Raw genomic sequence first — 239,563 nt, forward strand, 5'->3', positions numbered from 1 at the left:
TTTATATTGCTGGAGCAAGATGAAAGGCCCACTAATGTAAGTGAAAGCGAGGCTCTCTTGTTTCTGATGATCTTTCTATGGCTGTAGACTAGGAAAAACTCCCTAGGACAATGATGGTATTGGCTGCATACAGGAAAGTTGATCATACACTTCATGTCTTCTCTGATGCTGTAATACAGTGCCAAAATTTGAACGTCTGGAAGCAATAAAAGGAACTGCATTGATAACAAGAGAAGGCGCAAGATTCAAAAACCATCTGTCATATTTTAACACATATACAATAGACTTTTGATGTAATTTATTTTTTTCCCTGTGCTTTTTGTATTTCATCTTCCTGAGTTTAACACTGAAGAAAAGCTTTCAGACACACCTATGTCATCGCCTTATGTGGTACATCCCATGTCCAGATGAAGTTGTACAAGGTATCCCGCAAGGTAAGCCTGCGACTCACCATCTGCATTTCTGCCTACCCTCTCAAAAAGAGCAAAACTCTGCAGGAGCCAACAGATTGCATTCCCTCTCTCTTGCTGGAAAACAGTACAGCTCTCTTCCCTTTCTTTCTCTACTCAAAATCACCTGTTGATCTCCAGAGAGCTCCAGACCTGCATCTCACACATTTGCAGAGCAGCCCTGCAGCTTCCCCTCCCCTGTGACCCCATATGCTGGGAGCAGCTGGTCGCTCTGATCTGTGATCTATTAACCAGCTGCACTTGGCACACAGAGTTATGGACGAGAGGAGAGTGGCTGCAGGTGAGGGTACGCCTCTGAGCGTAGCCCCAAGCTGAAAGAAAGGCATGCTCTTCAGCTGCAGCACAATGCTGGGTGGCCTCTGCTTACACGTGACTTGCATGCAGTGTCTCACTCAATACAGCAGCAAAAGCTGAGGGGCCTGAAAAGCTGTTTTGTTGTATGATGTGCCATAATTGACAGCAAGGTATCTGGTCTTCTTCTAGAATGCCTATTTTTAAGGATGTTTTCTCACTTTGTGAATTGAATAAACCAGTTTTGCAATCTGCTACAGGCCCCACCCTGCCTAACCCTGGCTAGTTAACCTGTAACAGATTGCAAAACTGGTTTGAGTCACACAGTGAAGAAAGAGACGTAAATTAGGTTTTTAATAGTTTAACTCTCCTCACCAATAACATAAGCCGTCAGCTGTCAATAGAAGAAATACCACAAGTGTCACCTAGGCATTCTTTAACATCACCATAATGGCTCCTTTCATGGTTTTAGAGATTAAAAACTATGTAGGCTAGAGTAAAAGTCCCTTCCCAGTGCTGCAGCCTGGATGCCTAATTCATATTCTGTATGGAAGATTCACATAAATGCCATGAAGAGCTCTGACTTAACTGAGCAGCCATAGTTCAGCTGATATGCATTGCCTTGCTAAGCTGCTGTAACTGGCTTGTGTGTCTGAGCCAATGCTGAAATCACATGTAAGTAAATATCTCACCCTCTTCAAACCTGGGCAGCAGAAGAAACCCATGTCTCAAACAAAGAGTTTTTACTTATTTTCCAGAGTTTTCAACTGGCCTGAATTCATGAGACACCTAAAGGTTGGACAACAGTAACTTAGAGCAAAAAAAAAAAGGGGGACAAAAAGGTATGGACAATGTTTTATACATGTAGGATGTTAATAGTTATGTGTTACTAGAACAACTTTATCCCATGCAAGTTTATTTTCTTCACTTTTGCTATACTCTGTGGTCAGAAGGAGCAGGCATGAGTAAACAATTTAAAGCCAATGAAGGCTCATTTGAGGAGTTTGCCCTCCCAACCAGCTATAGATTTCCTATTCCCTCTGTCCCATTTTCAACCTTTAATTCTTTTATTGCAAAAGGGAACAGAGTGAGCAGGAGTTATAATGCAGAGATAGATGCCTCAATACCTAATACCAGTCCAGATGTAGCCAACAATTAAATTTTGCCCAGGCTACACCGAAGCCGTAAGCTTGATGAAGCCCCCTTACTTGTTTGAGAAGATATACTGGTGGCTAGGCTCCTGGTCTTGTGGAAATGAGAGATTATGTGCCATTTCAGTTCCCAGTTTGGAGTACTACATCCACTAATGGCTTGCACAGAAAAGTTGGAACTCTCTCACTGCTTTCTTCTGCAAGGAGCATAGTAAAATGGAATTAATAACTCTGAAGGAGAACCTCTGAAGGAGAGGCAACAGTCCTGCTAGACCGTGCTTTCTCCATAGGGCTTGGAGAAACATATTATTTCAGGTGGAGAAAGACATTAAGCTTCAGTTTCCTTCAGTCCTTAGTGAACCAAGGCTTATCTACTTTGCTGCCAAGGAAGGACAGTGAATGGCAATGTCACTTTCTTCCTCTCATGGCTGTAAAGCACAGAGGCCAGCTGCCAGTTAGAAAAGCAAGAGCAGGGACACACCCTCAGCAAAGGAAGCTAGGGTCTGAACTGCAAGAGAACACTTCCTGTTACGGCAAACAAAATTTCTTTATGTTGTCAGGGAGCAGACCTCTAATGCTTTCCTAAGGATTTCCCTTTTGGGTACTTCTAGGCATCTCTAACTTAACTGTGGTGAATCTTATTCTCAGGTACCTCATGGCTTTTCTCAGGCATTACCCATTGCCTCTAACATGAAGGCAAACCCATAAGTCAGGAATTGCAACACTGAATATTTGGGAGGTTTATCCTTAAGAGCATCAGGTCTGGGGTCACCTATGCCAGTAGAAGGAACAGATTTCAAAAAGGAAGGTAGGGAAAGACAATGTAATAAACAGAAGTTAATGTTCTGTGTTTTTGTTCAGGTAATTTTTTGGCAAGTGATACGACTCAAATGATTTGAGGGCTTATGGAGCCTTTATGTGCCAAGGGGCTGGCAGATGGTGGTGTGCTAGCAGTGTTCAGCCACGTACCACTACTGTTTGCTAGTATGGACAGGATTAGATGAAGAAACACTGCCCAAGGAAGGGCTTACAGGCTTCTAATTTTGTCTTAACTACTACCCGACATTTCTTCTTTACTTGCCTTCGGCAGTTAGAATGTAAAACTGACTCAAAAGCCTTCACCTCCCTATAACTATGTATGTAAGGTCATTATTATTAATAAATCAAACTGCTTCCCTTTGTATGTGCTTGGAAGGAGTTTAACACTGCTGAGTGCTCTACTGCAGCTAAGAGCACAGCCATTCTGAGTTTCAGTTCTTTCCAAGAGTTACCGATGTTGGTTCTGAAATACCTCTATTTTACAAGCCATTGAATTGCTGGCATTAAAAATTCACCAAAGCTCAGCTGGGGCCCAATTTTCAGTGAACCTCAGTTCTGTATCCACAAGGAATTAGATGACTCTGTGACCACATACTAAGTGAGTAAGCTAAAAAGATTACTTTTTTAAATATTGATTGTACCTGACAGACATTTGGGATAAAATGTCTTAAGGCACCAAAGTTGTACTGACTTGCGGACAACTTGGGAGCTTGGTTCTAACTATACCAGAGACCAAAAGGTTGCAAGTACTAATGAAGCTGGGTAGAGGATTTTTATATGTAAATAAGAAAGAAAAAAGAATTACTGGAGGGCAGTGTGGTAGGTGTGTTTGCATTAGGAAAGTGCGATGTGCTAGAGGCGTAAAGAGCAGTTAAAAAATCGGATGGTACTGAGTTCTGCTGTTACCTTAGCTACTGTGAGGATTACTTTGACTTCCCATAATAATTGGGAAGCTGGTAAAAGGGAAGTATTAATGCTTAGGGCAGAGGGGTGGTGTGAAGATCAACTGCTTAGTGTTTATAAAGTGGTTTGAAAATGATAAATGTTATGCAACTCAGGAAATGCTGACAGACATCATCCATCTGGGACTGATTGTGAAAAATAATAAATTTACTAATTTCTTCAGGATCTAGAGGGTAAAAGAAGCACATAAAACATACAAGGCTGTGCAGGTGGTAGAGTAACTGCACTTGTGAGGTCACCTAAGATGAAATCACATGTGAAATGAGGTCAGGATTCTCTATGTTTATGATAAGTGTTTGCCCATTACATCACCTCATTGTTTGACATACTTCTACCCAACTATTTAATGACTATGTACAGGACCTGTGATTCACAGCTCCTTATGTGTCCCATTTACCTGTGACACGCACTGTGGGCAGAGCACTTTGCCCTCTGTGCTGTGTGGCACACAGCCCTGAGCTGTGAACACTTACTGACTAGCATGATTTGTAGTCATCCCTGTCTTCCTTCTGCCCAAACCTGTTCAATAAAACTGCACAGCTATTCACCCACCATTGGCACTGTTCGTCCTGCAGGATATCTCTTTGAGGTGGTCCTCATTTTCCATGGACCTCTTCAAACACCAACAATGTGTTCTGACTGGCTATTGGATGTAACATATCGTGAGCATATGAGCAGAAAAGGCAGACCAAAGAGAGCAGCTGTAATCAGGATTGAGCTTCATAGCAGCCAATCCATCTACTGTAGTTTGCAAAGCTGCAGAATTCTGAATCTTAAGGGCATTAAACAGTTGTTTTAATTTCAAGTAAGTAGCACTGTCAGTTCAGCTACTGTTTGTCACTACTGGAACGTAGCATATAAAAAGCAGTGAGAGAAGAGACAGTCCAATATTAAAAAATGTAGGGGACCCTATTCTGGTAGACTAGAGCACCAGGTAGCCTCAGTGCCTCCTACAGCTTCAGCTGATTTTTCTTTTTCCTATTTCCAAAACTGTCTTCCTAAACACAAGCCAGATGAAAAGTATTTGTGGTTCCCCCTGGGAAGTATGAGGAAAGGTTGGGATTTACATGGTGATATTAACTATTACAAATTCTGTAATGGCCATTCCAGAAACTTGATTCAGTAGTTCTCATCCCCATGACCTGAGTCCATCTAACTACATACCCATACACCATTATGTTTTCCCAGCAGCTTTAGGTAATTTTTATTTCTTTTATTACCCAACCAAGTGAAAATTACTTTTTGTAATTTTCCTACTGAAAAATCATGTAAGCCTGGCCTTCAAGGATTAGTTGCAGCGAGGAATGCATTACCTCTCTTTAGATTTCCTTTCATACTCATTTGAACATCCACATAGTCAAGTTTAACAGGAAATAGCAAAACAGTCTTCTAAGAGTCCCTTTCCTTCTCCTCTCCTTTCCTGCTTCCCCCAACCAAACGTAGAAAAACTGAATCCTGCTGAGTTTGAATCTCCTCAGAAACAGTGCTGTGCGCTCTCAGCTCCCCACTTCTGTCCTAAACAAAGCCTGAGCTTTGAAGGTTGCTGGAACAAGTTTCCATATTATACCAGAAGCATATTCACAGCGAAAGTAAAAATGGTTAGAGGAATTCAGGTGCTTTCTGCAGGTCTCATTGTGCAGATGACATAGAAGAGAGCATGAGCAGAGGATGTATCTCTTCTGACTTTTTCCTTTCTTAACAACATCACCCTTAACACCTTTGCAGAGCTCAGGCTTTCTCACTTCAGTTTTCTCCCAGTTTTATTTACCATGTGTGATTCTACCTGCATTATGAATGGAGAAATGAAAAAATCAGTATAAAATAAGGGTAACTAGATATAAGGGCCCAACTAACTAGTTGGGCCTTCAGTGTGCATTCTGTCCTACCTGCCTTGGTCATATGTTGGGTATCACTTCCACTTCAGATAAAGTTTGGGTTTGTATTTATCAGAACTTCCAATGATACTTTGTATGAATAATGAATTTTGTACAATTCTTCTGTGTTTGGGAAAGTTTGTTTTCACTTCAGACACTGTCAGTTATGGTTCACTGGTTTTGGTAGCCTTTCCCAATATCTGGCAAATTCTGCCTTATCATGTGGCATTCCAGGGATTAGGTGATGCAGCAGCCATATACGCTGCCCTTGATGTGACAAGGGAAACAGGCTTTGCACTCCTGACTTGGGGCTGAGGAGCCTCAGCAGGAAATGCAGCTCAGCTTTTTGCCAGCAGCCCCATGTCATCCGAGTGCTTGCTTACATCCACAGTTGTTTATAAACAGACAGGTCCAAACTCTGCACTGATTTGCAGTCTCAGCAAAGTCAGTTGTGAAAGCGGAATATCTCTTATTGCAGAAAGCTTTGCTATCTCTGGTGAAGCTGCCTGACACTTTCTCTGGGGAAATCTCTTCCATTTCTTGCATTAAGATGGTGTAACATTTGCTGCTGATCTTTGAAATTTGGTTGGTTGATGACTTTACCATCCCACAACATGCTTCTTTCCATACAGATAGTGTGGACAGATGCCCAGGCCAGACCCAATAGGGAGTCAGGTCTGTGGGACCCACTGCTGTGGGCTAATCTGTAAATGGCAGCATTACAGGGAACAAAGGCAAGGCCTACCCATGAAAGAGCACACTGTAGCCTACAAGGCGGAGATGGGCAGTGGAGAACTGGCTGGGCTGCCACAGGGGTGTGCTGGGACAAATAGACACCAGGAATGGTGTTTGTGTGTCCTCAGTGACTGGAAAAGGCCTGCTTAGAAATAATTCATTTTGGAAAGATGAAAGTCAGTCCCTTGCCTTTCACTGTAAAAGTCACCTGTGGAGTGAATGCTTGTGAATGATGTTGTACAAAGGATCTCACAGCAGATGGTGCTTTTAGTTGCTTTGAAATATTCCTTGGATGTAGATTTTGAGCATGATCTGAAGGAATCCTCTAACTGTACTTAGGTAGTTAAGGTAATCATTAGGGTGTCCGTTGTTGTTGTTATTATTACTATTATAATTCTTATTATTACTACTTCTAGATAAGTATTGAGATTTCCCAAAATAAGTACCCACCTAAAAAACACTGAAATAAAAAAAAATAGGCACTTAGGTCCTGAAGAGAATTAAAAATGTCCACATCTAACTTCAAGCATCTGAATACTGTTAGTAATCTGGGCCGAAGTGAAGGGAGGGATCAAAATACGCGTTTATTAAGCAGACTGATAAGTGCTAAGAAATCTGAAATTTTGATGAATCAAGGAAAAGAGATTCTTAGGGAATTTACATAGGAATTTTTTTCTCCTCTTTAACCCCAGCAGAATATGATGGTAACACACCAAAATTTGTAGTGCAAAATATAGAAATATTTTAAGACTTAAATAATATTTTAAGAATAAAAGCCCAGCTGCCCAAGTGGTTTCCACAGCAATTTGTTTCAATGAGTGGTGCTAAGAATTATGGCTATCAGTAGAAGAAATAGGCTGCTGTGCTTATATTTTTTGCCCTAAAGCAGAACAAGAGCCACACCATTTTGATATTAGTGATTTCATCAGTGGGAGAAATACACAGCCCTGGACTCTGGTCGTGTAAATTTAAAACTCTCTCAGTTCACCTTTAGAAATAAGCAACCAGAATTGTCTGAAATTATATATTTCCCCTCTGTGTACTCTTTTAACTCAGTTGGGCTCTGAGGGCATAGTTCATGTCCTGGCTTCCTCTCAACTCAATTATTGTAATTCATTATTAAACTGTTATTTGTTTTCATTCTTTACACTATCTGCTGCTTTACAAAGCTCTGTAGCTACACTTATAATATGGAGAGCTCTGTTCCATTACATTACAGCTTCCCTGTAGTCTTTTTGTTGGCATGTTCAGCAACACATTGATTTGGGTATTTAATTCTTTGCACACTATAGATTAACCCTAATTTACGTACTGCTTTTAAGCATTTCCTGAGATTAGCAGTTTTCCTCACCTGAACTGCAATCCAGAGTTTCCAAATTTTTTGATATTTGTAACCAGAACGCTGTGTCCCAGTGCTGTTGAGCTTTGAGGTTCATTCCAAGTCCAAAGTGGGCTCTGGATCTGGAATTTGCGAAGTCCATCTTGTTTTCATCTGAAATGACTCTCTAGGCAGATGCGAGTTTACTTGTTTCTAGAGTAAACTAGGAATTCTGTTAACCCTGTATCTTTGGGTACTGTTTCATCTCTTAGAGACTTAAAAGCATGACTGGTTGTGGGCTGCTGGGATGAAATGTGTAAGTTATGTGCCTTGTACCTGGTATCGCTAGTGGCAAGGGGAACTACAGCTCTTCCTTTAGTCTCCCGAATGCCCCTATTATCAGTGGTCTCATTAATGAAGACAAAAGTGGTTCCTATGTGTAAAACACAATCCAGCCTCCATCTTACATTTAAGGATGTTCATACTTGCCTGCACCACAGTCTCAGCAGGACTTGCACTCAAAATAATATTTCACTGACAAATGCAAGACTTGATAGTACTACAGACCTTTATTTTATAATTGTATATTCTTCTGTTTGATCTTTCTATCCTTCCTTACCTTAGTCCTTTCATTATTAAGCTAATTTCCTTCCCTTACTGCCATCTCCTGTTTCTGCTATCTCCTGTTTTTCTTCTCACAGTGTCCCTTGCTCTCCCAACTAGTTTCCATTCAGCTGTTCTTTCTGCTTCATCAGTCCTTTTTCTTTTTGAGGTTTTCCGTTCTCTATTTGTATCCCCATTTTTTAACTTTTTTATTTCTTTTTCCTGGCTTCCTTCCGGAGTCACAAATATTTTTTCTCACCTGCCCTTCTCCCCTCTTCCATGCCTCTTCTCTTCCCCCAGTCTCTCTCCCTGAAATCTTTTTACTGGTGTCCCTCTTGAATCTCATTTTTTCTCTTTCTTAATATATTTTCCTGTATTCCCCAGTTCTATGACTTCTTTCTAGCTGACATAAACATTTGTCCCCAGGAAACACCCCTGTCTGGGCTTGTCCCAATGTCCCTTTGTTTTCTTCAGCTTTTGTAATTCTCAGCACACCTGTGTGTCTGAAGAAGCCATTCATCAATAAACACATGGCAGGCAGCTCGTCAGAGAAAGTTCTCTGGGTGTGAGCGTGCTTTCAATGTACCTTCCTTCTTCATCCACAGGGCCTCCAAAGAAGCCTACCCTTGCATGAAGGCAGTGGCTGGACTAACAGTCCGGATGATGCTGATGTTGTCTTTCCTCACCCTCACCTTCTGTCAGAAAGCACAGACCATCCTATCCCCAGTACACTTTTTTTTTTCCTGTCAGCAATTCACTGGGATTCCAGGTATGTATTTTTTGAAGTGACTGCCAATATGGTACAGTATGATATGGCATGACATGACAACCTTCAAGACATAGGAGCTGAGAGGTAAGAAACATCAGTACTTGGCAGAGTTTCCCTACCTTGGTGTTCAGAAGCTATTGGCTTTATCTGGAGCTTGCTGGCACACAGACCTGTGCTCAGCAAGTGCAGCGATTTAGTCACCATACTGGTTTGCTGTTCATCTTGGCCTCAGTTTTGATGGTTTAATTGGTATAGCTGCCTGTGAGCAAACATAGCTCATCAAGACCCAGCCTTAGTCGGAAAATGTGGGTTGTAGATGAACTTTTACATTGTACTAATGGAAGACCTCCAGTCTTCCCCAAGCATTTGTTTTGGAGATGTCAGTGCCCTTGAAGGATACTAACATACAAAGTTTAAGAACCTGAGAAATAACCAGATTTTTTTGAGCTTTCCCTGCTGCTCACAGTTAACAGCAAAATGTGCAGACATCAGGTAAATTTTTCTTCTTGAAAGAGTTCTGAATGGCAAAAGAGCTACTGAAGTGACTGTCTGGAATATGGGTGAACAGCTGCAACCTCATTTGAGTTTGATTTGTGTGTATCCACAACCACAGGTGTAGAATCAACCCTCTTTTTATTTTTCCACTAGGAAAGCATAATCCTGCTATTTTTTCATCACTTTCACTTGTGAAGACTGCTATAGGTAAGAAGTTTTCTGAACTCTATGTATCCATTGTCCCCAAATTTGCTATTCTGCCTCCATGTGTACAGAGCTATGATATGTCTTGGGCCCTGTGCAGGCACGGAAGTTAGAGTCAGTACTTTTGGTACTTTCTCTGCAAGAAAAAAATGACATTCGTTTAAAGACATTTTACATGTCTGTGTGTGCGGTGAACCATAGTGGCGTGAGTTCAAGTTTAGTGACTAAAAAAATCTATGGTATAGGTATTAGAGTGCAATGTTTTTCCGCATTTTTCCATTCCAGCTTTGGAAGAGAGTTGGTGAACTTTGGGTACACTCAGGAGACTATGGCTTTTGTATAGGCATCTGCGAAGTGACTGAATTTTACAAATTGTACAGGCACTTAGACACTTATTAGACAATATTCCTAGAGCTATTTGGAAGGGAGGAGGGAAAGAGAAAAGAAATTTTCTGTATGTGTGAGGGGGCTCCTTGTAGCCTGCTTTGGGGAAGAAATTTTTTAGCTGGAGTGGTATAAGGAAAATATATCCTAAATATGTTCATTTTTGCATTCTCCCAATCCTTTGACCAATACCTGCTCAAACTTTGCCTTCATTTGATGTTATTACTTGTTGCATGCCATTTCTGTAGGGCTGGGCTTTAGTAATTTCAGCCAGTATCATTTCTGTGACCAGCGGGAACATTGCATCTTCATAGAATCATAGAATCATAGAATAGTCAGGGTTGGAAAGGACCTCAAGATCATCTAGTTCCAACCTCCCTGCCATGGACAGAGACACCTCACACTAAACCATGCCACCCAAGGCTCTATCCAACGTGGCCTTGAACACCACCAGGGATGGAGCACTCACAACTTCGCTGGGCAACCCATTCCAGTGCCTCACCACCCTAACAGGAAAGAACTTCTTCCTTATATCCAATCTAAGCTTCCCCTGTTTAAGTTTTAACCCATTACCCCTTGTCCTGTCACTACAGTCCCTAATGAAGAGTCCCTCCCCAGCACCGCTATAGCCCGACTTCAGATACTGGAAGGCTGCTATGAGGTCTCCATGCAGCCTTCTCCGGGCTGAACAGCCCCAACTTCCTCAGCCTGTCTTCATACAGGAGATGCTCCAGTCCCCTGATCATCCTCGTGGCCCTCCTCTGGAACTTGTTCCAACAGTTCCATGTCCTTTTTATGTTGAGGACACGTGTGTTTGCACATCAAAATAGGCAATTTATTTCACAAACAGGCACCGAGGTGTCCAGTTATCCATTTTGCTTATGCAAATACAAATTTTCACCAGCACAACAGCTGTGCTTGCCCTGTGACTATTTCCATAAGGTAGCAGATTGTTAGCAGAGGAGACATGCCTTATGATAATGCTTGGGGAGCGTTTCTGGGGGATGGGTTATGCCAGTACAAGAAGGGTAAAGACGGCACTTAGGCTCACAACTGGAGGGGTGCATAACTTCCACTGTCAAATCTGAAGCTGAGGCCAGTTTTGTGAGAAAGCTTGTGACCTGGATTCAAGGTGAAGACACTGGACCCCCTGGGACATGTTGTGGCCAAGTGACTTTGGGGTGTGATGTACTCAAACCTTTCCCGCTCACCCTTTATTCTGGGACTCTGTTGGGCCCCAGGGTGCTACAGGCACCCTTCTGGGCAGGAGTCTGCATTTCCTAGGGACTGTCAGGGTTCGCTTGCACAGGGAGGGTTCTGTGGTGCACCCAGGGGCTGGACGCGTGTGGGTGAGTGGGGCTCCACGGGGTAGCCTGCCCACCCAGCAGGGTCCAGAGCCCATCCAGCTCCTCTGGCCCACCGCAGACCCCTATTGCAACCCCATCTTTTGGAGCTCCGCTGCAAACCCTGATGCGGATCCCTTTTGCCCGAGCGTGGCCGGGAGCTGCAGCCCCGTTCGGGACCCCATTGCTCCGCACGGCGAGCGCCTCTTCGCAGCTCCCCTCCCGCGGGCTCCCCTATGAGGTCAGCGCGGCGCGGAGGCCCCGCCCGCGGCCCCGCCCGCCCGCGGCCGCAGGGGGCGGCGGGCCGCGCTCCGCCCCGCGGCCGCCCCGCTCCCGCGTTCATTTCATTCCTCCCCTCATTCCGCGCATTCCTCGCATCGCTGGCGCCGCGCAGCCCGGCCGGGAGCCCGGCCCGCCCCGCCGCCGGCCGGGCAGCAACTCATCCTCCGAGGGCTCCGTCCGCCGGCCCGCGGCAACCTACCGCCGTGGTATAAATAGCCAAAGCGGCGGATTAAAAATAGGCGCGGGGCCATAAATAGCCGGGGCGGCCCGGGGGCGGCGGGCGAAGTTTGCCGTTGGAGCGCGGCGCGCTGGCGGTTGCGCGGAGGGGGGCCGCGGCGCGGAGGTAAGAGGGGGCCGCGGGCGCGCACGCCGTGTGCCGTGCCGTGCCGGCCGCCGGCGCTTTGTGCGGCGGGGCGGGGGGTCGGTCCCGGCCGGGGTCGGCCCCGGGGGGGGCCGGCGCCCCCGCAGGTGCCGGGGCAGGCGGGAGAGGGGCCGCAGTAAGGGGGAGAAGTTGTTTCCCGCGGAGTTTGTGCCGCTGCGGGGCCGCGGCCGGAGCTGCAACAGGCGGCTGCTGCCCGCCCCGCGCCGCGCCGCGCCGCTCCGCTCCGCTCCCCCTCGCCGCTGCTCGCACTTAGTTGCCTGAGTCACCGCTCTGCGGCCGGGCGCGCACACACACACACACACACACACACACACACACACACACACTCAGTCGCTCAGGCGCGCACCCGCACACACACATTCAAGCGCGCACCGATCCTTGGCATTTTTCACATATTTTTTCCACGGGAAAGCAAGAAGTTGGGAGCAGCCCCGGGCTCGGCGCAGCCGCTCGCAGCTCTCAGGAGCCGTCCCCCGGCGGTGCGGGCTGCCGAGCGGCCCGGCCTGGCGCGGAGCTCCGCTCGGTGCGCTGCCCCGAGGTCTGCTTTTCTTCCCCCCCTTCGTTTTCCTCTAAAAGATGAAAGCAGGAGTATCCTTTTTCGCTGCTTCTTGTCCTTCTCCAGAGCTGCTGCCGCTGCCGCCGCTGCTGGTTAATTGCACATTCAAGTGGAAAATTTTCGGGAGTCAGCAGAAACATTGTATCCAAAAAAGACAAAGTCGCAGTTACAACACCACCGAGGAGATTGTCTCTGGAAAACTTCCTTTCGGTAGGAACCGCAGGGTTTGGGGTTTTTTCAGTTACGTACCGGTAACGTTTTGGAGAGATCTATTCTACAGATGTCCCCAGTGCTGATGCGGAGGGCCGGTGGCAGCCTTTGTTCGCTGAAGGAGCGTTTTCAAAGGAAGTACACTTCTAAGGGGGAGGGAAAAAGTTATACAGTACGGCTTTTGTAACAGAATTAAAACAAAGCGGCCCCCTCAAAGCAGCTAAACAAAAGCCACGAGGAGAAATAAAGCGAGAGAGGGGGAGAAAAAAAAAATCTCAATTTTTACCGAGTAACCAAGTTTGCGCTCCTACCTCGGTTGAATGTAATCCTAGTCGTGATTTTTCTTCTCTTGAGATCTGTTTTAGTTTGAATGGTGTTACAGTATAAAAATATTTATGAAACAATGAAATACCAGCCACCCACGTTTCTCTGGAGAGTTGTTAACTTATTAGAAACAAGTGCCTGCCTTTGATAGGAAGAAATGAAAAGTGACCTCCAGAAGTGCTGCAAAGTTAGGAGCAGTTCTGTTCTATGCTTGCTGAATGTAAATGGCTCCCAGTATTTTTTAACTGTTGCTGAGCAGCATCTGGGAAAGAAAGGCCAAGAAACATCAGACTGCACTGGCATTTTCTATCCTAAAATAGTGTATGTAAGAAGTGTAAGCAGAAATGGCAGAGCCTCTGGGAAAAAAAGTACTTATACAGCTGTATTCCTGTTTAACAGAATCATATTTACTTTCCCTTAGTGCTGATAAAGTTTAGAAATACAGTGTTGCCAGTTAGCAGTTTTACAGCGCTATCTAACCTAGATAATGGCCAAGTTTGGGGCTGTATGGTTAAAATACTGTTTTCTCTAGCTGAATATTCCGTTTTTATGCAGTACATCTGATTTGGAAATCTCTGTGGGAATGCCTCTTGCAGGAAAATTCATGTAAATAAGTAAGTGCTACCTGCAATTGAATATGAAAACAAAAATGATTATAATGACGTTAGGGCTTAATTTAAAATTATGTAGGATTCTTCTTCTAAACCTATATTGGGCATGCATGTCTGTAATGTATGTTCTATTCTGTCTCTATAAATAGTTGGGGAATACCATTACAGGGATATTAGATTGTACTGATGGTAAGATGGTGCTATTAAAAATGACACAGACCTGTATATTAAATTACTTCTGGGGGCGGGAGGGAAGCTTGCATGTTTGTTTGTATACATGTATATTTATACACACATATGCATACTTTATTTGGGAAAAGAAATACAGAAATCAATGTAATGAATGTTCTTAAAACACACAACTGCAGATTTTTATATTTGGGTCGCATTTTGAACTTGCAAGTTTTTTAAATCAACTTTTTGAAATTATTTTCATTCAGGGTAAACTTTTGTGAGTTACGTTTTTTTTTCACCATCATGGTAACGCATCCTTTTGTACTGCACTGGTTTTTAACTAGGTCATAAAGTATTTTCTATGCCAGTAGGGAGAATTCTGCATTTTGTCTGCTGCAGGTTTTTATCAGCTGACCAAGTAGAAATTTTTGGTGCGAAAGATTTATTTCCATTTTCCCTCTCCATCATCTAGAGGTACCTTTGGAAAATACTTTTTTGCTAAACACGTTACGTGTATTTTGAGAATCAATTTTACATATGCTACTTTGGTCAAGTAAATATTATTAGCCTTTGCAGCCAGGAGAGTGTAACAACAGCTCTTGAGATTCAAATTACAGTTTTATGTTCTGTACAGTTTTAGTGCTGAGTGGGTTGTACACGAGTGATGAAGCAGAGGGAAAATTCTGATTTGACCATAGTCCTAGTAAAGACAGCATCCACATAGAGGAGTCTTAATTAACCAGCTAAAAAAGAACAACAGAAACTTAATTATGAGCTAGACCCGCCACGAGTTTCCAGCTGAGAAACGATAGTGTATTGTGATGTATGGAGATGTGTGAGCATATGTGTAACATGTTTGGTATAATTTGTAACTAGTGTTTTGTTGTTGTTGCTGGATGGTGTAGTGGTTTTGGATATCGTTAAAGTGGTTTTTAGGCTTTGTTTGTCCATGTCTGAAAAAGTTAAGGTCAGTGAAGTCACATGCAGGGGAAAAAGGATTTCTTCCTACTTTCTTTTTAAGCTACCTTTGTAGATCATATCGTAAGCAAATTTTCAGGACATAGTATAGGCAAAAGGGTAATAATGACTTCTGGAGCTACAGAAAAATCCTTGTCTTTCTTTCACCTGGAAAAAAAAAAAAAAAGTGAAAGATAAAAATACGTAATTATGTATTATAATTGTCAGTTTTCAATCTATCAAGTAGGATCGTTACACTTGTTGGAACAATTTCCCTGGAAGTAATCTGATTTCATTGGAAAGTGCCTAAGATTGTTTCCAAAACACAAAGATTCTGTGTACAGTTCTGAATGTGTGTGTTTGGGAGAAGGTTACCTTCAAACATGTTTAGAATACATGGTTTCTGACTGTATATACGCATGCATACATCACTCTTTATTTGGTGTTCCTTCATGACATTAATATTAATGCTACATCCTTCCAAAGATGGTTTAAAAACTGCCTTTCTGAAATCATTATAAGAAGAAAAGGTTTGCTAAATCCAATTCTGACTCAGGTTAAAGTGACTGGGATGACTCATAGGAATAAGCATTTGCCGGATCAAATACTAAGATATTTACAGCATATGCTTTATGTACATGGTTAGTATGATATTTGGTGTCTAAAGAAGGACATGGGTGCTATTCTGTGTCTTTGATTAAAAAGAATAACAGATTTGACACACATGCTTTTAAATATTTTTTTTTTTTTTTGCATGGGGTTTACATTTTGCTTTGCTTGTAACCTGTCTAAAACTTGCAGGCAGATTTCTGTCAAGAGTTGGTCACTAATTCTATTTGTGCAGGTGAGGTGAGGGCTGACTTAAAAATCTGGTCTGAATTCAGGTTAATTCCATTGACTTAGTATGGCCTGTTGCTGTATTGCGTTGGCTGTAATGAAGGATGCAAATCAGCCCTTTAAAAAGGATTTTGAAGTCCCCAGTTCATCAGAGACCTACTTTTGCATGAGAGGCATAGTAGTTGCTTATTTCTGGGACTTGAGATTTAATTACTGTTTTGTCACCATGCTGCACGTTGTCACTAATGCTTGCCTCAAGTAGGAATGTTTCATATTCCTAAACTACAGTAATTCACTCTTAAAAAAATAATAATACTTTAAGTGAGTCCCCACAAAATTTTAGAACCTGCAAGAGGTAAATCATCTCCCTGAAGGAAATGGCTGTTAGAGGGTTTGTGGCAGTTTAAGCAAGTACTGTACAATTTAAATTGCATCCTGTGATGTATGAACGCATTAATGGCATTATTTATTGTAAAGCCAACCAACTCTAAGCCACACTGAAGACACATTTTTAGAAGAAAAATCTCTGCAATAAATTCCCACTTTATGACTATATCTTGCTTTCTGTTTTTGCACAAAACTCCTTTTGAGTTTTGCAAGTGGAACAAGGATGGAATAATGTTTCCTGGAATAATTTTGTGTTTGGTTTTAATGATTGCTCATTTCCAAAATATAAGAGAGTGAAAAGTTGCAGTCTTCAATCCTCTGAGGCACAAACTTCAAATCTGCTCTTTGGATTTGTCACACAAAATTCAGATAGGACTTTTCTAATTTAATAACCCTATTCTAATACCATGAACCTTTCTTGGTTTTCTGTGAAGTCCTGATCCCGCTGCAGTCACTGTAAGCTTTATCTTACTATTGGTAAAGCCAAATTTCTCTCTGTGTTGATGCAGATTCAGCAACTTTTGTGCTCTATCAGGTTATTAAAGTTCCACCAGAATTACATTGATTTTAAAATACAAGGATTGAAGGAGTAGAGGGAAGAGAAAGAAGGCAATGAGCCTAGGTCAGATCCGGCTCCTAACAACTAATTTGAGATATTCTACACAGGAAGTCTGTGAATGTCTCGGCATAGCCCATCATGTGCTATATGCCTTTATTTGTTAAATGAATTTTTGTACACATGTTAACAGCGCGGTGAAAATCTGCAGAGTGTGTAAAGGCTTTATAGATGCTTCTCTGGCTGGTGCAGGGCTGCAACCCCATTTCCTAGTTCTTCAGAGGCAGCCCGTTTTAGTTTGGCTCCTGTCCAGTTGAATGTATCACCTACAACTTTTTGTTCTTTGTCTGCTAGTCATTGTTTACTGGAGCAACGTGATTATTCCCTCTGCATTCTGGTGTACCTTTCCAAATAGCCATCTTAGGTTTCCAGCTGTTACTTGCTCTTCAGTATGCTTTCAAATCGGAGTTAGTCTGTGTGGCAGCAGAAGCACATGAGCACAAAACACAAGTTTATTTGCTAGCAGGTCAGAAGGTAGACTGTGAAATCTCAGTGTGCTGGAAGGAAAGTTTAGGATTATGTGTAAAACTATTAAAATGCTATTGACTGGGAATCTAAAACAATGACGAGTGCTGTTGTTTTTACAGATACATGAACTGAAAACTGCTGCTAATGATGGGAAATGTTAATTATGTGAGAACATATTGAACTTATATTCTCTGGCATGAACTTTTTTAAATGCATCAACTGTGCTGCCTTTTATGCGCACAGCTTTCTAATTATCATAATTCAGTACAGCTCTGGCTTTTGGAAAGAGTTCAAGTGCAATCTCAACTTAACATGAAAGGAGGGTTTGGGGGTTTTTTTGTTGGGTTTTTTTTTTTTTCTTTTTACTGAGAATGTTCAAGAACAATTTGAAAAGATAATGTAAAAATGCTACATACTTAGCTGGGTATAAGTCAGAAAATAAATATGTTCCCATAACTGCCCATCAAGGCAGAACAGATTATTACAACAGCAAGTTATCTGTTTTCCTTATTCTGTCTTTCACATTACTAGAGAACACAACTAAAAGCACATTTCCCTAATTGAATACCACAGACCATAATATATATTGGTTGGTGGTAGTTTTTATTTTGTCAATTTTTTAAATGATTGAGTGGATTACTGTGTTGTTATTAACAGATTTTTCCTCAAATACTAAGTGACAAAGATTTCATTTTCTTAAATAAAGAAGAAGGACAATTTCCTATTTACTTTTTAAGTATTAACTGAGTGTGTCTGTAACAAATTAAAGTCTCATTGCAAATCTTCCTTATCCATCAGTATTCACACCTTGTCTTCAAGAAGCTTGAGGCGGTTGTAAATATGAGGTTTCTCTAAAGCTTTCAAACTTTTTTCCTTTTTTTGTTTCTCTTTTTTTGTTTTTTTTTTTTTTTAGTGAGGGAGAAATAAATTTCATTTAACTTGCACTCGAATTATCCTTTCACGGATTATTTTTTTTTTGCATGTGATCAAATGCTTGGTTTCTCCCCCCCTCCCCGTTTTACCCAGCTTCTAGCTGAAAAAGAAGTGTTTTTTTTCTTTTCCGTACTTGTCTTTTCCTTTACTGCAGTACATGCTAAGTTTCTAAAATGCAAAGAAAGCCCCAGTGAAACAAAATGACTTCATTTGAGCTGGCACTTAAGAGCAGAATTCACTTCCATAGTGCTGAAATAAAAGAAGCCAAGTGTTTTAAATAGCCACTCCCCTAGGCCAGAATGTTTTTAGAAAAGCTCATTGTCTACATTTGAGCTGTAGCAGTATGCCTGCCTCTGTTAAATCTCCTGATCCAGACAGCTCGATTTCTAAAGTTGACATCTGGTTTACTCTTTGTTCACCTGTTTAAAAAAAAAAACAAAAGCAAATAGGCAAGTGTGCCATTGCCCTAGAGCTCTGCAAGAAATGAAAATGCTCTTGACAGTTTGTCAAATAGTGCTTCCAGTCTAAGGCTGCAGTAGCCTATTGTTATGCGAGCAACAGGCAACAGAAGTTGTGGCACCATATGGCTAGTATATGCTTCAGATAAGCTATCTGTTAATTTAGCTTATCAGTAGTGTTTTGATATGCTTCATGTTTGAATCACCAACCAGTATGGTTTTGGGTATTTTTGGTGCCAAATTATTCCTTAACATTATAGACGTCACAGTTATTCCCTTGGTGGAATCTCTTGCCATTCATTCACCTCATGGTGCTGTGAACAATAGTTTTTATTTTTGGAATTAGCTGGCTTTTTTTTTTTTTTTTTTTCATGGTTGTCTTTCTGTTAGGTGATTATAATTCAGGAATGACATTTTGGTTTTGAGGAGAGAAAATGTCAGAACAGACTTTAGAAGGAAAGGTAGATTCGTAGCGGTTTAGTGGATTAAAGCCTCTGTTACATGTATCTCAATTAAAAAATACACAGTGTTTGGAGACATTAGTTAATGGGAGAAAGGAAATTTTATTCATATTTAATCTACCACCACCATGAGCACACACTTCTTTGTCCTCAAGCTGGTTTACAGTTCACAGTAAAAGGCAGAACTCTGTGAAAAGTTACTTTTTCAGCGTCTGATTTTACCTTTCTTCTTTAAAAAAATTTACCTTTAAAATAAGTTGTGTCCCAATATCTGCTCTCAGCTGATCTTTGAAGAGTATTTTATTTCTTCTTTCTCCACAATCAACTGAAAGCCTTGTAGAAGACTTGAAATTTCAATGGAACTTCCTCCATCATTCCCCTACACTTGCCTTTCTTGGGCTGTAATTGTTTTGTTGCAGGAAAAGTATCAAACCATAGATACAGGCTTCCATTCAATGCTGAAGTGATATCCTTAGGGTTGGATCCGTCTCTGTTGCTCTCTGACCTTGCAGCACATTCCTCTGTGTCTTTTGCCCTGGAGGCTCTGTCTTGCTCTTCCTTACAGGGAGCTGCATCTGTCTCTGGTTGCCTCGACCCTCCTTTTTCCTTGGGTATGCACTTACTTGCTCTTGGGCAGTGCTTGATCACACTTTTTGTTTCCCTCCTCTTGCTCTCCACCTTGCCAGGTCCTCTTTATCTTCTCTCTTCTGCTACTCGTGTATATGTTCTTGCTGTTGGGTCCCTTTGCCCATCCCAGTCACCACACTGCTTCCATTTCTTTCTTGTACTGGCTTTTGGAAAGAAAGAACTGCTTGTACTTGTACAATGCCTTTCATGTCCAGGATCCTTAATGACCAATAAAAGGACCAGATTCTCTGTCAAAGAAATTTACAATCACCTTCTAAATCTGTTTGCTGGTGTGACTTTTATAGTAATGAAAGAATGTAAAAGAGAAGAAAACTTTTCTCCGGTCCCTTTGGAATAGGATAATATGACAGTCTGGAACAGTGGCCATTCTTTAACACCCCACTGAAGTCCATGCAGATGAACTGCATGGAAAGATGCAGGATCTGGCAGAGCACCTAGGGGCCAGCCAGGTGGGCATTGAAGTGAGGGGTGATGCTTCCACCTTGCCTCTGTGCCCCAGCCAACATGGGCACCTGCATCAAAAAAGAAAGGTTTTCTGCCCTTGGCTTGTCATCTAGGGCTGCTAACAGGGGCTTTTAGTTTCTCTGCAGGGACATGAAATGCTAGCATCTGTCCACTTAGAGCTGTTTGAGGGTCACCTTAATTTTGAAATCTGCTTTAAATTCAGATTTAGCGTTCAAGTCCTTGATGTGGCTCTTGCAGTTGGACGATAATAGCATTTTTTGTCTCCTGGCTCATTGCAAATTAGACCTGTGATCTCTCATTCTGGTGTGACTAGGGGGAAGGTAAGAGAAGAGGCTGGGAAAGAAGTATTGAGGCTTCCAGTTCTCTATGAGGCATGTGTTCGAGGCTTCCAGTTCTCTATGAGGCATGTGTTCATCTTCTTTATATGTAATTTCTTACAGCTTAACTGTGAGATGCAATTTTTAGTCCACTATTATGTCTAGTTATCACCATAATGAGTATGGTTGTATTTGGACTGATGTGCCCATTAAAACATGACAAATCTGTGTTTAGTACAGTAAGATGCACCTTTCGTATGGTCATGGTTTTGTTTTGTTTTTTTTTGGGGGGGGGGGTGTTTGAAGGTTAAACTTCAGAGCCTGTGAATTTTCAGTTGATTTGGTACCAGCTCAACTTGTGTTTCATTGGTTCCAGTCATTGTTTTGGGATAGAAAATCCATAGCTCCAAATAATGTGCATTTTGCTTTTGAAATTGACTGTTATTTATGCATAGCAATTTTTTGCTCTGCTTCTTGGCATATTTACTATATGCTTACTGACCAGCCGGAGATAAGTAGTTGAAGGGGGCACATTTGAAAGACAGTTTTAAAATATGCGGCTTCCTGTTCTAATTTGCTTTAGCTTCTACCTTCAGTAATATTCTTTGTTGGTGAAACAATGATCCATAAATAACTTTATCTTCCAAAATCTCTGAAAACAATACAAAGAAGTGGAAGGGGTAGTAGAATTATCATAGTTCTTGGTTGCTTGGAAAATTAACTAATATTTGGGCCCCTGAAATTTTGGAAACAAATTAAAGGACCCTTTCTGAGGTAGCAGGCTGTTTTTAATGGGCCTTCTGTATTAAGGAAAGTACAGTATTGTAGGTTATTTATTTCTGGGCATGCAGTGCAGGGTGAAGAGCCTGCAATTCAGCTAGCAATGCTTCTGTGCCCTGAGGTAAACTCTATTTCACAAAGGGAATTTTGATTATGGTCTACTGCTCTGTAGCATAGTGGAGGCTTCAAGAGGCAAGTGGTAAATGCTACCAAAGAAAAGCTGGATTGGAGCCACTGACGTCATCTAAGTAAATCTGCTGTAGGACTATAGCCATAAAATGACTGCCAGCCACTGAGCGCACTTTGGCCTTTTCTTGTCAACTGTTTTAACTGCTGGGTTTTTTTTTTCTTTCCTTTTTTTTCCCCCTTTCTCCAAGCAACACGCATTTTGTTTTCTCTTTTTTGTGCTCGTTGTGCACATGGCGAAATATAGAAATGCTAGCATCCCCCGCCCTCCCCGCCACACTGTGCATAGCGTGTGAGTAGCTGCAGCTTGCAGTTCAAAAATTAAAAAGTAAACCAGTACTTTTCCATACATGAGCCTAGCAGAATTAAGCTTCCACCACAAGCCACTTTTTAGGTGCGAGAGCCTTGGCAGTTCAAGTTACAGCATACTGATGAGATTTGTGTTGTGGGCAAAAAGCATTTTGATGCACTGGAGGGCATGCTTCCCTCTGGAAGAACTAAACACATAAAAATGGCTGCGTTTGAGTTCTGAATGAGCACAAGATACATGTGTTTGTGTTAAAATCCAGTGTTAGTTCTTGCTTTAAGATTGATCTCTGCAGCATCAGTCACTCCTGAAACAAAACTTTCCTGTTCTTTCAAACACCCAAATCTATTGTTACCAGCTGTTTGTTTTTTTTAATGATACTGTTAATGCACAGCTAAAGAAACCACGTGCATTAACAATAGGATTCTCTAGGATTCATTGATTAATATGTACCAGTACATACGTGTGTACTGAAGAGTACACCTAAAAATGTAATTGATATCCCACCTGTCCTCCACTTGAATTTCAGCTGTATCAGGATTGCAACAGAAGTACTCCGGTTTTGACAGTGGATTTTGAATTCATCATCAACATTGTCTCAAAATGAATTTCCAGGAAGTCGAACATGCCGTTTTTTAAAACCAGACTGCACTGTACAGCACATTTACAGTTATTAGCCAGTGTCCTGTGACAATATTTGTTTACTTGATCTATGTACTTTTTTACTTTGAAAATTAAGCATCACTGGTTTTGAAGTTTGAGTCTTATGATCAGAAATATATTAAAACCAGTATCTTATCCATGAATCATTAGATGAGTCAGTTCCTGAAACCACTACAAGCCTCGCAGTTCTTGGCTACAACTGAAAGCAGGAAATCCAGGCTTCAATAACTTCCTTTCCCAGTACTGGCTATAGCAGTGTTAGTGGTTAGTATATGCTGCTTTTGTAAGCAATAGGAAGATGTATGTCTGAGGAACAAAGGCACTCAAGTCAATTTGCTGAAACTGTTTATAATTTGTGGTCTCGATCTGAATGTCAGGATATATTGCCATATACTGCATTCTGTGCTGCAGTACATTTTCCAGCAGTGATATTCAGAATATGAAATAGAGGGAACACATTAGGGCACAATTCTTGGACAAAACCCACCTAATCAGTTTACCAGAAAACATGAAGATATTTTAGTGGTAACATCCAGCTCTTGAAGAGGAATAGGAATAAGAACTGAAAACAAAGGAGTAAAATTAAAGTGTTTATTTAGCAGTTACTTTGTTTTATGCTTGTGCAACAAACTATTTTTATTCTGCTTCAGTGCTCCAAAAGGGCTTGAAAAAAACCCAACCCAAACTTGGAACTTGTAAAATAAAAACACATGATTTGTTTTTCAGTCTCCTTTTTTTGTAGTGAAAACTGTTTGCCTCCTCATAATCAAGGACACATTGATTGTCTCTGTGTCAGTGGAGCATTGCTGGCTGCAGAATCTGTCTCTTTAAACGTGGAGTGCCTGTACACCATGACATCTGTGCAAGGGGATGCAGTATTTACACTTTTGAGCTAACTGGGGCAGATTCAGGTTTGGTATAATGTTGATCTTAATGTGTTTAAGCATGGAAAGTATTCAACACTTTATATTTTCCTCAAATATTATGAAAGATAGTTTGGTATCTCGTACTTATTGTTTGGTTAATTTAAGTCTCTAATTAATTAGCAGCACATAAAAGCCAAACCTGCCTTCTTTAATTATTCTTTTTGTTCTTCCCTCCAAAAAATCATTTGTTCGTAACAAACTGGGGAGAACACAAGTATTGAGAGCAATAAATCAGATACTTCGTTAAAAAGCTACCTTTGACAGCATTGAGTAAACTGTATATGCAGTATTGATTAAAAACAAATAGAGAGCTCTTAATTTAAACAGGCAGAATGGTGATTGCACATTAGGCAACATCTTTTGTATTGAATAATGTGTGAATTGCTTTAATAAAGCAAGCTACAAGTTGGATTCTTAGTTGGTGCAGTTGGTTGTTGGTAAATTGACCTTGGTGTAATGGCCATTTAGAGTTTTGGAGCCAAACAGCTGACACATGTCATCCCATACTGGTGTTCGGCGTGGTGCTGCTTGAGTCCTGTGTTTGTCAGGCAGTACAGAGGAGGACTGGGTGGGGGAAGAGGGAAGGAATGCAGACCCCCTTGAAGGCAGCTGAGTGGTGAGGTCCTTTGCATGTGGAGACCCCTATCCATAATAGGCTTTTCCCACCCTCTCTCTCTATGTAACTCCGTGGCCATGGGAAAGACCCAGAGAGGGTCAATCCCTTGCTCAGACAAGGACATTGGAGCTTTTGAAGGACTGTTTGAGTTATGGGGGAGGTTGTCCTTGAGGGAAAGGAAGAGACTCTTCTCTCCTAATTGACATCTTTGCATCAGCACAGTTTTCATGGGCACTCTTCTGATGCCCATGCCAACTGCTTTTTTCCCCCCACAGTGGGACTGGTAGCATCCATTCAGGGACAGGCCACTTGGTGTGTTTTGTCATAATGGAGATGTGCCTGAGGTGCCCAGTCTGTTGCTGGGACTTTTGGCATGGCAGCAAGCACCCAAGCAAGCTGCTTTGTAGACTGGGGAGGGATTGAGATTTGTCTTAGAATATTCAGTGGGATGCTTATTTTGAACCATGAAGATGCAGATAGCATTCAGAAAAAAATGTAAACAGAGTAATTGCAATTCTCACAGCACCAACACCTCTGGTACAGGAAGTTTGTAGAGCTGTCAGGTTTTGATACTAAATTCCTCCAAGTACCTGCTGCTCTGCTTCTGGAGGCAAGTCTGTAGCACGCAGGGGAGCTCAGAACAGTCAAGCAGAGATCTGTGCCATCAAGCTTGTGCAGTGCAGAGCATCATGTGAGCAGAGTGGCTTGGGCTTAGCAGAGTGTAGCTATATAAACAGCTAGACTGTTTTGGAGGCAAGCTGGCTTGTCTCAGCCTACCTTCTCTGTCACATTTAAAGAAAAAGCAGCAGCCTTTGAAAGAAGGGTTAGATACTTACATCCAGGAAGGAGGCTCCTGGCGAGGCGTGCATCATTTCTTTCTTTCTCTTGCATAGTTTTAGTGGTGCTTTGTGCAAAGATGCTGTGCTGAGCACCAGCTGTTTGTAGGAGAAGCAGCCTCACTCAGGTGTGTCCCCTCTGCTATTGGAACCAGATGCTGATGCTTTAGGGATTTCAGTGTTCAGCATCACACCACCTATTGTGGATTTAACTCACTGCATTGTAATTAACTTCTTGTAATAACAATAATTATAATAATTTACTTACTGAAATAACAAGGATGTTCTCTATGCTGCTTCTGCATGCTGCTTTTGGGACAGAAATATTTCTTCTTGTTTTCTGTTTAAGGGAAAACTTAAGCATTTTAGCAGTGGAAAACAGCAGTGAATTTTCACAGGATCAAAGCGTATGTCAAAGGCATTGTTCATGTTTATGACCATACGAAGTGCAATTTTCTATTAATTAATGTTAAACAACTGATTGTTTAAGAACAAACAAAAGAAACCTTAAAGTGGAATAAGCATCTGAAAGTTTAGAAGCTGGTTGTAGTTGTGCTTGATTTCATTTGTTTCACTTGCAAAGAAATGTAAATGATTTAATAACGTTTTCCTAGTTGAACAGTCCTGAATATGGAAATTGTAATGCATAAGATCTGGAGATACATTTTGATCAAGTTTTTACACTTTAAATGTGTATGAACTGAACACCTTTGTCTTACTCTCAATCAGAGGGATGTCCTGTTGCTCTAATGTGGATTTTGGTTTGGGATTAGAGGCCTGGGGCTTTGAATTGCTTGCTGTCTGTAGACCAAGTCATCAGTGGCTAGTGATTGATTCATTAATTAAAATCAATTTAAATGGATTTGTAAGCCTCATGTAACAGATTATCTTATTAGCAGCATGAGAAAGGCACTGTGATCTGCAAGGAATGTGTCGCTTTAGACAAAATACAGCACAATCTTTATGGGAGAATTTAATGAATTGCTGTTGCTGTAAGTGATCTATGCAAATGAGAGAGCCTTGCTTAAACCCTGCGTTTAACAGACGCTTCTTGTCAAACATGGTTTTTTATTAATTTTTTTTTTTGTGAGCGTCCTCCAAAAGACCTGACTTTACTCTGGTGTGCGTGCATGCATGTGCGTGTGTTTGTGTACGTATTCGTGGTCACAGAGACACGTTATGTATTGTTGAGCTTCTGATATATTCCGATCTTGGAGCCTGTTAATTTTTTCTGTAACATCTGCTTTACCCCATCTAAAAATATCTGCAGCAAGGAAAATAATTTTATAAATTACTGGGAACAAAATGAAAGAAAGAACATCTAATGCTGTTTAATCCACGCTCCGCCTGCTCAGCAGTACTGTCTGGAGGAGAGGCTTTGGACAGCTGGAGGGGGCCACGCGGACAGAGGGGAGTTCTGGCAGAAGTGAAAGTGTTGAAGAGATAGCAATAAAAGCTTTCCTGGCTTGGAGAGGGGAGGCTCGCCTGTCATCTTTGCATGCATTTTGTGACTTCTTTTTACATCAGAACGTAAAGGCAGTCATTCCAGGCATCTATGTATGTTATTAAGTTCTGTGATCAGGCCTCAAGAACATCTAAGCCAAGGTGTCAACAAAATCAGTGGGAATTTTGAATTTAGTTTCCAGCAGAACAGGGTTGTTACCTCCAAATCATAGCCTTGCCCACTACTTTTCAGTAACCTCAATAATTCTGATTTGTAACCCATGCTTCCACAGGAAATGAGGTTTTAAATTTCGCATGCTATGTTGTGGCGTCACTTTACATATTTGTTCCCTAGTTTGTGCTCACCGTGCATTTGTGATTAGAGAGCAAAGTGAATTATAAGATCCTTTTTTCATTACAGTGAAGCTAGTTTCACTTCATGTTCCCTCTGCTGTATTGTAGAAATAGAAAAATCTATGAAAACAGGCAGTAGTAAATGGTTGATATCAACTGGAAAATTTTAGCAATCTTAAAATAATCCCGCAAACCAAAACCATTACTATCATACAGCTCTGAATTGCCTCAGATATTATCCATTCAACATGTAGGCAATTCTTCACAGCAGAGCATTGTTGATGAGTTTTGTTTGTCAGATAATCTTAACTTCATTGGCAGTATAGGTTACAAATCTTTAACCAAAAATGTTTGAAAATGGATTGACTTGGTAAACCCAGTTGTAATGGGGTTTTGGTGAAATTAAATGCGTTGCCTGAGACATGTGGAATTTGCTATGGTAAAAAGCTTTCTCATTGCTTGTAGAACATTGAACAAGATGTCTGGGAAATGCAACTTTTTAAAGTAAGTGTAATACCTTACTCATTTCATTCACAAGAAAGATTGATGGTGACCTCCAGTTTACTCCATAGTTATCTCTTGATAGTCTTTGTGTGTTGACTTTGGAGGATGGGTGATTCACCTCACCATACATGCAGGCAGGTTGCCAGGCTGCTGCCTACTAGTGGCTCCAAGTAAGAAATTTGAAGGGCAACTCACAAGTGCACAAGGACAGTGCAAACTACCAAAACAGCAGCTCTTGGGGCTCCTCAATGCACATGTACGCTGTTCAAGAAGCCGATGCTACTTACTGCATCAGTCCCTTCTCTGAGTCTGCAGCTGGTGCAGATGTGTTAGTGTGGAGGTTTGTGGCTCTGTCCTGCTAGGTCACTTGAGTCTGAGAACTTGGAAGCTAGCATTACAATCTTGGGCGTGACAAGTTATTTCATTCTGGACGCAGCCTGTGAATCCAAGGAGAAAGTGCCCTGACTTACATTAGCTTTCATTAGCACGCCAATTTGAAATCAGAGTAGTCATGCAATAATTACTTAGTGAACCCTTTGGTTTGGAAAGGAGCAAGGAGACTCTTATACATTGAAGAAATGTGCTCAGTGGTAGCATTTTCTTAGAAATGAGAGGAGAATAAAGCAGATGTGGTAGTTTTGGCTGGAATGGAGTTAATTGCTTCATAGCAACTGGCATGTGCTACGTTTTGGATTTGCCAGCTGGGGATAAACCACGACAGCAGAACATAAGCAGGCTGTAGCCCCCTCAAAGTGGCAAACCTGCAGAGGTAGAAAACATAGGCCATGACTACTAGTCCTCTCTCCTAGTATCGAATAGTATATGGAAGTGTAGTCCTTTCCTTCAGCTGCTTCATTTTACACATTCAGTTCTTCAGATGTTGAACCACATTTTCAATTAATTGACCTTCTTCAGTTTATTTCTGCCATAGGGTTCTGGCTGAAAGGAAAAGGACATTGGTGAATAGCTTGTAAATAGCATACTGCATAACCCTGCCATTATGATGACTTCAGGGAATATTTTCCATTCCACATTTGTCTATAATGTGAATCTTAGTAACATTTGTCTTGTATTAAGGCTGCAAAGTTATTTTGTATGTATGTTGCAAACCTTGTGAAATGTTTTTTTTTTCTTGCAAATTATAAATAGTTCAGTTGGCTCAACTATCCCTTTTGTAAGCACATGATTTTTTTTTATAATAAGACATAGTTATGGGGCAGTGTTGTGCGAAATGCAATTGAGTTGTACAGTAATAAGATTTCCATGGTGTTCTATGAAGGTCGGTGGTATGCGATTAATTGCTGGACTGATGATGGGTGCTGGGTAGGAAGTGTTGCTGCCCAGACACTAAATATAATAATTAAGCTCAGGAGTTAGTATTAAAAGCATGGAAGATACATGACTCTGTCATTAACACAGAATTTGTGCTGATATTTGTTTTAACAATACTATGGCAGATGTAGGCTCATGCCTTACAGGTACGCTTGCAATTTATAGTTTGCATCTTCAAAAGAAAGTGTCTGTTCTCAAGCTTGGGGTATGAGGTCCAAATTAAGAGGAATGGGTACTTAATTTGTTGCTAAACTTTTGGTGCTTGGTAAGTCAGTCTTACCAAAGCAAGTTTCTAGTTCTTGCTATGTTCAGAGGAAAGCTGTGTGCCTTTGAAGGCTTCCAGAGGGGGATCCTGGCCATCCACCCTCTGTGCCTGAACTGAGGTGGATGGCATCTCCCTTGTCTGAACAGGGAAAAGTAGGAGTTTACTCAGGTGGGGATAAAGTGTCATTAGGTATGGAAATTCGGGTGTGGATTTGAGCATGTCTTTCAAATGCCTAGGTTATCTCTGCCTGGTTTACACTGTAACTGCCCTTGCATGGCCTAATGGAAGTATCGCTGGTCAAAGAAGGAGGGAAAGCTTTGCAGAATGAGAAAAAAAAACCCCGTGTTTGAAAGGCTCCTAATTTAACTGCACCTGCACACTCTTTGGTTTTTCAGGCTCAGCAAGGTATTTCTGGTTCTTACTGAAGAGTCCTTAGAAAAATTGTAAGAAACAGTCAAAATGTTAATGTTTATTTCCCCCCTTTTTACAATACAGTCCAGATCCCATTGTGTTTAATTCTGCTGCTGTGCCGTGAGGCTGACTTAGACAACTGGAAAGTGTTTAAAAAATACCGTGTGGCAGATTCCAGTGCGTGAAACTCTTGTAGCACACTTGTTATGGTGTGATGCAAACAAGGCATAATTGCGAGGAGCACAGACTGAATATCCTGCTGGAATAGGCCAGATTGAACACAAAATGTCATAACTGTGAAGACTGGGGTGAAATCTTGGCTCCAAAAAAGTCAGTCAGAAATGAATGGAGTCTTCTCCCCTTACATTTACATCTTTATTCACAGAATCTTTTACTCACTGGAAAACAGAGGAAAGAATTTAAGGAAAATTCAGATTAAAATTTGTCAGTTCATTGTCTGTCCCCAATTTTAATCAAGTAGATTTACTTGAACTCGTAGCCCTCTTTAGACACACTGCGGAAGATGAGAATTGCTCTTGTTTCTCCTCCGATTTTAAATGTGCACATTTTAATGGAGGATCGGTTGGTGTTAATATAAAAAGGACAGTTTGCCTTGGCTTAGTCCATCTTTGTAAAAGCCGTGACTTGGAAATAGGAGAATGGCTCCCCATGGAATGCTGCTGCCGCTGAAGGCACTGAAATGTGTTGTGAATCCCTGCGGCTAAGTGCTGTGGGAAATCATGAATTAATGTTTCAACATCGGGTGCAGAAATGTTCGCAGATACTTCAGTGGAACAAAAACTTTTGAAAGTAATGTTTTCAAGGATCTACCTTTCCCCTTGTGGGCTAAACCTCAGTGTATAAAACTGCTGTAGGTTCAAAATAAATAGAAAGCTTATAAATATTTTGCAACGTATGCATATCACATATACAAATTCTCACCAACCCACCTTTAAAGTCATCAGATTAGAGCTCTTCTAATCTGGTGATTTTAACGTGCCTGGGGATTTTTTTTTTACTGCTTCTGGGAAGAAAGGTGATCATATGATTAAGGCATAAGTCAGGGGGCAGAGATTTGCATTTGGTTTCTGGGGCAGAGTTAAGCGAGGAGGCTGGGAGAAGTATTCATTGCTCAGATTTCTAGGCTAGGGGCAGATGGGAAAAAAATCAAAGAAAAATCCATTCAATGTGTTGGGGGAAAAAAATCAAAGAAAAATCTATTCAATGCATTGGTTGTGTGAGTTAATATTTGCAAAGTCTTTTTATATACCTATGTGGAAAGGGCTGTCAGTGTAAGTGATTGTCTCCGAGACAGTGATTTCCCTACTTCTTTGCTTTACACAATTTTCCGTAATTGGCTTGGAGTGGTGCGATTGAGTGTAATTAAGTCTCATAATTAATTAATATGTGGAAGCCTACGCAAAAGCAGAATAAGTATTTCACATTTCATGATTTGTTCTCTTCTGTAAAATTAGAGTAATAATACCTTGTTACTTAATGCTGTAAGCAATAATTAGGTAATAGTTATAAAGTGCTTTATTATGAAAATGTATGTAAAGAACCATTTTTAAGTGGGGAAACTAATGCACAGGTCTCAGTCCTTGCAGAAAAGCTGATTCTCCTCTGAAGTAACATGCTGAAACTGGTGTATCCCAGGACCAGAAGAAATACCGAGTCAGTATTTAAGGCTGCTCACAGAACGATCATAGCTTTTTGAAATATTCTTGCTGAGGACTCGTCTTTTTTCTTTACATTTAAATTTAAGTAATAGTTTAAAAATCCTTAGTTACAGGTGTAATAACAGTGATTTTGACTTCCCACTACACTAACAGCCACCAAACAGGCAAAACAATAACACATAATTTAGGACATAAAATCTCTGAGTTCATTTTGTGATGAACTGTTAATAAACTGCTTTCACCACGTGCAGCAATTCCAGATCTGTGAGGATAAGGCAAGTTACAGAGCCCCCTTAATCCCTTTCTGAAAAATGACCTGCCAGCAGCTTTTCTTTCTTCTTTTTCATTTGTAAAATTGAGTACAGGTATTGACCTGGGCGTTCACTCCACTGATTAAATACAAGTATAAACCAAGGGCTGGCTGCAAGTGTCTGTCCAGCAGCCTGTGTGGAGGAAAAATCACATGTGCTGCCTGTTTGGCAAATGCATCCACAGGTGAACAAAATGAGGAATGAGTCAAAACCAGCTGCCCTGATGACAGCAAAGGTCAATAGGTCTCTGCTGGCTTGTATATTTCTGGGAATAATGCTTGGACTAGGGATGGACCATCAAAAATCTCATTCTGACTGCTCCCTGGAAAGGTACTGAAAGCCATGGATCTTGGCCAGAGTAGTCAGAGCCGAAGCTTTTCAGTGAAACCACAAATGATATGGCCACTAAGCCAACAAAAGGCAAGCAGTTCAAAGCCATGTCCAGACCATACTTTTATCAACTCTTTGGCTTTACTGTACCAGATCTGCAAAACTGAAGAAGTGCAGGGAACAACCCCAGAGAAGTAGGGATGAACCTTAAGTAATTAGCCTTCCAACTGCACAGCAAACAGTATTTGTGCCTGGCAGGAGTCCAGGCCATCAATACTATGGGTGAGGATCTGGTGGATGACGCTTGCTTTAAGCAGTCAGTGACAGCCTTGCCTGAGTGGCTCGTGGAGCTGTTCCCTCACAGATCACTCATGGGACTGGTCAGACAGTGGCGAAGCGGTTCACTTTGTAACTCCCAGCACTCTGGTGGTATCCTGAGTTAAGTGAAGTGGTGATACATTAGCCTACTGCTAACCTCAAAAAGGAACCTCCAGAACAGACTTACTATGGGGAACGTAGGAAGGGTATTTTGGCATATGTCTTCTGTAGTTGTAGCACTACTGGTATTTAACTGGTTTAGATGTAAGTTTTGGAAATGCGTAATCTTGTATGATAAAGTTTGGCAGAGAAATCCAGTATTATCTCTTATTGTTAGCTACATCCTTTTCCTGTGAGAGCTTATGAGAATGTTTTCATACTTAACATGTTTCCTTTCTTCACTACAGTTCATCTGCCAATCTGACCCTCCCAAGGAAAGTAAGCTGGCTGTAATCATCAAATAGATGAGGGGAGTGTCATCAGGAAAAGAACAGGCAAATATAAGGTCTAACCCTTTCTGCAGAACTGGATTTGCCTTTGTAATGCAGAAGATGAGAGTCAAAGGCCACCTGTGTATCTCCACACCACTGTAACAGACATCAGAAAAATACACTGTCCCTTTTGTAAACTTCTTAAGAGAACTTCAGAGCAAACTATTGTTTATAATGAAGCAGTGGCAGCTGCTGCATAGCTAAGTCTGCAGTTGAATTGCCATAGTATATGAGCCTCTTGCTGTGCCCCTCATAAAACTACCCTGAAAGAAAAGTCATATTTATCTCAAAAGTGGCAGGCTTGGCATGATGCCCTGGTAACTTTTTTTAACCAACCTGAAATGAAACTAGCCCACCCTAACTCTGCTAGATTTGCGTTCACCTAACCTCCTTCTGAGGGAGGCTGAAAGAAAGAAGGCGTGGGGAGAGAGGATTACGTACAGTTTTTTATGTTTCCCTGGCATATTTCCACTACCCCACATGAAAGATCTTTTTAAAATCACACTGAAGTTTGAAATATATTAAATAATTAAATTAAGATTGTTCGTATTCGGTTTTGGCTTTGCTGAGTTTAATGCAGGAATCAAATAACTACTGGAGACGTAAGAAAAACAAATGCTTGGCACTTTTCCCTACGAGGCTGAATGTGAGTCAGTATCGAAGAAGGCTTCTCAATGGAAAATGAGAAAATAATCTTAATAAAAAATTCAAATTATTCAGATGAGCTGCTTGTAAATTACACGCATAAATATAGTAGTTGCCACAATGAGAAACTTCTCTAACACATTTTGGCAGACATTAACTTGAAAATAAAGACTGCGAGATAATTACTGTTATTATTCTTATTACTACTACTACTGTCGTTTTGCTTTGTGCTGCATTAGCATTAAGAGGCTATGAACATCCAAAATCCAGTGTTCCAGACCCTACTGTAAAGTCATATTCCCAGCTCAGGAAAGCTCAGTTTTTAAAAGCACCAGACCAGGCACAAGAGAAGGTCTCAGGCAAGGGAAGCTAGGAGTCTTGCTCAAGCCCCACAGGAACTTACAGCAAGACCAGGGCTTAATCCTGATCTGCTAAATTCCAGTCCAGCTTTCTAACCAAAAGCTGCATCCCTCATGTAAGCCTTTTGAATTCTTCTAAGGGGGTGTGGCTTTGCATTTCTTCAATATCTAGATAAGGTATTGACACGTTCTTAGGAAGGTTATCCTGCAGTCCAGGTAAATAGATTTTTCAGGTCACGAGCCATTAGGATGCTTCATGTTTTTTTTTAAATCCCCTGCCTCTCTCCTTCTTTTTAATAACGTCCACTGGTTTAATTTTTATTTCCTTTTCTGAGAGGCTGCACCCCCCTCTCCCAACTTGTCACACATCATGCAGTGTGGAGGTGCAGCATCCAGAACCAAAAGAGGAAATGTGCTGATTTTGGCAGTTGACCAAAATGACCTCATTTCTTTGCTATTGGAAGTTTGTGCACTTTTCTGGCAGGCAGCACAGCTGAAAATATGATTGCTTAGTTCCTAGCATGTCTTCATTGAAGAAAATGCTTGCCAGATACTTAAATGCTTTATTCAAATCCCTTCTAGTAGCAGAACATACCTGATAGACACAGGCAGCTGGACAGCCTGGTCAGAGGGAGCAAGAATGGCACGATTGGGTTTAGAGAGCAGAGGAAACAGGACAAGCTTTGCAGATGAGGTCTGGTGCTTTTAGGACGCCACAGGTGCATGTGAGAGAGGAGCAGTGACTGCACAGGTGGGGCTCGGGTTCTATTGCTCTGTTCACCAGGCCATAGAATGTTTCCTGCCTCCTCACAGCACATGGTCTAGCATCCTAGCAGTTGGGCTGCTGGTGAGCCATCACCCAACGTGAAACTGTGAGGGGTCTTCTTTTGTTGGAGCATGACTGTTTCCCTCTCCCCAGATGAAGCCTGAAATCGTGGAAACTTCTGGTGAGTGATGCAGGTGTGTTGCTAAATGAGATTATTGTTATAATAGCTTTATGTTTGTGCTTTGGCTTGCCCAGAGGCTCTGATGGGAACAGAGCTTGCCAGTGCAAAAGGACACAGCAGCCTGATAGACTGATTTGAGGTGGCCTGTGAGAACAATTGGAGTAATTCAGAATTTTAATGGAAGAGTCAGGTGAAATTGAAGTCTTTACTATATAAGCTAAAAAAAAAAAAAAAAAAAAAAAAAATCCTGGAAGTGGTTAATTATTCCAGGAAGAGAAAGTAATAAAAATCTGCATAGAAAAGTAGCTATCTAGATTTGAATGGTGATTATGTGATTGTATCAGAGGTACAGATGTTTATGTATATTGTAGTCTCCTAGAAATATGTAAGCTTCCCAGAAGAACCTGACTGCAAATCACCAAAATCTCCTTTTACTACTTTCCACCTTTCTTGAAAATGTTTTGGGTGTGTCTTTTGCATCAGAAGGGGATGATGTTGGTGTTTGGCCTTGGAGAATGTAAGGGCTGCTGAAATAATGTGGCAAAGGAGTTGAGCAACAACAAACGGCCTATTTGCCTTCACTTGGTTAATTACTTCTGTAACAGTCTTATTTAGCCCAGCATGATTGATTCTCTGGTTTATTTTGTGAGGATAGAACTTTTGGCAACTCACTACTTTGATAATTTTTGGAGACTGAAAATGAAGTGACAAAAGCAGATCTGCAGCAGACCTGCAGATATATTGATGGACCAGTATCTTGTATGGAGCTCTTTATGGGCAGACTTCCATAATCTAGTTGAAATACGTGAGAACTCCTGCATCACAGTGAACAAGTTGTCTATAGTTGTCTATAATTATATCAGGCTCTTTCTAGTGAAGACACTGCAACAAGACATTGTTGCTTTTGGGATGTGAAACAGCTTTGTCATGATGTTTATTCCACTGTAGACACATTTTTGAATTCCAGTAACAGCTTCTTAAAGATTGGTTAGATTAGATGTTAGCTGTTTGATTATACAATTTTAGGTGTAATTGTAAATAGATAAAAACCTCAGCCAGGGACTCAGACATTTGAAATAACAATAAGAAAAGCCCTGCTCAAAACTGCTTTCAGATTAACTGCTAGTGACCGTGGATTTGTAAACTATATAGAAGCACCGTATTTAAATAAGTAATTTCTCATATTGCGTGCACCACATGATATAGCTATGTGATGTTTTTAAAAGAAAAAAATCAGATTATCTGTGACTGTATTACCAGATGGTGTGTAATGGGCAACAGTATTACGGATTATGAGACATGACTTTCACTCCTAGGTAACCTGACTGACAAAACCTTTGTGCCTTATAAAAACAAGATACTCAGGGACTGAGTGGATGGCAGAACTGTGTTTTCCTACCCGCAAAAATTCCCGTTGACCAGGAAACAAGTTCATACGTGTAGTCAGAGACAGAAGCATGCAATCAAATGAAAATATTTCTACCTCGCTCTTATTACTGTTTGCATTTTCCAAACATTAAAACCAAAACTGTTGTACAGAAGGCACTCTCCCTACTAATGTAGTTAAATTTCATTAATTGCTGTAACTTGAACCTTGCTGATGCTGATTGTATAAGTATAGGCTAGAAATAAACCTGAAAAAACCCTGTGATCTTAAAATGGAAGGCTAAGCTGTAAGCGGTTTGGAAAAGTCTCTTGATTACCTAGGTGTATTGGTGTAATTTTTGATTCTGCCCTTGCAAGGAAGGCATGAGCCTGAGTCTGTATGCTGGGAACAGGGAAACAGAATGGAAGGGCTGGGCCTGCCTGTGGTTCCTCCTCCTTCTCTGGGTCCACTCCCAAAGTAGCCAGGTGCTCATCTGGAGTCAGGAGACTGACAGTTTGAAATAGCAGTGTGTGGGATTTCGGTATCTGACACAGCCAGTTCCCTGACAGCAACAGGAAAGGCAGGCTCGGGCCCTTGTTCTCTGTCAGCCAAGGAACAGGCATATTCTGGAAATGCGTGGAAATCTAAATTCTGAAAAGACACATTTGGCCACCAGAGAAGAGCTGGCCGCTTGGAACACTGGCAGCACTGCGCCTTTAAACTGATGCATTCACATTAAAGGGAGACATGTAAATAATGCAAAGGGGTAAACTAGCTTGAGTTATGTGTGGTTTTAGCTGGGTGACTCTTACTGCCTTTTATGGAAATCTCTCATCTAAAGTCCTTCACAATTATCCCCAAGGGCAAGTATTAACCCCATAAAAGAAAGAATATCTACAGTTACACATCAAACATTACGTATCTGTGTGATGGCTGTGGTTGACTTTGGCCCAAGATGGTGCTTTATTAGAGCCGACGCTGGTAGCTGTATAACGGGAAGCTGGGCTGGCTTCCTTTACATGAAAGAGGAAAAGTCTTCAGGCAGAGTGATGAACCCATATTGCTAATGAAGCATTTTGCAATTATGAGGCGCTGTTCATAAAGAAATAAATTAAAAAAAAAAAGGACCTATTGTGGCTTCAGTTTGGAAGGCCGTGAGCCTAGCTGTGCTCTAGCGAGACGGAAGGCGCTCAGCAAGGCTCCTATGCATTCCACTGCGGAGCTGGGGCAAAGGATGTCCTCAGTTCAGTGAAAGCAAAGTTGCAGTCCCAGGGCTCTGTCAGTTGCAATCGCTACTGTGAGGATAACATCACCGCCAACCTCCACATCCCTCTGGCTGGGGGGGGTGGCAGAAGTGGGAGCTCTGATGCTCCCATTGTGTCTGACAGGGTTTGGTTTGTGCATTGGCAGGGCTTTTAGAGCTCATAGAAGGCGATGGTTAATACAGCAGGCTTGTGAGTAAGTTGTTTATTGATCGAAGTACTGTATAGAGCAATGAGTTAGCACTGCGTTATCTGATGTGTGGCTGCTGTTCTGCCGCGGGCTGGCTGCCCAAGCCGGAGCTGCCAAACCTTCCTTGGATTTATTAATCAGGTGATGTCACGAGTCCAGGCCAGTATGTCTGCACTGGTCTTGGTGCCTGTCAAAACCGATCTCTGGAAAAAAAAACAACCATGTGCAATGGGAGTAGTGAGCCACAGTCTACTTAAGGTGCATGTCTGCATCTTTGGTCACGCCACCGTACCCCGAGGAGAAATGCTGGCCTCTGCAAATGGAGTTCAGAGCTTGGTTGGGAGCCACTGAGGCTGTGTCTGCATGTGTAATACCACATAACAGCTACTAGCATCAGATAGCAGCAGTGCGCTTACCTGAGGTAGGAAGAGAAGCAGAATATTGTCTGTGGTTGAAGATACAAAGTGAAACTTAAGGAGGGACGAAGCTGGAAGGAAGCCCTGGCCGACAGCTAGCCAGAACATCGCAGCCCCTGTACCTGGGGAGGGATCTGAATAACGGCTTGACCAAAACACTGAGGGTAAAATTCTTTGTACAGGGATCACTAGAGGCTTTGGACAGCTGGGAGCTGCTGGCCTTTGGGTATCAGGGGTACTGCTTAGCTTCCAGAGAACTCCTCTGGAATCAGTGCTTTGATTTTTCCCTCTGGCATTTCCCAGCTTGGGGGTTGGAGGCTAAAAAGGTAGAGTAGCAGTAACACGGACTGCAGATAATTTCAAACCCTTGTATTTTGTGTTAACTCACTCTCTGTTCTCATTAAGTAAGAAGTTGCTGTCTATGATAGATTGAGCTCAATATCTCTCTTCCATCCTTTTTCTTTTTTCTACTTTTGCTACAACTTCATTTTTTTTCAGGAGGTAAAAAACAGAACTATGTAATTAGAAAAGAAATTCTTTGAACTTATAAAATGCAGGTTGCTTAAATTATGCAGTTAAAGGATAAAGAAAATCACAGAGCAATTTTAACAAATTGCCCTTAACTGGATTGCACAAACAAACCTCTCATAAGAAATCTTAGAAAGGTGTGTTTGAGGGTGTAATCTTAGCTTGTGGCTAAGTAGAGTTAAACTTGTTTTTCAAGTTGGTTGTGTATAACTTTCTCATGCTAAAGATTGTGAGCATTCCAGAAGGAAAACAGTTCATCTGTGGCAGGGGTTTGATGGGAAATTTTATTTCCAGTAATTCTGGCCCCTGGTCCATGTACAGTACTTCATACAGTGACTTTCCTTTTAATCTGTATTCTCACTGGCTGTGTTGTAAAATATACATGTGTATATATTTATATGAAATAGTCTTGATGTTTGCAAGTAGTACAGTTTTCGGATGATCCTGAATATGCGAGGCCAGACACAGTGCACTCACACTTCCAAATATATGTGCCTTTCTTGTCAGATGCAAAAGATCTTGTAAATTTTGCATGTATGAAATAGCGTCATGCCATCATACCCCAAATTCCCTGTTTGGTAAACATTAGTACCCAACTCTTTGGTTCCAAAAACCTACGCAGTTTCTGAATAGTTCTGTACGATGGCAAATGGGCTTACTCCAACGTTTACTCTTTTTTTTTTCCCAGCATATACCGTTTCTGTTGGTATTTATACAGTGGATGCAAACTAATGTAGGTAGAATTACTATGTATGCATGTAAGAAAGCATGCTACCTGCAAAACCTTTCCATACAACAGCTGAACTTATATACATAAGAGAACTGTTGATGCTTTATTACAGTTTAATTTGTTAATGAAAGAAGATGGACTGAGCTCCTACTACTCCTCTTTGGATGTTTGAGGCTAGGCACAATTAATTTATTTGTACTGTCTGTGTAGGCGTATGCCAGCTAATGTACTGTAAGAGCTTTTATCTTTATATTCATAATGAAGAGGGGCAGGTTTTTGGCAACTAGACAAGGATTTTCTGATGACTCATCCTCTCTGGATTGTAATACACTTTCTTGTAAAATCAAAAAAAAGTAGTTCCTATTAGAAGTGGGCTCAACCAGAGTAGTTTGTCCTTCACAATCAAGCTGCGAAGCAGAAAATATAAAGGCTTACCTGCTTTCATTTGTTTTAATTTTAATTGGATCTCTGCTGTAAAATAAATCATGTTATTCGAGTGGATGTTCTCATATAAGGTATTAAAGGGCTCTTGGAGTAAATATGCTGTAGGTTGCATTGTCAAGTACTTTAGTTTGTGCTCCATTGTCATTATACTGGTATTTCGATCGCCTTGGCAATACATTGGACTTTTAGCCAAGTTGTAGTAGATAGATCTCCTTCAACACAAAGTTGTACTTTTTGGTTTCTGCTGTTCACCTTGCTACTATCCAGGAAGAAATGCAGAGTCCAGGATTTGGCAGAAACTGGAACAGGATTTGGGTGTGAGTATCTGAGTGGAGAGCTAAATCTATTTTAGTAAAACATCTAGTATTGCTTTCTGTTTAAATGACATAGTAGTTAATGCCAGTATCAGGTAAACAGGGAGTATGCTTCATGTTCCTGCTAGTGGGGGAAAAGCATGAACATGGACTGTTCTACAGACTGATTAATAAAACAAGTAAGAATAAGTAGAATGCATGAGTAATCTATTTTTTTAGCTCTGAGGAGAAAAATCTTGCTTTTAATGAGAAATTATCATCATTATTTTATCTCAGAGTACCTGTGCATGTTTTTATGCATGCATGCCTCCTGTGAGCACTTCCTCCCGCTCATGTGTTTGCTTTCTCTCTGTGGGACAAACCAGAAAGCTTGGGCAGCAGAGGGATATCTATTAATGAACTTCCTCAGTCTTTCTTTGTGCTCTGTCACAATGCTTTTCCTGAATGACTTCTTGGGTGATGAATCTACTGCTTCCTCTTAGTAAGGCAATGTTTATGCAATCCAGAATGGATTAATTTAAATCCCTGATTTTAATCACAATTTAAATCAACAAGCAGAGCACTTTGATTTAAATAATTAAGCGTAATCTTGTTTTGCATTTTTGCTTTCCAGTTACTTTTCTAAGCAAACGCTCAGTTTTATTGGTCAATATCATTTACGAAGCAGAGCTGTTTGTTTTACGCAGTTGGGTTCCTCTAAATACGTGTGTACTGCTTATGTACATTTACTCATGTTCTAAGTTTTTACATTCCTCTTATTCTTGAAAGTAGTGAATCACATTTCTTAAAAGATATAATAGATCTTTTTAAACTCATGATTCATGTAGCAAAATGTTGTAGCTTGAATTCAATTAAAATACACAAAAGTGACATTTCAAGACTGCTTTAGCGGTTTAACTGATGTTCTGGCATACAGAGCAAAAAAAATATTGGAACATGTGCTTTTAAACCGATCGGTTATGCAAACTAATATCTGGAGCTAGTGCTTTGTGCCAATTGTTTCTGGACACAGAGTACTTCAAGTTTTTTTGAACTACTTAAGTAATCTATCATTGCGCATCTTAATTTTATTCATAAATGGAAAGAGGAAAACAAGCTTTCTTACTTTCTGAATTCCTAATCATTTTCCTAACTTACAATGATCTAATGATAAACCAAACTAGCTGAAAACTAAGAAAACTGTTGCTGTAATTTGCAGGCAAAAATAGTGTTAACACCCCCCCGGTAATGTTTAAACAAACTGTTTTAGATGCCTAAGCAGTGAAAGTTATCCATTCAGTGGTTTGTCTTTCTCCAGAAGAATTATCAGCCTGAATAGTAACATACATACAGCTTCAATATAACATAAAGCCATGTGAACTATTTAAAAAAAAAGAAGTTTAGAATTATGATCATAATTTAGTGGTTTCTTTAGAAAGACAAAAAAGGCATTTCATAGAAGGATCTGTATTTTAAGCATATATGTTTCAACTTCTTTTTAATATGGGCTTTTACGTTCCCGCTTGGAACACTCCTGTCACTTAAAAATTAAGATTCCTGTTGTACATATCTTCACATCTGTCGAACTTTGATGAGACTTTTGGCAACAGATTGCTGACTGTGACAGTCAATCTTACTTTAATATTTTGCTGATTAGAAGCATCATGGTCTGTGTTCTTAAATTAGCACGAGGGAGTTGTGCCTGGAGTCATAGAACAAAACGTTAAAAAATTACATATTCTTAGCTACTATATTGGAATACGTGAATTAGTGGGTCATAGCTACCACATAGATGTTAACTCCATTCACAAAATGAGAAGGGTGATTTAAGGGTTTGACACAAAGTATTTAAATTGTAAATTTAGATTCATTTTGCTCTAGATGAGAGAACAACAGCCAAATCTAGATAATATGCACTCCAACACATTATTTAAATGTTCCCTTCCACTGATTATTTGTAAGAGGATTGTTAAGATGACAAGTGTGTAATATGGTACGTGGGAATTGCAGTATTTAGAATCATCAAGGAAGTTCTCAGAGGTGTGATCTTGCTCAGCTTAAGATGTCTGAATTTCCTTCCATTTCTTTCCTAATTGTAGATTTTTCTCCTCTGATGGTGTAGCTAGGAAGTGGGAGGTTGATTAAATTTAATTCTGATTTATCTGGGTTCAGTCATGTTATCTCTTAAAATGTGTCTCTAAAGGTTAACAGTCCGTTGGCATTTTCATCGTTGCTCTCCTGCTCTGAAGAACTTCGTGGCTTGCATGGCTAAGAAGTCAAAGATAGCTGGTTGTATTTTTCCATATCTGCAAAGTGATATATCTGGATTCATATCTGCTCCTGGAAAATTTTTAAGGCTTAAAGTTTAATTTCCATATGTTTAAAAGGGAAAGTTGTTAAATCCCAAGGGTTTCATTTCACTTTGCCTCCAGGCAGCTTAGCAGTCAAAGGGAAGGCCTAAAGTGCTGCACAACCCAGTTTTGTGTTTAGCTTCCTGCCCCACACAGTGTGGAATAAAAACTCAAAACAAAAGGGAGCGTTGTGGGTGTGTGTGGTGCCTTTGTGGTAAGGTTCAGGGGGACTGTGATGGTTGTATGTGGGGATCCTGATGCTGCCTACGCTGGCTCTGCCTGAGCGCCTGCAAGGTCCCTGCTGTGGCTCTGCCTGGGGTTTGCCGGACAAAGTCTCTTTCTGTGACTCTCTCCCATGGTCAAGGGTTAGGCCTCGGTAGTCCCACAGACTGTGAACTTCCAGTAAGTAAAATTAACCATTGAAACGCTACCTGGGATTTGAGACCCCAGCATCCTTGTCAGAGGCAACCTGGGGCTTCACCCTGCGCGTGGACTGTGCCTCCCAGTTTGTGAGTTTTGCAGAAATAGCAGATATCTGTAACATATTTTGAATAGATTTGTACCTGTAAGGAGTTTTTCTTCTACCTGAAAAGGCAGATGAATTGAGTTTGGGAGGCATTTTTTTCTCTCCCAGATGAGAGGACCTGCTTTCTTGCATGGTGATCTTTAGATTTTTTTTAAGTAGAATTCCAGTCTTCTATAAGAAGACAAAGTATTTCTGGAATGCAACACCTGTGCAAAGAAAATGAATTGCCGTGTGCCAAAATCGGTCAGTAAATGATGCGTTGTGCGGGTAACTCGACAAAAGTTTTGCAGCAAACCATAAACATCTGCAAAACATTTGAAAATCTGGCCCTGAATTGGGGCTGCTTGAATTCTATGGCATTTGTAGTAATTTACTGTTCCATAACATGTAATTATTTGTGTGAACCTTAAGACTAATTTTCTTGGCAAGAGTAGAAAAAGATGTATTTTATTAAAGATATAAGAAGGACTGATCTTTTTTACCTGTACGACTCCAGGATTCACGAGTTTATCTTTTACTTCTGGAATGCATTTACTTGTTCCTATACATTTAACTATGCAGCATGGTTAGAAATGGGAAGGGGGCAGTAAGTCCAGTCCAAACTGTAGACATATGCTGCTTTTTTTTCCCTTGGGGAAGCACTGAGAGGATTGAAGTCATTGAGCTAGCTTTGTTCAGCCGAGCTGAACTCTGAAAAAACACACCATGTGTGCTTTTAGTGAACTCTGGGCCTAATCCTAAATCTTTTGAGTTCAGTGACAGGTTAGAGTGTCCAAGAAGTGAATCATCGGCTGTAGCTAGCCGCAGCTATGACGCTGCGCGGGGCATTGTCTGCCTCAGCCCACTCGTGTGAATAAGGTGCAGTCTCATGCAGGAGTTTCATCCCAGGCAGGCTCAGCAATCCACAGTGCAAAAAGACCAAAAGAGCTGATGCTTTTCTTCTCGGGAGAGCACGCGGATAGGTGGTTTCGTTGCACAGTTCTTGCTCCAGCTTCCCAAAATGCCCAGTATCTATGCTCATTGCCAGATTTCTAAAGACCTCAGCTTCCTGGAAGGCACCTAAATAAGGGTCAGATTTTGAAAAGAGCTTAGCACACAGCCTGCCCAGCTTTTCAGAAAATCTGGCACTGATGTCAGTGCTGAGCCTCTGTGGAGATGCTGGGAAGAATGCTGCCTTCCCACATGCTGCAGCGGGATAGTGCTGTTCGCTTTACAGGACTCGCAAAAACATTGTTAAAGAGAACAAATAGTAACAGGGAAAAGAAACCCCCCAAGTCTGTTTTAACAGAGCCTGGGAGGGGAGAGCCTTTTCGCTTTTTAAAGATTCAGTTCAGGAACTGTCAAAAGAAGTAAACAAAGCAACATCATTTAAAAGCTTTTGGAACAATAGTCTCTTCCACTTCCCTCCCTCATTGTGGAGCCCTGGGCCCAGCTTTTGTTTATTTTGTACTGCCAGCCTCATGGTGCCTGATTGGTCGGTGTCTGATTTCATTCCTATGGGTGATGTCAAAAGCTGACCCAGAAGTTCTCGGCAAGTTTGCTTTTAGCTTTTAGTTGTTGTTTTTGTGCGTGTATCCGTGTGCACAAGAGTACTTTTCAGTCCTAGGAGGATTCTGTTACAGGCCGAATATTATTCAGCTGCAGAAGTAATAAGGAGTAATATCTGTGTCAGGAACTGCAGTGCTTGTTTCCTACAAATACTAGGAATAGCAAGCAGTTCGAGCACTGGGAAGTTACGGAAGCTGTAATCAATATTAACTGTATTTCTAGTATTGCCATAAGGCACGACAGGAAATGAAAAATCTGTAAAAAATGTAATAACCTAACTGAAAATTGACGTGATTAGCTAGAAAAGCTGATTTCAAATTCATGTGTAACGCTACTACCTGTTTTCTTTTTATAGAGCTGTAATTCTAATCTTCAGTTAATATTTTTATTGGTTGTCAAACTGACAATTTAAATATCAGGTTCGCAGAGGTGTGCATACAACTGACAATATTTGGTGTTTCTTTCTATAGTCAAATAAGTAGTGTTTAAGGGTGGTGTTTTTTTTTTATGCGCTCCATCTGCAAGTACTCCTATCTTTGTATGCCATTTCTCTGGCCTTAACACTTGGGTATTTTTCCTTCGGCAGCCTCTGACCCTCTTCTGTGTTTCTTTCTGTTAGATAAGTAAAAGATGAGCGTTACTTTATAAGGACATAGTTTCATACCCTTGTCCTCTATTAGAGTACAGTCAAGTTGCTTGTATAAACATGAAGAGTTTTGCTTACTTTTCAGTTTATTCAGATGCCAGTGTAAGGTTCTTGAGTCATGCCACGTCTCCATCCCCTTGCTTCTAGGGAACTCTGTTGTACAATATCTTACAGACGTTAGTGGGAGTATGTTAACTAGTTCCATAGGGAAGCTTACGCTGGTGCTGCATATTGCACAAGAAGGTGTGTTTAACCTCTCCCATTATAGAAAATACTATATTACAGTCTGGAAGAACTGTGTAAAATACCCTCTCTGTTTCTCTCTTCCTATATATGTATATGGTTTGGCAAAGGTTTGTTGCTGTGTCAGATTTCACAGCAAAATACTGTTGATCAGAATTTATTTAAAGGAAATGAAACATCCCCCCAACTCTGCAACGCTGCATCCAGCAAAACATCCCTTGCTTTCCTGCCCATGGTCTGTTTTTGAATTGCCAAGGCAAACAGAATTCTCACCCTGCGTCTCCTTGGAAGCAGGACACTTGCAGAAATTTGGATGCTTCAGAAATAGCGTAGTATAATGAGGAAATGCAATGCTGAAGTGCTTTTCACCTGAGGATAACTCATTACTGAGATTCAAATGTGTTCTTTCAATGCCTGTAGCTTCTGTTTGTGTTCGTAAAGGATGCCGTTCATTTAGGGAAGTCTGTATAGAGCCCACCAAAGTGTCCAAGGGCTGAGACTCCGGAAGCTGGCCAGTGGATTGTGTTGTGCATTTGTTTGGTTTCCTTTCCCCTGGTTGGAAGCAGCTTGTGTACAGGGCCTCGGGCTGGCCTCACTGCTCACCCTGGTGCCTGCCCAGCCCTGCTTTGCCTCCCAGGAGCTCTGCTGTTTTATGAGCAGCTACTTTGAGAGACGGCCTCCCTCATCTCCTTTGGCCGACAGCAAGCACTCCAGTACAAGTGACATAAGCCTTACAAAGAATTTGTTAGCTGATGGTGCCCCCAGCTCTGGTGGAAACGTTAAGAGGAAAAATAACTTTATCTGCGTTCTGGATCTGTTTTAAATACTGTGCTTTTTATGATTTCCATATGATTCTTGGGGATTTTAACATCAAAAGACCCAGATTATCCTAATTGGTGTAGGAGTTTGGAAAGGTTTTCTTCATGCTGGACTTAAATAGGGTTCCTGCTTGGCTGCTTCTGCACTGGCTTAGTCCTTTAGTGACATGAAAGCCAGTTGCAGTTAAGCAGATTCCCCCTTTTTTCGTTTAATAAACTGAAATAGCTACAGTGTTCAGTATTAAAATGCAGAAACATCATGCATTTTTAAAGCTTCCAGAAATAGCCTACAATGCATTGCAGAAATTAGTGAAGCCATACTCATAATGAAAAACATTTGGTAATGGACTCTGGATCAGTTAGTAGGCTGATTTACTGCCTGTCCTGTGTTTTCCCTCCTCTCTATAAACTGGTATCACTTACAGATAGGAACAGTGAGGAGTTTTCAGAAACTTTTTTGAGGAGAGAGGAAACCCCCCTAAATTTAAAAGCACAGTAAATAGCTTTGTACGGTTTTGTTCCCACTGATTACTTTCCCTGTTTAGCAGAAAACCACCCTTTTTATCTTGGGGGTAGTTTTCCTACAGAGAAAGATCACGCCTGGGTCACTGCTCCCGTACAATGGGCGTATCTTCACCTCACAGATGGCTCGGCTCGGGGCAGGTACCTGGTCTGCACTCAGCCACCACCTGGTGCTGGGAGCGCTCCTGCTGCAGATCCCTGGCAGCCCCTTGTCCTCTCTCTGGGGTTGAGTGCCAGGCTCTAGAGGTGAACCCTGTGCTGTGGGGTGTGCTGTGATGACAAAGCATCCCCTGCCTTGAGGGGATCTCTCTGCTGCATCTCTCCATATTTCGGCTCCGTGGCTTTGCACCTTGAACAACGCCTGTATACTTCTCTACAAAATGGATTAGAAATCTTCCCTCCTCTGACAAGAGGACTTTATGTCCGGGCATAAATGCCCACTTGAGAGGTCATAATTCCTATTTACTTCCTAGCAAATTATTGAGTAAATGCTTGAGGTAAAAGTAAGCTCTGCTGTTTCAGCAGTTGCTAAGAATCTATGACACAGATTTTTCCCTTTACCCCTTTTTTACACTCTACCATATGTGTTGAAGGCAGTTTGAGTCAACTACATTTAGCTTGCTTACTACAAGCAACATTACAAGCAACATCCTCTTGAAAAACTGGGTGCCAGAACTTGTTTTGGGGCTGAAAACATTGCTTTTCTCCCAGTTTATTTCTTTGTGCTTTTGATAAAATTGCAAGCAAAAAAATTGGGGGGGGGGGGGGGGGGGGCAGGGGAGAGAAAGAAGATGAAGGAGTCAAGATGGGCATTTGTGCATGTAGGTTAGATTTGCAGCGTTTATATAACTACCTGTTTTGTTGTGCTGTAGCTTCTAAGCTATCTCTGTAAAACATTTACTTGTTTGGCTTTAATCACACCCTTCACTAAATGTTTGCTTTCTGCATGAGACAAAGCCATCCTTAAGACTGTAATGAAACCATTAGTTAGTGTTCATTCAAGAAAAAGCAATGCCAAAATGGAGTTAAATATTGAAACATCAATCAAGAATGAAAATAATAGCAGAGTTTTGAGGGTGGAGATCTCAGTGCAAATCTTAAATAGAATCTGCAACATTCTCTGCAGGTTTTGGCTTCTGTGACCACAGGTCTGAGGTCGCAGCAGCCTCCTGATGTGTCTGACAAGAGACAGTTTTTATTATCTGCATACTGTTCCTTTTATTTTTCATTTCCATCCTGTGGTATGTAGTTACTATTCCTACAGTTATTTACTTGCGTATTTGAAACTTGCTTTTTCCTTCCCTTCCTTCTCAGGAAAGTAAATCACTGAAAGGAAAAGAGTAGCAGATAGAATTGGGTAATTTGTATAGCAGAAAAAATACATATAACCGAAAATAAAATAGAATCTTACAGTCCTTTATGCAACAACCGTCTTCAAGAATGGAAAAAAGAGCGGGGTGGAAAAGCAATTGGAATTTATGTGAAACTCTCAGTGGGCTCATAGACACAGATAAAGATTCAGTGCTTAATGCCTGGAAACAACATTTCCTAATTTTTGCCTGAAGAATAGTTGTTTGCAGAACTTGAAACATTAAAACTGTGGGAGAAAGACACTAAAAAGACGAGAAAGGAGAAGATACAGATATTCTGATGTTGGCATGTTTTTTTTTGCAGGAAAAAAAATTCATTTAATAGCAAGATATTGTTTGCACAGTTCCAAGTCCCTGGGAAAGAAATCCCGAAAGTTGTACTGTGAGACAGAAAAGACTGACACAATTTCAGAAGTCTTAGTGAGCTTATAAAGCATGCCTGGGAAAGTCCCTCATGCAAATCCTTCATAATCACATCTGTCCAATTGTAAAAGCCAAACTCCCTGAAAATCAGAGCAACTTTTTGGAATAGGATGTAGAAATTAAATGTTCGTGTTCCACAGTGAGTCTGAAGTCACTGACAAGATCTGACACTTTCTTCACTTCGCAGTATTAAGCTCATATTTTCCAGCTGTGCATGAATATGTTTATGTATTTGTTTTCCCTTTGTTCCTCCATATTCCTGTGAAATCAGTCCACACATTAAGGAAAACCTGTAGGGTTGCCAGCTCTGTGTGACTCGATAGCCATTTCCTGGGTTAAGTGGAGGTGTGGTGTGTCCAATAGGAAGGCCATTCATGAGGGCTATTGTGTGTGTCTTGTGCCGCTTTTCAAAAGTGTTGTATCATCTGCTGAATTCACACTGAAATCAGTAGGAATCATATGGGATTGACTCTCCCTGACCCACAGCGCCTAGCGACAGACATCTCGCGTCCAAATTCTTCCACTGTTGCACAGTTCATGCTGTTATCCCTGACTTGCTGCTGATAGCCCTTTAGAGGTTTCATTACCTGAGTGAGAAAAGAGAGGAGGCCAGGCATGTGATACTGCAAGCAAAGGGGCCTTTCCCCTACTTGGAGTATACTGAAAGCCAGAGGGGAAGGTTTCTTGCCAGCTCCCAAAAGATATAGTGGAGGGTGCAGGGTAAGAAGAAGCCACTGCAGCTCTGCTTTATGGTTTTGGTGAGAAATCTCTTTTAGCTCACAGCTTCTGAAGTGAAGTTACACTGCCTCTGGATCAGTCCTGGTGATGAGCTGGACCGCCATGAGCTGGGTTGCGTTACAGCAGAAGCAGGAGCCTCCCAGATAATCTGGTTAGCAAATACGATGTGGAAGACAGAAAACATGCTTCTTGTCTTTGACATTTCACCCTCTTTTCTGGTGCCGCCATGCTGTGCAGCCAACTCTGGTGTCACCAACACCCATGGTGTTGGAAATCATTTAAAGAACGGAAAAGAAGATTCAAGGATAGCTTGAGGATTTGTTCAAAATTTACTCTAAGCTTACTGTAGTAAAGCCTCAAGCCATTCTCAGATCTTCTGTTTCTGTTTCCTGCATCAGTTGTCTAACCCTGATGTTACCAGGGACCCATAATTCAAATTATAATTCCATCTTTCAAGGATATAAACTTTTTCTCTACCAAGTATCTGGGAAGGAGTATATAATCTGGACATTCAGCTGCCTCCTCCTCAGATTCCTTTAGCTGATCCACGGTGGTTTCTCTGAGGAAGGATTGTCAGGATACTCTGAGATACTGAGAGTTTCTGCAGTCCTTGTACATCATTTGTGTGAGTCTGGCTGGCACAAAAGCTCTTCTGTCAAGTGTGGGAAGCTGGAGTGATTCAGTGTGCGAGAACACTGGGCTTGCCTACATCTACAGTGCTGGAAGCAGGGCACATGTCGACAGGGACTGCAGATCTTTCTATGTGAACCTCAATGTATTTGAGAGCATTAGAGAGTGAAATCCAGAAGGAATTTAGTTTTTGCAGTAGCCATAGCTGGCATAGATGTGTTGCAGCTGTACTTCTGGAGAATGAGATCTCTCCTGGCAACATGTGACATATAGTGCTCCTATTGCCTAGGGAAGGGTCAGAGTAGCCTTATGTATCTTAGCTGTGCAAAATGGGCAAAGGTAGCCCGGGGAGGCCTTGGAAATGAGGGAGCCATAAAGACCTTTGCTCATATCCAAGTTGTTTGTGAATTTACTAGCAGGAACACAATGAATCTTAAGCTCAGGACTCTTAGATGATGCAGTCATTCCCACAGTGTGGTGAAATAAATAACCCTTCTTCTACATGGACATGGCTGGTAATCAGTAGCTTGCTAGGTACTTCTGGCTTCCTACAACAGCTGCATACAGTTGTGGGAATCTGAACTTTATATACCCATTTTCTGTCAAATCCAGGAAGTGACACTTGTGATTTTCTACCTCATGTTAGCAAATTCAGTTCTTATGCTTGAGGGGTGGTGAGTCCCTTGTGATACTGGTTGGCTTCAGTGGAACATGTGGTGCTTGGCACCTCCTCCATTGTGGGTTGGTGGTTGTTCGTGAGCAAGGGTGAGCATGATGTTCTGTGCAGAGGCCCTCGCAGGGCCCCAGGAGGGGGGCTCAGCAAGGCTCCAGGCCTTCAGGACACTCTTCAATGTCAAAGTCCAGATGTTCTTGTAAAGCAGCAGTTCCTGATGAATGACCAGTGTAGTCCTCAGGTGAACAAACTTTATCAGTTACAGCTTCAAAATCCCCCTTTTTTTTTTTTTTTGTGGAGGTCTACGGCAGTCACCTATGACTTCTATGACCTCCCAGCTAGATTAATATGAAGTTATTAGCTAATTTATGGTGGGCCTAAGAATGACACCTAAAAGTGGAAGGAAAGTGCAAAATGCCATCAGATGTTGTTGCTGGGCTTACGTATTAAGGCCTTGGTTGAGTAGACATGGACTTAAACACATGCTTACATGTAAGTGTATGACTTTATTGAACAAAGCTAAATTTCCCATTTGCTTCATGCAGAATCACCATACAGTTGGTTACCTGTAAAACCCTGAGTCTTCTGGAACCTGGTTATATATCTTGGAACTGGCCGCTGTCACTGCAGTGTATTAGATTGACTAGGATGCGCCTGTAGCCTAGCCTGTGGTATGCAATTTAATGTGCAATTGTCCCTATCTGGTTAAAAATTGTTACCTGAGTTAAATTTTCTAATGAAAACCAGGTGAGTTTTTTTTTTTTTTTTGCTTACCCTCCATCTGCTGTCATTTATAATTAGGCTGCAAATTCCTCAGAGCAAGAACTTGCTGTCCTTCTGTGCCAAACATACTGGGGTCTTGATATTAGTCGGGTTGCCATTAATAATAAATAGAGAGTAAAAGGAGAATGTGTAAATGCATTCAAACATGTAGTGATGCTTTTAAGTGTAATTGTTATCACTGCAAATCTCTGTGTGGCTGGCAGCTGGGCAGTGCTGGAAGTGCAGAGCCCCTGTAACTGAAATTTTCATGTTTTACTGGGCTGTCAGAGCCTGCCTTTGATGAGTAGTGTCTAGAGTAAAGAAAGACGCAGGGACAGGGCTACTCGGAAGCAAAGACAAGCCAGATAATGTATCTTCAGCTCCCTTTTGTAGAGACTCAAGAATGCCCAAGTTCATTACACTAGGAAAAGGCTCAAGGTTAGGTAACTTTCAGTAGTTAATACACAAACACAGGGCTTTGCCTTTTTGAATCCCTGTGTAACACTGTGGACAGGAAGCTCTCTGTAGGATGTGGCACAGGGCTGAACAAGCCCACAGAGTTCAGTTGTGCCCTGTGCCTGTATCCAGGTCTCCTTTACATCTGTATAGCTGTGGAGAGGTGTTACAGGGGAAGGAGCTGAAAGCAGGCTGCCTCAGTTTCCTTCATTATTTTACCTATAAATTTCATTTTGTCAACCCTTGGTGTTCTCTGCTTTCTTTTGATTTGGTTTTTGTGATTTATTTGGGTTGGTTTGTATTTTGGACCATACCTGTGCTACTGAGGTTTTCTGGTGCTAGTTTTGACAGCAGCAATACTGACTTTGAGAGAAGACTGTTTGGTGCTTGTAACTGTATATAACTCATGCAATTACTACTTATGGTGGTTAGTGCTGTAAATACTGGAGGTGCATAAATTCCCGAGACTGTGGGAAAGTTATGGGTGTGCTGTAGCGACTACTGATGGTGTAATCTAATGATTCCTAATGATCCCTATGATCATTAGGAATAGAATCACGAGACCTAATGATTCTCTAAAATACGAAAATTCTTTAACTTTCCTAAATTTGAACACCTAAACTTCAGGGATTTTTTGATGTCTCATCCCCATCCCAGGTAGATTGTTCCCTTAAGTTCTGGGCATTGTGTTCTTGCTGTAAGAGTTCTTTAATTTCACATACCCAGAAAAATTGTGTTTTGCTTTGGATCAGCTGCAGGAAGAGGTGGGATGAGAGGAAGAATTATTTGGTAGGCACAGCTGTGAAAGAGAAATAAATCAAGGTGACAGAAAGGTGAGCTAGAGAGTGAAAAAACAGTGAAGTTTTCTTTACTGTAAATCCACGTGGGTAGTAAATCCAGCTATCAAATTGCAGCTGCAGTGTCAGAAAATTTGAATTACATTCCATTTTAAAAAGAAAAGTGTATATTAGTAAACCAGTGTGTAATGCAAATTCTTCCATGCATAGCAGAAATAAAACCACTTTTGAACTCTGACTACAAATGTATTCAGTGTAAATGTAACATTTTTGTTGTTCTAACATCTCATACACTTATCTGCCATCATATCTATCTGTGGTGCAGTGACACTGAGCCAGGAAATGCTGTTCAAAAAATAATTCAGATGTGAAAAGTAAATGTCCTTGGCTCTAAGTCATAATGTTTCTCTACTAGGAGCCAAGCTTATTTCTATTGTAATGTTAATCAGCATTTTTTTTATTCATACTTTAAAATAAAATTTTAAAAATGTCATTTGAGGAAACCAACTGCTAGTCTGAGGAAGAAAGCCAAAATACTTTCTTGCTCTGGGTCATTTCCTGGCTCATTCCCTTTCTGGGTCATTCTTTTTTGCCTGAATCACTCTCCCTCATATTCATTTAATAATAATAACAAAAATACTCAAATGAAATACATTTGCCTAGGATTTCCAAGGATTTAACTGGTAGTAAGTAGGAAATGGCCTGCTTGGTTTTGAAGGCACTGGATCAGAGCCTGACTGAGATTCTCAGCAAGTTTGGTACGGCAAATGGTAAAGCACAGGAAAGTTTGAAGAATCGTATTAGCAAGCCAGTTGCTAAGTAGGAGAAGAATCAAGAGCACTCTAATCCTTTCTTGAAGTGCTAGATACACTAGAAACACCATTAGATAGTTCAAGATTGATAGTCAGATCTCCCAGAGACTTGCCATTTTGACATTTGCTTACTGTGCAAGTCCAGAAATTGCTCTAGCTTAAGGAGAAGTCTCCCCTCCAAGGTCTGGCAAGCCTGGAACCTTGAATTTAAAAAGAAAAAGAAGTTCAGGGTTTTAATGGTGTTTTATGGTTGTGAATTAAATTGTGAATTTTGAAGTCTCTGTTTTCAACATGAAGCCACCCTTAGCCTCTAATTTGAAACATGTTGGAGAAGCCGTGCTACAAGTGTTCAGTTTTCACTACAACAAAAGCATCCACTAAGTTAAAGGAACTTTTGTATATAGACAGCATTATGAAAAATCAGAAGTAATTTTGAAGAGCCAGTGTAAGTTAACATAATTTAAAAGTGGAAAGAATTGATTCTATTTGTCTTTTTCTGAGCTTGACAAAACATTTTGATATAGAACTGTGTGCATGCATGAGCATTAATTATTCTTCTATATCTATAATAAGATTACATCTGTATCAAACAGATTTTGGTACTAACTTTCAGATACTTAATAATGCTTGCATTAGAAGCACTGTATTTATACCAGACTGTGCAACTATCAACTGGTTTTAGTGAGGCATTCTTGACCACTATGGGCAGAGGCAATTTTCTTTTGTCACTGAAAGCATTGTAGCATTTTATTGCATAGTGTCCTTCCCCTGGGGAAGCAATAGGATTTAATATGTTTTCATAGTACTACAAAACTAACTTCTGAAGACCCCAAGTATGATGGTAAAACTATGTTGAAAACACAGAGAAACAGCTGCCTGTCTCCATCAGAGACCTTGCAGTCTGAATAACAGCATTGTTCTGGGAAGGTGCTTCTGCCCATGTTGGTCAGAGAACAGAGATGAATGCTGCTTTGCTTGAGCCATTTCAGGAGCATCATGTGCAATGTGTGTCAGACACAACCACTTCAGGTCTTCTTGTCCCCAATCAGTTAGAGAAAGCATACAGTACAATTGGTTACAGTAGGCAGTTTACATCTCCCTGGTGACAGCATCAGTTCTCCAGATGTGACCATGGATCCCCTGTGAGCACCTTGGCTGGTTGCTACCCTTCTCTCTATGAAGGAGCAGGTGCTGAGGGAGAGAGCTGTGTGTGCTCTGGCCACAGGAGCCTGCCCAGGCACGTGGCCTTCATGAGTGAGTGACAGAGCAGCCCTGGGCTTGCAGCACACAGATGTCTGAGGGCACAGTGGCAGCTCTGGCTCTAGAAAAAGCAGAGAACTTGACCCAAGTGTTGAAACTCAAACAAGCCTTGCCAAGCGTATGCTGTGCTTTTGTGTCCCTCCCGCCAAAGAGGAGGACTGGCGGGGAGGGAGTGTGAGGTTCTGAGTGGAGAGCAGTAAAGAGGCAACACATGTCCATGTGTTTTCGTTCTGTTTCTCTGATATAGTCTGTGGGCTTCTGTCATTGCTTTGGACAGACTCCTTTCTGCAAGCCTTTCTGTTCGTGCTCATTTCCCACCCTGTCTTGTACATGTGGCTGGGACAGATGTTACTCCCAGGCACGAGCAAGCAGGCAGCAGTGGAAATCCCCAAACCAGAGTGAGATGAGTCCAACATTCCGTTTCCAACACTCCTTTTCCAAGAAACAGCTCCCATTGCAGTGTGGCAGAAGGGTGATTCAGGTGGAGGAAAATGGCAAGGGTCTGCAGGGGTTAGGCATGGACACGCAGGCAGCTCAGGAAGATCCTGGTGTTCTGGTCTCTGCCTCACCAGAAGGCATGCACACCTGTATTGGAGTAGCTGGTGAAAGGCACTTGGGCCTACTGATGGAGCTGGAAATAAGAAGCGAGGCCTTGGACAGGCAAGCCATTCTTCAGGCAGACTGAGAGGCAGGTGATGATTGCCATGAAACTGTGAACGGTGAGTGCAGGGGAGGAAGGGCTGCTGTGGCAGAAATGCTGGTGTGCTGTGAAATCAGTATTTCTGTTAAATTCATGAGTTTTAAAGTCCAGTAGATTGATGAGGATTAGTTCCTAGGCTTGTACTTTTTTTTGTTTGGATTTTTATGTATGTTTTGCTTTCTGCTGCCTGGACCTCGCCATCTCTTCTTTAACTCTGCCGGTGTCCAGTGAATTCACAATTCTAATGGTTGCCAGCAAAGTTATTTTTGTGGAAAATTGATACCTCCTGAAGCAGGATTAAACTACAGTGAACAAGGAGTTGAAATAAACTGGAAACCTAAGTCAGAGCTTAAGACAGAAATTGCTTTCTCAACAGGCGATAACAACAAGAGAAGTGCAGAATAACTACGTAACTATTATATTGAGTTTTGAAAATGCTGTAGCTAGTCATTGTGGGTTTTACTTATGTTTAGCAATTAAAGATTGCAACAGTTTGGGATTGTTTCAGTAGCTCAGCAGGAGAGTGTTTTCTCCTCCCTTGTAGAAGGTATAAGTCCTGCAGCATAAAAGCATCCTTCCTTCTCAGGAGACTCTTATTTAAGATGTCAGAAATAAATTTCCCATTACAGAAAAAATGCACGCTACGGATCTGTTGCCATCCGTACGAGACAGTCATGCTGACAAAGTAAAGGTGATGCCAATGCATTCACCACCTCTGTAAGGATAGGTGTTGAGGCAAATGTTGAGATGGAAGAAAGAAGTTGGTGTGTAGAAGTGCTCTGTTAATAATGCTCATTTCCTTACATAGGAAGCTTCCTTTGTGCTACATAAACAACTCAGAATTTAGTTTGGCAGGTAATGTGTCCATAACACTACTGCTAGCAGTTGGAAGACAAAATGAGTTAAAATAGTTTTATTTGATGGCTACTTCACTTACAAACAGAATTATTGCTTTGTTTTTTCTCTATACACAAAAACACAAGGTTGGGTTTCCAGTGTTGGCTTGCGATGAAGACAAGCCACTAGACATGTTGTGACTGGTCGACATGCACCCCAAGTCCTATCTGATCTCACATGCTGGTTTCTGAAATGTCTTTCTGTTTAGAGTCAGTGAGAACAAGGTCAGAGACCTGGGATTAAGTCTAGTCCTGCAAAGGGCTGTGGTGCTGTGTTTTCACCCCTTCCTTTTTTTTTTTCCCCTGCAATTCTGCATCCTATCAGCAGAAAACCACAGCCTTTCCCAGAATGAGCCTCCCAGTATTATCACTTCTCTGTTTCCAGGCTCCTCCAGGGCTGATAGGCAGGGCCTTTTTCCAGCCAAAACGATTGCTAATGGAGATGTGAGGAGCTTCATTAAACTTGGAGTGATTATTCATATGTATAAAATGGTTCTGTGTTGGCAGAATCAGAGCCCAGGGCGGTAGCTCAAGTAGTAAAACCAAAGCAGAATAAAACTGTTTTCTCCAGATTTTGCCTGGTACAAAATCAGCACATTTGGGTAAGCACGAGGCATTCACAACTTTCTGTAGCAACTTTGGAGGGATAGAGCTTATGGATGGTGTTTGGCGAAGTTTCTTAACTTGCAAAATGAGTTTTAGTTGAAAGTTAGCTCTTTCAACAAACGTTTGAGAAAGTACCTGCGTATGTGTTTGCACTTAGGCAAAGGAGTGTTTGTATAACATCTGCAAAGCAGAGAACAAGTGGGCTTGATGGATAAAAGGTGCTAGTGCTGGATTCCAGGGGTGGCTTTGGCCAACTGAATTTAGTAGTTGTTAGTCCAAAATTGGCCTTTATCCTGCTTCATAAAAGAAGGGTCCTTCTTCAGCTTGGAATAGGGAAAGGGTTAATCTTGTGGCTATTTCTTGTTTAAACAAATGCACCTGAGTAAATGAAATAACCTTTTACTTTACTGTGCCTTTTTCATACCTTTTTAACAGAATACTTAAATTATTATATAAAATATTTTTTATGTAGGTGAAAGTTTTATGTTACATATGAACCAGTCAGATGTTGGACCACCCTTCAAATAGCCTTGGTTTTCCCTTTCCTGACCAAACTTACATAAAGTTGTACAAGCAGGTGGTTTTCTGTCCCTTTTCCCGTCTCACTGAGAGCTGTTAGAGTGAACACTCATGTTTTTGCAGCCATTGTGGAAAAAAACCCTTCATCCTGAAAACAAGTTATTAAAAAAAAAGGGGGGGTGGGGGGTGGGGAGGGATGGGGCATGGGGGAAATCTAGTGTTGGAGCAGAAATCCAGTTAGTCATATGCCGGGAACAGAAAAAGAGAGCTATGAATGTGAAAGGTTGGATCTGATTTTACAAATGTCTCTCTGACATGGGAACTCCAATAAAACTGAGGAGGCTTAGGGAAAGGGAGGGGGGGACACACACAAATGGTTTCAGAGCTAGATCAAGACATAACAACTTTCTGTCAGGACTGTCATATGTGTGAGCAATGTTTCATGTGTGGACCCAGCAGGGAGCTAGTAACACACCAGAGATCAAGGGCATACCAAATTCCAATATTTGTAATAATTGGTATGTGGTATTAATAGTTCTAGTTTGGCTTTTGAGGTACAAAATAAGTAGTCGTGCTCAGTGATGCTGTGGGAAGGCAGTTACAACAAATGACAAAGAAAAGATCCTCTGTTTGCACATATGAAAACTGCACATTGACTGCATTTACATCATTCACATACTTCCAGGTAGATGGGTCTGAAACAGTGGCAAAACCACCATTGCATGCACAAGATGCTTAGTTACAAAGGTATTCAGGGTGTTTGTGTCTGTATCCAGGTCTGGGTGCCAAAGTTATGTGTACGCAGGGGTAGGGAGAGCTGAAGGAGGGCCAGCATCTATTTCCTTCTGGCTTTTATACTATAATTCAGAATTTGTGGAGTAATTGGGAAGGCCCTAAGCCTCTGTGCAGACTGAGCCCCCCTACCTTAGCCTTCACTGGGTGACTGAACTTAAGGCATTCAAAGAGTAGACGGTTGCTGCATGTAAGCAAGAAGTGTATCTATTTTTATGTCACTTTTCCCAGTTTCATATGTAAAAAAAACCCCAAACTGTGTACTACTTTTACTTCTCTGTTTGCATGTGTTGGCAACAGAATAAATTATAGTGAACTGCCAAACACAAGCTCCATAAACAAAGCAGTGGCTGCAGACCTTACCCAGAGGGTCTATACTATGGCCTCTACTTTTGGGTCTTAGGGCTGGGGAGTGTTTCTTGTAGAGCTGCATTGTGGTAGTTTGGAGGCTGGTGTTTTCAGTGCCAAAGAATTGTCATCTGGCCAGTCCAAGCCACTTCACTTGCCCTAGAAGCAGAGCCGCTTTGGTCACAGACCATTCTAAAAGCTGAATGGTTGGTAAATGGGTGAAATATCAATAATCCCTACTTCGCAATATAGCAGCCCTTGCCATAGAACAGTCACAGCTGGAATGCAGCTGGGGTAAGCATGCCACAGCGTTACACTGGTAATAAATGTTGCCATTGCCATTCACAAGACATCCCTGTTGGGTGACAGTAGGTGCACGATCAGCTCCCGCTGTAGAGCACAGCAGCTGGGTTGTTGCACAGTCACCTCCTGCAGTTGCAGGAAGAATGGCTTTTCCTTCTGAGAGGTGGTAAATATTTTATCCTTTGCTTTGCTTCGTGTTGGTAATTAGCAGAAGCAAGTCAGACATGATGCTTGCTATTCTTCATTCCACTGAGTGCCAAGTCATATTTAGAATAATCTTTGTTGGTTACCGCCACAATGCAGTATTTGAACTGGGTTAAATCCCAGGAACACCCTTTATAATGGAAACCAGCTGGGCGTAAATGAGTGCTAGCACCTAGGATGAATGTGTCTGCTTCGGTATCGCATGAGGAAGGAATTGTTTGTCAAACAGCTGTGACCGTAATGAGAGAGGGGTTCATAATGGGTATGTTAAGATTTAGCTACCCAATGGTAACTTGGTAATCAGCGCAGAACATGGACTATAAGTAATGTGTAGCCCCTTTCAAAGCACTGCATGCTGGATTGCTGGGCACTAGCTAGATGTTGCGGACGGTTTGAAGCTGTAGCTGCTTGCAGAAGGTGTCCTTGTGAGCCAGCACAAAGCTGACAGAGCCTGCGAGTGTGGTGTAGTCACGGTCATGACACAGTTGTTTCCCCACTGAGAAGATGAGCATTTTATTAATTGTATGAAATTAAAATTAATGGAAAAGAAAATTGGGTTGGAGTCACTGACTCAGCATCCTTAACAATTATTATATACCAACAAAAGCAGCTTTTGGGGAAAAAAGAAAATGAATGAGGCCCTCAGAGTTGTACGAAATACACTTTTCAGTTGTACAAAGAGTACGCTCTTTGCAAAGGGAAGAATTACCATGTATTAACATCGGCCCACTCTTTGCTGAGTAATCTCTTTCTATAAGCAAAAAATGAGCAATTCAGGGAGAATGCATTGTTTCTTTCTAGAAATAGTTCTTATAATCCTCATTTCATATTTAGGCCTATATGCAGCCTACTCTTGCAGATCTCAGTCATTCTTTGTTCAATAAGTTTGTGAAAATAGACATGTAAATCTTCAGATGGGCAGGGTACAGAGTTATTTATATTTGAAGGAACATACCACTTTAGTGATGTTAAGTTACTTGTTTTTGGTATTTTACACACTAGCATGGCACTGTCTTCCTGCTGCTTTTATGAATACCCTGACTGTGGTAGTTGAGGGGAAATAGCTAATGCCTGAATTTACTCACTGCATAATGCGCTCCAGAAAAAAACCTGTGTGCTGCTTTCACACATCTCTGTAGATGTAGATGAACTGACCATGTTATTTCCTCCACAGATCCCCAAAACAAATCTGAAGTAGGTAGCTAGCAGTTAGTAGGTAGGTTGAATGCCAAGCAAGAAAAGATAACTAAAATCCTAGGCAAATTGAGCTAGTTTGTATGAATTATAGGAAGTACATGGAAGCATCATTACATGTAATTATCTGATTGCCAAAAAAGCAGCGCATCAGAATTTCTCCCTAAAGTGTTCCTGCAGCGAGAGAAAAACTTCTTATTTCATTTCAGTGGCAGCAGTGAATGGCTGAATTAGTCTGTCTGAGTTTTAAAGAAATACTTTACTCTAGAAATGGGCTGCTTCTCTCGCCTGGTGCTTTTTCTTTTTAGAAGCAATAATTGCTGATAAGATCTTGTGACAAAAATACAATATAAAGTCATTTTAAGCTAATGATTTTGCCATTGGATGCTCTGTAAATGATTTACATTTTTATTATTTGCGCCGTGTTATATACTTACCTCACAGAACTAAATTATATATATAAAATGGCTCTGGAATCTGTCGGGAGAACTGGCTACCCTGGATTTGGAGAAGGCTGAGGTTCTCAATGACTTCATTGCCTCAGCCTTCACTGGCAAATGCTCTGACCACACCACCAAAGTCTTGGAAGGCAGACACAGGGACTGTGAGAATGAAGACCTTGGGCCCACTGTAGGAGAGGATCTGGTTTGAGACCATCTTAAGAATCTGAATGTGAACAAGTGCATGGGACCTGATGAAATCCATCCATGGGTCCTGAAGGAGCTGGTGAATGAAGTTGCTAAGCCACTGGCCATCATATTTGAAAAATCATGGCAGTCAGGTGAAGTTCCTGCCGGCTGGAAAAAGGGAAATATAACCCCCATTTTCAAGAAGGGGAAAATGGATGACCCAGGGAATTGAAGACCAGTCAGTCTCACCTCTGTGCCTGGCAAAATCTTGGAGCACATTCTCCTGGAAGGCATGCTAAGGCACATGAAAAACAAGGTGCTTGGTGACAGCCAGCATGGCTTCACTAAAGGGAAATCCTGCCTGACCAATTTGGTGGCCTTCTATGATGGGGCTACGGAACTGATGGACAGGGGTAGAGCAGTTGACGTCATCTACCTGGACTTGTGCAAAGCGTTTGACACTGTCCCACATGACATCCTTGTCTCTAAATTGGAGAGATATCAATTTGATGGATGGACCACTCAGTGGATAAAGAACTGGCTGGATGGCCGCACGCAAAGAGTTGTGGTCAATGGCTCAATGTCTGTCTGGAGACCGGTAACGAGTGGTGTCCCTCAGGGATTGGTGTTGGGACCGGTCTTGTTCAACGTCTTTGTCAGTGACATGGACAGTGGGATTGAGTGCGCCCTCAGCAAGTTTGCTGATGACACCAAGCTGTGTGGTTCGGTTGATGCGCTGGAGGGAAGGGATGCTCTCCAGAGGGACCTTGACACGCTTGTGAGGTGGGCTGATGTCAACCTCATGAAGTTCAACCATGCCAAGTGCAAGGTCCTACACCTGGGTCAGAGCAATCCCAGGCACAGCTACAGGTTGGGCAGAGAAGAGATTTAGAGCAGCCCTGAGGAGAAGGACTTGGGGTGTTGGTCGATGAGAAACTGAACATGAGCCAGCTTCAGTGTGCGCTTGCAGCCCAGAAAGCCAACCGTATCCTGGGCTGCATCAAAAGGAGCGTGACCAGCAGGTCGAAGGAGGTGATCCTGCCCCTCTACTCTGCTCTCGTGAGACCTCACCTGAGTATTGTGTGCAGTTCTGGTGTCCTCAACATAAAAAGGACATGGAACTGTTGGAACAAGTCCAGAGGAGGGCCACGAGGATGATCAGGGGGCTGGAGCACCTCCCAGATAAAGACAGGCTGGGAAAGTTGGGGCTGTTCAGCCTGGAGAAGAGAAGGCTGCATGGGGACCTCATAGCAGCCTTCCAGTTTCTGAAAGGGGGCTATAGGGATGTTGGGGAGGGATTCTTCATTAGGGACTGTAGTGATAGGACAGGGGCAATGGGTTAAAACTTAAACAGGGGAAGTTTAGATTGGATATAAGGAGGAAGTTCTTTACTGTAAGGGTGGTGAGGCACCGGAATGGGTTGCCCAGGGAAGTTGTGAATGCTCCATCCCTGGCAGTGTTCAAGGCCAGGTTGGACAGAGCCTTGGGTGACCTGGTTTAGTGTGAGGTGTCCCTGCCCATGGCAGGGGGGTTGGAGCTGGATGATCTTGTGGTCCTTTTGAACCCTAACTATTCTATGATTCTGTGAATATATATATATATAGTATTTTCTGGAAAACATTGCTATTTTAATGCCTCAAATAATCAGAAATATCCATACACCTACACATCACAGCAACACAATCACAAAACAAAAAAAGACCCCCCCCCAAAAAAAAATCAACAACAGCCCACAACCAAAAGAGAGTACTAATTTCTTCTTAAATAAAATAATATTTTTTTTTTTAGTGCTTGGGTGTATTGCTTGACCTGCATGGACAGTGCACAGAAACTTTTACTGGCAAAGTAGATTCATAACATCCTAATATAAGTCAAGCTTCGGACTAATTCCATATTTACTTCAAGCCATGCAGAAAGAGCTTGAGAAGTCTAGATGTGATATGTGGGGTTGGGCAGTTTGAAAGATATCTAGGAGGAGAATGGGGTGGCTGGGGATGAGGCAGCTTCATCTCCCAAAACTCCAATGGAGAGTACCAGCAGGAGAAGGAGCCGTCTTCTCCCCAGCCTGGTGGCTTGTCTCTCCCTCCTCATCCTACCTGCCCTGGTGAGCTACTTTACAGGTGGCTTTTGCTAGTGATGTTCATGCAGGAGACTGCCACACAGCTGTGCAAGGAAACAATGCAGAGTGAAGGATCTAACTCCACAGACATTGGCGGTAGGAAGCCTTGTTTCCCCTGGATTTCTGCCGTGCAGCTGACAAAGCTGTCTGGTCACTAGGACATCCGTGAAGTCTCTTGGGTATCTGGGTTCCTCCATGCCTAGTCAAGGATGTGCTCCCACTGCAGGTTTACTGTCTTTTGGGGCTTTTTACATTCTGTCTTGATTGCTGAGTCTCATGGTATCACCTAGGTCATTCCTCTACCTCAGTAGGGCTAAGCATAGCTCCATCATTCCTGAGAAATGTTGGTGTCACCTGTCCTGAACAACCTATCTTCCCCAGCAGCTTCTTCAGTACCCCAGGCTGATTGCTTCTGGTGTATGACTGTTGGTAGGGACAGAATGGTCTTCCAAATGCCCAACCTATGGTTTTCTTGCTGCAACTTAGGTTCTTTGTTTCTTGTCCTGTCCTTGGTAGAAACAGCCAAGAGCTGCTTCTCTGCTTTGCTTTTACCTTTTCCTTATTTGAAACTGGTTATCTTCTCTCATCAGTCTTCTCCAAATTTAAACAAAACTAATTCCTTTCCTGGTAGGTCATATTTTCTAGATCTGATAACTTTCTTCTTCTGGATTCTCTCCAGAGCCTTAGTGCTTCAGCTGTGGATTTGCACTGCTAAACAAAGCAGAAGGAAAATCCTGTGGTACTATAACTTTTCAAACCTTGAAAGAAAATTTGCCATCTGCAAATTTAGAATTAGTTGGGTTTGCCTATCTGCCCATTATAGAATCATAGAATAGAATCATAGAATAGTTAGGGGTGGAAAAGACCATAAGGTCATCCAGCTCCAAACCCCCTGCCATGGGCAGGGACACCTCTCAATAAACCATCCCACCCAACGCTGTGTCCAACCTGGCCTTGAACACTGCCAGGGATGGAGCATTCACAGCTTCCCTGGGCAACCCATTCCAGTGCCTCACCACCCTTACAGTAAAGAACTTCTTCCTTATATCCAATCTAAACTTCCCCTGTTTAAGTTTTAACCCGTTACCCCTTGTCCTGTCACTATAGGACATCATTGTCATCTTGATGTTCATAAAAAGCTGGTTGGATTCTTGGTCCCATTGTTTTTTATATAACTGAAGCTAAGATGAAGTTGTTCACGAACTAAAAAAGAAACGTTCTTTAAACTTCAGCACATGAAATCTTCACATCAAGAATCAAGATTTTTCCAAAAGGCCTGTTTTAGAAATATTGGGCTGTTCGTAAGAATTATTTGGTAGCCTTCTGCGGCCATTCATAGCCAGAAGGTCAGCATGGATAGTAACACTGGTGCTTTATCACCTGCAAATTCTTGCAGATGCCATGGCAGATTATCTCAAAAATACTTCACGTGGTCCCCTTCAAGCAGATGCAGTTTAGAAGTTCGGGGACTTCTGAATCACTTTTTCTCAGACATGTCTCAGAATCAAGTCATGTTGTAGTGTTTCTTGTGTTCCTGCACCAGTACCTGCAGAGCATTAATCCTTCTCCAGTGGTTATGTGATACCTCAGTGAAGGCACCATTCAGCAGCTGCACACTGAAATTCAAGAAGGTAAATGAACAACCAGAGAAAACAGTTCAACTTTTTGCAAAGTGCTGTAAAATAAGATTCAGCTCTGATGAGCTTTGGAAGACAGAGTTTCCAAGTTAATTCATTGTGCAGGTATTGAAGGATGTGAAGCATATCAAGGCCTTAAATCTGCACTTGTCCTACACTTCTATGAAGAGCTATTGATCTTGGTAGTTGGTCTGTAAGAGCAACTTTCTGGGCAAGTCCAGGTTTGCATTGCTCATAAAGTGAAGGCATAAGAGAATGTTTTATGCAAGCAAAGAAATCGTTCGCTTGATAAGATGTTGCAGACTGCCATTTGGTTTTAGTTACATTCATTGGTGTGATCAGCTCTGACAATAGTTATCCTTGTTTATGTGAGTTTTTAAAATAACTTTTAAAGTTACTCTGCCTGAGTGAACATAATGAAAATAAGTTGTATCTTGTACTTCATGAAGCTGTATTGAATGGATTGGCAATAAAACATATTTAGAAAATCCAGTATTGACATAGAATCACAGAATCACCATGGCTAAATGTAACATTGCGTTATTTGAGGGGAGAACATATCTCTGTTGTACGTAGAAAAAATGTCTTAACTCCAACAGAAAACCAGCTATACCTACAACTGGCTTAACTGGAGAGAGTAGAAAGCAGCTGGAAGAAAGATGCATTCATGCTTGCAACTAAAAGAGCTTTATGCACAGGGGAAGGTGTTCTTCAAATATGTGAGAAAGAGACTGGTGTTAAAAGGGAAACTGAAGAGAGTCCTAAACTGCAGCAGCGTGCTTTAAGCAATCTTAGAAACTACAAAAAGGATAGCAAAAATCTGTTTTTTGTGCTGTGTTTTTGTTTTGTTTTGGTGGCGTGTTTCTGGGTGGCATGAAAGTGTTATAATTTTGTTAACAGAAAGTACGAGCACAAATTGGTTCTCTAGAAGTTAACCCAATAAAAAGCAAATACAGAACTCTTCAACTTGGTCTGTTGATCTGAAGAGCTGTGTGCAAGCTCTGCTTTTGGGGAGGATGGGGGGTGGGGTTAATTGCTTCCAGGAGATTAACTCTTCCTCCACTGAAAGTTGGTATTGTAAGATTTGGAGTTCGCATATGTAAGGAAGGCTTGCTCTGCAAAACTGTTTTATCAGTGTAAGTTGGGCTGTAAATTCACATTTTTCACCCGAGTTACATAGCTCATTGGAAATGTGCAACAGAGCTCGTATGTTGACAGCTTATATTAGTTTTAATAATCACGTTGAACTCCAGCATAACACGTCTGACATTTTTCATCACTGTTGGGTCCACAGAATTCAAACGGAGGAGGAGGTGGAATTGCCTTTTGATACGTAGAGCTGAGCTGGAAGTGATTAACCGAGTAGCTCATTATTTTCCTGAAATAAGAGGGAGTCATTTAGTGGTTGTAACACAAGGTTTTTTGGTCCTCTAGCTTGTTCTGCAGTGTCAGCATTCACCAAAATGGAAATCATACCTTTAGTATGAGAGGTTTGTTTTTTTTTTCTAGCAGGTTGCTCCCTGCCCCTGTTGTACAGATATCCTGGAAGGAACACTTGGTTGTCTTATATTTTAGAGGCTGGAATGGTAGCTACTAGTGCCTCAAGATGGTATCCAAGTGGGTAAAAAGGAATGGGAAGGGAGATAGCGCATTAGTGAAAATTCACCAGTAAACACAATGCAAGATCTAACATGAATATCAAGTAACATTAATTACTTTAGAGCCTCTCTGTTTTCCTTGTGTGCATTTTAATTATTATTTCAGCATAATGTAATAACAGGGGCTGGTTTATAAGATGATAATAAGACTCGAGGCTATGACTGTGGCAGATTTTGTAAGCAGAGAGTGGTTGGGCTGAACGAAAGATGCCCGTGGCTGTGCTGTGTGCTGCGTGCCATTGTGCCTGGGATCAGGGAGGGGAAGGATTTCCTCCCTGAGTCACCTTTGAAGAACTGACCCGGTAAACAGTCCCACTCGGTGGCTGTCTTTGGTGAAATGCTAAACTGTGGTTTTGATCATGTGAGGCCAATAAAATCTGCAGTAGCCACTGCACTGTGGCAGTAAAACTGACCCCCCCCCCAATTATCCCAGTCAACATTCAATTGCCTCTCATTTACCTAAAATTCCCACTGTATGTGAAAGCTTTAAGTGCACATGATTGTTTCTGTCAGTATTGCTGTGTTTATGTTTTGGCTAAATCTCGCATACAAGCTTCGAATCTTGCAAGGGTTGAACCCACCCTTCAGCCTTCTGAGAATTATGAAGGATGGTGTTTCACTGCTTTACAAAGGTTTACATTTCCCTTTTTGGGTTGAGACTTTAAAAATGTTGTACATTTTGGATTTCCCAGAAAATAAGTGGTGTGTTTGGCCAGACTTCCCACCCACTTCTCATTTGTGTGTGGTTCCCTGTGAATCCATCTGCTCCCTCATTATCAGTTATTAAAAGGCATTCAAGACTCTGGTTAGCCTTGAGATTACTGGTGGGTATGCACTAACATTTTCATAAATTGTGCTGAGATATTCAAACCAACGTGAAGTTAAGAAATGTCTCTGTAGAAACAGACATGTGAGTGAGGAAAACAAAGGTTTGGGGAGTTTGTTTTGCAGGTACCAATTCCTCTGAGCTCCTGTGAGAGCCTGCAGAAGTGGAAATACCCCATACCTTGCCTATCAGACTGGTAACGTTGGTTAGTGAGTCTGAGAGACCACTCCCTGTTTCCCCAGTTCCAGGCCTGTTTTCTTTTGCAAGGCATTGTAGCCTCTGAGGGACCGGACTATCAGGTTTTGGCTATCTCTAGTGATTGGCTGATTGGTTAGTTCTGGTGAGGGCTGCTGGAAATATTTCTTCTTTCAGGGACTTCTCTAGCCCAAAGGTGTTTCATCAGAGCTGCCACTGCCTGTGCTGTACAGCATCCCCTTTGTCCTCTGTGGGGTGAAAGCCATTCTGCTGCTTCTCACCTGTTATTTTATGACATACTGAGACCCCACTGAGAGGCGTATCAGTGTAAGGAAGGAGATGGGCAGAAGGGGAAGCGCCTTTAATCTACTTTCATCTCCCCCAGCAGAATGAAAATGTTATAGGTTAGGGTTTTCTGAGTGTTTAGCTAACTAAAAGTGTATGTGCAGCTCATGCATGCATGTTTGAACACTCCCATCCACTTAGATCAGTTAGAGTCACCAAACTTCTTCGTTTTTCAAAATAAAACTGCATTATGCCTAGACATGTTGAGCCAAAACTGTTCCTGGTGTTATTTCACTTGCTTCCCAAAGAATTACAGCAGAGGTGAATTTGGTCTGGTATAGCAGCTTTTTTGCCTGGAGCAAGTCTTTATAGCAGAGTTGTATTTCTCTCAAAAATATAAAAGGAACACTGACAGATCTGCAGCTCTGGTGGTGTGAGCAGGTGCAGCTATATTAAATTATTTCTTATTAAATTGATTCAGCAACTTGAAGCTTGTAATTTTTGTTCTGCTATGGTTCTGTGACAGAGACCTTTAAAAACAGGCAAAGTATTTATCTTTTCTTGTAATTCCTTTCCCTGGTATTAAAATCTGAAAGATTTCTGTTAGTATGTAGCCCAGATTTTGACTGTATTATTTATTTGGGTAAGATCTGAAACTTACAGCCTGTTCCAGTTAATCACATTGAGCTGTGTCATCGCTAGTGTAATTCCATTTGCTCCACTGACATCCGGATGAATGTGAACAATAGTTTTTGCTTTTGTTTTTAGGTTTAAGTGGTTTTAGGCTCTGGTGGTCGCTGCGGCATAAACTGGTGTGCTTCCTTTCCAGCCAGTGGAAGTATGCTGATTTATCTCCGCGTGAGGATCTGGCTCGTTATTTTAAGGGTGCCAGTCTTCAGCTGGATGAAATGTGCCACGTGCTGCAGTTTGTCCCAGTATTAAGATGCACACAGCAAACGTGGTAAAGAGTTCCCCTTCAGACAACTTACCTTTCTATCTCTGCTGATTTGAGGTGGAATGGTTATTAATTTTTTACTTTCCCTGTGTGCTTCCCATGCTCGTGTAATTGCCGTTACTGCTCAGCTGCTAAGTTAGCATCAGAAGTAGACAGAAACATTTGCCTGAAGTTCCATGTCTTTAATGCCCTTTGGGGTTTTTTGTTTGTTTGTTTTGTAGGTTTATATCCTTTAAGACTCCAGGCTTAGGCTTGGAGACCCCAGCCATCACCATTGAGCCCAGCAGCTGGAGCGGCAGCGAGAGTCCTGCCGAAGATATTGAAAGAATGAGTGATTCTGCAGATAAACCTATTGACAATGATGCAGAAGGTGTCTGGAGCCCTGACATTGAACAGAGCTTTCAGGAGGCTCTAGCTATCTATCCACCATGTGGGAGGAGGAAAATCATCTTATCAGATGAAGGCAAAATGTATGGTAAGTGGTACCCATTTAGCCATTGGAAATAATTGTCCCAGTGAGAACTGCAAAGCCCACATTGTTTTTACACAAAATCCCTGGCTCTGATTTGGTATTTTTGGAGTAAATCTTGAAGGAAATTTGTGAAGCTGAGGGAGCTTAGCTGGGCTGGTGCTTTGTTCAGGACTGTCCAAACCAGTCCTTTCACCACGGGCACTAGGAATCAATATTGGTGTAGAATTGGGTCTTTAATGAATGCTATGATGTGGCTGAATGGGAATGCTTAAAGGAAGCTTTTAAGCGTGTTGCTCCTCAAGTGTTAGAAAAAGTAAGCATTTTTCTTTATTTTTCAATAATGGTGAAGAAGGGGAAACAGGGAAACACAGTCTGCGTGGTCGTGTGGCAGAACAGGCAATATTAAACTGCAAAGTGATGATGTTCTTGTGTTCAGAAGCCTCTTGATGAACGAGGCAAGTTAGGGGTGCTTTGTGCCTTCCTTCTTTTTTTTTCCTTCCTCTTCCCTCCGTGCAAACTGCTATAAATCAGATGACGTGCTGACAGCATTCCGTAAATACAGGCTGCGCGGAGGGATACTGACATCTGCACGCACCAGCTCTCCAGCTTTTGCCTGAGCCCTCTCACTCCTTTTCCAAACTTTTCTTTGTGGGCGGCAGAGCCCTTGCTCTGCCTCCTCATTCCAGGGGTCCGGTGGCCTTGCCCCTACCTGCCTGGGCCGTCCGAGGCAGAGGGGGCCGGGGGTGTGCAGCTCCGAGCAGATGGTGCTGCAGCTGCCGCCAGCTGTGCCCCCGCGCCCCGCAGAGGTCATGGAAACGGGGACACTGCTGCTGCGGCTGCCCCGGCCCCCCGGCCTCCCCGCGCAGCTGCCATGTCACCCTGGCTGCGGCCACACCAACCGGCGTGTCTGCAACAAGAGAGTCGTGATGAAGCATCTCAGCTGCCCCTGGCAGAAAGTTGCTGGGCCCCGGCTTCCTGCCTGGTGTTTGCTTGTGTTTTTTTCCCCTCATTTCTCCCCACCCTTCCCCTTCTCTCCCTGCACAGGGGAATATAACTTCTCTTGTCCTCTCCTTCTCGCCTGTTTCCGCCTGCTTTGATTCCATTCTGGTGTTGTTATTTTCCTTTGGAAAGGGGTGATGATTTGCTTAATTAGGAGGTTGTGCTCTTTCTAGGAGGACATAAGCATGTATATGCAAACAAGCTTATTGTGTATTTCTGCTCAAAAGCTCTACTTAGGCTTGAACGGCCTCGTCAGCCAAAATAAGGGTGGCTGCACTTTTTAAAATCAGGATCCCTACAACCACGGTAATCACTCCTGAAATCTGATTTTTAGTGTTTTGAACCATCCTTTGTGCCATTGCATAAATTAAATAAATTAACATATTTATCCATTCATTTTGACAAACGCTGATTTAATTTAATGGTTCTCTAATCCTAAATGTTAACATTTGTTAAATTATATATGTATAAATCTATTTATGCATATCTAATTGCCTATTAATACTGCTAGTTAGTAATACATAAGTATATATGCCCATCTAAATCAAATATTGCTTATTTGCAATCCTAAAAAGAGGTTTGTGTGTCTGATGCTGAAAACTTGACTCAGCATTGCCCTGTTTGGGAAGAAAAAGATGTGTTAAGAAGTGCAGGGTACAGTAACAGCAGAATTTACATCCCAACTTTGCAGTGGATGAACTCATGTTTTCATTCTTCAAGCTGAGTAACTGCTTTGTAGTGTCTGAGGATTTATTGAAACCATGCTAGGTTTCTGAGGACTTTCTAATAGAGTCTTATGGCCCTGAGAGCATAATTGTTCTCCAAGGATTTTGAAATCAAAACAGTGTAAGTGTTTTAGATTCTGTGTGGCATAATGAAAATAATTTAATGCCTTTTAGTGGCATACCAAGTTTATTTCACTTACAAGAGAGACATTGCAGTATCTCTAAGCTTCCATAGTGTTGGCGATATTGTAATGTGTTAGTAATTCATGAACCATGTAAGACAAAAGGTCAAGAGAGTACTGTTTCATTTTCTGACTGAAATTACCTTTAGATACAGGCAGTAGAACAAATATGATCTTTACGGAGACAAATGTAATGATCACTCTGTGTGGATTAAGTTAGGCAATTGTAGTTTTTTCTCTTTGGAGAGAGACTTTGAGAAGAGGAGAGATTTTGCTTGAAGAAATATTTTAAGTCTCTGCCTTTGGTTTAATGAGGGCTTTGTGACACTCATGTAAGCAGATGCCAGAATTTCTTCACTTTTCTTTCTGGTGGCCTAAAGCTGTCCTTAAAAGCGGTGTTTCTCAGAGGGCTGTGTACAGGCTCCTAGTCAGTCAGCTCAGGGGAACCTGGAGGACTGCTTGAGGGAGGACCAGGGGGCTCATAATCTTGGGGCATGTAAGGTGGGTAGCTGAGGGGTGTCTGCCCATGGTGCCACCTGGGCAGCACCAGTGTGGCTCCCCTGGCAGAGTGGCCCCAGTGGTACCAAGGGACATCCGAGACCTCCCTGGGCAGCCTGGATCGCTTCAGCTGTTCCTCTACAGCTGTGATCTCAGGGAAGCAGGGTAGAGAAGGGAAGGGGAGGGCATTTTCCTCTCCTCTTGCTTTCCCAAAGAAGTAACTTACAGCACCAGAGGACTGGGAGAACAAAAGACTTTCAATCCTACCTCGCAGAAGAGGGTTGCAAGGGTCTTGTGACTGGGGAGAGGGAAGGGGATATATTGATGTTTTTGGCCCTGGGGCATCCTTGGGCAGTAAGGACAATGTCATGACCTGTGTGAGACCAGGAGCATTTCAGGCTCTTGCTGACCCTGCCACCAGTACAGGGTCATTGCTCCTTGAAGAAACCCTCAGAAAACAAAACATAAACTTAATGCAACTCTTGTTTTTGATTTTATAGGCAGTGATCGGGTAAGAAGCAAAGACACTTGTTTTGGTTCTAAGGGGCAAATTCCAGGAAATACAGTTTGGAATTTTTTGAGAGAAAGGGAGCGTGCTGTACAGCCAAGGGATCAGTGATAAGCTTTCTTCAGGAAAGTACTCTCCATCACTCCTTTTCCCCCTTCCTCTGTGTGTGTGTGCTTGTGTGGTTCTGATGGTCTTACAGTTTTGGTTTTACTCCTAGTACAGTGTTAGCTTGTAGCAAATAAAATAAGGTGAGGAGGGAATAAATATGAAAGCTTGAGGAATACAGCTATAAATAGATGCTCGCTGTTTGTGGAAGCTCACACTCCTTTTTTTGTAGCCCACAGAGGAAAGAACTCTTAGACCCATTTTTGTTTGTCTTGCAAGGTATTTGTAAGAATTGTTTTCATCTGTATAGCTTGAAAAGAAGTATTGATAAAATGTAAATATCATCCCAAAGTACAAAGTGGGACACCCTATAATTTGCCTCCCCTCTGACATCAATTCCAGTGAACTTCTGTGTCATGTTTTACCCAGCACACAGTAAAACTGTAGCCCATTAGAGGGCATTGGCTCTCCTGTATTTGTACTTTGTTCCATTGTTGGTCTTCTGCTGCTGACAGTTTAGTTACTTGTAAGCAATTCCTGTGAACTCACTTACTGGCAGGATATTTGCCTGTGCTTGTCTTTGCTCCTGGGAGAGTGTTTTGGAAAAGATTACAAGAATGAAAGCTGCTGTGAAATGCAGCCCTACTTTTATCCCTGGTGTAACACTGAAGTCACCGGAGTTACCACGGGAATGGATTTGGCCTGTGTGCATGTTTGTGGTTGAATCTTCCCCCCCCCCCCCCCCCCCTTTTTTTTTTTTTGGAAATTTAGCTATGGCAGGACACAGCTTTAGTGCAGCTCTGGAAAGAATGTCATGGTAATGGAAGTTGGTAGCAAGCGTAGTAGCGCCTGTAGACATGTTGCTATCAGTGTTACTAACTTAGCCTAAAGGTAGCAAAGGTGGCTTTTGCCTTTAAGGCGAGGAAAGAGTTTGATCTTTGTTTTTGAGACCTGTAAACAGCTCTTCCAGTATGAATGAAATTAGTCACTGTGATTTGCATTGGGGGTATTCATCACTGCAGCAAAACAACTTAAGAGTATATTAATGATTATGTGTAGAGGAAGTTTTGTAGAGTGTTTGGTGGTTTTACAGAGAAGAATGAGCACTAATTAACGTGAGAAGGTGCATAGCAGCCTTTCAAAACTGTTGTATATGTTTATTAGGTCATGCATAAAATCTCTTGGCCTGCATTGCCATGACAATAAAGGGAAAACGATACTTTCATTAAAATTTCTGCTCAGATGATAGAATTTTTGCCTGATGAGTAATAACAGTCTTCATTTCCAAAACACTTTGTATAAATTGAACATTAAAATTGAGCTCTGAAGTAGTACATTTGCAAAGAAATGCTATTCTGTAGGCTTGTGTGATTCTGTAGCTAACTGCTATTATTGGGTGTCTTTCCGAGTTTCTGTTAGGAAAGTGCAAGGTAACTAGCTTTATAAACATTGCAGCAACATGTTACAAATTATTTTTACTATTGCTCTTAATTTTAAAAGTTCCATGCAAGTTACTGCCTCTCTAAAGGCATCACTACCTTATAAAGTTCCCACAGTATTAAATATATTTGAATGCAAATAAGGTATTTGGAGTGATGAAATACCAGATGTGGAGTATCAGGTTGCATGTTTATTCCTCTGTTACTGCAATCATTGTGCAAAGATACGCTCTTGTATTTTTTTCTTTTTTCTTTTTGGTCTCACAGCAACATACACAAAATGCACTGGAGATAGGACTCCTATTATGAAAGTTAGCATTTGGGTTTCTTAGACTGTAAACAAATCTGTCTAGAAACATTCTTGCAATCCTGTGATTGCTCACTGTATTACATCATTGCACAGCACATGCATGAAGGCAGGCTGCAAGCCTGTGCTGAGCAATCAGTTAAAAGTGAAGAAAATGAAGGTCCAAAGATACGGTGGCTGTTTGAAAAGTTAATACTTACATTTCTCAAATTATGAACAAATCTGCCTATAAAGCATTTCTGCAGTCTGGTGATGTTCTTGTTACATCAGCATGCTGTCCGTATAAGAAGGCAATCCGGCTTTGTGAGATGAGCAATAGACACTGCTGTCATTAGGAATTAAGGGTATTGGGCTTACTTGTTTTTGAGGATTTCTGAAATGTGGGGGAACAGGGTTTAATCTTTCCATTTGTGCTTTCAAGGGTAAATCATCAATGGCTTGGGTAAAGTGGCAGAATCTTCAGGAAATAGAGAATTTCCTTCCCTTCCACCTACCAACCCCTGCCATAAGCTGCCATCCTCAAGAGAAAATCTACCTGAGACTGTAAGAGTTGAGCTTGATAAGGGTATCAGCTCCTACCGGGGGAGCAGGCAAAAGAGAGCAGGCTGTGGGAAGCACCACATCTGAATGAGTAATGTTGTGCAAGGTCATACATGGCACAGTGATCAAGTACTCCATTTGGCTGTGTTGGGTCAGGAAAATGATGCATTCCAAAGGAAATGAGAACTTATATGAGAAGGTTTTGCTGAAAAAATATGCATTAAAGAGAGTAGGACATCCACTGCAAGTGCTTTTTAGCTCTCTGGCTTTTGTCCACTCTACTCAGTATGTTCTCTTTGGTCATCCATATAAAGAAGAACTCACAGAAAGTTGTTAATAGGTTGTTTGTGGGAAATAGTGTCAAGTGAACTGTATGACTGCTGCCCAAGTTTCCCAGCATTTAGTAGGTATCCTTGTATGGAGGACTAGCAACATTAGAGTTACTAGCAACTTCACTTCTTGTCTGGAACAAAGTGGAAGCTGCAAGGGCAGGTTCAGATCAGGCATTTGCTGCTTAAGAGTAATTTAATGGCTAGTTCTATTCAAATGGCTATACTTACCAGAGTAAGAGGATGTTTTCCTTTATGACATTGCTCCTTTAGCAAAAAATGACGCATGTTAGCATGAGAGCACTGAAGTGATGCAACCTCGCTAGAACATCCAGGATACGTTTCTGTGATTGTTTACTATATTTATATTAGCTTATTTTTCCTCCAGCACTGATTTCACAAGATAAGCTTGTGATCCTGTAATTGCAGAAGGCATAGTTTTGCAGCCTTAAGAAATAGTCTTTGGGCTAGGAGGTAGTTAAAACAGCCTCGATCAGGCTGATGTAGTGTGTTAGCTAGTTGCACAGTACTGAGAGATGAAGATGACTGAATATACTGCGTATAGATAGCATGAAAGAAAATGTACTTGTTTATTTGATTTCATGCCTTGCAGAACTGGGATCCCTCCTACAAGCATGTTAGGGTGAACATCTTTTAGTTCAGACAACCTGGGAACAAGTTGAGTTTGACAAGTAAGGCCTATGTGCTCTCTTGGGTATTATGATGGGCTGTCAGGTTTGGGTTCTTCTTCATGAGACCAGGATGAGACTATGGTACAAGTGTCTTCTTTCTTAGCAGCTGAATTATCTCACACCATAGCAGCAGCCCATTGACCCACATCCCCAGTAAAGTGTTTATGGGTGGATGTGGAAGCTGAGTTATGTTAGGCACCCCTGTTCTGGGCATCCTTATGGAAGCAGAAGACTTAAGAAAATATATAGGCTGTTGTTCTTATAAAGAGAGAGTGAGACTTGGACAGTGCAGAGAGTATCTTACATGACCAGTAACAGAAAAAGGTTTATCAAAAATCGACCCCTTAACTACCAGCTGCACCACTAACCATCACCACATTCAGCACCCTCACTATGGCTTGCATCAGCATCCGAGAGCTGCTGGTATCAGAGACTCCTAGCTGGCTGTTCAAGCCAGGCAAAGCTGGGGCCAGTGAGAGGAGTGGTGAAAGCCAGGCATCTGAACCATGCTGGGAGGGAAACTTCATCCTGATGTTGCCCTTCTCCCCTAGTGGATTTGCTCTAGTGCGGGTGTGATCAGAAATAACACTACAGGGAACAAGGAGCAGTGGCAGCACAAAAAACTTCTTACACCACGTTTGGTTTTCTGGAGGCATGCAGTCTCCTGAGAAATAGGCTTATATTCCACCCCACAACTCGCAGAAGTGAGCCCAGGCTAACTGTTGGAGAGTAAATGCTGTGGTGGTTGTGACATAAGTCTTGCACAATTCCCTGAGGGCCATGCTATTCAAAACTAGTATGTATCTTAACTGTGTCTTACAGGGATTTCCTCACAGATGGATGCAGGATTTTTTTCTTTGTGATGCCCTTGAGAAGTTGTAGTCATACCATTGTATGCATATTTTCCTATCCTACAAACAATTTAATGTGGGACATTTGGTTTGGAACATCAGAGGGAAACACTTCAGAGTCTGGGCTTCCAGATGATTTTAGTCTGACTGTATAGGACACTAATGGATTAAGAGTTTACAGACTTTTAGTAGAAATAGTGGTTTAGCTAATACAAAAAGGCTCCTCTGAAGCTTTTCTGGTTTTGTTCTAGGTCAATACAAGCATTTTTTACATTGGATGATGAAAAGACATGTTTTTGTAAGCAAAAATACTAAGAATTGGGGAAAGAGAAGAGCTATGAATATAATGTGCTAATTCAATCTCATAAATGCCCTTTTAAACACAGGGAGGTAGCATGGCTTGTTAGACCTATTGTAAAAGGGACTACAATGCATCCCAAATTCACAAGGAAATTGAAAACCTGAGGAAGCATTGCATACCATGGGAGTTCCTGGGATGTCAGTCAAACACCATTACAATTTTACCTACAAAGGACTTAGACAAGCACTGTTAATAGAAACTGTGGTTTTCAGCCACTTGGATGCAATATCAGTCTTAAACTTAGACTAGCAGGAATCCTATTGTCTTAGGCACTGGGGAAAAAGAAGATGTTAACCCAGATGGTTCCAAGTCCAGGTGTTCAGGGGCAGCTGGCTTACTGTTGTTTATGGATATTATTGACAACTGTAGATAAGTAGTAAAATAACTTTCCATAAAGTAGTCTTTGAATCATATTAACAGGTGCCTTCATGTGATCTGGTAGCTTTAGCACTGAATTCTTTGAACAAGAATTGCATTTTAATTTGTTTAGTTCTTCCTTGGATACACTGTCAGCAACAAACATTTTAGGACAATTACTGGTGAAATAAGTGCTTAGTAATATCTAAATACATACATGCATGCACATACGTGTACAAATGTGTGTGTGTGAATACGATGTGTTCCCTTCCAGCCAATTAGAATGTATTTAAGAGACCTCAACGAAGAGGTCTACACACGCCAAATTGGCTACCTCTTAGCTGGGACCTTCCTTATTTTGCTTTAGTAAGTGAATGCAATGTACTGTGAGAGCTATCTGCAAAGAGATATTATTATTTATATTTAAAGTAGTTATTAGGTATACAAGCATATATTGTCTGTTACATATTTAGACTGCATGGTGTATTTTTAGCTATAGAAGGTCTAATCACGAGAGGTTGTGAAAGTGCTGAGAAGAATTACAGTAGGGAATAGCATATGGAGGAGCTACCCGCAGAATTTTCCATCCTGCAAGGCAGTGGAAAAAAGACTACTGGAGCTATATAGCCAGTGTCATTAACAGGTGGGACAGTTCAGAAGAACCTTTGTCTTGTCTTGGCTTGGCCTGGCCTGAATGTCCCAAAGGCTGCTCATTTCAGTCCCCCTTTGGTAGCAGTTGTCCCAGGTTAGAGCCTCCCACTGACCTCTGCAAGAGTGACATGCACAGAGCTGGTGGGGATGGCATGGACTCTGGCATGACAGATCAGCAAAGTGCAAAACAACAGGAAAGATGCATTAAAACTGGAATCTCACTGAGTGAAAAATGAGGTAAAATAACCGTAAAACCACACTTCAATTAGGATTATGAGACAGGAAGTTTTAAAAGCTGCCTTTACTCAAATGAAGAAGTCTAGAGAAATCAAAATAACTTGTCCGATGTCACCAAGAGTTTTATATCAGAGCTGGGAATTGAGCCCTCTTCCCTCCAGTGCCATCTACATTTTAATGCTGAAGGGGCCCCTTTTGCAGTTTATCCAGTGACCCTTGGAGAGCTTAGGGCTACTGTGGCAAATCCACGCTTCCTGCACCACATCCTGTGTGCTGGGAGAGCAGGCCACATCTTCCAAAGAGTTCAGTCTCTGCATGCGACCACAAGATGCCTTGCACCTCTAATAAGGGGGTTGGCTAAATGCCATTTTATTATTATTAGATATTTGTTTAATAGAGTAGTTCCTTGAAACAAGAAAAGGTCTCTGAGGTACAATATACCGTGTACAAATAATGGATAGCTGTAAGGAGTCTAACATTTCTATGGAGAAGAGAGAAAGTGGATGGGGAAGTAAGGCAATATTTAGCCCCATGTTGGTGCTCCATGAGAAGATGTGGTCTTTCTACAGAATAATACAGATGCTGGTGAAAATAAGATGATTTAATTTGTTCATAACATTGTTATTCAAGGAACAAAAAAGTATGTAGTCTTATCTGAAGACATAATCTAAGAGGTCTTTACTCTGTGCCAAGCTAAAATTCTGCTATTTAATTGCCGATTTAGAAAATATCTTGGGCTCAATTTCCTCCTCTGTTACACTTATAAATCTAATGGAGTTGTTTTAAGATTTATGGCAGTGTAACTGAAAGCAGAATTAGGTCCTTTATGTTTAAAACTTAGTTTGCCACATAAATAATAATTTCTATTTTCTAGGCAAGAGTTTAAGAATCTTGCAGACCTCTGTTTCTGGAAAAGAAATATGAACTACAGTAGTGTGGGTGAGTGATTAATACTGGAGGGGACGTCTAGGGGCAATCTGAATTGGCTGGTGTGGAAAATCCATGTGCAGTTCAGATTTAGGATCTGTTTGCAGATGCCTCATAATTTAAAATGTCAAAAAAACGCCAAACCTTAGGCCTTCATGTAGTAAGTTAGTACACTGCTTATTCGGTGTGCAACAAGCTTTGCTGAAGTAATACCCTCATATGGGGTGTGAACTCATCCCATTTCCCTTAGTAAGGACTTAACTTCATAATTGATTGTGACCTTTTAAATCCTAACAGTATCTAAATCATTAAAAAAAAATCCTGGTTTTATTTAAATCATGTATTTCATGACTTAAAAGGGAAAGATGTTGCCTTATTTATCCAGACCTAAAGAGGTCTTGCGTTAGCACAGATGTATTTTCTCTCTAATGGAAAGGGCTTTCTGTTGTGCTACCCATTCTTTATTGGTTTTCTCAGCTTTCACTTAGGAAAAGAGGTCAACTTTTGAAGTCTGGGGCTGAAGCTTGAGTTAGGATCTGCCTGGTCACTGAACAGAGGTGCCTGTGCAGCTCTCATCCACCAGTGAGGCTCATCAGGTCTCGGTGAGTGCCCTGCCTGTGGGTTTGCAGGGGCTGCTGTGCACACGGGTAGTTTTGCCAGTAACACACAGGGACTCCATAAGCTGGAACAATGCTGCTCTGCAATTTTTGTCACTTCTGATAAGTTTGTGTTGTTTTTTTTTTACCCTAGGGTACTAACAGTGCATTATAGAAATAGTAAAGAATCATAATGTATAGCTGTCTCCCCGAAAAAGCCCTTTAAAATAATCTAATTCAATGTCTGTTCAGAATAGACCATTTTAATGTAAATATAGCATTTTGGTCCAAGGTATATTTCTAAGAACTTTGTTTAGGAAGGAATTGAAGAATTAATTATTCTAAGCTTTCCAAGCTGTGCAAGCAAATAATTTTTAAGATGCAAGAGAGAATAGTAATTAGGTACATTGTACTGTCTTAGAAGTGATTTTTCAATGGCTTTTTTATTAGCTGTGTGTGATGGGTTGACCCTGGCTGGAGGCCAGGTGCCCACCAAAGCTATTCTATCATTCTCCCTCCTCAGCTGGACAGGGGAGAGAAAATATAACGAAAGACTTGCGGGTTGAGATAAGGACAGGGAAAGATCATTCATCAATTACCATCACGGGTAAACCAGACTTGACTTGGAGAAATTACTTTGATTTATTACCAATGAAATCGGAGTGGGATAATGAGAAATTAAAACCAACTCTTACGCGCCTTTCCCCCCACCCTTCCCTTCTTTCCAGGCTTAACTTGACTCCCTATTTCTCTGCCTCCTCCCCATCAGCAGCACAGGGGGATGGGGAGTGGGAGTTGCAGTCAGTTCATCACACATTCTCTGCTGTTCCTTCCTCCTCACACTCTTCCCCTGTTCCACCATGGGGTCCTTCCCATAGGTGACAGTCCTCCACAGATTTCTTCAACACGAGTCCTTCCCACAGGCTTCAGTCCTTCAGGAGGAGACTGCTCCAGCATGGGTCCCCCACAGGGTCACAAGTCCTGCCAACAAACCTGTCTAGTGTGGGCACCTCTATCCATGGGGCCACAGGTCCTTCCAGGAGTTTCCCACAGGGTCACAGCCTCCTTTGGGCATCCCCCTGTGTGGGGTCCTCCCTGGGCTGCAGGTGGATATCTGCTCCACTGTGGACCTCCATGAGCTGCAAGGGCACAGCTGGCCTCACTGATAGTCTTCACCACAGGCTGCAGAAGAATCTCTGCTATGGCACCTGGAGCACCTCCTCTCCTCCTTCTTTGCTGGCCTTGGTGTCTGCAGCGCTGTTTCTCTCTCATGTTCTCACTCCTTTTTCTGGCTGCTCCCACACAGTAACTTTTTCCCCATTTTAAATATGTTATCCCAGGGGTGCTACCACTGCTGCTGATGGGCTCAGCTTTGGCCAGCGGTGGGTCCACCTTGGAGTGGGCTGGCATTGGCTCTATCTAACTAATGCAGAAGAAGCTTCTAGCAGCTTCTCACAGAAGCTCCCTCTGTAGCCCACCCCCCACCAAAACCTTGCCATGCGTACTCCACACACTGTGAAAGCAGTGACTCTGAATGAACATTTTGATATTTAATACATTGATTCATGATACCTGTGACTTCTAAGTATGGATTTTCTTGGTTTTTAAAATACTGTTAGATCATTAATTACCTAAAAATTAGTTCAAATTTAAAGGAATAAACCACCCTGCTGTTATTTCTTGAGGTATTCTGCAACCCAAGCAAAGGCTCAGGTATTCCAGATATGATAGATGTGCAGATTGCATAAGACGTTATGCATTGCTCACTCTAAGATACAGAGTCCTGTCTGCCCTTAAACCCTTTGTTCTCTTGGCTGAATGCAGTTAATTAGCAACCGTCTCCATAGCAACTGCCTCATAGTCCAAAAACATTGTCTCGTTTTTGCAGTTTAGCTTATCACACTGTTTACCTGAAGGGCTTTTCACTGCGTTGAGTCTCATTTGAGTTGGCTACATGCCTGCTCACGGAAGTGAATTGTCAAGACAGAAAAACACCATGGCAGCCAGATGCTGAACAGGGCCCTGTGTGTGAAAGCAAAAACATTAAAAAAGTTCTGTGGAAACAAAAGTTGAAGTTTGCGATGATTTACATCCAGTTTTAAGGCATGTGACTTGCCAGGAATACTGTGCATTTTAAAATACTGCTTTACTTCTGGGCCTTTTTTTACAGCATCTTGCAGCCTAACCTCTTGTGGTGCTCCCTTGCCTGTAACACGCTTCCAAGCCTGTGAGCCTTGCAGGCACAGACCTTCGACCAGCTCCATGAGGAAACTCGCCTTCCTCCAAAGCTGAGCTGTTTCACACTTCCAGCTTGTTTGTTAAGAGGACATTACTGTACCCTCATCAGCTGTGTTGAACACTGAACTATTTTTTTTCCTTTACATTAGCGTCATTTCAAGGGAAGTCTGTGAGTGTTGGTTCCATATGATGAATTAATTGCGAAAGGAAGGAAAAGAGGTACTGTGGTCATATAATCAAAGTATGCCGGAGATTTAAGCTTATTTATATTAGCCATTAAAGTGGTGTTAAAATATCTGCCACGTACTTCTATGACTCAGACAGTTACAATAGGCATGGATTTGTACTAATGCAACTATGTCAGTGTAGGATGACATTTAAATCTCGTTTGAAGCTTATACAGAGGTGTGTCCACATGTGCACACACCTTTACAGAGGCTTACTTGAAGGTGTGAGTGTGTCATTGAAATCACAGTGAGATCTTACTACTGTCTTGAGCTGACATTATGTCTGGCCTGAAACCAGGGCACTCCAGGCACGAAAGGCTGTGTGAGAAGTAACGTTTTCTTGCTTGCTGGACGTTCTGCTTATATTGTTTGGTTTGTTGGGGTTTTGTTTTGTTTTATTTTTTCTAGAAGGCAGTAAAATGGATGAGAGGCTTATTTAGAGTAAGGTAATTCCTGGTTTATCCTAGGCAGAGTAGATGCCTGACTAGAGCTAGTTGTTCTACCATTCTGGTACTCCCTGCCCTCTCTTCCCTTTTCCAATGATAGTTTTGGCTGCAAAGGTAATTCTCCTTTTTAGCCCCAGATGTCATGTGGGGCTGCTGCATCTTGATAAAAAGGCTTCATTCAATATATGTGTCTGAAATGGTCTTTCCATAGATTTGCGAAGATGTCTTGGGCTATTTCATGGTAAAAAGCAGTATGTGTGCAAACCTTGCCAGTACTGCTGGTGTACTCTATTATTCCTATAGAGCTTCTAGTTGATAGAAGGCTATTCTCTGTTCATATTAATGTCTTGCTCAAACTATTCCTCATTCACTACCATTATTAGTAGTATTTGAATTATAGCAGTGCTGAAAGTCTGCAGGCAGGATAAAGGCTCCATTGTGGTAGGTCTGGCGCACACGAGATGAGACAATCTCTGCTCTGGCTGTTCACAGTCTGTTTTAAGACCAGTAGCATAAGTGGGTTTATCTCATGAATAGCAGAGAGGGGAAGAACATGCTACAAATGATAGGAAATCCATGGTTACACGGAGCAACTGTTCATTTAGGTACCTCCCAGACATGCGGTGTTTGTTATGTTTGTAACTGTAGAGTGGAAGGTAAATGAAATGCTTTCATTTTTCCTGGGAGCAGTTGCTGCAATCCACCTTCACAGCCAGTGTCATGGTTATAGGGTGCTGTGAGGAAGCTGGAGGGCTCTGGGTGTGAAGAGGCGATTGGCTAGAGCAACTTGTGGAGGTGCTGGACCAAGGAATAGGCAGGGTTGGCAAACAAGGCAAACTGCTGAAGGGGGAAACAACTCAATGTGATAAATAGCCTCACCCTTCACTCTATCATGGGGCATTATACAGGCTTGTTTCCCATGCTGTCCAAATTTATAGTGAGTGACTGAAACAACAGAGGCTTGCTGGCAATTCCGCAGGAATTCCAAGTGTGTAAGATTCTTTGCTCACATTTGCTCAACTTATACAAACTCACCTTGGAGGAAAACCATGAAAGTGTCCAGACTGTCGGGATATTGTCCAATTTTGTTTAACATTGTCAGCACCTTTGAATCTATAGCCCAGTTCTGAAAACCAGACTTGCTAGTTACCTGTAGGGGTCCAGAAATGGAAAACCCTAATGGCCTGAAAATGCCTGTTAGAACTTGATGTTATTTAATTAGTTTAAAGTAGAGCTTGGCAGATGGCAAAACAGTGGAAAGGACCCACCTTTTTTAAATCATGGGCCACATCCTCAGCCTGTATAAACTGGCAGAGCTCCACTGAAATAGATGTTCAGCTTCTGATAGTTAGCAGGGTTGAGAAAAACTTGTGAAAACAGGAAAAACCATTTTTGGGCCACAGAAAGTATCAGTAATGTTCAGGTGCAGAAATTGTTCTTAACAGTTTTTAAAGACTGACCTGTTTCCAAAGTAACTGTGTCTTTTACAGTCTTGTTTTTGTCGATGTGCAATTCAAAGAAAGAATTCCCCTCGCTTTCCCAGAGCTGCATTAAGTCTGCAGAGCTTGCAGCAGTGCTATATGCTGGTTTTTGCAAGCCATTTACTTATGAAAGTAAGACATCAATAATTCATTCTGGTAAAACCAGTCTCTATGGTTGTGTAAATTCACCTATGTGATAACATTAACCAACCTTAACTAAGTTTTTTATAAAGAGAGAGAGCTTTGATTGAAAGTTGTGACCTCACCTCAATCTTTTCCAGGGAATATTCTTACTTGGATGAAAGCTCTCATATGCTTAAAAGCTGTTGCATTCTTACATTTTAATGTTTCCCATTAATTGTTTGGGGGGTTTTATTTTTAATTGAAAACATGAAGACAAAGCCTGAACAAGAAAGCTGACTGCTCACTTATCCCTCTGCATGGTATCAACCTGACAGACTCATTAATCTATAAAAATATCAGATCGGAATTGGAAATGAATTGAACTTGCTGAAAGCAGTGCAATGTTTACAATCTGTTTTCAGACTGGCTTTTTTCTACCTGCTCAGTTTTCCTTGAATTAAACCATCTATGTAATTTAAGGAGGTACTGTAGGTTAACTCCATACTACACTATATGGGTAAGGCCTCAGAGTTCGCTGGCTGCAAGCTGCAGATTGACTGCACAAATAAAAGCAGTTGCAAGTAAAGCTAACTTTAAATACAGCTGTAAGAGAGATCTGGGATATTGTTTCAGGTTGCTAAACTTGGGCCATGCAAACAGTTGGGAAGTCACATTTCTAGCCTGGGTGGTGAGCTATGCATGGGCAGCCTGTCTCCACTCCCACTCGCTGGGGAATGGGGTGATTTAGCCTGTAGGTGAAGGAGGAGAAAATGGGAGAGAAATGGTGCCTGGTGATGCGGGACAGGCAGCCATCATGGTGTGGGTGCAGCCAGGCCAGGCTGCTCCCTGGCGCAGCCTTTTAAAATTTTTATAGTGATTTATGATTTATTTTATTATTCCATATAATCACATGGCATTTTGTGAACTCTTCACATTCCATAAATTAATAATATCATGTGCTATCTGTTATGATTTATGCTATTTATGATGCCACCACCTGCAGCTGCTGGGAGCCCTGGTCCCACCAGGGGTACCTAGGCACCCCATCCCAGTGGCTGGGCCAAGGTGCTTCCTCCTTGATTCCTGGCAGGAACAGGGGCTTGCTATGCTAGCATAGCAACTCATGACCCAGCCATTCCTGCAATTTCTGCCCCCTCCCACCTCATGGACCACGTCTGCCCTTGGGAAGTTATTTTCTCAGCAGAAGACATGCACAAGACATGCTGTGGCCAGTCTGCTCATCAGGAGGTGGTGGCAAGTGTCCTAACTCCTGGCAAAGGGTTGGAGTGGGTGGCTGGGGGTGGTAGCTTTCCAGCCTGCACCAACGTTCGATTCCAGTATAGCCAGGTAAGGGGCCCTTCTCATGCAGGACCGAGGGGGAAAAACAGGACACCCCTCTCTGCCCACCTGCTAGTGGCAGAAGTCTTCCTGAGCAGAGTGTGGCTCCATGCCTCTAGTGAGCCAAACTGACCCAGGTTTCTTCTGTCTTTCCCATCAAGGAAGATTCATGTATCCTCTATTAATAAATTACAAACTTTAGTAATGACTTGAGAGGACTATTTAGTGGCTGTAGGGCTCTGCTTTTTATGAAACCATCCATTAAAAATGATGTCTTTTGCTTATGTATCCTGTGAATTAGGGAAGGTTTAATGAGAGTCTAAGAGCTGGCATGTGTGCAAGCTAGGAGACAGGCACACGACATTTTTCTGGTAAGAGTAATATGACGGGTTGACATATAGTATGCCTGTTATTGAAACATCTAAATTATCTGAAAATTCTTGGTTAAATGAGTAGACTTGCAGTGCTCTGTGTAGTTCCAGGTCTCATTATTTTTGCAGTACTCGACTTCATAACATGCAGTGCAAAATACAGTTGTCAAATTGCTTCCGAGAACTGGAAGTTGTATTGGACAATCGAATGAATTGATGGGCTGGCTACCACAGGCAAAACTTGATTTCTAAGCTTGTGTAAATTAAACTATAAAAGATAACCTAGGGTCACAGATATAAAGTCTAGCAAGAGCTTTCTTTGAAGAAAATTGTCTTGCAGGTTGTGAAGAAGAATGATTCTAAAATACAAAACAAAATTCCCTGGACAAAAATGTGATACCAAGTTCCACAGAAAAAACCCAGATTCACCCATGCAGCTCCAGTGGAGATTCTTCAGCACAGACGAGGTGAGACTGGCCTGATCTCATCTGGGAAATTGCATCATGAAAAATCTGGCCCATAGCCACTGCAGTCAGGAGAGTGCTGACAAAGGTTTTTTGCATTTATTCTTACTGTTCTGTTTTGGGACGTTACAGGCCAAGATTTCACATTGCACTGAAAACTGGCAGGGTAGTTACTTTACTTCACATATTGAATATAAGGAGAAGACCACTCTCAGATGTAACTGTGTGGCCATGGAAGGTTAAAAGAGGTCATAGGTTATTTTTACTGGCATTTCCTCCAAACCAGGGTTGTGAATATGAGGGCGCTGTATGCATGAGAAACCCAGCCCACTCTGCACAACTTGCTCAGTGATACTGTTGTCTGGGAAGCTGCTGCTCTGCCCGGGGTCCCTTCAAGTGACTGGGACTGAACAAGCGTGCTATGCACAGCTTAGTCTGAATACCCCTGGAGAACACATGCAACATCAGTAACTTGTTTAAAAGGAGGCTCAAACTGTTTTTTTGCCAAATGAATAGTTGTTTAGTATATGAGTTAAAGATCCTGTTCAGCGCTGTGATATACTGCTTTAAATAGAAAGCCAGTATGCCCAATAAGTTGGTTGGTGTGAGGACGTGTGTATTTCTGTCTATATGCCCCTGACCACTTTGTGTGTGTTTTAACCTAATGGGTTTCATTAGGAGCTCTGGGAGAAATAAGTCAGGAAGAGGCTTGAGACTGGTGAGTTTATTTTACAGCATAGCCCTCTTGATTCGTAATCTAAGATACCAAGACTCTGGTGGAGGCTGAAGTGCAGTGGTGGTGAGTAAAAAGCAAATCCCCCAGGTCTGTGAGTGTCGTGAGCCTGGGACAAGCAAGGCTGGTGTCTGGGGGGAGAAATGAAAGCCCAGGGAGAAAAATAGCTTTTGTCTATGTTCCCTGCACTGGTGCCTCACTTAAAGGGAAATGCAAGCCTGTATGCAGAAACAGAGTAAGGCTGTATATCATGGAGTACAAGTCCAGATGAAACTTGTAATACTGGTATCAGTTTAAGTACCTGAGTTCTCCGCAGTGTGGGCAGCTTCACAGATTTCCGATTCATCAGTGGGATTTTAGGCTTCATGGTGGTTTTCTGAAAGGGCGTTCAAAAGGAGGATTTTGCTCCTTCAGAGCAACACTGTCCTCTCCAGCTTCCTGGCATATCCATGGCAGGAGGGAAATCACCTCTTTCTGGAGCAGGGCATCAATGCTGGGCAGCTTGGTACATGAGCTCCTGCAGGAAGGTAACACAAGTGCCTACAGAAAGCCCTGCAATGGCTGATGTGTCACATCTCCTACTTATAACCAGTAGGAGCAGTGAGGGCAAAGGTTTGCAGATTTTGGATGGCAGGGCTTTAACAGAAGCAGTCAGAGCAGGTTGAACAGGAATGACTGCTTTGTCAGGTGTGGAACATAAGAACAAACTGAAAAAATCCGCTGTAGAAATAAAGAAATGGAAACAGAGGAGGAAATTTCAGAAACTGAGGTGAATTTGGAGTTTGGCCATGTTTCTGTGCTCTGAGTGGAAAATGGGGAATGAAGTGGCCAAGCAAGAAACTTTTGGAGCTTAAGCAATGGAAATTTGGTGTTAGGATTGTTGACTATGTGTTGGTACTAAACAGAGGGAAGGATGTCCATAACACAGAAAGTTACTAGGAAAAGAAACCTAAGTGTGTTGTAAGCAGTAAAGTCCTTCATATACAAAACCCTAAGAAATAATAAAAATTTTTTTTTGCACTTTAACACTTTCAGTCATAATAAATATTTGTGATAACCGCCAGATTCAGACCCAAAAGGCAAAATAGACAAAACTGATTGCTTAAATCTAGACCTATAAATGCATAAACAGGCAAGAGCTAAAAAGGACCTACCTTTTAGAGATGTTCACAGCGAGTTGCTGTGCCACCTCAGTAACCAGAGCTGTACCAATAACTGCTACAGGGTTGTAGCTGAGGAGACTTCACATCCCAAAAGCAAGCCAGAAAACTTCCAAGCAGCTAATGCTAGACGTGTTCTTGCATACTTTGCTGAAGTGCAGTCTGTCAAAATTAAACACTGTTGGTGAGCTCCTGGTTTCACTGACATCTGTGGACTTTGAAGGAGGTTTCTTATGTACGCTTGTGTACCTGAAGGATAACACAATTTGGGGTTTGTTTTTGTAGATGAGATTAGTGGAAACTCATCAATGTCTTCAGTGAGACGTGAAACACTTCCTGACCCCACTCAAATTAATGCAAAAACTTCTCTTGACTTCTGAGCCCATAATGGGTGGTCCTCATAGCAAGCTTCTGAAAACTTACAGTATATTCTTTACTCTTATTTCTATTAAGGTAGCATGTAAGAAACACCAAGTAGAGTAGAAAGCTCAAGAGTTTACCATCTAAGTCTATTCAGTTGAATCATCTTTCAAATGGCAGCAGTGCAGCAGAGGCATCAGAAGCCCAGACTGCAGGCCTCGTTCAGGCCAGACTCCCCTTTCATGGGAACTGCAGGAGGACTGACGTGAACAAGGGAATTCTTGCTTGTCTTGTGAAAGGAAAGCAAGTAACTTTATTGGAGCCAAAGCGTTTGTTTTACAGATAATAGGTTTATATAATTACTTTGTCGCACAGGTGCTTTTCTTTTTTTTTTTCCCAAATCCCTCAACTGTGGTTTCTATAATTACGATTCTGAAGTTCAGTCAAGTTACTTTTGAATAGCTGCTCCCAAAGAAAATAAGTCTATTGCTGCTAGTGATGTTGATGAGGTAAAGTGTTCTATCACTTCACACATTTTTATTAAGCGATGGGGTGAAAGGCAGCATAACTTGAAAGCCCTGTCATATCTTTGATAAATGCTTTCTAACATAGCTGTGTTTTGCCCAGTTTTGACAGAACCCATTAGAATGACATATATTTCAGCTGTCATCAGTTTGGATCTGCATATGCTTCAGGAGAAAGAAATGTTTCCTCTCCTCCAGGAAAAGACCTGTGCTGCAGGAGGGGAAGACCCTTTGCTACAGGCTTTGGGTGGTGGGCCACACAGAACAGACCCCAACAGGATTTTTTGCCTTGTTTTTGGGTGCGGACTTTTTTGTGGTATAGTCGTGGCAGAAGTAGGAGGCAATTGGTGCAGCTGGCTCTGCCAATTGGACCTGCTGAAGTGTATTTATTCATTTATTTATTCACTTTATCTAGCACAGCAAGGTTCAGCTCTTGGGTTTGAAATGGAGGGCACTACTCAATATAAATAATAATCAGATAGGTATGTACCAGGTTTCCTAATGCTAACATTCAGTTTAATGCAGCGTTTTTAAAGAATAATTTCCACAGCAGCTCTACCAAGGAGAATTTATGTACCAGGTTTCTTTTGGCAAACAGAGAAGCTGACTGAATTTAAATATAGGCATTATTTGAAAGTACAGTGCCAGCTGCAAGACCCTATGTTGCGTTTACTATTGTGTAAAAATTATAATGGTAGTTAAAAGGACATTATTTTCTTCTCAAAATATTAATTTCAAAATTCCTAATAATGTCTTTTTGTCACTTTTGGGGGAAAACAGACAGAAACCCCACTGTTTCTCCCCTGTGTAGTCAGTTTCTTACGGTAAAGAGCTTTTCACGTAAGAAGAAATAAATGCAGATACACTTACAAATAAAACTAGGGCAAGTTTAAAGTCTAAAACTAATTATTATCCAAAACCGGATTTAATAAATGAGAATGGTTGGTTAAAAAAGAAAATGGATATTACCCCTTTAATTATACAAAAAAATCACAATGTGAAATGCCATCATAACTAGAGTTGACAGCTCTGGATCAAACCTCACATTGCTTGAAGTAAAACAGAAATATTACTCTGACTAATTTTGCATTGTAATAATTATTTAATGCTCATAATGAAGCCTTGTCCTTAGGGTTTTATGCTTTAGCTGTTTCTTACCCACGCCTCGTAGTTATTAAGTACAGACAAAGCTGCCATTTTTTCAAATGGCATAATGTATATCAGTGTGTGTCAATGAAAAACATCAAAAATAGACATTTTCTGGTATAATACATTAACTGTATGAACTATGGAACAGTTTCTCCATGCTGGGAAGTTTCTTAAAGCAGTGCATCAGCCATAAATAGATTTCTTTAAGTACCAGTGGCTGTCATTTAAAAATTTGATATAACTTCATTTTTAGAGAAGAAGAATTGCCCTGTTTGTGTTCTGTCATTTCAGTTAATTCCAAGCTTGCTCTTCTCATATCTAGTACACTCATTTATTTCATCCTATTGCCCAGCAAGCACTTTTGGAACTGTTGCCTTATTTTTTTTAAACTACTAAAAATGTATATATTTTGCATTTTGGTACAAATAAGTTTGCTTGACGCTGTGATGTTTTGTTTTAGATAGGTTTTACAAGTCTGTAATGAAGGTCTTAATGCAGTATTGAAACTGAATTTTGGGTGATTGGGGTGGTTTTTTATGTCAACACTGCAGGATTAGACCTAAACACCGTGTATCTTGGTGATCATGTAACAGGAGTAAACAGCAAGATTGGTCACTATAAATCTGTGGAGGTTCAGAAGTTGTAGTGCTCAAATTAGACATTGCTGGTACAACAGTAGTGCTTTGTGCCCTACCTGGGAGCCTGAACGTTTTATGGCCAAGGTAATTTTGGTGTGAATAACTTCATTTGAAGTCAAGGTGGGAATCTTTCCTTCTGAAGGGTGGGAGAAGCCACGTGGGAGTTGTCTAGGAATAATCCAGGGAAAATTATGTGCTCACGTGAAGTAACGTCATGGGCTGTTTCTTGCCCTTGGGTGGTAAGTCCTTGCCCTTGGAAAAGAGCCAGATGCTCACATTGTGTAAATCAGTGTGATTCCCACTGGCATGCATGGGCACATGCTCTTTTACACCACATGAGGATGTGAGATGTTTTTTTTTCCTCAAGCTTCTTCTAGTTGTGTTTCTTGACATATACTTAGATATCATCTAAGTGCCGACTCTGTCAAATATTGTATTGAATATCAAAAGGCTGCTCCATCTCAGATGGCAACTGTGAGACTAAACGAGAGTAGTGTGAAATTGTCCTTAGGCTGTTGCAAGCCCCGTGTGTGGGTGCAATTTGTACATGCAGAACAAATACTTGTGACCTTTTCTGTATTACTTTCTTGTAATTATGAAAGTGATGTGAGTTAGGAAGTTTAGCACTATGTTTGGCCAATATTTAGTAACTGAATTATAGATGGTCAAGCAGAAGAAGCACTACTTTGAGAGAAATAGTCTTTTCGCAAATGTACGTAAGGTAGCACTAATATGCAAAACCCCCCAGTATGTAGCCTGTCAGTGACACATTCATTTTTGTAGCATCTGTATTAAAATTAGCTCGGTAAACTGGGCTGAAAGAGGAAAATCCACAGAAGTTATTTAAAACAGCAGTTCTGGGGACATCTAAGTTGACAAAAGAATTCCAACCATAGGTCTCTTCCCTGGGAGTTACCCATCTGCATGTTCTGTTAAAAATGTTTCTGTGTACTCATTTTTAATGTATTATTACCACGAAGGTGAGTTGTTAATTTTAACTATTCAATTTTTGCATCAGATTAGCTATCGTTAGCCAATTATAAGGGCCCTGTGCTACTTTTCTGCACAAGAAACTCCTAATAGGAATGGTTGCTTTGACAGATTGTCATTAATCTGTTAATAATGAGATTTTTCCATTTTATGCTTAGATATAAGCTGTTTGGGGAAAGGATCATCTCTTTGCTCTGTATTTGTACAGTGCTTAGTACAGTGGGGTTTTGGTCTGTGGTGGGGCCCCATGGTCCCTCTGTCATGCATGTACCACTCCTATAAATAATTGTGTTTGATGTAGAGTGGGATGAGAGGAATTCTTTGTGTGAGGAAGGTAGTTCATTAAAGCCTGAGCAGACAGCTGAAATGATGGATTTTTGACTTCTTGAGGGCACTGGGCTTTTCTCCGCATGGTGCAACAGGGCAGGGCAGAGCTTCATGCCCCGTGAGCGCAGCCCCCGTGGGAGAGCGTGCAGCGCCCTAGCCAGCACTGTGACACTGCTGTGCTCTTTCACAGGCACGCGGGAGCCCGACGCCAACCAGCAGCCCTGGGAGCGGGGTTATTTTCCTGGCCAGGCTGGCGCTGGTTGACTCTCCTCTCCCCAGCATGCCAGGCAAGTTCATAACATTGACGCAGATTTTTCTGGCTGGCGGATGCCTGCCCAGAAAGGTGATCTCTGCACCAGGCAGCTGTTCTCCAGCACCCCCAACACTCCGACATGCTCTTCAGTGCCGCTGGCACAGACCCACTCACACAGCAATGTGCTGGGAAGCTGAGAATGGTACGGCCTCCCACAGCCCCAGGAACTTGAAGATGCCTATGAAAGAGCAGCCAGCCTGGTGCACTGCAACGAGGCAGAGCCCCATTTCTGAGTCCAGGAAGACACATGCTTTGAAAGGAGCTGGTTGTCTTACACAAAGCAGTGACTTTGGCCCAGCCTGACAGCACAGTGAGTTTGGGAGGCACGAGGGGGTCTGAGAACACCCATGGAAATGGGGAAGTTGACATGGTTAAGTAGCCATTAACACCCAGCATTATGTTATGTCTGAGCTACTGCACCCAGCACAGGTTGCTGTTAGAGAATAACTTAGAAGTTCTGAAAAGTGGGGGGGGGGGGGGGGGGGGGGGAGGGGGAGAAAAAAACCCCACCAAACCCCAAAAACCACAAAGAAAACCCCCAACAGCTGGGCTCTTTTGCAGTCGCAGAAAAAGATGAATTTGCTTTAAATTACTCAAAGATTAAAAGTGCTGATAATGGAAAATATCTTACCTATGGCACTTTCAGTTAACTGAGAAAAGTTCAGCCAGCAATTAAACTGCTGAGGGAGGAGAGCACAGATTGCATTTCAAAGGAAAATTCAAGCAACGCATTAATGATTATTAATGTGTGTTATTGTTAAAATAATCATATTTATTATGGTCTAGCCTAGGGAGAACCAGCAAAAATGGAAGCCTTGTTCCGGAGGCTGTAGAAACATGCACACAGTAGGTGGTCCCTGGCCTGAAGAGCCTGGAATCTAAATAGTTGTAGATGGAGTGGATAAAGCACCAGCCTGGTTAAGGAAAGAACAGCAAGATGCACTGTTGGTTTGCGTCTGGTTTGGAAGGGCCTGGATAATATCTCTTGCTCAGTTCTCCTTCCAGTGTTTGCTATAGATATTTGAGAGCTTCTGTATGATCCTCATTTAAAAACAAACACCCAGATATGAAGAGTAGAATTATTGATTTATTGCTGGCATGCTCATAGATATCGTGGAGGCTGAGGGTGGGAGACAGGATAACACGATTGCCATTGCAGTGTGAGCCACAGGCTTAGTTCCCCACTGCTTTGCCTTAATAGCAGAAGAATTTTACACCCACTTGCACAGATATAAACATTACCCATTATTAAAAGCAGCAGTTATTTGCCACTCATATTTTTGTGTTCTGCCTATTTTAATCAGCCCATTCTGCTTGGATGCTCGTGTCCATGAATGCTTAACGTAGTAAACAGTTACAAATTTCATCAATAAGGGATACCAGTTTCCTAGGTGGAATAGTACATGCATGGTTTTGAAAAGCAACCAGACAAAGCCAAGCCAAACTGGTATTAGGGCAGTGGCAGGGGGGGCTGGAACTAGGTGATCTTTAAGGTCATTTCCAACCCAAACCTTCCCATGATGATTCCCTGTGCATCTGTCCATGCCTGCCATTACAAGCAGCTGTTTTTAACTTGTCTTAAAAATTGATGTTTCTGAATATGTATTCCCCCTGTGCTTTTTGTTATGCAGCCATGATCAGTGACCCTTAGTACAGAATAAATTTGGTGGAAGTTCCTTCAAAAAGCTTGGGCTGGAGGTATATTCCTGTGACTGTTCCAGGCTTGTGTACGCTAGGAGAGGTTCGCTAGTACAGCTGTGCTGATGAGACCTCCACAGGGAACACAGGTTGTTCTGGCAAAATAGGGCATTTGCTGCTGCCTGATGCTTGTTCTTTAGACAGGATGTATCCATTGTAGGGCTTTTCTTGTTTGTGTGTTTGTTTGTTTTGCTGGATAGTTATGGCTTCACTAGATCAAATTTTGTGTTCCAGATTTAGTTACACAAAGTTGAGGTTTCTCCCTCCTCTCCCCCCACAGCCCCTTCCCCAGCCTCACTTGATCTGCTGCCAGGGCTTCATGGTGCTGGCCTAGGCACCTAGGAGCCAAGATATGTGCCAGTATGTCACAAAAAAATATATAGTACTTATAAGGAGGGAGCTCCTTGCTCCAGGGTGTGTTCCTGTGGCAGCTCAGTTCCAGAAGACGGTTTCAGATGCTTTGTAAGCATGAGGCTAAGTACGGAGCTAGTGATGGTGTCTAATGTGGCCATGCAGCAAAAGTGCTGCAGGAAGGTCCAGTCAGTCCTGCATGAGGAATCAACACCAGTCACATACAGTCAGAGAGCTGTGGCTTAGGAAATGCTGTTCTTTGTTTTGCTTTGGTGATGAGGAGCTGCCTTTACCTGCAGAAGTGCACAGCTGTGCTGGCTGGGGAAATATAGGAGGCTCTTCCACCCTCCCCACCTGGTGACTAGGGGAGGAAAAACAGCCCTGCAAGCAGCTCCTCCCTTCTGCTTTGTGCTGCGATTGCACTGTAGATAGCAGAGGCCTCTTATCCTGCCTCTGTCTTCTTTGACTTACAGTTCAGCCAGCTCTAATTATTAAAAAATAAACAAGCTTGTAACTGCTTAGGAGCTTGAAGTCCCCTAAATGACAGGGAAATAGCCCCTGAACACCACCAAAAATGTCTCTTCCATGTCCACCTATCCCGGCAGCAGATACAAATCATCATTAGTGGGTCACTATGACACAGATCCCTTAATGTAAGTGCTACGTTACATTAACAAGCAAGTCAACAATAATATTAGCAATAAATGAGAAATTAAATTCCTAGTCATTCATCCCTCTGGGTTTCCCAGCATGTCTCTTGTGTTTTTCTTGTTTTGATCCTAAGCATTTTGAAACAAGAAATGTCTGTGTTTTGTGTCTTGAGGTGTGATCCCAGCCCATTAAAATGGATGACAGTACTGCTGTTGACTTCAGTTAGCAATTATTGTAGGAAAGAGCACATGGTGTGATTCAGAAATTAATAATAACTATATACACTGATTTTATGGAGGAGATGTAAAATTGAACTTTCTTGAGGAACAGATTTTAATTCAAACTGTTTTTTTTCAACAGTTTTTTTACAGCAAAACAGCTTAAAAACTTTTTGCATAAAACTGGAATACTTTTCTGGACCAAGGCTGGTAGCGAGGGAGTTACTACTGATGTGCAATAATGAATGATGATGTTTTGTACACACTAAGAGAACTCTAAATGTGAGTGTTTCAAAGAAGAACTGGAGGTTCTGGCTGCTAATTTTAATGGAAAATGTGGCTAGGCCCTCAAATGGCTTGACAGCAAAATATTTAAATTGTTTTGCCTTTACTTTCTGTTGATATGTATGGACTGGAGCATGGTTTTGTTTGTTTTTTCAGATTACAGCAGTAGCTTAGTTCCAGTATGTGCTGGAAAATTGCTTATTGGACTCTCCTCATCAGAAATCACAGATTATGGGGTATTATCTGTAGTGCTTTTATGATGAAGACTATTAAAGACTGAACTGAAACCACAACCTCATTCCTTTCAGAATTAATGCTCAGAGTAAACCTGTCCTGTTCCTGAAAGGTTAGTCTCAGTGCACTAATTCCGTGTTTCTGCCTTGCAAAACGTATTCACTGAATTGCACTGGTGTCCTGAGCGTTTCTAATTTTACTGCCTCTACATCCAAAGTGAATCTGTAGTACCTTGCAGCTACAGCTGGTACAGATTGCATGTAATCAATTATGGAACATTGAGTATGGCAAATATAACAAGGCAAGAAAGGGGGAAACTCTATACTGAACTCTCTCCTGGTACATGCCTATAATTAAACCTGCATAAATCTTCCTGAAAGGGATCTGAGGTACTCAGCTGGGCTCAGATGTGCTGATGGAGAAGGCTGGGCTCGGATGTGCTGATGGAGAATCGAAGCACTACTGGAGCATAGGCTGGGTGCTCCTGCTCTCTTCACCTTGGGTTTGGCTTACTGGGAGCAAGTGGGCTCCACTCTCACCCTCTTCTGCATATGTCCAGGAGCTCATGATGATGGTTCTGTCCCCCCTGTCCTCAAAGACAATTCTGATGGTGGTACACCTTCACCCATTTTCTCTTCTTGTGCCTCTGAGAGAGACAGAACAGAATAGCTCCATAGGAGTGATCCCATGGAATTTAATGTGTGAAGTTAAGTAAATGGGAAGGGGGCAAGGGAGAGAGAGAGATAGCAGGAATTGGTTTTAATTACAACCAGGTCAATAAAACTGGATCTGTAGGTGCAAAATGGAACTGCAGAATGAAAACAAGTCATGTGTGCCCATCAATATGGGGGGACACCACCTCTTTCAGACTTAGCTGCTGTACTGTAGAGCTGCAAGGAAGCAGATATTCTTTAATATGGATCCAGTGGTAATCTTTGGAAAATGCGGGTCCTTCTTCAGTACTGTGACTCTGTAGAATGTGAGATACAAGGGAAGATCAGATACTTATTTGGATAGTAAGAATGTACAACTATGTAAGAGGAAATAAACTTTTTATAAAGAAATTAAATATTCTTCATGTTACAACTGGGAATAAGCTGTGGGCAATTTATTCTGCCATGTTTTGAACCTTATTTGGAACATCTAAATCTTGTAACTGGCAGAAATGGAGAATTAAACTAGGTGAGCTACTGATCAAGGCAGAATAGTTCTTATGTTTCCAAGGGACTATGTGATATCAAATGCAAAAAATGTTACCATATTCCTCCACTGTAGTTTTGAGAATAATGTTTGGATTGTTTCTTTTGCCAGACTTTCCCTGAGTATAAACTACTTCTTTGCAGCTTCCTTAGATCTAATGACAAGTCTAAATAATATGAAATAAATATTTATAATCTTAAGATATATAGATTTTAAGTATCATATCTCTACAGCCTTTCTCCCAAGGAGCTGTTATCCCATGTATTTTTCCGCAACATATGGACTCAGTCATTTTCTTTTCCGCAACTCCAGCATATACTTCTTGAGTATCATGCTAACTTTTCAACTAGTTGAATCCATTGCCATTACTAAGATACTGGTAACTATGAGTCTTCTAGGTTTTAGCATTGCTGTTGCAGTGAGATCAGCAAAGCATTTTTGCTGGAGGTCAGAGCTTGCTAAGTAGTGTGGAAATTTATGAATTGCTGAGTATTGTGGTGTCAATAATAAGTGCAAGCTAATGTGAAATCTATATTCTCTAAATCAGAATTTTTCCAGTTCATGATCTACTGAGTAGGCAGGGCCTGTTAAAAGCAATAAAATGGTTAAATCCATAGGAACATATTAGGAAAGCTAAGGCCCAGTTAGGAAAGATAAGGCCCAGTTAGAATTAAAATTGGCTAGGGATGTGAACAGGAAGGGATCTATAGTTACATTGCAAATTAAAGACAGACTAGAGACAAGGTGGGCCCTCTCCAGAAGCTGTCAGGAGAACAGGCTACCCTGGATTTGGAGAAGGCTGAGGTTCTGAATGACTTCTTTGCCTCGATCTTCACTGGCAAATGCTCTGACCACACCACCCAAGTCTTGGAAAGCAGACACAGGGATTGTGAGAATGAAGACCATGGGCCCACTGTAGGAGAGGATCTGGTTTGAGACCATCTTAAAAACCTGAACATGCACAAGTTCATGGGACCTGATGAAATCCATCCATGGGTCCTGAAGGAGCTGGCGCATGAAGTTGCTAAGCCACTGTCCATCATATTTGAAAAATCATGGCAGTCAGGTGAAGTTCCTGATGACTGGAAAAAGGGAAATATAAGCCCCATTTTCAAGAAGGGGAAAATGGATGACCCAGGGAATTGAAGACCAGTCAGTCTCACCTCTGTGCCTGGCAAAATCTTGGAGCACATTCTCCTGGAAGGCATGCTAAGGAACATGAAAAACAACAAGGTGCTTGGTGACAGCCAGCATGGCTTCACTAAGGGGAAATCCTGCCTGAACAATTTGGTGGCCTTCTATGACAGAGCTATGGAACTGATGGACAGGGGTAGAGCAGTTGATGTCATCTACCTGGACTTGTGCAAAGCGTTTGACGCTGTCCCACACGACATCCTTGTCTCTAAATTGGAGCGATATCAATTTGATGGATGGACCACTTGGTGGATAAAGAACTGGCTGGATGGCTGCACACAAAGTGTTGAGGTCAATGGCTCAATGTCTGTCTGGAGACCAGTAACAAGTGGTGTCCCTCAGGGATCGGTGTTGGGACCGGTCTTGTTCAACATCTTTGTTGAACAAGGAAGCTGTGAATGCTCCATCCCTGGCAGTGTTCAAGGCCAGATTGGACAGAGCCTTGGGTGGCATGGTTTAGTGTGAGGTGTCCCTGCCCATGTCAGGGGGGCTGGATGATCTTACGGTCCTTTCCACCCCTAACTATTCTATGATTCTATATTGACTTTGTCTTTTGTCCAGTGATTCCATCTTCATGGGTGATCCTTTGCAACAGCAGCCTTAAGCCTTCCATTATGGGCATCTCACGCAGTTTATCACTCAGGTTTGTAATATTTTGTTTCAGTACAATTGCTGATCCACTTTGTCCTTGCTTAAGTTTACTGACCATTCCTTACAGCTTTTCCAAGTTTTCAGTGTGCATAAAGAATTGCATATAGTTTTGCTACTGTGAGAAAATAGTTGATGTTTGTTAGTATTTGACCTAAAAACACAGGCACAAATCTCTCACAGGGTTTTGGCCATATTCTTTGTGCTGTGTCTGGGGGTTCATAGGTGGGTCAGCTGTGAACCCTGTGGTGCTTGGGGTTTCTGTATTAAGACACATCCTCACAAGGAAGTGTTCATCTCTAATGCCTCAGGTCCAAACCAGTGAACCCCACTCGAGCACACACGTGTGAATTTATAGCATGGCAAATGAGCATCAGATTATGTAAAAGTGGTTTTGAATGTATACGGAAAATTCCTGAGCAGTTGTACTGTAGAGGGCAGTTTGAGTCAAACTTGTTTTGTCCCCTTAACTCCCATTTGGCTGTGTGCTAAAGCACTGAACAGCAGTGTTACTCAGCCTGTGGTCTGTGGATGTCTGGAGGTCCATAAAACATGAAAAGTTATTGTGAGAGGACTACACGTTTCAAAAACTGAAACAATCCAGGCTGTACTAATGTTCCCATACTTGCAAGTAAGCAATGTGAGGAACTAGAAGTGGCAAGTGATTATTTGAATTCTTTTTTAGCCTTCCGTTTTATTAAGTGCTAGAACTGAAGATCTTTGTGGCAGCGCTGCACGGAGCACTCCAGGATTTCACTTTTTCTTTTTTTTTTTTTTTTTTTTTTTTTTTTTTTTTTTTTTTTTTTTTGAGAAGTTTGACTTTTCCGTGGTGCTGCAGGATTAGGGAAGTTTGCTGTGTCTGGCACCCAGGGCAGCCTTGTAGACTGTGTACTTCAGATCCTCTTAAAAGGGAAAGCAGCAAGCCTGGATGAGATTCAAAGAGGTAACAAGGAGAATCAAAGAATTTTCCTATGAACAGCTTCAGCACAATCAGTGACGGTGTGGATGATACCTCTTCAGTCCAGAAGAGATGACTCTAGGAGGGTAGGGTCGAAGTCTGTAAAATAGAGTTGCACAGAGAAGGTGAATGGGGAGCAGCTGCTCACTGCTCCTTCCACAGCAATTTAATGTTTAGGTGAGAGGGTCAAAGCAAACAAACGACAGTAACTCTCGATACAAGATCTAGTTCAGCTATGAAACTCTGGAAGATACAGTGGAAGCTAAATGCTTACGTACAGTCAGAAAACAAATAGGCAGAAGAAATATCTCATGTTATATCCAGAGGTTCTGCTTCTGGCTCAGGACACTGCTGAGCTGCAGCGTATTTGAATTTAGGGGAACTTTCTTGAGCTGTCCCCACATTTGCCCTTCTTTACTCACAGGTGAGACGCTGACCTCACTGGGCTTTGACCAGGCCTGGTACCCCATCCTGTGCATCTGGGATAGTATTGCTCTTCAGTGTCTCCTTGCTATTCTGCTCCTGATTGTCTACCTGCATGTCTTGCCTTGGGATCCTCATGCTTCTCGGTGCTTTTCTCCCAGCCCAGACTTCATCTCTTTGTTAGATATTAGACAGGGTGATGCTGGGGCACGTTCCCAGTCCTTGGAGGTTGTGGAGTGTTTTAGAGGAAATTTGTTTTTTCATAGAGAAGCAGCACACTGTATAGATGTCAATAGGGCTCTGGCAGCGTTTGAATTGCTTTGATTTGCCTGCCCCTATGTGTGCCAAAATGTATTTAAAAAGAGGAAAATACTGGTTACTTTATCTGGCACAGCTGTCAGACTACTCTTACCTCTGCTGTGCCTTTCGCCTGCCCATTACATCTACCTGTTGTCTCTGATTTTCTGTGCTAAGCCAGCAATTTGAGAAACTGTGCTTTGAACAGCCAGCACCATGGAATTGAGACCCCAACGTAACTGAAAATATTGCAAATAATATTATAGCTATGTAATTATAACGCTATAATAATTCCTTTTAAGAGTGGTTTTTTGTCAACCTGAGAGTATGCTGTGATTAGAGCAGTTCATTTTGCAACTGCTGTGTCATCAGGAGCTTTTAAGTTGATGTTTACAATAAAAGGAAACACAACCATGAAACAAACCAGCAATTATTGCATATGCTAATTTTTGCCTTCTATTTACAGTAGACTGACTGCAGTATTGATCGTAGCGTTTGCAAGCCATTTGTTTGGGGGCTTGGTTTTGCCTTTTTTGCCCAGACTACCCTCAATGCCATTCATATGAATGACAGTCTGTGCAAACAAAGCAAAATTACCAGAGGCTTGTGAAGAGGGATGCCATATATTGCAAGGCGTGATGGCTTGTTCCCTAGCTGAAGCACTGAAAATGTGATTGTCTTGTAGTATTCTAAGCTTTATTTTTCATTATACTAACCACCGCACAGTCACGAGGAGGAGATGGTCTCCATCCGAAAGAACTCACGATTGCGTAAAAAAGAAAGGGTTGATATTGCAGAAAAGATAAAGGGAAGCCAGAAGGTTTTGATGATCCAGAGTCATAACACGTAAGCCATCTTCCTGTTGTGAGGGGCTCGTTATTCAGTAGAGATCCTGCAGAGCTGGACTGACACTATAGCCTCCCCACCTCAGCAGTGGAAGTAGAATGAATGGTGGCAAAGTAATTTTGCTGGAGCAAGTAAGTGAAGAAAGACTTTATTTCAGTCTCTGCTGCAGGTCTGTTAGAGAAAGCACAGTACGGTCTGGGGCAGGACTGCTTAGGAGCTATTTTGAGATGTCACCTGCTTCTATATGTAGAACATATAGAGGCTTTTGACAACTGGCCTGCTGCATTCCTGGGGCAAGAAAGGATGATGGGACCTGTCAAAAAAGGTATTGCTGCCTCCTCAGAAGGGTGATTGCTGCTCAGGAGAGGTTCGGCAAGACAAAACCAGCCTTAGCAAATCAGAGATCTGCAGGGAACATCTCGACAAACACAGTCATAAAATTTGCTGTAAGGTAGTGCTTGGAAAACATGCTTGTCTGGTTTTTCTTACTTCTCACCTGATGCCGGCTCTCACAGCAGCTGAGAGGTGGTAAAATTTCATCTGTCTTGAAAATTAGAATGCGGTTTGCTGTGACTTACAATTGATCCGATTAGCTAAGTACGTTTAGGGTTTATAATTAAATTTGAAAAGCTGTGTTCTCCAGCAAATGATATTGTACCTATAATTATGGATTTCCCTCCCACCCCACCCCCAGGAATTTAACTTATGCAAAGTTCAGCTGAAGCAAAAAGTCACCTTTTCAGTATAAACATGAAATGTGCATGAGTCCAAAGTGATTGGACGTCTTGCTGTGAATAAACCTAGGGAGACAACTTCATTGGTTTAGGTAGTCTTAAGATTGATTTCACTGATTTACTCTGATCTAATATGAAAATATTTTTATTATGCGAAGCCTAAATCATGCAGGCTTTCCACATCTGTCTTGGAGAACATCGTCAACATGATGCAGCAGTTCAACATCTTCATCATGCAGTAATTTGTAACACAGGGTTTTTTTAACTCTGACACTGCCTTGTGAATGTAAGAAGTATTAACCAGCATTTGTATACTAAGTGCCTTTGTTCAGTGTATCTGCTTGGAAAAAAACGTGCAGGGCTCAGAATCAGTTATGCAGGAACATGAGCAACTTCTCAACTGATTTTTTCTTTAAGCAGAATTTAGGATGCACTAGGTTCCATTTTAACATTGCATGCTAGATTCAAATTGTGAATAATCAGATGCATGTTTATGATTATTCTAATGGAACGTATGACACAAAATGATCACAAAGTTATTGTGTTTAGTTTCATATTGTTATTTAATTGTAATGGTTTTCCTGGTTCTGGTGTCTTCTGGTGAGTAATGATCAATCAGGATTATTGTGGCTCTCTGTTTTGACTAACAGCAGCACCACATCCAAGCAAAACATTAACAGGGTAAAATGCTGTTCTCTCCTTCACAGCACTGTGGGATAAAAACTGTAGTTGAATAAAGAATGTAGAGAGTTGTGATTCTGCTTTTCAAAGCATGTAATTTTGGAAAGAAAATATTTAAATATTTTTGAGTTTATTTTTTACATTGCAGAAATATACTGCTAACACAATGGAAACAATAGTGGTAATAGTAAGTATGAGAAACAATAGGTTATGTGTAGCAACAGACTTGGGAATCTTGCCTTTGTTTTCTTTTCAAGTGTTCTTTGGGTGTTAATATGGAGATGTATTTGCTGGTTATTGTGATGAGAGGAGCTGCTCTCCCAGCTCACCTGAGGAGTGAGGGGGTGATCACCTCCTTCCCTCTAATGAGCATTTGAGGACACATCTGCCACGCTCTGGCCTTGGAGAGAAATCCTGTTTCCTGCCTTTTCTGTCCCCTAGACTTGTTATTTTATAAACGCCCTACTAAGATGCTGTAGCAAGATCAAGATGGATCCTGTTGATATGGATCATGTTGGTATCAGAGGAGCCGAAAAGATGTCTGTCTATAAGGCTGGCTGACAAGTAAGGAAAAGTCTCCTTATGGGTGTTCTGAGTCATTGCAAAGTTGGAGAGTCATAAAAGGGGGATGGGAGGAGAGTCAGACCTTAGGTATGTTAAAGATCATTAAATACCAAAGACAAGCTCAGGACAAGAGCATTTGTAGCAGATCAGATTCGAGTTCTTGTATCGAGTGCATGGCTGACTATGGGTGGCTATCTTTTGTTAGTGTAGGGCTTTGAGCTTGAGCAAGGAGGTATGGAAAGCAAAAGCACAGGGTCACTCTTTTTGTGAGCAAACAGTCACTGAGTCCTCTGAATTCAGTGAACTTAAACCAGTATGAAATCAGATGCAACATCTAAATATTCCTCCTGTGATATGATGCTGAAGCCCTGCCCTTATTGTACACAAAAAAAAACCCAAAAGGCTGAATTTAATTGTGTGCAAGAATTTGACTGAATTGAATCATGGCATTGCTGGTGACTTCAGGAGAAGACACTCGTTTGTGGGGCAGGGACACTGAGACCCTGAGGTGAAATCTTGTCATGAAATTCATGGGGACACCTGGCCAGTTATTGCTTGGTATCTGGTACTTGTTGGTTTTGTCAGAAAGCAGAGAGGATGACTTGTTATCACCTTTTTGATTTGCTCAATTTAGCTAGCCAAGACCTGGAAATTAACTTCTAGCTTGAGTAAGATCACGGCTCCTGTTTACCTGGTAGAGAAGTTCTGATTTCCCACTAACTTGTTCTTGAAGGGATTGTAAACTATGTGTCTAAAATCTGTGGAGTCTGATAAATATTTTAGAGCTGATTCTCCTCACACAGACCCCGGTTTTACATCAGTTTGTTGCCCTGTTTTGTGAAATTACTCTGTATTTAAGCCAGAAGAACTGATATGAGAAGCTCAGTGACTGTGTGGAAAGTTGCTAGAATTATTTTCCTGCTGTATAGTTTTCCCTGGATTTTCAAAATTTTCAATACAGTTTTTAATATAGAAAATAAGTATATATTCTATATATTTTTTGTATCATTTCTGGAGAAAAAAAATAACATTTCAAAGATATGAGCCTTGTGGTTTTAGACTTATTTAATACCCAGTTTTATATAGCTTATTCTTAATTAATAGCTAGTTCTGTTACATTTGAGATACAAGAGCAGTGATTGAATTCAGAGTTTGCAGAATGGGCTCTGACATCAAATTTCTCCCTTTCATCATTAGTGGAATTGATTGATGCCTTTGCTTAGCAGAAAGATTGCCACATGAATACAAAAGGAGCACGTTTCTTGCTCTGCTTGAAATGCAGCTCATGCCATTTTGCTTTTTGGCATACAGTTCAAAAGAATCTAAATGGTAGAGCCCTTACTTAGGCTGAGTACAGCAGAGGTATTCTCCGTATGTTTCTGTGGCAGATGACCCTCCCCTTACACTGCTGGGAGCTTTCATATAGATCCAGTGTCAGAGCGAGTTTCCCGCAGCCTGGTGAGTTTTTCCGGGTCAGAACCAGAAAGTCTGAAGTAAATTATGCCGTAAAAGAAACGGAATGGAGGTGTTAAGAGGTGTATCAGTTTCAGTCTGAAAAGATTGACTCTCTTTTCTCTGGTTTCTGCCCCACTGTGGAAACCCCGAATCAAAGATTGTTACAGAGGAAGCTAAAGAATACAGTTTCTAGGTGGAATAAAAATGCCGCTTTCTGAAGGTGAAAGTCTGTTGCTGTGCATAGGGACAAGAGGTGTTCTGCCAGGTGTGTGAGCTGGTGGCAGAGAATGGACCACCCCTGCTTCCATTCTGTCTTGGTAATTCCATAGATACTAGAGAAAAATTTTAACAATAGCTGAACTTAAAGCTGGTTTGCTGTTTTGCTGCCAATATATCCTACTGTTGGACACACTTGTACTGAAATTATGCATTCTTGGTCCTGTGGCGTCTGGCTGGAACAATCGCAGAGCTTGTTCTGTGATCAGCGCGTTGTTAGACAGCAGAGTCTTTTAATGCAGTCAGCTGAGCTGTATGTCCACACTGTTCTTTGTGCACTTTATTTTATAGTTGCGCGTACAGAAGATGATTGAATCAATTAGCTCCTTGTCTTGAGAACAGGGCACGGCTTTCCAGAAGAGCTGCAAGGGTGTGTCTGAGAGTGAGGCAAGCTGGAGATTTCTCTTGGGCAGTGAGTGGGCTGGTTTCAAGTTTCTCTGTATTTATTGTCTCCTATTTGCTGAACCTCTGTTTCAAATGGAACAGAATTGCGCTTGTTTGCTGTGCTTCTTAAAGGTGTAGGTTCTTCGAGCTACCCTAGTCCAACACAAGGAAACACATGTACGCTGTATCCTCTATAAAACGAGCTAATGGTTTTCACCTGAGGGTGTCTACAGGGAGCCAAAACCTGACGTTGTTACTGATACACAGTGCATAGATAGAGGGTTTAGGCAAGAAAAAAGCCCTACTGGCTGTGTATCTTGGATTAAAGGGCTTATCTTCCCTGTATTATTCTTCAAAGAATAACTATATCATTACTATAATGAGTTCTTTCTCTTTTTTCTTTTTTGTTTTTTTTTTTTGTTTGTTTTTTGTGGGTTTTTTGGTAATTTATAGGGGCCAATTTAGTAGGAAGTACTGCACTGTTTTGCATTCCCATGGTTTTATTGTACTCTTCTTACACAGTATAGGCACATCTGTCTACTTTGGACCTGATGTGCTGTGGTGTGGAGCACCCCCCGTATTGTTTTAAATGTACATTGAGTGAAAGGTCTTGACAAAGGCATTGTGCAAATCAAACAAGCTGCAGTTAGACACTGATAATAGATTAATTAGGCCAACCCTGAAATAGGGAATTCCACTTTAATGATCATTTTGTTTATTATTTCATTTGACTCAGCACCCTCTTTTTCCCACGAAAAGGCTGAGAAGGAAGAAATGTCTCCTATTTCATTTGCAGTGTCCTAATGTAAAGCTTTTAAAGGGTTTGCAGTTTATTGAAGTTCAAGTGCTTTTTATTATTTTGGCCTGTGGAGGCTGCAACTATTATTTAGAAACAGCATCTAGAGAGGTGTTGCTAACAACTTTCTGTAGCAGTGAATTCACAGATTGACTGTATGCTAAACAAGAGATCATTTCCCTGCTCTGGTGCTGAGAGTGCTCTGAGATCCTTTGGATGCAAGGCACTCCAGTCAGATGAACCAGTTTTCCAGTATTGTAATAATTGTTATCTTCACAATAAAAGAACAGCTAACAAAGAACATTAATATTTCTGTACCTGGCAATTGTAAAATAGGAGCTTCATCTGCCTCTTCAATTGTCTGTGACCATAGAATGAAATCTAAAGAGTGTACTGTACAAAGAATTCGTATACTAACCAAGCATACAGAGAAATGTATCTATGTTTGAAGCATAGGTGCTTTCTTTAGGCATTGTGTTTGAAAACTGTGTTTTGGTGTGTTTCTTCTTTTTAATTAACCACCAGGGCTTTATTTATTTATTTATTTATTTATTTATTTGGTCTTGTTTAATAAAAATTGCATTAGTTTTATAACATGGAAAACGGCTTGTGTTTTTGATCTGTTTGAAATAATGGGCTTATAGAGTTGGGTGTGCATCATGGAAATAGCTTTCTCTGTCATCAGCTGCTTTTTCCCAGATGCAATAATGTTACTTGCTGGTATTCTGCTTCCAATTCGCAGGGATTTGGCAGTGCCCTTTCTAGGGTGTCATTTTAAGGCTATGTTTCCCTAACTCAGCTTTAAACATATTCTCCAAACCCTGTATGTCAGCGTAACTGGAGATGACATCTTGCAAAACAATAATAAGATGCAAAGGTACATTTGATACTTTTGTGTTAAAACTAACGAATGTGATGCCAATGCTTTAGGTGCTGCTATAGGCATCTTTAAACCCAGCAGTGATAAATGAAATCAATTTGCAATGCCACTTTTTCCTTTTTTTGTTTAATTGATAAAGGATCACTTAATGATCTTAAGGTTCTTCCATATGAAACAGAATAAATGTGAAGTTGTACCAAAGATGTCAAGCTGCATTCCTGGTGAGACTTTCCTGAAGCGATCAAGGTTTCTTCTGCTTCTTGCACTAATCATTAATAAGTATGCTGTTGTCACAGCTCGAAAACTTTCCTATTGACACTTCAATCATTTTTAAAGATCTTGAATGTTCAGCATGTATTAAAGTAACCTTTTGCACTCTATTAAAATTTAAGAACTGCCACATTTTTAGTGAATGCCCAAGCAACTGGATCATGAAAGCATTACCTTGTGCCAAGGGCATGATGCAGAGCACCGATTCCTTTTTAACAAATAATAAGAAGTTTGACTTTTCATTTACACATTCTGCCAATTGCTAACAAGTTTCCATCTTGTTCAAACACTGAATTGATCCTAAGAAATTGAAAATATTGATTTAACCCTCTGCCTGATTTGTGCTGTGGGCACCTGCTAGTACAGTCTTAGCACATTACAATTGCTTGGCCGTAATTCCTCAGGGGACCACTAATAACTACCACATTTGTCTTTTCATCTTCTGAAATTATGCTAGCAGTTGTCCAAGTCAATTGTGATTCATTTGATACTGCTCTCCTTCAAGACATATTGCAACCAAATAGACTTGCTCACCAGTAATATATCTGATGACATAGTTAGTTCTAGTTAATTGACAGAATGATTCAGGCTTTTATGGATGGCATTAATTGGTCCCTGGTGTCCATGCAATAATTGACCAGACAGTGTAGGCTACATTAGCTTCTCATCCAGTCAGAACAGTGGTAAGATGAGGTAAATGTGGTACAAATGATAAAATGGCTATATTTTAAATCAAACATTTATAAACTATAGAAGTGGGAGATTGTGGCATCAAGAGGGTCTGAATAATGGGAATACATAAATGTCCACATTCAAGGGTTGAGTTTTCTTTTTTTTTTTTCCCCACCCAATTAACACATGTGGTAAGACACATTTAGATGCCTTAATGGACTCTGTTTGAATCGTGGTTTAATGTGTAAAGTGAAGTAGATAGATGGAAGGGCTGCTTGTGGTGTTTCAGCTTCTGTGTGTTTATATGGTAAAATTTTAAGCCTGGTGTTAAGCGTTAGAAGGGAAGTTAAAGGTGGGACAGCCACTTGCATTTATAGTAGGTACTTATTTTATTTTTCTCTCAAGGAAAAGGAGATGACTTGTGGAAGTATTTGGCATGTCCCAGTGTATAAGAAATGCAGAGTCTACGCTCAAATAAAAAGTGCAATTTGTTGATTGTGAGATGAACAAGAAGAGTGACATCAATACAACACTAACTTGCCCCAGCCATTCTTGAAGAGGAATCATCCAGTTATTTGTCAACTTGTACTTTCCTTACTCTCTGTAAGAAAACCAGAAAGACAATTCTGGGTGTGGCTACAAAACTCTCAGATTTAGAGAAATGTAAATGAAAAGGGTCATAGAAACATAGAATATCTGGAGTTGGAAGGGACCCATAAGGATCTTGGAGTCCAACTCCCTGCTCCTTGCAGGACTGTCTAAAATTAAGCCATGAGTCAAATGCTGGTACTGTAGTTACCAAATACTGGTAATGCAGGGGTTTTTGAGTTTGAGCAGGTTCAGGGATATTTGTGTTGAAGGCCTGTTGTGTGGTTTATAGTGTGCCTATCACCTGGGACTCTGTTATAGATGTAGATTTTTAGGTCATACTGGAAGAAAATCACCCAATTTAGTTTTTAGTGTCTCAACATGGGACATTGGAGCTTATTTCAAATCTCGAAGGTATTTTCTTGCTTAATATTTAAACTTTTGCTTTGTAAAGATTATTCCTCTGTGTATATTCCCACATATCAGCTGAAAAAAAAATCCTGCTTCTCTTCTGTGTTCAGGTAACTCAGATGTCCTTTCTGCTTCTCTTCTGTCTTTATGCAACTCAGATGTCATCCTTTGCACAGCAGGCTGCAGCACTCTTGTCTGTGCCCACGAAGCAGCCCCCGGCTCCATGTGCTGCTCTCTCCACCTGTGTTTATCAGCCTCTTTCACTCCCACTGCAGTGGGTATGTCCTACTCTGTGCTAACTCTGTAAGTACAGTGTAGTGCCAGAGCTGGCCTGCTAACCTCTCCTCATACAGTACCCACAGCCCTCTAGATTACAGCCTTCTGAAGCACGCGAGAAGCACTTTTACTGTGATTTGTAGGAAATTAGTATGTCAATAACAGATAGGTTGAGCTTGTTTGGGAGTAGTCTCTACCCGTAATACAGAGGTTGCTGCATTAATAAAGAATGCCAGCCATCATCAGCTTTGATCACTTTATTCACTTGTTACACGCCTTTTCACTACTCTATCCTTTTTGCTTAAATCTTCCTAAATTCTTAAGTTGCCACAACATAGATCATGCATTCCTTCAGTGTCTAGCTCTCAGAGGGTACTGCTAAGAGCAAACAATAAAATCAGTCGTTGCCCTGCTTTAATTTTTATGAATTGTTGAATGTCCTGAGCTCCCACTGATTTCAGTCTGCTAGTGGAAATTGAGGGCATTCAGAGATTGCTGGGAGGCTCAGCCTTTACACCATATACACGCTGATTGCCATGTCTCCACTTTGTTGTAACTTTTTCACAAATCAATCTTTCCAATCTGCTAGTAATTTACTGCTCTCCCAGATGCCTTCAGCATGCTGGTATTTAATTTTTTTTTTTTTTGGAACTGAAACCTACATTTGTGTTGCAGGTTGAGTGGGTTGATAAAGCAAAAATGGGAAAGAAAGTCTTCCGGAACGTTTCTGTTCCTATCAACTGAACTACATGCACATGAGACTTTTCCTAGGTGAAGTAGTGTAGTTTCTTTGTTGTGTGTTGGATGGTTATACTTGAGGCCCATTCTTACATGGCGCTATAGGTATTTCTACCCTTATCAGATGCAAGCATGTACCATCCTTTGGTTTAGTGTAATCTTCTTGGGAATACAAGAAGACCTATATTTCCATAGGTCACTTTAAGATTATGAACCTTCAAAATACCCCTTTTGTGCAAAGGATGTTATTTCTGGATAGAGAACCCTGCCCGCTGCTTAGGTCAAATTTAATGTAATCTGTTATTGGATGTATTGGATTTTATGTTGTAGAAAGAAAGGATGAACTTTCAGGCGAATGATTTCTACTCAGTCCAATATTGAATGCTAAATGGCTTTACTTCCCGCATTTTAGGGAAAAAAAGAGACATTTATATGAAAGAAAGTAGAACTTTTAAAAGTGTATTTTATTTTATGACAGCAGTTTAAAATCCCATGTTTAAAATCAAGCTCTTCATTATACAGAAACACTTTAAGATGCCACGGACAACAACCTCAATGAAACCTATAAAATTCCAAGGAACAGGATTGACCTTAAGGGGGTTTAAGCACAGGGATTAAGTTTGCCTAATTTATACAAATTGCGCTGGGTTAAAGATTCTCAAATTAGAATGAATTATATAGTTGCTATAACTTGGTGAAATTTACTTATCCCTAAAGCCAGACAAATATTTATTTAACGTTATAAGATCAACAGTTTTACTATCTCAACCTCTTCGCCCATAAATATTTTGGCATTGTAAAATATTAATAATTTCTACATAATCCTAAACTATTTTGGTAAGAGACATGTGTTGAGTATGTGAACCATCAACTGCATTAAAAAAAACAGATGTAGGAACTGGGATTGTATTTGTTATATTTGCTCGCTGTTGTCTCTGCCATAGAGCTTTATTCCAAATTTCCGTTATCTTCCCTGCTCAAACACACCCATGAAACTAGAAGTTTAGAAGAGAAAATCTTTTTGAAGAGGAAAACACCTTGATCACTTTAGTCTCTTGCTCTTTTCCTGTGATCTTTACTGCTTGCTACAAGGATAGAGGATCAAGATGGCTGAGATGAGTTTTCTTCAACCATAGTTTGCAATTATGTTGCAAGCAGCTGAGCTTTAAATTCAAATTTGAACACAGTGAAACATGACTCTCCCTCTCTTGAACTTTTCTTTTGTCCACAGCTCCAAAACAGTCCACAAATGTCTGTCTGTCAGTTCTCCCATTACTTCTGCCAGTTCTTTGCTCAGTGTTAACCAAACTGGAGGGTGATGCTCTTTAGAAAGTGTAATTGAAGTTCATTGAAAAACAAGGAGAGTGGGCAGGTGGGAGAGAGCATCTTGCTGGGGAAAGGCTGAGCATAGTCCCTGGAAGGTGGGGCACCAGCTCATTATTGGGACCCATAGGAAACCAAGGATCCTTGATTCTGCCGCTCTCAGAAGTACATACTTGTTCAGACCTAAAGTTGGCAGCAATGCAAGGACAACTCTTAATTTAAGAGATATCACTGGCAGGATGGACTATAGGCAGAAGTTAACAGTTGGCAGCTCTTCAGCAAAAGCAGAGACTCAGGTGAGAGACCTTAATCCTGCTGAAGCATGGTCCCATGCCTCCCCTGTGCAGCGTGTGCACATACACCATCAAGTGCCTGCCTGGTAGGCGTAGATGAGTCTGATTGTATTCTCTCTCGTGCAAATACCTGGATATTTACACCTGTCTTTTGGTAGGCGGGCAGGAGCCTTTGGGGGTCTTGCTTGAGAAGGTACAGAAAGAAGATGGACTGAGGTCTGATTTCTGTGGAGATGCACTTTCTCAGATGCACGAGTCAAAGTATTTCCAGTGCTCAGAGGATCAGCAAACAATTCAGGCATGAAAGTTAGTGAACTAAGTTTTAGAGCTTAGCTACACTCTTGAAAGACTTACACACATAGGAAGGTCTGATATCTTCACTTTTTTTTTTTTTTTTTGTAATCTGGAGAATAAAAAAGAACCCTTTGTCCAGGTAAGAATGGGCAAACAAAAGCCTGCTCTAAGGGCAGATGCTATAATAGAATATAAACGTTAGGATGGAAAGATCTGACTTACTGAATTTTAAAAACTTGTGCAAATTGGCTTACATTCTCATTGAAGTCTTTAGTTAATCTAGTGGAAATGGAAAGACAAAGAAGCAGCCAAGGTTATAGTTTTCAAAGCACTGTAGTGACACTTGTTTTTAATAGATTAACTTGGCTTTTAACAGGACTGGAGTATCAAGCACTGACAGGTGTGGTAGGCACTATGTATGAGTTTCTTCAGCTAGAAGTGAGTTTGCAAAGACTCAGGCAGTTCAGTTTCAGTCATGACACTACAGCAAGGGCCTGCATAGATTTGGAAGGGGGTTTGTCCGTATTAAGTTTATGAAAATAATTGCATTGGCTGTTTTCTGTTTCATCAAACACGCACACTATGCACTTGAGTCTTCAGCTCTTTGCAGCGCCAGCTCTGGGGAAGTATTAATGTGAAGCATGAGAGTTTCTGAGGGACCATTTTTGTTACTCGCCTCTTTGTTTCTTTCAGAAGTGCTGCACCATACCTGCAAGCCAAGTGTCTGGTGTGATTAAGAAAACACAGTTTCGGGGATTTGCTTTAATGCTTTTAAGAGTGTCCTTTTGATATCTGAAGCTTATGTTGCATATACTGTCTTCAGGATGACCATAAGAAAGATCTGAAGACATGGAAACCATTACTTGAGATAATGGGCAAAAGCTGATGTGGCATACAATAATTTTGGTTGGCATTGTTACAGTGCTCTCCTCAGCCTTCATTCTCCTAAGTATACGTCAGAAACGGGTGCCACTTTGTGCCTGTGGTCCTGTAGAAGTGGTGAAGTTCTCCAGCTGGAGTGGGATGCCAGCATGTCACCATTTCCTTAACTGATTTTCTGTTCTATTCTGGATTCTGAGCAAAACTGTTTTTCTTGCTCCCACTCAAGATCTTGTTGCTGGTGTGCTTCTAGATGTGAGTTGGAAGGGACAGCTCTACTTTGGATTCAACATCTCCCATTTAGTTTTCATATTCAGCAAAGGATTAAAGTTAACACCATTTAACAAAACACCTACTTTGAGGCTGTGGCTTTCACTGTAAGTAAAAACAAAAAAAGGGGACTATAGAGCATCCTGATGGTCCTAGCTCTATCTCCTTTTCAGCACCATTGTGCTGGACCTTTGCATAAATTCTGTGTTTCCCTTTTTTTACAACAAATGCAGGTGGGAACAGAAGTTCACTTGTAAGGTTTTCTAGCTTTAATTCTCCTAGTAAGGGTTGGAAAGGTGATAAACTGCAAGGCATTCTTTTGCATCTGTTCCCACTTGAACTCCTCATGCCTGTGTGCACAGCAGTCCCAGACAGCCATAGGAGAGATCTTTCTGCTTCAGGCTTTCAGAAGCTGCCCTGGAAGCGGCCTTTTGCCTTTGAATGTCATTTTGGCATGGGGCTGACATCTCTGCAAACACACTGCTAGATGTGGGGCTGGTCTCCTGCGCAGGAAGCTGTCTCTGCTGCTCACTGATGTCCATACAGCGACAGGTTCCTCAGCTGTCTGCTGGTGGGGCAAGTTGTATTTACAGGTACAGGAGGAACTTGAACGTGGTTTTCCTTTTACCTTCTGTGTTCCTTTTAAATCTCTGTTTTCACATTCATAGCTATTCTGAGAAATACTGTAGCAGCAATTCTTCCACTCCTCTGGTTGACTTTCTACAAGTGAAATGTTACTGTTTGGTAGAGCTGGGTTTTCTCATAGACATGGTGCAGTGTGCAGTAGGGGTGCAGCCTGGAGTACTACTGTTGACATCAGTATGATCAGTGTTGGGCCCCTGGGGAGTGCTGCAGCACAGTCTCCCATCTGGCTTAGAAATAAAGGAAAGGAAAGGAAAAAAACCAAACCTCTTAAGTCCAAGCAAAGGGCCACACATGTTTTAATGATAGATATTTTTTAAAGCTTGTGTGTTTGGGTGATAATTTACTTTAGTATAGTAGGGGAAATGAGAAACTTCACACATGGCATCTGGAAATCCTTGTGGCTCACTACTCTCCTTGACAGCAATAACGTGGCTATAAATTTCCCTCAACAGAAAACATGTAACTGCATTGGCCATACCAGAAATAACCTTTCATTTTGTTTTAAATGAATGTGTTGTTTTAAGTCTCAGCTTTTTAATAGCTTCATATAAACATTTGTGAGCCTCTGAGGTAAGTAAGTATATTTTTACTTCTTGTTCTTATGTCACAGAATCATAGAATCATTTAGGTTGGAAAAGATCCTTAAGATCACGGAGTCCAACTGTTAACCTAACGCTAACAATTCCACCACTTCTTATAGAAAACCAGCCTATGGCTCAATTTAGTGTCTGGAGGGGTGAGTACTGATACATTTATATGCATCTCACAGAAGATGAAAGGAATGTCTCTCTTTCAAGCGCTCTGTATAAATCTCTGCAGCACTAACTTAATCTCTTTGTGCATATGTTACAGTGGTGCCTGATATCAGGTGGAATTTCTTTGGAAGACCCAATGACCATTTCTGTATGTCTTTTAAAACAAAAACCTAGTGTGTGCTAAAATGTTGATAGCGGTGTGGTTGCCAGGTTGAGGATGGATTTGCCAGTTGACTCAGTGAAAATACCTTCATGACCAATGCATATGCTATTAAAAGATGACAATATCGCAGAGTGCTTGGAGGTTTGTAAAACTAAGAAATTTGGTGCCAGGTGGACTTGGCAGAAGTTTAGGTACAGTATAGTACTCTGTACACTACCTGTGTTTTGGCAAAGCACGAGATGACTGTTTCTGTGCTTGCATAGGCAGAAACCTGTGAATTAGGAAGGGGGGTGCTGACTGCATTGCCACTCATCTGAAATACCCTTTTGCCAGCGATCTCATCTGAATTCATACCAGTTGTCAGAAGGTTGAAACCAACTATACAATATTTAACACTTTAAAGCCCTTTTTCATTAGTTGGTTTCAGTTGCATGCCGGTGAGGCTCAGGACCACTCTTTCACTTGACACTGCAGTTCTCTATGTGTCAAGATGCATCCAACCAGCCACTGGCCAAGTTAGAAATAAGATGCAGGAGTTTTGTTCAGGGTTTTGCCCATTAGGAAGTAACACCAGCAAAATAACCTTCCCATGGCAGGTGACAGCCTGTTTGTTAGGGTAGAGTCTGTATGATATGGATTGGGCAGAAGGGCAGTGATCTTTCAAGCTGATCCAGTGTGGGATGGAAGGTTATCCTGGAAACAACTGAGGAAGATGAAGGATTGGTCTTACTGTTTAAGAGAGGATGGGGAGAGAGGTGGAAGGGGAGAGAATGCATTGAAAGAGGGGAGAGAAAAGTGCTTAAAGAGCCCTCATTCAAAGAAAAATGAAATCATTTTAAGCTCTGGAGACCACAGATCACCATATAAGCAGGTTAGACTGAACAGGTGATAAATTCACACAAGCAAACTAGGAGCTTGGTAGGAGGAGAAATCACAGAGTGACATAAATGAATGTTGAATGGAATTCCAGATCTGTGTGTATTTAAACTTTCCTTCTTTGCTGTATGAAGTTGCCATGCTCACAGCTCCTGCCAGTGCACCCGTCAAGGGACTAGTGACGTTAGCTGGGGGGACTGTGCTGGAACATCTTCCCCCTGTCCTTGTCCTAATGCCAGCCCTGGGCCCACAGCACCCAGCAAGGTGTGCTGGAGCTGCGAAGTGAAGTCCTTCTGCTCCTCAGAAAACATCTGTTGTTGCTGTCAGGACTAGAAGGCACTGTGGCTATTCAGTATAATAACTGTGCTGCATGGACACGGGCGGGGGGAAGACACGTCAGGGACAAAGTGGAACTGATCTTTCACACACATTTTTCTCATAGTTTTTAGAGAACTAGCCTCTATAATGGGCAAAAACTGTGAAGGGAGTTTAGGGGACTCAGCAAGGAAACACAGGAGAGCTGCAGCTTGGAAGCCCAGCATCCTCTTCCAGTCCCATGTCAACACTACTCAGCCACAAAACAACCCAACTGTAAAGTTTCTCTCCTACTGCATCAGGCCTAAATAAAGTGGGATTAAGAATTACACATGAAACTGTGTCTGCACTCCATTACTCATTTATCCAAAGCAAACAAAGAGAAGGTTTCCAAAGGTACGCTTTTTGTATAAATGTTAAGTAAAGTAAAGGCATGAGCTGGGAAGCAAAAGAAAGTAGTGATTTACTATAGAAACAAGTGGTAAAAAGATTATAAAAAACTAATTGTTCTTTTGGTTCTATGGCATGTCCTACCCCTAAAAAATTATTTTTAAAAGAGCCCTCCCATCACCCAGAGCAACTAATTTAGGTAAAATAGTTTATAACAAAAATTACAAATGTTAGGACTCTGATGCATTTGGTGGATACGTGAAGCAAAATTTTCTTATGATTCTCTAAGACAATTCTGCAGATTTTTAAAGGCACAAATTGATGTTTTCAATGATAACGAAATCAGCAACATTTTACTTACACTGCTTGGGAGGTACCATGGACTGCTGGAGTAGCTGGAGACCGCGGAGCCTGGGGCAGAGGGGCAGGGAAGAGTCAGCAGGCATTTTTCACTCTGGTGAATGAATAGGTTAGGAGGAACACTTCCAAATTTTAACAAAATATCTTATGGTGCAGTATTATTTGGTTACTGAGCTCTTCATTGCCGTCTCTTGTAGCTAAGCTTCAAAATAAGCAGCGGTATCTTCTGTTCTTTATCAGCCTGTTGTGTTCTCTTATCTGGGTTCAGGATGACATTTCAGGTTTATTTGTCTCCTCACAGGCTGTTTTCCTTCACAAGTGCAGGGGTACTGTTCTCCTCCACTTTAGCTGGCACATCAGAGACCCATACGGGGCCAGCAGAGGGGCAGGAATGGGCAACTGCTCTGGACAGGTTCAGGTCACACCTGGGAGCATGGAGTGAAGAGTCCCAATTTTCAGCATGCTGTGAAACTGGGTTTGCAAGAAACGACTTCTGCTGTAGCTCGAGTGTGTTGTGGATCTCTCTTGTGGGTTCGTAAATGGAGCAAAATATTTATTGTACCGTAGCTAGAATGACATCGTTAGCTATAAAATCTCCACAAAATGTTACTTTGTGCTTGTGAAATAACTTGGAAACCAAGGTTAGTGTTGGATGTATCCCAGGCTCTCTCATATGCCGGTCAAACGTTTCTCCTCTTGGCCCATCTGCTGTCAGAAGCTCTCATCTAACACAAACCGAGTCCAAATACCCTGGACATAATGCAAATTTAAATACCTCTTTGCACCTGCTGTGAAAATAAAGCATCTTAACTGCATGGGGCACAGACACCAAATAATTCATAAGCTAAATAAACAGTTTTTGCAAAGAGCTGTATGAAATGCCAGTGCAGAGTCTGTGGAGCTGAAAATGAAAGCAGCTGACGTGGTCCTCCCTCTTCTGCAGATGAATGCAATGCTCCCTCCCTGTGAGCTGTATGGTGGGACCCCCATCCCTGGCTGCGGGCTCTGACATTCACCTGCTTTAGACAGCCCCTGGATCTGTCCAGAGGCCCCATCACTGAGCGAGAGAAGTGACCTGTGCTCTTAAAATCTCATTATAGTAAATACTGAGCTGAGAAATCATGTCACAGCTTTTCCAGTTTGTAATGTCATCAGTGGAAGAAATTTACCTCCCTAATGCCTCAGCTTTGCTTTCTATTAATGCTGCTATAGGGCATAGTGGAATATATCATCAGTCTGACTGCAGTCCACCCTTCAAACAAGCGAGGAGTTAAAAAACATTTGGCAGCACACACACGTGTTTTAAAGCATGCTGGATTTCCTGGAGGTTGCTTGCTGTCTGCAAATTGGATGTGTGAGCCCTGCAAAGAGGGTAACCCCCATTCCTTTTACAATTGCTGTTTGACAGACAAATCTTGGTTGCTCTCTGCAGGAGTGGGGGGAGATCATCCATGGATGTTTCTGGAGTTTCTACATCTGTTTGCCTACTTGTGTGCACATACGGATTTCTTTCAAAGTTATATTGTATAAACAATATTCTGTAAGGCGAGTCTTTCATTATGTTACTTTGTGCAGCCATTTCTGAGTCTTTTAAGTACCATCACTGTGTGCAATATGAATCTAGTCAAAAGAAGCTTGCAGTATTTCAAGCATCTGCCTTTTACAGTTCCTGAGTCACAAGCTTGTACTCAGAACCTCAGTGAAGCATCTACACCCAATTTAAAGCAATTTTTTTGGTCTTTTTGATCATCTTTCTCTGAACTCAGAACACTTTTTTGGACATACGCATCTTAGAAGCGTGTAATACATGCAGTCTAAAATGCCTAGAACATTGTAGTTGTGTACCGTTTTAATATTAAACATGGAGGAAAAAGGATACTGTTGTAGTGATAATTGAAGTGGATGTCTTAAGGAATAGACAACAGAACGCAAGCTAGTATCTAGAATTTTTCCTCTGCAAATAAGCGTTACTTAAACAATCGTAATTCCTTTAAAAATGAACTTCATTTTGCCTAAGAGAACAAACAGAACTAAAGCCACCTACTGAGAAATTCTATTTTGCTAATTTTTATCTATTCTAATGCAAATAGTGGTTTTAATCCCCTTAACTCATCCATCATGCATGGCAGGCCAGCCAGCCCATTGTCTGTGTATTTGAAGGATTCCTGTCCAAATCAGACTTTGTCAGTAATGCTGGGCAAGAGTCTTCTCCTTTCTGAACTGCTCACGCTGCTGAAAAATTGCTACTACCTTGGAAAACAACACAGCAATTACACATGCACACTTCCATGCATATGGAAGGCACACGGGGTCTTCACAGATAGGCTACTGACAGTTCCGCTCCTAGCAGGGGGAAAAAAGAAGAATGTCAGATTAAGGACATCTAGGTATTTGTATAATCTATTAAACATCTGTAGCTGATCCAGAGAGATGGCAAAGGTCAAGTTTGGGGATATTTTTTTCTCTATGGGGATTTCTTTGTCTACTCTGAAGCCTAAAACTTGCTGTTTGTTTTGAAATGCATTTTTGGTTGCAGTAAAACACAGTTTAGAGTAAGTAGAAAATAATATAATTACAAGGCAGCAAAAAAAAAAAATCCATATTTTCGTAACATTTAGATTTTAATTAAATTGAGCTTAAAGTAAATTGTAAAACCTTCTTTTGTTGAGACAACTGATACTGACAAAATATTAATTAATGAATATTCAGTGAGATCTCTGGATCACTCCTCTCTCTTTGAAATATGTTCTGCCTGTGTTTTTAAAAACTCAGAAGAAGAAAATTAATAAACATTGCTTATGTGGAATACTTCCCAGTATGAAGACCTGCCAAACACAATCCAATGCATTGCTTAGTGTCAATGAAGACTTTTGAACCAGATGTGTCTATGGGTCTTTTTTGTTGCTCTCTTTAAAAGTGAAGCAGGGATAAAACCGAAAGATTAAGATTTCACATGAGGAGAATATCTTTCTGTGCTATTATTAGGTCATTTCCCTTTTGCTGTGTAAATTAAATTGTGGTATTACTTCAATCTGGGATCATTTTATCGTTGTTGTTTTTAATACAACGTACAAAACATTCTTTTCTTTGGAAGTATCATTATGATATAACTTCAGTGAGTCATTGTAATTGTTTCCTTATTAGCATCCAAAGGGATTATTTCAGTTATTTTGTTTCTTGGATCTCTTCTCTGTCCTCTTGGGCAACCCAGTTACAGTATACTTTGCAGGCAGTTAATTTGTGTATAATAACACTTAAATGGCTTATTGTAATCTTGTGTGTGTGTCTGCATACACACACACACACCACTAGGGCAGCACTTACAAACCATTTTAGGAACCCTGCAGTCTTTGTCTCTTCCCGGACCTGTCTTGGAATGGCCACTTTTGTGCATGTTCCCTACCCAAATTTAGAGGCAGAGCCTTGGCTCTGGAAAGATTTGATGCGGAGTTAAGCAACAAGCTCCCTAAGACACTCAGGTGTATTTATTTGCCCCCTTCCCATTCCCTGGGGAGCTGTGTGGGGACCTGTGTCCTTGGCTGTGGGTGAGCTAGGTGGCCCCGGCCCTCTGACAAGTGTCCATGCAGAGAGATGGGAATCCTGTGCTTGATGCAGGTTTGAGGCTGATTAGTTTCATTACGGAGCAAGTGAAAAGCAGCTCCCGTTCTCTTCCATGGGGCCGGAGGAGTTATCTGCTGGCTTATGTTTCCATGATTAAAGGCTGGCTAAAAAGGGGTGCTTCCACACATTTGCAGATTTGGACCAGGGAATAGTAAATTCCCTAGGTAGGATCTCCCCTCTTTACTTTAAGGCATTACATGTATTCCTGCTTAAAGAGATTAAAAAAAAAGAGGAAAAAAAGAGAAAAAAAAAAGTGGAGGGTGATCAAGGGAGTGTTTGCATTGACTCACTTGGCAATTAAAAAATACATAAGTGAAAGAATTGCCATGATCTTGCCCAAAGGGCTATAATAAATAACATCCTGCATAACTAGTGCATAAAGTGTGCTCTATGGTTTTGAATGAAATTACTGTATTTGTTTTTAGGGTTGTTGGTTGGGCTTGGTTTTGTTTCTGGGTTTGTTGGGTTTTTTTTTTTCAGGATTGTAACAGTGGGAATACAAATAGGTTTATGTTTCTGTAATTGCGGTAAACGTATTTTAAAAATCACTGTTTGATTAGCTGTAAATATTACCAGTTCAGAGGTTAAATGCTGTTGCTGAAGTCATTCAGGGAAATCCAGAAGAAGTGTAAATATGGTAGAAAAAGCTAAACAATATGGCAAAGGAATATTTGCTGACTTAAGAGTGCAGGATCAACACCAATATTTTTCCAGTGATGCTAAACCTCTTGTAACTGCTAAATTGGATTTGTAGTTGAATGAAGTATCAGCTGCTGTTGGACAAGCCCATAAAGGCCGGACGGCTGGCCTTTTGTAGGCAGGGCTTAAAGGACGATTGATATGTTTTAGCACTTTTGGGATTATTGTGATTAGGAGGAAGCCATTCTGAATGATAGAGAAAAGGGTGTAAAAAACACAGTCCACAGCTGGTAAGCAGCATGTGTTTGCTATAAGGAGAGGTCATGACTAGTTGATCCTGCTGGTTCTGGCATTGATTGACAGTCAAGAAAACTTGATATTATGAAGCAAACCCTTCTGTCTCCCCCCTACTCCCCCCCTCGCCCCCCCCCCCCCCTTCTTTTTTCTTAAGGAAATGATGCCTTTGTTGCGTAAAGCCAAAGTACTTTCAAAACCTGGAACACTCACCGGTTGCAAGCTAAATAAATGTTCAGAGACACAGCTGCAAATTTGGAGTTGTTAAAATATCATCTAGAAATTAGTATTCAACCCGTATCTGTGCGAGCAGTAAATAGGACTTGCAGAATTAGCTCTGGTTTTTCTGTGTTTGCCTTTTTCGTATGTGCTAGTCTTAACTAAAAACGCTCTTTGTTATATAGTAGAAAAATATGTGCTAAGTATGTGGGGATTTCGAGTTTGCTGAACTTGCTAACTATTATACCTCTGGTACCTGTAAGATACTTAGCGAGGAATAATACGTGTAAAAAATATTTTACCATCTGGAAAACAGTTTAACAATTTTATTTCTATTAAACACCTGCCCCAGCAAACATGTAAGCTACTGCATCTTATCTCCGCTACCCACTTGGAAACATAGAGCTTCCTTTTTTTTGCCCCCCTTTTCTTTTTCTTTTGTAAGCAGCCATCCGAAAGCTCGCAAATGCACATTTAAATAGTTGGATCTCTGACTCTTTTTAGTGGGGCTGTACCTCTTTCAAAATTTGAGTTTAGCATACCACACAGGAAAGAACACAAGCTTGCCAACTCCCGCTGAGCGTTTTTTCAAGCCTGTGAAAAGAATGAATTATTCAGCAGTAAGCATGCTTACAGCTGGCCATTTGGGAGCTTTGATGTGCGAATCAGGCGGTTGCATGAATGCCCTTATTGTCATGTTATGTGTACACAGTGTGTGAATTATTGAAAATAGTGAGGCCTGAGCCTCATCTGGTAGAGATTACAGTGCAGGCATGCTGGGTGAAGGTCTGTAATTGAAAATCCCCAGATGCTGTTTATTTGGCCTCTGTCACGTGGCCTTCTGCAGAAAGCTTGTCTGAACAAAATGCTGCCCGCCTGGGAAGCGCCGCCCAGCCCCCTCGGCAGCCCTCGCGAGCCCAGTGTGCGCACGACTTAAACACCTGCCCATAATATTTTTAAAAGCTTAAATTAGATTTGCCTATAACGTTTAAATAGAGGATGCCTTACTTAGGGGTTTAAACTGCTTAGCCAGTTGTTGACTTGCAGAGCTCTTTTATCTACAAGAGGCTTTTTTGTTAGCCAATTTAGCTGTAAAGCAGCTTCGGAAACCGGCACTGGCAAATTTTAGGCGAACTCTCCCAAAGCCGGATATTCTGCCGGCGAAGCGGAGCAGAAGAGCACCAGGGCCAAGCGCTGCCGCACAGCAGCTCTTCTTCTGCAGACTGCAAGCCCGGCTGCCCAAGGGCCCCATGGCCACCTTCTGATGGAAGAAAGTGTTCAAACCAAGCGTGCCCGTGCAGATGATGGCCACACACGGACCCTGCAATGTTGGGTGGGATCTGGATCCAGCCCATGCTCAGCAGTGCGACAAAGGGCTCAGTGCCACTCTGCCTTGGGAGAGCCTGAGGTGCAGCGAGCTCATCAGCAGGCTCCTCACCAAGCAAAATTCCCATTAGCTCTCCAAATTTGGGCGCTGGGCACACGTGCAGCACTTCACAGTCCCCAGGCTGTTGCAGCACCTTCGAGCAGAGGCGACCAGGGGTGAAGTTTACCATAACCAGCTGAAAAGGTTTGCCATGAGCAGGACTTGGGAGGTGAATTGCTTGGTGCTGGCCCGTCCCTAGACTTCGCTCTCAGGAGGCGAAATACCTGTTTCAAGCCAGAGAAAAGAACAGGCTTTTCTACTTGATCATTACTTTAATTATTTTGCGGAGTATGAAAACTTTTAAAAATCAGCTCTCCGTTTTCATATTGCTAACCAGCTTGGTTTCCCACACTCACCTATTTTTATCATATTCGGACGGTGCCTATTACTGGGAGCTGGGAGGGCGGAGGTTTAAGTTCTGTCATTAATGTTCTAAATAAAGACACCCACCTGCCATGCAGCCAGTGGCTCCACAGAGTTGTGATGCACAGGCTTGCTGCCCCGTTGCCAATGGGGACTGGGTTTGAGCAGCAATGCCTGTGGCCGAGACCAAGGGAAAAGGATCTGGCATGAGGCTGGGGGTACGTCCACAGCTCATGTATGTCTTGGCAGAGCTGCCTGTGGTGGCCTGGTGGCTCCCGTGCAGAGGTGATGGTGCCATTTGTGACACGTGAAGGGGTTGCCAGTTATGGCTTCCTCACTCAGGAGGTGATTTTCATACTGGGGGCCTTGCCTGTGCTGGGCAAGTGGGGCCAAACCCACCCTCAGCAGCAGCAGTGGCACCTGAGATCCTAGTGCAGACCTTTGTGGGGGCTGATGCTTGGCTGCCTTAGGCTGTTTTTGGAAATAGCGTTAGTGGGGGAGGCCTCCGTGCACAAGGGCCCTCTGTAAGAGCAACAACTGCCTCCCCTGGGGAGAGGCGGGTGGGAGCAGCCTCTCTGCAGCTTTGCAGCTGCTTCTACTTACTTTGAACAAGAGCAGAAATGTCAGCCCTCCACGCTGCCTGTGAGGTGTCCACGATCACCACACACCCCCTTGTTTAGGGCGATGCTCCTCAGGGATGCGGCAGTATTTTGAGAAGGTGAGGAAGCTCTGCATCCCACTGCTTGGCAGGAGCAGGGCTGCCCTGGGGGCCCGGAGAGCTGTTTCCTGGCTGAACCCCCTTTTTACTTTCTGCCACAACGAAAGATGTTCTGTTGTGTACAGTGCCTCTACCTCAGCATCAGTGGATGGAGAACTAGAGTTTGCAGTTGCACTGGCAGTAAGGAATGGCATGACAGATGAAAGGATTTAAAAGGGAAAAAAACCAAACAGCAAAACACATAAACCCCCTCGAGCAAGCAAACAAAACACACAAGAAGAAGCCTATATAAAATATTTGTTGTGTCCCTCTCCAGATCTTTTCAAAATCCTTGGAAAATATTCCTGTGCTGTGAGGATGTTTTATCTGATCGTGCCCTTCCCCATGCCTCTCTTTGGTACCTGAATCGAAATATTCAAAGTAGGAGACTGTCGTAGCAGATGACAAGAAGAAGCTGAACATTTATAGTTCATAAACCTGACCTCTTCTGCCAGGCAAATTCCCAGAGATATATGACAGAGAGGGAGAGAGAGGGAGGATGTGTATGGAAAGTATTTCCATAGCTGAGCTCTTCTTAGGGAAAAACAGATCCATTTATTAATGAGTGTTTTTCACCCTAAGGTTTCTAAAGGGCAGTTAAAGAAGTTCCTTGAGCTTCATTTTGTATACAACTTTTCTCATTCCCAAGAACAGGAATGGGTGTTTTAGCCTTTTTTTCTTTAAAATCTTCTCTGGGCCTTAGCTGACTGGGAGATAAGATCTTTTCTGCTAGTATCTGTCGAGGCTGGTAAAGACAGCGCCAGTGTTTGGTAGATAACGGAAAGGCTGTAAACTTGTAGTCAGGGACATCTATCTTGTATATGTTAGGCAGTGCTTGGCTTTTGTGTTTATGGCTTTTGATAGTCCAAAAAAGGATTTATTTCTTTTCAGATCATTGTGTCTGGGCAGAAGGTATTTAGTGAGCTTCATGAGGCTACAGTATCTCCTGCTCTCGTTAAACCTGATGCACACTTCTTTGCTGTGTTGGAATCTTGGCTGTAAGGAAAACATAAGGTTGTGGTCTCGGCCACTTTGCATGGTTTCTTACAGAGTTCCTCCTCCCTCTAGGTGAAGTCAGACTATTCCATCCTGTTGACTCTTCTCCGGCCAGGCTTCCGCTAGACCTCACCTTAAGGGGAACCGATCACTTTGCTTGTCTTGTCAGTCATACCTCTGCCAAGCTAGACAGTGACTAGAGAGCCCCACCTTGGCTCAAGCCAGAGCACTTCATGGGTGGACTAGGGCTCAACTAGAGATAGCACTTGACTGGTATTTTGAATAATACAGTCTAGACTTTCAGTGCTTGGTATTCTTTATAAAGCTGCTTTTCTTGTCAAGTGGCTACCTGGGAATCTGAGCTTTCTTTCAAAAATAGGTTTTTAGCTCTTGTGACTGGGAAGAAAACTGTAGAACCTCAGCTACAACTGAAGGATGCATGGGACTTGGCTTAATGTGCAAGGGATGGCTGGAGTGACCTGTGCTGTGACCATGTATCTGAAACATCTTCAGTGTAGACAGAGGGATGAGAGATGGGAACACATCTTTTACATTACCTTGTAGAGAAACTGGCTGCTAATAAGGACAGCCTGACAATGCTTTTTGCACCAGGAAACCTGTTCTGGGTTTTTAATGTATGCACATTACTTCAAGATATGCAAAGAAGGGGGGGACATTCCCTAATTAAAACCAAAATGTGCTTTCGGAAATATGAAAATGTTCATACCAATTATCGTATTGAAGATAGCAGGAATATGGTGATCTATGAATCCCACCAGATCTCAGAGGCTTGCCGTTGCAAGAGCCCTTTGGGCTCCATGTTGGCAGGTGGTGAAATTCATCTTGCTGATTTTCTTTTAGTTTTTGTGCACCTCCACTTTCTGCTAGCCCGGTACTCATTAGAGGGGCACTGCAGAAGCATAGAAAGTATCAAACAAGAAGGTTTTGGAAAACTCTTGTCCAAACCACATTTAGTACCATGTACATCATCGTATACCTTTTTTTCTCCCCTCTCATTGCTGTGGCCTCAGGCTCTCAGCCTCTCATTGGTTCCTATTCCCAAACTGTATAATGTTTTTCCACTGTAGAACTTTTCCATCTACTATAAATGAAGAGTAGAGCAGCTCTATTTCTGTCCATGGCCAACACCTGCAAGTGAATTTGCCATCCTGGCACTGTGAGGTAGCTGCTGTTGCTGCAGAAGGTCACAGGGGGTGTTGTGGTTTAAGCCCAGCCGGTAACTCAGAACCACACAGCTGCTTGCTTACTTCCTTCCCTGCCCCCCCTGCTCCTGGAAGGATGGGGGGAAGAATCGAAGGAATGTAACTCTCATGAGTTGAGATAAGCACAGTCCAGTAATTAAGGTATAACACAAACCACTGCTGCTACCACCAATAATAATAATGATAAGGGAAATAACAAGGGAAGAGAATACAACCGCTCACCACCCGCCGACCGATACCCAGCCCAACTGAGCAGTGATCTAGCCCTTCCGGGTAACTGCCCCCAGTTTATATAGTGGGCATGATGTGCTGTGGTATGGAATACCTCTTTGGTCAGTTTGGGTCAGGTGTCCTGTCTCGGCTTCCTCTCGGCTTCCTCTCCTCCCTGGCAGAGCATGAGACTCAGAAAGTCCTTGGTCATAGTAAACATTACTGAGCAACAACTAAAAACATCAGTGTTATCAACATTGTTCTCAGGCTGGAAGTCAAAAACACAGCACTGCACCAGCTACTAGGAAGGAGAAAAATGATTGCTGCTGTTGAACCCGGGACGGGGACAACACCACAATGAAAACAAAATCTCTGTATTTGAAGTGAACAGTCGGATTGCGAGAAAGAATATGAAAATAGAGAGATGCAGAAATCAAGCATTCCCTAGTTTCACCCGATGAACACAAGGCTCTTGTATTTATGGGGTGAATGCAAATTCAAAATGGCAAGTACCTTGTGGGCACGACAGGCTGCAGAACTTCTGTCCAGCCAAAAGACAAGGTCTTTGCGTGAAATTAGGTAATTACTAGCTGCTCCTCTGTTTGTGTATGGAAATCCCTCATTTGTGTGCAGAAATGTTGCTTGTTTGCATAAGTGCTCACACAAAATTTACCTCTCAAAGTTTGTCCTGGAGAGACCTGCTGAAGAGTTACAAACCTCACATTCCCATTATTGTGACATGTTGTGGGAAACCTGGCACACGGTCCAGACCAAAACAGGGAATCTGAGAAAGCGTGTTGATATTTCATATTCTAGTACCCATTTAGTGAACAATCCACCGAAGAGACAGGAACCATGAGACATTTGATTAAAAGGGTATAAAATAAGTCCCAAAGGGAGAGACAGAAGAAAAGAGGAAAATGAAGGTCTAGTTTGACTAACCGTGTTCAGTCTTCCAGTCAAGAAAATTCTGTTTAGACATAGGCAGGCTACCTCAAAACTTATCCTTCTCTCCCCCACAACATCAGACTGAACGAGTTTGAGTCCCTGGCTGATATAATAACTTTCTGCATTCCACAGCTATGTACTCATCCATTTTAAAATAACCTGGTGGGTGACAAGTTATTTTCTTAACCTCCCAATTTTCAGCTTGCTGCTAAATCAGTTTTCTCATTTTCCACACACAGGCTGCTTATCCCCTGTATGGAATGCAAGTAATTCCATAACTTAGTACTTGTTGAACAAGTATATTTAAGTTATTACAGCTTATGGAGAAGTAACATAATATGCAGCGAAAATAAACAGGGCACCACGTAAAACTATGTCGTCTTCCATGTCAGCAATATTTAGGAAGGAAATTATTTGGAAAGAAAACATTAGTTTGTATTAGGTAGCATAATGTGTGACTGAAGAAGAGTCAAATAGCTGTTTTAGAAACTTGGAAATAATATACATTTCCAAGAGAAATAGAGCTCTGAATAACAAACCACCGTGTTGATCAGCCCCACTGCAGCAGGAACTTAAGCACACCGCAGGGTGACCACTCTTATACGCAGAGTTTAAGGGTATGATTGATAACCTGCTGAACCGAGGCAGTGATTTGTGTCAGTGGAGGAGGCAGAGTGCTTCCCGGCAGGAAGGGCAGATTTTGCTGTCCTCCTCATAGAATTAAAACTTGGAGAAAAGCTGATGCAAAACCGTAGCATCTGGGTGATTGGCACTTTGGCTGAAGTGGCACACAACCTTCACATGAGCAGCTGCTTCTCCCAGCATGGGTCCAGGTGGGCAAGGAAGGCAAACACCATCCCATGCAGTCAGGAGCAAAGCCACAGAAGCTCAGACCTTGTATGAGCTCCAGCATGGGGAGTTCTCCAGCAGGAGACCATCCTGGGCACCACCACTGGCCAAGGAGATTTCCCTCTGCCTGCAAACAGCTGCAGGATTCCATCAGAAAAACACTGAACCCATAGTCCTCTACATAGGTTGTGTGTCACATACAATGTCTGTTAAGGAGAGGGAAAAGAAATACTGGTCAAAAATGGGAAATATTGATAAACTGATTGCAATGGAAAAGTGGAGTAGATGTAAGAAAACATAAGCCTCATATGCATGGAGCTCATGTTTAAATGTGGTGTGTTGATGGTGTTTATGTATGTGAAGCTGCTTGTCCCTTATCATGAATTTTTCTTTGTTTCAGGTAGGAATGAATTGATAGCCAGATACATCAAACTTAGAACAGGGAAGACACGGACCAGGAAGCAGGTAAAATAACCCAGTGGGGAAGTATGCGTGTCAGTGAATGACAAAACATGGCATTTTTGGCTGCAGTGGCTGTCTGTGCTTCAGCTCTGATGAGATGATGTATTGACTTCACTGTTCAGATTAAATACATGTTGTTTAGAAAATATTTAAAACTATGGTTTCTTTATGTCATGCATCATTTCAGTGGCAATTTGAGGATGAATTTTTTTGTTAACCTATGTATACATGAAGCTATTATCCCCTGTATTTGGGGGGAAGAATGACAGAAATTGAAGCAGAAGCATGAAGCATTGTGCCTTATTTCTTTATGAGGACAGTTGCAGAATATCATGGTTATTTTGAGATGGTGAATAGTGTAACTTATAAAAGTCCAGATAATTTGCCTATATAATAGAGGTTATGATCCCTGGATATGAGAGGTAAATAAATAAAAAACTATCTAGCAGGAGTGATCATAATCATGCTCTCAGCTTATGGGCAGTACTTGTTACAGGATGAAAAAATAGCACAAAAAATCCCCTAAGAGCCTTCAGGCTCCTGGTCTGTGACCACCATAAGATTTCATTCATCAAAGAGTCGGAATAAACCTCTAACCAGTCATAAAGGGTTTTTTTGAGATGATTATTACATAACCATTAACTTATACAACTAAATCCTTTATAATATCCACCGTGATCAGCAGCCTCACAGAAGGCACACACTCCGTGTAGTTCATGCAGTGGTTACTAAACCTTTACATTGTTTAAAATGATTCGCAAATGGCAGAGTCCCATTGCTTTCTCTAACGTCAGGTGCGAAATTCCCCTTCTCCCCATCCATGTACGTGATAAAGGGGAAGGCAGAGGCTCATACACTTGCATGCTTCGTGTGTTTTGTAGTACAGGAAAGGTGATGCGTAGTCGGCACACACAAAGGTGGCCTCCTGCCAGCGCTTGGATTTAAAGCACTTTGAACTGGGTTATATTTTGCCCTGGGTGGTACCCTTTGTCAGTCAGGAAGAAAACATATGTACAAGGGATGAGAAAATCATGAGAAAGGAAAGAAACTGCAGCACGTGGAGAAAGAACAAAAGAAAGATTGGCAAAGAAATATGAAGCAAAAGACAAATTCCCAAATTCTGCCCTGCTATATGCCCATGTGAGCTCCAAGAGTCAGGAGTTACGCTGGGATATTAAAGTTGCATCGTGAGTCAAATTGCAGACCTTGGGGCTAGATTCTTGGTCAGCATGTGCTGGTAGAGCTGTGGTGAATCCAAGGAGGCTGTGGTGGCTTACATACATTCTGCCTCCATACTTGTACAACCCTCTATAGCGATTCATAAATCGCTTTAGATCAAGCATTTAGGAAAGTTTGATTGTCATTACTCTTGAGTTTCAACTGAGCAATTAAATGTTATGATTGTGCTTCTTGTATAACTTTTAACACCACTAATATCCCACTGAAAGCAAAACAAATGAACGCGTGTGAAAACTTCATCTACATGTTTTGACTACAAAATTGCTTAGTAAGCAATAGTATAACTGAATTACTGCAAACCGTTTCCTGTGCTGCTTCCTGAAGAAGTCTGAAGGTGGCCTTCAGGGGCTGTGTTCATTTATGCATTACTGTTTGTTTCCCTACTAAAAATGCAGGCTTTTTCTTCCTGTTGTCATGGAATAGTCTTCTAGAGGGAGGAAATCAAGCTTTGTTTCTTCTTTTCTTTTGCTTTGTTCTTTCCCAGACAGGACCTATAACTAACTTAGGAAAAATATGCAACACCTGATACGGTATGCCTTGGGTCAGACAAGAGTAAGAGATTTCTCTTTAGCAGTTGTTACCATCACTGCAGGTTTTAAACCTTCACACACAGGGCTGTAGGATGCTGAGTGCTGCCGGGCAATGCTTGCAGCAGCATCGTTAAAACCTCATCATCAATAGAATGGATTTCAGTATGTGCCTGAGTAATCAGAAATGTGAATTTGGGTCCAGACCCTTAGCTGCACAGACAACATGAGGCAACAGCCAATAACTGGTCTTGTGCAGGACTGGGTTTACACAGGTTTATTACCAAAATGTAATGATAATGTTCCAAACCTGGACATCATTCAAACTGATGTCAGTTACTGGTTCCCACTTATGTGTGTGTTTTGTGGGCAGACTTGATGCTGAGATTACTAAGGAAGCCAGCACAGGTTAAGGGACCTATGTTGTGCCAGTATTTTATCATTTGTACCAGAATTTAAAGCATTTCAAGTGGGGTCAAAATACAGCCTGAGACTCCTCATTGGAGCTGCAGAACACAAAAAATAATGAATAAAACTTCTTGGTGCCAAGTTATGTCTCAAGCCTAGTGGCAAATGATCAGAGAGGGCATCTGCATCCCCTGCAGATGGGGTAGAAATCCTGTGAGCTCCCTACATGAGATCGCAGGGCCTGACCACGGATGGGATTGGTACCAAAGCACGTGGGCTGTGGCCAACTGTGAACTGTGTCTTCTATCTTGTAGCCGAATGCACAACCTGGTGGAGTATGCTTTCGGGGTTTTTTTACTCTTTCTTTTTTACCCCTTAATCAAGTCACTGCAGTGATGACCTGTATTGTTAAGCCTCGGTGCTAAGAGCTTGGTATCTGGCTGGGAATGTGGTATCCTTAACAGCAGAGCTTACTGAAGATGCAAATAACTTCCTCCCTTCAGAAAAGTTTTGTGGGTTGTTTTTGGTTTTGGTTTTTGTTTTGGTTTTTTTTTTTTTTCAAGTAGACGTTTTAAATTTGATTTGCTTTTTGTTTTTCTTTTGTTTGTTGTTTTTTTTCCCCCCTATAAACCTGAACAATGTAGGTGTCTAGTCACATACAGGTCTTAGCAAGAAAGAAAGTTCGAGAAATTCAAGCCGCCATTAAGGTACGTTTGGCTTGCCCAGTTGTAGGGGGCTTTTCATCTCCATGGTTACAGGCTTTTCCTTTGTTTCCTCCCTTCCCCTACCCTGCAGGTGTCTAGTCACATTCAGGTTCTTGCCAGAAGGAAATCTCGTGATTTTCATTCCAAGCTGAAGGTATGCGCTTTTCTGCTTTTGGGCTTGTGGTTGCTATGCCTGTCCCTTCCTCCTCCCCGCGGTGATGGGTGAGCGCCTGGTGCTGCTGTGCCTGTAACCTCGTTTTCCTGCATGTGGTAGCTGTCTGCGTCTCTTTGTGTTTAATCTCCAGTTTCTGCACTAGCATCCACATTAAAAACATTGGTTTAACACTGTCCAAATGCAAAGTGCACTACTCTTTGTAACAGCTCCGCACCTAAACCTGATTTTTAACCCATTAGTCAATTTCATTTATATTTTTAACAGTTGAGTGCTAGAAGCATATTTAAATACATGGGGGTTTTATACAGTCATGTAGGCACTTTTTCTTTTTTGCTTTTTCCAAAGGGGGAATTGGGGTAATTGTTTTCCATTCCCAAATGTTTTTTGTCTGTGCTTTTGAAATGCTATCCAGAATACTTAAAATAGATCGTTTATTTCAAGTGCCAGAGAGCACAGCTCATCAGGATTGCTCAAACTGTAAGGTGTTTCTAGAGTATAATCTAGTATCACCTCCAGTTACGTGCTATTTACAAGATTCCCTGAAATTTAATTTTTTTAAAGTAAAATATTGGCATTTAATCTTTGGAGAGCCTTAGTCAGAGTCCTGTTCAGGGAATATTAAGTATGTTTGCTTAATCTGACATGATGAATTGTACATGTCCCTGTTTTCCCTGCTTTCCGGAAAGAAAAATATATTCTAAGGCTAAAAAGAAACTCTTGGAAATGCTTAATAGGGGTTTCTTGGATTGCTTGTTTTTTTTTCAAGATTTCCAGCGGAGATTTTGGGACCTTTTTTGTTTTGTTTTCACATTATTTAAGAGTGGAAGAGGGGGTTTTGCAGATTTTGCTGTTGATTTTTTCCCCTTTTTAATAACAAGCAAAGGAACTTGTAAATCTTTTACTTCCCTCCCTTTTTCTTTTTTTGTCGATTTCCCCACACTCCTCCCCCCAAGATGAGAACAAGTCACATTTTTGTTCTAGCTTAAAAGCAAAATGTTTCAGAAAGTAATTTCACAATACTAAGCGGTGAGCACTGCAGATGCTTACCAGGATCCTGGAACTGCAGCATATAAATAACAGCCTGGCTTTGTAACAGGCCTCCTTGACAGAAGCACTGGGTTTTTCATCCGCAGTGGGCAGCATGCTGGCAAGCTTGTATGGCTGTTGGTGGCTGGCTTTTTAGCTGCACTGGCTGAGCAGTTGGGGTTCGTAAAGAACAACTAAGACAACTTAAACATACTGCTTTTTAACCGAGGGTGCAATAATACAGAGATATGTGGCATTTTAAGCTTAAGTTGTCAATTCTTGATGCCTAAAATTTAGTAAGTAAATAGGTGGCCTTACTTTCAGAGGTGCTCAGCACCAGCAGCTCTCAGAGAGTTTTATAGGACTGGTGAGCACTCCAGGCTACGTAAATCAGGAAGCCCTCTTTAATACCAAAAACAAGGCCTTGGAGCCTAACAGAAGTATTAGACTTACAGTTCTAAAATATTTTGCTTTCTGGATGTCCAAAACAGCTTAAAATATGAAGACGTTTACAAAGCAAAAAAAATATTTTTAAATACTGCACCTGCTATCTGATTTTTGTTGAAGCTTTCCAAAGAAAAAAGAAGTTAGCTAAGCCCTAATAGTATTGGAGACCTTTAGCCTCGATGCCATTTGCGGTAAATAGAGATCCAGAGGGATTTTTTCATTTTAAGGAATCACTTCAAGAAGGAAAGATCTATTAAGGCAACAAAACACTTCGTAAGGGCTTCAGACCTTGCTTCCCCTTCACACCCGTCAGCGGGGAGCTGCTGGTTTGGTGCAATGAATTGATTGCTTCAGGAAAAGTCTCCCATCTCCACACCCCTCATACACCTCAGGGGCATTTGCTTTGACTCTACAACTACACAGTGAGGATGGAGTACACACTGGTGACAAGGTTTGCCAGCTGCTGGCCTTGCCACCTTCCAGGCATCACTGATGGCAACAGCTGCCCCAGCCCTTTCTCAACTTGTCTTGCTGGCCAGTTGCCTCCTGCCCCTGCTCCTGCCCAGGAACTCATGCTGACCCCAGGACTTAGCTCCCCAGGAGCCCTGACACAGCCCTGGTGACTCCTCCATGGACCCCAGCCTGAGGGGTGACCAGAAAGGGCAGGGGAGCCAGACTTTCCCCATCCATCTTCCTCTTCCTTTTCTTGCCATTCTTAGTGAACGAGGTGCCATGGCATGACATCTGCCCCCTTGCACAGGACCCTTCCAGAGAAGTTGCAGCGTCCCACGGACCTCGTTATCCCCACACAGAAGAGATGAAACTTTGATGCAAGAAGGTGCTGTAAGGGAGCTGCCTTTATGAGAAAGAGAGCCATTGCTTTTCCTGCTGCGGAGCTGCAGTTACTCCCTGGAAGTGGGAAAAGCTGCTGAATTTGGACCTGAGATGGAACATCACTCCTCCAGACATTTTGTTAGTGTTCTTGCCTGGTTTTATTATTATTTCTGTATTTAAACATCTGTATGGGCCAATGTCCTTTGAAAACTGTCTGAGAGGAACATCACTGGTGTGAAAGGAAGACATCTATGAGTGCCAACTGTTTCAGTGGGTGTCATTTTGGCAGCAGCCTGGACTCCCCCATCAGTTTCCTCAGGAAGATGATAGAGGCTCATTTTTCCGGAGCGGGTGCAGTCCATGCTTCCTCTTGAAGGGATGATCAACAAGAAGATACCCAAGGGAAACACTGCTTCCAACCCAGGCCAATCTCATCCTTTTAACAATGAGCTGACACTTGCAATTACTTTCTAAAAGCTGTGATTGGTAGCATACAGGGGAGCAGTTGCTACTTAAAAAAACAATGCATCTGATGTCCAGTTCCCTACCTACAGTGTGAGTTGCAAGCATTCTGTGGATTAATGAAGAGATCCTTCATGCCACTTCACAGCTATATGTTCAGTCAGCTCTGACCTGAGGACAATTCCTATGTTTCTTTCTCTTTGCCACCAGGCATCCTCCCTACACACCTCCCATGTATTCCTGAGGCCAGGTATTGCAGAGAAGCTGATTGCTCCTTGTGTGTCAGCGGTGCTTTAGCTGAACTAATCACAGGCAGGGTCTTGAGGATAGCAGGGGTATGGCATGGAGGCTCTTGTCCCCAGCTGACATCTGTTGCTAGCAGTTTTCTTCATAATGCCTTTTCTTACCGATCTTTTGGGATGTGGCCAATCTGTCCTGTTGACAGATCCTTAGTTCCTGGTCTCTTAGTTTGAGGAGGAGTATAGCAATAACTCTTGTTCCCCAAGCATTTGCTGAGTTTATTTGATACCAAGAGATCTTTCTGTCTTGCCTTGGTCTGAATCCTGCTCATGGCAAGGGGAGTACTTGGGTGAATCTTCTTGTGTTTTCTTCTGCAAAACCCAGATGGATGGAAGGATTTCAGAGCTATCTACACACATAGCATTAGACAGAATATTACTGAAGCTTACCTAGTAGATTGAAATCTCATCTGCATGCCATAAAGTCTGCATGGTCCAGCAAAGTCTGTTTTCTTTGATGCCTGCAGTCACTCTGGATGGACGGATCCGTAGCCTGCAAGAAAGTGAAGATTTGCGTGTAAATGCTATTGCAACATTTCAAGACCACCAGTAGAGAATGTCCCATAAGCCCTTCCAGGGATGTTGTACTTTTAAATTTTTATTCTTATTGCAGGAAAACACACCTGTTTTAGAGGTTTGAATCTGATTTTCTGAAGTTATTAAAATCTTCCTGAAGTTAGAGGAATTTCATCTCATGAAAATGGAGAAGCTGAGATAAAGCTGTCCTTGGAGACAGATCTGAAAGGCGGCTCCTCTTCATGACATTTCCTTTCATGCAGAGGCTGGAAGAAGCAAAGCAGAATTTTTACACTCTAATGTGTTTCTGTGTCAAATACAACAGTCCATAGTGCTAGGTTGCAACATTTCCCATCTTTGCACTGTCAGGGAGCCAAAGTCACCTCTGTCCATTCAGGAGAAAAGATGGATTGGAAGCTGAGCATAAATAGAGAGTAAAGGTCTTCACAGCAGGGTATACATCTATCTTAGACTTTCATTTCAGATATTTTTTCATAGTGCAAGATTAATTAGACACAGACAAAAAGAAACATTAAAATACCTACAGTTCATACGTATTACATGTTTCAAAATCCATTATTCTACATTCTGCATTGAGGGATAAAAAGAAAATATTGTTGTCAATTATAAAATGCTAAAGATAGCTCTATACTTTTTAAATGAACAATGATAAAAGCCTTGAAATATTCCCTTTGATGTGAATGGAGTCTTCAGAATTTTGAAATACAATAAGATGGATTAATTGCTACTCATTAGGCAGCAAGTTGGGACAGCTTTGAATGCACATTCTCTTCTTGGCATTAGCTATTGCCTGGCTGAAATAGCCAGCTTTTGTATTTACTCCTGTCTTCTCTAATAATAAGCAAATTGGAGATCAGGGCTAGAAACACTGAAGTGCTCTCTATCTTTTGTCCAGAACAATTGTATATTGTCATGATTTGTTTATCTTTTTTGAGCTACAGCTAATTATTGCAAAGTTTATTTGAATCAATACGAGATCTGAGCAGAAATAACATCTGCAAAATTGCTTATTAGGAACCTGTTTTATGTGTTAGCATTAGTGTAATATCCATTTTGTAAGCAAATTGTTGTTTCTTCTCTTATGTCGTTTTTTATTATTATTATTTTTCCTTACAAGAAAAGTTTTGTATTTTAAATATTAGTATGGGTTTTAGGGTTTCTTGAGTTAATACTATGTTCTGTTTTGCTTACTTTTCCTCATACTCTGATTTTTTTCTCCCAAAGCCATAGATAACATGGTATTCAAAGCCCCATTTATCATTCTAGGATAATAGTTTTTATTTTTTGGTGTAGAACTTGTTTGAACTGATTGAATTATTCATCTGTTTATGTTGGATTAAAAGAAAGTCAAGCACAAACCCTTTTGTGCTTGTCATGTAGAGCTCTTGTTTCATGTGGGGCTTTTATAGATATTAAGATTAATAATTGGATGATACTGGGGAATTATGATTATCTAATATAACTATGTATTTTGCATTCCAAAACTAATGGGTGAAAAGTAAACCTCAAGGGCCTGATTCATTAAAAGTTATATAGTCTCCTTGCATTAGATTCTTAGCACTTCCACTCTTCCAAAAACAAAGTGCTTGCAACTGCAGCCAGAAGCAGTTGGCTAAAACAGGAGGCACATCCTCATCTCCATCACAGTGGTGGCATTTTAGGGGTTTAGTGGAACTAGACCAGATTTCCACTCATTGTACTCTAAATCCACTTTGGTAATGTTCATTACTAATTATGTACCACAGTACAGAAGGACTGCTGCCTTCCTTTCCCCTTCTAAAAGAGAAGGCAGCAGTCTAAGAGTGCAGTCTGTTACTTACTACAGTGTCATTCCTGGGCAGCAGCAATCCCTTCAGACCTCATAAATAAAGTATAGGGTCAAGCCAGGCCAGGGCCAGATGGGACCTACCCAAGGAATACCTTAAGCTCCAGCATTCAGTAGGAGATACTGTCCCCCCAGGCCTCTGCCAAACCTCAGCATGGGACTCTGCATCACCCTGGGCCAAACTCTTATTTTACATACAGCAGCATAAACCTCATTGACCCGAAAGTATTTATTCCAGCTTGACATAGCAGCACAAGTGAGAGCAAAACCAAACCTTTTTGTCTTGGGCAAGATAGGAAACCAAAGTCTTAACTATTTGCAGTCATTAAAAATCCCACAACGTTCCTGTTTAGAGTAGGGGTGTTAACCCATTTGTCCTGGCAAAATTCCAACCTGGGTAATTACTGTAATCTGCCTGTTTAAATTACCCCTGCCGTTTTAATTGGATATATTACTTCTCTAGCTGCCTAAACTGTGATGTAATACCATTGTGTGTTATTAATCAGTTACCAAGTTTCATCCCAGAAGCGTCTGTATTGCAGTGATAGGTAGAAAGACTCATTCCCTCCTGGTTACGAGCATTCTCCATTACAGCATAAAAAACCCCCAGCATATACTTGGGATTTTTAAGTGGCAGACAAGCTAGTATTTCAGTTTAAATAAACAGCTTTAAAATGTGGTTTTCCCGTTTGTTTTTGAAGACTATGAAGTCTGCCTGATTATACAAGCACAGGCCACCACCTTGCAGCTCTCCAAAATGTTCCTGCAGCAAAAGGTACTCTTTCGGCAGTGGAAGTCAGGGCCTCTTATGTATTTGTATTTGATTTTGAATTTTATTTCTTTCATGCTTGAATGTGAAGATGCAGTTACTTTGAGAAAAACTGATCTTCCAACCATGGAGAGGTTCCTAAGTCCACAAAAGGTGAAACTTCCTGTTGATGTGTGTTGGCCTGAGGCTGTTGATGTCCGGTGGAGCTGGTAGATTGCCACCATTGAGAAACTTTGTAGGAGTTGTTGTAATTCCTCAAGACTAGCCCTGCTGGAAGGGCTGTATTTCTGAGCTGGCATCCCAAACACTTTTGTTTTCTCTCCATCCTCCTGCTAATGTAATTGGTCAAAGTGGAATGAATAGCCACAGCAAAATGCAGACCGTTCTAGGGTGACAGCAGCAGTGGGCAAGAAGGAAGGCACATCCCTTCTCATGTCATGAAGCAAAAGATGTTTTCTCCCTCCAAAAATCCCTGTCCCTTTTCCTAAAATTCTGGATCATCAGGCTCAGTGCCAATGGCAGCTGAATGCTCCACAGGACAGTCTCAGTGTCCCTCCTTCTGGGAACACAATGGGTCTTGAAGGAAGTGTAAGTTTTGGAATATTTTTCCATAGTTCATTTCTCCTTAGGGATTTACCCCCTAACAGTTGCCACGGTGTGCTCAGGCTCCTGTTCTAGGCCTTGGACATGGATAACAGAAAGTAACACATTCCAGTTGGTTTTGGTGCCTGGTAAGCAAGAAATACATTGTCTCCTCCTTCAGTAGGTGCTTACTGCACTAACGATAGCATGGGGTTAGCCAGCTGCCTTAGATTGGAGACTTCAGGCGCCTGAAGTGAGGCAAGATGAACTGTGCCGTAGGTATATCACTTACTCTGGGCTCATGCAACTCCCAGGTATGGGCTTTTATAACCCTAACAAAGCTTTTACTTTCCTGTTCTTCTTTAGTTTAGATCCACCTAATAGCAGCCATTATATCAGCAGAACAGTATGAGTCTGGGAACGTGGCAGGAGCACAGGAGCTGGACTTTCCTTTGGTGGCACTGGCGTGGCTGGCTGCAGCCAGGAGGCAGTGCAGGAGGAGGGGAGGCTGCAATGCCACAGCAGTTCTGCAGAGCAACAAGGTAGTCATGAAAGCAGCACTCAGACAGTTTTGGAGGTTACTAGGACCCAAAGGCACATGTCTCTTGAATCATACATTTCAAACACATTTATGTTCGGTTTTGTTATGATTCAGTAAACTGTGTGTGAGACTTGCATGGTTTGGCATTTCCAAGCCAGCTCATCTCAAAAAAGAAAGGGGGAAGAGGAACAAAAGTCCTCTAGTGTCGCTTAAGGACAACTCCTCATGTTCATGTTTTCATGATGGATGGTCCTTCTCACTATGCAGGAGAGTAGAGGTGTTGGCTTTCTGGATAGCTGTGTGAATGTCAGGACACTGCCACTTCTTCACACCCACCAAAGCATTATATAGCCCAGTGATCTGCAGACACACAAAGGCAGCCAGCATAATGTGCCATGCACAAACCTCCCAAACACACCTGGGGCAGGCAGTGGTAGGTGCCAGTGGCTGGCAGAGCCAGAGCCAGCTTCCAGTTCTTACCCAGTGAACTGGCTGTGTTTATACAGGAAAGCTACAAGTTGGAGAAACCAAGTTTTGTTCGTGCACTGATGGGCACCATGTCCCCCTGCCCACCGCACAGCCACAGGGCAGAAGCTGCTCTGTCGGTGCACTCTCAGCTGTGGCGAGGCAGTCCCCATGAGGCAGGTCATAAAGCAGTGCCCGGCGCCGCTGTGCTGGAGGCAGCAGGGGTGAGTCCGCAGGTGTTAATGCTTCTGCAGGCAGCGGGTTGCACTTCAGGCTCACATCCTGAGCGGTGCAGAGGGGGACTGTGCTGGAGCAGCTACTGCCCTGCCCCACCTGCCGCTCTCCTGGGCTGCATCCCACAGAGGCTCCTTGCAACGGCTTAGGGGAACAAGCTCAGCAAAAACCCCCTTCACTCGCTCTCTGCAGCTGTCACAGAGGGAGGTGGTGTTATTTCTCCCCAGCGTTGTTAGGGGTTTCTGATCCTTTTTATTTGTTTTCCTTTTAATGAATCAGTCCCTAGGTGAAAATAATGCATTTGTTTAAAGCTAATATTGGAGGTTGAGCAAAACGCTCTTCCTTTTGTCTCTTGCTATTTTGTTCATATTTTGCTAAGAGTCTGCTCTTCTACACAAGCATTTTAATAAACTGTTTGTTGTTGTATCCAGGTAACAAGCATGGTAAGTATTTTAACTAAACCAAGTATTATGTACCTTAGCTGTGCTTGGCAGAATTTTTGGCTAGCTTTTCCTGTACTTTCAGCCTGTGCTGTTTCTAAAGGAGCTATTCAAAGGAGGAAACTGCTCACCTATAGTACTACTATAAACAAGCTTTAGAGGGAGCATATGTGCAAAGTCATATATCATATATAAGAGCATGCATCTCTTGCCAGCATGCTTGCTACTTTGCTTGTAAAATAAAACCAGAAAAAAAAACAAACCCCAAACAAAATCCTTGCCTAATACTGCTTGTGTTCCTTCATTCTAAGCCACATACTTAAATATTAGCACTTATTAATGCAGTACTTCTGGATGAGGAGCCCCACTTTACCAGATAGTAACAGTCTGTTGTTTACTTATTTTACCTGACCTAAGATATCCACTTAGTTAACACTGTTGCATTAAGAGGCTTTCCTTTTCTATCCTGTGATCATATGTGTTTGGCAGTGGCTAGGACTCCAAGCGCTGCTCTAAAACAAGTAATCGATAACAACCCATCTTTTCCTAAACTTGTTTCTGTATGCTTGAAAACAGCAGAAGTTTCATGGCTGATTGTTTTCTTTGGGAACACTGTAAATTAGTAAAATTCCACAATTGGAAGTTTAAAATATTAATTACATTTTTGTGATCTATCTTTTAACATACTTGTTGTAAAACAGAATCCAAAATGTTTCTAAATCTGTAAGCATGAAGAAAGGTCTGTCATTGCGAGTCAGTTCTGTGTTCTCATTTTACAGTGTAATACAAAAGGCAAACTTCTCTTAGATCTAAATGACAGAGCTCCAGTCTCGGTGCTCCCTGTCCTGCAGGCAGAGCTTTACCAGCATTCTGTGTTTAGTCCAGCCTGATTCCAAATCAGCAGAATTTGCCCAGATAAACAAGTGGGCAATAGTTTGCTCTCCCAGAGCTTCCTGCTTGTTGGCAGAGCAGACTGTGAGAATTCAGGTCCACCATGCATGTCTGAGAGGAGGTTTTGCCTTGAGGTAGTTTGAGTGTTAGCCTCTGTGCTGTATTTTGTGGTGTTTTTTTTCCTGCATGGTTTGCTATTTCTGCATTTTCTGTGTGGCTTTACAAGTTTTTAGTTATGTGCTTGTAGCTGCAGTTATTTAACATCATTTGTTGTGCCAAATGTTTTAAGACTCCATGTAATTGTCATATTAAAGGATCAGACAGCAAAGGACAAAGCACTCCAGCACATGGCAGCAATGTCATCAGCTCAGATAGTCTCAGCTACTGCTATTCACAACAAGCTGGGCCTGCCAGGAATTCCCCGTCCTACATTTCCTGGGGCACCTGGGGTAAGTTGCTAGCTGAGTCCCAAAAACTCCCTGTATTCTCTAACAATGTTCAGTAGAAAATTAAGGCTGAATGAATGGATTAATACATTTCATTTGTGTTTGCAAAAGGAATCATGCTTGTTCAGAAATATCCAAAGTCTTTCAATAGAGAAAACAATTGTGGGTCTGTTTGTTTGTTTTTCCTCTTCCAGTTTTGGCCGGGTATGATTCAAACAGGGCAGCCTGGATCCTCACAAGAGTAAGTCTGAAAATTAAAATATCCTTCTGTTTGCAGTGTGGGGCTGGCTTGTGCACTTCGCTGCCAGGGGATATCAATGAGGCAAGAGCTAGCAAATTTTTCCAAAGAGGAGGAAAGGATAGTTGTAGGGAAAGGAAGAACCTTTACAGTGATCTGGACTCACATTCAGAAAGTTAGAAGGGATCCTAGATTTCAAAGCTGAAGCTGAATAGCTAATGGGCACACTTCTTTTTCTCCCATTCCATGCTGACATGTGATGATAATACCAGGGAAGCAGCTGGTTAGGTTTTGTCTGTGGATAAATTTCCGGCACATATACTTCCATCCTTTTTTAAATGTATAAGCAATACTGGAGGCAGGGGGCACATGTTTTTCTGCAGGGCAGGAGATGACTGCGTGAGGCCCATTAGTGGGGTTACTACCCTTTGGCACGATGGTAGCAGCACCATGTGGAGAAGGAAGCCTTCGCCACTCTGTCAGGTGTTATGTTTTCTGCCTTGCGGTGATCTCTGGAGCAGTGTTTCCCAGCCTCATTTTTCAGCTTCTCCTCACATTATTCCTTTGAAGTCCATGGGAGTCTTTGTGCCCCTGTAGTTTAATGTCCTCTGGATTTATTAGGAGTCAAAACAATCATCATCCATGTCTGCTGCACACTTGCAACGGGTGGGTCAGGTTTCCTGCTGCGTGACTGAGTGCAGATGAGCTCCTCGCTTTAAGATGTTGGGTGTAATTCTCCTCCTCCTCTCTCTCTCTTGCCTTTTTACTGTCTGTCTGTTAAACACGCTATGCAAGGAAGAGATATATATGTTTGTGGGTAAAGGTCATTAATCATGTATTTTCTTACACAATGTGACTAATGGAGTTTACTGTGGATGGCACAGTGTATGATTTTTGTGTAACTCTTTATTCCAGCGTAAAGCCATTCGTTCAGCAGGCCTATCCTATACAGCCATCAGTCACAGCTCCCATTTCAGGTAATTCTTCCATTTATACTCTCCTTTAAAAAGACTTGATTGTGTACTGAATGTGATTTATTAATTCTTCCACTACTCCACGTCTGACATTCCCTGTAGCTAGACCAAACACCAGTTCCAGTGTCCTATTAGCTGATTATACCTGGGGGAAAATCACTGGTTTTCGGGTTTTGTTTTTTTGGTTTGGGGTTGGTTTTTTTTTACATTTTGATAGGAAGCACTAATACATATGCAAGGAGTTGTGATACGTGATCTTCAGCAGCATTGTATGTGATAGGGAAATTGTATATGATAGGTAAATGCCTTGTAAAAAATGAGTAATAGCATGCATGTTTCTTTTTTTAATAACTAAATCTCGTTTCCATCTGTAATGAAAATAACCCTTAATTTATTTTAAACTGAGGCTAAAAACTCTTCCAAAACTATATATGTTTAGACTTAAGTGTAAAACGTCTCTTTGTATTTGGTTGTTGATAACTCTTCCCCCTCCTGAAGGTCCTGCTCTGTCTTGTACGACTTTGATAAGTACCTAATGTTTATTCTGACTTCTGTTGCTCAATTGATCAAGCCCTTCCCATGGCTACTTCCCTACTCCTTTTCCCAAGTTGGTTTCATGGCTAATTTCAGAACAGATCATTATTTCTTTGCAGATGATAACTAATTTTATGTCTCCCTTGCCAGATGACACCATGCTTCTGGCTCCTTGAACTGCACAGTTTTCTGACTAATACCCAGTGTTTTTATGATTTTCTAACTTGCTGCCATTTAATCTTTAAAACTAAGGCTATCTTTCTGCATCCTTGACTATTTCCTTTTTCTTGATACTCCTAATGTATAACATTGTTTTCTAAGGCAGATATTTTGAATCATCCTCTTTTATTCTTCCCTGTTGTCTCTCAGAATGGGATTATTAGTATTTCTAAATCAGTCAACACTTATGTATGAGCTTTTGCTTCATTAGAAGTTCTGTTCATGTCTAACCAGTCACATTTGTAATTCCCTATTTTATACAAGCCTCACATCTTCATTGCCTGAATTTGAGGTTTGTGGTCAGGTACCATACCCCTATTGCAGGATATGGACACACATTACTTGTGACTTCTCCCTTGTTCTCAGCCTAGTTTGGGATTAACTTTGTTTTCTAACCTTTGGTGCCTCTCCCCTGCCATCCCTTGCATACACATCATTCATCCTTGCACCCACATCAAACCCGCATCAGTTTTGCCTATGAGCTGCTGCTCTTCCCTTCTTTCTTTACTGTTTTGTTTCCTTCTCATCTAATTTTCCATGATAAGGAGCAAGAGGTAGCATTTATTCCTTCTCTTGAGGTGAATATAGATGGTGGTTAACAGCCCTTCTCTCTCTAGAGCATGTCATTCCCTCTTTATTATCAATTTAAAACCTTCTTTTTCTTTTTAGGGTGTGATTCAGCTCTCTACAGTAATTATTTATTATTATATGTAATAATGCTCCCTAAGAGCTCCAAAAGAAGTTAAAGACCCAATGTGCCAATACATAGTAAGAGACAGTCCCTGTCTTGGAAACCTTATACTCTAAATAGAAGGGAATTGAGAATGGCAGAAGAAATAAGCAAAAAGAGAGGTGATTTACTTGTGACATGTGGCACATTAGGAGCCAGAGGCGGAGGCCACTTCTCTTGACTCCCAAGGCAGCAGTATCTCCTGTGAATCTTGCTGCCAGTTTCCAAGGAAGGGTCAGCTGTAAGTCTACAGGAAGTCTATATAAATCTCTATAATCTACAAAAATTTTACAGTAGGCTACAAGAAAACAAAGAAATAGATCACTTGCACCATTATTAGTTTGCTGGGTTGAGACCTCTTTTTCCACATATTGTTCTGTGTTTTTCCAATTTTAACTCGTTCTGTATTCATTACTCGCTTAAATGAATATAAATATCCATAAATATAAACACGCAGAATTCCTGATTATATTTAATTCAGAAAATATAAACTGAGGAATTAGCAACTTCTTCATGAAAATGGTTCCTCTGTTTTAGGATTTGAGCCTACATCAGCTCCAGCTCCCTCAGTCCCTGCATGGCAGGGCCGATCAATTGGTACGACCAAGCTCAGGCTGGTGGAGTTTTCGGCTTTCCTTGAACAACAGAGGGATCCTGAATCAGTAAGTGGTGTCCGTGTGTCTGCTGATCTTCAGCTTTTCTCTACTGCTCCCCACCCTCTGAGGATGCTTTCCAGGGTTAAGCCAGATGGAATACTTTATCAACATTTTTTAGTTGAGATTACCTATCTAAATGTTCAATCATTCAGTCTCCCTTGATCTTTCATTGTGTCTTAGTGTCCACTCCAAGGTTAGGATTTTATTTTTTTTTTTTTATTTTTAGGAAGTTTCTGGTTTTGTTTCTATTTCCAGTCTGCAAACTGTACTGGCAAGGGTAGTTTATGACATTGGTTGTAATGTTTCATTTACTCCAGTGAGCTTTGAACCTTCATATTAATCATCATATATTTGCCCAGCACATTTGTTAGTAGCCTAGCACTGTTTCTACTGCATTGCAAATAAATCAAAAGAGATTCTTTGGGCTCAAAGCTGAGAATTTTTACGGAGATAATTTCTGAAAAGCAAATACTGTCATGAATGGAGATATCAACGGGCCATTCTTGTTCAGATTCCTGGTAAAATACAGTAGCTTGGAGCAGAGAGCAGCTATCACTCGTTCGTTATAATTCAGCACTGGAAACCATAGCATTTATGGGCTCTGGCCAGGGGTGTTATCCAGGGAGTGTTTACTCTGTATAATGGAGGTTGGAGACGTAGCCCAGAAACCTTACAACAGAGGAATGCTCCTGGCGGAGAAACATCCCAGTGAAAACATACCCTATCTCAGCTGTTCATATACTAAGTATGTGGCAGTACGTTGGTTTGCTAAATGTCACGTTTTGCCAGGTTGAATTAACTTTGAGGGAGGAAATGTTTGGCAGCAGGTACAGTTATCTCAGCACTTACCTATTAGATTCTGCATGGTTTCCCTGGAATCCCTTTGCTTTCCTCTGACCCTGATTCCCAGGCTTTCCACCAGTCCTGGCTCTAGTGGGCTAAAGCTTCATCTTAAGTGTCCTCCAGACTAATCCACAGCTGGAATGCCTTCTCCAGCCCCAGCCCTGAGTTCATCCAGACAGTGGTTGGTATTTCCAACACAGAAACACAACATCCAGGGTTTCTCATTAGGCAGCTGCATCAATACACAACTTTTGGAGTCCTTGGCTTGCTGATCCAGTGTAATGTGTCCTGCTGATTTATGGGCTCTGCCATATCCAGATTGCTGCACACCAGGATGTTATGTGTGTGCCTTGAGGTTACCGGGAAAACAGGATGTGGCCATGTAACGCTCAGCATTACTGTGCTGCTTTATGAATGAAATGGCATGTGAGTGTATTTTGATTTTCTGTTTTGTTAGTATGCCACCTAACTACCCTTGTTCAATAGGATTTTATAACACAAAACTATTTGCAAAACCCATGGGCTTATATGGTGCAGAGCCTTTGTGTATCTGCATGGCTTTACAGGAAAGAGAATGAACAAGTTCAGCAACTAAGTAACTTCTATGACTTTTCCTCTAAGAAAAGTCTCTCAAGAACGCTGGTAACAGACAACATGTGGTTGCCTGTCACACTGTGGGTGCCTGACATGAAATAAGCTGAGTGATGCGAATACATTTGCAACGTGACTGACAGAACAAAACCGAGAAGATGCGGCTTTGGCAGGATCCGGAGCTGCGGGTCCCACTCTGCTGTGGTGGCAGGGCTTGGAGCCGGTTGTGCTCACACACGGTGTGTGGGCTCGCAGCCTGAGGACGTGTTGGGGCTCTCGTTTTTCAGGCAGGTGCAGGCTCTGGGGAATGCAACGCATCCACTTGCAGAGGAAGAGTGGAGGCCTGAATAGAAACACGGCTACTCAGGGCTGCCCCATAAATACTGTCAAGACTCTTTTAGAGCAAACTAATATTATTTGGAATTCCTGAGGGTGCAGTGAGGCCCACCAGAGCTTGTCCTAGCTTGCAAGCATACTGCTGAGAAACCAGCCTTTTAGACGCAGAACATTTATGCAGGAGGTTTACTAGAGAAGCAAGAGCATCAAACTACCCAGACTTGTTTTTTAGAACAAGTTACTCATGTGCCGTAACATTGCGAAAATGAGACACAAAGAAAAGTCAGTTCCCAGTCATGCGTTTATCCCAAATTAGGTTGCTCTTTACACCCATGCTGCAAGTGCCATGGGGCAGCAGTGTGCGAGGGCTGTGCGGGGACAGCCTGGACGCACGAGGCAGGTGCTGCGGGGAGCTGAGGGATGAGCCCCCATGGGCAGCGTGTCACCACCACTGCCCAGGAACAGGGTGTCAGGAGAAGGGGAAGCATTGCTTAGATCTAAGTAAGTAAATTTGATGATTTGGATCTTAAAGCAAGGGTGTAGAACAGTACGAAAAGTCCTCCTTGGTGAGGGCCAAACCCCAGCCTCATTTAGTGCTGTTGAAAATGTGAATTCTGCCCGTAGTTTTGTACACCTTTGCGTTGCTGCAATGTCTTTGTTGCAGATGCGGCTCGTGCAGCATAGAAAGGATAGAGTTCTATTACTTTTTAAATAACAAAATCAGCAAGCCAGGCAAGATAACGTGTTTTGCACAATGTGCACATGAAGTTAGGTAGGCCTGTGCTGTGATTGCAGCGTCTCCTGTATGCCAATATAGGTACGTGCTGCTATGCGAGAGCCATGTAAGAGTTCTCATGTATCTTCTGAAAAGAGACAGTTACATGTTCGTGACACCTCTGACTTTTTACATAAAATGACATAAAGTATTATATTTGATCAAAGGTGTTTCCAACATTTAATTAAAAGAAAGATGACCCTTCCTCCCTCTGTCCCCCAGCCCCAAACCAGGCCAGAAAGCCTCATAGTAGTGGGGCAAATAGACCTATACCACCTTAAAATGTAACCGGGAGGTTTGCTGAGAAAGCCTTCTTTGACATGGCACCTGGGGCCAGGACCTGATGATCCTGGGAGGCCTCTTGAAGTCTGTATTCCTGTACAGCAATTAGAAATTTAGGTCTGTCTGCCCATGGTAACTCACAGCACCTTCAATGGGGCTGTGCACGGGCACAAAGGTGAACCAGCAGGGAATTATTCACTGTTAAACATTTCTGGGGTTCTTCCAATGGCAATTGGTTTGTAAAAGTACAAAAGCCCCTGCGTGTCAGGCAGTTATGTTAATTCAGAGTGGGCATTCTAGTGAGTCGGAAATGTGTTCCTTAGAGCCCTGCCACTTGTGGAGGGCTATTGACTTCTTTCCCCTGTCTAACCACAACTCGTTCTCTTTACAGAAGAACAAATTATAGCAAGGAAGCAATGAGCAGCCCGTACTGTAACTGCGTGGCAGGAGATAGACTAGGAGACAAGACAGCACAGTTGCAAAACCTTGGAATACTGACTCTGCCATTAAGGATGGATAAAATTGCTTCTCCTTTTACATGAAAATCAATTCAGTTTTCAAATGTCAAGCTGCATTTTCCTTTTGTGGCATTTTGTGGTCAAGTACAATTCCTAAATGGTGCAGAGAAGCTGTCCGCGTAGGTGCAAGCACCAGCATTTCAGTTACCTTTTTGCTTACCCTATATGCCTATATTGTTGCTTTCAAGACAGGTTTTCCTTAATGGAGGCTTTCCATTTTTACTGCAGTGGTTCTGTGAAAGCTCAGGACAAATGCTTAAACCAAGTAATCCCGTGTTCCCAAACAAATATAAACTGAGTATGCAAGCAGATGAGAAGGGATCTAGGCAACTGACTGTTACACAAGTAGCTATAAAATGCGAAGACTCTAACTCTGAAATGATGATAATTCCAATTGTTTTATTGTATAGATGTTCAAGCTGCCTTTTCAATCAGGGAAAAACCCTGCCACCACACAACAAAAGCAGTCATTTCTTCTCTTCCTCTTCGAGGTTTCTCACTCTTGCCGCCACATTCGTTTTAAGTGCAAGCACTTCAGACAGCTCGACGTCTAAAATATCTATATAGGGCTATAAAGACCATGTCTGATGGGCATTTTCAGTATTAATCCACCTATCTAAAGCATCAGATTGTGTTAGGTCCAAATTTCAAAATGTATTTTAGAAAGTGGTGAAGAAATAAAATATTCTTTATGTTTTAATTCAGGTTTTATTGTTGTTGTAAAAGGGCTTTGTGAGCCCAGGGAGAATTGTGCCTGGGAACCAGAAAGTGAAAGCAATCGCTCAAGAGCCATAAAACCAGCCTGCCGTCATTAGCCAAATGCAGTAAAATTCACCAAAGTTAATCAAACCACCTAAGTGATGAAAAATAGATGAGATCCTTTCAAAAGAAGCCCTCCATCTTTGAACAGTATCCATTGTTACAAACATCGTTTATCCTTTCTGTATTCCCTGTTAACAGTATAAAAAGCAGTTCAACATTTTGGTCGTGAGGAAGTCTTCAGTTTAGCATCTTTGTGATGTGAAAGGATGAGGAAGCAAACCCACATTAGGGTGAACATCTTGGAGTGGCAGACCATCTGAATGCAAGGGTCATTTATTTTGCAGTGCTGGAGAGCGATTGGCCCTGCGAAGCGAATGTCCTCCTCTGTAAAGCATTCATACTCAGGTGTCTGTAGTTCCAGGTGCCAAGAAACGACTTCAAGGGGGTCCAGTATTGACACAGGCTCCAATCGTGAAATGGTGGAATCGCAGCAGAGCTCCTGCCCAGCCATGTTCCTCGGGAGCCCCATGGAGATGTGGTAGGAGGCCCCAGCCCAGTTGTGGGGTCCAGGGCTTAGGTCCTGGGGTGAAAATATGGGCAGAGAGACTGAGCCCAATTTATTCCTTGAAGTCAGCCCATGTTGAATGCTGATGCTGTGTGGAAAGACTTCTGCGGCCTCACCGCTCTCGCTGCTGCCTTCAGACATGGTCTCTCCCTTTCTTCGAACCCCACCACTGCTGCAAAAGTGAAAGTGCTGATTTTACATAACTGAAGGGGAGCGCTGGTGCCAGCAGCAATGAGGCGGGTACCGCAGCCCTGCCCATGTCCCAGCCTGTGGGCTCACACAGCCCAGGCACTGGAAGCAGCCAGGGTAGGGGCAGGTTCCTGACCAGGGAGATGTGAAAACAAGGAGGAGGGAAGGAGCAAGCGTGTGAGGCTGTGGGGTTGCTGGCACGGAGCCTGGGCACACAGCCCCTGCAGTGAGCCCAGGAGAGAGGTAAAATCGGGGGGTCACAGCAGTGGAGGCCCACTGCCTCCCATAGCCTTGCACTGTGCCATATCCGTAGGGAGGAGGAGCTGGGAGATGTGCGGGTTGGGCTGGCACTGGCTCAGTGGCATGCTATGGCTGTTCATCTCCCCTGCCCTGCCTGTGTGCTGAACCCTTGTGTTCACCCCAGTGACTTTGCACCTGGCATTGCCACTGCCCCACATTGTCCATCTTGTTCCATTGCAGCTTCCCCGCTACACCCACCCCAGAGCTGTTCAGCTGGGCTGCACAGTCAAGCTCTCCAAAGTTGGGAGCTGTCCTCTACAATGCAGCAGTTAATTACATGCTCCCGTTAATTTGTTCCTGCTTCATTCAGTGTAGATGGCCCTTCTTTGGTAAGCAACGATTCAGTAGTTTGTTTTCTTCTGTTGAAATGCGTGGCCCTGTGCCCTGCTCGCTCTGCACTCTCTAACCTCTCCTCCAAACAGAATTCGTAATTCCCCCATTTGCATTTCACAGATGTATTAGTGCAGTCATTTTTTAGATGAAGGAGCATTATTACTCACATTTGACAAACCAAGAAGTTCAGGTGCAAAAGAATGAATGGGCCACTGATTTTGAGGGTCCCCTTTGATTTGTCAGGAGCCTGATTTTGCAGAATACTTAGCATTATTGAGGACTTCCTATATTCAGGCATAATTTTCCCATCTGAGCACTCAGCACTTCTGGAATTGGGACTGCAGGGTCTCAAATCAGACAGGCCAGAACTGAAGGATTCCTCTTCACTGTTGCAGGAAAGCTCATGAAAATGTTGAGCGAGCACCTTGCTAAACCAGCAAGTCCCAGCTGCACACTGGGACTCCTGTAGCATTAGCTGGGAAGTGTTGGGCAACATTAATTTGTCGGGGCTGGGAACTGACCTCATTCATCACCCACCTCCCCGTGTCTGCAACCATAATGTAGCCAAAGATCTTTTACTTCACATTCCTGATTCAATTCCTGAGCAGACCCAGGCAGGAGTCTGAATGGATGGAGGTCCTCAAAAGACTAGGTTGACCATGCAGTTATATCTTAGCATACGAGCACAGGAAGTTCAATTAACATTTCACATGAAAACATTAAAAATCTTACTGGCAGGAGTTGCTACAGGCTCCAGTTACAGCTTTGGAATGTTACAAATATAACTTCCAATCTGGTTTAGTGGCAGACGACAGCAACAGGAATGGAATATTCAGTTACTAGCACTGTGGTAGAAATAGGAGAAATTGTTGTCAGACCAAGTGATTTTCTTACATCAGCAGGAAATTAAAGACCGCCAGATTTACCAGATAGAGCGAGACAGCAGAGCTGAGGCTGGGCGCAGGTCAGAGCCACAGGCGGGCTGCTGATACACCAGTGACTGTTTGCAATCAACCCACCGCACCTGGCTCCTGGGTCCCTCCAGAAGTGCAGTTGCTGCACAGGCAGCAGTACATACTCAAAAGATGGGTCGGGCTGCTCTGTGGAGGTACAGATGGAATCACTGCCCAGTGCCAGGCACTTGAGCAGTGTGAAAGGGTTGGCTACACATCTGCACCTTAGCCACCTCCGTGTAATAAAGAACTTGGTCCTATACAGGCTTGTCAAGGCTTAGCGTTAGCTCCACAAGCGTGGGGAAGCACAGAGATGTGGCAGAGGGAGCTGTAGCAATTCACAGACCTGCATTTCATGCACTGGAAAGGCTGTTGCCTTAGAATGTAAGTGCAAAATTGATGAGGAACTGTTACAAATACATATGCTGACTGATAAAACAAATGTAGGTGGTTTGTCTTTGTTCTGCACCAGCTTGAATGCTTGCATCCCCTGCCATTGGCAATTTGTCTTGGTTCTTTTAAATTCCTAAATGGATTATAATTTTTCTTGTGGTATTATTTGACAACAGTCATATTTCATGGCTTTACTGCATTCTTTGCATAGTTAGAATTTTTTTAAGGAAAGGAGCTCAGTAAGAGGTGGCCATCTCCAGGGCATGTCGTGTAATGCAGATGTTGAAGGCAGCTGAAAATGTTCTTTGTATTTTTCTGCAGTTTTTATCCTCAGGAAATACAGGATTTGACCTGTGATTTTTTGCAACATCTAAAGCACGTTAATACCCCGATGCCAGATGCAAATTCTTTAAATGCTGTCATTTGAGTAAATTCCTCAGCAACTGATGTACTTCAGTGGCTCTGGAATACCCAGTCTAAAATAACAGTGAATTCGCAATATAATGAGGATGTTTTTAAGCTTTCAGGCACTAATCGGCTCAAAAACATGAGCATAAGACTTAGCTTCTTTGCTTTTATCTGCGCATTAATTCCTGTCATGGAATATGTTTGTATAAAACCAGTAGGGATCTGTATCGATTTACCCTGCTCTGAATATTAGATTACCATTTGTTAGTTCATAGAAATATGCCATATCTAATTAGGTTAGTAATGATTGTACTTAGCATAGGAATTGCAGCAACATAAGGAGAAAATAATCACACACTGCTATATCAAAATAAACATTTCTGTCCTAAGAATGTTGTCAGGTGATGTCATACCATCTGTCCTGCTGTACCCGCGCGGAAATTTTGCTGCAGCAGCATCTGGTGCTTTGGCGAGCTCCACAGGCAACTGTGGTAGCTTTACAGCTGCCTTTAACTTTGCTTTTGCATTTAAACTGCATTAAGACTTCATGCCTCGTGTTCCTACAAACGTGTTTGCTTTTACCAAAGTTCGGGATACTGAGTAATTTGTGTGTTTTCCTGGTTTGCAGAATAAGGTGCGTGAATTGTCTTGGGAATTTGCAGTGGCCAGATAGAGCTCTCCCTTTCCCCTTCACTCCACAGTCACCTTTGGGAGTGGGAGAGAGGCACCCTTCTGGGCAGGACACTTCCCAGGGTGCCAGAGAACATGAGCCCTCAGTTCTGTTCCTATAGAAATGTGGTTATTTTTACAACCTGGAACAACCCCAGCAGAGAAGACTGAGAGGAAACATTCCCAAATTAAACAATAACCTGGTCACTAATGGTTGGAATGGTTTTTCAAGCCCTTACTCTGAATGAAGGAGAGCAGAGAGAAGCTTTGAGGCATCTTATATCCCCGGGGAGAGCACAACTGGGCATTCCTAGGCAGGTTAGGGATGTGCTGGGGGGAGGGGGGGGGGTGTTAATTTTCCAGAGGACACTGAAGTGCTTCTCTCTACTGGGGAATTCTCATCATTCTCCTTGAAAAACGGAGGTGTTTGCTTGCTCGCAGATAGGCTTCTGTCCATAGCCAAGTTCAGTGACCTAGTCTGTGCCCTGTCCTCCTGCACTTCACCCCTGGTTAGTTTAGCAAAGTGACAGGAGCAGGTTTCTGAACTCCCTTTCTTGTGTTCCTGGCAGTTCCTAGCTATAGGGGACCCTGATATATTTTACTAAGTTTTTCAGTTGTCAGTAAGAGACATAAGAAATGTTCAGCATGACTTCTAGTTCTTTACTCATAGTACTGCCAGCTGAATATGTGACAACAGGGTCCAGAACCCAAAAGCTGGAGCCGCGGTGCTTCCTCATATCACTTTTGTCACTACTGGGTAAAGTAATATGTTAAATCTGACCAAGAAAACTGTTATGGTAGGAACTCATGGTTGCAACCAGTACGATTTCCTGATGGTGTGTAAGTGATCAGTGTGCTGCAAGCTAAAGCAGTGCTGGGTGAGGGCTAGCTGGCACACAGTCATGGGCACACTCCTATATGCATGCATTCAGCTTGCCACTGCCCGTTTAGTTCTCTGCCATGCCTGTTTTCCTCTTCAAGGCAGAAACAGCTTCTTTGGATCATTTCTGCCCCTTTTGGGCTCTACCTGCACTAACTAAAGGCTGGGCAAGTTTTCCACTTATGCACAGAAGCAGCTTGGCTGCCATTCTTGTGAAAGAGGGCTACAAGGAAAATCTGTGGAACTGGTGCTCTCAGACTTGGACTGGCTTGTGCAAACACCTTAGTAAAGTGTTACGCTTCCCTTTTTCCTTCCACAGGATTAAAACAGAAATACAACCCTGTAGAACAGCACAGACTATATCTCATTTTTGGCCCATACACAGATGAGTGATGTCTGATTCTAAATTCAGATTTCACTGTACTAGATGATTTTTAAATAGATTTCAGTTTTAATTTCCTAAGTGAGAAATCTAGCCAGTCCATTTCCTTTTCCCCAGAGTTTTGGACATCTGCTGGGGAAGACTCTGCTTACACCAAAAGAAGGCTTTGAGTGGTTGTCCAATTAATTTAGATTTGTCATATCAATTTGTTCATTCGGCAGGTATATTGTAAACAAAACAGCTTAAATGAGGTCTGCTTGGGGCTTTTAAATATTTTATCTGTGCTTAGCTGTTGGGAATTGCCTCTTATACACAGCATCTGTTCAATATGACAGGGTTTTCTAGTGTTCATTGACTATGTATCAGCTTTCCTTTAATTGCGTTAGCAAACTGTTTTATGATCTGCATGGTTAAAAACACCAGTGTTCAATCCTGCCGCTCCTGAGCTCCTTCGCTCTGCTCACATGACACTGTGATTGACTGCCGGAGGGTCTTTGGGGTTTGTCCTTCCGCTTCCGTTTCAGGTGCTGAGAGGTGCTCTCCTATTGGAGAAACAGCAGCCCCTAAAAGTGCGTCTTGGACTCAGCGGGGGGGCTGCTGTGGACTGCACCAGTCCATGGATTTCCCCCAGGCAGGGAAGGGGTTGCTGAGGTGATTGCTGTGATTATAATGAGGTGTGATGGGATGAAGTTAGGAAATAGGAAATTGAAGCTGAATGTGTTTTGGCAGAGATGATCATCCATGGAGCTAGCTCCCGAGGGAAGTGGTAAAAGTTTGGCTCTTTAATATTACATGGGTCGAAATACTGGAGAACATATAATGAGGACCACTTCTATACTAACGGCAACACAGAGTAGCTGACGTTCTTGTTATTGTCATTCTGGAGTTAAAGGAAAATCCCTTCCATTTCTATTAGTTAAGTGGCATTAGCCTACGCTATAGTTTGAGGTTAGGCTTTTTTAATGGACAAACAGGACGTGTATATGTGTGGGCTCTGTGGCACTAGCAGAAATTCAGGCTCTGAGGAGATGGGACATTAAAAGGCATGGTTTAAAGAAACAGAAAGAGGATTTTCTGGTGAGCATATTCATCTTATGCTTTGCAAAGGGCTCTTTATCACCGTGCTGCCACTGGGTCTTTCAGCGTGCGCTACTCTCTTGAAGATGACCGTGTTTTCTGGTTTGCAGTGGAGACACGGGTTTTTCATGCTGATCCGTGTTCACAAGGGGCTAGGACACAATCACTAAAGCTGCTCATGGAAATCATACTGCAGAAAATCATAGTCCCAGGAGTAATGTCTGAGTCATTTAATCCATCAAAGCACGCTACCCTCCGCAGGAGCACACACAGACCCATGCCATAATAAACCTCTGTTCTTTTTGTACAGCACTGATTTTCCTGTTTCTTTCTTGCAGTACAACAAACACCTCTTCGTACACATTGGACACGCTAACCATTCTTACAGTGACCCGTTGCTTGAGTCGGTGGACATTCGTCAGATTTATGACAAATTCCCTGAGAAGAAGGGTGGTCTGAAGGAACTGTTTGGGAAGGGGCCCCAAAATGCCTTCTTCCTCGTAAAATTCTGGGTGAGTAACACATGACATGGAGAACCTGTCTCATTGGTAAAGCCTGTGTTAGCATTTAGCACCCTTCAAGGTGCCTGTGGAAATTCCTTCAGTTGTCTTTTAAAAGCGCAAAGCTGTATATCCTTCAGGTAGAACACTGGCCCAGAGCCACTCTTGCTGACAGCTCCACAAGAAGTCTGTGTTGCAGACAACATGCAAAGGCAGATGCGTGCCTCAGCTGTGCTTGACGCAGCTGCTGGGCAGGAGCAAACAGGTACTGAGAGCCCTGGGCTGGAAATGGGGAACTGCCATCTAGTGGTCCAAGGAAAATGGGAAAGCTGCTTTTTGGTGAATCAGATGTTAAACCCTTGCCAAATGCAGATAATGCAAGCATCGGTCCTGCAATCAGTCCACGCTTATGCAGATAAGACTAAGCAGGGTTTGATCTGAGTGAGCACCAGGGCAACTGTGAGCCTGGAAGAGTGCCAGGGTATTTCTTGAACAGTTTTTGTTTGCTAGAGCACATCTGCTTTACCCTTGCCTTTCTGTTAGCCAGCCACGGGACTCTGCTCCAAACATATCTTTTCATACCAGCTGTGAGTTGGAGTGAAAAAAGAAATTGAATGGAAGGCTGAGATGTTGTATATTGATCCGGTCGTAATGAATTTCATTGACACAAAATCTCATGTTAGTGATGCTAAAGGTTCACCCAAAAGGTTCATCAAATCTCCAGACTGGACCTTATACTTATGTTAAAGCTTTTTCCAGTTGGGGTATTTTTGGTGGTATGCCCCTTTTCATAGCAACAGTTATCATCTATATATTTCAAATTTGTCCTTTAAAACCTGGGCATATTCAGGTTTAATTACAGGGTGGACAGGTCGAGGCTGAAACCAGGAAAGGTTGGCCTGGAGTCGCTGCTTGTGGTCAGATTTCTTTGTGTTTATTGCTTTCACTTAACGTTTCTCTGTGACCTGAAATACTCTCCACCTTGTATGCAGCCCAGACTTCATATCTGCCAAGAGTTTCTGTGGCACCAGATTTGGAATGGGAAACTGAGAATGAGGAGGGCTCTCTTTTCCCAAATATGGGTGTAGAAGGAGCTGTGCTGGACTGCAGAAGAAATCCTCTGAGAAACTCATGGGGCTTAAAACTGGGCATAGGAGCTGCAGACCAAGCATTTGAGGGCTGGCTGAGGAAGGGGGGCAGGAACAGAAGGTAGCAGAAAACTGGAGCTGAAATACAGCAGGTACCAGGAGCCTGGTAAAAGCAGGTGAGCATGTAGAATCAGAAAGGAGGGGGAAGAGGGAGCATTTGGGATAAGGAGTCTGCAGGGATACATGGGGGTGGAAGCACGCAGCAGAAACAGGTATAAGAGGTGGGAACGGGACAAGTGTGAGGGCAGAAGAAACCTGGCTACAGAGGAATAGACTTTGGAGGACTAAATACATTTCCTTGCAAAACTTGTGCTTAAACTGAGGACCATCATCTCACCAGTCCTCGTTGCGTAATAAATGTTTGCGAAGCCCATGGGCAAAAATGAGTGTCACTTGTCTGTTCTCAGTTCCCACAGAGAGCGACAAGCCTCAGACTTTATATTCGACATGGAAGCAGCAGAGATTTGTGGTACAGATGTGTACTGATGTTGTATAGTCTGCTTTTTCTCAATGTGGAAACCAATTTTCAGGCATGCTGAATGCTCAAAGATGTATCTAAAGACAGCAGAGATCTTCTTTGGATGATTAAGGTCCGTGTTGTACTCACGATTTTGAAAATTCATGCACAGGCTTCCCCGCTTGACCTCCACCTTTAAAGGTGCAGTGCGCACCTTTAACACTCTTGCCTCAGTTCTCCCTCTGTAATATGGGGGTAATACCATCCCTTCAGCTGAGGTGATCACCGACAAACACACACCTGTTTATACAAATCAAGGTAATGCCATGAAGAAAACCTTTATAAAATTGGTAATTCTGTGTTCAGCACACGTTTTGAGTAGCATGCAGGGAACAGCGACTGGGCCACACTGCATAATAAAGAAATATTTTATAAATGCTCAGAGGGTGAGTATGCAGTTGTGTAGCTAAAGACTGTATCGTGATGCAGTTCAGCAGTCAGGTTGGCAGGCAACTTCAACATTTCCTAACCTCACAGTGCCTTCCAATGTAATGGTCTTTTAATTGTGTTGTATTAACTTAGAGACTAAAAACCATACAGTGCTAACATCCTTCTGAGTTATACATTAAAAATGTGGTGAGAATGTCTTCCTGAGATATGACCTTAAAATAGGCCAGTGGATTTTCTCTCTCATTGAGTGAGGCAGAGGGAAGGTGCCAGGGGCAGTGTTTGGGTATCACGATGAATGCCCTCTTACGAATAAACTTCACACCGGTGCTCCCCATCTAGAAATACATATTGGAAAACCAGAAGAAGGTTGTGTAATGAGTCATGACAATGAGATCCTTAGCTGTCAGCTCACTCTCCTTCATTTCTTTTACCCCAACAGGGCATTTCTTTAGAAAAAAGGGTGTTCCCATTTTTATGGGGAGTGTTGAGAAACTGTTCTAAACAGCCACCTATTTCCAATGTAAAGCTGACAAAGGTTGCTGACAGTGGTGTTGACCCGATCAGCAACGTCAATTTTATTAATATGGAAATAGATTTTTTTGTATTCTTGTCCTTTTGATTTAAGTGTCTACTTCTGAATCAGCATCCATCTCTCCTTATCATCCGCTACCTCCTCCTAATCTGAAAGTTCAATTTTTCCCAGGTTCTGTTCATGTGGTGTGGTTATTGCTTACCCACAACACCCTCTCTCACCCTTTATTTAACCATTTCCCCTTTCCCATCCTTTCTGTTGTTTTCTCCCTTCATTGTCATTTAACCTTCTATAGTTTGCTCAGTGTTGTAAGCTAGTGCATCCCAGCACCACTGTCCAGTGACAGCCTCCATTTTGGTGGAACTTGACTGTAACAGGAGTAAAAGAACATGAATTTGTGTCGCATAAATTAAGTACAGGTGAGCAAGCACTGTAAAGAGAATTTACAAAAGAAAACCAGGGACTATGAGTGAAAGAAATCAAGGTAAACCAGAGAAGAAAAGAAGGCAGGTGTTGCAGCATGTGTATGTTTGAAAGCAAAGGTGAGGATTTGGTGCCAGCAGGGCTGTAAGCCTGCAAATGGATATAAGAGAAGTCAGAATGTTGCTGGAGGCAGCATGAAGGGTTTTTGTTGTTTAGACATTAAGTCTAATGTGGAAAGGAAAGATAGGAAACAATAAGACCAGAGACAAGCACTCGCATTGAGTTAACTAAGGCAGAAAGTGTCTTAGCTCTGGTAGCTGGAGAGTAGTCCTCTTGTTCTTTCCCCTTTAGCTCTGCTTGAGGCTTCTCAGCAGCATGTTTTTTCCTGTGATGAAGGTAATAAGGTTTGATTACAAAATGTAAGAGGGAAAGGCCTGAGATCTTGCAATAAAACATTTGGCAATCGTGGAGTTGACTTTGCAAAGCATCACAGGTATGGAGTACAAAGCAAAGCATTGCTTTGGTTTGCAGAGGTTTATTGTTTCAGACAGATTGTATCTCTTGTGAAGCGCAGCCTGGTACTAGGAATGGGTGAGCTTCTGGCCTCAGTCCTCGTGACACATCTGGACGTCACAATTTTGGGCCTCTTCCTACCTAACAGAGAATTCTCCTTTCACAGCACCTCACCCAACCAACCCCACAGCCCTGCAAAGCAATTTCCTGGTCCTTGTCTTGCACCTTGAATGCAGTGACCCTTCTGTTTATCCCGCATAGTCACTGGGAACCAGAGAGTTCAAGGAAGTCACCCCAGAGACAGGCTTTCACTGTAATAGACAGAAGGAGCTTTACTTGGTATGTTGCGCGCTCAGTTCAGTGAGTAAATAAGGAACAACGTACTAACGATATGGCACAGGAAATTTGTGTGACAGTGATATGAAACCAGAGATTACAGGGGTATAAAATGAAAACAGAAATAAATGTTCTTAAATGAATGCAAAAGGTATTTCCTAGAACATTGACATGGAACTCAGAGAAGGCTGCAGAGTATCTGCAGGTGAAGCCTTTGCCTGGGCGCAGGCTGAGTGCACAATCCTGCTCCTGTTACCTTTGTAGCTACCAAATAACCCCAATCTGTGTAAAACATTTGGGTACAACTCATGCCATCTAATTTTAGTAAAGTCAACATGCCTGTTGGTTAGTTTGTACTTAAACTGTTTTTGTGACTTCAGAAATGCCCTGAAGTTTTCTGGTCCTTGAAGTTCTGATTAGCCTATTTAAAAGCTAAAGCAGCACATGTTGCCTCTGTTGTTTTTTTTGTATTGTTTGAAGTTCTACCCATATCGATATCCAATGCAATCTCCACTGATTGCTCACTACTATTCTTAAATTTCCTATTACTAAATAATACACTTAGGCCTCCTGAAAGACTTCAAACTAAATGATAGATTGTATCTCCAGCTTTACCTCTTAAACGTTATTGCTGGCCTTGCCTTTTGGAACCACAGTGCTGATTGCCCAGCACTCTGCTTCCCCTGGCTCTCTGCTTTCACTTGCAGAAGGTTTATGGCACATCTGTCCCACTCACACCACCTCCCCTTTGAATCTAGTATTTCTTAGCCACATCCCCAGCAAGTGCCTTCATTTTGACCCTGCTGTTATGATCACATACGTCTCCATTGACTCCAGCAAGGGAATTGCCCTAGGAAGGCATGATTCTCTGTCTACCTTTGGTCCCTGCTAGCTTTTCCAGCTCTGTAACTTGCCCTTGTTTAGCTCTAGGTCATCCAGCAAACACTTTTCACTATTAGGAGCACCTGCACCTTTAACATCAGTCCAGCAGTGTGCATCGGCCCGCTGCAAATTATTCTGAGTTAGCTAGTTATTTCTCTCTCATGTTTTGCCTCAATCCCCAATTGCAAATTCTGAGGCAGGGATTCTCTTTTTGCATAACATTTCAATGTAACTCACAGTATTGAGCCGTGGGTCCGTTCTTCCACTGGGATTCTTAGTGTTAGTGTAAGCCCACCTTGCAATAACGTGGCCCATAGATTTTGTGTCCCTGACACTGCCAAGCGCTCTGTGCCAGCCTGAATGCTGACTTCTGCAGCTACAGGAACAGATAAAGGAGGAGAGATATTTTCTAAGTAGTGACACAGGGAAAAAACAGCTCACACAAATTAATACTGGGCTGTCGGGCTGTCTACAAAGCTGATCCACTGGCTTAATTTTAAATGTCTGTAGTAGTTGCAACTGTTTTTCAGACTGAGGAAAGCTTAGTCAGAGCTCAGTGCAACTCTGAAATAAAGACCCAAACTCATCTGAAGATGCATGGATGATATTAATTGATGTTTAAAATGAATGCCTCTATTTGCAGGAATCTGCAATGCAAACTAGGAGTTCCAGAAAGTAATGCATATTATAATTAGGGCAAGCTTTTAAAGATGCTTTGAAGTCTTAAACATTTTTTGAAATTCAAATGTGGGATGGAAATAAAGGAATCTACACAATAAAGGGGCATTAAATTATGTCCCCCAAAATTTCACTGTTTTATAAATGTAAATATATGCCATAATTAGTGGTAAGTAACATGAGGACGATAGTTAAGTTTATTCCTATTCTTATTCAAAACAGCTGTGGCATGAAAAATAATGCTCTTTCTCTTTGTGATACACTGGAACAAACAATTTACCCATGTAATCAGTGCTCAGAAATGGCTTGTGCCTGTGGCCTCCTCCCACCCCCTCCTGAATTTATCCCCATGTGCCTCCAGCCGTCTTAAAAGGTACAGAGGAGAGTCTTTGTGCCCTTTGTGGCTACTGCCACAATTGTGGCTACTGCCTTTTTCCATTTCTGTCTATTTTTACGTGTAATTTATATTGCATAATCTAGAATGTTGGATTTCCCTCCACACACACAGACACACATGCACACTCGCCAGCTTTGACTGGCAAATGATCTGCAACTCACAAATGGGATCTGTAATGCGAACGGCTCTACGGCCAGCATGCAAATGTATGCAAAGCAAATTAGATATGGAAGAAAGCAGACATCCATTTTCTTTTCCCCATCGCAACCCTCTCGGTGCAGGGAGCTCACGTGGTGCCTGTGGAGGAGCCCTTCACAAACCGATGCAGGGGCATTAGCGCTAGAGGCTGGATAATGAGTGGAAGGGCCGAGCAGCTGGGAAGCCGGAGCAGCTTGGCCTGTCCATCACAAGCACAACCATGTTGCAGACCTGGACGCGATTCCTGAGCTGCAGTGTAACGCGCGGCGAAACGTGCCAGAGACCCAGATGCTCCCGTTGGAAAAACTTGCTTCACGATTTGGAATCTCTGCTCTTTGATCACTCTTTGGAGAGGAGGGGGAGGGGAGGCATGATGTGGTCATATGAGTAACACACCTCTCTGCAGTCAGCAGTTGTTAAAGCCTATGTATCGTTAATAAGTGACCTTGTGTGTTTAATGTTAACTACTGAATGCCAGCATAGATTGCTCTGGCCCTCCCCAAATCCCACTGTTTCCAGTAGGTGCTGTTTTCCTTCTACTCAGCAGGAAGGATTTAGACTCGACTCAGCAGTTTTTGCTGGAGTTGCTTTTTTGTTAGCCAAAGCTGTTATTATTGCACAAGTGCTCTACCCTCTGCCCCCTGCCTTTAACACAGAGCCTGAGAGCTCTTCCAAAGTGAACGTGAAGATTTTGGTTTAATTATTTATTTTTACTCTACTTTGGTTGCAGCTGGCTCTGTTTTCGTGCTTGCTCTGACAGAGGCTTCTCCAAGCAGCATGTCAAACACTGGGTGCTCTTAATATTTGATATTTTCAGTGCTATCCATTGACAAGCTATGCTTTATTAATGAATTAATCATGCTCTTTCACAACCAGTGTGGATAGGGTGCCAGAAAGCTGAGGGCTTCTCCCACCTCCAAATGCATTCTGCTAATATAAATCTCAGCTCTTAGAAAGAAACCAAAATTAGAGTTTTACTCTTGAAAGAATAAAAAAATAAAAAAATCCAATTGTGGTTTTAAGTTCTTGGGGTTCTTTCCCTAAATTACACAGATCTTGTATTTTAAAATTCAATGAGTAAATGGACTCCTGTTCATCACATGAGATCATACTATATTTGAGGTGCCATAATATTTGAAATCATGCAAATACATTTAGAATTCACAAGCTTATTTGTCTGTATATGCTACAGCAGTGCTCACCAACCCTAATTCCTGGAGCCATGGGTCAGAGCGTAGTTGCATGTGAAGGTGTACAGAAGGGAAAGCTGGTTTAGAGCCCAGGAAGACACGCTGTTCAGATCTGAGTCTGAACTGCAAGAGAACAGATAGAGTACCGAGGAAATAATGAGACAAAGGTGATTGCAGCATGGGAGGCTGCCAACAGCATTGCAGAATCTTGACTGTTGTCACATTTTGCACAGGGATCATTGGAAAAGAAAATTGTAAGGAAAGGGTTAATTGAGGTTAGTAAGATATATCACTATATTTCAGGTTTATTATTATTATATTTATCTAGTCTTGCTACTTCTGTATTATCACAGGCAGTGAACCTCACTAAGTAACGTGGCTCTCTGGACAATAAGCCTACTTGAACTAGTGCATGCCTGTTAGTTAGATATTTAGCTTGGTTAAGAAAAAGACCCCAAGTAATGGTGATTCCACCACATCTGAAAATTCTGCCAGTATTTCATTGCCATCAGGGTTACCAGCCTCTGCCTTGTTTCTCATTTAGCTTTTGCGCAGCTTTAACTTTCAGTCTTCTAATGTCCTTTTCTGCAAGATTTAATCTATCAGAGGACTCTTCCCCATGTAGCAACTTGTAGGCTATGACAAAGTCGTGGAAAAACTTCCCTTGGAAAAAGTAAGTAGATGGAGTTTCATTAGTCATTCACTACAAAGGATGTTTTCCAGACCTGAACTCATTCTTGTAACTCCTTTCTGAACACTTTCCAGTTTTCCAACATCCTTTCAAAAATGTAGGCACAAAAACTGGAATCAATACTGTAGTAAGGAGCCTGCTGAATCTGAATGCTGGGGTAACGCATCACCGTATTCCTGCTCAAAGCTACATCTACAACTCCTGTAGCCAGAGCAATGCCCGTTTTTAGCACAGCCTTTTTTAGCCCCATAACCTTGGGCAGGAGGAAGAAACTGAATTTTAGTTGTGACCCTCTTTGGTCGGTTCAAGGAACACAATTCTGCTTTCAGGTGTATGTGTTCAGACAACCCCCTTGCTGTGTGAGCCATGACAATATAATTAGCAAGTCCCACGCCATTGTGTTTTCACCCAAGTTTTGTGTTTTACCAGCAGTGAAAGGTTTTCCTCCTTTTCTAAAGGAATTCAGCATGGAACAAAGCTTTCAACACCTGGTTCAGAATGCTCCCTTTTAGCAACTATAGGCAGTCCTCCCCCGTGCTCTTGTACTCAGCCTCCAGTGAAAAAGTTTGAACCCAGACTGAGGAGGAAGATTTGTTTTAGTATGTGAGAACAGACAAAATTCAGCATTGAAAGAGGCTTTGGTGAAGCCTTCATTTAAGAGTATTTGATGTTGCCAGCTCTCTTAGGATTTTTATGTTGGTGTTACGCTTTTTGGAGGAGTCTGAAAGCTTCAGCTCTCAGCAGTCTGTAATTCATTTTACATGAAAACTGTTGTTTTCAAGGAAGGACAGAGTTTTCTTCTTAAACACCTTTGTTGTGTGCTACATTCAAAATAATCAAAGTGCAAATAAAGACAATTCACATCTAGATTATCATCATGGGACTTTTGCAACAATGTCATGATTGCATAAGAGTAAATCATGACATTTGTGTTATAATTTCAAGTGTTCCTCATTCATACATAGGGGCCCCAGCCTGTATTTTTTGTGTACACAGGACTCCTGGTGATTTCAGCACAAGTTGGAAGATGTGGGAGTGATCAACAGGGTGCCAGATGGCCACATGTGTTACTTTCCAGGTTAAATGTCAGCAAGTAAATACAACAATTAGGGTTTTTTCAGTGGGTTTCAAAATCAGAAGGCAGCGGATAAGAAGTTATTCCTTTTTTTAACTCTATGAAGAGTTGTTATTGCCGCTTGAAATGTAAGGTGTGTGCAGCTGCCTCTGACAACATGAAATTGTGAGGAGTGTTTTAGTTACGGTTTCTTAAATATTGTGCCTGTATCTGAAAGGAAAAAAAAGGAAGAAACTGTGTTGCTAGTAAAACTGTAATTGTTTGAGCAGCAGGAATAACCACTTGTAAAGATGGTATTGTTATTGTTCATTGTTGTTGGTTTTGTTGTTGCTGTTATTAACAGGGCAATTGTTTTATCAGAAATCCCCATTTTTCAGACACTCCGGAGGAGCTGCTGTGGCATGGCTGATGGCTGCTACAGTTTGTCCTGTTTAGATGTTTGTCGTGTTTCGATTGCAAGCCAGCTGTGCTAGCAAATTGCTTATTTACAATTAGCTCAGAACAATTTCTGACAGCTCCCTGTGAACAAGCTGCTTTAGATGTACATTAAACATTAACTGCTGACCGCATGCAAAACATGTGCAAGAAACAAGGTGTAATAGCGATAGGATTTCTTTCTGTTATGCAAAATACATGACTATAGGGCTGTTTGTTTGTGTTACTGTGTGTAAACCTCAGGAGACTTCTCCACTGATTAATTTACCAAAGCCAGCCTGAAGTAATCTTAGACCTGTGTCTTCTGTGTACCACAAACTAGCTCAGTCTGTGCTATTATCAGCATATTGCCTCAGAATATTGTACCACAAATAAGGACTGTAGACACTAAGTAGAATTAATGAGTTGTTGCCTAGTTAAAAATTAAATAGCAGTTACAAATGACCTGAGCTATAGTGAAGGCAGGATTATAAATGTTCCACACTAAGCAGCAAAAAGTCATAGACTCACGGAATGGTCTGGGTTGGAAGGGACCTTAAAGCTCATCCAGTTCCAACCCCCTGCCACGGGCAGGGACACCTTCCGCCAGACCAGCTTGCTCAAAGCCCCGTCCAGCCTGGCCTTGAACACTGCCAGGGATGGGGCATACATAAAATTGGGTTTATAAAATGTCTCAAGGTAGACACGAAGGTATCTGTCAAAGTTTTTGTGTCGTGTGTTATTTGTATAGTAGCAATAAAGCCAATCGGAGCCAGACTCGCAGGTCAGACAGCTGCCAAAGAGCATTTCCCTGCTAAAGTGCTCATCTCGGAGTAAGATAAAAATTCAGGCATTTCTTAGATGTTACACTGCAGTAGCTGATCAGCTATTTCCACATAAAAAGAAAACCCTGCCCACTTTCTCCTTGGGCACCAACGATGTCAGCAGAGCTAATGCCTGAATCAACAAATCCAGCTGTGGATCTCCCTAGACTCTGCCTGTATCCATATTAGTGCTCTTTTAAGTTGAGGGCTTTTGAAAATGGATTCATGATTACAAAGAGCACAGTGGCAGAACAGCTTCAGTGCTGCTGCTGCAGGCCCAGGAGGCTGGGATCAGCATGTGACCTGTGCTGCTGCTTTGTATCCAAATTAGTCATGCTGTGCACAGGACTTGGATTCAGATATAAATAATTAAAGGTAGCACTGTTCCTCACTTGATCCCGCAAGCCTCCGTCTCTGTTGCGAGATATCAGAGGCAGCTGGATAACTGTTCAGGCTGCAGAGAAACGCTGAAAGAAATAAAATACTTGCAGTAATATGTTACTGGTGCGGAGGCACGGCTCCTGTGCACACAGCTCCTGTGGAGCCCGAGTTGCATCATACAGCTCCCTGAAGTCAAGTATTTTGCTGAATCAGGGCCATATCATTTGACGGAGTCTTATCAGAGATCGATTCCTGTGTTGTGCAGCTGCCTCCCTTTGCTGTGAGGATTTCATTGCTTTAAGAAAGGCAAAGGACAAAGTGGGAGCTGTGTCCCCTCAGGAGCAGGATTGCTGGTTCAGCTGAGGCTGCAGGGCAGGTTCCCTCCAGAGGAGCTGGCTCTGGAGCCAGCCTCCTCGCAGGCGATCATTCCCTTTGCTCCAGGGACTCCATCAGCTCTCTGCCAGACAAGAACATCACCTGTAGCCCAGGGAAATACGGGGTTGTCTTTTGTTGTTTAAAGTTTGATGAAATTGTTACTTCCCTCAGGTTTCTGCTGCAACAATTAGGCAGGCACTTTCCCGACACTTCCCACTGTCATTGTTGCCACTGTAACACTCCCCCCTCTCCCTTATTTCTGAACAGTATGCTGGTTGGTTACAGCTTACGCTACTGGCACTGCCAAGTGAAAAATAAGATCTTCAACATCTATTATTCTTTCCCCACAGGCTGACTTAAACTGCAACATTCAAGATGACACAGGAGCGTTTTACGGTGTCACTAGTCAGTACGAGAGTTCAGAAAACATGACAATCACCTGTTCCACCAAAGTCTGCTCATTCGGAAAGCAAGTAGTAGAAAAAGTAGAGGTGAGTGTTGTGATGTGTGGGATGATTCTCTGTTTCCGTTTCATTCCACTGAGGCTTTTCTCTCTCTTTGCCTTTACTTTGCTCTTGTCTGGATTTTATTTTCTTCCTCTAATCCTTCCTGAAAGAGTATTTTCCTTCCAGGCAGTGTTTGGGTTCATTTTAAGCACCATGTGAATGGTGACACTACAGTTACCTGTACAGAACTGTATAGCATGGTCAGGTAGCTAGGTGGCTTACTGTATAATGGTACTGCAGCTGTCTAACTGGCTTCTGTGTACCAAGCCTCACACCCCCATCTGTTATCTCCATTACAGTTTCTGCACAGGAATTTTAGCCTAGAGCTGCAGGTCGAGCCTTTGGACACATCCTGGTTGTGGTTTATGCCCTTCTTATACTAAATATATTTTCTGTGCATGGTGACCATAAGTTTTCCACCATTTCCATTATTCCAAGAGTAAAGTAAGCCCCAAATCCCCACAAGCCACAAAGTAGCTCACTGAGCAATTGGGCAGCAGGAGTCCAAGAGCCACAGCCTTCCCCTCCTTCAGTCCCTTGTGAGTCCCTGTGGTCTAAATCAGGGACTCAGCTTTCTTCCAACTGTAGTCTTGCATCTTTTTGTAATGCATAAATTACCTATTACATCATGCAATAATATAGCTATGTGTATGTATTTATGCATAAACATATAAGCTTATTTATTTTTGCTGTTCCCTTTGGAGACAGTTGCCTTGAAACTACTGTAAAATCATCTTAGCACAAAGATTTCTGCCCAGTTCATTTTTACTTGACTTGGACTTAACCTCTGTGTAAGCCTCAGCTGTTCAGTTTTTTAATTCACAGGTTAGAGAACAAGTAGTGATATTATAACTTTACATAATTAAGGGCCCTTGACTTTTCAGAGGGAGTTAGCAAGCAGGTGCGTGTGTGTCTGAGAGCCACTTTCTCATTTTCTCTGTCTAGACAAAGAAAGAAAAACCCCAGATTTAGCATTTACTTTTTTGCTGGTTTTGAATTATCATAGTCTAAACACTCTGTTTTTTCCTTTAGACTGAATATGCAAGGTTTGAGAATGGCCGATTCGTGTACAGAATAAATCGCTCTCCAATGTGTGAATACATGATCAACTTCATACACAAGCTGAAGCATTTACCAGAGAAATACATGATGAACAGCGTGTTGGAAAATTTCACAATTTTATTGGTATGGACTCACTTTTTGGTTTTCCATCTCTAAAATTCTTTCAGGCTTTGCAAGTCTTGCTTAACTTGTAGCATTTAGAACCAGTTTCCAAATCCCTTAGTCATGTTGCTTACTAAACAAATCATCCCATTGAGTTCAGAGTAGTACTCTTGGAACGGCGCGCTATAGACGTTGAGGATGAAAAGCTAAGCTGGCTGAGAACATGCACACCTTTGTTACTTTCAAAAACACTCAGCTTATTGCTCACTTTTTCTCATACCAGCCTCTATTTGGTGTCTGTGGAGAGCCTGAGGCAGTAACTTTGAACCAGCCCATTCATCTGGTGTCTTCTCACTGAGATGTCAGTTTAAAACTGCAAATGTCAGTGGTGTTAATTAGTTCTTGGGCCAGGAAGGCATGCAGTAATGGCTACACCCAGCAGGTAATCTAAAGCATGAAGAAAAGGCCACATAGTGGCCTTTAAGCCAGTTTCATCCAGCTACCCAGCTAGTTTTCACTGTGGCTTTGTGGTGGCATCTCAGCCAAGCGCTTGGAGCCATGCGCTGCTGCTGCTGCTACAGGATTCAGGAAGGACTGAGGGTTGGTGGCACGGGAAGAAGTAGGACCGTGAGCACAGTGTCATGTGCTGCCCAGTCAGCTGCCTTTGGCAAGCAAACACAAGGTGACAAGGCCATGCTGGTTTCCGTCTGCTGAAGTGGGGCTCAGGTGGAGGAAGGCTGAGCCAAGGCCACTTGGTGGTGGCTCATGGCCAAGCAGCCAGGACGGGGTGAATGTCAGTGCCCTCTGCCAGGAACACCAGCACACAGACATGGAGATCGGTTTAAATTGCCAAAGAGAGCACGAGAGGACACATTTAAAACAGGCACATCTAAAGATTGTCTAAATTAAGCCACTCATCTCTTGTTTCGGCCCTGGTGTTTCCAAGTTTGTAATATACGATTTACTTCTTCCTTCCCCTCAAACAGGTTGTAACAAACAGGGATACACAAGAAACCCTGCTCTGCATGGCTTGTGTATTTGAAGTGTCAAACAGCGAGCATGGAGCACAGCATCATATCTACAGGCTTGTAAAGGACTGAGCAGTTATTTATATATACACTTCATTTCACTTCTTTATCAAAACACAGACTGTAAACCTCAACACTAAGTGGCAGTGCCTCTGGCCCAACTTTCACCCACATTTTTCTAAATCCTGTTTTAGTGAAGTCATTTTTAATGTGTTCATATATAATTGTAGCTGTGAAATTCTGGTACAGTTGTAAAAATTATTTCTAAAACTAAGTGTTCTTCAAATTTGTAACCACAGTTCCTTGGGAAGACTGTATTTAAGAACCTACCGCCTCTGTCTGTGGAGGCCTATTTTTAATTCTGATTGATAGAAAAATGTATGACAGAGCATTTGCCATGGGGAAAAACTGACAGCGCATATAAGAATTTATTTTGGGTTTTTTTCCAACATGAAATACTTGTTTTACAATGCAAGTGAAACTGAAATGGATCTTTAGCTATAACTGTAAATGAGTACACAAAGTTAATAATCTTTATAGAATTATCTTTGTAACTAATTAGGGTGGAAGATATGGACGAATGTAATTCACTAAATTATTTTGTAAACTGAAACATTTTTCTGTTTGAAACCAAATGAAAACTATAGCCTTAAGAAATGCCTGATAGAAACAAACAGGTCCTAAAATTAGGCAAATTTTGTATTTTTTTCCTCAACGCTAAAACTAATCTTCTAATCCATTAAACTTTCAAACAGGTATTGCAGAGAAAGAAACGTCATCCCTTATCCCTAACATATCTAGTGTATTTTAAAAGAGTATAAAGTTGTATTGTACTAATATGAAAATTTGATTATTTAATGAAAAAGATGGTTCATTTTGCAATAAGTAGGTAAATACTGAAGATTTAGACTTGCATTATATGTAGTCTTGTGTGTGTGGTTATATTTTATATGGACGACAATGTTTTCTAATAAGTTGAGCAAAAAACTTGCAACTCTGAAATTAACAGAGGAACGGAAACTGACATTGCGACAGCATCGTGTAGTTTGTAAATGGAAAGCAAAACACTAATGTGTTTGAAAGAAGAGTATGTTCATCTCTGAAAGGATCAACAGCTTTAATATCTATAAGACGCTAGAAAAATCACAACCAACATCAGGCAAAGAAGACTGGAAAGTGGAGAGGTTTCTTCTCCTTTTCCTCTTCGTCAAGGTGCTCTTTCACCTCTCCCAGTTGTCTCTCCAGTTCTGACTGGCAAAGACCTTTTATGAAACAAACAAACACATAGGTACCACAGGGGGTCTGATGTCCTTTTGCATCCAGATGTGGTAGTATTCATTCTTCTAATCGATATATTCAGGGAAGACTCCAGGAAGTGAAGTACAGCTGGAGGTATTTTAATACTGTGAGGATTTGAACCATGGATGTGGGTGTGAGTGATTGTCTGAGGTACGCACACGTGAGAGAACTAGTCTCGTTCCTCCTGGCTACACCAGAGTGTTGCTCAGTGTCTTTTCTGCTGCTGCACACCCAGCACTGCCCCTCAGTTGCCCAAGCAGCAGCAGTTGTTTCAGCAGGTGCTGGGCCAGCAGTGGGTTCTCACACAAAACATTTGTCTGAAAGGCTGAGGGCTGCCCGGCCAAGCACAAGCCACCTTAAAGATTAGTTCCGAGCTATCCGAAGAGTGAGTTCTTGGGAAGGTCTTTCGCAGTCCTGAATCAAAGTTGACGTTTAGCAGGCCCCTTCTCCTTACCCTTCACCAATATGTGCCCATGCACAGTTTAAGTCTAGAATTTACTCCCAGGCACAGTGCTGTAGTCTTCAAAAAGCCAGTCTATTTTTTATTATTATATTTCTGCATAGTGCTTTCTGTTAGAACTGCCCTTAGTCACATTATCTAGATCTAGAATATAGCAGGCTCAATAGTCAGACCATGTTCATACTTAACTCTGGTGAGGACCCTGGTTAGAGGACGATACAACTATCCCTAAGGAGAAGGGTGCCAGCTTAAATTCCTTATCCCGCTCTTGTGAGTGGATCTCTGCTGTGATGTCTAGCTGTTACCTGCTTGTGGATATTAGGGCTGATGATCTTTCAGTTTATATTCCATGAACTGAACAGAGAAATACGTCCATGGTAAGGTCTCTTTTAACACTCATTTTGAACACTAACAATCACATCAGGAAAAGCACTGCATTGTAACAGCCTAACGGTAGCCCTTTATTCTAAGCACTTGGTATTACAAGTCAAAAACTACTTTTTTTTTTTTTTTTTTTTTTTAATTTTGTTCTAAAGTTGTCTTTTATTTAGGGTTTGAATTATGGGTTTGGTGATTTTTTAATTTTTTTTTTTTATAAGAAGCAAACTTTTTGAGGCATATAATACATGTAAGTCAATCTGCAAAACCAGGTACAGGTTTTTTAATAGGATCTGGCACACTACATATGCCATAACTATAGGGTATAAAGTCACACTGTTTATTGGTGTTCACATATGTAATATTAGGGAACCTACTTCCATTGTCTTTTCTTTACACTTCTGTAAATGATCCATACCCTGTATATGTTAATTCTTAAAAGCCTTAATCCTTCAACTGTTCAGTGTGGGGTGTGTAGTCCAACAGGCTGCCTGTAAACTGTGAGCTCTTTTGTAAGCTGGAAGTACTTATCTTGTTACTGTTACTTTTTTGTAGGAACCTTTTAATTGAGAGCTGCCAAAGCATTACAATATGCAGTGCCTTAGCATTATATTAGAAGTACCTTTAGCCTCTTAACATAAATCCTATATATTGTTTTATTAATTGGTTCCATTTGAAAAAAAAAAAAAAATCTGTATTTTTTCCCACAGAAATGCTCTTTGACTGCTTGGTCAAAACCAACCTTCTGTACAAGTCAGTCCCATCACTACACAGTTAAATGCCTATACCAAAAGGAAAGGTTACAGATTCTTAGTTCTCCGTGCAAAATGAATTGTATTAATAAATGCTGCCTTTTTAAATTTCATGACCAAATAATTAATTGTGACTCTTCTGCACTCTAGCATGAAAGTGCCTTTGGTTTGAAATTCCAGCTTAGAAAAGTGCTGCCATAATAATGACAATTTGTAGAGAGACCAAAAATATTTAGTTATCACCGTAATGCCTTTGGTTTATTGGAATAAGTTGAATCTACAGGCCTCCATTCACAAAAGAGCACCGTTTCTAGCAAAATATTTTTGCTAATGATCAACCTGCTGAAGAATAATCTACTGTTTGCCATTTCTGACAGCATTGCGAACCAGCAACTGATTTGTCTGTGATACAAAAGTGAAAATGCTTCAATTTATATTCTTTTCATCCAGTTGTGCATCTGCATAATGAGAGATCCATACACTGCAGAATTTCAGACAGTGGACAAACGTGACTTTATTGTTCTCCTCTAAAAATATTTTGGTATCTGTGAAGATTTTTTTGTTTAGACAGAAGATTTTGTTTACAAAGTTGTGCATGCTGAAAGTCAGATGCATAAAACAAGATGGAAATGGAGAACAGAGAACAGCTAGGGTAAATGCAATTGTGTGTTTCTAAGCATCGAGATGTTGAGTGTGAGCGTTGGGGATGAAGGTGCTGTTAGAGAAACTCTGGCCGGCACGATTCAAAACACAGGGTTGTTTTGGTTTGGTTTTCTCCCAGATGATGTCTTGGAAAAAATAATTAGCTCCTCTTAATACTCTATCTGTATTTCATACCTTCTGTGAACGGGGGCCATACTGTACAGCGCAACTAGAAGCGATGGGAAGAGGAGCAAGATTTAGGAAAACAATGTTAGAAAGAACAAATATCAGCAAAACCAAAAGCTGTCAGAAGGATTATATAGTTGTGAATACAATTTTAACTTGATTTTTAAAGTATTTGATGAAAACTAAGATTAACTTTTTATATATAGAAATATTGTGACACTGTGTGGTAAATATTGTGATAATTCAAGTTCCCCATCTCTAAAATATTATTTTTGTTATTCCTTCAAGGTCTAAATCTCACTTACCTCTATAAGACAAGTAATCCTGTTGAAGTCAATGAGACTGAGGTAGGGCAAAGACACTTTCGCCCCACAAGTAGAGCAGATATGTTACCAAACATTTCAGCTGTGGTAGTCAGTATTTGCGATAAACCACACTTCTGTCTCGTTAAAATATTAGAATAAACATAATGGTACCATTTTGTGCTGTTAAAAATTACTACTAACAAATGTAGTTTTACTTACTTGAATTCCAAAAGGATTTTATTTAGGTACTGCACCACTATTTTGAAGGAATTGCAGATCTAATGCCTGTTTCTCACTTTCCCTTTCACTGCAGCTACAGCTCATTAAGTAAGTGGCAGTAGCTTCCTCTGTTGCGACCTCCACAGGTTTCAACTGTGGAGCTATCTGAAATAATGAAGGGTGTACATTACTGTTGAATGTAAGTAACTGTCCAGTTCAAGGCAGATACAGCATTTGACGTACTAATCCAGATCTATTTATTTCTCCACTGCAAGTCCTAGGGCATACTTGTGTTCTGTAGCAGTTCCCCTAACACTTTTCCTGGATCACTCGCTCAGTCATACTGAGAAACCTTTTGTCTACCCTTACTTGACCCATGCTGATACACGTACCCAGTCCCCCCGCAGATGTGTATGACAGAGTCCAGTTTTGTACTTTTCTCAGGACGATCTCTTTTCCCCCTCTCATCTTCCATAACGAGACGTTTAGCCCCCTGAAAAAGATTGAGGCTGGATAAGTCAAAGTACAAGAAACACTCTGGACGTCACCACCTTTTTAACTTTTCAGGTCATTCTTGCTGAGATCATGTAATTAGTTTTAGTGTGTAAATTGAATCTTAAATGCACTCAGTTGACTAAAAGGAGATGGATCCCTGTTACCTCCTTACAGAATATGTGGTTTTGGGTTTGTTTTGTTTTTATGGGCCTCCTATTCAGGCTCATGACTGCAGACAAAAAATACAATATGTGCCTGAAAAAAAAAAAAAAAAGACAAAAGAATTTTATAACATTGAAAACCTGAATAGCCTTTAATTCTTCAGTACATTTTATGTAAAACAGGTTGGGGTTTTGTTTTGTTTTGGGGTTTTTTTGCCATGTGCATTTGTTCACATTTGTAAATGACTTAATGGAATTCTCACTTTATGTTTATTTGTGTAATGTGTATAAAATGGGTTTGTGACTTAAGCATATTCATATATGGTCAGTGGTTACTTTAATATTGTACTGCTGCTGGTAACTTTTGATGTAGAACTTGCCTTTTGACGATAAAGTACCTCTAGGTTAGACAGTGAGGGAAGGCTCTTTGAAAAAAGTGAATGTTCTCCAATGTTTTCTTAACATATTTGCAGAAGCTTTCAAAAGGAGTTTCAGTCAAACCTCTTGGCAGTACAGTATTCTTGTATTTGTTATTGTCTGTGTGTAGGTACTGGTACCTTTTTTTGTTTAAAATGTTTTAAGTGTTGGCTTTAAAGTGACTTTATCTTTAGTATGATAGTAATATGAAAATTATAGGGTTTGTGTGCAGAGAATTTTTTTATAAAGTGCTTTGTAAAAAAAAATGTATTCTAGCTTTCGCGGTACATATGTGTGATAACTTTAATATCCATGACAGTTAAGTGCAATTATTTCATCACTCTAAAAATGCTATTTTTGTGTCGGTTACTGCAGGTGTTTTCATGTCTTTGCAAAGTGACACATTTTGATGCCTTCTTGATAAAGTGGTAGAATTTTTGTAGCTTTCTAGAAACTTTGTATTCATACAGTATCGATTGAAAATAAAGAAAATGAAAGTGTTTTGTGCATTTAGCTTAATCTCTTAGATCAATCACTTCCTTAATGTGGGGTGCACCTTCCACAGGCAATAGCTGTGTACCTAAATAAAGGGGCATGGGACACCCAGCAGGGTTTAGGGAGGGCACTCGAGGCTGGCACATCTGGAAGCCGTGTTCAACAACGAGTCCATATGCGTTCTGGCATTTCGTCAGCAAGGAAAGGTGACTGCCTCCAGCTTGTGTGTCTTCCTAAAGAAACAGTGGTGGATTTTTTTGGAACATGATTTCTTCCAGAAGGCCACTGAGCTCTGTGGGAACTGAGGTCCTAAAAATGTGACATTTTTCAAGAGACTGATTTCTTGTTTTTTCTCAAACCACTTGCCCCCGGGCTAGCAGCTCTACCTGCTATGATGAGAGGATGAAATGGGATCAACTTGCCTGACGCATTCATGAGGTGAAACCACCTAGCTAGGGAAAAAAGAAAAAAGGGATATTCTGGATCAAGTGAAGTCAATGGGAGCAGGACCAGGACTTGGCAAAGAAAGAAAAAATAAAAGTACATCTGGCTCCTCTTCTGCTTCAAAAGGAGAGCGGTGGCTTTTGAATAAACCACACGCCCCTCCCACACACCCCAATGCTCCTTTTGGGCGGCAGATGTTCCACTGCCATTTTTTAAATGCCAGCAGAGCATCCCCCATGTGCAAGATGAATGGGGTGAGAACAACGCGCAGATTTGGTCTGTTTTGACCCTGTTTTTTCTTCTTTGTTCCCCATTAATTATTCAGCTCCAGCCCTTTGAAGTGGGTTAGCTGTTTCAGAAGTAACCTGGTTCTTAATTAAGGTTCTGCTTCTTAATTAATTAAAGCTTAAAACCTTCCACCTTTGGGAAGAATGTCGTGCAGCATTTCAGGTTGGGTGTCCCCACGTAATGTCATACCTTTAGTTTATGAACAAGCTGCCTTCAGCAGAAGCCATGGCCTCTCCCTGGCTCAGCACAGGCTGGTTTACAGGGTCAGGGAACAAACCAGCCAGCCCAGTGAGTCCATGACACTTTCTGAAGTGTCGAATGATGAGCTCTATGTAGTCCGTGCACTTTTTTTGTTTCAAGAGACAGCCTATTTGACACTACAAATACAGAACACAAAGCTCACAAACCCAAGAGTAAAAGGAGGGTGCAGAGCTAAGCAGCATGTTAGCAGATGTCTACAGTTCTGTCCCCCCCCAGCTCTAGCTGTTCATCCCAACCCTGACCTTTCACAGCCTTACTACTATTGTCTGGGGCCCTTGGAGCAGAAACAGCTCAACAATCTGTTACACCAAACAGCACTAACTTAGCAATGCTCTTAAAAAATTGCCTACCTTGTAGAGAGGTGTAACAATTAATTGGGTAATGGTTGTAAATCGCTTTATGATTGCTGTTGTTTTGTGAGAGCTACAGCTCTGCTGGAGACATGAGAAACTTGGGGAAGGTGCAAGGGCAGGAGAGTGGGTAGAGCGATAGTACTAGGAGTGGAAGGAAAAGGGAAACTAGAAGCCCCTAGTGCAAGTGATTGTGAAAAAACTGAGTAGCAAGGTATTGCTTTTCAAAGAAAAGCAAAAGCTGACAACAGGAGAAAGTAGGAAGAAAGAAAGAAAAGGATCATTTGAAGACCCCCCAACACCACCAAAGTCCATCGGAAGAAGGGGGGAGGACTAAGACTGAGAAAAAAAGCTACAACAAAGCAGACATTCACCCTCTAGGTCAGTGAACAGAGTTGTCTTTCCCACCCCCATATTGCTTCTTATTAGCCCTTTCCAGTTATGGGACTTCTTATCCTCTTTAAACTTTAGGGAAGAGGCTGCTGCCTTAAGGGAAGAGGCTCCTTTCTTGTGCCTCACTGCAGAGAACCAATAAAGCCCAAAATACCTCAGCAGGAAGGCACCCTGTAGCCTCCCTGGTAGATGAAGAGCTATCAGCTTGGTTTCAGTTGGAAAACAGTGAGCAAGAGGGAGAACGTGAGCATAAGCAGCAGTCACAAGAGTATCTGAAACAACCAGCTGCGCAAAGACACTTGAGTGCAAGCGACCGTGCTCAGGTTTTCCAGCACTGGTGATTTCTCAAGGCACCTTCCTTCGGTATGTGTATGGTTTTGGTGGTGTGTGCAGAGTCCATTACAGGTTTAGGTTGATGAATTTCAAAAACATTGCTTACCTTGCCCCTCACTCTATCCTAGAGGTGAGAGTGTAAGCAGGTAACTCTGATACTGTTGAACTGGAGCAGAAAACAAACAAGGGTTATTTTTTTTCCTCGTAAGTCTGCTTCTAAACATCTTTCTTGTTAACTGTTGGAGATGTCCACACTGAGGGAGCAGTTTTGGAGCCTTAGGCATCACAGCTTTTCCCTAACTCTGGTAAAGTCAGTGTCCCATTGAGGATGGTGGGTGGGGGCACCAGAGCAAATGATGCAGGAGACGTGATTTATGTACATGTCCCTTTTCCTTCCTCTTACGCAGTACAAAGAGGGATTAGCTCACTACTCATACTTCTCTTGCAATGCACTTCAATGCTTTGCTTTGCTTTCTGGACCTCCAGCAAAGACATGGCAGCAGCTTTCAGACTTGCTCTCTGTTTGAGCAGAGCTCTGAACCGCATGTGCGCTGACTGCCAGTGGATTAACAAACTATTAGCTTTTTTTTGCCCCAAGCACGTAGGTTTATAAGCCATATTTAAAGAGCCTTGTCTTTTTATTTACTTTTTTTTTTTATTTGCAGAGCCCAAAGAATAAGTTTGTTTTCCAGACTTTTCAAAATTCCTTTCTGCTAAGATCATATGTTCTCTTTACGGTGTTATCAGGGGATTTATTTTTTCCAAGATACTTGTCTTTTCTCATCCTTTCACCTGTGAGCATTATACTTGGCAAAATGCATTCAGGTTACAACCGTTCCCTTCCCTTCAGTACGCTATGAGAACACTTCCTTTTTGTTGCAGCTCTACATTACTTGAAGGGGATGGAGGGGGAAGTACCTGCGTTCTTGTGACGTCTGGCCTTCCCATTAGTTTTAAACTGAACCCAAATATGACAAACTCAGGCAATTAAGCACATCCCATTCAACCACATCCCATACGTACTACACCATTCACCAGCACAGAGAATGTGATGGCTTCATTGTAAAATACATGTATTGGTTTTACTATGACTATATTGTACTTTTAATAAGGTTTAATTTCAGTTTTATCGTCAGAACACCATGATAGTTGGAAACTCGACACTGCAGTTTACCTCCAGAGGTTGCAGCAATAATGTGGGAGACAAACGCTAGTCTCAGCAGGGTTTGTGCTCCCCTATCTCCTCCAATGATCTTCTGCTTTGAGGGAGGTGGTGGTGAGTAATGTTTGGGAGGTGCCCCAGGACTCTCCAGTGATAGGCTTTGGATAAGCGCGAAGGAGCAAGTAGATGTGGTGCAGCAACAAGCAACCTCCAAACTTTTTGGCTCCAAACCTTTTGGCTTTCCTGCCCACTTTCACCTATCTCCTAGCCAGCAAAAAGCCACAATGTTAAGTGGGCAGGGAACTAACAAACACATAAGTGGGGAGTCTCGAGATCCAAGACCCCCATTTTTGCGGAATTTTTCTCCGACTGCTCTCTCTGAAAGGCTGTCACTTGAGCCTAGGATCACCAGGCTACACTTCACTATGTGCAATGCACCACAGGACACGCAGAGCACTCAGACACAACTATGGCATCAGCTCGGCTTTTTTTCCCATGCAAATAAAACATCTTCCCATTAAGAAAGTTGATGTTAGGAAGTGCTACAAAGGTAACAGCCGCTCCAAGAGAGCAAGTCTAAGGGCTCAAGAGCCACTGAGAGGAGACAAAGAAGGCAGCCATGGGTGGTCTGGCAGCCTGTCTCCATGCATCCTGCTCTGGTCCAGTGTGGTTCCTCCGCCTGGGAGAGGTGAGAAGCATCTACCCCTGCAAAGTGTAGTACCAAAGGAAGAGGTACAAGCACAGTGGAGAAAGTTAGCTTGACAATATCTGAACACTAATGGAAGCGCATGGGCATTAGCCGTGATATGAAGATGAAACTGGTGAAGTAGGAGATAGGGTAAAGGTTGTTTCAGAGAACTGCAGAGGAGAAGGCTTTTCCAATACCTCTGGTCAAACACATTAAAGAGCAGAGGCAAAAGTCAGTGTTAATCAACTGGAGGCAGCTGGAAAAGTATCAAAGAAAAAGTTATGAACCCAGAGGACCAGACTGAAAAAAGCGTACAGAGTCCTCATTAATGTGAATTAATATGAACATGGCAAATAACCTTGTAGGGAACCACTGAGAGACTGAACTGGAGAAAACTTCAATCCCTGAAACACTGGAAGAACAAGTGCAGAGCCCTGTGTGTTCAGGTGGCTGGATAGTTGCATGTGACCACTGCCAGCATCAGAAGTTACTGCACAAATTAGGCTTTCTCGGGTGGGCCTGTGGGATGCATGGGAAAGCTGTGGATGCAGCAGCAGACAATTACAGATAAGAAAGAGCTGGGAGGGGATGTAGAGTTGAAGATGAGGGCTGCCCACAGGTTCCTTGCAAGGGAGGCAGATGGGAGGTCGAAAGGAGATAAAAGCCATGGAGATAGAGCTGCTCAGTATGGACCTATGGAGTGGTCTGTCAGCTCCAGCAACCAGATCTTCCCTACTAGAAGAGTGTGTGGTGGTAAGAGGCAGCTTGGTGTGCCTGTGCCTGCAAAACAGGGGGAGCAGGGAAGCAATGAGACTAACAGCTCTCCAAACACTCACTCATGGCTGAGAAAACAACACGTCATCTGGAGCTCGTTTTCAGATGCCTGTTGACAAGACAGACAAGTATCTATGTGTAAGAGATGGTCACGATTACAAACAATACCTGCAAAACAAACAAAAACACTGATACCTGCACAATATAATTTAGAAATCTGTGCAGAGTGGATGGTTTGTTACCCTCACAGTCCCCAAACAACAGGCTTGTAATCATGTAATGGGGGTGTCCAGTTTCTTTAACAAACAGAAAAAGAGGAATTCTGTATAATATTTAAGCTTTCTGATCAAAGGTTAGACACAAAGATGCTGTTCAGCCATTTAAAAGTACCTGATGAGAAGCAGGGACTCTGGGCTCTGGCGAAAACTGGGAAACAGCCTCAGCGCTGAGAGTTTGCACAGTGCCACATCATATAGGAAATGCCAGGAATACAGAGACACCATAGTAAGAAGCAAAAGAGTAGAAACTTCTCTGCCAGCAAGTGAACAAAAATGTCTGACCAAGATATAACCCAAAATGTCTTTAAAAGAAACATTCATTCTCACTCCCTTTCATTTCAAAATTGTATCAATGAACTGGACTTAAGCCTACACATGATAGCGAAGCTGGTTTTTTGTGCTTATACAAAGTATTGTTCTGTGATCAGAACATCTGACTAAGTCCCTCAGCATGGAAGGCTCATGCATGTTACAAATGTTCTCCTTGGACCCTTCACCGAAGCGGCACAAATCTCTGTGGATGCCAAGAGAAGGATATGGCCCTATGACAATAGCTAGATCGTGAAGGATTCTGGTGCTTGCTGCTGCGCTGCACTTTAATGTAGAGCATGGGGCAGCAGTGAGCCTCATCAGGCTTTGCTGCAGTTATTTCATGACTGCAGTATGTCTCAATCTGTTTACCTGCAAGTACTAGGTATAACCACGTTAGATAAGACCATTACCACGGTACGTAACCTTTGGACTTTGGCTTGAGGCTTCTACTTTCCCTTCTGGAGAAAGCACATCGTACTTCACTGTCTATTTTATTTCTTTCTCCTTTATTACAGTTGTGCTTAGGACCCAACACAGATTGATTTTCCTGGAGGCACAAACAAGCAGATAGAATCTAGAGGATGCTTAAATACAGGGGATCATTGTAAATGGCCTTTGAATTAATAAATGTATATAAAGATAAATAAGCATAGAGATATATAGGACATACAGGTAGTACAGACAAATCATGACCCATCTGTCTCGTGTGCTCTGTTTATGTGTGCACTCAACACCAGGATATCCTGGAAAGCAACAGGCCTTCATTTTTCTGGATGTACTTGTGACCCCAGCAGGGAAAGAGGAAACTTTCTACCATCTCAAGTAAGTGAAAGATATATCCCTAGATAATATATTGTGCCCAATACAGATTTTACCCTAAAAGAATACCTAAAAGCCACAGGCTACCTTCCCGACTAGTGGAATTTAAGCTGACAGAATATGCACTTCCACTGTAGCCCCTACTACTTAGCACAAAAGAACTAACAATTTAAAGAGGCTCATGGTCTGAAGGCAGAGGGGGTCACTGTTGGTTTTTAAGAGAAACTTCGCAACTTTTTTCCGCTGCTCCCATATTCCTGCCAGCCAGTGACCTTCCTTTGATCTGCTGTAGATCTTGAAGGTCATCTCCCTTCTACTTTCTGTGTCTGTGTTCAGAAAGAAGAACTGCAGCATTCATTGTGAGTAACTATGAATAGCAAATACTTCTGAGTCTTCTCTGGATATGGGCTGATCCCTCCCTGCCTAACAGAAAGAAGCCTGAGTGGGACCCTCAGCACAAGGTGGGCAGGACTTAGTATGGCATTTGATTTTTCTCGGTCTTCTCTAGCACACAGTCTGAATTCATAACATTTATCCATTAACATGAATTAGGCACCAAGATTGGAAAGATCTGATCCACCTGAACAACTACTACAAAAAAAAACCTGCTTGTCCTCCTCCCCTTTCTCACTATGGTCTAGTTCAGCAACATAGTTTGGCACCTAGGTATAGCTTGTATCTATTACCTTTGTCTGTATGTATTTTTACGAACTACTATTTCTCTGTATTTCTTCACATCACTGTCAACACAGTAAGCGATATATTCTCTTGGCTTGGATCTGAGTTCTCTATCGCCTGGCCTACGTCACATGGCACATGCAATAAAAGGGGCCCTCCTGGAGACCCTCTATCCTGGAGACTAACTCTGGAGTAGTACAAACAGAAATTTAAAGCATCAGTTTACTTCCAGCCTTGCTTCCAGCCACTCTTGAAGGTAGGTCACTGGAGGAGACTGACTTGGACTTTAGTCAGTCAGACTATCCTTGTAACTCTGAAGAAGAGCAAGCCCAAACGCTGCAGATACTGTCCTTCCAAGAGATGCTCAGTGGCTTTGCCAGTCCAGGAATACAGCTGCACTGTGATACATTGGCAGGAGATGGTTTAAAGGCTGAGTGAGCCATCTCAATTGAATTACACAGTTCAAGGGAAACCAAGACTACTGAGCATATAGAAACCATCTGACTCTTCACAGAAAGTTATTACTCAAAAGGCTTTTGTGCTTACCAAATAATCTGATCTCTGGTTACTGCAAAATGGTTTTCCTTCTCTCTTTGAACTGAATTTCAATGTGTCCTTGCATGAAGAACATGATGACGTACATGCCTACAGCAAGTGCCGTTGAAAGCACTGTCCTTTATTCCTATAGCCATTTCCAGGTAATGGAAAGCTGCAGTATAAAGCACCTCAGGCTTTATCACAGACTCCCTCTTCCTTGCAACTTTTTGCTCAGGGGTTGACATTTGGCTAGACAGGATTTAGCACAAGTACAACCCTGCAGTACAACCTTCTCTTAGCCAGGCAGGGGAGAGTTGTGCCTCACTGGAAGGCAGACATGATAGGGCTTGTAACCTGAAGGCAGCACACAGCATTTTAGGAGAACTGTGAGGCACAAATCCAAAGATCAACTCCTTCATCTCCAAAAAGTGTGCCTTTGAAAAGGCAAAGATAAACTCCAGACACTGATCCCACTGCTGATGTCAATGCTGTAGAAATACAACTACCCAAATTATACCACAAAAGCTGATGGGGATTTGTACTCCCGTTCAAAAATCCCACCCTCAGGGAAGTGGGACATTCGAAAGTGATTATCAGGCTTGCAGCTCATTCTTGGTGGCTGGTGACTCACCCTGAGCATTTCTTGTGCAGCCTGAACACAGCCTTACAAGGGAAATATAAAGTGGGATTTTTGTCTCTTTCTGAAGGGCTGTCCAGGAAGGACCCCTCACGTTACACACCTTCCAAACTACTGACCTGTTAGATGCAAAAAGCTTTCCAGGTCCAGTGGTACAAGCCCACTCAGGACAGGATGCAAGCAGCGTGGGGCAGTTTGCATAAGGGGCCAGGCTCTCATTAGCATCTCTTAGCTACGCCTGTGAGACTTCTCTGCCGCTCCAGCCTGAGGCCCAGGCAGGCATCACTATTTTTCCAGTTCTGCCTTTACTGAATAACTCAGCTAATAGCATCAGATGAAGTAGTGATTTTCTGATGTTTGGCCAAGCTGTTAATATTGTCATTCTAGCACATTTTAACAAGTACAGACAGGTCTGGGCATTAGTCATATATCTACAGGCAGGTTTTTTTCTTTGTCTCTTTCTTTCTTTTCTGTCTTATCCATTTAGCCCTCAGTGGAAACAGATGTGTGAATGTTATAAAATTGCATTTCTAAATCAGTGGTTTTTTTCTGACTGTATATGAGTTGTACGTCAAAAGACTCTGCAAACAGGAGTGCCAATTCTCTGCATTCAGAAAGGCTACAATAAGGAATTATAGTCTGGGAAATAAGCACCTAGTCTTAGGGTATCCCTGAACTAAAACTGTCCCCCCTGAATTAAAACTGTTCCCTAGCCCTATCTTAGGTTCCATGTATGTACACATTATTCTACAATCTCCAAATGGATGTAGTGGTTTTGGTGGTATACTTGAAAGCACAAGCTGTTCAATACTTTATCACACCCTAGCATCATCAACTGTACCCTAGAGAAGGCCTTTATAGCCTGTGAAAACTTCAGAAGCATGTGCTTGTTTTCCTGAGCCTCCTCAGAGCAGAAGTTCAGCCTGCAGTTCTGAGCAAGATTTGTTTCAGTGAGGTTCACTGAAAGCCCAGACTTGAGTTAAAGGGTGGTACACAAAGAGTTTCTGAAGAAACTCTTGGATTGGGCCCTGTTTCTTAGCAAAGTATTAGGCCACTACTCTACCTCGCCTGTATCAGCTGTTTGCATAAGTGCTTCAAGTAACACAAGAAAGTATCCCATTTCTTCCCTCTGTGTAAGTCAGGCTGATTTGCAGTCTGGGATGTACTTGTTACGCATGAAGCAAACACAAATAAAAATCATCAAGGAATGGGAATGATTAGTTACGGATGACAGAGCTGTGAAGCTTGTTACCAGCACCCGTCACTCCTGCTATGTGACTGATTCTTATCGAGCAGCCCAGACATGGTACGGGGCTGTACAGCTCTGAGACGGCAGCTGAACAGAGCACATCCCTGCCCACAGCCTGCCTGCTCCTTTGTGGCCCAACAGGCTGCAGCAAACGTGACAGCAGGGCTTTGCACTCGGCAGAGCAACAGATTGCAAAGCATCCGGCAATACCGGGCCACGCTCATGTGGCAAAATGTGCTACGCTACCAAGAGGCAAGCTGCCTGCTGCACCACGGCAAGGCAGATTGCATAGCATTAGCACCGGTGACAACAGGGCGCTCATTGTGTGGGACAACAAGTCACACAGAGAATGTGCAAATGTGATTGGCTGGGCCCACTTAACATATGCACAGCAGAGTGACATATGGCAACTGGTGACTTCCCTGCCACAGATGCTGAAAGGCTTTGTTTTGTACAGTGCGCCGTGCAGAGCCAGTACAGCATTCCCCCTCTGCTGGGGAGCAGTCTGAGTGCCAGCAGCGCTCTTCCCCCACCTCCAGGCGCAGAGGAATCCTGGTGCCTGCAGTGCTTCTAGCTGTGCTGAGCAGACTTGCTGTTACTGAAACCCTATCCGCCGGCCAAAGCCTGGGGCATGCTGAGAAATAGGTTTAATTTAAAACCAGAATGAAGGTAGACCCACCATTTCAACTGCTCGTGCCATTTGCATGTGGGTTTCCATTCACATATATGTATCATTGCAGCCTGAAACAAACTGATTCTAAAACTGTTTACTTTTTCATTAGCGCCTTTGTTTTCAATAGTTTTTCTCTATTAATGATATAAACAGAAAACCAGATAATGATAAATAGTGAAAAATAAATTCTTTTTTCAACTCCGTTAAGCAAAAATTTAAATGAAGGTTAAATAGGACAAAGCAAAATTATGTTTTTGCTCTGGCCTTGGGACTGAGACAAAATAGAAAAGAGGTTCTATCATGGAGGAAAAATATGGAGGAAGTGTACAAAATCCTGGCATGGGCTGTAGCTGTGTTCACCTGTGCAGAGCCATAAGACAAGCACAGTCTGGTAACCACCAGACTAGGGCTAAGATACAAAGATATGCCCTTGTCTGCTACTGCCCACTCATGTGACCACTGGCAAATCACTTCAAGTCAACATGCCTCAGAAATAAAGACATGATGCTCATCCCAGTGCACTGCTTTGCAAATGCCTGCTGCAGAGCAGGAGACGAGGTAGGAGCTGACCTTACAGCACTATATCATTTCACATGGGCCACAGAAAACTCATCAACAACAACAACTCATCAACAGTAACAAACAGTAACAGCATCTGTCAAGCTGAGGTCACAGGGGTCAAAATCTTTGCATCTTATTCCCTATTGCTGGCATTATTAGTCTTTGCTCAGTTGTCATTTTATGTGTTTCCATGGTGAAGAGGAATCCAAATCCACGCAGATCTAAAACACTTTATATACAGACATGCAGTCAGGGGCCAAGCAACCAAAGCCAGATAAAAACTAACTGCAACCTCCTGCCACGATAGAGACTCTGTCCTCCCCAGATTTCTGCTTGACCAGACCGTGAGATGCAGAACCAGACTAGGACATGGAGCTGGCAGCCACTGCCACCTCCCATAAGAGAACAGCTTGAGAGCTGCCCAGATGAGAGCAGTTTTTCTTTGCTTTATGCTCCTTTTGGTTTTTAAGAACTAATGAAGGAAATGTGCTGCTTCAAACTGGGGCTGTGGAGTAACCATACTCTCAGGCAAGGCCACACATTGCTAATACCACGTTGCAGGAGCAAGCAGAAAAGTGACAACCATGAATCTCTAATCAGGAAAGACTACCCTTGAAGACTGGTACAGCCTAGAAGTACATGGACATCATCAACATATGGCTTCACCTGTCAGCAAAACATGATTAGGGTGTCCTTTCAATGAAAATGATGTAACCTCATGGAAATTAACTGACCAATCCATAAATGATGGGAGGGCTACAGGAAGTTAGTAACTAACCTGAATCAAATTGTATAAATACGTGAAATTAGGAAAGGGAAAGGAGGAAAGACTCCATCATAACTTCTGGGATCAGTCAACAAGCTGAACCTGTCTTCTCCACCATAGGGATGCCTATTGGGTAAGGACTTCATATTATGCACACTCAATGACTAACTCATGCTAGCTGTTATTAGTGATTATTCTCTGGTTGTGTATCACTTTAAGTTTGGTTCTGCGGACAGTATCTTACCACTGGCAATCTCTGAACCTTATCCTGTCACAAACTTGTATTTTGTATATTAAAAGATTTCAACCGAAGTTCATTTTGTGTGAGTCTCTGGATACTTGAATATTTGAAATAAGGGATTTGACCTGGTGACACTGTCGCTGCAGGTCCCTGAATAGGTTAGACAAATGATTCAGTGGGCTGTCCAGTAGCGTCCCCATAATGGAAGACAGATAAGCTGGTCGGGCACAAGGGTCTCATCTTTCCTAGGACCCTGGCAGGCTGGTCAAATATAAAGGGTTTGAGGAAACCTCCCTTGTAATGTGACAGTGTTGGGGTGCAGGACAAATTTGGACAAGAAGGTGCAAGCACAATTCTTACACATAAACCATTGATCAGGTCTGAGACTAGAATTGGATCTAGCTGCACCCAGCCACTCTAACATCTGAGGATCAGCTGGAAAGCAAGGGGGTCCTTTCTGAACCTTGTGACTCAACGGGAGGGTCTCCCTAATACATCCTGTCCACTGGCTTAAGGTGACCACCTGTTCTGAGACAAGTGCTGAGAGCACTTTGAGGATAACTCTTTACAACTGCAAAACTCTGTTGTACCTGCACTGCCCAAAGATCACCAGAGGGCTGAGCTATGCTGGCTCTATGATCCTCAAATGAATTTCTCGCTGTGGTCCGCAGTGGACCCCTGAGTTGCTGTACTTGTATGAGAAAATATGAGCACACGCGTTATGTCTGAATAGCTCTGAATACACCATATTTACTCTGCCAGCACTGACCATCTGAGCAGCAACTGTCCAAGACTTTCCAAATTTCATCAGACCCTCCAGACCTGTACTGTGGCGTTGGTACACACTTGTGCAGTGCTCAGCCAACACCTCTAGCTGCCTGGCTTATCACTTAAAACTACTGTTTCACCCACTCTGTTGTAACAAAATCCCAGACAAACAGCATCAGTCTTCAAAATTGGCCTAGAAAACAGTCACGGTGGGTAACAACTCAAGGTATACTCAAAGAAAACTAGATTTTCAGTAGTCCTATCTCTGTGGCATTGAGAACAACCTGAAGGGATCACACCAACCGACCGAGAAACGGCATACGGACGAAGTTTTACCTTGAGACTAGCTCCCTCTGCAGCCTGATTGTCAGCACCCAGAACATGGCACGTCTTCTTAGGCAAACGTCTGTTTAACTGCTACTCACAACTGGAAAAACGTTGTGTGAATGAAGGGAGTCAGATAGGGAAATCTGTGATCCCCCATCCATCAGGTTATCAGCTTGTCTCATGCTTTCTGACGTCATAGGGATGGTCTATAGTTACTCAGGTGATTCAGGCTGAAAGCAGTCGGACTTTCAGTTTAAAATTAAGTCACTGGAAGAAATATCACATCAAAAGCTTCTGATAAGGTGGTAAACAAAGAGGTAATTTCTGAATTTCCTGGAATAACGGAAAGCAGAATCTGGCTTTAACAAACAAACTCTGTGCAGCACTTCACAATTGTTCCCTCCAGCAAGTAAGACCCATTCCCGGTAGGCACTCCTCCAGCAGAGTGACGGGAGGGGTAAGCGCGGCTGCCCCACCGCAGTGTGGGAAGGGGAGCGGAGCCACTGCAGCCGCGCAGCCCCTACACCCCATGGCCCCGGCCTGGCTGCTGGGGGCTCCCTGCGGGCTCCCACACTGCTTCAGGGGCCGGCATGTACCAGACCCAGCAAACAGCCCCGGGATGCTGCAGCAGGATCACTGTTTGTGAGGGTGGGCGGCACACTGCATTGCCTGCCCCACGTCGCTCCTCGATGTAGAACCCTTTCTCAGGGTCTACAAAGGAGCTGCCATCACTGGAAATGCTTTGATTGCAGTCAAACGCTTCTCTAACCGTTCTCGTTGACATACCCGGTGAGCATGAAGCACGAATTAAGCCAGGGAAATTCCACAATTCGCGTTATACAGAAAATCAGGTTAGATTAACACAGGTTAATAGCTTCTCTATCTCACCTCGTGAGAGAAAAAATATCTCTGTGTAGCTGAACAACCTGTTTTAAATGCTCGCTATCTTTATTATACAAGACACTGTACCTGCTGGCCATCTTCCTCAGTTCTCATCTGCCTGGCATCTGGTATAAATTACACTGCTACAAGAGGCAGTTAAACTCCTGACAAGTGCAGTTGTGCTTCATCAGCCAGGTCAACAGGTAGGAGGCATCTCCTTGCGTCAATGCTTTTCTGCCCCCAAAGCCAATGCATTCAGTAGCTTCATTTCTGTGGAGCGTAAGCTGCAGCCCATATATCATGGGGTTAGCACAAGCCATTTGCTGAGCCAGGGAGAGCAGAAAGCACCATGAAGGAACATTGTGCTGCTAAATCTGTGACGCATCAGTGTGCAAATAGAGCTCAAAGCTGCAGGCATTGCCAAGGCAGACTACCACAGTTTCACAAAAAACAGATGAATGCAGTATTGTCAGCTTCAGCAAGCCAGAAACCACGTCACATCCCCAAAAATTATGTGATAGAATTTTTAAAAAGAACAATTTCAAGGAAAATTTTGCTTTTACCTTTTGGTGTTTCCAATCTGGTGTGCTCGACACAATGGAAAACATCCCTTTTCATGTTTAGAATCTTAAGACCTCTACACATCTCACACAATGCCCCAGGTCTGGCTCCTAGGCCAGTGCTAAATATTGAGCCATATCATAAAACTGTGGGAATTGTCAGCACTGAATAGAGTATACATTTACAGAGACAAATAACCCCATGCAGGCAGACACATATAACCCCCTTTCTTCACTGGACAGCAGCCAGTTTATTGGTGAGTGCCTCTTCCAAGCTCTAGACTCAGTGCTGAGAGCCAGAGCAAGCATCAGCCCACAGCAATAGCCAAAGTATAGTACGTCAGTGCAATACAGCTAGCACATTTAAAAGGAAAGAGCACATTTACTTGACTACGTGAAGAGTTCAGGGCTCATATATGTGTACAATATAGAGAACTTATTTTTCTTTGTTTAACTCTCTTCAGGATTTGTGCCTGGCTATTCAACAGCCACTCCTGGAGACCAGAAGGGGAGATCCTCATTATATATAGAAACCTTTAGCTAGCTAAGAGTCAGAGAAAAACCTGAATAATTGTTCTGAATGTTCAGAACACAGTCCACCTAATGAAGAAGCTGCATCGTGCCTCCCACAAAAGGAAAAATTACCTGGTAGCATGAATTGCTTGTCTGCTGTAGAAAAATCAAATCCAAATTGGTATAATACAAAGACTAGTCCTGGACATGTCATCTCTATCTGCTCACAGCTATCAGTATTGTAAATTGGCTTAAGCAACCACACCTCATTCGCTCACACAGATCTTCTCTCTTCTGTGTTTCACCTGTAGATGCATTTACAAAAGCTCTGTGAAAACACATCTTCTCAGTACCTCCCACTGGAGTAAAAGCTCATTAACAACACCGTGACAGTAACAGTTTGGACAGACTGGCTCTTCCAGGCACAGAGGAAGGCTGATAAAAGGATAAGGGAAACCGTTTACTGGGGTAACCACTGGCTAGAGGCCAAGCTGAAGTTGGCCACCAAGCTGCAAACTGGTATGAGCAAACTCAAAGTAGCCTGTCCAAAAACTGCAAATGGACACTTACGAGATTCCAATATAGGTTTCCTGTGTTGCAACCACTTGCCAGAAGACGCCATTCTCCTATAGTCCACCCCCAAAGGACGCCTGGAAGGAGGCCTGACCATCTGGAGAAATGGCTCATGATGTTACCTGACACCGAAAAGCAAAGTAAACAGCCTGACAAAATATTAGCCTGCTATCATGCTAATTCCCATTTGTTTTCCATTTTGTCTCTTGTAAAGCTGCATATGAGCCTGTGAAAACTTAGGGATAAGACTTCAAGTTTGTCTCCTCCAGGCGGGCCATCCCTAGCTACAGGCGGCCAGCTCGGAATTCTCAGCCACCCGGCTTCACCACTTGCTTTGCCCCAGGGACAAGCCCATCTGCTGGCTTCAGTGGCCAGCCTTCTCCTGCCATAACTGCCTCATCTCTAGCATGCAGTAAACACGCACCTGGGCTGGCAGTGCACTTGTGAATCTTCAGACTGTGCCACCATGCAGCTCTGCCATATGGCAGGAGGCACCTAACTGACAGTTGTGGATATGGTGCGAAACAGCAATTAAACTTCTTGGACCTCCAACACTGAGTATATATGGGGCCGAGATGTTGGGCAGTCCAAACAGCTTAATTGCATGTGTTTCACTATAATGACTATCCACAGTCATTATTAACAGCCTTGGCCTCTCCCGCTGACTAACAACAATGGGAAAACACCTGCAATGCTCCTAGCACTCACTTCCAGCTTCCTATGCCTACTTCTGTGCTCTCATTTTTCTATTCTCCCAGCTACCGTCATTCTATGCACACAAAATAGGAGATTTAGGATCACAAGCCTAAGTGCATTGTGGTCCAGACTAAAAAGTGTTGCTAGAACCTTAAACAGCATGTTTGTAGGCAATATGGAAAGCCACAATATAACATTACAAAAAAGTAATCTAACACTTTATGGGTTTGCAAGATTTCCATGGAATTACAGTATTATCTCAGATAAGGGTCTTGCCATGCAGATGGCAGAATTCAAAGCACCTTACACTAAAAGGTTGGTTTTCAAAGAAAGCATTCTGTTTATGATGTGCTTCAAGTGAATTGTGGGCTTGTGTCTCTCCCTGTTCACAGGTGAGCATATGATTCAGATCTGTTAGCTGGGATCTGAACCTCTTGATACTTTGGAGTGCATCTGTGAAATAGAAAAAGAATAAGATCTGGAAGGCATAGTGATCAACATTTTCAGGTCCTTTGTTATTTTCCTTGTTTCCCTCTTAGTCATTATGCCAGCCTCATTCTTTGAAGTTTATGTATCTTCTATTGCTTGCAAACTTTTTGAAGGGATCCTTCTATTCTGCAAAGTTTATCTTCATGCAGACAGAGCAGCAGACCACCTTCAACAGAGTATGCACCCTTATTCTTCTAAGCACATCAGTAATTACTTTGCTATTTTAATTGAGATAGATTAAAAGAAAATCATTAGTTCTGGACTTTGTATGACAGTTCCACTGTTCTCAAGAGTGGCTAAATCAGACATGAATACAAACATCCAAATAATCTTACGTTTAAGTTCAGTTTCAGGTGTGTTTTGATTTGGAGCTTTTATGTGCTTCAAAATAAAACTGAACTGCCAACTGAAAAATACTCTAAAACAGAACAGAAGACTAAACAATCCCTAAATAAACTTAGTAAGTGAATCCTAAGTGTATTTTTAGGAACTGTTCAGCTGCTTGTAGCCATGCCCTCCAACGTAGGACAACCAAGTATGATAACAAGGATTTTTTCCCCCCATGATTGGACAGAAGAATGCACTACAAAACAGGCAAAAGATTCAGCAAGTATGACTTCAGACTGCTACCTGAGACACAAATTTGTATTTCCAAATGAGTTATGTTTCCTGCCAGGTCCTACTGAATCAAAATAGAGCTGACAGAGTAGAGCAGTGGTAAATGCAAAAGACAAGCAGCACTTGAATGAAAAATGAAAAAGAGCTTCAAGAAAAAAGGGAAGGAACAGTAGGGCATCAATCTCTTGCATTTCCCCTGGGCTTCTTTGCATCTCCTTATTTTATTGACACTATCATCTCTTTCTGTATTCTTCAAGCTCAGCAGTGGTGCTAGGCAGGTTCAGCAGTAATGTCAATCCAGTGAACTAAACTAAACAGTTCTAGCAGGATTGGCCTGGGGCCACTGATTTCAATGGGAGCTGCTGGGTGCCCAGCATGACTGACAGTTAGGCTCTTTGTGGATCAAAAATCAGAATAATTTTGTTCCATCTGGCATTTTTCATGATCCCCACTGTGCCCAATATTGCAGTCACAACACCTCACTTTTTAAAACTCACCTTTCAGCTAAAGGCATGAAAATTTTACAAGCACTTGAATAGGCAGAACAGTAGCAACAACCAAATTCTTGCATATTAAAATTCTTGGTAACTGGATAGAAACTCCTTAAACAAACCTACTTTTTCAGGGAGTAAATACCCCAATTGCTTTTTGAGGTACTCCATTCTTGGACCCCCAAATCACTGGTAACTAGAAAATGTAGCAAAGAAGGCAACAGTCACAGCTTGATAGATGGGAAAACTGAAGGGTGATAGAAACAGCAGGAAACAATGACAAAAGAAGCTAAGTTGAAGGAAATCAAGTTTTAGACTAGAAACATAAGAATTGCTGGACTTCACAGCAAGATACAACCCAGCATCCTGTCTCAGCTGTGAATGGCAGATGGAAGTACAAGGGAATGGAAGCAGCTTTTTCCCTGACAAACTCTTTCAGCTTCCAGAGATACACAGGGTAATAATTTCCAGAACCAGAGACAGTAACATTTGTGTTTAACAGCTTTTAGTGGAGCTTACTTCTGTGACTGGGTCTAGTCTGAATCCAGGTAAACTTTCGGCACTGACAGTGCCTTCTGGCAGTACAGCTCACAGGGCACCCACACTGTGTTTGAAGTCTCTTTTTTTTCCTCTCTTTTTTAGATTTGCCACCTATTTCTTGAACTATGAGAAATGGTAAATGATGCTTTCCCAGTCACATCCTCTCCTCCAGGCATGATTCTGTTGTTCTATCTCATCCCCACTCACTTGTTTCTTTCTAAGCTAAAACCCCCATATCATGCTCAACACAGTAGGTGGCCCATATCTTTCACTACCCTACCTGCCCTTCTGTTTTCTAGCTCTATTGTTTTAATTTGGAGGTGTAATCATGTTAATGACACAGCGGTAAAGGTAAGGAAATGGGATTTATTTCTGCAAATTCTTTTTAATGCACTTGAAAGTAAATGGTAAAAGATCTAGCAAATTTCCTCACCTTTATGTTTCTAGAAGCATTTTTAGAAGCATGATGACCTCCTCTCCATAACTCATACAAAATGAGAGCACCTTAGTATAAGCATCATGTCCCATGAATGTATAAACAAAGCATGGACGTTAACATAGAAATTATCTTACTGTATGAGCTGTCTCGTTGCATTTGAGTATTGTCCAATGCAGTGAGCACTGTGGACTGCTCATTGCACAAACTCTACTTTCATATGTGTGAAGTCAGCTTTTTATTAGCTCTGAATCATTTGAGGCAAGCAACAAGCCCTGTCAAGGTAATTCTGTATTTTTAAAAAAAGGACAAATTAAAGGTATTTCGAAGTTATGAGGAAAATACTGAAAATTCAGAAATAGACAAAAATGGGAAGAGTCTGGAAAAAAGAAAATGATATCCAGATGGGAAACAGGGGAGGGCCAAAAGTCTTGAAGACATTTTATTTTAATCCCAATTCCCTAAACATTGGATGTTGTTTATAACACAAAATTGCTTGTATTGTTTGTATGTTACTGCTTGATTTCTAAAGCGATGAAACAAGCTGTAGAAGCCACAGCAGGGTTCCTTTTTAAACATTAAATCAATGCACTACATCTGTTGAAATCCTGGAGAGCCCAAGGCAGCAATGCCAAATTCCAGAGTCTGCACTCAGCAGGAGCCGCATGGTAAACGTCTGCATTTGGGTTCAAAGTCTGGCTTATTAGCTGTCATCCTCTGAAAACTCTTTGGAGGCTCTTCAGTCGAAGCGCTAGAACTGAGAGTTCTCCCCTCCCACCTCCAGAAACATTTCTGATACAGGAGAGCCCATGAAAAGCCTTGAACCATACATACGGGGACAGTGAGGAGAACTCAGCTGAGCTCAGCGGTTACTTGAGGACTTGATGAAGGCACCATCCCAAGAGGTTGCTTTGATGTTTTTTTCAGAGAAAAGTGTTCCACCTTTCTCTCTGTGCTGAAAGATGAAAGTCCTCTGAGCTGACCGACACATACTGACACAGAAAGCTTCAGTGGAGTTAAGAAGACACAAAAAGCTCCCAACACCTACATACAGATATGCCTGTTAGAAACAATGAGTTAAGAATTTACTTCACTAAGCTCTCCAAATGCCTGAGGTCTGTCCTCCCACTGTCTATGCACACAGGAATCAATCAAATTTGGAACAGAAACCCTACTAAAATACCATCAAAAGCCTGTACAACACTATATTCAGTCCTGTGTGTCTCTGGGGCTGCTTCTGTTACTGCCCACTCAGACCTCTCCAGCAACAGACTATAAAGCATATTGATTTCATATGTCTGCTTAGGTGCAATTGAATCTTTGGATTTGGGCCTTGCGGTAAAAAAATGTGTCCCCTCTGCAAACTGTGTGTGGGAGCACATAAACAGCAGGGTTAAAAGGACATTCCTGCTTTCTAACCCTGAGATGCTGCAGGTTTTCAGTGGGCGATATCCTCTGACGTGCTGCAGCCTGCCTATCCACCTCAGAGTCTTTGTTTCTAAACTGGAGATGATTCCTGCTTGTTGAGTGGGGGCGTTGAAAGAATGCATTAGCTAGTCATTGCTCTGTTCCTGGAATTAATAGTAAAAAACATGTCATAAGGCGTTCTGATTAATGACTCTGATGGAGTGCTATTTTTCTCTGGGGTGGTGACAATGACCCTCAATAGCATGAGGCAGTGAGCATGACATGTCTACTCCTGTACTCCAGACCCTCAGTTTAAAATGACTGTATGGTTTCCTGGACATCTCATATGATACTACATTTTCTTACTCTAATGTGAAATCCTGAATCTGACTTTCAAGTGTCAAACTGAACAGAGTCTTTTCTTTTTCATAGCAACTGCCTGCTTTTCTGGATGTTCAGTTTCCTGCCATGCCAGGCACCTGGCTAAGAGGCCTCTGCAAACACACATACATGGAGGGATAAAGCACAAAGACTGGTCAGATGAGGTGTGTCTTGGGATTCTGGCTCATCTGAACAGCCCTGCACAGGTGACCTGTTCTTGAGTGATTTGCCTACCTGGGACTGTACAGGTGCTTAATCCAGAGCTTCAAAAAACTTTACAGTCAGCATGCCTGAGGTGTTACAGAGAAAAATTAATACTAGGTGCTGGAAAATGACTTTTACTGGTTGAGTCCAAGTGTTGCAAACAGGAGATTTCATTCTAAAAGAAGCAGTGAAATTGGAAATTACTTGGGGTGTGATGGACAGTTGGTTAAATACGAACTGCTAGAGTGGGGCAAAAGAGTGAATGAGATGCCTGGACACTGAAACGGAGGAACCTTGCCTAGAAGTACATTATTACTACATTTAGCACAGGAACTATATGGTACCTAGTTCCAGTGCTAAGAAGTGAAGAAAGGTCAGCCAATACACTGAAGAGAAGACAGTGGAGAGCTGTGAGAATGATAAAAAGGGATAAGAAAAAAATGCTTGAGTTTCTCATGTGATGATAGTAAGAAATAGATTTAATGATGAGGAACAAAACCCTACAATATTCACACTAGAAATATGTTACATTTTTAAAAAGAAAGTATAAACCTTTGGAAAAGCATTCCAAGATTTATCATAGATTTTACCTCATCACAAATTTCAAATTCAAAATTGTTTGCATTTTCCAAAAGAGATGCTCTACTTCAAATAAGTTAAGATACTGAAGTATGTTGCTCTGCTTAAATGGCAAGCTAAAAATCTATGGTTAGAATTGTTTCTGGGTCTGGTCTACAAACAAAGCCTTTTTCATAACTTTGGTTGGGTTTGAACCCTCTTTTCCTAATTGCACTATGTTTTTCAGATGTGAACAAACTGAATCTCCAAATTTACAGCTGAAACCATTCAGATTTTGCTTAAAAAAAAAAAAAAAAAAAAAGAAAAAAAGAAAGAAGTAACTCCAGCAGGTTGCCGAGAGAAGGGGAAGAAAGATGATTTGCCCAGATAATCTGGAATGTCAACTGACTGCTGCACCTCAGGAGAGCACAGCTGGAGCACAACTGCCACTGCTGAGTTCGACTCCTTTCTAGCGGGAAAAGCTACACTCTGCTACTGGGTTTTGCAACAAGACTTACATGAAGACCAGCTCACTGTTGTCCTGAGGGTATGAATATCACCCTACTGTCAGACACCTGGTCTAGTGGAAGGTGCCCCTGCCTGTGGCAGGGGATTGGAACTGGATGAGCTTTAAGGTCCCTTCCAATCCAATCCAATCTCAGATTCACATACTGGCACCACACTGAAGGCAAGTGGGGAGGCTGTTTTATTTATTTCAGTCTTGACAATGAGTTACCTTTGTCCTCACATGGTACAGGTGATAACCATAATATAGCCGCGAGCTGCTCACATTTTAGATGCCCAAATGCTTCCTCATGTACAGGAAGTGTCATGCAAGAATATCAGTATTGGTCTTGAAATTGGGATTTTCAAAGGATTTTTAGGCAGAACTGGTTGAAAATGTTTTATTCTAAGACAAATGTTGGCACCATGAAAAAGTTAGCTTGTTTGACCTTGGTGAGAAGAAACAAAAAAGAATTCTGAAATATTCCAGTTAGGAAACATTTCCATCCCATCTCATAGCAATTGTGCTCCCACTCCCTTCCCTACGCTGCACTACCCAGGTGCTTGCTCACACACAGAAGCAGCTGCATCATAGGCATCCCTAGCTATGACGTACTGCTGTTGATGTCATCTTACAGGGAAAGCAGGAAACAGTAATCCTCAACTCCAGCTCTGGTAAGTTATAATGTCAGAAAAAAACACACAGGAAATATTTTTCCTTTAGGCTAGCTCTTTCATGACAAAACTGACTTTTTTTTTTTTTTTTTTTTGGAGAAAGGGAAGCTATTGTTCTGCAAGTTTAATCTACCAATGACAAATTTCTACTTAGAAAAGGGAATTCTACATTGATGTGTGGTAGAATCAATTCAGCCACCATGAAACTGCATCTGTCCCTGAAGACACAACCTGAGCCGTTCATTTGCATGGAATTATGATCGCTTGCATGAAGGCAGAATTTGGTCTTAAGTTAACATTTCACTGCATTAGGATTTTAAATGTAAAATAAAGCTTAACCTAATTCCACTTTCTATAGTATAATTTACTCAGTGTGATTAAATACATGTTGAATAATAAAAATACACATACACTGCATATTCATTTCTTAGTATCCTGCTATGTTCTGTATGCTGGTGGTGTTGTTTAGTGTGATGTCTGTATTTAATGTGAGCCTATGAACAAGCACTGCACTAAGCCCAAAGATGCCCAGCTGGTACCTGGAGGCTGCACCCACAGTCAGTTGTCCTCTTGCTGCTCATAATGCTGTTCGCTATTATCTGAATTGAAATCAAAGATGGAACTGCTTTAAAATGGGAAGTTCTGCCTTTGTACTACCTAATGCAGACAACTGAAGAGATGATGCACATATTTCATACAGGTGTATCAGATATGGGGATAGAGTATTATCAAAGTCTTCCCAAAACAAACACCCTAATAAATCAAATTACTCAATCTAACAGAAGACAGACTTTTACAAGGTGCTTCCATGCATTTTCTTGACTCATACGTTTTTTAACATTTTAAAGTACACACATTCTTAATGGCAGCTACAACTTCCCAAAATTCATACTGAAATCCCTTACTGCTTTGTCATTAAAGAGAGAACCAGCTCTCAAGGGCTGTGTCACCTTTATCCAGAGACACCAAGCCAAGGAAATTTATACTCAGTCTTGTAACCTTTCTGCCTTGGATAAAAAGGTGGGTAGCTCTTTTGGCAGAGCAGATTGGTACTTGTGACACAAGTATGTTGACTGTTTAGTCGCTCCAGCTCCAATTCTAGTGAAGGGTCTAGAGGTCGGTCTGTGTGTCCTGCTGGGTGGAGGGAAGAAGGGGTTGAGAATAGGAGAAAACAAATGGATTGCTTACCAGTAATAGGAATTAATTAGTTAAGGTTTATAAAGTGCTTTGAGATGAAAAGCGGTACGCAAACTTAAATACTATTAAATAATTGAAGCTCTCCAAGTGGAGGGATCATGGAATAACAGCAGGGATTTTTGTTGTCTCTGTGTCTATTAAGACATGAAAAAACATCCAACACTAACCAAGAAAACCAGTGAATCAGAATTGCTGATAGGACTGTAGGCACAACAGCATGGGGACTCTGCCTCAAGCACAAAGCTCTTTCAGGTCAAATATACTGTAAAATACATAGGAAATAAACACTCATGCACCAAGGGATGAAATTCTGACGTCACATTAATGTAGGTTCCTAAATATTCCACCAGCCCTGAAGTACTCACTGGAATATTCACTAAAGAAATTACTGGCACTGCAGTATGTGCCACAGAGGAATCATAGAATCATAGAATAGTTAGGGTTGGAAAGGACCTTAAGCTCATCCAGTTCCAACCCCCCTGCCATGGACAGGGACACCTCACACTAAACCATGCCACCCAAGGCTCTGTCCAACCTGGACTTGGAACACCGCCAGGGATGGAGCATTCACAGCTGCCCTGGGCAACCCATTCCAGTGCCTCACGACCCTCACAGTAAAGAACTTCCTTCTTACATCCAATCTAAACTTCCCCTGTTTAAGTTTTAACCCATTGCCCTTGTCCTATCACTACAGTCCCTAATGAAGAGTCCCTTCCCAGCAAGTATAATAAATAATAAAGCAAGTACACCACCAGCACGCCTCACAATTACTTCAGGCACCTGTAAAATACCAGCAAAACCTAGAGCCAAAATTTACAAATCATCTAGCAAAGTCTGCAGCTCTGAGCCATAAACAGTGTGCGCTTGTTGTGTAAACTTCTCTGGACTGCAAATTTAGCGGATGCAAAGAGCACAACAGGCTTTTGCTTTAGGGATTTTATTAAGGCATTTGCTTCAGCAGCTCCCTGTCATACTCAAACTGCCTCAGACATAAGCAGTCACAGGATGGAAAACTGGCAGAAGGTATATAAGCAAAGGGTAACAATCCACAGCAAAGCATTAGAGGAGGTGAGAGCCTAATGGAGCACCACAGGGACTGATAGAATCTGTCTCATTTAGACAGCCTAAATAAAATTAATAGAAGTACAAAGCAGTAAACAGGCCAGTTAAATGAAGGGGCACTCTCTAACCATGTTGAGTACTACACCTAAATAGTGACCACAAAATCTGCTCAGTTCTGTGTTTCTCCGCAACATATGAAATATGAGAAGTAACTTTTATTTGGCAGTGAGTCCACTAGCAACTGTTACATACTGCCACAAAATAAGATGGATTTAGAGGTAGATTAAAGTTTTTGTGCCTGAAGGAAATAATATACACCATAAATAATGAATGTGAGAGAAAAATATCAGTACCTGGAAGGGGGTACTAGAGCACAACACAGTAAGACACTTGATACATCTTTGCAGGTCTCAATACATGTTGTTTTCTGAGTTAAGACCCTAAGGAGGGGTATTTGGAAATTTGCATTAGATTTGAAGAAGGAGTAAGGAATGATGGAAAACCTTACCTGCTCTGTAACGAAAGAAAGATTTTTCTAATGCTTCTCCATTAAACATTTCTAAAAGCATCCTAAGAGCACTTCGCTATACCCAGCTTTAAAAAAGATATACAGTATAAGGAAGAAATCTTAAAACTTCCTTTGAATCCTATTATATAGGACTACCCAGAGACACTGAACTTGGAGCTACATAAAAATGATTGCCCCTATGCTAGATATCAGACAGGCTAAGAAGTATGAATAACAGTGTTCCTTGACATTCTGATGTTAGAGCTGTTGATTACTACTGTAGCTAAAGCCCATCTCCAGCCTTAAAAGCTACTACAGTGTATTTTTAATGATTATAGAATCATTTAGGTTGGAACAGACCTTTAGGATCATTGAGTCTAACTGTTAACCTAACACTGCCAAGTCCACCACTAAAGCACGCCCCATACCAGCAGTGTGACCAGCAGGTCGAAGGAGGTGATCCTGCCCCTCTACTCTGCTCTCGTGAGACCTCGCCTGGAGTATTGTGTGCAGTTCTGGTGTCCTCAACATAAAAAGGACATGGAACTGTTGGAACAAGTCCAGAGGAGGGCCACGAGGATGATCAGGGGACTGGAGCACCTCCCGTATGAAGACAGGCTGAGGAAGTTGGGGCTGTTCAGCCTGGAGAAGAGAAGGCTGCGTGGAGACCTCATAGCAGCCTTCCAGTACCTGAAGGGGGCCTATAGGGATGCTGGGGAGGGACTCTTCATCAGGGACTGTAGTGACAAGACAAGGGGTAACAGGTTAAAACTTAAACAGGGGAAGTTCAGGTTAAATACAAGGAAGATCTTTACTGCGAGGGTGGTGAGGCACTGGAACAGGTTGGCCAAATAAGTGATAAATGCTCCATCCCTGGCAGTGTTCAAAGCCAGGCTGGACAGGACTTGGAGCAACCTGGTACAATATGAGGTGTCCCTGTCCACGGCAGGGGATTGGAGCTGGATGATTTGGGTCCTTTCCGACCCAAACTGTCCTGTGATTCCATGACTTTAACGAGCAGATGGACCGCTGGCGATCCGAGTGAGAGCGGGAGGCATGCAGAAGCCCTGGCGACGTTCAAGGCTCGTTCCTTCGCACTTGGGCCGCCACGGGCTGCCCGGCTGGAGCCCGGTGCCCGACCCGCGCAAAATCCGCGCCGAGCTGCAGCGGCACCTGCCCTCAGGCGGCCACAGCCCTAACCCCCCGCAACGGCTGCGGGCCGCCGCTGCGCCGGCAGGGGGCGGCAGAGACCGCGGAGCGCCGCTCGGCTCCTCGCCGCCACCGCTGCGAGCCGGCAGGCGCGCAGGGCACCGGGAGCCGGCCCACACAGCCGCCGGCAGGGACGGGCTAAGCCGCTCGGCACTAGCTGGAGTCAGCGAGGTGGCAGACTGCTGTCGTGACGGACCCCTGTCGGAGACGGGAGGGCGAGTACAGAGCACAGGTACAGCGGGTGCGAGTCCCGCAGTCAGCGCACAGCCAGGGCACTGCGGCTCTCGGGGCCCGCTGGCAGCCGCAGGCAGATGGGTCGGTGTCCGCATAGAGAGCGGCAGGTAGCTGCAGGCCGAACACACAAAACGTAAACGTAGAGCCGTGGTACTGCGTGCTGCCGCCCACCTACAGCCAGCAGTGCTGAGGAGATCAGCAGTGCCAACAGGACGGTGAGCACATAGCTTTGTGAAGCACCACGTCGCATGTCTCCTGGGAAGGCAGTTCCCGCACACCTCTTCAAGGAATACGTTTCACTAAGTTAGCGAAGGAACTCACAAGTCCCTTCGGGTAGTGGGGTTAACCGTGGCTGGAGAACAGCAGCAACCAGAGCCGGTGCCTGCTGCTGTGGGGAGGAAGCACGCTAATGCCACTCAGTGTGGTGCAAGGAGCCTGCCCCAGGCCAGGCTGGGAGTCAACCAGGGAATCAGTGGGAGCACAGTATGTTTAGAGCCATCCCAGTATATGCAATTCAAAACATTTAATATACTTTGAAACACAGCCATCAGAACTGATGTGTTAATTGCATAGTAGCTGGAGGATTATGGATCAGACCCAACCACCATCAGACTCCCACCGACTGCACTGCGCTTTGGAGCAGACTTGGCAAGAGGTCGGTATTACCTGTAAGTCATGGAGGGCCATCGGTCTCTCAGACGCAAGTGAACTTGTTTTGACATCTGAAATGGAACAGACCATGGCCTATTTTTAACCCTTACTAAGCCAAAGAGGAATTAAAAAAAAAAAAAGATAAGGCAACAGAAGGTGCATTGGTGTATTGCAAAAGGAGCTGAACAATGCAGAGCAATCATGGAATCATAGACTGGTTTGTGTTGGACGGGACCTTAAAGCTCATCCAGCCCCAACACCCTACCATGGGCAGGGACAGCTTCCACTCGACCAGGTTGCTCCAAGCCCTGTCCAATCTGGCCTTGAACACTGCCAGGGATGGGGCAGCCACAGCTTCTCTGGGTAACCTATGCCAGTGCCTCAGCACCCATGGCAGAAGAACTTCTCCCTAATATCTCATCTAAATCACCCCTCTGTCAGGTTAAAGCCATTCCTCCTTGCCCTGTCACTACAGGCCCTTGTCAAAAGCCCCTCTTTAGCTTTCTTGTCAGCCCTTTTAGGCACTGGGAGCTGCTATAAGCTCTCCTCAGAGCCTTCTCTTCTCCAGGCTGAACAACCCCAGCTCTCTTAGCCTGTCTTCATAAGGTAAGGTGGGATGAAGGTACCAGGTCAAATAGAGTGGAATGAAGGAAGGGGGAAATCCTTCCTCCTAATACCTGTTAGGAAGGAGATCCTATTACTTCACTGTGGGTCTAAATCTTAGCCCAACCAGTGTGAGCATATGTTCAAATTAGGAGCTCTAATGATGGAAAAGACTCACAGAAAAAATTACTTCTACACCAAGCAGGGTGGTAACAGAGGTATTGATAGAATATGAAATAAGAAAATCAGCAGTGGGCTTTTCTTTCTAGGAGGGAGGACTGGTAACTTACATTTTCACATTTAAGATGTATTTGTGCAAATCCAACTGGGAAGGTCAAGTAAGTCATGCAAGAGCAGTTAAACAACAGTGCATGCATTGAGCAAAAGATCATAATACGAATTCTCAAGGAGCAGTATTAGCAATATTGTTTTCTCACAATTTTATTCCTTCTCCTGTGTGGACCCTTGATTTTTCTCTTTGTTGTGGTTTAACCAGAACATTCTTACAATTACTCCAAAACCACAGCAACGGTGTCACATTGTGCTGAGCAGACAGCAAACTGTTCGTTCCCTGAATGGCCATCTCTTTCATGCACACAACTCCTCTAAGCTCTGTCACATTGCTGTAGGTGCAGCCAAATCTCTGACCTCAGCCTCTCCTGCTGTATCATGAGACAAGCCTGGAGCAGAGCATGCTGCTGAGTACAGACAGGTAAGGGAAGCAGAGGGAGTTTCTCAGAACAGAAGAATAAAGGCCGAACAGCAAACACACTCTGTGCCCCACTTGATCGCTGTTGCTCCTTGCTGCTCTACCACTACAGAGGTTTTCACCAACTTAAGGAAATCAAAGAGGACTTGAAATTACAGAGCTTTAAGAATGACCATATTCCTACAGACTCATACTACAGAGAACAAATGAGATCCTAAGTACCAAGTACCAGTAAGGTGTTAGCTAAAAGGTATGACTACCTAAAAAGTTCTCAGGCACTTGATCTCCAAAAGTGCACTAAATTAGCACAGAAAAACAGGGTTTCAAATACAAAATTGCAGTTACTAGGTCTACAAATACGTCAGCTCAAGACAGTGGCCCTTGCAACTGCAAAGACAGAGTAGCAGTCACCACAAAAAAAGGTGGTTTTGGTCAGTTACTCCTGATGAGAAGCAGCAATAAATGAAAACAAATTATGACATGTTTTATTCCAGTGGTCTACTGGTGGGCCATACTTTTTATGGATACAAATAAGGCTGCTGCTCCATGACTGCCCTATCACATACCCTCTACTCTCCACCACTTACAAGTGTTGCTCCCTGTGCACTACCTTCCCCCATTTTCTTACTTCTTACTTTATGATACTTACCAAGATCCTTATGCTACTCCACCTAATATTCCAAGCCAGGAATCTTTCCTCCTAGAATTCATACTGCCCACTTTGTTGTTTCCTCTCCCAAATAAGCTGGCCCACTCATACTCTACATTCCCACCTGGAAATGCAGATCCTTGGACACTGCAGACCATAGAAGCTGTGAACTGCTGTTACACATGGGCACAAATCGGTGCATGTCAGCTGCTCTTCAGTAACAGGAGGTGGCTAACCTTTCTGTGAAAGAGGTATAACCTTGGGTTTGCCACAACACACTATCTGGCACAGCTGGTCTTACAGTTTATCATAGCTGCAATTTTGCCTCTTTTCAGTTTATATAAAATGCTGAAGAAACCTCATTTCTTAGCACAACTGAAACTGTAAGAAGCAACATCATACATGCATACTTGTGACGACTTTTCACCTTCTGACTACAGCCTATCAAAACCATCTGTGGGACTTACTCCAGCATTCTCCAGCCCACTGGGAAATGGGAACATGCACCAGACCAAACACATGGTTACAAGATCACCTCTTTGGCAGGAAAATGCTGCAGTCGTGGGCAGGACCTCTTAAAGAATTCTCCCTTCAAATATTGGGGATCTTCTCTCTCAACAAGTGAAACATTGGTGAAGGGGAAAAGATTGAGGAAGTTTCTGGGTTTGGATTTGCTTTTAGCCTCCACTATGTCCCTCAATCATTTGGAGATAGTCATTAAATTGGCATCAACTTTCCAGTTCCTGCATTCTGTAAATCAGCCAGAACTCCCCTTGACCTTGGTGGGAGGTTCGCATGATTAAAGCTAGCAGAAGAGAGACAGGAATGAAAAATCACATACAGGAGCCTTACTCTTCTTTTTTTTTTTTTTTTTTAAGAAAAAAAAAAGTATTTCTAGTGATGAGAAATCTTTTCTGCTCCTAAGGGCAAACTTTGAAAGTGAAATAACTGTTACACGCGTATATCCTATTATTTGTTAACAGGTTTCACACAAATAACTTGCTCAAATCACTTTGAAACATTTCCTTTAATATAAGAACACAGGAAATAGATTAAAAGCATGCAAGCCTCCTACTGAATGCCAGAGGCTCTGGAACACTGAACTTAGCACTGTGTAAAATTATCTCTCTTCAAAAGAATTTTCTACTGAACAGATTGAAAAGGAAAAGAGAGGCAGGAGCCAAATAATGCTAGAGAGAATTCAAGTCAATTCCATTACACATGCATATTGATCCTGCTTGTAACACCCTCCACTCATCAAACTCAGGTTTCAAACACAGCCAGCCACACCTGGCTATGAAAGATGCTCCAGTGCTGTGGAAATGGGCCACTAAAGGGCAATAGGTGCCAAAGGAGTAGCTGCGGGAGTCACTGCCTCAACGCTCATGGCCTGCACCAGCTCCTTAGGGCCTGTAGTGGTGCAGCAAGGGCAGCAGTAGGGAAAGTGACAGCACCTCCAGCTTCAGGGTACAAAGCTGACACCCTCTGTTACCTGGGCTAGGGCTGCTAGCCCAACACCCCTCAACTCAGGCAAGTCCACCACCAAAAAGATGGCTTTCAAAGGCAGAAGTGAGACTTAGATATGCAAAGTCAGTGCATTTTTCAAACTTGCCTGGTCTATTCCTGCATCCTTGCTCTCTGTGTAAGAAACGTAGTTGTTCTCTTCCCCCAGTGCACCTTTAGCTAGTCCCATCCCTACAAAGTATACATCTCTAACTATGCAGTAACCAGCCTGACAAGACCTTGGCCCTGGCTGTGACCTTTCTAGAGCTGTATTTACCTGAAGGCTTCCAACCCACCATTTGGAAACCATAATTAGCCCTACAAATAAAGAAAACTGAGTGTAACAGAAAGTTTGAGGAAATTACTCAACAAATTCTGCACTTGGTTTCGTTTAAATCCTTGGATTAAGTTTTCACACGAATCCACTCTCATTAAAGATGGTGACAGCTTTGTAGGTATCTAGACGTTCCTATCATACTGATCATTGTGTTATACCAGGGCACAGAGCTGCAGGTAGGCTCCACTTCTCAGGATTGAGTCTGATGTATTTTAAGAACCTCACTGTCAAACATTCTGATATAGGATTTCAGCTTCCTTTCAACTTTTAGCCAAAAGGCTTCATATCAATCACTTGGACTGCAGAATGAGTAAGCATGTATTCTAGTAAGGGAAAGATGAGACCTGAATTTCTCCTAGGCTATGAAGATTGGAGGATTGTGCCATATTGCTCTGAGCATCTCCAGCTATCCTTGAAGCCTGTGGCAGCAACCCAAGATTTCTTTGGATCAAGCCTTCACTCATTCAGAAGGTAATTCTCCTGTGATTTTCAATACTGTCAGGGCCTTCCCTTCCTGTTCCTTTCTCTCTCTCTCTCTTTTTTTTTTTTTTTTTTATTTCTTAAAACCAAATCACAGCAATGAGTTAATTTTCATTTTCTTTTTCTTTTTTTTTTCTTTTTAATTGGTGTGTTTGCTTTGTTATCCTATATAGCACCTTCCATAGTCCACAGTAGGAGTGGTTCAGTGGAGCTAGAACATGCATAGCAGTGGCCAAGAAGCGTGTTAGGAGACTGGATACCCGAAGCACAGAGCTATAAGCAGTAAGCAACCTGACAAGTCTGAGGCTGTCTATGAGTAGCACATTGAATACTGACAAGTTCCTTAGGAAAAACAGACTTCAAGCTGTCAAGAGCGCTAAAACTCTAGGATGGAGAAAAGTCACTTAACTTTTAATGTTCAAAGGTTGTTTTTCCTTCCTCATTTCTATGTTAAGAAACACTGCCAAAACCAGTGACTGATGCTGGTACAAGTAGGACAGAAATGAAACGGAGGAATAAAAGACTGAAAAGAATAGAAGACTTGTCATAACAATGTGGGATTTAAAATCTTTCTTTCTTTCTTTCAGGCTTTTCTTTCAGTTCAAATAGTACCAGCCTATACAGTGCTTTCTACTTAAAAACAAGTAGCTGACAGTCTTAGAGTTAAAAGTGCATTTTATCATGATAAATGAAATCAAGTTAAGTTTCCTTGCTAAAACAAAGTACACAGGATTCAAAGGTTGCCATGGATTACTACAACAACAAACTGTAAATAATGCTTCAAAACTTCAAAAAGTTGTCTGGACCAAATCTTAGGCTGATGTAAGTCATCATAGCTTTAAGACATTAATTATCTTTAAGCTACTAAAAATCTCATTTATGGTGAATATTCCTAGTAGAAGTAACAGACTCATTTGCTTGCTGCATATAAAAACTACCCAAATTAACCATATTTATTATTACATGTACTAATTAGTGATACATAAGTCTCAAGCACTCCCTACTTGTAAAATATATATGCTCCATTACAGCAGCAGCCTTTTCAGTTGGTAAATATTAAATCATTAAAAAATTATGACTCTTCAGTCATTAATGGCTCGTGAACAGGAAACACTACAAACATGGCCTGCTGGTGTTATTTTTTCCAATTGAATAGTCAGCTTTTGACAACTGACTTTACAGAGCATGCAGTGCAAATGCATGCAAGGCATCCAGAGTGATCGACTACCGGCAGAATCTACACCCGCCTCAAAAGCCCCATGAGACTCCCTGAGAACCATTCATAAAGCAAATGACAAGACTGGAGGCTCTTTATAATAGCAAGAGAATTACAATGCAGTGGCCCACTGCAGCACAAGGAGCTGATGATGGATAGACTATCATTCTTTCCTGAATGACAAGTAAATGAGGCAGATACAATCTCACTTTTACTACAGCTGTCAATTTGTAAGGTAACCTGAAAAATCTCTTGTACAAAAAGCACAGCATTATTCAGAAGGGCAGGCACATTAAAAATCAGTCTTTCCACTTGTTGCATGTGATACCTGCTCAGTTTTGCAAGGATTTAGGCCTTCTAAAAACTTGGTTGCCACTACACAGACACAGGCTCTAGATAGGGTCCCCCATTTCTGCCAGGATCATTCACTGTTTTAACAGTGCTGTGTGAATTTTTGTTTTTATCAGCCTTGCTGTCACTTCCTTTAAAACAAAACTCCAGAAACTGACATATCCGACTGATTTTCTTGACATCGCCTGAATTTCTCTTTTCTTATTTTCCTTGCACTGCACTTGCTGTCATCTTTCCGTTGCTTTCACTATGATTTAATACTTATGGCTTAGCTACGGATCACGCTAACTTATTAAGCAGAGGGAAAGGATAAAGCAAACACTTTTTATCCTCTTTTTTTTTTTTTTAAATAGCAGTGTAACAAGCACTGAACAATTCGCGTGTCTCCTACAATGTCATTTTTCAGACCTCTGCTGGGCCATACTGAAGGAAAACAAGCATGTCCTTAGATCACACCACCTTCCTGGGACTCTCAGGAAACCCATGTTTCAAAGAATGATACACCCTCTTTCCCTACTGCATACACCCAACTACAGGGCTTTTTCCATATTTAACCTAGCTTCCTTTCTCACATTGTGTACTACCACTCAACTTATTTCCACCAGCTTAAAAGTTGCATCTCATTTTATGTCCATGGAACCCATCCAGGACATATCTGCTCAAGGGGAAGAACAGCATCATTGAAATCATCTTGTTTTCTAAAGACTTCTGGCTTCTGGACCTAATCCAGTTGCTACGGTTAATATCAGAACAGGGTCAGGGGCCACATGAATATTCACAGTCTTTATCTAGCTTCATATTCTCTTAAGTCCTTTGCAGTATTTTTTGTTGAAATCGTTTGTAAAGCATACTTATTCATCTATGAATTTTATTTATTCGCTTGAACTATTCATAAAGGCTTAGATCAAGTTAGGCTAATATTATGATGGTTTACCAAAAATATGAGAAAAATGTTTAGAAATGGGTCAAAAGATGCAAATGTCTTGAGGTAATAATACAAAAGTACAGAAGAAGGGCTTTGGGAATGTTTTCTGCAAAAGATCACAACCGGACAGAATGAGGCTGGAGAATATAATAATCTCACAGTCAGTAAGGAGGATTTCATTATACATGAAAAGTAGATTACACTTCTTACATGTGGATTCATAACTACATATTTAAACATTTATCTAAATACAATATATGCTATAAAGGCTGAAATCAACTATTGATCCTACAAACAGAACAGGTAAAAAGTTCTGTTCTGCCTGTTAAGTGCATTTATAGGACAGGCCTCAAAATCAAATAATTTCATGGTAATACTGAAAATACTCAAAGTTCTGTTCATTCCAACACTAAGAATTCCTTTGTTCTCGTTCTAATCTGGCAAACTATCTTACTGCAATAATACATTTTGATTTTATCATGTCTCTTTACAGGGTGGCTTCTGACACTTTTTAGAAAGCTCCCCGTAAATGCATTTCATTGGAGAAAAGGCTATCACTACATCTAAACACAAAAGACATCTATACACAATATACAGACAATGTCTATATTTGCACACAAACCTTTTGATTCTTACAAATTTCTGAGTGAATGTGTTTGTAGGGTGGTAGAATGAGAATACAACTTCATAGTCACAGGCAGGAATATACGTCACTAACTGCCCTCCAGCTCAGATTATTTATAATTAAATTCAACACCTCTCTTTGTATCTGCAAGAACTGCCTCACAGAAACGTAGTGCATACAGTATACCTGTGAGCACATGCGAGTCAGACATGCTTGCCAAAATCAAATGCCTAGGTTAATCTTTTTCTTCATGGCAGCTACATTGAGGTTGTGAGTGCTCCATCCCTGGCGGTGTTCAAGGCCAGGTTGGATGAAGCCTTGGGTGGGATGGTTTAGTGTGAGGTGTCCCTGCCCATGGCAGGGGGGTTGGAACTAGATGATCTTGAGGTCCTTTCCAACCCTGACTATTCTATGATTCTATGAACAATACCACTCACACTGCCAGCATGAAAACAGATGTTTTCTTCATGCCTATCGGCACTCTAGGGCCAACCTCACACTGAAACCTGTCAGAGTTTTGTCACTGATCCCAACAGAGAGCAGCTCCTCTCCTGGCCTTCACAGGAAAAACTACAGGGGAGCTTTTCACTAACCATCACCCCCATTGAGATTAGCAAGTCAAAGCTCAAGTCCCTTCCATACATAGGAAAGTGATGTGAAAAACAGGTCATCTGTGTATCTAGATAGGAAACTCTGTGTCATGTGTTACTGAAATCACAGTGCTCACTTGCTCAGAAAGAAAGTATATTCTAATGGATAATCACAAATATGTGCGTGTGTGTAAACAGCAAGAATATTTTGGCCCTAAAGTAGATAAAAGACTTTCTGATAAATCTTAATATGATGATGACTAACCTAGTACATCTGTTTTGGGCTTAATGGTCAAAACCGAAGAAACAATCACTGTGAGAGCCTCAGACATTTTCTCAAGGGATAAGAGAACTGTTTAATATAAAAGCAAATAAGCTGTAAGTGCTAAGTAATTAAAATTGTTCTATTTGCACTAAGGAAAATAGATCATAGAATCACAGACTGGTATGGATTGGAAGGGACCCTAAAGCTCATCCAGTTCCAACCCTCTGCCATGGGCAGGGACACCTTCCACTAGACCAGGTTGCTCCAAGCCCCGTCCAACCTGGCCTTGAGCACTGCCGGGGATGGGGCAGCCACAGCTTCTCTGGGCAACCTGTGCCAGGGCCTCATCACCCACAAGGCTAATATCTCATCTCAGTCTCCCCTGTCAGTTTAAACCCATTTCCCCTTGTCCTGTCCCTTGCAGGATTTCTTGTAGGCCCCATTTAGGTACTAGAAGCTACAGAGGATCCCTCTGGAACCTTCTCTTCTGTGAACAGGAAGACTGATGAAAAAACTACCTGTGCTCCAGAGTACCTTATCACTGCTCGTGGGCCTCTGTAATCCTTCTGGATACTCCTCAGTCAGTTCCTGGCTGTCACTGATGCCCACATGAAACAACATCAGCAGATAACATGAGCCGGCTTCAATGCGCACTCACAGCCCAGAAAGCCAAGCGTATCCTGGGCTGCATCAAAAGGAGTGTGACCAGGTCAAAGGAGGTGATCCTGCCCCTCTACTCTGCTCTTGTGAGACCTCACCTGGAGTATTGTGTGCAGTTCTGGTGTCCTCAACATAAAAAGGACATGGAACTGCTGGAACAAGTCCAGAGGAGGGCCACGAGGATGATCAGGGGACTGGAGCACCTCCCATATGAAGACAGGCTGAGGAAGTTGGGGCTGTTCAGCCTGGAGAAGAGAAGGCTGTGTGGAGACCTCATAGCAGCCTTCCAGTACCTGAAGGGGGCCTATAGGGATGCTGGGGAGGGACTCTTCATCAGGGATTGTAGTGATAGGACAAGGGGTAACGGGTTAAAACTTAAACAGGGGAAGTTTAGATTGGATATAAGGCGGAAGTTCTTTACTGTAAGGGTGTTAAGGCACTGGAATGGGTCACCCAGGGAAGTTGTGAATGCTCCATCCCTGGGGGTGTTCAAGGCCTGGTTGGACAGAGCCTTGGGTGAGATGGTTTAGTGTGAGGTGTCCCTGCCCATGGCAGGGGGGTTGGAACTTGATGATCTTGAGGTCCTTTCCAACCATAACTATTCTATGATTCTGTAATAGTCAATGCAGTGTATGAGGCTTGGTAGTCTCTCGGTGATATGCCTGTAATGGGACCCCAGTAAGAAGCACACCTCTGAGGAATGGAATGCCACCACAACTAATTCTTCGTTCCCTTTATGATCAATGAAGACTAAGTATTCAACGTAAAAGTGAGTTATTGGAATAGCACTAAGCCATTTTCAAATGGGTTTAACATTTTTTGAGAAGGAAGGTTATAGCCATAATTTGAGCATGCCAGGGCGTCTCCACTGACTTACTCAGAATCAAAGATTTCTGTATCCTTTCTGCACATTACATGGAATTTTTTTTTTTTCTGTTCTGTTCAATTGTTTCTGTTCTTTTTCATTTTTACTAAATAGCATTCAGTAAGAAAAGAAAAGGGAGAGGGATTGTTTTCCATCCTAACAGTCCCAGGCACATAACAAACAAACAAAACCAAGCTGTTAAAAGCTCAGTTCAAGACAAGAAATTCTGAATCAGTATTCTTAGTACTGATCTTTTCTGTGCCCCTAACCTGCTGCCAGACATTAGCTAAGCCTTCAAGGTAGGGATAGTCTCTTCCAATGCGTTTACATTACATCTAGCAAATCAAGACTTCCAGGCTGTTCTGTAATATAAATATGTGTCATCATAATTTTCTTTAATGGTAGTCCATAGACATGCCTGCATTTTCAAAGCACTGCAGAGAGATTTACCCATGCAGCCCACACTGATTTCACTGGAAGACAGTTTCCTCCTGGCATACCTGTTTGTAAGTTTGGGGGTATGCACATTAAAACAGAAGTTGGATTAAGTAGTCAAAGCAGTATAACCCAGCATTGGCACCTATTATTCAAACAGATCATATCACAGTCTTCCCAAATGGATCACACAAGCATGCAAGTATTACCAGCAATGTGAAGCTAAGAATTATTCCAGATTTCATGTCAATGGGTTGTGTATGTGGCATTTAGAAGCAAGACAGTACAAATCAAATGCAAGATACTGAAGGAGCTTATAGCTTATAGAATCACCAAAGGGTCTGTGTTGAACTAGCTCATTCAGTTCCTCTGCCATGGACAGGGACAACTTCCACCAGACCAGGTTGCTCCAAGCCCTGTCCAACCTGGTCTTGAACACTGCCAGGGATGGGGCAGCCACAGCTTCTCTGGGCAACCTGTGCCAGGGCCTCACCACCCTCACATGGAAGAACTTCTGCCTAAGATCTCATCTGAATCTCCCCTCTGTCAGTTTAAAGCCATTCCCCCTTGTCCTGTCACTACAGGCCCTGGTCAAAGTCCCTCTCCAGATTTCTCGTGAGCCCTTTTAGGCACTGGAAGCTGCTCTAAGCTCTCCTCAGAGCCTTCTCCTCTCCAGGCTGAACAGCCCCAACTTCCTCAGCCTGTCTTCACACGGGAGGTGCTCCAGCCCTCTGATCATCTTCATGGCCCTCCAAAAGCAGGTCAAGAGTTCATTACTCTTCTTATAAGTCATCTTTATCAAAAGTGTCAGTTCCTTCAGTGGTTTCAACAGAAAACTTGAAAGTAAGATGTTTTCTCTCATGTCTAAAGCTGTTCAGATACAAACTGAACAACTTTCTTCCAAATTAATGTCTAAGCCTGCGAACTGTTTTGACTAATGTCTGATTACTCTTGCTAACAGAGAGGTAGTATTTGCAAGTGCTTAATTCTATGCATGTGAACTAGGGATGATTTGGTTATTCACAACTTGATTTGGTTATTCAGCATTATACTTTCAAGAAAAACCAGGTACCAAAAAAAAAAAAAACCAAAGAAAAGCACCCATGAGAGTATGACCTGTGAGCTCAAGTAGCCCTTTCACCATTCATGTATCTGTAAAGGGAAGCAAACATTGCAGATGTCTGCAACATTACCAGTCAAACCGTCCTAGGACTTCACCATGTTTGTTGAGGTAAAATGTTAGCTAGCAACAAGTGACCAGCAGCTAAACCTCACAAAATAAGATTAACAGGAACAGAGGAAGAGGGGAGAGGAGCAGGAAAAGCAGTGTTGCTGTTCAGCATCACAACAAAGAAGAACTTCTCCAGACAGCGATGGCTCAATAGATTACCAGTTGCAGCCTGCCTTTACTCATCCCACTGAGATGTATTCTTTTGAACTGTAACCTCAGGAAAAATAAATAAATTGTCCTGAGAGTGATCTAAAAAGTAAAAACAACTTCACTGTGGAAAAAAAAGGGAAAATACCCTGAATCTAAATCCCTATGCCTTTTCCATTTGAGTGCTTTTGAAAGAAATTCTGTGTCTCAAATACAGTTTTCCAAGATTTCTTCCACTTTCCTGCTATGTGAATTATGGAAGCAGGAAACACATTATAGTTTTGTTTGTTTGTTTGTTTTAGATTCAAAGTATTCAAGGCAAAGTCTTGCTTCATTTTATTTACTAAAAATATCAGGGCTGCAATTTCATTCTGGTAGCTTAGCTCAACCCGCCCCCCCCCCCCCCCAAAAAAAAACCTGCAACCAACCAATACCACCAAAACGACAGACCTCTCACTATCCAATCCTATAATGGGAAATGCTGTGCTTATATTTATTTGAAAGGAATTATTTTACAATGAAAAGGAAGTAAGAGAAAGATCTTCATGTGAAATGACTGAATACAGCTGATTTCCCATCATTCAGCCTCGTAATTCTTCTGCAGTGGGTAGAAATAAGCTGGTGTATACCTAGGCTTGGACTTTTCTACACAGCCTAAAACATCAAGCTCATAAATCTTTCGAGGGTTAGGTGGCTGCTAAGGGTATCATCAACTTTGAGGTTTTGCAATTAATAAAACAAACCAAAGAAATATATGCCATGCAGTAATGTTCTGGATAGCATTCTGTCAAGGAAGTCTGTGCTTCAGAAACAGAGCATGGTGACAGCTGTGCATTGATACAGCAGTATAGAAACAGCCTCTGGATTACAGGAGATAATGTTTATTACATTTTAAGATTTAAATTGTGTTATATGCTTGTTTCAGAAATTACAGACGACCTCATGTACTGCTGCTCTGTGGGGAAGGGAGTGAAGAGAGGAAAAGCTGTCCTTTCCTCCAATTTGTACTTCAATGACAGCCCCTCTGCACATTACTGTTGAAGCCTGCAGGTTTGCAGGCATAGTCAACTGAAGGACAAGATCTGACTTCACGAGGAAGATGATGTCAGAAGCAGCCTGTATGCCACTGCCTCCTATTGCCTCACCAGAGATACAGAATATATTGTCTGCTGAGTCTGCACTTTCATTTCATCACTGTCTGTAGTTGTTGAATTAATGCATACTTCCTCATCAACCTTTCTCATGGAATAATTAAAAGAAGGAGAGAAGAAGAAGAAGGAGGCAGATCACCAGGCAGTCAAATTCAGTGACTAATGGCACCAGTGAAGAAATCTGATTTCCTTCATGACACTGCTACTGCCTTACTATGTAACTTTAGGTGAAGCACTTGACTCCTTTATGCCATGGTATTCTTATCTGTAAAAATCAGGCAACATCACTACCTTCCTCTATAGGATGCTTGAAGATCCTTGGAGAAAAGGCAAAGGGTTGTCTTCACTCAGTTACCTTTAGAGATTCAGCATGGCAAGGCCCAAACTTTGCTTCAGACAGGTGCTAATGTGCTTGAGCTCAAATTTTTGAAGTTTTGGTGGCAGTTTCCTGAGTGTGCAGACAGCGTGAAACAAAATTCCTGACGGATAAACCAGAGATCTAGCAATACAAATTTCTAATGCCAGCTTTTTAACCACGGATTATATACATACTCATCTGATTGGCTTATCCTATCAAAGTCAAGTGTTTGTCTCCTTAATCTTACTGCCTCCAACCAAACCGCCAACATCTCCGTTCTGTCTCTGGCAATCCTGCCTTGAGGGCTTCACTGGGGAGGCAGCACCAGTTTTCCATGCACAGAGATGTGGTCAAGGAAAGATGGCATGATCACCTTCCAATTTCATTGCACAAAGCCAGGCTTGGATGCTGGATAGATACAGGCAGTCAGACAAGTTGGAGCAGCTTGACCTGTGGGGAGCATAAGATGTGTCTTCGCATCACACCCTGCTCTTCCTTTACTGTTCTTTGCCAGAACAAAGTAGGTACAGACATTCCCATAGGAAATACATGTAAAGTGAGATCAAAACTAAGTGGGAAATGCAAGCAACCACCAGGAAAGGAGTCAGACAACTTCTCAGTGCCTCAGCAACCCTACAGCTGCACTTGATTCTGCAGAAGACAAGCAATGGTCTTTCTTTCCAAGTTTCTGCCAGCCTGATGAGAGCAAGAAGTCTTTTCCTGCTCTCCTGGAGTTTTTTTAAATCTTGAGCCTTTCAGAGGTAAAGCTGAATCATATGGTCTCATTCCACGTCCCATTCCTGTTCACCACCCTATCATCCTGGGCAGAATGAGCTGTTGGGTTTACCCAGAGTCCTTTTGATAAGGCCGTTTTCTTCTCTTACAGGACTGCCATTGCTGAGCCCACCTTCCTCTGCCCTGGAGGGAACAATGCTTTTTAGGCGTAATTGACACACCGAACAAAAAGCCTGCACACCTCAGGAATAGCTGCTTCCGTCAGCAAACACTTCCCTCAATGCAAAGAAAGCGTAATGATCTAGCACACATCACAAGAGCAACATGACTTGCCCTGGAAGTGGCAGTGACAGACCTGACCACTGGACAGGACTACGCAGCTCTAACGTAAGGCGGCTGGGGTCAAGAAGCAAAGTTCAGCCTGTCACCACCACCCACTCCTGCATGCCTGTATTGCAACATGCAGCGGCCACCTTGGTTTGAAACCGTTTAACCTGCAACAGCACAGGAAAGGGACACAGCAACAGGCACATGATCCACATGATCTTCACCTCCAGGAATGCAGCATTTGGTGGTCCCCAGCCCACTTCCTCATAGGACAGGTGGCTGAATGGCAGAAACCACTGTCATAATTAGCTGCCTTACGCAGTCAGAGTACAAGAAACATGGGAGAAGCTAGCAGAGTGGCTGCCCACACTGAGCCTCTGCACTTCAGGGGAGAACACTAGACTGTGCAATTGTTCGCTTACTATTTTGTGTGCCCTGACTTCACCGTTTCCAACAGCAAAATTATAGTTGGGCTACAACTCTGTTCTGTCCCACTGACCAGAACACAATCCTTATTCACACAAAAATCCTCTCCACCTAGCACACCAGTTTTATTGGCCCTAAACCACCCCCATTTTCCCCAAGGGACAGATCAGCTGTCAGGTTTTAGAGTCTACCCCCTTTACCCATTATTACTTTTTAGCCATGTAGAAGAGCATGAGCCCGTAAACCATGCTGTACAATCGCACCACGAAAATCTGTGCCACAGCCCTGTGCTTTATTGGCACTTTTTACATCCCCTCATTTTAGTCCACGCTCGGAAAGCGATCCTGTTCCCATCAAAGTAGGCAGCAAGCTCCCATTAAAATCTGGCTCAGCTAGTATTTTAATGACACTTAGACATTCCCGTCCTTTGCATATTTCACCTGGGAAGCGCTCTACAAACATGAATTTCCTAATTACAGGCCGATGATTTACTAAAACTGGAAATTCCTCACTAGCTCTGGCTTTCACTTTGAAGCTCCGGGATTCGCTCCTGTCCCTCGGCGGTTTGGAAGGTCCCCCGACGCCGCTCCTCCGCGGCAGAGGCAGGGCAGAGCAGAAGACGCACAGACGACGGCGAACCCGCCTTGAAGTTTCCGCGCCGGCGGATTCCGGCGCGCACTGCCGGGGCGGCGCTGCCCGAGGTCCGGGACCGCCGCCGGGGCGGGAGCCCACGTGGGAGGAGAGGAAAACCCGGCGGCAGCGGGACGCGGCAGAGCGCGGGCGGCAGCCTCGCTCCGCGCCGGGCTCCGCAGCGGGCCGGGCCGGGCCGGTCCCCCCGGCGGCCAGCCGCACCGGGCAGGAAGGGGTGGAGCGGCCGGCGGAGCGCACGGGCGGGGTGCCGCGGGAGGGGAGGCATCCCGGCCATGCTGAAGCCGGGCGGGCGGGCGGCTCCGCGCCTCCCGTGAGCGCTCCCCATGGAGCGGCTGCCCGGCCAACCCTGAGCCGGTGGCCCCGGCCGCCCGCCCGCCCGCCGCCCCCGATGGAGCCCGAGGAGCGGAAGATCTCGGTGTGGATCTGCCAGGAGGAGAAGCTGATCTCCGGGCTCTCCCGGCGGACCACCTGCTCGGACGTGGTGCGGGTGCTTCTGGAGGACAGCCACCACCGGCGGCAGCGGCCGGCGCTGCCCGAGCCCGGCGGCGGGATGCTGTCGGGGCCGCCGCACTCCTACTGCATCGTGGAGAAGTGGCGCGGCTTCGAGCGGATCCTGCCCAACAAGACGAAGATCCTGCGGCTCTGGGTGGCGTGGGGGGACGAGCAGGAGAACGTGCGCTTCGTGCTGGTGCGCAGCGAGGCCTCGCTGCCCAACGCGGGACCGCGCAGTGCCGAGGCGCGGGTGGTGCTCAGCAAGGAGCGCCCCGGCCACGGCCTGGGGGCGGCCCGCGCCAGCCTGGCGCTCACGCAGGAGCGGCAGCGGCGAGTGGTGAGAAAAGCCTTCCGCAAGCTGGCCAAGATCAACAAGAAGCGGCAGCAGCCGCTGGCCCGGGAGGCCTCGTCGGCAGAGAGAATGGAGACGCTGGTGCACCTGGTGCTGTCGCAGGACCACACCATCCGGCAGCAGATCCAGCGTCTCCGCGAGCTGGACCGTGAGATCGACAGGTATGAGGCCAAGATCCACCTGGACCGCATGAAGCGGCACGGCGTCAACTACGTGCAGGACACCTACCTGGTGGGGGCCGGCGGCGGGGAGCCGGAGCCGGGCGGGGCGGCACAGCCCGCCGCCGGCCGCCCCGAGGAGGACTACGCCAGGAAGTGCGAGGAGGTGCTGCAGCTGCAGGAGCAGCGGGCGCAGCAGGAGGAGCTGCTGGAGCACCTGGCCGCCGAGATCCAGGAGGAGCTCAACGAGCGCTGGATGAAGCGGCGGCGGGAGGAGCTGGAGCTGGCGGCGGGGCCCGGCTTGGACGACACGGACTGCGACACCACGGAGCTGAGCGGCGGCGGCGAGGGCGAGCTGCACCTCGAGCACGAGCGGGTGAAGACCCAGCTGAGCACCAGCCTCTACATCGGCCTCAAGCTGAGCACGGACCTGGAGGCCGTCAAAACCGACCTGGATTACACGCAGCGCGCTTGGGAGGACAAGGAGCGGGAGCTGCAGCGTTTGCTGGAGACGCTGGGCACCCTCGACGTTGCGGAGGCGCCGGCGGAGCCGAGCGGGGCGGCGGGCGGGGGGCGGCCGGCGGCTGGGGGCAGCTGCACCGCGGCCGGATGGGTTGAGCAGGCGCGGGCGCTGCGCAAGGACCGCGCCGACAACGGCGAGGACTCAGACACGGGGCTGAGCTCCATGCACAGCCAGGACTCCGACTCGCTGCCCGTCTGTGAGTCCCTCGTCTAGCGCCCGTCCGCCCGGTGGGGCAGGCGGCGCGGGGCGGGGGGGGGGGGAGCAAGATAACGCCCGGTGCAGGAGGCACTCACACGAGGAAACGTCTCAATTGTAGCTCTTGAGTTTAAACTTGTTCTAACTAGTCATCCGCGGGCAGCGCTTAGGCTGGCTCGCCAGTACTTTCATCTAAGGAAGAGAAACCCACAGCGTGTTTGTGTTTCATTCACAGCTGGGAATCGCTCCCTCCTTAAGTTTTGCCGCCTCCTTTAGCCCCGAAGGCTTTCCCCTGGGCTTTTTAATACTGCGGTTCCCCCCCCCCCCCCCCGTCTCCCCACTGTAGCTTAGGCTACTCCGGGTAAGCTCTGTGTAAGTAAAACGCCAGGATGCACGCTCCGCAGGGTAAATCAGTTCTCCTTAATAGTTTCTCAGCATTGCAAAGTCAGATGGTGGGTTACATTGGCTGTCATAGACAAACACACGCGGCTCCTTTACCGACAAAAAGTCATTGAGACTAAAGCTGCTGATCATGTAAACACTGTGGAGGAAAAGCAGTGACACTACTGACACCGGGATCTCCCAAGGCACAGGATTTTGGAAGGTAGTGCAAAACAAAAGGCAACAAAAAGGGGTGATAAATCACTTTTTTAGAAGGAAGAACAAACAAAATACAGACCAGCATGTTGTATTTGTTCTGCGTAGTGCTTTTTCTTATGCATAGATAAGAGTGCTTTGTTGAAAGGCAGGCTAAGAAATCTATTAGTACCAATGTTCTTTTGACAGTCATTGAAAGCAATTAGCAGCGCCTCTATGTATACAGCCTTCAACTACATTTTTTTCACTGGGCTAGCTGATACTTGGCTAAGCTTGGTTGTAGATAAACAAAGTACAGAATCAGCTTGAGCTACCGTTTTTAATAATACAGTTCACATCAGGCCAAGAGATACAACGATAAAGGTGTGACTCAAGCTCTACCTGCACTACAGCTTAATCTTTTCAGTTATTCCAGTAAAAAACCAGCATCAGCTGTAACATGCATTTCACTTAACTGCCAAATCTTCCTCTTCAGTTTAACTCTTACCAAAAACATACGACCTGCTCTTATAATAGAAGACATAAACGATTCTTGTACGCCAGAATAATTGCAGAAACATTTTAAGCAGTGAGAGACCAGAGAATGTTGAATCAGGCCTGACTGACAGCATGAACTTTTTGAAACTTCTGAGATTATTTATGTAAGGCTATTTATGAAAGTTTTCAGTTAATGCTAAAGGAAAAAAAAAGGGGGGGGTACACCAATAGACCAGTTGTTTATTTTTGATAAAACCTTTGCAGCTTCCTCACCCAAAGACCGGGTTCCACTCTTTTGCAGTGTTCTTGCTGGTGGGAGTTCTCTTGGACAACAGACTGGTCTTCAACTGGTCAGTTTGAAAGCAATTGGGGAAATACTGCCTGTGGATTTGTTGAGGCTAAACAATTCCCTATAGGCTATCATTCTTGATAAATGTTATTCCACTGAATGGGTCTCAGTTATAACAAACTGTGGTTTATTTTGAACACCGATTATATAGTTTTTCATATTTTAGTTGACCTTGGAAAATATTTAAGAACCTATTTTTAGAGCTAATAAAACTCTTAATAATACTAAATAAGTGTTCCCAATTGAGTGTGATTAAAAAATTACATATATTAGGTCTGGGATTGTTGTGTTATCTTGTGGTGTCTTTCACCTTTTGCAAAGCAAGTAGAGGGATACACCAAGTCAGACCTCTCCAGTCTGCCTCCTGACAGCGCTGTCACCTCGCTTTCTGGTATGAGGGGTTCCCTCAGGTACAACTAACAGATGTTCTTCAGATCTAGTCACTGCAGTGGTACAGTAGTGCCATTTACAAGTGTTGGCACATATCCAGAGTGAGCAATTTCACCCCACTATGCAATTAAACATACTTAGGTGGAAGTAGAGCTGAAGAATTAAGTTGAAGGGTTGGGGGAGTCACGTTGATGCCCTGCATTGTATTAGCCAGTGCAGATGTAATGGGTGGGTGATGCAAGTATCTGTTGATAGCTTCTCTAGTGATTGATGCAAGCAATAAACCTGAAATTGCTTTACGTAAGCTCTCCCATTAGCCACACCAAGCAAATAAAAAGTAAGCACATTATGGAAATAAGCTGCAACAGGCCATACATCGTTATACTACCAATAGAGGCATCATGTATCTTGTGAAGCATGAGGTGAAGGAAGCCAGAGATTCAAAGTTGCAAAGGGAAGTCTACCTACTCATTCTCAGCTAGGCAAAGCCTTAGAACCAGGAGAAAGCCATTTCTGCTTGTAATGCACTGTGCAGTGCCTGCCCTTGGCATCTCACAACCCCAGATCTGATGTGGTAGATCATGACCCTGCTGAGCTTCTTGTCCCTGTCCCTTGAGGCCAGGAGTAAGGACACTGCAGGTGGTACTACAGTTTCAAGGTTTTGGTGGGAGCTGCAGTGACTTCCCACGAGGACATATTTAAATGTTCTCCTATAGTGTGCAGGTGAAATTTGGTATATTTATTTGATATTTAAACAGTTACAAATGCAACTGCAATGGGCTCAGGTTTTGTTCCTGCATGCAAACTGAAGTCAAACATCTTCACAAATCCCTCTCTCTCAAACCATTATTTAAACTTTAGTATACAAGAGGAAATCACTGTTTGCATTGGGCCAGGCACTTCTCCCTTCCTGTCTGCTTCTGGACTTGTATATCCTCGCTTAGATAATAGACAAGCCACAGGATGCTTGGCTTTGATGGGGAATTTGTCTCTGGGGTTTTGCCAAGCACATAGCCAAGGGTTAGGAAAGTCTGTTCAGCATCACAGGTAGAAGGGCAGGATTTCTATCTCCTTTCCGCTTCTGAGAGAATGGAGGAGAGAGAGAGCATGACAGAAGTCTACCTTCTGGCATCACCAAGAGAGGCCAAAGCTCCAACCTACACCTGCTTTTTTTATTTTATACCGTTCTATCTTCCAAAGTTAAGTCCAGTCTAATCTTTCATTCTAAAACCAGACAAGCAGATACAGATTGCCATGGATTAAGTAAGAAACTACCAGCATTTTGAACTATTTAAGATAAATCTGTGCATAGTACCACATTGCCCCATTTATTCAACACCGTACCTGTTTCTGAAAGGAACCTTCAATGACTGAGGCCACCAGGCCTTTCTCAGACACAATATCTACAGAAATCAAAGGGAGTTTTGTCTGGTAAAAATAAGCAGAGTAGAATCAGGCCTTAGTTTCAGGCACCCTTTTAAACAAGTATTATCATACAATACTGCACAAGTCCTACCCGTTTGCTGCCCTTGGCCACAGTTTTTCTGACCCTGTATGGCACTTTCTTTTGTGCCTATAAAGAGTCTGTGGGGCCAGACAGTGAACCAGATCAGAAAAAAATTTATGAGCTTTAATTCAGGCAAGTCCCTGATGTGGCTCAACGTAGTCACATAAATGCTTCTGCCAATGGGAAGGTACAGTGCCAAAAGTGACAAAGTGAAGGCACTTGGAAAGGTGGAACTGATTCTTTCAGCAACGGGCACTGTATTATGCTGACTTGCATGTTTGCAAAAGCTTTGTTCAGACTGTACATATCCCCCACTCACAGTCTAAAGAGAAGGTTTCTGATGGAAGACCGGGCCTGGAGCTGAAGGTTCATTGACATCAATTACACTCACCTATATAAAACCCAACATGAGTCAAGTAGTCCAGCTTTTAGCTTTGACCTTGTTTCAGACACCCACTATCAAGAAATATTACCAGAATGAAGACTGTCAAGTTTGATATATTTCTAGTCCTTAACACATGTAAGAGATCTGCCAGTTTGAATAAGCACTTTGTATGGCTATCATTTGATGCTTTAAAATGGGGAGGGAAGAGGGGAGGCAAATACATTTACCATAATGAACACCACTGACATGCAAAATGAATGACCTATTAATTATTACCATTTATTCTAAAGCAGCATGTAGCCAGCCAAATCAGAGCCTGGTCAATTTACAGGGACACATCCTTTTCCAAAGAACCCAGTCTTGATTTCAGACAAGACAGAGTCGAAGGGTGGAAGCAAGTAAGTGGGTGCAAATGAAGGAAAACACATCATCAAGCTTTATTATTGACTGCTTGCAGGAAACATCTTCCAAGTTTGCTTTAAAAACAGTCTGTGTGCCTATGTTGGGAGAGACATAGACACAGACCTCTCCCTGTCCCAAATTCTACACTACTTTTTTAATCCCCCTTTCATTTGCACTGAGCTGGGGCTGCAGCTCAATACATGAAAAGAGCAGCACAGGCCTTGAAATAAAATAACAGGTCTGGTGAGCTATGCTAGTTACCGAGTTGAAATACAAGCCACTGGGGATTGTTGGAAGCAGTTGTCCTTTGAAGTCACTTGATATTACTGCTCCTGAGCTGGTGTACAAAGTTTAAAGGAATGAGCATCACAAAGTGCAGGGAGCCTACACAGATGTTACTTCTTTTATACAAACTCACATTGCTGAATTAACTTGGAGTCTTAACAAAAAGGGACAATTTAATAATTTCCAAGCAAAACTGGGCTCTATATGCAAATTAGCCAAATATCTTCAAGCAGAATTGTCAAATAGTATTTTGAAAAACACTGTTTGCATAATTGAATACATTACTTGTGTAAATGCATCAGAGCAGAACCTTCCATGCATGGTGGATTGTCGCACCCTTTCACATGCTGAATAACACTACTGAGTAAGCCACTGATTTCTCAAGAGTGTACAGTACTAACTCTACAAGGGCATTAGAATATACCCTTAATATATAACTCCTGCAGCCTTTACACACTACCTATGTATCAGTTTATTTGTAAAGTCTTATTAAAATCTCCTTCCTTCAGTTCTGAAAGTGTGCCAGGAACCCATCGATGTTCCATGAAAATATAGTTTTTCTTCCAATAACGTTTTTCCTCTTTCCTGTCAACCTGCTCCTCCCCTGCTCATCAGCATCTGATCTGGATTTCATTAATAGTCTCATTCAAAATGGTGGGACTCCACAGATTCAGGATTAGGATCCTACTTGGTAAGAAACCTGAAGAAAAAAATGTTTCTTTCTAGGCTTTGGCAGAAACTCATTATTTGCGTAGTACATGGCAATCTCAGCACTGTTTGTAGTTCTTTATGTAATAACAGGTCATAAGGATTAAGGACACACTCTCACCAGCTGTTTTATGCCACTGTTGCTCAATGCCCTTGCCTGCTCCCCGCTTTCTTTTTTACTTTTTTTTTTTTCTTTAAATGATTCCCAGTTAACCTTCTGAATTTTCCCCTTCTCCTAGTTGGAGGCAAGTACTTCTCACACAAGGAGAGCTCCTCAGATGATATTTGGGGGCAGTTGGGGAACATTACTGTGGAGCATTGAGGTAGGGAGATACAGTTTCTATACCTTGTTTGAAGAATAACTTGAGTAATGGGTGGTATCTTATTTCCCTTGGAGTGTAAGTTTTGCTGAACTATTTACTGTGTGATTGTACACTGTCTGGCAGAAGGAGGCCCAATCTACTCAAAGCCTTCTAGGTACTGCTATAATGAAAACATTAAATAATTTCACTCTTCTGTGCCTCAGTGCTTCCCTTTTCTGAAGCATTTCAAATAATCTTTGCCATTTAACAGCTCAGTGAAACCACTGCAGAGTGATCTCAGAACACAGTCCTGTGAAGTCAGTCTCGGGATTTTATAGGGTTTACTGGGAAAAAAAAAAAACCCAAACCACCATAAACTAAAAAATAATCCGTGACTCATAGAAAGAGCACTTATATATCTGAAACACTATCATTGGCTTACTAGCATTGCACTTCACATGGCTTAATTATGTGATTATTTAGTCTATTATCTCTGAAAGGAATACTTTTCATCAGTCAAATTGTGCTCATAAGCAGGTCTTTGGAAACGGTGTTAAAAGCCTTTAGGAAAAATATTTAATCCATTTCAATTTACTGTAATCCCCTTGTTTTAATCTCTTACAGACTATTTTTTTTTACATGTAATCAGGCTATTAATTTATGTATTTAATTATCAGTGTAGCCTAATAATCTGAATCTTCACTTGATAGACATACCTTAAGAACGGACGAAAAATGACTTTGGAAATTGAGAGACATGGATCACCTTTTGAAAACGTTGCTGCTTGTTCTTCATACCACTAGCATAGAAGCAAATGATTTGCTTTCAACTGCAAATTTCTAGTGTTTTTTATGTTTCCCTTTTTTTTCACAGCTGTTCTTCACTTTCTCACCGTAAGATCTTCCATAATTCTGGACAAGTTTCCTGTTCAGAGTGACTGGATGACTCATGCATCACCTGTAGGTTAAAAGCTTAAAACCAGGATTGTCAGTTTTTATAATCCTGTCCCGGCACATTTTCTGTCTCTCCCACTTCCCCTGCTCCATCTCAAAAAATATTACCCTGACCGGGTAGTAGAGGGTCAGGCACTCAAATTTTGCCATCCCTCACAAGAAGATACAGAGCACACGGCTCCAGGTGTCCTGTGTCTGTAACACACAGAGCAGTACATACAGCTGTGCACCGTCCACAGAAGTGAGCTGATTAGAAAGGTCTTTTCTAGGCTAATAAGGGAGGAGGCCAATTTGAAGCCAGTATATTATGTATTACTTATACTTGGTCCTGACAGGGGTAACTAATGATCTCCAGCAGGTGATTGCAGTGTGAAATAGAATAACCCGATCTGGTGATTATTTTGATTAATCTTTACATGTTTACTGACTTCAGGGTGTGGGTTTTAAAAACAGTATCTCCCACTCCCTACTTAGCAGCTAGGTGAGGTAAGAAAACAGCATTCTGGCTTAGAGCGGGTTGTAAACTAGTCAGGGTAGTAACAAGCATGGGCCTTGCTGCTTTCTTTTCTGGTAGGGAAGGAAAACTTTCCTGCCTCTGAACTGCTTAAATGAAGCAGGGATGGACAGGGACAAGAGCGTAGTAGGAATGAAACTGTGTCAGAAGAGAATGGAACCAAGCCTGAGAAACAAAAACGCAAGAGGAGGTAGCTGAAGCGAACAAACAAGAAAGGACAAAAACGAGCAAGAAGCTGGAACAACAGGAAAGTAACAGGCAGCATGAACCAACTCTTGCATTGTAATAAGTAAGAAAACTGAGTCTGTGATAACAACTGTGCATCTTGGTCCTAGTGAAACAGCTTGAAGCACATCTAACAAACAGCAGCCTGGGAGGGAGAGGAGTCCATGCCACAGTAGTATCTTCACAGCTAACCAAGAGTAGCCAGGTGAACATGGGAGGAAAAAACAGCCCCCAACAAACAAACCCCAACAAAACAAAGGATCAACAAATATCTTGTGATCTCCCTGAGGCTGTGTTAACTCAGCTGTAAAGGCAACTGACTGCAGAATTTGCAATAGGCTAGCTTGCTGAGAATTTGAGGATGAAATGTCATTCTCACATAGTGTTTTCTCCTTCATTTTTATACTTGGTAGATATGGAGGAATTAATGTTTTCCTAGATGCTACATATTTTATATTATTTAAAGTTTATCTGCAACAGATTCCTGGAACACAAGCCAGCTTGCAAAGCATGTGCAATGGCATTTCCAAGTATGTTTTGTAAATCGATTTGTGCAAAAAACAAGCCACCTGAGACAGATGTAAATTTCAGTTGTTTAAAGTCTCTCATCATGTGTCACTGAAGTGATTTACATGTAGATCACTTAATCTAGTTAATAAACACAATTAACATGTTTTGACAGTATTAACTGTACCTGTACTTATACTCCTTTCTGCATTTCATCTTTATAACCACCTCCATAATCAACAACTCCCATGGCTTTAGTATGCCTAAAGGAATAGTGTACCTTTATAGAACATATATTTCATTATTAACTTCTCTTTCATTGTCCCTCCCTCCAATGTTTTTCCCCACAGAATTTCCAAGCTTTTTTCTTTTCCTCCAGTCGTTAGCTATTTGGCTTCATCTTTGCAAATAAGAAGGGTGAGAGATACCTGCCAGTTCAGCAGTCATCTGCACACACTTTCAGCTCCAGGCTTCTAACTGGTAAGTCACAGTCCTTCCATGTGAGTTGCTTTCACAACAGTATTCTGGCATTTCTTTCATTTATAAAACTGAAGATTGGACTTTTTCAATCAGAAAAAGTTCAGAGCTGTGTAACCACACAACCAGCTTACGCAAAAAGGCACAAACTCTGCTGTCTTGCCCAGGATATCAAAACCTGCTTGTAAAAGGATACAAGTTAAAAACCCTGAAGATGTATCCAGTTAACCCATGGATTGATATGTATGTTTTTAGCTAGAGCTAGATACTGACATTCTTATTACAGGACAAGGGGTAACACATTAAACAGGGGAAGTTCAGGTTACATTTCAGGAAGAAGTTCTTTACTATGAGGGTGGTGAGGCACTGGCACAGGTTGCCCAAAGAAGTGGCAAATGCTCCATCCCTGTCAGCGTTCAAAAGGCCAGGTTGGACGAAGCCTTGGGTGACATGGTTCAGTGTGAAGTGTCCCTGCCCATGACAGGGGGGTTGAAACTTGATGATCTTAAGGTCCTTTCCAACCCTAACTACTCTGTAATTCTATGAGCATTTGCATATCAATAGTACCACACAAGATAGAAAGCTGTTATAGTATGTATTTTTAAAAGACACAGGACAAGGCAGCCCTTGCTCTGATCGCAGTACAGACAAGTCAGACTTCAATTGAGATGACAGGTATAGGAGCTGCAGTGACTTGAATTGAGTGCATACCAGGTTAGTAACAAAGATGGGAACAGAAGCCAACTCTCTTGATGCCCAGTCCATTTTCCTCTCTGCTAGACCCAAGCTTCCAGCCTGTGATGTGGTGCAGACAACAGATTAGGTATAAATTCATCTCTACCTCTTATTGCCACAGAAGCTGTACAGCAGGTAACATGTGGGGACTTATTCAAGCTATTGAAGAAATACAGGAGGCAATTTCAGGTGAAGAAGAGTATCAGAATCAGTATTAGTAGCTATGGCACCTAAGACAAGATTACTTCTTTCAGACCAACTATTGCCAGTACAGTCATTTTAACTGAGCGCAGTTATGAGGTTCTCATCTTTATTTAAAATAGCCAAACCCAGACCATTTTTAAGTTACTGAAGGGCACTGCTATGGAGATCTGCATGACAAGAGGCTTCATTAAACAAATATTCAATGCTAAGGAAGATTGCATCTTTCACTAGATCTCAAAAGGAGCAACTCCAGACATTTTACCATGTATCTTTTGATCTGTCTAGATGAAAGCCCTAGTTATTATCTAATACAAGTGAACATCATGGCTGGTTCTGTTGTCTAGGAATACACCGTGATTAGTGCTTTACAGATTCCAAACAGTTTCATCCCTCACCAAAAGCTTGCATATAGGAAGGCAGCCATGATACATAGCATGTAATTAACCTGAGAGATTTCCATTTTTATTCAAAATGCTAATGAACAAAATATCAAACAAGAATGGAAAGTACCAAACCTAGTGTCTCAGTCCGTAAGTACTTTAGATATTGAATTATGAGTTTTAATAAGAGCAGGCCCTGAATAGTTTGTTACTAGATGGAAAAAATGCAAATAATGGAAGTCATGGGAAAATGGTGCAATTGGAACTTGCTCTCAACATTTCACATGGTATTCAGTATATGACATGCATATGCTCTTTTCCTACTGCTTTGTATTTCAGATTGTATCTCCTCCTGTGGCAGTCTGAGACACTAGCTAAAGCAGACTGGAGTCTTGCAAAAACCTTCTTAAAAATGAACTGCAAATACAGTAAGTGTACTTTAATGTTGATTAACTGAACATGATCATTCATATAAATATGCATATTAATAATGATGCAGTCAATTATTGAACAAAATAACTAAACCCCTGCTCAATCATGAGAAGATGACTTAATGAAAGGTCTTCTTTCTATCCTTTGCTTTAAAGTTGACAGGTAGTCAAGACTGGAAGTAAAGAAATTCTTTGCATGTTAACACTTCAAACTGAAGAAAGAGGCTTCAAGAGTATCTCACAGTTCCCAACAAATTCTTCCAATAGTGTATGCAATCCTTGCAAAAATTCGGAACTCATGTTCATAATCTACTCAGTTAAACACAAGATGACTAAGGTTGATTTATGTTTTCTTCCTGATCCCATATTTAAGGCATGAATATAATTTAGACATCAGTAGATAAAAAGTATGCCAATGAAGGACATGTACAAATTCAAATTACTAAGGAGAAAAATTAAGTTAATTTCAGTGTGGAATGTTTGTAAGCAGTGTGTAATCAGTCTTCAGCTTAAATGACTCTTAATTAAATAATCTATTATTATGTTCACTGGCAAATCGAGCCTAAACATGTACAAGCGCAAAAGCTAAAAGATCCAACTACATTCAGCATCCAAATATAAAAAGCTTTTAGTACATTAACATTGGCCAAAACTAATTTTTTTTTTTCCTTTTTAAATCCTTTGCGGTATGAAATGCAGCTGAACAATCCATTATGTGTTTCACTGGGAGCAATAAGGGTCAAATTCCAGCCAAAGGTACAAACATTGAAATTTCCATGACATTCATGAGTGTCGCATATTCACATCTGAGCGCAGTCTATCCATAAACAAATAAAAGCCTGCAACGAGACATTCTCCAATGCTGTTTGAGAAGTCTGTTGCTTGCTTGTCACTTGGGCACACCCATGCCTAATTTTCTTTTCAGCAAATAGCATTATTCTCTGTACCCCCCACTCTGAAGCAATTACTCATTTAAAAAGAATAACAGAACAGCAGTCTCCAAGTGACTGCATTCAACCATCTTTCTTGATGCTAAGCAAACATCACACCAGTTGGAGTATCATGCCCAAGCTTGGCCCTGTTTCTGAAAAAGGATTAGCACAAGCCAACCAGTCTGGCAGGACTGACAGACATCAACTTCAAATCAAACATCTTCTCCACCCCGAAGTACGCCTGTAGGGCTTCCTTTGCAAGATTTGCTGAGGGGAGAGAGGGTGTGGAGAAGACACTGAAAGCCACCTCTTGACTTAGGAACCCAAGTCCCGCTTTCAGAAGGTGTACAGGATTAAGTATCTTTGATTTCCAGTGAGACCTGTCCTCCAAAAGGTTGTTGCTTTTGAAAATCACATGTGAAACAAACAAATAAATAAATAAATACATACATAAGTAAATCACTTAGACTCCTTGAAAATTGTAGCCCTGATACATAATTCAAAAAGTATGCCTCTGATACTTCAAGTTGCAAATTAGTAAGAAGGGAAGCATATTGGTTTAGAGTAGGAGAAAGCTTCTGCACTGAGAATTTTTGCAATTTCACGTTGTAACCTGTCTAGAGTTAGCTGGTGACTTTTTTGCAAGTTGGAGTAATTGTGTCCAGCTCTCATTAAAATATAGACTGAGGACAAACAGAAATATTTAGGATCCTTCCTAAGCCCAACTTTTGTAGGTCATGGTAATAGACAAGTAGGAAGTGAATTAAGTCAGCACTGTTCCACTGAACTGCTTTTTAAAAGCTCACATTCATAAGTCTGTAGTATTCTTGCTGAGCATACACACCTCAGTGTCAGACCTGAGCAAGTCCAGAGTAGCTGGGAAAGATAATCACAAAGATTTATTGCGAAAGCCTAGATTTCCACAAATCCAAATGTGTGCCTTAGCTGATGCTCAGCTGATGTAAAATTTGCAGAAAGGAAAAAGAAAACAACCCAATTGTCACAGTTCCTGACCTCGTTCTAAGAGGCACTCCCACATCCAATTTACTTTCACAGAGTGAAACCCAAGTAAGCACTGCCACTACTGAAGACATAAGCTTAGCTCTACTACTCCACCAGGTTGCTAAGAGTATGAGACACATCCAAAGTAGCTGGAAGAAGCAGCACTGCAAGTGAACACTCAATCCCTGGTTCCCTAGCTTTAGAATCCTATCAGTGCCTTTGCTTGAAGTAAAAACCTCAGCACTGCAATCTTGCTTTCAAGATTGCAGGGGGTTTAACCTACTGTAATTAACATTTCAGAATATCAGCACTGATAACAGAATTGCTTCAGCAGTGTAAGTAGAACCATCCATCTTGAAGAAGGGAGATCACTAACAGATCCCCATGCAGCCCCCCTTCACTGACAGGTAGAGGGGCAGAGTGAGCAAGCCGAGGACTGCCACGCAAGTTCATACGCTCCTGAAACTCACAGATCCACTGCTTGTGGACACAAGAGCACAGATTCAACAGGCTAATACAGGTTGTTGTTCTGCTGTCCAGCCCAGTCTTTTCCTACAGGCATGAACTAATCAAGTATAGTTTCACCAAATTAAAAATAATCCATCACTAAACTATAATACAAGCTAGACCAAACTCATACTAGGTTCAGACTTAAAATACTGTCTGAGAGTGTGAACTATTACTCTATATTTATTATTTTGTGCTATACGCCTGACCAGCAAAAGAGCTATAACCCATAACTCCACCAACTTCAAGGGGTTTAATATTCATGACTGTAAGGAAAAAATGCACCCACACAAAGTGTGAACTTGAAGAGTAATCTGACTTTGGAGAACCATGCCCTGTAGTGTGCCATTTTTTCCTCTGTTACTGTTCTTGTCTTGAATTTACTACACTGCATAGAAGTGGGAAGGAGAGATGCACGTGTTCATCCTTATGATATGCTACACTGATAGTTTTGAGAGGTTTATGGAGCAAAACTGAATGAAAACTGATGTTCATAGAAAGCCTTAATCTTTTATTAATTAATCTTATGCTGGTAAAGCAATCTAGAGGAAAGAAGTCTACTTATACACAACTGTAAAGGCATTGATATAAATCTCCCTTTTTATTTTTTCCCCTGTCATTTGGCAAAGGGAAGGGAAGAATTTTAGTCATTACTGTTGGGTGGACTTCTAGCCAAAACTGATTTCTAGAAGCATTACAAAACCCCGTCTTAGACAGGAAATATTTCACAGAAGAAAAAACTGCTAAAAGTTTATGTTAGCAAGTTAAGAGAGGCAAACCGTATCACCACACATTCATACACAAGAATACAGTCAGTTTTATATATACACAAAATTCATACATCCTCATCTTCAGCATGAGCAGACAACATTTATAGCCTGAAAACAAACATTCAGGCAGTGTCCAGACTAGCCTTTCTAAACAGCAAACAATTAACTCAAGGTGAGACTATACTGCAGACATGCCCGAATCCAGGCTGTGTTTCATTCCCTCTGGCTGAGAGGAGAATTGAGGCTGAGAAGTAGAAATATCATTCTGGGAAGCAAGCAGAAGCCTTATTGCTCTGAAGAAAAGTCATGAGGGAAGAAACGTGTCTGAATAGCAGCAAAGCAAGAAGTAGCCAACAGCTGACTCTGGCCTTCTCTGTTCTCTTCCTATGCAACTGCATGACAGCATTCAAGAAATACGGAGAAGGAGCAATACAGAGTGGGATTTGCAGCAGCAGTTTTAACACATTTAAAAATACTCCTTCCTTATTAGGCACCTCATCAGCTAATTGTTCCAGTGCTTGAAAAAAGTCCCAGCTTTTCTGACTGAGGGAGCTGCTGCTAACTAGCTTCCAACACAGCTTGACAAAGGACTTTGCCATATCCCTTCCCTGCATGGAGCAGCCCAACAGGCCAACCATTTCACAAGTATGGTACAGTCACAGTTACCCTCCTCCTCCTCTTGTTTCAGTAGGAAAGCCAAAGCAAGACATAGAGGAGCTGCAGCATCTCAGCAAGGGCCCTTATTAAGCAAGCAAAATATATTAATGTTTTATATAAGTCATCCACTATATTGCAGGCAATTTTGACATGTTTGAGGAGTCATGAGAATCGCTACAAGATACAATCTATACTTAACAACTCAATCCGCTCATCCATTACCCATGCCAGCAGTGATAACATCTGCTGTCTTCACACAGCGGCATCTTCTCTGCACAACTGCATTCATCTGCAGGCTCCCTCCCTGCTACGTATGTTCTATTCTATGGTTCTCTTTCTCCCTCTGCTCCCTGCTTTTTCAGACCTTAGTACAACACACCAATCCACTCAGTTCACCTCTAGCTCAAACTCTGCTGGGTGTCAGTGACGGCAGGGGTCTGGGAACAGGGGAGAAAGAGGCAGGCAGGCAGCCAGATCCTGGGGGAAGGTGGGCAGTAGGAGGAGGATTTCCTCTGACCAAACCACTGGATTTCTTCAGGAATTCAAGGCCTTGGAACAGCACAGTGCAAACCACATTGCTATACTTCTTCTCCTGTAGACACTCTCTGCCTACGGAGATTCCACATTTCCATATATGTGTGTGTTAATTATTCATTCAGAAGCTTTTTAGCAACTCTTTGTTGCTGTTAAATCAGGAACAGAACTCTGTAACTGAGCAATTTGCCAGGCACTTAATTGAGCTACAAACGTGGAGCAGTGCTGTCTGCAACTTCATCTCACAACTTCATTGCTACAAGGGTTGAGAAAGAAACCACAGGAAACTACAAGGATGATATATTATGTCTTGGTGAGCATTTCTCAGATACACCACCTTGGGAAAAGCAAGGCTTAAAAGTATGATTGAATCTTCTACTGATTCCAGATGTTCAGGTTAATGTAGTAGCCAAAAACATTTTCCTCCTGTATTCTAAAATTATGAACCTTTCTTTCACATGATGATACAAAGGTGGCAGCTCTTAAAAAAATCATGAAGGCCCACCTAAAAAAACCCCTTGGTAGTAAAGTGCTGTTACTGGCACTACTTGCAGTCTCTAGGATACATCTGAGGTAGACTTTATAGTCCATAGAACCAGTCTATAATTCTAACTCGATTTGATTGCAACACAGTAGCCCAAAATTAATATTTGTGTAGCTTGAAGAAAAGTGGCTGGTGGCTGAATATATCCTGGACTCTGGAACTGGCTTCCTTCCTTCAACTTGAATTCCTGACTTTGGGGCATGCTATTTTACAGCCAAGGAAAAGCAGAGACTTGAAAAAAACAGGTGGACATGCAAGCCACTTGTATGAGTTATAATCTTTTCACAGTAGTCCAGCTGAATGTATTTGTAGCAATTCAAGAAATTGCTACATCCTTTTCCCCTCTCAAGAGTATCAATACATTCAGCTCTAAGGAAAAAGTAAGGAGAAGCCTCTCCCTTCCCTACAGAGTTTTCTATAAAAACAAGACCTGCCTTTCCCCTCCCTGACCATGTAGAGGGAATCAGTCTTCGGCCATTAGATGAGAGATACATGACAATAAGTTTGCATACCAGCTACTGAGTCGCTCCAACACTTTGTTCTGATCTCTGAACACACTTTGATCTTATGATCAAAATACATTTTCATATTTGAACATTTGCATGCATGCTACACACATACAAGCTTTAGACATGAAAACAGGCTGCGCTTACAGGACTATGCAAAACATCTCTGTGTTTTATACAGTAGCTTTCAGGAGTTGAGAGAAACAACAGCAAGAAGAGCTCAAAAAGGCATAACGACTCCTCTTATTAAGCAATTTATTGTCTTACCCTGTGCTCCCACAACCTTGGGGAAAACACTGGGGTACATGTTCATAAGCCCCATACTGAATTAGATGCAACTTGTATGAAGAATGCAGCTTTTGCCAGTAGAAATCAAAGTATTCCACAATTAACTTCTACTTCTGATTTTAACAGGATGGTTGTCAAGGAAGGAAAACCCTGTCTTTAACTATGTAATTGTTTTGTATATTTAATTCTTTCAATATGAACAGAAGTATAACTTTTCCAGGGTATTAAGGTTAGATGTCCAAACCACTTGCCAGAGAATATCCTCTTTATTGCTTTTATTTCATAAAAAAGCTGCAATTTGAAATCTCTTACGCCATAGGAAAGTTCAGATAAATTATTGTTTGTAAAGCACTCTTAGATCTCCAGATGAAAAGCTTAATAACTGCACAGTATCAGCCAGAACATCTGTTACATGATGTATAAATACTGAGTCAAATGTCATGGTCTTGCGAACTGTACTGGCATAAATTTTCATCCAGTGTCCCATCCAAAGCATTCAGTATTAAGACCTACATTAACTTTGTGATCAGAACAAAGTCCTACATGTCTTCTCTTTCTCATACTGGCACTAATTAGCCTTAGATTATAGGGTTCCACTTGAAAAATAAGGAACAGAGTAATCAAAGCCACATCCATATATGTATAAATACACTAAAAGTCAAAAGCACAGATGCTTCCCAACAAGCATTTAATCTTTTGAAACATCAGGGGGAGGTGGAATAGTGGTGGTCCATTTGTTTCACATCTTTTTCAATGTAAAAAAAGATGCTTGAAGAACCCCTTCCAATATTTTGCTGCTAGTAACAGGGGTTTTTACCCAACATGTGTGTGCCTAGCTGTCATGCTACATCTCCTGGCACCTTGCTAAAGTTAGCTCAGTTAGCTCAGGCTAACTTTAACCACAACTACAGCAGGATAAGGTCAGCCTACAACATGGAACACATGCACGAGGCAGTTTCTGGTACTTGCTGAAAGGTATGGGAGAAGAAAAAGGTCAGGATGCTTTTGTGAGGGCCTTGTGTGGGCACAACTTCAGGAGGAAGGGTGATTACTGCCACCCAAGAGCATCCCACAGCACGAAGATTAAGGAGCTCTAAAAGGAGGTGGGAGCAATAGGTTTGGATCCCCGTAGGCAAAGGAGGGACCCAAACCTGGGTAACCTGCTTTCTGGATGAGACTTCAAAGCTGGGACTACTCCTCCTCTCCCACTTACACACCCTGAGGTGTGGTTTTACACACACCCCTCACACAGTGCTTCCTAATGGCTTTCTCGAGGGTTGTGCACACTGGCTGATCAGCACGGTGGCTTCTTTCATGGAGCTCCAGGCCCCCTCACATACTCCGCTCCACATTAGGAGCTGCTCCCTGAACTCTGCAACTCACCTCATCGGCCCTTTTCTTTGTGTCTCACTTCTCTTCTATTAAAAGAAAACAGCACTAACTCTATGAGGTTTTCTGAAGCTGAAATACCTTAAAAACTAAACTGCTTTCAGAGCATGAAAACAAATAATATTTGTAATACTGAGAGGTTGAAAGACACAAGTGCCCCCCACATGCCTCATATGCCAACTCTGAACCACACTCGCTTTGAGAGAGGTGCCAGAAGAGGTTTGCCCATGTGCTAAAGAAGTCTTGGAGCTCCCATCCTCAGAGGGAGCCCATAGAGGTAGTTGCATTCAGTCTTACATGGGGTTTGTAGGGGGAAAAGAAAAGCATCTCTCAGGGTACTTAGAGGTTGCTGGGAACACCTCTGAGGGCATGGAATTGCACAGGCTGATTATTCCCTGTGCCAATAAGCTTTGCTGAATGTAAAATTAAGACAGCTAATTAGTACAAGTTCAGTGTTACATTAGCCATAATCTATTTAAGTGGTATGACAGCAGTGAGGAAGCCCACAAACTGCTCAGAACAAGAAAGTGTTCTGCTTAAAACACAAAAAGCTTTCATTTGAAAGTACTGCATCTTTTTTCTCCAGTTTGTGAAAAATCCTGGTGAAATATTAAGTACCACTAATGGATTCAGTGCTCACCTTCTAGCTCTGCTTAACAGCCAGAGTAATATATGTATTTTGATTTTGCTTTGAAGCTTTTAAAGACTTCACTAGAACTTCACTCGTAGTTTAGTAAGACCATGAAATCCACATAGCTGCTTTAATATTTACTGCTACTAATCTGTTCCCACTGAAATCAATTGCAAAAATATCCGGTTTTAGAGCACAGGTTGACTATACCATAAGAATATAAAAAGATTTAAACCCCCCCCCACATTTTGAATAAGATAAATCTCATGCTCAATATAACCCAATTTCTTGTAGTAGCTTCAGTGCTTTTCTTTTCAAGGATTTGTATTCTGGAAATTAGAATGGGGGGTTCGTGCTTTTTTTTAATGCCTATAAACAAATACTTTAACAGGCTCAAAAGATTTATTAGTTAGTCTCAGAATGACATGGTCAGAAGATGAACTCTCTGGCAAGCTTCTTTCTTGCTGTACTTAAAAGATTAGCAACAAAAGAGAAAACAGAAAATCTGAATTGCAGGAGCTTAGTGTGTTCCACTAGTTAACAAAAGAAAGAGGATGAAACCCTTTGCTCCCACCTAGGGAACAGATATTTCATTATTCCTCTGTTTGGTGACTGTGCACAACTTGTCTGAATACCTTTCATTTGGAAATGGTCAGGAACTGTAATCTTACCATCTGATATGGCAGAAGGACAAGATGATTCTGAATAGAGCAGTGGAAAGGATTTTTAAAACAAACAGCCATCCTTTCAGTTACTACAATAGAACAGCTACAGAGACACAGAAATGTCTTGCAGGGGACACTAAGTTGTTATTCAATACCTAGAACAACCTACAATAAAGGAGCAGTATAATGAAGATCAGCTTCCAGTAGTTAGCATTCAAAAGCAGAGCAGTTCAGGCCCGCTTGAAAAAATTACTTCTAGAAGAAATCTGAAGCGTTAACAGACTATTTCCCCCCAGCTCCATTTTTAAAGCTTACGCAACTAAGAGCGTGAAATAACCCTCATCTGGAAATCAATATTTTGTCTTAGTGTGCTTGATTTTATCTTGTTTTCAAACTGCTTTGATTAATTATATCATAGAACGTTAATTAAAAAGTGTTTTAGATATTACACATCCAGATTTAATGTAACTGCTCTTCTAAAACACAGCAAATGGCATGGGAGTGTTTTCAAAATATAAAGCAAATCTTTCAAAACACTCCTGTAAATGGCAATCCCCCTTGCAGAAGGGGAGAATTCACATTCATGTACAATACACAGCGGCCTGTGCACATACAGGCACCCATGCTCCCGTTGCACAACTCCTTGTTTTTGCAAGCCTTGCTGTATAAACACCATGTAACACAAATGTTAAAGGAAAAGGTGCAGGATATCCCGAAGGATAAGCTTTCCTCTGTACCTGAGGGACATATTTATTTGCATCTACATCCGTGTCTCAAAAATGCTTATTTGCAGTGCTTCAGAAATCAGTCACAGAAGCACAGTGATGTGCAGTATTTTAAGCCCATTCACATCAGATCATGTTAAAACAGTATCTCCTGCTTATAATCATATTTTTCATCCATTTAAGATACTTGCAGGCAAAAGACAGACCTTGGAAGAAGCAGAAGAGGATGCAAGAGGCTAATGGAATCCAATCACAAGATAGTTTCTTGAATGAGCTGGGAACTATCAATAGGGAGAGCAGAATGAAGAACAGAGATGAGTGTCTGCTGAGATAATTTAAGACCAGCAGGCAGTGTCCCAGATTCCTAACTGGATCCAATAGGTTTTCCCTCATTACTCAGTCCTTCTAGTTATAGAAAACAACATAAATTTCTCCTTTGTACTGAATAAACCCCTTCACACCCAGGAATTGGATATCTTCCCACAAAATCATTTCCAGATCAGTTAATAAACCTTTCTTCCTCAGTGTTTATATCTGCAGCAATAGCAGGTATGTGAAATCAGTGTTCTCCTAATTAAAGCACTCTATAAAGATAAAACAAAAATCCCTGCAAACAGAAAATGAGCTTCACTAGAATAATTTATACCTTCTTCTAGAAAAACACTGTAAGCAAGCTGGTCTGGTACAGTGTTCAAAGTGTTTGACTCTTTCCCTCCAGTCACACAAGTCCTCAGCAATTTAACAAAAGGATGCTACTTCCAAGGAGTGTTACCTGTCTGCCCCCAAAAGAAACAAACGCAAATGGCAGCTGGCCAGGCCCAGGGAAACATTCCACCAAAGCTTCCCCAAATTGCAGCACAAGACTCCCAAAGTCTCCCAAGATTAATTCATGTAGCACTGCATAGTCTCTCCCCACAGCATGCCCAGAGCACCAGGAAAGCATTTAACCTTATACACTTCAACAGCAACACTTTAATGCTGCAGCACCCAGCAGAAAGCCAAAACCATCTTTTAATCCTGAGTGTAAGAAAAATGGATATACGGGAGTAAATGCTTATAACACTAATGTCAAAAAAAAAAAAAAAAGAATAAAATAAAAATAAAGTGATAATGTAACATTTTGGCCTAGAATTTCTGCAGATTCTGGAAATAAACAGGTGTCAAATGGCTGTAACCAATGAAAGAAATGGGGAAAAACAAAAGGAATGAATAAGAGAGAGAATGCCAAGATACGTGCAAAAGAAACAAAAAGCCTGTTACATGCAAAGCATGAATGCAAATTTTGCCTAGTCTGTTAAAAATACTCTATTATTTGAAAAACAAAACAAAAACCAGCTTGACAAAGTGTCATGGTTTTTTGGTTTAAGAACTTTTACACTAAAACGGATCTATAAGCAATTTCTTGTTAAAAACATTATTGGGGTACAAAACAGCTACTTTTAACCCTTTGGACATAGGAAAATGTACAATGTTACAGTCCAGTGAAAGAGGTCTTTGTAAGACCACAGTATGCATATTGTTCTTCTGCTGCCCTAATTATTATAAAAGATCCACTTTACATGGAGTGCCTCTAAGCATACCAGGAACGTGACACCAGTGGACTTAACGGCAGTAAGAATCACATAGATAAAGTCTGCTTTAGCTATTCCATTATAACAAACTCCCAAATTCTTGGCTGATGCTAAATGGAAATAGTGATGGAGATGTCACAGTTGGAGATGTCATGAGAGTCAAGACTATGTGAAATGAAGTAGGAAGTCATTTAAATAGGCCATGACTCATTTTAATTTCCACAGACTGGTCCCAAGCATTTTGCTTAAATACTCAAAGAATTAATTTGAATGTTAACAATTGTAAAGGAGACTGATAAAGTTTTCATTTCTTTATTTATCAGCTCCTGAGAAAAATAGTAATAAAACCAGAAAAAGATTATTTTAATATTTTAATCTTGCTGACTCTGTGTGAAATAAACACTGTGGAGGTTCTGGAGGAGCATGCTAAAATGCAATAAGCAAGAACAAGAAACATGTGCAAACACCTCAGGAACTGAAAATGAGATGAGAAAGATTGTTTTCATTACTATTGTTCTGAATTTTTGTCCTGGGTTCAGCAGTAGCAGTCATTTTTTTCTCCTTCTTAGTAGCTGGTGCTAAATTAAGTGTTCTTTTAAGTATCACTCAAATACAAATGGCAACAGGTGTAATCTAGAAGTCAAAAGAATCCTAGACAACTGGTAACAAGAATAAGCCTGGAAGTGTCTGGTTTCAGTGAAGTATGAATAGGCTCTGGATGCTACTGCTGAATGATTTGTGTTACTAGATGATTCTGGTATTGTAATATTGCTCAACAGAGCATTAAATGGCACACATGAATAGAGGTATCTCAAAAGCTTATCATGAAACAGGAAACCGAACTTTAGACACAACAAACTAATTT

The 239,563-nt window shown here is 42.2% G+C and overlaps 2 protein-coding genes and 1 long non-coding RNA gene across 8 annotated transcripts; 2 read left to right on the top strand and 1 right to left on the bottom strand.

Annotated features, from left to right (window-relative positions):
- Positions 1-12,122: 12,122 nt before the first annotated feature.
- LOC136016232 (uncharacterized) lies at positions 12,123-13,221 on the bottom strand. Its single transcript, XR_010613543.1, has 3 exons — positions 13,161-13,221; positions 12,889-12,995; positions 12,123-12,728 (listed from the first exon to the last, which is right to left on the bottom strand). It is a non-coding gene; the product is annotated as an uncharacterized LOC136016232 (long non-coding RNA).
- TEAD1 (TEA domain transcription factor 1) lies at positions 12,744-174,281 on the top strand. Of its 6 annotated transcripts, none has more exons than XM_065683082.1 (13): positions 12,744-12,849; positions 68,100-68,353; positions 127,773-127,837; positions 130,653-130,715; positions 130,804-130,866; positions 140,554-140,688; positions 140,880-140,926; positions 141,839-141,900; positions 143,918-144,042; positions 154,631-154,804; positions 166,107-166,247; positions 167,295-167,447; positions 168,413-174,281. In XM_065683082.1, the coding sequence occupies exons 2-13, from the start codon at positions 68,206-68,208 to the stop codon at positions 168,524-168,526; spliced, it is 1,290 nt and encodes a 429-aa protein (XP_065539154.1). In that variant the 5' UTR covers positions 12,744-12,849; positions 68,100-68,205; the 3' UTR covers positions 168,527-174,281. The 6 variants fall into 6 exon arrangements, with proteins under 6 accessions (XP_065539154.1, XP_065539155.1, XP_065539156.1 ...); XM_065683079.1 differs by lacking the exon at positions 12,744-12,849 and adding an exon at positions 34,097-34,208; XM_065683083.1 differs by lacking the exon at positions 130,653-130,715.
- A 42,005-nt stretch (positions 174,282-216,286) lies between these two features.
- Positions 216,287-219,844, top strand: RASSF10 (Ras association domain family member 10). The gene has a single exon (XM_065683085.1). It carries the CDS (start codon positions 216,818-216,820, stop codon positions 218,165-218,167), a length of 1,350 nt encoding a protein of 449 aa, XP_065539157.1. The 5' UTR covers positions 216,287-216,817; the 3' UTR covers positions 218,168-219,844.
- The last annotated feature ends 19,719 nt before the right edge of the window (positions 219,845-239,563 follow it).

Source organism: Lathamus discolor, chromosome 6 (assembly GCF_037157495.1).
Source record: "Lathamus discolor isolate bLatDis1 chromosome 6, bLatDis1.hap1, whole genome shotgun sequence".
Lineage (NCBI taxonomy): Eukaryota > Metazoa > Chordata > Aves > Psittaciformes > Psittacidae > Lathamus > Lathamus discolor.

Bases quoted from the DNA above. Each gene is read 5' to 3' on its own strand.
- TEAD1 (XM_065683082.1), top strand. From the start codon at position 68,206: ATGAGTGATTCTGCAGATAAACCTATTGACAATGATGCAGAAGGTGTC. The intron at 68,354-127,772 runs GTAAGTGGTACC...TCTTTGTTTCAG, and splicing joins AGATGAAGGCAAAATGTATG to GTAGGAATGAATTGATAGCC. The intron at 144,043-154,630 runs GTAAGTGGTGTC...TCTTTCTTGCAG, and splicing joins AACAGAGGGATCCTGAATCA to TACAACAAACACCTCTTCGT.
- RASSF10 (XM_065683085.1), top strand. From the start codon at position 216,818: ATGGAGCCCGAGGAGCGGAAGATCTCGGTGTGGATCTGCCAGGAGGAG.